General features: G+C 37.8%; 1 long non-coding RNA gene across 1 annotated transcript; it reads right to left on the reverse strand.

Annotated features, from left to right (window-relative positions):
* Positions 1-4,059: 4,059 nt before the first annotated feature.
* On the reverse strand, positions 4,060-149,453 carry LOC103009698 (uncharacterized). Its single transcript, XR_452460.1, has 3 exons — positions 149,372-149,453; positions 143,477-143,581; positions 4,060-4,124 (listed from the first exon to the last, which is right to left on the reverse strand). It is a non-coding gene; the product is annotated as an uncharacterized LOC103009698 (long non-coding RNA).
* Between the last annotated feature and the right edge of the window lie 138,905 nt (positions 149,454-288,358).

Genomic DNA, 288,358 nt, shown 5'->3' on the forward strand with positions numbered 1-288,358 from the left:
TCTAAATAGTACAAGGTCACATGTTATAAAAGCCTTACAATTCACAGGAGAGAATCTTGTGAGGGCTGCAGCTGCCCCAGATTTTACTGATGAAAGCTTTGCTTCTTTCCCTTGCCCCAATACCATTAAATGTTCATTTGGTAAATTTTATTGTACTATAATAATAGTAATTCAAATTAAGTTCAGAAGTGTAACCATCTTGCTTGCTACTGCTCTTGCTGTCTCCAGACCTTCTGGTAAAAGACTTTTATACAATTTGCCAAAAGGCAGATATTCTTAAGCTGCCTCCCTGCTGTTTGACTTGAATACATCAAAATAAATGTACAGTCCATGATGACAACTTCTTTGAGAGCCATTAAGTGGAATGCTGCTGCCCTAGCCACATCTCTGGAGTCCTGGCTATCTAATATATGGACTTCTGGGGTATGAGGTGCTACTTTTTTTCAGTTTCAATCTGTTCCAAGTCCATGGGGATACCACAGTGATGAAAGTTATTGCTAATGAACATAAAATTAAATAATCTACTGTACCAATACAAGCCTCAGATTATTAAATGTATCATAGTGGATAGACCATCTGTCATGATATAAACTGTTTTGATCAAAAATATTTGTCTGGGAATTTATAACAAATTTCATAACATGGTAAAAGATTTGTACCCCAATGATAGAGATGCATAGTATATAGCTATGTATCATTAGAAATGTGTATATGCACATCTATCACTAGAAATACATATGTATCTGGATTTCAATTTCACCAGTTTTGTAATAGGGATAATAACATCTCATAGTGTAGGTATTACATGCTGTCTTTATAGGTATAGGTATAAAAATTGAGTAAGAAAGTCAGTTAGGGCTTCCCTGGTGGCGCAGTGGTTGAGAATCTGCCTGCTAATGCAGGGGACACGGGTTCGAGCCCTGGTCTGGGAAGATCCCACATGCCGCAGAGCGGCTGGGCCCGTGAGCCACAATTACTGAGCCTGCGCGTCTGGAGCCTGTGCTCCGCAACAAGAGAGGCCGTGACAGTGAGAGGCCCGCGCACCGTGATGAAGAGTGGCCCCCGCTTGCCACAACTGGAGAAAGCCCTAGCACAGAAACGAAGACCCAACATAGCAATCAATCAATCAATCAATTAATCAATAAAAAAATAAATCTTTAAAAAAAAAAAAAAAAAGAAAGTCAGTTAAAAGTTTGATTTCATGTATCTCAGTCAGAATGTAAGAAAATTTTAAAAAGTGTTTTCAGAGCCTGGGTATACCCTTTTGTAGGCATTCATCACAGCACCTTTAAAGTTCTACTTCTTGTCTTGAGGCAAAAATGATGATCTAGACGGGCTTGCAGAACTAATTGGATAAATTAAGCATTGTTAACTGTAGTGACATCAGTAACCTTGTAGTGAAAGGCAGCTTAAATGTCATCTTTTCAAACAAATGCTTTTTATAAAAGTAAGTTATAACTTGGGTTTCTTAACTCTACTCCCTGTCCTTATTGTTTCTTTTTTCAGGAACTCTATTGGAGGGATTTCATGTCAGATAGAAAGGGTATCATGGAGCCATGAAAAACCACATATTCTTGGGTATATAGGTTTGCCCCTTATTTAAATCATATGACAGGATAACATTGAGTAGAACTTGTTGTAGTACCACACATAAACACTCAAAGTGGATTATTTTTATTTTGTATTATGTTCAAGTTGGATTCTATTAAACAAAAAGCCACCATTTTTCTACAACCACCAATTCTATAGCAGATGGTGTACATTCCTTGAAAGCAAAGACTGTGACTTATTCATATTTGTATTTCTATCAGTGCCTAGGTAATGATTTCCATATACAAGATTTCTAATAAATGCTTGATGGATGTATTAACAGTTTCTTTAGAAAGTCCTCCTTGATAACTGATATAATTAAAGGAATATACTACTTGGTGTTATAACTTAGTACAGATTTATATTGTTTAATAAAGGATGTAATTCATAAAATAATTGGAATTTGCTATTTTTCCATGTGGCTTTGATGTGGATAATTCCCACAAGGAATGGATGGAAAGATGAATTTAATTAATGTTTCTTTCTAGGTCAATTTTTTCTGGAGGAATTTGTTTGTCAATGTTTAAGTATCAAATACAAATGTTACATGACTCCTTCCTCTCAGTATTTTTCCTATTGATCTTAATTTCCAAGTGATAAATGTTCATTAGAGTTGCACCATAAAATTCAATTTTTATTTACTAGCACAACTGCAGTTTTATGAAGGAAAAAATTCACACTCCATCTTTCTCAAAGCTTTAAGAAACATTTTGAGGCTATTCATCACTTTTCTTTGAAATCTACAAAAAACAAATAGCCAAAGAGATGACACCATTTTGAGTAAGAATTACTCTCAACAAAGAGCAATTCTATCTATCTATCTATCTATCTATCTATCTATCATCTATCTCACTGAGATAGGTTCGTTTAGCTGATGAGAGCTTGGGATCCCTAAGGCTAAGCCCATGGATTAATACACAAGGGATTGGTTCTATGACCATGAGCAGCTCTATTGATCATGGGGATCAGGCTTGTACGTACATGTTCTGGTCACCAAAGGGCTGGGTGATGAGTCAGTGCACATGATCACTACTAGAAAAACAACTCAGAATGTGAGCTCCACGTTTTGTGGATCTATAGTTTATACTTTGTTACTTATTTCTCAGTACCTCTACTTGGTACTATTCTGGGTGTTATGTAGGTATGTAGAACACATCAAATTGACCCAGGTACACAGGTAACACCCTCACTCTCCTATGCTCTCCATATTCTACTGTTTGTTTGTTTTTCTTCATCCAGTGCTCATTTATTTCCACATCAAGGCCTTCACTCCTGTTTTTCCTTCAGGTCCAAATATTCTCTTCCTTCCACTCCCTTTATTACCCTTCCTCTTTTTTCACTGGCCCAATTTCTAATCAACAATCAGCTCTCACTTTGAATGTCATTTCCCTTCATTTTTTTCTGATAGCACCTTCCCCACCCCCAGATTTTATACTCTTAAAACCTTATATATGTCCTTTGTAAAACTTATCATTATTATGGTAGAAGAAATTGAGAAATTGTTATAAACTGTGTCTTCTCCATAGAATGTTAGCTCCATGAGGGCAAAGACAATGTTTTCTTGTTCTTCTACATATTTCTAGCATATAATAGAGATTTAATTATTATTTTTGAATAAATAACTAAAATTATGCTATTCTTATACTTGTAGGTTGCTGGAAAAATTGTATAATACTTCATACACAATAATTAAGCTTTCAGTAGGTGAGCATATACTATAATATTTTGAATCCATGAGAAAGGAGTTTTGAAATATATGGAAAACACATGGGTTGTAAAGTTAAGTGAGGAAAAAGCAGGATACAGCACTGTAAGAACAATATGACCTAATTGGTGTATGCATAGGAAAACCCAGGAAGAAAATTCACTGAAATGCTCAAAGCATTTTTTCTCAAATGTTCAAAGATGAGATTTTAAAAATACAGTTCTGTAGTTTCCATATAATTGAGAAAAATAAAGTTATTAGAGAAATAAATATTTTAATTATTTATTCATTATTGATTAAACACTGTTTTTCCAGACCCTGGGCAAAAGCAAGCATTTGCAATAAAAACAGAGCCCCTGCCTGCTTGAACTTTCATTTTATGGGAAGAAAGATCAATAAATCAGTAAACAAACAAATAAATAAGAGAATGTCATATAGTAATAAGTACTTTGAAGAAATAACACAGGGCATTGTGGCAGAAAATGACTGATGGTAGAATTTTAGATAAGGGGCTCATGATGAGCTGCTCATGACAAAAATAACAGCTAACAATGTTTAAACAACTGCTCTGGGCCAGGCAACCTGATGGACATCTCAAATGTTTGACCTCATTTGCTTTTAACAATAATCCTAAGAGACAGGTGTTGTTCTTATTCCCATTTTAACAACACAAGGAAGTGGACATTTAGAAAGACCACATAATCAAGATTTAACAGCAACTTTGTGGCGTACCTCGATCACAGTATTTATCATATTGTACTCACTCATTTAATTCCCTGTCTTCACTGTAATATTCTCTGCTTCATGACTGGAGCACATATTTCAGAGGCTGAAACATAATTTAAAAATCTCATCACATGTTTGTTAAGTGAACAGATATATGATTTTTAAAAAAATTTAAAGAACAAGAGGAAAATTCATCATTAGAGAAAGGAAGTATTATTCTGAAAATGCACAAAAAAGTGTAATTCACAAAATGAGTGGAAAATAATTCTGCAACATGTTCTCTTATCTGTTCATGTTCTCGTATAATAGAGGAAAAAGTGTCTATGAAATAAGAACAGAAATTCATAAAAAAATGTTAGGTGAATCATGGATTAAATTAAAGAGAGCTAGTTGGTTTTATAAAAAAACCTACAAGGTAGTTTAAAACACCATAACAGGGCTTCCCTGGTGGCGCAGTGGTTGAGAATCTGCCTGCTAATGCAGGAGACACGGGTTCGAGCCCTGGTCTGGGAGGATTCCCACATGCCGCGGAGCAGCTGGGCCCGTGAGCCACAGCTGCTGAGCCTGCGCGTCTGGAGCCTGTGCCCCGCAACGGGAGGGGCCGCGATAGTGAAAGGCCCGCGCACCGCGATGAAGAGCGGTCCCCACACCGCGATGAAGAGCGGTCTCCGCACCGCGATGAAGAGTGGCCCCCACTTGCCGCAACTAGAGAAAGCCCTCGCACGAACCGAAGACCCAGCACAGCCAAAAATAAATAAATAAATAAATAAATAAAATTTAAAAAAAAAAAAAAAAAAACACCATAACATATTTAAAATCCAAATTGGAAGATTTAAAAACTTTAATGGGGTAACTTAACACACTCAAACTTTGTCAACCTAAGTATCTGAAAACTAAACAAGGAAATTGAGCACTTGGATTGTAATACAATTAATAAATTCAACATGATAGCCCATAAGAACCATACAAAGAAAAAACTATAAAATTTATGAAAGATATCAGGAAAGGTTAATCAATAATGAGTCACATGTTCTTGTAAGAGTGACTGTTATAAAGATATCAATTCTTATATATTAAATTTACAGGTCTAAATATTGTTCCAAGTACCACTTAAATATATTTAATTCTGGGGTTTTGACAAAATAATTAAAAGCCTTCCTGAAAAATAAAGTTTTGGATACATTAGAAAAAACATGAATAGAGAAGACATAAGAAGGGGATATTAGGTATTGGTATGTTTTGAAGCTGTAAAAATTTAATCAGTAGAATGGAAAGACCATTAGAGGAGATAGAAAGCAGTATAGCATGGTAGTTAAGAGCATTAGTGTTGGTTTCTAAAAAATCTAGGTTTAGAGACATCTGTTTTCAGCCTTATCATGTAAAAAGCTTGGAAGTCATTACTCCCATTCTTAGAACAAGAAAATAACTGACTAATCAGAAAATCATTGACTTAGACTCATCACAGAATTGAAGTCACAGGGTAAACTGCCACCTTGAAATCTACAGAGACTACTGAATAAAGAGTATCACAGCTAAGGTAAGTTTACCTGTGGCAGAAGATGCTAGAGCCATAAACTGGTAGAAACACTTAAATGGTAATTTAAATGAATTGCTGGAGGCTGAGTGTGGATTAGCTTGAGAATGAGAAACTCCTGGGGACCCAGTCTTAGGCCACCACACTTTCACCTCCAGGAATCCCACCAAGTTCTCAAGAGTTGAAGATCCAAGAAAAATCCCCTTGTGTCTTGGGCAGGGGTGGTGAAAAGTAACCATTTAGACACATACCTAGAGTGTTTTTTCATAAGAAACACCTACTCTCCAAGGGAAACCAGAGCCTCATCTACCTGATAAAAGGTCAATTAGCTAACTCCAGCCCTGTCTAGGCTTCCTATCTTACATAGGGAAGAAAAAAGGGCCAAGAAACTTCTCAAGGTCATGATTCAGGGACACAGGCCCAGAAAAAGACTGAGATATAAACATAGGATTATTGGATATTTTCCCTCCCTGACACCTTACCACCACATCAATAGGGCTCCAGTAAAATAGCAGTAATTTACAACTGATAGAGTTGCAAGATAGAAGCCCTATTTAAGAAGGAATTCTTAGGGAAAGCCAAAGACATCAGAGAGAACAACAACAACAAAAATACTAGAGGAAACTGAAGCCTCTGGCAACTACAGCTGCAGCAAACATTACACATAGCCCAGCTCCTAGGCAGATTAACATAAAACTTCACATCAAAGGCCAACTTACCTTTACATTTACCATTCTTATTACTTAATACATTATGTTAGGACTTCAACAAAAAAATTACAAAACATGCTAAAAGGCAAAGAAAAACCACAGTCTGGAGAAACAAAGCAAGCCTCAAATCCAAACCCAGATGTGACACAAATATGGAATTATCAGATAGAGAACTTAAAATAATTATTAGTAATATGTTGAGTTCTAATGAAAAGGTAGATAATATGAAAGTGCAGATAGATAGTGTAAGCAGAGAGATAAAATTCTAAATAATAATCAAAAGGAAATGCTAGGAATCAAAAACAGAGGAACAGGAATGAAGAATTCTTTTGATGGGCTCATCAAGAGACTGGATATGGCCAATGAAAGAATCAATAAGCTTGAAGATATATCAGTAGAAACTTCCCAAACTGAAATGCAAAGGAAAAAAGATGAAAAAAAAAAAAAAGACTAGAATATCTAAGTCTATGAGATGATTACAAATAGTATATCATACAGGTAATTGGGATAACAGAGTAGAAGACAGAACGTAACAGAGGAAATATTTGAATTAATAATGGCTAAAAATTTTCCAAAATTAACAACAGACATAACACCACAGGTCCAGGAAGCTCAGAAAACACCAAGCATGGTGAGTACTAAAAAATATACTCCTAGGCATATCATTTAAACTGCAGAAAATCAAACACAAAGAGAAAATTTTGAAAGAAGCCAGAGGGGAGAAAATATCTTACCTTTAAAGCAATGAGGATAAGAAGAAAAAACACAAATTACTGATATCACAAATGAAAGAAGAGTCATCATTATTACATATCCTTGATATGATGTCCTGAAGTGGCACTTTATGGGATCTATTTGAGGAAAACTATAGAATTCTGATGAAAGAAATCTAAGATGATGTAAATGAATGGAGTGTTATTCTAAGTTCATGGATAGGAAGACTATTGTTAAGATATCAAGTCCTCTCAATGTAACCTATAGATTCAATAAAATCCCAATCAAAATCCCAGAAAGTATTTTGTGGATAGCAACAAAACTATTCTGGAAAGACAAAAAAAAATTAATAGCCAACATAATACTGAAGAAGGAGAACAAAGTTGGAGAGCTGACATTATCTGACTTCACTTACTATAAAGCTACAGTGATCAAGAGTGTGGTGTTAGCAATAGATACATAGATCAATGGAACAGAATAGAGAACCAAAAACAGAACCACGCAAATATAGTTAAATGATCTTTGATAAAGGAAAATAGACAATTCAATGGAGAAAGAATAGTCTTTTCACCAAATGGTGCTGGAACTATTGGACATCCATATGCAACAACAAAATAATCTAAAAACAGATCCTACACTTTTAACAAAAATAACTCAAAATGGGCTATAGGCCTATATATAAAATGCAGAACTATAACACTTCTAGAATATAACACAGGAGAAAATCTAGTGACTTTGGATTCAGTGATGAACTTTTACATATAAGCCAAAAGCATGATCAGTTCAAGGGAAATTCTCTTCATGCCTTTGAATGCTTTTTCTTTACAATTTGCTGAGTTTTAAAATTTATGGATGCCCAGTAGGCATACGTAGGATCATTCTTATCTGTCTTCCATTTCTATTAGCTTTTGTCTCTTGCTTTAATCTCTGTATTTTTTCATGAGCCTTCCCTTTGCTTACCTCAAACTTTTTCTCATTGTTAATTATCAATTATGTGTGTTGTGGTTCTTGCTGTTTCTAATTTATTTGTTAGTTCTCTAATGATGTTATTTTCATCCTTAATTTGTTTGCTTAAGCCTATAATCTCTGTTCATTCTCGATATATTAAACTTGTGTTCTTGGGAAGCTTTTATAATAGAACAAAAGATAGATATATATATATATATATATATATATATATATATATATATATATATATATATATATATATATATATATAATTGCATAATGTTAATTCTCTGAGGTAATTTGCAGTCTAAGAATACCCAGTCTCTGGCACTTATTAGGTTCCATTAAATGTACAATGCCAGGGTTCACCCCGTCTAATAAGGAGGCATGCCGCATTCCCACAGAGGGATAGTCTTAGGGTCTAGATATCTCCCCCAAGTGATATAAGGTTTTGACATCCTTCTGAGTCAGTCCCTTTGGACCTTTCCCATTTCATTCATTTCTCCCTAGCAGCTACTTACACTACTTCCTAGGAGGAGGAAGGAAATCACAGATAAGGGTATCTTCTCAGAATGGATCTCTCACACTTGTGGGTGTTGGAGAGAATGCTGAAGTTTGGGTTGACTCATCAGTGCAACATTTGTGGGCGAGGGTAGTAATTATTGGAGCCATGCTCATTTGCATTGTACTTTTGCCAAGTTCCTGAATTTCTTTCCTTGGTTTTATTCCCTGACATTTATGACATTGGATCATCCTTTCATAATGGGTCAATATAAGGGATTTCTGCATTACTACACTCAGGACACCATCATTGCCCTGGATCCTGCTCTCCCATCTGGGGGTGCCTGACTCTTTGAAATACAAAGACAAAATAGAATGAGCCATGCAGTTATTTCAGGTGCAAACCATGAACTCTAATTATAAAGTATCTTTCTTCAACAAGTCTTTGAACCCAACACGAAAAATTCTCCCTAACAAATCTATTCATTCACTCTAGTACATGAAGTGTGTATGGTGGGGGAAATCATTAAAAAATGATTTCTGGTGAAATTTAGAATGGCACTCTGAGGAATATGCTTTGTTGTGCTGATACTTTCAAGTGCTTGGGGGTAAGGAGCACACTCTGAGTAGCTCTTTACTTTAGGAAGTTGTCCTCACCTTATGCTCAGTTTGCTACATAAACACATTAGCCAGATGCTTTCTCAGATATATTCTACTGCTGTTGTTTTGACATGACCACTGACAAAGTGCTTCTGGCTTCCAGCATTGGGTCAAATCTAACATAGCCAAACCTTTTCATGCAGCTGTATTTTCCCATAGTTGTAATGCAATAAAGTTTGAGAAGGCCACATAAATATAGTCCTGTCACAAAGCTAGAGGTCACGGGTTGATCTGCATGAAGATCTTGTGGGAGGTGCTGAGCCTTGAAGGTTAATCCTATAGAAAATTTGGGAGCCCTGAAGGTTACGTTGGAGACTGCTGGTCTAACAGTTCACATTGTAGGCACTCAGTCTATACTTCGTAATTGATTGATTTTCCTTCTGGAAGCTTACAAAGACCTATGGCAAAAACAAATAAGAGGATCATTTCCCTTAACTTCACCCTAGTGTGCTTTTCTATTAAGTTTAGAGAAATGAAAACCAACCAATGTATTATTCTTGGAATGAAAAATTCACATTTTGTTTTGATTTTATATATGTAACAAGCCAAATTTAAGAGGGTGTTTATAATCAGGTATGAAACCTGAAATAGATTTACAAAGAGAATTATTTTGCCCTTACCATCACCATTCCCCTCCAAAACAGACTAACACAATAAAAAATTGCAAATAATTCGTTGAAGTTCTTTCTAGGTTTCAAAGATAAATGAAGCATTTTGTATCATCTCTAGAAAGTGCTCTTAAAATTCAATCTAACTTTGTCCTACTTTCTCCTTACGTAATGGATTTCCAGAGCTGTGGAAAGGACAGCTTTGTGCATGGTAGGCACTAGAGCGCGGGATATTAGTGCTGGTGAAGGGAGTTTTAGCAACACTCTCTCCTGTCCTTCAGCCTTCTAGCGCCTTCATAACCACCTGACACTCTTCTTCTGGGATTACAAAGAGCGATTGCTGTGGTCAGCAAGATAAGAGAATGCAATTCTTTTGGCCAGTCCCATACTGTTAACCACATTGAAGACTGATGGAAGTGAGAGAAGAGGAGATAAGAAAAGAGTTGCTTATTCAAGGCCATGCTATACAAGCCGTTATCTAAGTTACAGGCTGTATCAACCTGCTTCCTTGGGAAAATGAAATTTAATCTCTTTGCATTGTGCTTAGGTCTGCAAACTTAAGAGAATGGAGATGCATCTTCCAACCAGAAAAGGATTTAGAGGAAGGTTTTTCTCCCAGGCCAAACAGGAAAGGTCCGTATAAGCCCCAGTCCCTCCCTAGTCTGGGCTACGTTCACTGTATCACAGGTAATTTGCAGCATCCTGGTTGAGGTAACGCAACAGAAGAGTTCAGGGCTGGACACACATATGAACCTTGTTGAGGAGTAACAGGGTGAGCTCTTATGGCTATAAAAAGAAAAACATGCTTTCTCATTCACTTCAGAACTGTAGGAAAGAAAAAAAAAACTTCACAAAGACAGCAGGCTGAATACAAAAAAAATGCAATTATCTTTTATTCATTCATATTCCATTTGGTAAGAGAAAAATTATATGCTGTTGGGCTTGGTACCCTTTAAAACATTGAAAAATCAATCAATCACATAAATTAGGTACTTTGGAATTTTACAGCCAATGCCAAGGACATGCCGTAGGGATTGCTTGTGAATTCAGAACTATTTTTTAATAAGATAAACGGCATTTAAAACATTTTGAAATGATTTGAAACAATACAATATAACAAAAATAAATGTGGAAGGAGAAATAATAACAACTGGGAAGGGGCTTCATTTGGGAAGGGAAAAAAAGTCTATGCAAAGCTTGGCACTGTTCAATTTTAAATGTGGTATCAGGGCTTTATCTTTCAAAACAAACTTCAAAAAGTCAAGCCTGCTAAAGCCTGTGGTGACCTTATTGTACAGTGTGGGGAGAGTCTTTGCCACATACTTTGCCTGAGAATTCATTATGCAGGGTCAACGGCTCCTCCCCAGCTAATGTCCACGTTCCCTGGCAATTCTAAGGTCAGTCCTTGTACTAAAGCCCATGGCAAATGCTTCATGGACTTAGCTACTAATGTGAGGGCAACATTGTGTGGATCTTTGACTGTCTATCCAGCTATCTAGCGTTGCAACTATTCATTTATAGGCTGATTGTCATCGATGGACATTTCTATACACATTTTAAGCCACAGATTTATCAGTTGCTTTGTATACTTTCTGTTATCAGAGCTTTAACATCTTAACAGAGTTATTAGTTAACACTTTTTTATACTCTTCTAGTACAAAGCCCAACATATATAAAACAAAAGTAGTACACGATGCCAAAATATTCCCTAGCTTTACAAGAATAAACAGATTCTATTCAGTGTAATTTTAGTAGAAACTGTATTTTAGTCATACTCTAATATTTTAAAAAGATGTTCATCCATATATGTTACCTTTGGGAATTGCCTTTATCAGATATTTGATTATTCATGATATATAATTTCTTAACTCTTTCTGGTAACAGAGTTTATTTTACACTGTGATATCTACCTATTTAAATAGTCATGTCTTAGTTATTTATGTCATCTGACAAACCATATCATGACACTTGAAATGTGTTTCTGGATTCTTTAAGGACAGAGCACAAGTGCTCTCTACATTAATGTAAACGGGGACATTTTGGTCGTGGGAAAATCACCATCAGAAAAATAGAAGAGAGTAGAAACTCATAGAAGGGAAGGAGGAGCCCAACACCTTGGTGGACACTGAATCCAAGAAGATGAGGACAATAGGGAACATTTTCTAGAGGCAAGAGTGTGGGATTGGCAAAGTTAAAAAAGGACAAGGAGCTTTCATGATTGTTCTGCACTATAACAGCACCGTGTAGCCCCAGGCCTTCAGTGGTATCTGCTGTACACTTACCTTTAGGCCAGTGGTACTCTGGGAATTGAAGCCATCCTGGCTTTTCCAGTGAAGATGGAATGTTGAAAGAAAGAGTACATTCAAGATATTGAGTGTGGAGACTGAGAACAGAAGCAGGATATAAAGTCAGGTAATTAGGAGAAATATTGTTCCCTAAAGAATCCTTAGCAATAGTGGATAAGATGCTGGGTTTCCCATTTTACATGGGATAGGGGTGTAAGCCAATGTATTCATTACATTAAAAAATATTAAAAAGCCTTGAGAGGATCTGAAAATGTATAGGTTACATTGTTATCTCAAAATCCTTAGTGAAATTCTATTTAGGGGAAATATAAAAATGTGTCAAGGCAGGGAGAAATTTGTTGTGACTAAAGTAAAACCTCAGAGTTCTGATCATATTAATCTAAGTACTAAGTAAGGTGGGTCAGAGGGCACTGAATCCAGGAACTCTTAGGAAAAGAAGGTTGAAGTTAGCATTGAAATGAAAGGTGAGGCTTCTGAGATCAATTTGTTCATATAAACGTCATTATGTGTTCATTCTAACCTGAAGATGTGAGAGAATCCTACTTTCCTGCCGTTATACTTCTGCCAAAACTTAAAGCACTTGTGGGTATGAAATAGTTGTTTGTGATTAAATTATGTTTATATGATCAAACTGCAGTGGTTTGACCTTTGTGAGGCCAGCCCACCTGGGACTATTAGCTGTGTGACAGGACAAGTTACTAACCAATCTGAGGTTTAGACTCCTCATATGCAAAACACTATAAACAGGCAACTCAGCAACTGTTGATAGGATCAAATGTGAAAAGTATCTAATCCAGGTCCTGGTTGAACAGTGATACCTTTTAATCCCCTTCCTCTTTTCTCTGGGAGTCCTCACCAAAAGTTCCCAAGGAAGAGGTGTAGTTTAGAGTCTACAGTCCAGGCATAAAACGTTGACTGGGCCATTTACCATGACTCACAGGGTATTAATCGCCACAGTTGGGATCAGGATATGAGGGCTAGGGGAGATATGGGAGATACGAAAATAGTAATAGGGAATAGTCAGAATGTCCTAGAATATGGCTTGACTTTAAGGGTTCGAAGTCCAGGAAAGCCCCAGAGACTTTCTGGACAAATAATCAAAGTCTGTGGATCTAACGGCCAGAAATCTGAGCAAGATGGGCTCGTGGGGAGTATTTTTTTTTAGGACACAGAGATTGAATGCTTAGTAAAGTAAAAAAATTGAAAACTTTATGCTTTGGCCAGTCTATTGGGAAGTTCCAATGCCTGAGAAGTTCATCTCATTAGAGCCACTTCAAAAAGCAGCTCCCAGTTGGTTAATCAACGGAAGCAATTTACTTGAATATTTTTTGAGTCATTATCAGGGCCAAATTTTATTACTTCTCATGACTACCTTAGGTAATCATTAGTAATCCAGTACTTCTCATTCAGTCTTCAGAATTACTTTCCAGAATCAACTGCATCTATCAACTGCATCTGCCTCATGCCATAGCCTAGGCCCAAACTGGAATATTATGGCTCCATACAAACAGCACTGTACCAAGAGTAGGACAACTCTCGTCTTTCCTTTCACTTTCCTTCCAAGCTTTCTCACCTTCTACCTGCCTTGTTCTAAAAGCTTCTGGGACTTATCACTGAGACTTATATGTCTTTGGCAAGCCTCAATTTCTTGGCCAATGCTATGTGATTTCTGGAGGACCAGATGGCAACAATATGCTGGCAAGTGCCTTGGAAAGTAAACGTGTAATGCAAAGAGAAGCCACTTGATATGGGAGAGTTTTGAGGGCAAGTGGTAGATGAGTGTTTCAGAGGTAGAAGAAAGGCTTGTGTTCCCTATTCAGCATCTTCCTACTTTAGTTTCTGGTTCTCATTTCTGCTCTTGTCTTTACACATAAATTTGTTCATGATTAGCCTCAGATTAGCCAGGTGCCTCTGCTAGGGATATACAATATTTTTTTTGTTTATTTTTTGTTTGTTTTGTTGTTTCATCCCTACTTCAGTACATCATTAGGAAGGAATGGTGACTAATTGAAAACATTACTTCTCTATGTAATGGTCAGCACACTGCCATCAGGCACCATCTTACTTTTGATGCTCTAACTAAGGGTAACTAAGGGGTGACTAGAAAGGGTGACACACAGGGATGGTTTTCAAAGAATGCCAAACCTGGATGCAGGAAAGTATTTGACCACTTTAGCAGAAGGACTTTAGAAGCCAAGGCCAACTCTTCAAAAATTTACTATCAGAATATCAACTGAAAAGTGTCCTGGATAGCATCAGAGTACCAAGATGTTCAACCAACATTGTCCTCCAAGAGGGTGGGAGAACATTATGATGTGCTCATAAAAAGTAAATGTATTAAATTAAATTTATAGGCAGTACCTAAAATAACCACTTATGCTGTTTAAGACCATATATCTTGGAAAAATGTACCATGGCTCATTTACAGAGCTGTATGACCCATATGGACACCAATGTCTGGTATATAACAGGTCCTCAACAATTTTTGATACATTAATAAATGTTTGTATAATGTATATGGAGCCAAAGAAGACAAAGCTGATTGTGAGAAGGCTGACACGCCGCTGTTTGAGAGACTGTACATATACAGCCAGAGGAACTTAGTGAAGGCAAACTCATCAACATAAACTAGCAAAGTGTTGTGACAAAAAGGATGACGATGTCCCAGAGAGAAAGTGATGCCAGCAACAGAATTCACATTAGAGGAGTTACCAGAGATATCTCATGACATTCAAAGCGCAGAGGATAAAATGTTGGAAGATGACCGAAAAGTACGACAATTCACCAAGATATAGAAAAGATGCATCATAAGTTATACAATGAGAAGAATGCAAGCACTGTTTAAACTCTTGATAAATATTTTACAAAGAAATAAAACTTTAAAACTCTAAAAAAAAAAATATAAATAAATGTTTGTATAACTTGAGTCAGTAGTTTCTCATTTCCCAGACTTAATTTAAAAGGATATTATACTTATGAACTGAGAAAATCCTTATATGCTTTTATAGTTATCCACCTATCCAACAATGGAAAAAGCACTGCACTTGCAGTCAGAGAGAAACCTAAGTCTGCCACTAACAAATGATGAAACTTCAATTTCATTATCACTAAATTAAAACAGTTAGCTTGAACATTCTGTTCTGCTGTATACCATACAACTGTATACAAATACATACAAACAAATAGATCCTGGTTGATAAAGGAAAATCGTGGAGTCTGCCAATGGTACAGCCCAGGTGTGGGTGCCATGTTTAAAGGTGTGATTCAAGTTCATGACCATCTCTTTAATGCAGAAGAAATTTGGAGCTAGTTATATTTTTGAATAGTGTTACCAGGCTTTCTTGTTTAAATACAGATAGGGGCCTTGTATTCAACCTTCGAACATTCCCAATAAATCCTCTATGTTCTGTTACTGGGTCCTCAAGGCAAACCTTATACCTCCCACTGCTCCTAGGTCTCCTAAATTACAGAGAAGTGGGGTGGTTTTGTAGAGATAAGGAAATAAAGAGCAGCTGAGTTCCCCAAGGAGAAGCAATGGCTGCTCTGGTGAAGATGATCCGATTAAGGAAAAAGAAATCAGAAGAGAGAAGCAGCTGCAGCTGGAAGCATGCTTATGGGATTGGAGAGTGTTTAAATCTGTGGTTCAGGAAGACCTTCAAGATGGCCGAGGAGTAAGACGTGGAGATCACCTTCCTCCCCACAAATACATCAAAAATACATCTACATGTGGAACAACTCCTACAGAACACCTACTGAACGCTGGCAGAATACCTCAGACTTCCCAAAAGGCAAGAAAATCCCCATGTACCTGGGTAGGACAAAAGAAAAAAGGAAAAACAGAGACAAAAGAATAGGGATGGGACCTGCACCTTGGGGAGGGAGCTGTGAAGGAGGAAAAGTTTCTACAAACTAGGAAGCCCCTTCACTGGTGGAGACTGGGGATGGGCGGGGGTGAGCTTCGGAGCCACAGAGGAGAGCGCAGCAGCAGGGGTGCAGAGGGCAAAGTGGAGAGATTCCCTCACAGAGGATGGGTGCTGACCAGCACTCACCAGCCCGAGAGGCTTGTCTGCTCACCCCCCAGGACAGGTGGGGGCTCGGAGCTGAGGCTTGGGTTTCGGAGGTCAGATCCCGGGGAGAAGACTGGGGTTGGCTGCGTGAACACAGCCTGAAGGGGCTAGTGCACCACAGCTAGCTGGGAGGGAGTCTGGGAAAAAGCCTGGGCCTGCCTAAGAGACAAGAGACCATTGCTTTGGGGTGCACAAGGAGAGGGGATTCAGAGCACCACCTAAACGAGCCTCAGAGATGGGCGCGAGGGTTGGCTATCAGCGCGGACCCCAGAGACGGGCATGAGACGCTAAGGCTGCTGCTGCCGCCACCAAGAAGCCTGTGTGCAAGCCCAGGTCACTATCCACACCTCCCCTCCCGGGAGCCTGTGCAGCCCACCACTGCCAGGGTCCCATGATCCAGGGACAACTTCCCCGGGAGAACACACAGCACGCCTCAGGCTGTTGCAAGGTCACGCTGGCCTCTGCCGCCACAGGCTCGCCCTGCATTCCGTATCCCTCCCTACCCCCCCAACCCCGGCCTGAGTGAGCAAGAGGCCCCTAATCAGCTGCTACTTTAACCCCGTCCTGTCTGAGCAAAGAACAGACACCCTCAGGTGACCTACACGCAGAGGCGGGGCCAAATCCAAAGCTGAACCCTGGGAGCTGTGTGAACAAAGAAGAGAAAGGGAAATCTCTCCCAGCAGCCTCAGGAGCAGCGGATTAAATCCCCACAATCAACTTGATGTACCCTGCATCTGTGGAATACCTGAATAGACAACGAATCATCCCAAAATTGAGGTGGTGGAATTTGGGAGCAACTGTAGACTTGGGGTTTGCTGTCTGCATTTAATTTGTTTCTGGTTTTATGTTTATCTTACTTTAGTATTTAGAACTTATTATCATTGGTAGATTTGTTTATTGATTTGCTTGCTTTCTTCCTTTTTATATATATATATATTTTTTTCTCCTGTTTCTCTTTTTGTGAGTGTGTAGGTGTATTCTTCTTTGTGTGATTTTGTCTGTATAGCTTTGCTTTTACCATTTATCCTAGGGTTCTCTCTGTCCGTTTTTTCTTTTGTTTTGTTTCTATAGTTTTTAGGGCTTGTTATGATTAGTGGATTTCTTTACTGGTTTGGTTGCTCTCTTCTTTCTTTCTTCTTTTTAAAACACTTTTATATTTTATTTTTAATAATTTTTTAAAATTTTAATAACTTTATTTATTTTATTTATTTTTCTTTTTTTTTTTCTCTCCCTTTTCTTCTGAGCCGTGTGGCTGCCAGGGTCTTGGTGCTGTGGCTGGGTGTCAGGCCTGAGCCTCTTAAGTGGGAGAGCCGAATTCACGACACTGGTCCACCAGAGACCTCCCGGCACAATGTATTACCAAATGGCAAAAGCTGTCCCAGAGATCTCCATCTCAATGCTGAGACCCAGGTCCACTCAAGGACCAGCAAGCTACACTGCTGGACACCCCATGCCAAACAACTAGCAAGACAGGAACACAACCCCACCCATTAGCAGAGAGGCTGCCTAAAATAATAATAAGTTCACAGACACCCCAAAACACACCACCAGGCACGATCCTGCCCACCAGAAAGACAAGACCCAGCCTCATCCACCAGAACACAGGCACCAGTCCCCTCCACCAGGAAGCTCACACAACCCACTGAACCAACCTTACCCATTGGGGGCAGACACCAAAAAGAAATGGGAACTACAATTCTGCAGCCTGAAAAAAGGAGACCCCAAACACAGCAAGTTAAGCAAAATGAGAAGACAGAGAAATACACAGCAGATGAAGGAGCAAAGAAAAAACCCACCAGATCAAACAACTGAGGAGGAAATAGGCAGTCTACCTGAAAAAGAATTCAGAGTAATGATAGTAAAGAGGATCCCAAATCTTGGAAATACAATGGAGAAAATACAAGAAACATTTAACAAGGACTTAGAAGAACTAAAGAGCAAACAAACAATGATGAACAACCCAATAAATCAAATTAAAAATTCTCTAGAAGGAATCAATAGCAGAGTAACAAGGCAGAAGAATGGATAAGTGACCTGGAAGATAAAATAGTGGAAATAACTACTGCAGAGCAGAATAAAGAAAAAAGAATGAAAAGAACTGAGGACAGTCTCAGAGACCTCTGGGACAATATTAAATGCACCAACATTTGAATTATAGGGGTCCCAGATGAAGAAGAGAAAAAGAAAGGGACTGAGAAAATATTTGAACAGATTATATTAATTATATTAATTAATATAATGGGATTATATTAATTCCCTAATATGGGAAAGGAAATAGTGAATCAAGTCCAGGAAGCACAGAGAATCCCATACAGGATATCTCCAAGGAGAAAATGCCAAGACACATATTAATCAATCAAAAATTAAAAACAAAGAAAAAATATTAAAAGCAACAAGGGAAAAGCAACAAATAACATATAAGGGAATCCCCATAAGCTTAACAACTGATTTCTCAACAGAAACTCTGCAAGCCAGAAGGGACTGGCAGGACATATTTAAAGCAATGTAAGAGAAAAGACTACAACCAAGATTACTCTACCCAGCAAGGATCTCATTCAGGTTCAACAGAGATATTAAAACCTTTACAGACAAGCAAAAGCTAAGAGAATTCAGCACCACCAAATCAGCTTTACAACAAATGCTAAAGGAACTTCTCTAGGCAGGAAACACAAGAGAAGGTAAAGACCTACAATAACAAACCCAAAACAATTAAGAAAATGGTAGTAGGAACATACATATCGATAATTACCTTAAATGTAAATGGATTAAATGCTCCCACCAAAATACATAGACTGGCTGAATGGATACAAAAACAAGAGCCCTATATATGCTGTCTACAAGAGACCCACTTCAGACCTAGGGACACAGACTGCAAGTGAGGGGATGGAAAAAGATATTCCATGCAAATGGAATTCAAAAGAAAGCTGGAGTAGCAATTCTCATATCAGACAAAACAGACTTTAAAATAAGGACTATTGCAGGAGACAAAGAAGGACAGTACATAATGACCAAGGGAACAATCCAAGAAGATATAACAATTGTAAATATTTATGCACTCCACATAGGAGCACCTCAATATATAACGCAAATGTTAACAGCCATAAAAGGGGAAATCGACAGTAACACAATCATAGTAGGGGACTTTAACACCCCACTTTCACCAATGGACAGATCATCCAAAATGAAAATAAACAAGGAAACACAAGCTTTAAATGATACATTAAATAAGATGGACTTAATTGATATTTATAGGATTCCATCCAAAAACAACAGAATACACTTTTTTCTCAAGTGCTCATGGAACATTCTCCAGGATAGATCATATCTTGGGTCACAAATCAAGCCTTGGTAAATTTAAGAAAATTGAAATTGTATCAAGTATCTTTTCCGACAAAAACACTATGAGACTAGATATCAATTACAGGAAAAAATCTGTAAAACATACAAACACATGGAAGCTAAACAATACACTACTTAATAACCAAGAGATCACTGAAGAAATCAAAGAGAAAATAAAAAAATACCTAGAAACAAATGACAATGAAAACACGACGACCCAAAACCTAGGGGATGCAGCAAAAGCAGTTCTAAGAGGGAGGTTTATAGCAATACAATCCTACCTTAAGAAACAGGAAACATCTCAAATAAACAACCTAACCTTACATCTAAAGCAATTAGAGAAAGAAGAACAAGAAAACCCCAAAGTTAGCAGAAGGAAAGAAATCATAAAAATCAGATCAGAAATAAATAAAAAAGAAATGAAAGAAACGATAGCAAAGATCAATAAAACTAAAAGCTGATTCTTTGAGAAGATAAACAAAATTGATAAACTATTAGCCAGGCTCATCAAAAAAAAAAAAAAAGGGAGAAGACTCTAATCAACAGAATTAGAAATGATAAAGAAGTAACAACTGACACTGAAGAAATACCAAGGATCATGAGAGATTACTACTAGCAACCATATGCCAGTAAAATGGACAACCTGGAAGAAATGGACAAATTCTTAGAAAAGCACAACCTTCCGAGACTGAACCAGGAAGAAATAGAAAATATAAACAGACCAATCACAAGCACTGAAATTAAGACTGTGATTAAAAATCTTCCAACAAACAAAAGCCCAGGACTAGATGGCTTCACAGGTGAATTCTATCAAACATTGAGAGAAGAGCTAACACCTATCCTTCTCAAACTCTTCCAAAATATAGCAGAGGGAGGAACACTCCCAAACTCATTCTATGAGGCCACCATCACCCTGATACCAAAACCAGACAAAGATTTCACAGAAAAAGAAAACTACAGGCCAATATCACTGATGAACATAGATGCAAAACTCCTCAACAAAATACTAGCAAACAGAATCCAACAACACATTAAAAGGATCATACACCATGATCAAATGGGGTTGATCCCAGGAATGCAAGGATTCTTCAATATATGCAAATCAATCAATGTAATAAACCATATTAAAAAACTGAAGGAGAAAAACCATATGATCATCTCAATAGATGCAGAAAAAGCTTTTGACAAAATTCAACAACGATTTATGATAAAAACCCTTCAGAAAGTAGGCATAGAGGGAACTTACCTCAAAATAATAAAGGCCATATATGACAAACCCACAGCCAACAAAGTTCTCAATGGCGAAAAACTGAAACCATTTCCTCTAAGACCAGGAACAAGACAAGGTTGCCCACTCTCACCACTATTATTCAACATAGTTTCGGAATTTTTAACGACAGCAATCAGACAAGAAAAAGAAATAAAAGGAATCCAAATAGGAAAAGAAGAAGTAAAGCTGTCACTGTTTGCAGATGACATGATACTATACATAGAGAATCCTAAAGATGCTGCCAGAAAACTACTAGAGCTAATCAATGAATTTGGTAGAGTAGCAGGATACAAAATTAACGCACAGAAATCTCTTGCATTCCCATACACTAATGATGAAAAATCCGAAAGAGAAATTAAGGAAACACTCCCATTTACCATTGCAACAAAAAGAATAAAATACCTAGGAATAAACCTACCTAAGGAGACAAAAGACCTGTATGCAGAAAACTATAAGACACTGATGAAATAAATTAAAGATGAAACAAACAGATGGAGATATACACCACGTTCTTGGATTGGAAGAATCAACATTGTGAAAATGACTATACTACCCAAAGCAATCTACAGATTCAGTGCAATCCCTATTAAACTACCAATGGCATTTTTTACAGAACTAGGACAAAAAATTTCACAATTTCTCTGGAAACACAAAAACCCCGAATAGCCGAAGCAATCTTGAGAAAGAAAAACGGAGCCGGAGGAATCAGGCTCCCTGACTTCAGATTATACTACAAAGCTACAGTAATCAAGACAGTGTGGTACTGGCACAAAAACAGAAATATAGATCAATGGAACAGGATAGAAAGCCCAGAGATAAACCCACACACCTATGGTCACCTTATCTTTGACAAAGGAGGCAAGAATATACAATGGAGAAATGACAGCCTCTTCAATAAGTGGTACTGGGAAAACTGGACAGCTACATGTAAAAGAATGAAATTAGAACACTCCCTAACACCATACACAAAAATAAAGTCAAAATGGATTAAAGAGCTAAATGTAAGGCCAGACACTATCAAACTCTTAGAGGAAAACAAAGCCAGAACACTCTATGACATAAATCACAGCAAGATCCTTTTTGACCCACCTCCTAGAGAAATGGATATAAAAACGAAAATAAACAAATGGAACCTAATGAAACTTAAAAGCTTTTACACAGCAAAGGAAACCTAAACAAGATGAAAAGACAACCCTCAGAATGGGAGAAAATATTTGCAAATGAAGCAACTGAGAAAGGATTAATCTCCAAAATATAGAAAGAGCTTATGCAGCTCAATACCAGAAAAACAAACTACCCAATCCAAAAATGGGCAGAAGACCTAAACAGACATTTCTCCAAAGAATATATACAGATTGCCATCAAACACATGAAAGGATGCTCAACATCAGTAATCATCATTAGAGCAATGCAAATCAAAACTACAGTGAGGTATCACCTCACACCAGTCAGAATAGCCATCATCAAAAAATCTACAAACAATAAATGCTGGAGAGGGTGAGGAGAAAAGGGAACCCTGTTGCACTGTTGGTGGGAATGTAAATTGATAAAGCCACTATGGAGAACAGGATGGAGGTTCCTTGAAAAACTAAAAATAGAACTATCATATGACCCAGCAATCCCACTACTGGGCATATACCCTGAGAAAACCATAATTCAAAAAGAGTCATGTACCACAATGTTCATTGCAGCTCTATTTACAATAGCCAGGACATGGAAGCAACCTAAGTGTCCATAGACAGATGAATGGATAAAGAAGATGTGACACATATATAGAATGGAATATTACTCTGCCATAAAACGAAACAAAATTGAATTATTTGTAATTGAGTTATTTGAGGTGGATGGACCTAGAGACTGTCATACAGAGTGAAGTAAGTTAGAAAGAGAAAAACAAATACTGTATGCTAACACATATATATGGAATCTAAAAAAAAGAAAAGGTTCTGAAGAACCTAAGGACAGGACAGGAATAAAGACACAGACGTAGAGAATGGACTTGAGGACACGGGGACAGGGAAGGGTATGCTGGGACAAAGTGAGAGAGTGGCATGGACATATATACACTACCAAATGTAAAATAGATAGCGAGTGGGAAGCAGCCACATAGCACAGGGAGATCAGCTCGGTGCTTTGTGTTCACCTAGAGGGGTGGGATAAGGAGGGTGGGAGGGAGACGGAAGAGGGAGGAAATATGGGGATATGTATATATGTATAGCTGATTCAGTTTGTTATACAGCAGAAACTAACACAACATTGTAAAGCAATTATACTCCAATAAAGATGTTAATAAATAAATAAATAATTGGGGGGAAAAAAATCTGTGGTTCAAACTTAAGAAATCCTGTAATCCTTTCTCACCTTCCTCTCCTCCCTCCACAACCTAACCCTATCCGAAAAAACTTGGAAAGATCTCGTTTGGCAAACTGGCATGGGAACTTTGGGAAGCAGTGGGCAGAATGTACGCAATCTGAAATTAGCATGGCCATAGAAGTGGAGCTGTGGGATTGCGTGGGAATAGGATGTCCCAGAAATGTGCTAAATGCCTGTGTGTCAGATCCTGTGTGAGAGACTCTTACATACCTTGTCACTTTACTCTTGAAAAATTATTTTCCTAAGTATTAAATATTTTCAAACATACAGAAAATAATATAACATCACTGTACTCACCACCCATATTCAACACAGGTTAATATTAATACAGGTAAATATTAATGCTAATGTTTTGTGACGTTGACAAAGATCTTTCTTTTTTAATGTAGAAATAAAATCTTACACACTCAATTGAAATACTACCTCTTCACACATCCAATTACGTTTCCTCTCCCCTTTCTCACGATTCACCTGAAGAACCGAGGTGCTGTCCATCTGTCAGAAGCACAGCATCTGACGGGGGAGTCAAAGCTGACCAAATGGGGGCCAGCAGGAGTGCCATGACCATGCCAAGGTAACTACAGGTGAGAGATATCCAGGGTTGGGGAGTTTCTGAAGAATCCATAAATATGCCCTGTGAAAGAAACGGCAGCAATGGAGCATCTGCCAGATCCAGTTGGCACCGATGTCTAGATTGTAGTTATATCAGGAAAGCAACACCATTTCTGCCCTTACCTTACTCTCTCCCTGTCTCCAAGAGTGCACAGGTCTTCTAAATTAAATCTGTATCACTGATTCAGTCATGGTCCAACAGGAAACAGATGGCACTCTCAAAACAGTATAATTTGAGGAGGGTTTATTTACAACAGGACTGTTTACAAAGATATGGGTATAAGGGAAACCACAAGAGACAGCGAAGTAACCCAGGACTAATAGCATCTGGGTAGTTAACCTCGCGGTCCATAGAGATGAGGGGAGGGAGCACTTACTGGGACCCAGAAGAAGAGAGAGTTAAGTAGAGTCTCCTCCTTTGAGAGGAGTAGTAAACTGTTGTGGGATATGGCCAGCCTACCTCTTGGGCTGAAAGCCAGAAGAATAATCTCTTAACATCAATTTCCTAACTCAGTCTGGCGCCCCACTGTGACTCCATTATGAAGCCAGAGGGCATTGGAACCATTTACATAAATCTATACAGGTCAGCCATAAATTTACATGCCGATAATGTTTTAGCTGCATTACAAAGTTTGGCTATGTGATATTTCATTGTTTAGTTCTAAATACTTTGCATGTTCAATTACCATTTCTTTGACCCAAGGATTATTTAAAAATGAATTTCTAAGTTTTCAAATTTGTAACTTTATGAGTATCTTTCATAATTGAATAACAGTTTTCTTGCTTTAAAATTGGAAAACACAGTCTTTCTTATATAATTTTTTGTTGTTGTTATTTCTTGAGTCTTTTGTGACCCAATAGATGGTCAATTTAAAAATGATCAATTTAAAAATGTTCACTGTCTGGTTGGTAAGATCGTATGGTCCCTAATCATTGATTATAGAGTTCAATATACGTCTATTAGATATAGTTAATTTTGTTGTTCAAATTTTATATATTCTGACTTTTTTCTTTTATATGCTTTATCTAAGACTTTTAAAGTTTTATTTGCTTGGTGATTTGGTTTTTGTGAGTTTGGTCAACATTTTTAACTTTGCTTTTTTCAGTTTCTTATTGCAATTCTGGCAATCTATATGTTTATATAATATACAATTATGTAACTAAAATTGAAGTAACTGCCAAAATAATTTAGCATAGCTATGTAAATCTTACTATTTCCTTCTATTATTATAATAATCCTCTTTGTCCTTAATGAGCCTTTTTTGTCTTTAATAACTTTTTCCTGGAATTCTATTTTATCTGCTATTACCATAGCTAAACAAGCTTTATTTTTGACAGTATTCTGTCAGATATATTTTTCATCCTTTAATTTTCAAGCCTTTTGTGTACTTACATTTTGGGTATCTCATAAATAACATACAGCTAGATTTTATTCTATATTTTGGTCACTGAGAAAAAATAAGAGGCAATTTAAATCTCTCCACTTTTATTGAGATTACTTACACATTTGGAATCTTTTTTTGTTTGTTTCTGCAACTATGCTTTTCTTTGCTTTACTCTTCTCCTTTCCTGTCTTATAGTGGATTGACCAAACTTAACTCTTTCCTCTCTCTTCCTCTCTCCCTCCCTTCCTTTTTTCTCTTTATATTTGGATTGAAATGTATACATTTATTGACTTGATTTCTATTTTCTTATGGCATTCTTAATTCAACAATGCCTAAAGTTAAGCAATTCTCTACTATACTCTCACAAAAATAAGGACCTAAAAATACTTTAAACTTTCCATTTTGTAATTACTAATTTGTGTTTATGTCTACTTTGTTCACAAACACCACCAAATTATTTATTTTTATTATTGACTGTTTGGAACTGATGCTTCCTTAGTTTTACCCATCAGTTTCTTTGCTCACTTTTGCTTCATAATCACTTGATTCTTGAACTTTTGTTTCTTCCTTCAGGTTGAATTCCTCTCCTACTGATGTTCATTCTTCTGCAGTTTTTACAGAAAGGGTTTGTGAATGGTAAATTCTCCCAGTATTTTTTTTTCTAAAATTATCATTATCTCACTTTTATGTTTTGGAATAGTTTGGTTGGTGTTGAAATTCTAAGTTCACAGTTATTTTCTCTCAGTCCTTTGGGAAATCTCATTTCTTTGTCTTTTGACTTCTTTGTTACTAATTTTTTTTTGTTGTAAGTAATCTGCCTCATCTCTCTGGTTGCTTTTAAGATTTTGTAAGATTTCAGTTCCTTGAGTGTCATCACATATGTTTAGATGCAGAATTGTTTTTTTAACCTTTCTCAGTGTGCTTCTTCAATCTGAGAACTCATGACTTTCTTCAATGCCAGAAAAATCTCAGCCATCATTGTTTTGAATAGTGCCTCATGTCTTATTCTATCCAACTTATTTTTCTGGAAAACCTACCATTTGTATTTTGATCATTCTCATTTTGTCATCTATAAATGTTGACCACTCTTTGCTATCATTCTTATTATTTTCTGTAGTATTCTGTGTAATTTCCTCATATCTATCATCCATCTCTCTCTCTCTGCAGTTGTGTTTTTCCCAGCTGTTTAACCTGCGTGTTGAGTTTTATTTCAATGACTAATATTTCTACTTGGATATTTTACAAATCTGCTTTCCCCATGGAATCATATTTTTATTATGGTTTTTATGTTCTCTTTTGTCCCTTTAATTATCATGTTCAGTGTACTTATTGTGTCATCTATTTTAGATATCCTATTATCAGAAGCTCTAATTTTCCTTTTTGTTTTTGCTGACTCTTTTTCATGGCTGACCATTTCCTTGGGTGACTGATTTTTTAAACTTATCTTCCATGGAGCTTGTTCTTCTGTGGTAGCCTCATTCACCCTGGGTTGTGTCCTCATAGGAGAGTTACAGTTTTTTCTCTTATGGTGTCTGGGATATCTTCAATTTAAGATCTTTTTTTTTTTTTTTTTTAATGATATTCTTGTCTGCTTACATTCTTTTTATGTATGTATGTATGTATGGCTGTGTTGGGTCTTCGTTTCTGTGCGAGGGCTTTCTCTAGTTGTGGCAAGCGGGGGCCACTCTTCATCGCGGTGCGTGGGCCTCTCACTATCGCGGCCTCTCGTTGCCGCGCACAGGCTCCAGACGCGCAGGCTCAGTAATTGTGGCTCACGGGCCGAGTTGCTCCGCGGCATGTGGGATCTTCCCAGACCAGGGCTCGAACCCGCGTTCTCTGCATTGGCAGGCAGATTCTCAACCACTGCGCCACCAGGGAAGCCCTAAGATCATTTTTTATGCATTAATTTATCACTTGTGATTCTTGAATTGGTAGCAGAAATTCAGACCCTTTTTTCCACCACAGTCTCAAGGTACACTTTTTCTAGTCTAGTTTCCATACAGAAGGAGCAACTCTTCCAGCGACCCATCTTTACAGAGAGGTTTCAGTTATAGGTCTTCACCTTTCATGGGTTCAAGGCCACATTTACTTCCTCCAGCCTGGGCATTATAACCCTTTTTAGTTAGCTGTTTGATGTATGTTCTCATTTAATGTCCCTTAGGTGTCCTTAGCATTAGCCAAGTTCAAACTCTGGCTTTGATTTCCTTATTTATTTTAACAGCATGAGGATTTTCCATTCCTCTATTTTGAGCTTTGTTATACTAAAAGCATCATTTTGTTACATCCTGTATTTCTAAGTGTTTGAAGGAGAAAGCAGGTGCACATTCCAGCAACTGAGCTTGCTTTTAATGTATTTGACAACTTTGTGAGGCAGGGATATTTTTAATTCCTTTTACAAAACCTCACGGAACATCTACAATGTGCAATGTTCTAAATCCTGGGAATACAGAAGTGACTAAGATGTAGTCCATGATCTAAGGTACATGCAAATAATGATTACAATGAAAGGTGAAAATTTATGAAATAAAGGTATGAATAAAATGATAGAGAGAGAAAATCTGGCTCTTCATTTTTTTCGAGGGTAGAACTGAATTTCAAGCTATTGATAATGACTTGCCCAGTTTCAAACAGGTATTAAAGATAGAACCAGGATACATGTTCCACTTTTCTAACAGAAAATCTTGTGCTTTTTAAAGCGTAAATAGCAGCTGCAGCTTCAATGTAAGTGTTACTTTGTGAGCAGTGAGGGAGTTCACTTAGAGTGCTGGTTACATATCAGATTTATGATGAATAAACACTTATTAATTAAATACTCTTCAGAGAGCCTTGCATCTCTCACCCACAGCCCCATTTGAGAAAAAAATTTTTTTCTCTAGGCCTGAGCTTTCTCCAGCCACTGCTTTCACAGCACTGAGGACAGAGAACTCAGGGGCTAAATGAAGGTAGACTGCAAACCAGAAATTGGTGTTCCAAAAGTTCTGAAGTGATAGAAGGCAACAGAAAAAGCCCTACTAGGATGAGAATTTAATTCTAGAGTAGAGGCTTGATAGAGTTTTATATTCAGTGGGAGGGAAGGAGATAATATCTAGGACAGTTTATAGCCTCACTAAACAAGGACTTCACATTGAAAACATCTAGAGAACCACAGCCCAGCCTCCTGCTGTTCCCTGCTATTGAGGAGCAGAGAGACTTTTCAGAGACCTTACCTTAATTTCCTGTCCAGTTGGCAGGCTTTGAATTTTTCAATAAGTTTTATGTTAAATAATGTTGGGTTTTTTTCCTCTTTAAATGCCAATTTTTTCATGTGATTATGTGTCTGCTTTTGATCTGGAAAGTGCTCTGAAAGGCATTGTTTCATCTGATATTAATTTGAAATGCAAAACAGAAAGAAGGGGCAGGCAGATTTGCTACATTGATGATGTTTTGTAGCTAATTTGATTTATGGGACAGAAGGGAATGTCAAGAAAATCTTAAGTATTCAGTTCAGCAGATATGTCTGATGCCTCTTACTTAACCCACCGCTATTTTCTTTTCAGAAAATAGTATATGCATAGGGGGAAAAAAAGCCTATGGCTATCTGTGTAGCCTGTTCAACTTGGCCCAATAGTTCAACCTTAGCTGATTGTCAGATTTCACAAACTTGTCCACTGGTGCTTTGTTTCTTAGAGTCTTGAAAGAATTTCAGTTTTCTTAACATTTCCAGTCCTTCACTATTAAAATACAATTCCTTATCAGCTAATAATTTAGGATTTGACAGCTATGGGTGATAGAAATATGGACTGAAGAAAAGGAGTTTTTCAGAAGGACAACATGGGACGATGAAAAGAGAAGAAGGGGCATTATTTTAGTATCATATTTGTGTGAATTTGAAAGTGTATCTTCCCCAGATCTCACTCCTTTACTCCAGATATATGTATATTAAACCACCAACCAGACACTCCTCCTGCTGGTTGTATATATGCCTCCAACAGTATGTCCAGATTGAATTTCCAAAGCCAGAAACTTGGGCAACCATCTGACTCCTGTGTTGTCCTTTCCAAGTCCTGCACTGTAATATTATAATTTGCTATCATTTATTGAGTACCTCCTTATCACCTTCTATATGTCAGGCTATGTAGTAGGTGACAGATATATATGTTAAACTATCTCATTTAATGTTAAGAACAACCATCTTTGCAACCTGTTACTGTTCCATTTTTCAGATGAGAACATTGAAGCTCAGAGAGCTTAAGTAACATGCTCATGCTCAACTAGGCAGTAAGTGACAGAGTCATAATGCATTATTTTCAGTTTCCTGAACATGCCTCAAGTGGTTTCTAGAACTTTCCTTCTCCACTTATTTGTCTGACTATCCCTTTCTTATCTTTCTGTCAGGACTCAGCTTAAAATGCACTTCCTCCATGATCTCTGGTTTTTCAAGTCTGGTCTGAATGTCTCTCCCATCCCCATCACCAATATCTCTTCTGCTATGATTATCCTTATTGCATTAAACTTTGTTTAATTGCCTGCATCCACCATTATTTGTATATGAAGGTGAAGACTACTTTCCTTGCCATCAAATCCCTAGGCCATAGCATGTAGCAGATACTAAGTATTGGTTTAAAGAATGAAAGAGTGTTGGGAGAATGAGAAACACAAATTCTGTTGACTTCTGAACTATTGCCTTGGGCTGGCCCTTTCAAATTTTCCTTTTTCTAGAACGATTCCTTGTCCTTAGAGCTGTTCCATCTTAGTTCCCAGGTGTAAAGCTCACTGCCAGATTCTACAAGTTGCTCAATTGCAGGGAGCAAATACAAGCATTTACCTTGTTTATTTAACAAAGCAGAACGTTTGCATTTTGCTGTTTTATCCTATCAGCTTGGTAGGGACAGGGCTTTCTTGTTTATCCTTCCTTCATTATGCCATTTCATAGGATTACAGGGTGTCAATGTTCAAATGGAACTTAGAGACCATTTAACGAAATCCCCCAGAGAAAACGTAGTCCCAGAAAGATAAGGCAATTGACCAAGATCCTGCTGCTGACAAGCAGTAGCCTCTTTTTGTTTTATTTATTCTGTTTCTGTCCACAGTGTTCCCTCTCTTGGGGTCAGATTGATCTCCATTTGGGAAGGTGGTCACACCTACTAGTCTGAGGTCTACCAACCTACCTTTGGACACTCAAAAGGACTTTACTTCTTTGCGGTTTGCCAAAAAGCTGACTTCAGTATGAAAAGAAGGTGTCTCATTATCTGGTGTTATAACCTTAGAGCAGCCAGCAGAGTGATCGGTCACACACTAAGAAGAAAACACTGGACAGAACAACAGCCAGTTCTGTCACGCCTCCAAGGGTTTGCAGCTCAGCCATGACATCTGGCTAAAGGATTTGCAGAGACCAGTACTGAACTCACTGAAGCCGTGTACTCACATCTGGAGTCTAGACTGAGTGGCTCTCTCATTTGGGCTCACAGACTCTTCACACCTCCTGCACCTCTCTCTCTAGCTCTCTCACTTTACTTTTTCACTTTGCCAACTTTTTTTTTTTTTCTATCTGTCTCTCCTGATTTTTTTTTAATTCTTTCATTTATCCTTTCATTTTTCTTTCCTCAAATTACTTCCGGCTTAAGTTTTTCCAGATACTCCCGACAAACGTCTTACAGAAAAGTTTTTCCCAACAATGAGGAGTCTATCAGGGCATGGTGTCAAACTGTATGGTGTCTTAGAAAAGTTCAAGACCTTCCACTGACCAGCTGCATCTCTTTGGAAACTCAATATCATTGGGGCTTGATTTTTCTTATCTTTAAAATGAAAAAGTTGGATCACATTTGTCATATTCCAACTATTTTTAAAGTTGCAGAATCCTTTCTTCAAATAAAATCTTACAAGAAGCATCAAGACGGAGAAAATATTGAAAAAAAGCTTTTCTGGCTAACATGGGAGCGTGGGGAGAATAACTGTTTCACCTTCAAGAGTTCCTTATGGATGCTGGGAGCAGTAGAGGTCCTGAAATGCACAGTTGGAAAACCCCTGGCCCAGATGATCTTTAAGGTGTCTTCTATCTGGTAGGCATGGAGAAAACAATAATGATCATCACGTATTCTTTGCCCCCTTACATTCCTCAGCCCCTTGAGTTAAGTATTGCAATGTGAATGATCTGGCTAACATGGGCAGAAATGATCCATCACCTCTGAGTTGAGACAAAGGAAACTCATGTGTGATTCTTCATAGTTTCTTCCCTTGCTACTGTGACAAAAGAAGCTGCCTCTTGCACAGGGTGCGGCTATAAGATTATGGACCCCTTGTCAGTCTGAGTCCTTGAATAGGCTGAGCAGAGAAACTTGTGGTGCCATGATGGACATGTTGTGATTGAAAAATAACCCTTTGGTGTGTGAAGTCATTGGGATTTGGGAGTTAATTTTTATGCTGGAATAAAGCTAGCCTATGTTGATTAAGGTAGCAGGCAAGGACAACAAAATAATGGGAACAAGATCAAACTCGAATATTAGATCGTATTCAACCATCTGCTTGAGTGCGGCCATCTCTTTCTACTGCGTCATACTGGCAGATAAAACCAGCAGTCCCTGTACTGCTTTATTTGAATGAAATTCAGCAGAAAAGGGGTCTACTGATTAACATAAACGCGAACAATGTCAACATCATTAATCCTGAACTCTTCAAATCCAAATAATTTTTAAACAGAATACTTTCCCAAAATAGAAGCCTATACAATTGTACAGAATCCTATACCTTGGAGATAAAAATGTTAGACCTCTGGATTGGTTGGAGCAGAGGCTGACTTCTCACTGTAATGCATGATGTCTAATGTCCTTCCTGAGGCTTTGTCTGGCTCCCCTCTCCCTTCCCATTCCTGCTCATTACCACCTGGGGGCAATGCTAGCTGAGGATTATTATTAGCACGTATCAACGTAAATACTCCAGCTTCTTCTGGGGGCAAGGGGAAAGTGGGGATAACTCTGAGTCATCAGAGTCTACGCTGATGTCTAGGGTCTATGCTGAATCCCTGAGTTTCCCAGTAGGATTAAGTTCCAGTTATTCAATGGGTTCACTGATTAAATAACATATCCTTTACTGGCTGCTTTCCTTTTTCTGTCTCACCCCTTTCCCCCCCAACTGTTATTTCCTGGTATCACACCCAAAGAGCCACTTAGACTTGAATCCCTATCTCAAGATTTGGGTGGAACTCAAACTAAAACAACAGCCATCTATCCCAACCACTCTGGCTTCAGATCTTACCTCTCTCTAGGAGCTGTCTAAATGGATTTGTTGGATAAGAGGCAATTTTAGGCAAGTGGGTGGGGTTTTTTTCATGGATATCACAAAGGGCTTGAAGGTTTTTAAATTAATTTAAAAATTTAGTTAAATTAATTTGGAAATATAGTTATCCCTTCTAGTATGGAACCATAGATGTGCCTCCTGATGTGTTCTGCAGTTAAGGAGATTGCTAGAACTCATCCCCCACTTGTTAAAAAAAATCTTATAAGAAGAGGTGGCACCAGGCTTTTATTTTTTATTTTTTTTTTAAAAGTGGTTTTGATCATAGCACTGAAATCTTTTTTTTTTTTTTTTAAAGGATTTTCTTATTTATTTATTTATTTATTTATTTATTTATTTTTGGCTGTGTTGGGTCTTCGGTTCGTGCGAGGGCTTTCTCCAGTTGCGGCAAGCGGGGGCCACTCTTCATCGCGGTGCGGGGACCGCTCTTCATCGCGGTGCGCGGGCCTTTCTCTATCGCGGCCCCTCCCGTCACGGGGCACAGGCTCCAGACGCGCAGGCTCAGCAATTGTGGCTCACGGGCCCAGCTGCTCCGTGGCATGTGGGATCTTCCCAGACCAGGGCTCGAACCCGTGTCCCCTGCATTAGCAGGCAGATTCTCAACCACTGCGCCACCAGGGAAGCCCCCCAGGCTTTTATTTTGAGTCTAACATTTCCATTGGTTCACAAGTAGAGGTACATTGTCACATGACCAGTGTCTCCAAAATGTTCCTCTTTTCCTAGGTCTAAGTAGTTCAAGGTTCTTGGGAGAGTGTTGAACTGTGGAATGGAAAGGAGTCATGGATAGAAAGAAAAGGAGTCAATTTATAGAAGGGCTTAATATCAAATAGTTTAGTGCACTGGAAACATTTAAGTGCATGAGATGGGAGAAATGATGTTTACAGTCACATCATTGTATTGACTGAGTTTATCATTTCAGGAGTAACACAGTAACAAGTCATAACAAATTATGAGTTGTGGCCACAGAAGGGAGTAGCTAAGATGAAGTGGGGACAATTGAAATAAGATCAAAGAAGTGTGGAGCCTCAGAGTGGGGTTGTATTTTTAATATGTGTTAGTAATGAACTTCATGTTTTCAAAAGCAATGTGCATTTTTCAGTCTTTGATTTCTCAGAAGGATTATCATTGTCTATTTCCTTTTTCTGGCAATATACTCCCCTTGGCTCCATGGCTCTACAATTTTAAGAGGTTTCTTTCCTACTTTTCTCTTTCCATATCCTCTTTTTAAAATGCTGGAGTTCCTGAGGTGTAAGTCTTACACTATCAGTAATTCTCAGTCAGCCTTTTGCCCTGGGTAATTATATCCACTCTATGGTGTTAACTCTCACCTGTATGCTGATGAGGCCCAAATCAATGTCTCCAGCCCAGACTTTTTTCTTGCGCTCCTTCAATAAATCTCTACTCAGATACCTCACTGGTACCTCAAACCCAACATGTTCATAGCAGAATTTTACTCAACTTCTTCCCACTTCCCCCTCAAAAAAAAAAAAAAAAAAAAAAACCCTTACAAAACATTGTTTCTATTCTTCTTTTCTCTATCTTAATAAATGAGGATGCTGGGACCCAAGTTACATGAAGCCAGGGATATTTATAAGTTTTGTCCACTGATGTATCCCCATTAGAACCATGCCTAAAAAAGAGTAGTTATTTAAAAAATACTTCAATGAATGAATCCTTGGCTTGTCTATCCTCTATAAAATCAATTAAATTCCTAGCTCTGGTTAGTTGCTAGCTAAATTTATGTCCTCCTCATCAGAGCGCAAGAACTTAGTAAGAATCCAAAAATAGGAAATAAGTTTATCACGTCATTATTAGTGGCACCAAAATTTAGTATTAATATATATGACTTTCAATAGAGAAATAATTAAACATATGACATTCCAAGACTCATAATAGTGCTTAAAAAGAACTTTGAATATTATGGGAAAAAGAATAATATATAATGTTACATTTTATTAAAGGAGCATGGATTATTTTAAATATAGGATATCTTGAGTATACATACATAACTGTATATATGTTTAGTGTATAAAGAAGTGACTAGGAGAAAATACTGCAATATGTTAACACTGATTATCTTTAGTATAATGGATAATTTTTATTTTATTCTTTATGTTCTTGGCCTTTTTCCAAATTGTCTAAGCATGTTTTACTTTTATAATAAGAAAAAACATATAATTAAAATAATTTTATGTAATAGAATCAAGGCTAATCATTTTATTCTTACCCATTTTTGGTCTTTTAAAAAAATTTCATGGGGCTTCCCTGGTGCCTCAGTGGTTGAGAATCTGCCTGCCAATGCAGGGGACACGGGTTCGAGCCCTAGTCTGGGAAGATCCCACCTGCCGCGGAGCAACTAGGCCCGTGAGCCACAACTACTGAGCCTGCACGTCTGGAGCCTGTGCCCCGCAACAAGAGAGGCCGCAACAGTGAGAGGCCCGCGTACCGCGATGAAGAGTGGCCCCCACTTGCCACAACTAGAGAAAGCCCTCGCACAGAAACGAAGACCCAACACAGCGAAAAATAAATAAATAAATAAATAAATACATAAATTTATAAAAAAAGAAACTGTCAAACTGGTGTACCATTAAAAAAAAAATTTCATGGTTTTCTTTTATTATTCAGTAAATTTCACTGAAAACATTTTCTTTTGATTTTTAAAAATGGAGCCAAATGTTTATTGTTTATATGGCTTCTTTTATTTTCTGTCTCTCATTGTTTTTTTAAACACTAATATACAATGGAATATGCCATTCTTTTTATTTTATGTAACAATTTACAAAATAATTGCGCTCTAGATGTTTCTGTAAAACATATAGAGCCAGGCCACCGATCAATCTTGATTTTTTTTTTTTTAATAAATTTATTTATTTTTGGCTGTGTTGGGTTTTCGTTTCTGTGCGCGGGCTTTCTCTAGTTGCAGCGAGCGGGGGCTACTCTTCATCGCAGTGCGAGGGCTTCTCATTGTCGTGGCTTCTCTTGTTGCGGAGCACAGGCTCTAGACGCGCAGGCTCAGTAGTTGTGCCTCATGGGCTTAGTTACTCCGCGGCATGTGGGATCTTCCCAGACCAGGGCTCGAACCCATGTCCCCTGCATTGGCAGGCAGATTCTTTTTTTTTTTTTTAATTTTATTATTTATTTATTTATTTTTATTCTTTTTGTTTTTAACATCTTTATTGGAGTATAATTGCTTTACAATGGTGTGTTAGTTTCTGCTTTATAACAAAGTGAATCCGTTATACATATACATATGTTCCCATATCTCTTCCCTCTTGCATCTCCCTCCCTCCCACCCTCCCTATCCCACCCCTCTAGGTGGTCACAAACCACTGAGCTGGCAGGCAGATTCTTAACCACTGCGCCACCAGGGAAGCCCTTGATTTTTGTATTAATGAAGAGGCTGATGAAATATCACCATCCTGAATTTTAACTACTATTTATGAGCTTTTATAGCTCTTTAGCAAGTAAATCTATAAGTTGCAAAACAGTAGTGCCCACCACAAGGAAAACACATTTCTCTCTCTTCATATATATTGAAATATGATTGAATGTGATCTTATAAATGAAGATGTTATACACATATAAGGTGCTGTGAGGAAGGACTTCTTAGAGAGGAAAGTAAAAACATGATTATGCAAAATTTAGACAGATTGTAAGTATTACTATGTCTACAAAATATGAGTGTACACAAGATCTTTAAATAACCCATGTTAAACATGATTCATGTTGTGCACAGAGGAAAGGAGTCTATATCTTAATTTCAAATATTTTGGATTTCAGAGAACAACATCCAGGAACCAAACGACTCTCTTTTGTTACATCAGGGTTCAATACTGAGAAAGAAGATGGAGCATATTCTTTCTTTACTCTCCTCCCAAACACCTACAAACTTAGTCTTACATGTTGAGCAAACAGAGTTTTACGTAAGCCTCTTCATTGTTTCCATCATGCTTTCCAGCACACAATCACCCTTCTGTCCTATTTTGGAATAAGCAGTCATGAAATTTTGCTGAAAATTTCTTACTATGCCTTCAAGATTAATTCTCTCCATTAAGTGAACACGGATGGAAATAATTAACCTTTTACTTGGTATTAATAGAAAAAAGTAGAATTTCAGTAGTGCTAACCTACTTTATAGGCTATTACTTCTGTTGTCTCCATCCCATCTCTGTTCCCACATGTGACCATCTGGCTTGCAGAATGCAGCTGTTCGCTGGTGCTATTTGCATGACTACGGGTCCAAAGAGCATTATAGGAGATTAAGGAAACCATGCACATGTTGGAAGGAGAGAGCTGAGTTATGTACCCCAGGAGTTCTCATTTTGGTTAATTTTGGAAAGTACATAGTATATCACTGCTGGGCAATGTGATGGTTAAATCGCCTCTCTGACCTCAGAAAGAGAGTGTGGGTGCAGCAATTGGTGTTTGGGAAAAGAAATATGTTTATAGTATTATATGTTCAAATGACATGTGAGATTTAATAAGTGTGAATTCAATATCCCCTGACTTTACTACACATCTACTCTAATCACGGGAAATGCAATGTGGTGCTTGACGTTGTTAGACACATAATCCTACCTTCTATGGAATTGAGAGGACTTCTTGGCCCCTGTAATTCTTTATCATAAGGAGCAGAACTCTGGGTTTTAACAAGCCCTGCAGAAGATTCTGATGCACGCTCGGGTTTCAGATCCACAGCCATAATTCTTCAGCCATTAACTCCAAGTGATGTTTCTTCCTACTGTTTTAGGTCCAACTGTGCTGGGGGTTTTTTGTTGTGGTGTTTTTTTAATCTCTTCCATTCCTTTTGCTTTTTCAGATACTCAATATCTCCTCCTGGAAAACTGAAATAATTCCTGACAAATTTTTCTGCCTCAAATATCCATCTCCTTTGACCTTTTAGTCTTTCTTAAACAACCGTTTCATCGTGGCCCCTTATTTCAAATCCCCTGAGTTTCTTCACTGCCACCTGGATGAAGTCCAATTGTCCTACACCGTTTTTTAACATTCCATATTGTACAAATTTCTGACCTAACTTAAGAACTTGTTTCTCCTTTCTGCCCACATTGATTCTCACTCTGGTGAGGTTTATTTTCTTAATTTCTATAGCATTCCTTGCACGTATTTTTCCTCTGTGCTTTTGTATATGCTCTTCTCCCAGATGTAGATCAGTGTTCCTTAACCCTTCTTATGCTTTCAAATCCTAATCACCTTTCAAAGTTCCCTTCCTCCAGGAAGACTTCTCCATCACCTCATCACACCTTGATCTCTCCCTTCCTGTTCATTCCTCTCCTCTGACAACTACTTATACACTACCTTGTATTATTATATACATGCTGTCCTCATGAACTAAAGTTTTGATTTCTACATCTTTGTATCTTTTCACCCAATAGCTTACATGCAACAGCCTTGTGTTCAAAAACTGTATTGGCCTTTGAGTCACAATACCAAAGTTTTGAAAAATTGACAAAATGCTTATCTTCAGCCAAAGTGTTATTCAGATGATTGAAACATTATTATTTATTACTTGGTCATAATTCACTGTGCTAAGTGGAAATTACTGTAGTGTTTTTGGATAAGGGTGACTGTGATGAGAGGTCATTCTCTGTAGAGGCAGAGGAACTAGGATGCCCAGTGGTAGTGAACAGCTCTGAGGATGAGTTTTTGGCCCAGGATAAGGAAAATGAGCACTGTCTTCAGGGTGTATCAGAGAGTTGCAAATAGTCCAGAGACACAAAGATAATGTTCTGCGTTTTTTCATTTGTTTGTTTGTTTGTTGCCAGTGATATAAAGACTGAAAAGAGGAAGGAAGGAAGGAAGGAAGGAAGGAAGGAAGGAAGGAGTGAAGGAAGGAGGGGGGAAGGAAAGAAAAAAGAAGAAAGTTTACCCCTTTCTTCTGGCCTTTTCTGGAACAGAGGAAAAGCATTTTGGAAAATGATGTATATTTCCATCAAATATACATCATATGATAAAAGAAGTCCTGACTGTAAACTCCAGATAAAGCTCTGACTTGCTACAAGGTGTTGGTCAAGTTACTTTCTGACTCTCAGATTCTTCATCCATCAAATGAAGATCCATAGTGTAAGTGCTTGACAATAAGCTTTTCTGATTGCAATGTAAGTGCCTAACATTAAGCTTCTGATTACCAACGCATCCATTTCAAAGACATCCATATCGAATAAACATATTGCCAGCTACACAACTAGATAAATAGCCAGGTCACTCCACCCATGAAGTTCCCCTTTTAGAAAGCCCCTGGCAACCTAGATAACTGACCTCTTGAGTGACCCTGCTTTTCCCTTCCCATGCCCTAATTCCCACTCTTATGTTTTAAATTCGCCAGTAAAGAGTAAACCTATGAAACCTTAGGCACCCCACCCTAGATCCCAATAAAGGGAGAACCCAGGTCCACACTCTCTCTCTCTACCCAGAACCTCCCTGTGTGGCCCCAGGTGTGCTATGTACCATCCAAGAACTGCGAGGAATAAATCTTATTTTTCAAAGTTCCCAGGTGGTTGTTTCTGAGGTGCATCTTGCAATCATAAGAAGAACCACAAGGCCCAGTCCAGCCACAACACTGGCTCCAGTCCAAGCAGGGAGATCTCTGTGGGGACTCACCACAAGTAGTATGGGCCCAGGTGAGTGCTCCCAGGCATTCCTAGTCATAGCACCACTACTGATAGTCTGAGACCAACACAAAACAAGATCATACATCTTTTCCTTGAGGTTATCATAAAGATTCAAGAGATAGTGGCTATTCTTGGATCAGAGTTTGGAAAATTAAATCCTTGTTATTTGGGGGCTAGTTTCAGGACAAGGTGTGAAGTGTGGAGCACTCATAATACCAGAGAACATGACAGCCTTTATTCCTATAGTCTACATTGCACGCTGACTATTGGAGCTTTCAGGCCTACAGGAGCTGTGAAGAGAAGAAAGTTAAATGCTTGAATAGATATGAGAAAAATATCAGGGCTACGCCTGTATCTGGAACAACAGATGTTCTCCCTGAGTCTCCTTGGATACAGAAACACCAAGGTCCATTTATTTTTAGAAGATATCATTGCACAGAATCTACAGATTTACACAGTGCCTGCCATGTGCCAGGCAACATGCTAGGCACATTTGTATATGTTATCTCATTTCATCCTGGTCACACTTCCATAATATAGGTAGCCCAGAGAGGAAATAAGTCAAAAGAGGATAAATTGATTTCCCAATAGCCAAACAGAGATTTTTTTTACTTCAAAGATGATGTCCTTTCTGCTCTGCCAGGATGTGATTCTAAAGTCAGCATAAGCTAGTAGAAGGAACCTCACACAAGAGAAGGTGAACTTATGCTCATTGTACAGAATATATGATACAAATGGGAAACTGCATTATTAGAGCCCTGAGCTCCCTGCTTTATTTGGGATAAGCTATGAAAAGACATATAAGCTAAGAATATTGAAGAGTGGATATCAGTAAAGATATCACACATCCATGCCTAGGATACAGTTCCACAAAATTGTCAAGCAATAGAGGATCCAGTTTCATGAATAACTAGCATAGATCACTCCAACTCTCAAAATCCTGGGTTTTTTGCTCCTCCACTGCTCCATTTGGTATGTAGTGGACTTTGGACATCAGAGATAAGCCCTTACATGGTGGTTCATTAACTATTAAGGAATCATAGGTATAAGTATGAGATAGGTCCTCTAGTCCAGCCATTGGTCCTAAGCACTTATAAGGGGACGTTCCTGCATACTTCATTGGGTCCATTGGCTTCAGCATGCCCCTGGCCTTAGAATATCATTAAACATCCTGAACCTATTTCTTTTTCCTATTCTGTCCTCAAGAGTCCTGTCAACCCTTGATTATTTTAAGATCCTCAGAAAAAGAGCTCCTTCATGACTTTCCTCTTGCAAAAGAGCAGATTAACTCTTCTAGAAGAGATTGATGGCACATTTAGAAAGGCCCAATTTCTATAAACACAAATCAAGTCTTACGTCCAGCTTGGCAAGGAGATGGAGCAAGTCCCTGTTATTTGCTCCCAATGCTTCACCCCTCAAAAGACTAACAAAAAGGTTGCTTGCTATAGCAATGAAAAATAAAATACAAGTTAAATCCTCAAGGCACACCACAAGACAAGCCTTTGGCAGCATGCCTTGGTTCATTTATATTTCAACAGAGCCCATTTTTCCATATTAAAATGAACATATGGAAATTAGAAGAAGGAAAAGGAGAGGAAAGGATGAATGCAGTAGTAAAAAGAATCCAAATGGAAGAATTTAGGTATCAGATTAATAGTATATTTCTGAAATTTTGTTCTGTCAGTGCTTAATTCATCTGTGTACTAATCAAGGTAAACACTTGCTACTCTAACCTTGAAATTTCAGTGACTTAACACAGTAAAAGCAAATCTTCCCACACACCACAGCCCAATACATATCAGTCCTTGGAAAACATGGGCCACTCTGCTCCACACAGTCATTCAGGAACCCAGCTTATAGCTTGCCACCTTTAAGAATTTCATATTCTTAAACTACATCAATTGCTTTTGGCAAAGTGAAAGAAAATCAAGCACAAGTGGAGAATATATTAGGAAGTTTCTAAGAATCAGGACTGAAAGGGATATCCATCACTTTCTCCCACATTCCATTGGCCAGAACTCAGACACATGATCTCATCTATCTGCAATGAGAGCTATAAATATGGCTTAAGGAATAAAAAGAACAGGGTTTCAAGAAAACCAGTTTTGTCTGTGTAACAGTTAGGGACCAGAGCTAGGAATTGTTCCCCCCCAGTAGTACCCCTGGCTGAATGAGAGGGGAGTATCCAGCCAAACTATAGAAGTCTCTGGTTAGTTTTCTTATGTTCAAACTGTTATGTGGTAAAAGTAATTTTGACTCTCTTTTGCACTTGGTACAAATACACAAAATGTACTATTAATTTTTTTCAATGTAGATGAAGAGGTTTTTATGTACTAGTTCAAATCTATATAGCTGATGCTATGAAAACATTTGATAGGTGTCTATATTTGTGCTGGCTTAGAAATTTAAGAGATTTTCATGGGAAATAACAATTTGGAATGTACCTGGGATGGAATTTTCTTACTAGATGATTTACTAATCTTGAACACTATAAAAAACAAACAAGCAAAAAAAAAAACAACAACCCAAAACCGGTGTGTTATTTTCTTCCAAAAGAGTTTCTTTAAGTAGAAATAGAAAGGGTTACTGTGTGGTTAAAATGGAAATTTAAAAACTCATTTCAGCAAGATATATTTTCTTCTACTCACTCAAAAATGCATGATAGGACTTCCCTGGTGGTGCAGTGGTTAAGAATCTGCCTGCCAAGGCAGGGGACACGGGTTCGATCCCTGGTCCGGGAAGATCCCACAGGCTGTGGAGCAACTAAGCCCGTGCACCACAACTACTGAGCCTGCACTCTAGAGCCCGCGAGCCACAACTACTGAGCCCACATGCCACAACTACTAAAGCCTGCGCGCCTAGAGCCTGTGCTCCGCAACAAGAGAAACCACCGCAATGAGAAGCCCGTACACTGCAACGAAGAGTAGCCCCTGCTCCCCGAAACTAGAGAAAGCCCACGTGCAACAACAAAGACCCAACACAGCCAAAATAAATAAATAACTAAATAAGTGTTCCTTTAAGAAAAAAAAATACATGATAGCAAATACTCAATAATTAATTATAGCTCAACATCATGACAATATTGTTAGGTTTGTTGCAATTTTCCCAATACTCCTCTAGGTTGTTATTAGAAGGCACTAAAATAACCCTAAACATGTTATTAGTGCTAATGATAAATGTTATGTGCATAGAGGTGTAGAGGTCAAGGTTTAACCAGAAAAACAAAACCAAGTTCAGATATCTACACTCAGGGACTTGGTTATACAAGTGTTGGTTATACAAGTATACTGAAGAAGAGATAGTCAGGTAAGCCAAGAGATTCTCACAGCAGGAAGTCACTCCCACTCCTAGGTTGGAGAGACAAAGTGAAGAGATGGTGTTCCCTGAGCCCATGGACCACCATCACTTGGTGGAAACTGGAATCATAGCAGATATGTCTGGTAGGAGCTAATGATGTGGAATGTATGAAGCCAACACCCAAGAACCTGCCCAAAGCGAAGAAGGGATAAAAATAATTGGCTTATTTTCCCTCTTCACCTCCCACAAGGCCCTTTCTCTGCCTGCCATTGATCAAACACAGCCAAAGGGTGGATGCCAGACTGATTGGAAAATGCTTAACACCTGCTCTTCCCCTGATGCTACAGAGGACAGGGGAGTGAAGAGGAATGCATCTGAGGGAAGCAGCAAAAGCGATGAACGTACCAAGGAAGAGAGCATCATTATGATTTATATACTCCATTGATTTAACTTACTCAATGCAAAGTGATGTCCTCTCTCCACATAGCTGTTTAAAGAACACGGGCCAGTTCAGAAGGATTCCAGATCCTTCCAGTCATGTCTGAGTAACAGTAATGCTCAGTTTAACCAAATTGCTACCTAAGGTTTCAAATCACATCTAATCCGCTCAATGTTTAGATTTCTGTCCTTTCTGAAGAAAAACAAAATAAAACAAACTACCACTAAAGTAGTTGGGTAAGTGCATTTAGATTTAGCACACAGAAGGTCTTCTCCAAAAATGTCTTAGAGATGAACATAGGAAAGAGATTGTGTTCCTTGAGAATCAGAGTGGCAAATACTTTCAACTAAATGTCAAACCGACAGAACAAGTTGATAAACCCTGGGAACTCATTCTCTAATAAATGTTAAGTTAAAACTACACAAATAAATCCCCACACTTCCTACAGGTCTCTGAAAAGCTATAACCTTTCTGTGGAGTTAATTCATAATAATGCAAATAACCTAAAAAATTAAATAATTTCAGACAGGCAGCTCTTTGAAAGGTGATAGAAATGAAACCAAGGTAGCAGAAATAAAGAGTTGGGTGCAAAAAGAGTCTCAGTGCAGTAATGAAAATGACACATTTTCAACCCGGCAGTGCTAAACCTTATTAAAGAAATGTCTAGAAACATGTAAAATGCTTTAATCATTCATAAAAATAATTTTGGTTCTCAGCAACTTTAGCCAAATGGATGTCACAGGAATTCTCTAAGGATGATGTCTAATGTGTACTTTGTCATTGAAAGGATATTTTTTCAGAAAGTAGTATGGTCTAAATGGAAAGAGACTGAACTATATGGCCAAAACAACATAAAATTAAAATTCTGATTAGGCGTATGCCAAATGTATGGTCTTGGAACAAAGCATTTTACCACTTGGACCCCCAGGTTTTTCTTCAGTGAAAATGGGATATTTCTTCTCCTATGATTTGTAATAAGAATTAGCAATAATGCTTATAATGGATGTGACACATAGTAAATCAATGTTCCATAATTCTTGGTTATAATTATTATCTTATTCTTATTGTTTGAACATTTGCATATCACACATTGACAAACTAACTTATTCTAATACTATATTTTTCTTCTCATCAAGAAATTGTACCTTCTTGGAAACCACTTCAAAAATGCAAATACTTTTAGGGGGGAGTTACTCTTTTAAGCAGTATCTGTGAACAATGTGATTATTTTTAACACCTCTGCCAAGACTGACTGACAACCACCTAAGAGCAAATTTGGGAAGGGTAGTAGGGTGGAAGAACTAGGACTTAAAGAAAGCTTTATTTCGCGTATTAATTGAAGTGTTTGTCGAAAGTGCAGGCAAGTAAGTGTCATCCCCGGCATATGAGAATCCAGGAATCCCCATTTTTAATATCAAGCCAGTTGAATCTGATTCCTATGGTGCAGGATCCCACCTTGAAGATCATTGCTTTAAAGACAATATGAGGAGTTACGCAGGAGGTATTGAGGGGCTTAGTGGTTATCTCACACAGACTACAGCTCCTTTTTACAATAAAACTGGGTCCAAGTTTTGCTAAGCTTCTTGGTTCTGCCCCATTTCATCGCTAGGAAAACAAGAACAGGCTGAGGGTAACCCAAAGGTTCATATGGCTTGATGCTAACAGCAGAGAGTTCAGGAAATCCCTTGAATGCTAGGCCCTGGTTGGGGGTGGCGGTAGGGGACCTATAATTACATATTTAGAATTGCATTTGGCGAGATAAAAAAATCACTCTCTGCAAAGTATATTGAATTTATCAGTACAGGTAGCTCTGATTACCATGGAATGGGCAGCCCTCATTTTGCGCAGAGATGGAGCATTGGCAGGCTGTTATATCCCTGACTCATGCCTAAAAATAGTTAATTGTGCTTCTCGCTGGCCACTTGACCTTGACCTTTCTTTCCTTGCTTTTTCTATTTCTGACTTCTCTCTTCTACATTTTGTACTCCCCACATCTGCCACCCTCACTTCTTATCTATCAATGACTTGAGTTGGCCTGTGGCTACAATGGGCACTGACCTCTCCTATGCATCCTCGCCTAAATGAAGAACAGGTTTAATCGCTGGTTTTATAATAACTATTATTAACAGTAATAAAAATTAATAGTAATAATCATGATTGCTTCCTTTATTCTTACTCCTGCCACTGCTAGAAATATAAAAAGTAAATGAAAAGTTATGGTAAGAAAATTAAAAACAAAATTATAAATGTTCTTATTATTATCTCATATTATCCCCATTAAAAACTTGAAAATACATAGGTTCATTGTTATAAAACCATTCTTCAGGGCCAAGATGAAGAACCATCAGTAAATTCATACCAGATTCAAAAGTATTATAAAGCAATTATACTCCAATAAAGATGAAAAACAAAAAAACAAGAACAACAACAAAAAAACAAAAGTAGTACACATTTGTAGTTTGCCCCTTCTCCTCTAATGACTGTCTTTCTGTGACAGAAAAATCTCAACTGCTAAATCAGAGAATAAATATGCAAACTTCCTTTGCGGGTAGAAGTCCGTGAAATGTATTCCTCCTGCTTTTTCAATTTCTGCACATGGAATTGAGTACCTTGTTCTTGGATCCAGCTGACAATCAAGAGAAGCACACTGTTCCATACATTAGCCTTAGTTACTCTGATTGCTTCAGACCTGGGTGATTTATGAAACTGATAGCAGACCTTCAGAATCAGAAAAGGGCTAAGGCCCAAGTTCTTATTTAATCTGATTTCATGGAAAGCCCTCTTTTCCTTTTGGTTCAGAGGTGCTGTGAAGTATAAAACTTGAGCTGTATATCAATTTCTGGTTGATGCAGGTTAGCAATTTTACATACCATGATCAGTTTCACAGCTGATTCTCTTCCTTACCCAAAATCTGGAGAAATGGTAAATTTACTGACTCTGGTTCTTAGTAAATAAGAAAAATATTTGATAATGTTTGTTAAAATCCTTAAACTCAAATATAGCCACTAATTTTCCTTCTTTATCAGAAATATAAAGGTTTCACTGTGGCTTAAGTTATAATAATAAAACTACCATTTATTGTGTGTCATATGCTAGGAGATGTATATCCATTTATTCCTCCCCAAAACCCTGTGAGGTGGTATTATTAATATCCCCATTTAACAGATCAGACCACAGCAGCTTAAAGTTAAATAACTTGTTCATGGTCACTAGCTAGTATAAGGCAGAGCCAGGATTAGAAGATACCAGATGATTCAATAAATGGAGGTCTTAACCACCTTATGACATTGACTTTATGTTTCCCTCCGAAAGTTATAACTCTTCACCTCAGATGTGTTCTCCTCCAAGCTGGTGGTAAAATCACTATGGCAGTTCTGGACCTCACATATATTGCAGTAGTTTTTTTTTTTAAATCAATAATCTTTTTCTCAAATGACCTTTTAAATTCCCTCCTGCCATCTCATTGGCCCATTTGAGTCATATGCCTATTGAGGTGGGTCATATGCCATTGCTAAAAACATTCCAATGGGCTGGGGAATGATGAGTGCTGATTGGCTGTGGTCTATGTTCCTGAAACAATTACTGACAAGGGAACTGAAATGATCCTTAGAAACACAAAGCCCCTTTTGCTGAAAATGGTCAGATTTCCCTACATGGGGTGATGATGTTAGGGAGACACCTATTTGGAAAGGAACTGGGTTTTGAGTGGATGGCCAACAATTTCCATTACATCTGTTTGTACACTTCTGTTGTCATGTTTCACCTTCCAACTTTACCTTCTGTGTGCTTTCCTTATCTTCAGTGAAACTGGACTACCACTGTTAACAAACCTCCTCTTCTTAAGCCACTTCTGTGTCTTTGCTACTTTGTAGAGACATTAAACATGGGCTTTTGAGTCAGCAATACCTAGTTTCAGATTCTGGCCCTACTTCATACAGTATGAATAACTTACCCTCCCCAAGCATGAGTTTCCACCACTGTAAAGACAGGAACAATATTGATTTCAGAGAGTTATACTAAGTATTAAATTAAAAGGAGAACTTATCACAATGCTTGTAGTAAAGAATAATAAATGATTCCTCGTCCCTTAAAGTTCCCTTGAAATACCTTCTTGCTAATACTGCAGAAACCTCTTCTGGTTTTTCATCCCCATTTATTCTTATCTTAGTCAAGAGTTAAAAAATAACCAAAATATAGGAAGTGGGAAATACAGCAGCAAAAGTGCTTTTCCTTAAAGTCTGAATTTAGACAATTGGCAAAAAGGACTTTAAAGTACGTCCAGAATACTGGCAATGAACTCTAGGCAAGGAAAGAAGCTGCCTCGTACATCACTTTACATTCCCTCCAAAAAGTGGCTCATTGTGCCTAGAAAGCCTGACTATCCCTCCTTCTCCACTTCCCATCTGGCCCATCCCTTTATTTCTCAGCACAAATGTCACTTCCTCAGGGAAGATGTTGCTGATCTTCCAATCCTCCAAACTAAATTAAGACCTTTGTCACTGGTTCAACAAATGGCATCTTTCCCCTTCTGTAACCCTCGCCATATTGGTAATTTCAGGTTCTCTCTGTCTTCCTCCCTGCCCTGTGATTTCTAGAGGACCCAAATGACTTTATCTATTTCACTGCCATAGTCCCGTTGCCTGTTATGGTACGTACTTGGCACACACAGAAAAGGCACTCAAAAATAGCTCTTAATTAAATGAATGAACAATTGCAACATGGATTGAAAGGTGACAATGCTCAGAAATCAGAAAATTTGACTTGTTTGCTGTATATGCCTGGAAAAGGGTAAGAAAAGTTAGCAGAAATAAAATATTCCTAAAATAGAATATAGATCTCTTTACTGTCCTGTGCGAGTACCCAAGGTCCAGGATGTTCAAAGACAAGTAAAAAGAAAACTACATTGGGCAAGTGTTGATTCCAGTTGACAGACACTTTCTTATAGAAGCTCCATATCACTCTTATTGGATCAAACTATAGTTCACAGATGCAAAAAAGAAAAAAAAAAAAAAACAAGGAAGAAGAAAATGGAGGATAAAAGAAAATGGAGGTAGACATGACAAAATTATTTAAATTAAAATCAAGCATGGAAGGCAAAACTCCCTCAAATATCTCTAAAACTTCCACAAAATATTAAAAAGAAAATACTTAGAATCACTTAAGTCCAAATGAAGTTCCTAATCTGATTAATATGCCAATCATATTAGGCAGTGATTTTTCATTTGTGTTTTGAAAAATAATGTATGCAAGTCCTGCTATAAGACTTGCTGATTTATTTTCACTGGTTCCTGAATGATAGCACTGAATTTGAACACTTCAAATGACTAAAGATCCCAAATGCAGCTCCCTGCAAAACTGATAAAATCAAGTATAACACTGTGTAAAGTTCCATGTGTTTTCACGTTTTCAATTCTCCTTGAAAGGGGGAGGAATGTAGACTATAAGGTGATTCTGATCAAGAGATCTGCAACACGTGATTAGTATACACTTTGTATTTTGAAAATTTGAAGCCTGAGTGAAACATATTCAGAGAACCTTTATGCTAAGAGGGGAATGGTATAGAATACTGATTTTGAATTCAGATTTTCTTGAGTTTAAATTCTAATTTTCTATATGGTTTTTGGTCACCTATTTAATTACTTTTTAATTACTCTGACATTGTTTTTGAAGCTATTTAATAATGATGATAATAATAACTCCATATTATTTTTGTCTGACTCAGAACTAAAAATCTGACACACAGTGACCAAACACCTGACACATAGTGCGCACAATAAATAGCAAGTTTAATTTTATTATGTAAGATGATAAGAAGCCACCTCTGTCAACCAGACAATAGGCAGCTTGCTTTAACATGGAACCCTGTTCATTTCAACATTAAAGTTGGAACCACCAGTGGTTACAAATACCCAGGTAAAAAAAGCAATATATTTGGCAGGTGTAGAATAAAGAAAGTGCTTTTGTCTCCAACAAGTTGCACATGTCACAAATCCTACTGACAGCTTTGGTGAGAAGACTTCAAGAGGAAAATATTTGTAAAACTGAGAAATGCATGGGGGACTCAAAGGAGAAAAGGACACTATTGCCAGCAAAAACGCTTGCAGGAAAGCTTTGTTTTCACTTGAACGTTTTCCTGCTGATCTCAAAACCACCAGTTTCTTGCATCAACTGCAAAAACAAATAGAGAGGAAACAAAACTGATGGACGAGTTCAAAATCAGATTTCTTTGAGTCCGTGATGGCAGGGTGGTTTCAGGGATAAGGATTGCTCCTTCAGTGATCTGATTTCTTGAACTTAATTTCACAGTCTATCAGTTACCTGAGAGACATTATTTTCTTTGGCCTGGTCAAGTCAAAAGCAAGATTTCACAGATATAACGAAAGAGAGGGAATAATGTCTTCTCTCAAGGGAATATTAACCCCTGGAGATATGAGCCAATTCCTTATAGCTTATTGCCCCTCTAGTGTTTTCTGAGACATTGGTTAAATCATAGAATACCTTTAATAACTTTAACTTCTCCATGTGGAAAAAAATGACCCAACAATATCTTAAAGGTACAAAGAAGGACATTGCACCTTTATAAATGTAACCGTAAGACTGATAATATCAGTGGTGTTATTCTTAGGTATATTAGCATGCCTTTAACATATTTCTCTTGAATACATTGGAAAACAGACCCCTTTGGCTAATAGACACAATAGCAAAATAATTAAACAATTTTCAGAAGATAGTAACCTTCTGTGGTAGATTTGTGGACTGTGAAATGTAAGAAGGCTAGAGGTGGTAATTTTGATTTATTTATATGTTAATTCATTTTTATGTATTTACATCTTTCCTTGTGCCAAAAAGGATTTAAGATGTCTAAGAACAACATTTATATGATTTTTAAAAATTAAAAATGACTTAGTGAGGGTATCAGGGCAAATAAGAGTAAGAAAGATAAGACAGATTTGATGTCAGCACAAAGGCTGCTTGCTGCCTGCATGGTTTTGTATATGTGCTGGTTTTGTCTGACTCAGAATTAATTTACAGTCAGTAAGCAGTTGACCAAAAAGCTATGGGCCAGCAGAGATTTTTACTTTTCAAAGACCCAGAAGAGAGAAAGCAGCCCTGAACTCTTGCTCCTGGAAACCCTATCTTGGGCCCCACTGTAACGGTTGGTGGCCCAGTCTGTTTTGATGAGGTTACTGCATTTGACAGCCTGTATATCCCAGTTTGATAACTGGTGAGACTTCAACATAGGGAAAAGCGTATGCTACAGACAGTGAGAGTTAAACTTATTTCTCTGTCATGCTCTTTATTTTTCATGTGATTATCGCAGATGTGCCTGCCAGGAAGGCATCAAAGCTTCTTGAGGCAAAGTCAAATCAGAAGAAAATAACCTCAGAATGTAAAGGGCAGCTTCTATTGTAGAGACGACCACTTGAATCTACGGAGAAGTTTCCAAGATCATGACTGTAACTTTTCTTTCCCTCAGATTCTCACCCAGGGATCTTCTATGTCAGGAATGACAAATAGATTTTTATACTGAGTTACAAATTAGATCAATTGTCAGTTGGGAATAGATACCTAAAGCTTTATGTTGAGAACAATTCTCTACTCATATCTGGGCCCAGTGGGCTAATGTGATCAATTAACAGTATTGGCCAAGAGAGTGGGAAGCAGAGTGGTGGTAGTTGTATCGAACATGTGTGGTTTCAAGTGCTTTCTGGTTCTTTGATTCTGATTATACTGCAGAGTTGTAGGAAATTTACTTTATGGTACCTATATTTCTTTCCTAAGACCCTTTTAGAAAGGATAATCAAGAGTCAAACATTTTTTTCCTCTCTACACAACATGGAAAGACTGATGATCTTCTAGCATCCTGTGATTCCTCCCATCTGTATTTATTGTTGTTAAAAAAAAGTGTCAAGATGCACACAGTATATACTGTATATTGAAAAAAATCCCTAATTCAAATAGGATTGAATTGAAATTGGATAAACACTGAGAAAAAGAATGCCAAAGCCCCATATACCCAGGCCTATGTCTTTCCTTTCACAACTTTGCAGATTCTTCCATTATATTAATTTGCCAGAAATATGCAGTTTAGACAATCTTCTGCTTCCGGTTTGTAAGTGATTTCCAATTTTAGACTCTTCTTATTATGGATGGTAGGATGATTCCAGGTCCAACATAAGTCATGTTTGCCTTCTAAGGTTCTGAAGGTATTACTCAATCCTTTAGGAATATGAAAATTATTGTGGACATTGTCATGATTAAAAGGGTAAACACAGATGTGTGTTGCCAGTGAATTTTTGAGCATACATAGTGTGAGAACATCATCAATGGAATTCTAAGAACTTGAAATGCTGTGGGAAACTGGCTTCCAAGGAGTTATACAACATCTGACATGCAACTGTCCTTTCACTAATCATTTCATTAAGAGTCAAAGTGTTCATAAGGCTAGTTGGCTGCTGAAAAGTGTTCATGGGAGAACATTTGAACTCTAGTGAAATTGTAATTGTAGATTGAAATTTTTAGTTGACGATAACAATAATAGAACCTGACAGTTATTGCTAATTTTCATGTATAAATGTACAGGATATTGCTCCATTACTAGAGTCATGCGTGATGTTGTTGGAAAGAATCAAACTTGCTCAGAGAGCTAAGATATCCCAACATTGGTAGCTGAATTTCTTTTACTGATGTTGGATGTATTTACATTTTAATTATTAGAATAGAAATCTGTTTGGTAGGATGTGAACAGGTGTCTCTGAAGAGATATCACAGTGGGAAACGTTCATGGAATTTCCATACTTGGTTTCAACCCAGTAGTACATATTTCATAACATTTCAGCTAAATTAGCACATCCATTTTTGTATCATATGGGGGTGGAAAAAAAACTAACCTTTTTGAGCTCTTGAAAATTAATCAGACTTTTTTAGCTTTCGTTTTGTGTTGAAATGAAAAAAAAAAAGTTGCAAATATGAACTTCCACCTTGGCAGAGTTATAAAGCTCATTCAAGCATGAAGAAAATCAATGCCAAGTCAGGAGAAAAAGGAAATGAGAAGACTCAGTTTTGGGGGTTTGAAATATAACTCCCTGTGTACAGTGAGTCCAATCTTTTAAATGTCATCCCTGATGGCTGGTCATCCCTACAGAGGCATGGACTTATGAATCAGGAAGTGCAGTAGAGCATGGGGACAGGAGACACTCAGGGGAAAGGCCTCTTCAAGGCTGCTGGGCTTTTGGGGAATTTCATGGCCTTCACAGATACCTCTAAGGTGGGTACTTGGGAGACGGAAGCTTGACGCTAATGTTTATGCCTCACATTCCTTCCAGTGAAATTATCAAGACCTGGAGGCTGGAGCTGAAGTTTGTAGCTGAGATTGCTGGCTGATCACCAAACCCATTTAAAATTATTCTTGGACACACAGCTAGACTACACTTCCCAGCCGTGTTAATGAGTCCCAGCCAAGGGGATACACCACTTTTAGGCCTGATCTATTCAAAAGGAAATCCCTCCTTCCTCTTCCCCTTTCACAGCCTGATGCTGAAAACTTGGTGTCCTTAGAAGCCATTTGTTAAAGATGTTGAAGCTCTAGGATGGAAGGAGCCTGAGCCAGGAATTAGTACTTGAGGAAAAGCCACTTGTCAGAAATATGCATTAGGCTGTTATATGAATAAAAAGTAAACTTTTATTGTATTAAGCCATTGAGATTTTGGAATTTTAGCTGCTAGTATCACCTTAAGTAATATAGACAATTTTCCTCATAACCTCCAGAAAGTCCTCCAAAGCTTCTCAAAATAAACATGGAACTGACGTGAAGATGTACTTGCTAGAAGAGCCAGCTTTCAGGCAAGTACTCTTGAACTCAAGTCTCTCCTGTATAGAAATTGTGGAATAGCTTCCAATACCCCCCACCCCCTCATGCTTCCACTAAGGGGTACAGAGTGGAGAAAATGTCAAATACAACGGTATCTTGTGATCCTACCAAAGGTAAGATCTCTAACTTAATTCTAGGTACTACTTTTATTTTTCTAAAAAAACAAACAAAACACCTCGACAATAGGGTTAGGAAACTTTAACCAACTTAAGGCCTAAGAAAGTCAACATGCTTTGTCTAAGGTGACAGTTGTATATTAAAATTGAAATTCTTGAATACTTTGTTTGCTGACATGCTTCTTTTCCTTTTGCATGGAGTATTGAAGTAATGGAAAATCAGGCTAATCATGTGGCTGAAACATAAAATTTACAGAAGTAGCGAAAGCAAGGATTTATGCTTCAAACTTAAAGGGTAACCTCATGAGCCCAGATTGGCAGAATCAAAAGTCAACATCATTGTCAGTCATCTGGAAGTTTCCAAATGTTCAGATGTTTGGCACTAAGTAAACAAAAGATTTGGATGAGTCACTGATTTTTTTTTAACTTTTGGGGAAATTCTTTCAGTACATAATGTTAAACATTAATTGAGACCATATATTTCACATAGCATTATAATTATATAACAATGTAGTAGCTACCACTATATAAAAACCATCAGGGATAGCTTTGATGAGAGGGTTATTCAGAGTATACTTTACATGTTTTATTGTCTGAGAGATTCTGCCCACACATTTATAAAATGTCTCTCCAGAGATATGACAATGGAGTCCTGAAAGATTTCCTATTAAGGTTTTAGTGTTTTCCAGTATATTCTGAATATACTTATGCTTATATGCTTATATGGAAATGTGAGGACTTGTATTAATGGGTGATATTACTCCTAAAGAGCTGAATTTTTGAGGCTGATCTTAAGAGTATGATGGCTTAAATTAGTGAAGGGTAGGGCGACAGAGTTCCAGCGGTAGTGGGATGAGAGCAGGGAGGAATCACTAGTGGAAATTCACATTACAGAATCTTCCATTTAGGTGAGAGTTTAATTTACCTTGAGAAGGAAGCATCTAGGTATTGTGCTTTTGTGTCACTTTCAGCAGATTTTTTAGTTCATAATTTTCCTCTGGCCATGGTTGTAAGATATTTATGCTCGACTGTGTTCATTGTTTTTTGTGAACTTATAAAAATTGCTTTTTTATTAGTCTATAAAAGCCATGTTTGGAGACAGGCTAAAATAAAAATTAATGCAACTTATCACCCTACAGCACGGAACAAGTGCCTGTTTCAGTCTCGTATTTAAGTACCACAGATGCGTTGAAACCTAATAAAAATTGTTCCCTGGCCCATCAACCCTAACCAGGGAGCAAGAAGCTGAAATTCTGTGCATTGCCCACAACCAAAAGGGAAGTCTTTTGAGAGCTGCATTGTAAAACCTCTGAGAACTGGTATATTCTGACTGGAAGCATAGAGTCTGGGCTTTGTAAAGAAGTCCAGACTTTATCACTTAATAAACATCTTCTTCCTCCATTACCTTGACTTAAAAAAAAAAAAAAAAAAAAAGTCCTCTTGATTGTGATATGCCTCACTTTGGCTTTAAAATCTATCTTATTTTTTAAATTTTTTAAAGAAAATCTATCTTATTGAACAAAAAAGGAGGCTGCATTCTCTCTGGTCCTTAAATAATAATTGCAAGCAGTGAGATATATAAGATTTGCTAGTTTAAAGCACGTTCAGCAGCTATATTCCCATGTCCATGAGGGCATTCACAGTGTGATAGGAAATATATCAAATGGACCAGTTTGACAAAATCATAGCAACCACAACAATGAGAGTTGTTATTATTACTATTACTATATTACAAAATCAAAACCAAGAACTTGGCTCATAGCCCTGCAGATGGGATTGTTTCCCAGGAGATATTTTGGGCAGTGGGATAGCTCCTGGTTCACTTCTCAATGACACCCAGGGGTGCACTGCCACTCGCCAGCACTTGCTGTGAGCCAGGTCACTGGCACACAGAAAGCTGAAGGATGAGAGGGAAAGAGCAAAAGACAATCTGTTTTTCCCCAAGTTTTCCTATGTAGTCTTCTCATGGGATAGAAAGGCCAATAGCCTCCAGCATGTCAACGCGTCCTGAGCATTCTCACCTCCTTCGGTCTCCAGCCCCTGCTCTGGGCCAGGAATCTTATTGTGGGTGTCATGCCCTTATTCTCATCAAAAGCAGCCCTGGGTGTGGGGGTGAGGGCGGGGTACAGAAGGAACCGATAGGGAAATACTGCCCCAATACTTTCTCCCTCAGCTTGCTTTTTAGATGTATTCTCAAGGACATGTCCATCTTTGAACGAGTATTTTTATTCCTAAACCCCACTCTTTTCAGCTGGCTCTCCCAATCCCTTATTTGAACTGTGAAAATTAAAAGCTGTGTCTGGTTAATCTTTAAGAAAAGTATGCTGGCCCTCCCAACTGTGATAAGAAGCCGGTTAAAATGATCTGGGTGTTAAAGCAATCACAGCGGAAGAATTCTAGCTGAACAGATACCATCTGTACCCCCAGAGTGAGCACGTCTTGTCCAGCTCCTGACCCCATCATCTCTGAGGTGTCGCTCTTGGGGCTCAGTCCCTGAATACATGCCTGGGGTTCCCAGGACACAGACCGATTGGTTGTGCAATGAACACTTTATGAGAAACTCTTTTTCCCCCCTTTTCCTCAGGGCTTGAAATCAGCAAGCCGAAAAACATTTTATCCTAATATAGAAAAGAATTAGACAGCAGATGCTTCTTCACAGCAGCCTGCGTGCTGGGGAGAGGGAAAAAAATGGCGCAGCCCGCCCTCTGGCAAGAGTTAGGGCTGAATCATCATGGGAGTGTTTGTGTTAAAATTCACATTTTTCTTTTAGATAGTGAAACTATTATCACTGGGCTATGGACAGCTAGTGCAGAGTGACTTTGGTGAATCTACTCTTTTTCACCACATAAAGAGTGTGTCTTTGGCTCCAAGGGAACAAAACATACAAGACTATTATCGTGGGAGGAGAGCAGATAGAAGGAGACCCTGGAAAAAGTTGGCTGAGATCAAGAAGTGAGGAGAGCCAACAAAGTAATGAAGAGGATTTGTTTTCTTTTTGAACTCAGGGTGGGGATTTGGGTCATATCTCCATAATCATGTGAAAACAAAAGGTCACCCCAACGAACGATTTTCCCAGAGGCCCCCATGAGACAAGCTACAAAATCAATTCTACATTTCTATCCCATCCAACCAAAGACCACCACTAGGGGCTGGGATAATTTATTTGGCTTGGTGAGTGAAAACATATTTTTATCTATATTACCTCATTACCCAGAGGCTTATTCAGACCAGGAAGGGAAAGAGGAAAGAAGAAGAGAGAGTTAGCGAGGAAGCTCCTTCGATATTGGATTTTTTCCATTTCTAATGCTTGAGGTCTTCAACTATACAGGACAATTGCAATAGATGTCTACCTTGACTCTTGCCACCTGTCTTTGTCTCATTTAATCAGTTCTTCCAACTGGCCCTTGTTTGATCTTTCTAAATATTAAGTTGTCTCCTATAATCCTTTCCCATTGCTAGTTCCCCACTAACTTTCAAGAAAACAGCATCTTCTTCAGCCTGAACATCTATAAAGTATGGATGCTCCCTGATTCCTCCAATCCTACCTCCACTAGTGCTGTTAACAGTCTCTCTAATCCAAGATGCCTTTCTTCTCACTAGTCCTGGGAGATGTCACCTTCATTTCTATGGATTCACTCCCTTGATGATCTTCTTCCCATCAAAAGTTTGTACTATATTCTATACATCTGTCCATCCTAATGTCTGTTCTCCAAGCCTCTCCTTCAAGATCATCTTCAGGGCTCCTCCCATTGTAGATCATGTATCTCCGAATCCCTATAGCAGCCGATATTTATACTTCTGTAATGTTAGCACTTCATTCAGGCTTATTTGGATTTTTACATTATTGTGTATTTGTACAGAACGTCTTTCCCATGGAGAGTGAACACTCCTCTGTGACATGGACTGTGTCACAGACATTTTTATATTCCACATAATATCTCAAAGAGTTTATATAAATATTCAAAATATTTTCCCCCAAATCCTTTCAGCATGTGGCCTTTAAACCTCATTGCCAGGCTTTGGAAATGGGAAAATACATCCAAATGAGGCAAACAGTCAGAAGCTCTTTTAGAGTCAGCATCAAATATCGTTATGCCTCTGTCTCTCTTCTCCCCACTGGGTCACGAGATCATAGGAACCTTTGAGCTGGCCAGGATACTAGATGACATCAAACCAAACACTCTCATTTTAGAGATGACTATGTGGCTGGTCTTGATTGAGGTCACACAGTCATTAGTAGAGTGGGGACTGAGAAATCACATTGCTAGACTCACAGCTCAGTAATTTCATCCCTATTTGTTTATATTGCTTCTTGTCTTAGCTTTCTCATGGCTGCTGGAACAATAAATATTATTAATCTGATTTAGGGTTTGCCTGAAATAGCCCTCAGTTTTTCAGCTATATTTTCAGTGCTTCAAGAGTCTAGTGCATGTTTGTCAATTATGATTGTTTGCACTTTGATTATGTTTCAATCTTTTCTTTCTAACATTTTAGAAGTTGCTTTGGATCTAATCAGCCATTTGGTTATGTCACTAATTATGCTCCATCATCAAAGAAGGGCCCCATTCTGTCTTCCATGTAGTTGGGTTGCTGTTCGTTGTTCTGCCCTCTGAGAGAGAGCAAAAGTCAAAATGCTAGGCTTAGAAAAGATACTACCCAGAGGGAGTTCCTGTGAAAATGTTGATGAAATATTCAAAAGTAGACAAATGCTTACAATGTAAGAAGATGAGTAGGTATTTGATGCACTTCAGAAATATTCTAAGATCACTACTTTTATGTTTTGAAATGCCAAGAGGCATTCCTAGAAGGAATAAAATTAAAATATCAGTATGGTTTTAATAAAAGAATTTTAAAGCAAAATCCCAAAGTCCTGGAATCCAGCCTTTTCCTTGAGCGCCAGTTTCCCCATCAGATGAGAGTTACACTTGTTCTGCACAACTCATATATTTGCTTTTATTGGAAGTACATATAAAGTGTGTGGAAAATTTATTTACATATCGAATTTACTTTTTGTGGGCTTCAAGAAGATTGTTCCCTGGGCTGGAGTTTATTTTGCAGGCTCTGTTATACAAATTCCATGTGTATTAGCTGGGAAGAAAATAATAATAAGATTTCTATGATTTAAATGTGTGACTTACCACTCAAGCTACAAGACAGATGGAATCAACCACATAGTACACAACTTTTAATTCTTTCTGCTTCTATGTTGTCTCCCCTCCATTTCTCTCCACTCCCCACATTCCATCACCCCATTCTAATCACTGTCAATCAAGGTACTATTTTTTCCTTGTTCTTGTCCCCTAACCAGTTAGTTTCACAACTGACAGGAACTACTTAGGAGAGATCCAGCACCTCACAACACACAAACCACATATGATTCTGACAGTCCCTATTAGAGGTGGATGCACACAGGATAATGATAGAGCAGCAGATAAATAACTAGCAGTTTGGCTTATTTACACTGAAGGAATTTTGCATGGTGGGGGAGTTACATACCCATTTATTGCACCCTCATTTGTAGCCACTGATTTAGTCTACTTAACCCTTTACTTTGAGTTTTGCTGTGAATGCCCACATAGTCTCATGGTAAGAGAGATTCCCAGACCTGAGCAAAAATCCCTCACTTTCTCTCCCATAATTATCTTTAGGATCACTATAGGGCAATATAATGTGTTTCTGCAGAGCAACTTCTCTTTTCATATGTACAAAACTAATCCTGTTAATATAGCCACTTCTAATCTAAATCTCAATTTCCAAAATATAAGATATTTTATAGTAGACTAAACTTTTCAGTGATGAACTATGGGAAAAATGGACCAAATGAAACATGATTACAAAATTTAAATTTAAAAATAATCTATACTGTTTAAAATAGCTCAAAAATTAAAAACTGTCAAATACCTAGGAAGGATGTGTAAGACTTCTGCAGTGAAAATTAGAAACACTAATGACAGAAATTAAAGAACATCTAAATAAATACAAGCATATTCCATGTTTACAGATTGAAGACACAATATTTTCAAGGTTTCAATTTTCCCCAAACGAATTCATATAGTTACCACAATTCCTATCAAAATCCCAGAAAGGTTTGTTGCATTGTTGCAGTGGGGGGAGGGGGGAGACTGTCAAGCTTATTCAAAAACGTATATGTAAATGAAAGGCTATCTTGAGGAAGAACAAAGTTGGAGAACTTACAATACCAGATACCAAAACTTACTGTAAAACTTTATAATTAAGATAGTGTTGTACTGGCCTAATGATAGACAAATAGGCCAACAGAATAGCATCGAGAATCCAGAAATAGACTGGCAAATATACAGTCTCCTGAAGTATAGCAAAGATGTCACTGCAATGCAGTGAGGGAACAGATTGTATTGTTAATGAATGATGTTGAGTGAGACATATATTTATAGAGGAAAAATCAATATAATTCATATTTCAAGGTGGCTTATAGATCTAAATGAAAAAAGTAAAAATTTAGGGCCCTAGAATGTAACACAGAACATTTTCATGAAATTTGGGTAGAAAATGATTTCTTAAATAGGACCCCCAAAATTACTAATCATAAGATAAATTTTGGTAAAATAGACAAAATTTAAATTAAAATGTATGTTTATTAAAAGACACCATTAAGTGACAAGGCAGGCTACAGAGACATTGGCAATGCACATATATAACAAAAACATACTGGAAACACATAAAGAACTCCTACATATCAATAACAAAAAGACATGACAGTAGAAAAATGAGATTTAAGATTTTAACAAGCAGTTCCAAATGACCTATAGGCATGTGAAAATTGTCCACCTTCATTAGTTGTCAAGGAAATTCTAATTAAAACTAAAATGTGAACCTCCTACACACCCATCAACTGGCTAAAATAGCAAATACCAGCAATACCAAGAGATTGTGAGTACATGGGGCAACTGGAAGCCTCATGCACTTCTGATGGGTGTGTGAACTAGTAAAGCTGCTCTGAGAAATAGTTTGGCAGTATCTACTAATGGGTACAATATGCACACTTTATGACCCCAAAGTATATGCTCAACAGAAATGCCCTTGTATCTGTGCCAAAACAAAGATGATCATAGCACTACTTGTAAGAGTCCAGATATTAATGGACATTTGACATATTGTAGATATTTACAACAGGATACTGTACACCAAAGAGAATAGCAACCTACTATCACAGGCAACAACCAGAGTGAATCTCTATGAACATACTATATAGTGAAAGAAGCCAGACACAAAAAATTACACACTGAATAATTCTGTTTCTATCGATTTCAAACACTGGCTAAACAAAACTATGGTGATAGAAGTAATGAGAGTGATTACTTCAGGGAAGTTGCATGTATGGGCAGGGAATTGGGGGAGGCTTCTTGGGTGATGGTTAATGTTCTATTTCTTCATCTGGTTGATGGTGAAGTTAGGAGAGTGTGTTGACTTTGTATAAATTCATCACACTGAGTAGTTAACATTTTTGTACTTTTCTGTATGTGTATTACACTTCAGTAATAGTTTACCGAAAAACAGCCCAGATCCCCTATTCCCTTACGTCTACTATTCACTCTAAATCATTTAATTCGATTACTGTTGCTCTCTTAAACTGCTGTGCAAGATTTGTGTAGTATATAGAACTTTGCCTGAAATAATCAGGAAATTCCAACTTTAAAGGTTTCATGTTGTTGTCTTTTAAAAATCAACACACATACAATCAAGCTGTCAAGGACCCAGCTTGTCTACCAGAGATAGGGAGATTCAGATCAAGAAGAGAATTTTAATATGGTCATGCATTATCTATAACCTGTAGAATGAATAAAGATAAGAATTAGAGTGGACTTAACTGAAACTAGACTTGTGATAAAAACAAGTCACTTTATTTCAATGACACTCACTTTTACTGTGATTTTTATCTGGTGCTTATTTAGTTTCCAGGCCCAAACCAAAAAGGCTTGTTTTATTCTTTCTTTTCATTCTTTTTTTCTTTTTTTTTTTTTGATTCTTCACTTCTGCAAGGTCAATGTAGCCTATGGAAATGAAATTGCCCTTGTAGTTGCTTTGCAGAAGGTCACCGAACACGTAGTTCAGAAGGAAAGCCGGTGTGAAGCTAAAAGTATTTGTAGTCTGAACTACTTGTTCTGAAGTTGAATTTCAAAAACATTGTTTGAAGTGACTGTGATGTTATTTTGATTTACTATCCTTAGAAACAGCCCTTTCTCAGTTAGCTCAGATTTGCAAGCCAGCCACATAAATTAAACAAAACAGAGTCTCATGGGAGGATTGATGAGGGAGAGAGAAAAGACTCTGGTATCATCCTGCAGGCCAGCAAAAGTGAGTGTTTTTATGTAAAAGTTTTAATGTATGGTCATTGCTGATTAAAAGTTCTCATTCTTAATTTCCAAATGATACTCTCCTCAGTCAGTTTAAAACTATGCAAAGTTTGGTTCATTCAGATGCATCACCTACAATAGTTAATTTGATTGCGACTGTATTACTTTCTGGTTTCTCTTGTTTTGTTGCCCTCACTTTATACTTGATCATCAAAATATAAAGACAGGGCCACCTTGAAGCAATATCCCCAAAGGAAGAACAGAAATAAAATCATTTGGGAGCATTTTTAGTGTTAACTTGAAATTTCTAGGTAAGGAAATATAAAACTGGTGGGAGTGAGAGATGAGAGGGCGAAAAACCATACTTAAGCTAATCCTAAGGAAATAGAATGATGACATCTTGTTGTAACCAGGATTCTCTGAATAGGTGATAAGGGGCGAATAAATGGATTCACTGGTCATTTAACTTAAGGATGTTTGTTCTACTATAGTTCAATGTGTGCCTTTAGAAAACTTCAGTTTCCTAGAGATGGGGGTAGATACTAATGAGGCCATGTTAAATTTACTGTGATCAAATTCCTCATTGTAGGTGACTCTGGAATTATACTTCTCTAATTTAGCAAGCAATAAACTGGAGTTGTCTGAAAATAAGAAAATAAATCTATTTAGTAAAAGGACATTCCACAGAAGGTCTGTTCATAAAAAATATAACTTTATATTCTAAGAATTTTTGTGGCTAAAATTGCACTTTTTAATACAATGAATAGCCTCACTAGAAAACTCATACCACTAACTTAGCCTTACTTACTGACAAAGCAATTTTCACCATCTCTTAAGAGACAACAGCTGATTCTTCTGATCTATATGCTTTCTGGAGAGAAGTCCACTTTCCCTGAATTAGTTTTCTGTTTGGAATCATAGCATTTTTTTCTATCCACAGTCTTTTCAAACAAATTCAGCATGCTGACTTGCTCTAATGTATATCACTGTATGTTCTAACACTAATAAGTGCCCCTCCCCTTACCCTCACCATGACAGTGTTTGATCACATGGCACAGTGATAATTATGGAATGGAAAAAGGCACAAGTGTGTTAAGCTATTAATATGAAACACCCTTGCTGCAAAGGGAATGGTTATACCAAGGCTTAAACCATATTCTGCAACTTTCTCAATGAAACATTGAGATATGCTGCTATTATGATTCAGGCCTCCCTGTAACCAACTTGGCAATATTGGAAAGTTTTAGATGGCAGCTTTTTCCAGTGCTGATACTTTGTGATATGCATGTGTGCATGAGTACCTTTGTGTGAGTACTTTAACCAAGATGAATGGGCATTCATTGTGTTCCATTCAATGAATAAAGCATTTAGAAAATAATGCACTGTTACATCTTGTATCTGGCATGTAAAATTTTAATCAAGTGTATGATTTTGTGAATCTATATTTGTAAATAATCAGTTCTATTGATAAACCAGAAAACTTAGATATAGCTTTCATTTTCATGTTTTTGTAAATCAAGCGTTGCTGACTCTAGATTTTACTGAGTGGTTAGACAAAATAAGTTATTCCATTGAGTGGAAAATGAAGAGCCTCTAGTCCCAGGTTTCTAATGCTGTACTTGGCTTAGTACACATGGAAGCTAAATCATATACACATAATACTCTCTTCTACATCTTTTTTTTTAAAGGTTTTATTTTAATTTAATTTTATTTTTTTATACAGTAGGTTCTATTAGTTATCTATTTTACACATTAGGGTATGCATGTCAATCCCAATCTCTCAATTCATCCCACCACCACTACCACCACCACCATCCCCTCTTTCCTCCCTTGGTGTCCATACATTTGTTCTCTACATCTGTCTCTATTTCTGCCTTGCTATCTGGTTCATCTGTACCATTTTTCTAGATTCTACATATATGTGTTAATATACGATATTTGTTTTTCTCTTTCTGACTTACTGCACTCTGTATGACAGTCTCTAGGTCCATCCACATCTCTACAAATGACCCAATTTCGTTCATTTTCATGGCTGAGTAATATTCCATTGAATATATGTACCACATCTTCTTTATCCATTCATCTGTCGATGGGCATTAAGGTTGCTTCCATGATCCGGCTACTGTAAATAGTGTTGCAGTGAACATTGGGGTGCATGTGTCTTTTTGAATTACGGTTTTCTCTGGGTATATGCCCAGTAGTGGGATTGCTGGATCATATGGAAATTCTATTTTTAGTTTTTTAAGGAAACTCCATACTGTTCTCCACAGTAGCTGTATCAATTTACATTTGCACAAACAGTGCAAGAGGGTCCCCTTTTCTCCACACCCTGTCCAGCATTTGTTGTTTGTAAATTTTCTGATGATGCCCATTCTAACTGGTGTGAGGTGATACCTCATTGTAGTTTTGATTTTCATTTCTCTAATAGTGATGGTGAGCAGCTTTTCATGTGCTTCTTGGCCATCTGTATGTCTTCTTTGGAGAAATGTCTATTTAGGTCTTCTGCCCATTTTTGGATTGGGTTGTTTGTTTTTGTGATATTGAGCTGCATGAGCTGTTTATATATTTTGGAGATTAATCCTTTGTCAGTTGATTCATTTGCAAATATTTTCTCCCTTTCTGAGGGATGTCTTTTCATCTTGTTTGTGGTTTCTTTTGCTGTGCAAAAGCTTTGAAGTTTCATTAGGTCCCATTTCTTTATTTTTGTTTTTACTTCCATTACTCTAGGAGGTGTGTCAAAAAGGATCTTGCTGTGACTTATGTCAAAGAGTGTTCTTACTGTTTTCCTCTCAGAGTTTTATAGTGTCTGGTTTTACACTTAGGTCTTTAAACCATTTTGAGTTTATTTTTGTGTTGGTGTTAAGCAGTGTTCTAATTTCATTCTTTTACATGTAGCTGTCCAGTTTTCCCAGCACCACTTATTGAAGAGACTGTCTTTTCTCCATTGTATATCCTTGCTTCCTTTGTCATAGATTAGTTGACCATAGATACGTGGGTTTATTTCTGGGCTTTCTATCCTGTTCCATTGATCTATATTTCTGTTTTTGTGCCACTACCATACTGTCTTCATTACTGTAGCTTTGTAGTATAGTCTGAAGTCAGGGAGTCTGATTCCTCCAGCTCCGTTTTTATCCCTCAAGTCTGCTTTGGCTATTCAGGGTCTTTTCTGTCTCCATACAAATTTTAAGATTCTTTGTTCTAGTTGTGTAAAAAATGCCATTGGTAATTTGATAGGGATTCCACTGAATCTGTAGATTGCTTTGGGTAGTATAGTCATTTTCACAATATTGATTCTTCCAATCCAAGAACATGGTATATCTCTCCATTTGTTGGTATCATCTTTAATTTCTTTCATCAGTGTCTTACACTTTCCTGCATACAGGACTTTTGTCTCCCTAGGTAGGTTTATTCCTAGGTATTTTGTTCTTTTTGTTGCAATGGTAAATGGGAGTGTTTCCTTAATTTCTCTTTCAGATTTTTCATCATTAGTGTATAGGAATGCAAGAGATTTCTGGGCATTAATTTTGTATCCTGCAACTTTACCAAATTCATTGATTAGCTCTAGTAGTTTTCTGGTGGCATCTTTAGGATTCTCTATGTACAGTATCATGTCATCTGCAAACAGTGACAGTTTTACTTCTTCTTTTCCAATTTGTATTCCTTTTATTTCTCTTTCTTCTCTGATTGCCGTGGCTAGGACTTCCAAAACTATGTTGAATAATAGTGGTGAGAGTGGACATCCTTGTCTTGTTCCTGATCTTAGAGGAAATGCTTTCAGTTTTTTCACCATTGAGAATGATGTTTGCTGTGGCTTTGTCATATATGGCCTTTATTATGTTCAGGTAGTTTCCCTCTATAACCACTTTCTGGAGAGTTTTACCATAAATGGGTGTTGAATTTTGTCAAAAGGTTTTTCTGCATCTATTGAGATGATCATATGGTTTTTATCTTTCAATTTGTTAATATGGTGTATCACATTGATTGATTTGCGTATATTGAAGAATCATTGCATCCCTGGTATAAATCCCACTTGATCATGGTGTATGATCCTTTTAATGTGTTGTTGGATTCTGTTTGCTAGTATTTTGTTGAGGATTTTTGCATCTATATTCATCAGTGATATTGGTCTGTAATTTTCTTTTTTTGTAGTATCTTTGTCTGGTTTTGGTATCAGGGTGATGGTGGCCTCATAGAATGAGTTTGGGAGTGTTCCTTCCTCTGCAATTTTTTGGAAGAGTTTGAGAAGGACGGGTGTTAGCTCTTCTCTAAATGTTTGATAGAATTCACCTGGGAAATCATCTGGTCTTGGACTTTTGTTTGTTGGAAGATTTTTAATCCCAGTTTCAATTTCATTACTTGTGATTGGTATGTTCATGTTTTCTATTTCTTCCTGGTTCAGTCTTGGAAGGTTATACCTTTCTAAGAATTTGTCCATTTCTTCCAGGTTGTCCATTTTATTGGCATAGAGTTGCTTGTAGTAGTCTCTTAGGATGGTTTATATTTCTTTTTTTTTTTTGTCTAAATGTTTTATTAGTCTACAGATGATGCTTTGTATTTCTGCAGTGTCTGTTGTAACTTCTCCTTTTTCATTTCTAATTTTATTGATTTGAGTCCTCTCCCTCTTTTTCTATCAGTCTGGCTAAAGCTTTATCCATTTTGTTTATCTTCTCAAAGAACCAGCTTTTAGTTTTATTGATCTTTGCTATTGTTTTCTTTGTTTCTATTTCATTTATTTCTCCTCTTTATTTATGATTTCTTTCCTCTACTAACTTTGGGTTTTGTTTGTTCTTCTTTCTCTAGTTCCTTTAGGTGTAAAGTTAGATTGTATATTTGAGATTTTTCTTGTTTCTTGAGGTAGGATTGTATAGCTATAAACTTCCCTCTTAGAACTGCTTTTGCTGCATCCCATAGGTTTTGGAACATCGTATTTTCATTGTCATCTGTCTCTAGGCATTTTTTGATTTCCTCTTTGATTTCTTCAGTGATCTCTTGGTTATTTAGTAACATATTGTTTAGCCTCCATGTGTTTATGTTTTTATGTTTTTTTCCCTGTAATTGATGTCTAATATCATAGCATTGTGGTCGGAAAAGTTGCTTGACATGATTTCAATTTTCTTAAATTTATCGAGGCTTGATTTGTGACCCAAGATGTCCTCTATCCTGGAGAATGTTCCATGTGCACTTGAGAAGAAAGTGTAATCTGCTGTTTTTGGATGGAATAAATAAATATCAATATCCTATAATATGATATCTTATAAATATCAAATCTGTCTGGTCTATTGTGTCATTTAAAGCTTGTGTTCCCTTATTAATTTTCTATCTGGATGATCTGTCCATTGGTGTAAGTGAGGTGTTAAAGTCCCCCACTATCATTGTGTTACTGTTGATTTCCTCTTTTATAGCTGTTAGCATTTGCCTTATGTATTGAGGTGCTCCTATGTTGGGTGCATATATATTTATAATTGTTATATCTTCTTCTTGGATTGATCCCTTGATCATTATGTAGTGTCCTTCCTTTCTCTTGTAACATTCTATATTTTAAAGTCTATTTTATCTGATATGAGTATTGCTATTCCAGGTTTCTTTTGATTTCCATTTGCATGGGATATCTTTTTCCATCCCCACACTTTCAGTCTGTATGTGTCACTAGATCTGCAGTGGGTCTCTTGTAGACAGCATATATGTGGGTCTTGTTTTTGTATCCAGTCAGCAAGCCTGTGTCTTTTGGTTGGAGCATTTAATCCATTCACATTTAAGGTAATTATCAATATGTATGTTCCTATTACCATTTTCTTAATTGTTTTTGGTGTTTTTTAAAATTTATTTATTTTTGGCTGCATTGGGCCTTCTTTGCTGCTCACAGGCTTTCTCTAGTTGCAGTGAGCAGGGGCTACTCTTCATTGCAGTGTGCGGGCTTCTCATTGTGGTGGTTTCTCTTGTTGCAGAGCATGGGCTCTCTGTACGCGGGCTTTAGTAGTTTTGGCACACGGGCTCAGTAGTTGTGGCTCACAGGCTGTAGAGCGCAGGCTCAGTAGTTGTGGCATACGGGCTTAGTTGCTCCATGGCATGTGGGATCTTCCCAGACCAGGGCTCAAACCTGTGTCCCCTGCATTGGCAGGCAGATTCTTAACCACTGCATCACCAGGGAAGTCCCTTGGGTTTGTTTTTGTAGGTCCTTTTTTTCTCTTGTATTTCCCACTTACAGAAGTTCCTTTAGCATTTTTTGTACAGCTGGTTTGGTGGTGCTGAATTCTCTTAGCTTTTGCTTGTCTGTAAAGCTTTTGATTTCTCCGTCAAATCTGAATGAGATCCTTGCTGGGTAGTGTAATCTTGGTTGTAGGTTCTTCCCTTTCATCATTGTAATGTATCGTGCCACTCCTTTCTGGCTTGTAGAGTTTCTGCTGAGAAATCAGCTGTTAACCTTATGGGAGTTCCCTTGTATGTTGTTTGTAGTTTTTCCCTTGTTGCTTTTAATCATTTTTCTTTGTCTTTAATTTTTGTCAATTTGATTACTCTGTGTCTCTGCATGTTTCTCCTTGGGTTTATCCTGCCTGGGGCTCTCTGCACTTCCTGGAGAATTGGCTATTTCCTTTCCCATGTTAGGGAAGTTTTTGACTATAATCTCTTCAAATATTTTCTCAGGTCCTTTCTCTGTCTCTTTTCCTTCTGGGACCACTATAATATGAATGTTGTTGTGTTTAATGTTGTCCCAGAGGTCTCTCCGGCTGTTTTCATGTTGTTTCATTCTTTTTTTAATTCTGTTCCGCAGGAGTGAATTCTACCATTCTGTCTTCCAGGTCACTTATCCATTCTTCTGCCTTAGTTATTCTGCTATTGATTCCTTCTAGTGTATTTTTCATTTCAGTTATTGTATTGTTCATCTCTGTCTGTTTGTCTTTTAATTCTTCTAGGTGTTTGTTCTTTAATTCTTCCAGGTCTTTGTTAGACATTTCTTGCATCTTCTTGATCTTTGCCTCCATTCTTTTTCTGAGGTCCTTCACTATCATTATTCTGAATTCTTTTTCTGAAAGGTTGCCTATCTCCACTTCATTTAGTTACTTTTCTGGGGCTTTATCTTGTTCCTTCACCTGGTACATAGTCCTCTGCCTTTTCATCTTGTCTATCTTTCTGTGAGTGTGTTTTTTGTTCCACAGGCTGCAGGATTGTAGTTCTTCTTGCTTCTGCTGTCTGTCCTCTGGTGGATGAGGCTATCTAAGAGGCTTGTGCAAGCTTCCTGATGGGAGGGACTGGTGGTGGGTAGAACTGGGTGTTGCTCTGGTGGGCAGAGCTCAGTAAAACTTTAATCTGCTTGTCTGTTGATGGGTGGGGCTGAGTTCCCTCCCTGTTGGTTGTTTGGCCTGAGGTGATCCAGCACTGGAGGCTACAGGCTCTTTGGTGGGTCTAATGGCGGAATCCAGGAGGGCTCACACCAAGGAGTACTTCACAGAATTTCTGCTGCCATTGTCCCTGTCCCTGCGGTGAGCCACAGCCACCCCCCACCTCTGCAGGAGACCCTCCAACACTAGCAGGTAGGTCTGGTTCAGTCTCCTATGGGGTCACTGCTCCTTCCCCCTGTGTCCTGATGTGCACACTACTTTGTGTGTGCCCTCCAAGAGTGGAGTCTGTTTCCCCCAGTCCTGTAGAAGTCTTGCAATCCAATCCCGCTAGCCTTCTACGTCTGATTCTCTGGGAATTCCTCCTCCCGTTGCCAGACCCCCAGGTTGGGAAGTCTGATGTTGGGCTCAGAACCTTCACTCCAGTGGGTGGACTTTTGTGGTATAATCATTCTCCAGTTTGTGAGTCACCCACCCAGTGGTTATGGGATTTGATTTTATTGTGATTGCGCCCCCTCCTACTGTCTCATTGTGGCTTCTCCTTTGTCTTTGGATATGGGGTATTTTTTTTGTGCGTTCCAGTGTCCTCCCATCGATAATTATTCAGCAGTTAGTTGTGATTCCAGTGCTCTCGCAAGAGGGAGTGAGCATACATCATTATACTCTGCCATCTTGAAGCAATCTACATTTGCATCTTATAATCTGTACATTAATAAGTAGTTTCCAAGCAAAATGAAATTGTTTAATTTTTAATAATATACACTTGCAAAAGGCAAAGCTATGAGTATGTGACCTGGTTCATCAGAATAGGGAAGCAAAGGATTGTATGGATTTAAAGAATTCAAAGATGGAAAAGAAAGTTATGGTTCATGTCACATGTTATAGATTAAGTCTGAAACCCAAAGAAGTTCAATTACTTGTCCAAGTTCATAAAACTAGTCAGGGCAAAACCAAGACTAAAAGAGAGGTCTCTCAATTTCCAGCCCCTTTCTTACATCACTACACCACGCTGCCCTTAGAATACTAGATTTTCATATCAATAGCTTAACACATCTTGATCATATATCATGGGATTTTTTCTTAGTGATTGTTAGGAAAGTACATTTATGTGAGAAAATAACTATTTCACCACAGTTGTTGTGAGCTCCAGTGGAAAGTGACAGTCTCCAGACTCCTTTGCCACTCAAATTCAGAATGTGTTACAATCCCCTGGAGACATTGTGCTGTGGGTCCTTAAACGGATTTAGGCAGACAGTAATGAGTCCAGAAATAAACTGGTAACTACAAGATGGTATACTGAATCCCCATGTAATGTGAATCTATGGGTCCTCTGTGAAGAGTGGGCTCTGTGATGTTTGCTAAACTCTGGAAGTTTTAGCATATGATGAAATCCAGGACAGAGAGGACATCTGAAGCCCTCTTGAATTCTAAATAGATCTGAGTTGTGGAGAATCTTTCTAAAGTTTCTGACAGTTTCTTAAAAAATATTATTCACATTGCCATGTGATATGGGTAGCGTTCACTGAGAACCAGAAAGCTAAAAGAAGCTACAACTCTTTTTTCTGCAATTAAAAATACCAGTTTGACATATTTTACTCAAAATTACCAGGTAATCATCCACCCCAATGGCATGTAGCCATGCATTTATTCACTCTAAGGACTGGCTTTATTTCATGATCTTCTCATAAACTAGTCAGAAGAAGAGGAAATGCTCAAAGATGTTCCTTGGTTCTGATGACTATTCTTAGTGACTGTGTGGAAGGAAGGACCATTAAGAAAAATGAAACAAGAGAAGCAGGTCAGTGTGCTTGGGCCAAGCTGATACATTATTCACTGATCCATTAGTCCAGCAAGTGTTTATTAAGTAAATGCAATTTTCTTGAAAAAAACTCACAGCCTAATAGCAGAAATAGATAATCAAAGAGATAAAGAAACAGGTAATTATTTGCGGATGAGTACCCTGGTGGATCTTTCCAGCAGACAGGTTGAAAATGCTGAGCTTAAGGATGAAGTAAGAACTTACAGATCTGTCTGGATGGGAGAGGGTAAACAAGGAATGTAACAATTCTTACAAATGGCGGCAGAATCCCTTTTAAGGTGGGAATTCCATTTTTTGGAAACTATAACTTAAGTGCTTAGGGGAGAAAATGGGATCCTTATTATTGGCTGGCTCCAAGGTCTCCAAGTATAGAGCTAAGTTTTCTGTTAGATAAAAGGTAGTGTGTGTGATTCGGCAGTGGCGAGGGGTGTGCAGGATGTGGAAGACTCGCAGATCCTACAGCACTTCTAAAAGCATGGTCTGTAGAACACTAGGGGTCCCTGATACCCCTTCAGGGGGTCTGAAAAGTCTAAACCACTTACAAAGTAATACTTAGATGTTATTTGTTTTTTCTTATTGCATTGACATTTATACTATTGGTACAAAAGCAGTGGTGGGTAAGAAAACTTTTTTCTTCTTTGCTACCATGCAAGAAAACTTTTGTTAACATTTTAAACAGGTTCAGCTATTACTGAAACTGGTAATTTCTAATCTTAAATTGGGGCAAATGGCTAGAGTGCAGAGTGATGCCATCATTGGGCATTATGAACGCAAGACTGAATAATTAACAGCCACCCCTCAGACGGAGGACCAGGTGCAGGGTAGACTCTTTCTGGATGTTGTAATCAGAAGGAGTGTGGCCATCTTCCAGCTGTTTGCCTGCAAAGATGAGCCTCTGCTGGTCAGGGGGGATGCCTTCTTTATCCTGGATCTTGGCCTTCACGTTCTCGATGGTGTCACTGGGCTCCACCTCCAGGGTGATGGTCTTGCCAGTCAAGGTCTTCACGAAGATCTGCATTTTGACCTGTGAGCGAATCCGAAGATGCTGCGAATCCAATCACGCCAAGTTACATCCACGGCAACACAGGAGGACCCAATAATGCCAGTGGCCTCTCTGGTGCTTTACTGTGAATCCAGCCAATGGCAACAAACATTTTTTAAAGCTAATTTCATTTAAGAATATCTTTGATGAGACAATAAAAAACTGCTAATTTTATTAAATCTTGATTCTTGAGTATATTTCTCCCTTTCTGAGTATATATCTGGGAATGGCTAGATTTTCTATATAAACTTCAACCAAAACTATTACAATAGATAGAATGCAGAAACACATACAAGAATCAGTCATTTTCTATTATAAAGACATTAAAAAGGTTTGCAAGAATGTAAAATAATGCTGCACTCCATATCTATAGAGCTGCTGTGCTGTCCAAGATGGAGGCCACAGTCACATGTGACTGTTTACATTTAAATTCATTTAATTGACAATCTGTTTCCCAGTCTCACTAGGCTTACTTCAAGTGCTCCATGGCCACAATGTGGCTAGAGGCTACCACATTAGCACAGGAAACATTTCCATTATCACATAAATTTCTATTGGGCAGCACTGTTATAGAGTATAGAGTTGGCCCTTGAACAACTGGGGGGTTAGAGGTGCTAACCCTCTGCACAGTGGAAAATCTGAGTATAATTTATAATCAGACCTTCGTATATGAGGTTCCTCAGTGTAGACGGTTCTGACTCTGGATTCAACCAACTGCAGATCGTGTAGTACCAGCATCTATAGTGAAAAACACCTGCGTTTAAGTGGACCTACACAGTTCAAACCCATATTTTTAAGGGCCAACTGTATATGTAAAGATGACTTTTGGGTCTATGTGTTTCTATGCTAAAAGCAAGTTTTTAAGGAAAAAAACCTGAAATGTATTTCCATTGGAATGTATAAAAATCAGCATTATTTCCATATAACTGGTCCCTGTTCTCTCCAAATCCACTTCCTTTGGGTACTTGGACTCTCAGATTCTCACTGTCATGGTCACTCAGATCAAGAATCAGAGGAAGTGGACACCTTTTCTTTACTCCACAGCTCAGAGGGTGTCAACTCAGGGTGTCCATATGCAATAAAGTCATCTTAGGTCAGGAGTCCCTGGAGTCAAGTGGCCCTTCTGCCAGTAGAGCTCTTATGCAGATGGGAGGGGAAAAGCCAGAAAACATTTCTTTCCAACATGAATTCAAGTTACCCCCTCAACTGAACCATCTTGATGGTGCATTTCCCCCCAAATACACAGTTACCTCTTCTATGGCCAAAGTTTGCAGTATTTTTAACATGCATTTCTGATAATATGTCTCTACCCTGGAGTTTGCAAGCTTGTTAGGAACTGGAATGAGGGATTGCCTGTTAGCAGACGCCAATGCTTTACTGTCCCAATATTTTCTCTTCCTGTGATAACAACCATCATCACTCTCTTTTTAGGAGACAGAAACCCGTGCACAGAAATTTGTGTGCTGTTATTCGCAAGGTAATGATATTTGAGTATTTACTCTCACGCTGGTGTTAATTAGTTCACAGCATATTTAAGTCTGGGAACAACGCAAGTCAGCTAACATCTCTGAAGGACATCTTTTACACAGCTACATTATGTTCTGACAAAACTCAAGCAGCACTGCCAAGACACCAATGGTGCCTGGTAAACACGGTTTTGGCAAAGAGTGTAGAGGGATTTTTCTCAACTGGCAACCTGGCAAATCCAAGTTTACAAATGTGCCACCCTTGGTTAATTAGTGACTGTGTTGGCTTTTAATTTAATTTGAAGCAACGTGAGAAAAAAATCAGGGGGAAAAAAGTAGATAAACAAGCCCACTAGTCTCACTGCTGGAGAAATGAAGTTACACAAGCATGAATGATCCGGTCTCTCAAAGAGCTTGATGGATGTGGTTGCTTCTGAAACACAAGAACATCTGGCCACAGTGCACAGCTGAGGGGGAAAAAAAAGAAGAGTCCAAATTCATGGACACATTTCTGTCAGAGACATCCGGCAAACAGATGGCACTGATACCAAATAAAGTCCCATAGACATGCTGAGAGGTTTTTGAAAACTCATGTGTTCATAAATGCATTCTTTTTACCCCTTTATTTCCAGCTCAGTAACTTGTCATCAGCTCTTCTCTACTCGCTATCTTCAGAGCGATGGTATTTCTGAAGACAGAGGACTGAAGAGGGTCTGAATTATATTCTCGACCAAGTCTGGCCTGCTGTGATGGGGAAGAACGGTTCACCCTAATGGCAGGTCTCAGTCTAGGCTACAACCTATTGTTATGAGAATGAAAACTGTCCACTTAAATGATAGCTTAATATATTGTACCAGCCAGCAGTAATTGAACACTTGCGTGCCAGACCCTGGATGAAGTGCTTGTCTTATCTCGTGTAATCTTTGTTGCAGCTGTTGGTAGTGGCTACTATTATGACCACAGGTTTGAAGAGGAGGAAATTCAAGGACATAACTGAAGTTATCCAACTCATCAGTGGCAAACATAACATTCATCCTTAGGTCCCTCTTGGTGAAAGAATGGATTCCTTTTTTTTTTTCTTTTTCATTTTTAATTATTTATTTATTTATTTATTTATTTTTGGCTGTGTTGGGTCTTCATTTCTGTGTGAGGGCTTTCTCCAGTTGCAGCAAGTGGGGGCCACTCTTCATCGCGGTGCACGGGCCTCTCACTATCGTGGCCTCTCTTGTTGCGGAGCACAGGCTCAAGACGCGCAGACTCAGTAGTTGTGGCTCACGGGCCCAGTTGCTCCGTGGCATGTGGGATCTTCCCAGACCAGGGCTCGAACCGGTGTCCCCTGCACTGGCAGGCAGATTCTCAACCACTGCGCTACCAGGGAAGCCCAAGAATGGATTCTTAATCACTTCCCTGCTTATGAGTATTTTGAGAAAATGATGCACTCTTTGTCTGAGGTGGGCAAGACTCAGGCAATCAGAAGAAGAGATGTATCAGTCAGAACAGTGAGTGGCTATAGTCTCCTGAACACAGAATAATATATTGTTGGGCAAATACATATAGAACCTGACATTTAAGAGGGATTTTTGCTTCTTGCTGTGATCGGCTCCTTGTCCAGATGATCCTTTAAGCATGGAAGGGGGTGGGGGGACCAGAGTGCAGCAGCAGAGGCTATCTGGAAGCACAGTGGAAATCGGTATTCGCCGGAGGACTGCAGGCCTCTGATGAGTACGGCCAGCACCCCAGGGACTCACATGTTGCCCCCCACCTGCCCCTAACTGAAACCAAACAGGAACGGGGTAATCCTAACGGAAAGGAAACTCCCCTGGGTTTACTCACTCCCTTCCTCATAGGTGATCACAAATGTCCACACACATTAACAACAGCCACGCAGACGAGATGTAAGAGAAATTCGACGCATACATGCAGAAATCTTAAAAATACCTTGCACTCCATGATGTAGAACGGTATCAGCAATCCTATAGTTCTTAAAATCAGACATGACACTGGCAACTGGTGATGCTGAAGCAACATATACTTTCAGTAAGTGTGACTCTAATGATCTAATTCTTTCATTCACTAAAGAGGATCTGGTCATAAGACCTTCTGCAGAAAAAGGCTTAAAAAGGCAAGAGTGATGTTAGTACTATTACATTATGTGTGTCATACAATTTTTGAGACACAGACTTGTGGCCTAAACTGATAGTGGAATCTGTATAAGGCAATGAATAGTTTGCATGTTTTCAGACTTCTGAGACGGTGAAAAAATCCACAGAGGAATTTGGTTCAGTTTTTAGATATTTGCAGCTACCTTGATCCCTTAGAGTGGCAGCAAACAAAGAATTAGAGGACTTGGATTTCAGGTCAGAGAAGATATTTCACAGAACTGTAAGAAAAAGACTTTATTCTTCCAAGATTCATATCGTTATACATGTAACAATACATGTGAAGATAACGAAATGCCTGATAAATTTATATGATGTGAACTCAGAATGCAGGTTATGTAGCTTATTGAGCATGTTTACAATTGTTGCTTCTATTTCTATCCTCACTTCAGAGTGGGTCCAGGGAGCTATTACTGATTACCATGGAGCTGATAGCAAGCATAATGTTGGGATAAACCCATACAGGTGAAAAATAATTAAGCAGTCTCCTAACTGCACCTAACACCAGGGGAAATGTCATCTGCAGTGGAGTTTTTGGCATAGAGAGAGGGGCACTTCCCTTGTAAGCTGAAAAAAACCATAGCTTCAAATAAACCCCAGTCTGTGGAAGTGCTCTGGATGGGGGATGACAATAGTAATCATGATAATAATAACTGGTAACATTTATTAAGTGTTTCTATATGTTCCAGGCAAAGTGTTTCAACCCTTTATGGACATTAACTCATTACAATAACCCTATCCAGTAAGTTCTATAATTATTCTCACTTATCATTTGAGGTAACTGAAGTCCAGAGAGGTTAAAGAGCAAATCTTGCCAAAACCAAGCTCAAAAATGATAGAATCTGGATTCAAATTCCAGTCCATTTGAATGTCAGAACCCTCAAACTTCACTATTATTTTTCCACTGAGTGTATGAGGGACCTAGGAGCAGAATGAACATATAATTTAACATCCTCTCTGGGACATATTTGAAAGTGAAAGGAGGTGCTATTGGTAATTACACCAGGACAACAGGGCAAACTGGGGTATATGACCATACTACTGAAGAAGGGAGTTGATATGAGACGGACACTCGCCTGAGAGATGAAATGACAAATCTGGATCCAGTTGGATATGACTGTATATCAACTCAACGCAGATTTTAGTAGGAAAATTTTCAAAAGAGAGGCCACTACCCCCAGACAGGCAGCTTCTTCTCATCTGCTTGAGATGAATACCTGCTTAAAAAGTTGGCATCTGTTTGCCTTTGCCTAGTTTTTAACACCTTTTTCTTAGTTTCATTTTGTGCTGTCACAAGCATTTTTTTTTTTAATCAAGAACATTTTGCTTTTAGAGTATTTATTTATCTTCTAGCTCAGGTTGTCATTAAAATAAGTTGTTTTATATAGAGACACTAAGGCAGAACCACAGAATCTTTGCACCCAAATGACCATTTTCAAATGGTTTGGTTTGGTTTTTAAAGTCTTGGCTCTAACGAAAATGTGCTTACAGCACTTGACTTAAAATGTTAGTTATCCCAGTACACAGGAAGCTGACGTTGGGGGAAATATCAAAGAAAGAAATATCAAAGAAAGCAGTATCAATTCTAGCTATTCTCTTCCCACACATTGCCTGTCCCAAGGTGGTACACACATAACAGTAGCACAACTCTCAAGCACAGCTCCAATATTGGAACCTCTGATCACATCTGACACAGTGGACCCACTACCCTTTTTTCCTGAAACTTTGCTCTACTGACTTTCTGGCACCTTCTTCTTCCCCCTCTTTACCTGCTCCTCTCTGCTCCTCTCTGTCTTTTCTACCTGCTATCCCACCCCTCTAAATGTTGTCCCTGCCCTCAGGTCTCACTATTGGCTTGCTTTTTCTTGTTTTTCTCTATATGTCGTGTCATTTGTCAATCTCATCTGGTTTCATGTCTGTGATCAATATTTCCACGTGGTATTAGACTTCCAGATCTTTACTTCCAGCTCTGGCATTCTCTCTCTCCCAAACTTTAAAACTCTGTCTATCTGAAACTTCCCGTCAAGATATCCTTCTGGCATCTCAAATGCAATGCATCCGAGCTGGTCTCCCCAGTTCTCTCTCCAGAGCACAGATACACATCTCAACCTCCCTCTATTCCAAGCATCCTATGGCCTTAAATTTCCTCTTTGCAAATTGCACGTTACTTAGGCTCACAATCTTTTCATGCTTTTCTTTTTCCCATCTAAAATAAAATTGGTTGACAAATTCTCCCAGGTCTATAACTGCAGTACATCTAAGATCTATCCATTTCTCTAAATTTTTCTAGACAAAATTGTTCAAACACTTACTACTTCTTACCAAAAATGTGCTAACTGGTCTCCCCAACTCAGTTTCTCCCTTACTCATATTCATCCCATGTAGCAGCAAGATCAGACATCACAAAGAACTGTTTGGATCATATCATTTCTTTGTTCAAATTTCAATGCAAACAACCTAACTTATTCTATACTGTTCATATTTCTCAGCCTGGCACCCAAGATTCCAGTGTTGCTGTGACCCTACATCATTATTCGGATCTTACTTGGCATGACATTTCTTTTGAGAGTTCTTCCCTGAGCCCGCAAGTGGGTTGTGTAGCTCTGCTCTGAGCTTTCACAGCACCTGTTCCCCCGAATGTGCCCTGCATCATACTGGATTTTAAAGGTTCATTTACTTGTTTGTCTTCCCTTAGGCTTTATGAAGTCCACGAGGGCAGAAAGAATAGAAAACCTATTTACAGTTATATTCTCAGTCCTGGCCCATGGGAGGAGTTTTATATACATTTGTCGAATTAACTAACAAATAAATGAAACTACTCACATTAAACAAATAAATAGATCTACTCACTCCAAAACTCCGAGACTCTGGACCACGTGACTCACTGTCCCCAGTTCAGCCATTTTCCTGTCTGGATGTGGTCCTTAGCCAGTCCTGCTCACCAGTCTCCACAAAGTGAAATTTAACCTACTTTGGCAGAAGTGTAACTCAAAATGCTCCCTCCACCCTGAAACCTTCCTTGAGTCTCTTAGATATGAGTGACCTCCTCTACTTCTAAACTCCTGCAATATTTTCTTTGTACCTCTTTTATGATACTAAATATGATATTCTTTTTTAATTTTATTTTTAAAATAAAATTGTATACATTTAAGGCATACAACATAATGATATGATGCACATATACATGGTGAAATGATTACTACAGTCAAGCTAAGTAACATGTCATCTTCTCACACAGTTACTTTCTGTTTTGAGAGCACCTGAAATCTACTTTATAGCATGCATTTCTTTTTTTTTTTTTTTTTTTTTTTTAATTTTCTGAAAGTATTTCTTTTTTTTTTTTCTTTTTTTTTTTTTAAGATTTTATTTTTTTATTGATTAATTGATTGATTGATTGATTGCTATGTTGGGTCTTCGTTTCTGTGCTAGGGCTTTCTCCAGTTGTGGCAAGCGGGGGCCACTCCTCATCACGGTGCGCGGGCCTCTCACCACCGCGGCCTCCCCCGTTGCGGAGCACAGGCTCCAGACGCGCATTATAGCATGCATTTCTTAGCTCCCCAACAACTCTGCAAGCTCTGGGAAGACAGGGCTTTTCCTTGTTTCATTTTTAACTAAGTGTCTAGTATCATGCCTTACAGAAAGGAAAAGCTGAACAGATGAGTATTTATTGCTTGCGATGACTGAATGAATTAACTATATCAACAAATTATGACACTATCGTATCTCAAACCATCAAATCTGTATTTCTCAGAACTCTTTTGTAAATTTTTGTCCAGAGGCAGATTTTTAATTTGAGAAATAGTGAGGTCCCCTCCCTCAGTAACTTTAAGATTTGCACTTAACTCCTCAATAAAGATCTTCTACTTGAGGAACTGATTTCTGTGTGTGCATGTGTGTTTGTATGTGTGCATAAATTGTATTAAGATATAAAAGACAAATAAAAGTTCAAAAATCACAGGTGGACCATTTGATGAATTTTCATAAAGTGAGGGCATACATGCAACCAGTACCCAAATGAAGAAACAGAAAATTGGCACTTCTACAGATGTCCCCTCATGGTCCCTTCCAGTCACTACCTCCCCAAGTGTAACCATTATCTTGACTTCTAATATAGATTATAGATTACTTTTTCCTGTTTTAAAATTTTATGTAGATGGAATAATAAAATATATACTCTTTTACGTCTGTCCAACATTTTATTTGTGAGAATCATCTGCGTCGTTGTGTGTAGTTATAGATCTTTTTCATTCTCATTGATGATTAGAATCTATTGCATTAATATTCCATAGTTGGTATATTCATTTTACAATGGATGGACATTTTGGTTGTTTCCATGTTGGTACTATAGTGCGTAGTGTTGCTATGAACATTCATGTTCTTTTGGCAAACACATTTAATATGGTATAATATCTAGGAACAAAATTGTTTGGGTCACAAGACATGTGCATATTAAGCTTTAGAGGATGCTTGTAAGTATTTTTACATAATGGTGGTATCAATTTATACTCTCAACTGCGGTGTATGGGAATGCCAGTTATTCCTCCGCCTCATCAAAAGTTGGTATTGTCAATCTTTTTTGTTTGTATCATTCTGGTGGTATGAAGTAGAATCACATTGGGGTTTGAATTTGCCTTCCTCTGATGAGCAATGATGTTGAACATCTTTCATAACTGGTCATTTGCATATCTTTTTTGTGGCATTCAAGATTTTTCCCCATGAGATTGTTTACTTTTTCAGTTTGATTTGTAGGAATTCTTTACATATTTTGATATTAAGTCCTTAGTCAAATACATGTATTGCAAATATCTTCTCCCTCTCTGTGGCTTGCTTAGCACACTCTTAAAGAGGTGAACTTCTTTTTTTCCTCTTTGCAATTCTGGTTCAAGGACCATACCATTCAGGAAACATACCTGAATTTGGTAGATCGTACCTTGAATCATGGCTGCCTCTCAGTGCTTCCTGAGTTAGATGATGAGAAAGATGTGTCAGCCTCCATGATAACTGGCGACTGTCCCAGAACTACTTGCCCTCCATGCCCTTTGGGAGCTAATTATCCTGGTCACACAGAGTCACATAACACGTAGAGCATGGAGTAAACTGAGTGGGCACTTGGTTCAGTATATATAAATTTGGTTCCTCTGAGTTCCAGCGTCCCTTTCATGTTAGGTTTGGGGCTGATAAGGGAGACTGAGCTGGGGCTTCATGTCTTTCTTCAATCTATGCAGCTTCACTTTCATCTTTCTTTTAAAAAAGAGGGTTGCCTAAGATTGCAAAAATGGAATCTGTGCTTGAAAACCTAGATCTTGTTCAACCATCTAAAACAGTGCTTGTTGAACAATGGATTTCCATGTGTAGCTGCTGGGTTAAGTTAAGTTGCGTTTAATTGGTCAGAACACTGAGGCCTGGAAAAGTTGAATGATGGAGTGACCTTTATAGAGTGGATTTGGCCTCTCTTATCTATCACTCCAGGGCATCCATTGCTTCAGTGACCACTTCCATGCTGGCTTTGTCCAGACTTATGCAGGTACAACAGGCAAAGCCCTGCCTTAGGCCTGGACTGTATCTCTTCCTGTCCTGGGACTTCTCTGATGTCAAGGTAGGAAATACCTCATGGGAACCCACTTCACACTCATACATGTGCAAGCCAGAAGGGCAGAGGAGTTAAGAAGTATGGGTATCAGGTGCCAGTGGTTAAAGGCTTCACTCTTCTGTACTTGGATGGGCAGTTTAAGACCCATTTCATAATGCTCTTGTGATGCTAGTGGGATGAAATTCTAGTCACCCTTTCTGGTAGCCAACTTGATAACACTTCCTTATATTGACTTCTTCTTCTTTCCTATTTCATTCCCTCTGCCCTGTACACTTGCTCTTTACCATTACATTCCTCAGTAAACTACCTCAGCTACCTCTCATAAGACATGATCTCAGTTCGTAGCTATTAATTTAGGACCAGACCCAAATCTTTGGACTTTAGCTCTAGAAGTTTAAAATGCATCTCTGTGATCCTCCATCCCAGTGAGTGAGAGCACTGCAGTGAATCATCAGATTCTCATTTTATTATCTCTTTAAGACACATCACACCTAGAACTAGAATTAAAAACAAAGAATTTTTGCTGGTTACTATAACTTCTTTCCCTAATAAAAAATTAAATACCCATTGTCCAGAAAACTTACAAGCACATGTGATATCTATGTGTATATTGCTTTTTAAATGCTTTTTAGCAGAGCTGATTCTATGGAAAAAGACTAGACTGTGGCATTAAGTGCAGACTTGGACTGCTATGGTTGTGGGTTTAAAAGTCTGTGGTTAACTGTGATTATTAGTGCTGAACTTACATATTAATGGAGAGAAAAAAAAAGGAAAAAAAAATGAACTGAAAGTAAATGAAAAACTCTCTAATGGATATGCAAATACCACGCAGATAATCAGGAGCAGACATCAAAGAAAATAAGCTGACTAAAAGCCCAATGGGCCATATCACATGGGCAAGCCATCACATTTGAGGAAGAGGCACCCGAGAACATATACCTTGTCCCTAGTTTGTGCCAGACATTGTCTTAGGTGCTTCGCTCACATACTATGGGCCTCTGCAGGCACCCCTAAAATTATATGAGTAATAACATATTTATAATAATTGCAGCTGTCCTTTATTAAATATGAGCCAAGCACCATTCGAAACATTTAAAACCATATGTTATTTAATACTCACAACAACCTTATGAGGTAAGTACCCTTATTATTCCCATTTGTCAGGCAATGAGATTAAGGTTTAGGAAAGTTGCTGTAACTCATCTGAAGTCACATAGCTGGAGAGGGATACAAACAGAAAATGGGTCCAGGTCTATAAGTCATGACCCTATGTTCTTAAATTCGATTACTTCTGGAACTCCAACAACTTGCCCTCCCCTGGCGGACCCCCAGATATTAGTCTTTCTCATCTCAGACGTTCTATGCTAACACATTTCAGACATGCTCCTTGCTGCAAAACTCTGTTCATCATCTGCCTGATCACCTAAGTCTGGGTTAGTTTCACCATCTACTGCTCAATATTTCCCGGGAATCTCAACTATTCTCTTGCTTGTCCCATCCTCTGAAATATCACTCTCATCAGCAGTGTTTGGTGAAAAACTACTCAATAATATGGGCAAACAGACTTTCATTCATCCTACGTAGATGGATTTTAAATGTAGTTCTTTTTCCAAGGCAATTTCTTCACCATGGGGAAGCCAAGGTTAGCATTTGAATGATTTATCATTTGTTTATGCTCAGGCTTCCTGAGAATCGGAACCATTTCTGAGAATTTCTGTTGTGATATGTCATAGACAGTCTCAAATACAAATGTTTATTTGCCAAATAGCCATTCTTGACCATTTTCTTGTGGGCATGCCTTGTGGTTTTATTTAAAACCACTCTATTGCCAAGAGCCACTTTCAAGTCCCAAAGTATGCTGACCTTTATGTAAGTATATTACAGAGATACATTAATACACACTTCCTTCATATACCATTTTTTCCTAGCACAACAAAATCCCATTTTTTTAAAAATAAACTTTTATTTTAGAAAAGTTTTATGTGTACAGAAAAACTGTGAAGCTAGTACAGAGAGTTCCTGTATACCCACCTTCAATTCAGTTTCTTCTTTTATTGACATCTAACACTAGTATGGTACCTTTGTTATATTAGTGAACCAATAGAGGTACATTTTTATTAACTAAAGTCCATACATTATTCATATTTTCTTAGTTTTTGCCTAATGTCCTTTTTCTGTTCCAAGATCCCATCTAGGACACCACATTAAATTTAGTTGTCTCCTTAGGTTCCTCTAGACTGTGGCAGTTTCTCACACTTACTTTGGTTTTGATGCCCTTGACAATTTTTGAGGAGACTGCTCAGGTCTGTTGTAAGCTGTCCCTCAACTGGGACTTGCCTGGCGCTTTTACTATGCTTAGACTGGGGTTCTGGGGTTCTGGATGGAAGACCACAGAGGTAAAGAGCCATTTGCAACACATCAGACCAAATGCATGTACCATCAACATGACTTATCACTGCTGACGTTGATCTTGACCGCCTGGCTTGGGTAAAGTTACTCCTTCTTCCTTCTTTCTATTCTCTGCTCTTTGGAAGAAAGTCACTACACTTTCCCCACTAAACTTAAGGACTGGTGAGTTATGCACTCCTTCATTTAGGGTAGAGTATTTACATAACTTAAGTGGAATTCTTCTGCATGGGTAATTTATCTCTTCGTCCCCATCTATTTATTTATTGAACCATTTATTGATATCAGCCTGGATTCATGGATATTATCTTATACTTTGGGTTATGAGCCAATGCTATTTATTTATTTTGTTGCTCAAAGTGTTCCAGCTTTGGTCACTGAGAGCTCTTTCTGTGGGCTCCTCTGTCCCTTTGACACACCCTCATTGTTGTGAGGTACTTTTTGTGTCTTTGTTTTGCTTTTAGCACTGCTTTACTTTCTGGCACTATAAGATGCTCCAGACTCATCATCTCATCTTGTGTCCCCAGGCCTAGAAACAACCATTTCTTCAAGGAGCCCTGGTTCCTTTTACTGGAGAATAGTATTAAAAAACCAAGATCTGGGTGCTAACTGCTTGTTGCTACTGGTTGCTTTTAGGTCCCCTCATGCCAGGAAATATATGTTTGTACACTAACCCTTGGATATAGACATATGTATAAACATTTCTACATGTAGCCATCTATATCAATATTAAGCTTCACATGAGTCCGTAATGATGTCGCCAACTCTAATGCATTACTTCATGGCTCATTCTAGCCTCTTTCCCTTGTTTACCTATTAACTCCCACTCCTACAGTGAGAAACCTGGCTTCTACCATCTGCCAACCATTTATTTCATTGTTCAATTCCAGTACACATGTATAACAATATCAGCATTGTTAACCCGTACCACATGGGAAACAACTTCATCATCTAGAGTATGGCACAATGCCAAGTTTTTGAAATTCATGTATGAAAAAAATAATTCCAAAGAGATCCCTCCATGCTTTTGTTTATTTCTTCCTATTGATTTCTGCCTTTGGTCCACTTTATAAAAGGAATAAAAGCTACAGACCAGAATAAACCACAAGTTATCTAGAAAAGGCTTAAGAACAAGCAAAAATGAAACCCACAAATACAAATAGAGAATTGATATGGCAGGGCTGTGAGAGGAGTCAGTGCAATTTCAGACACAGTTTTACCAAGCCCAGTACAGACAGGGGCGTTGCTTGCTGATGAGCAGAGGACAAAGCTGACCTTGGAGGACACATTATCTGAAAGCTCGTGACCAGTAACAGCAGCCTGTTGCTTCCTTTCTCGGGTACCTGGGCTTCAGAAACAAGCTTGACCCTTTTGATTGCTGGGTGAAGTTAAATGCAGATGACAAAACTAAAGGCTGCTTTTTTCTAATAGAATTGATTTTTCAGAACAGTTTTAGGTTCACAGCAAAACTGTGTACAAAGTACACATGTGCTTCCTGCCCCACCTCCTCACCGCTTCCCTCACTACCACCATAGGGCACCACAGTGATGTATTTGTTAAAAATCCATGAACTTACACTGACATGTCGTTATCACTCGAAGTCCCTAGTTTACATTAGCGTTCACTCATCCTGTTGTACATTCTATGGGTTCTGACAGATACATAACGACATGTATCTACCATTATAATACCATACGGAGTAGTTTCACTGCCCCGAAAACTCTCTGTGCTCCGCCTATTCATCTCTACTTCTCCTCTAATACTTGGCAACCATGGATGTTTTTACTGTCTCCATAGTTTTGCCTTTTCCACAATGTCATATAGTTGGAATCATACAGTCTGTAGCCTTTTCAGATTGGCTTCTTTCACTTCAAAATATACACTTAAGTTTTCTGCATGTCTTTTCAAGGCTTGAAAGCTCATGTCTTCTTAGCACTGAATAATATTCCATTTTTTGGGATGTACCACAGTTATTTATCCATTCATCTGCTGAAGGACATCTTGGTTGCTTTCAGGTTTGGGCAACAATGAATAAAGCTGCTATAAACATTTGTGTGCAGGGTTTTGTGTGGACATAATTTTTCAACTCATTTGGGTAAATACCAAGGAGCACACTTGCTGGATCATATGGTAAGAGTATGTTTAGTTTTATTAGAAAAAACTGCCAAATTGTCTTCAAAAGTGGCTGTACCATTTTGTATTCCCACCAACAATGAATGAGAGTTTCCTTGGCAGCATCTGGTGTTATCAGTGTTTTGGATTTTCACTGTTGTAATAGGTCTGTAGTCATAATTTGTTTTAATGTGCAGTTCACTAATGACATATGATATGGAACATCTTTTCCTATGCTTATTTGCCATCTGTACATCTTTTTTGGTGGGGTGTCTGTTCAGATCTTTTGCCCATTTTTTAATTTGGTTGTTTGTTTTTTCATAGTAGAGCTTTAAGAGATCTGTTTATATTTTGGATAACAGTCCTTTATCGGATATGTCTTTTGCAAATATTTTCTCCCAGTCTCTAGCTTATCTTCTCATTCTCGTGACAGTCTTTCCCAGATCAGAATTTTTTATTTTTAAAATCCAACTTATCAATTATTTCTTTCATGGATCACGCCTTTGAGGTTGTATCTAAAATGTCATTACCAAACTCAAGGTCATCTAGATTTTCTCCTATGTTACCTTCTAGGAGATTTTCGATTTTGCATTTATCTATTTTACATTTAGGTCTATGACTCACTTTATGTTAAATTTTGCGAATAGTGTTAAGATCTGTGTCTAGATTCCTTATTTTACACTCGTATGTCCAGTTGTTTTAGCACCATTTTTGAAAAGAATATCTTTTTTCCATTGTGTTGCCTTTGCTCCTTTGTAAAAGATTGGTTGACTATATTTATGTGGGGCTATTTGGTCTCTCTAGTCTGTTCCATTGATCTATTTGTCTATTCTTTCACCAGTGCCAAGACTTTACAGTAAATCTTGAAGTTGAGTAGTGTCAGTCCTCCAACTTCGTGCTTCTCCTTCAATATAGGCTCATTTATAGACTAGTTCCTTCTGAATATAGTACAAAGGTACTCAATTCTAGTTTCTTTTCTCTCTCCTAGCTTTGACTTTTCCCACAGTGCTCACCTTGGGAATAGTAGACAAAATGGCATTCTGTTTTCTCTTTTTTCCTTACCTTAAGGAAATTTGATATCAGAGGCATTTCTTATTAATTATCTGTTTTGTGAGACAGGAAGAAGTGGTCTTTCTATCTAGTTGGATGACTGGGTAGGGGTTGGGGAGACGGCTCCTGGATGCTTCTGGAATGATTCCAGACACTTTTTTCCTGGAAGATACCTGGCAAACAAGCCATCACTGCCCAGTGGGATTTCGCTTGTTCTTGGGTCAGACCCTCTCCTGTGACCACCAGGAATGGGACAAATAGTTTTAAACACCGACTCGTGAAAAGTACCTTTTTCAATATAGGGTTCAAAAATAAGGAGATACTACAGCAAGAAGATTTTACACATACTGAAAATCCTGGATTTTCTGAATTATATTTTCTAATGTTGATCACATAGGAAAGAATGAAAATGTTTTTAAAAATGTAAGTATAATGTATATATTGTTCTAATTAGAAAAACAATCTTTCACATATTTAATAGTGTTCAAAATAGGATGAAGAAAATGACTCAAAATGCTTAAGGCTAAAGCATGTACTTCAGATTGCCTTTTGTTATATAAATGTGATACATTTAATAATTCATATTTTGGAATACATTAATGCAAACAATAATTTTAGATTGTCATCAAATTTTTAAATATGCAACACAAGAAATTTTCATTTTTGTTAATATTCTCAGATAAAATTGGACACTTCAGACATATGCATAGTTTCACCCATGGAAAAGCATCCAAATTGTTTTGTTTAAGTAATATAGAATTAAGAAAGTTACTCATATTTTATTTAAAATGAATAGTGCATTTCTGGGTATGAAAAGTTATTGAAATAGGAAAAGTAAGAAATGTTGTGCTTTATTTTCTAGAATACCTGGAAAAGCACAGGGATATTTACAAGGTCCCCACAAATGATCTTGTAAATAATGTATTTCTTGGTTTTGGAAATGAGGTATTTACATAGAGAAAGACTCTTTAAAGTATCTAATTACAAAGAATGAAGAAGATCAGATAGAATGATTCTTGAAGAGCAGTAATCAGCATCTACAAAGTTACTTGGGACTACTTTTAAACATCGGTATAAGATGCATTTTCTACTTTTTAAATAGCTGATTAGTATTATTTGGAAAATTTCACCTCCCAGTACTTTCTGAGTCATGATCATCACATGTATAATTATCCCTTATAGATGAAGAGAGTTCACACACGCGTTTGTGGTTATTGTTTATGTGTTGTTCTTTTTTCTGTTCTGTTGTTTATGTGTTTCTTGTTTTTGGTCCAGTCCTTGATCCCATCAAGTTTGCTTTAAACAATTTACTCTGGAATGCATCCTAGAAAAGTGTCTGATCTAAAATTACTCTATAGCACTACTTCTCCCTCAGGTGAATCAAACATACCCCACATTTACACAAGGATTAGGATGACCTTGTGGTTTATCATTCAAATAGGGCATTTTATTGCTGTTATGGGTTGTGTCCCCCCAAAATATATGTAAAGACCTAACTAATAGTACCTCGGAATGTGACCTTATTTTGGAAATAGGGTTTTTATAGAGCTAATCAAATTAAAATAAGATCATTAGGATGAGCTCTACTGCAACATGACTGGTGGTCTTATAAAAAAGGGAAATTTGGACATAGAGACAGACCAACATGTAGGGAAGATGATGTAAAGAAACACAGGGAGAATGCTATATGAAGATGGAAGATTGTAGTGATTCATCTATTTAATCCCTGGAATGCCAAAGATTGCCAGCCAGCCACCAGAAGCTAGGAAGAGTCAAGAAAGGACACGTCGACAAGTTTCAGAGGGAACATGATCCTGGTAACACCTTAATTCCAGACTTCTAGTCCTCAGAACTGTGAGACAACAAATTTCTGTTTCTTTAAGTCAGCCAGTTTGTGGTACTTTGTAACTGTAACCCTAGTAAATGAATACAATTTTTTTTTCTGACCTCTCTTATTTCTGTTGAAAAGGGTGTTATGTTAGTACTTTGAGGGTGTTGTGTCATTTTTCTCTGTTTTAAGATTTTCATTTTGCCTTTGGTTTTCAACAGTTTGACTCTAACGTGCCTACATGTGGTTTTCTTTACATATATCCTCTTTGGATCCCATGTTTCTTTGACCTGTGATGATGTATTTCATAGGTTTAGAAATATTCTTTGAAATAACTTTTCTAATAATATGTTCCACATTTCTCTCTCTCTCTCACTTCCATATGGGATTCCAAATATACATTATGTTAGTCTTATTTACCAACTTCCATATGTCTCATGACATTTTCTGTGTTTTAATTTTTTTTCTCTCAATACTGCAATCTGGATATTTCCTATTGTTCTATCTTCCAATTCACTAATGCTCTCTCTTTCTCTCTTCTGTTAAACGCATATTTTGAATTATCAGTTTTAGGTTATTGTATGTTTTTAGTTCCGGACTTTCCATTTGAATCTTTATTATATATTCCAATTCTCTTGTGATAGTTACTGTACTTCCAAAAATGCTATCATTGAATATATTAATCATAGTTATTTGAAAGTCTGGTTTGGATAAAAACTGCAGTATCTGCATCATCATAGATCTGTTTTATTGCGCAAATTTTCTGTTGGCTTTCTGTCATTTGGTCTCATTTACTGGCAAGACTGGTAATTTCAGATTGTCTGCCAGACATTGTATATGAAAAATTATAGGTGCTCTTGTTGAAGTTATCTTCCTCCAGAGAGAAGTTAGTCACCTTCTGGCAGCAAATAGGTATGAGAAAACCATTTGAATACAATCAGGCATTGAGATTATTCAAGGCTATGTTTCAGCTTTGTGATGTTTTGCTCTTCCTAATTTTCTCCTACTCCTATAGTGCAGCCCTCCAGAGGTCTCAACAGAAAGCCTGAGGTTTCACTGAAATGGTCATGAAGAGATTTCAATTCCTAGTTTTGTTCTTCAGAACTGTAAGTCAGGTAAACCTTCAATCTGCTTCTTAGCTTCTTATCAGCTGGTTTTGCTCAATTTCTTGACCTCTTGCTGCAGGTCTAGAGAGCTTAGGAACTGGCAAATTTCTTGAGAGAAAATTGAACACAGAACATAGGAGTTAATTCCTCTGTGCTTCTTCTTCCCCCAGGATCTTTGATTTCCTGAACATGGGGGCCTATTTTTGTCTCTCCAGGCTAGTAAGCCTACCATAGATACGAGGATTTCTATTTAGGCTAGGCTTCTCCACATACGTGAACCAACTGGAAAATATTTGTTGAATATAGGATTCAACTGAGTGACATCTTCTTTTCTCTAAGATCTTAGCCCATAAAATCTGTTAGCCTTAGTTGATCACTACTGTTTTCAAATAGCTGTCTTGTTAAATATATATTCTCTTATCCTATTTTTATCTGTTGTTCTCTAGGAGTTTTTTTCCCTGACACGAACTTTTTTGTTTTTGTGCAGAAACCTATTTTTTAAATACCTGTATTTTATCTATTTTTATTTTCTCTTCTCTATATCTTTCCACCACTTCCCTCATTTTCCTTATGTTCTTCATTCTTTTAGTAAATAAAATACGATCTAATTATGGAAGTAATCATAGGATTGATATTGATGATATATATACCAAAAAAATTTAAAAAAGGAATAGCCACAAATGTTGAATAAACTTAAAAAAGAAAGCCATCATTCCTACTCTACAATTATTCTTTTCCATATGTCCTCAGTCCCCAAGCAACACTTTTGGACCGACCCAGATATCAAATCCAATATTTTTACCACTTTTAAACTTTCTGTCATGATCCTTTGCTTCACTTCCCTCTTTAGGTTTCCTATTCATCTCTAGAAGCATTTCACTTCAAATATGTTCAACAATTTTTCTCTCTCCATCAACAGTTGAACATATAGTCCTAGTTTTTGTCATCTGTCCCTTAGTACACTAGTAGCACCCTTTTACCCTAAAATTACTATATATTGCTATCATTAGCCATTCACACTCAGCAAGATCTCAATCCTAGCTGAACCAAAATATGAAAATTTTATACTGAGCTGCAGACTAATTTATCCAACTGCCTACCTGACATTTGCTCTATAAAGTCTAATAACCATCTCATAATTATTAATAATATCCCCCAAACAGAATTTTTGTCCTCCCTACCCCATCTCCTTAAACTAGTCCTCCTCCTGAATCCTCAGCTACTATAAATGGCACTAGCATCCACCTAGTTGCTAGAGAAATAAATCTGGGAGTCATCGTTAGGTTCTACCCTTCCTGCTACCCAGGAAATGTATGTTGAATCCTCTTACTTCTTTCCATTCCCACTGCCACCCTGCACCGCAATACACCATTATCTTTCTTAGATTGAAGTTAAGAGCCTCTTAACCTCAGTTTTTTGGTTTTTCTGGTTTTTTTCTCTATATGGCTCCAACATTAACATTTTTTAAATGTAAAGATTATAAATGGGAGCTGAGAATAGGGACTATAGCTTGAGAAAAATACATAAAAAAGTAATCCAAGCACCACATTTTTTCGTAAGGGGCCTGACCAGTAAGTGGTCTGCTGTAAGAAGTGGTCTTGTAGTCTGATGGCATTACTGCCTTGATTAAGGGCTTTATATCTTAGCTTTAGTAGCTTCTCATTGCTCTCAACACAAAATACTCACCATGGCCTATGCAGACCTGCTTGATCTGCCTGTTATCCCAAACCACTCTCCTCTCACTCAGCCACAACCACACTGGCCTTTCACTTCTGGTCCTTTACCTTATTATCCCTTCTCTTTATAATTCTTATTACTTATCTCTTCCATTTCATCTTTCAAGCATCAGTTCAGCAATCATTTTTCTGCTCTCTCTGTCTTAAGTGACCCTAGTTATACTCCATCATGCCACATAGCTTATTGACTTTGCAATTTATGTAACAATGTAAAATTCTTTTTTTTGTTTCTGTTGTTATTTATTGTATATTGTTTATTTTTGCCACTGTAATAAAGTTTCAGGAACCTTATCTATCATGTTTGCTCCTTCTGTCCTTAGAATAATAGCTGGCTCAGAGTAGGGGCTCCCTGAATAATTACTGAGTAAATAAATTTTTGGAAGGGCTCTAAAGTTTCCTCCGAAGTTCCAAAAAGTTCTAATTAATCTATATTTTGCTGAAATAAAATCTAATTTCTCAGGTATTAGCATTTGTAATAAAATGATTTATTCTTCAGCTTTATGTTCTGATTTTATATATAGTATAGCCAATTATATTTTATTGCAAGTCTAAAGCAGCTCTGTTATATCCTAGATCAAATAGGCTTTATGAGCCTTCAAGGGAGCCTAAACTATATTTATTACATTGTTTTTGTATGAAAATGTGGTCCGTGGTCCAAGTAACAAAAAATTTACTTCCAACAAACTTTGAGTTCAAAAGTAATTTTTACATTGATGACAGTCCATATTGAGTTCTGAGTGTTCATTATATCTTTGGGTCAGAAAGCAAGTTGCACTATGAACATCTGAATATCCATGCAGCAACCACATTAAGCCCTGTTTTCAGAAGTAGGGATGATGTAAAGAGCAAACAGGTAAATATAATTCTTTTAAGAAACAAGGAAGGTACATGATGTATAACTCCAGCCTTGTGTTAAGTACATTCTGCTTTTGACATTGGATTTGAGTGAAATAATCTGATCAGAAAGATAGTCCTTAAATGGATCTCTGTGCTATAGACAATGTAAAAATATCATCAAAAAAGAAGATATTTATTGGTACAGGTTTGGTGGTCATTCCAAAAATCTTTAGGGTTAAATCCTGTTCAGTTTCTAAAAATTCATCTGAAAGAAGATGTAGAGAAGGCATTCTCTTCTATAATAAAATAATGTTTCCTTTTGTTTGTATTCATGTTTGTCTTTGATATATATTTCACTAGTTTATGAGATTAATAGAGGGCTGTATTCTGTACTGTTTAGCCCAACTATTTTTACTTCCTTAAATAATTATTTTATATAAGTAAGAGTTTTATTTATTTTTTTTACACGAACAGGAATTTAACGTGTTTTCCTGGCCAGGAATTAAAATCTAATTCACTCAAAACAGATAATATCCTAATTTCTGTATTAATACTCACAAAGTGTTGTTTCAATAAAAATTATATAAATTTAATGACTCTCAGGGAAGAATTAAAAATACCTCCATGTCCATATATCAGCAGAACTCAATTTATATTTGTTATTCTTTTTTTTTAATTGTGGTATAATTGACATACAACATTGTATTAGTTTCAGATGTACAACATGTCTACTGATTCGATATTTGTATATATTATGAAATGATCACCACAAAAAGTCTAGTTAACATCCATCACCATACATAGCTACAGAATTTGTTACTCTTGTGATGAGAACTTTTGAGATTTACTCTTTCAGGAACTTCCAATATGCAATACAGTATTAGCTGTCGTTGCCATGCTGTACATTATAGCCCCATGACTTATGCATTTTATAACAGGAAGTTTGTATGTTTTCATCCCCTTCCCCCCTGCTTCTGGCAACCACCAATCTGTTTTCTGTACCTACAAGCAATTTTTTTTATTCCACATATAAGGAGGTCATATGGTGTTTATCTTTCTCTGTCTGACTTATTTCACTTAGCATAATACCCTCAAGTTCCATTCACGTAGTTGCAAATGGCAAGATTTCATTCTTTTTTATAGCTGAGTAATATTCAATTGTTTGTGTGTGTGTATCATATTTTCTTTATCCATTCATCTATCAGTGGACACTTAGGTTGTTTCCATATCTTGACTATTATAAATAATGCTGCAATGAACATGGGGATGTATATATCTCTTCGAGTTAGTGTTTTTCTTTTCTTTGGATAAATAACCAGAAGTGGAATTGCTGGATTATACGGTAGTTCTATTTTTAATTTTTTGAGGAATCTCCAAACTGTGTTCCATAGTGCCTGCACCAATTTACATTCCCACCAACCTTTACTCCACATCCTTGCCAACACTTGATATCTCTTATCTTTTTGATAACAGCTATTCTAATAGGTGTGAGGTTATATCTCACTGTGGTTTTGATTGGCATTTCCCTGAATATTAGTGATGTTGAGCATCTTTACATATATCTGTTGGTCATCTGTATGGCTTGTTTAGAAAAATGTCCATTCAGATTCTCTGTCCATTTTTTTAGTCAGATTGTTTGGAGGGTTTTGGGGGGGGGGGTGTTTGGTATTAAATTGAATGAGTTCTTTATATATTTTTGGATATTAACTCCTTATCAGATATAGGGTTTGCAATTATTTTCCCCTATTCAGTAGGTTGCCTTTTCATTTTGTTAATGGTTTCCTTTGCTGTGCATAAATATATTTGCTATTCTTTGTTTTTTTAATTTTTTAATTTAATTTATTTTTTTATACAGCAGGTTCTTATTAGTCATCAATTTTATACACATCAGTGTATACATGTCAATACCAATCACTCAATTCATCACACCACCATCCCCAACCCCCCGCGGCTTTCCCCCCTTGGCGTCCATACATTTGTTCTCTATATCTGTGTCTCAACTTCTGCCCTGCAAACCGGTTCATCTGTACCATTTTTCTAGGTTCCACATACATGCGTTAATATATGATATTTGTTTTTCTCTTTCTGACTTACTTCACTCTGTATGACAGTCTCTAGATCCATCCACGTCTCAACAAATGACCCAATTTCTTTCCTTTTTATGGCTGAGTAATATTCCATTGTATATATGTACCACTTCTTCTTTATCCATTCGTCTGCCGATGGGCATTAAGGTTGCTTCCATGACCTGGCTATTGTAAATAGTGCTGCAATGAACATTGGGGTGCATGTGTCATTTTAAATTACAGTTTTCTCTGGGTATATGGCCAGTAGTGGGATTGCTGGGTCATATGGTAATTCTATTTTTAGTTTTTTAAGGAACCTCCATATTGTTCTCCATAGTGGCTGTATCAATATACATTCCCACCAACAGTGCAAGAGGGTTCCCTTTTCTACACACCCTCTCCAGCATTTGTTGTTTGTAGATTTTCTGATGATGCCCATTCTAACTGGTGTGAGGTGATACCTCATTGTAGTTTTGATTTGCATTTCTCTAATAATTAGTGAGGTTGAGCATCTTTTCATGTGCTTCGTGGCCATCTGTATGTCTTCTTTGGAGAAATGTCTATTTAGGTCTTCTGCCCATTTTTGGATTGGGCTGTTTGTTTCTTTAATATTGAGCTGCATGAGCTGTTTATATATTTTGGAGATTAATCCTTTGTCCATTGATTTGTTTGCAAATATTTTCTCCCATTCTGAGGGTTGTCTTTTTGTCTTGTTTATGGTTTCCTTTGCTTTGCAAAAGCTTTTAAGTTTCATTAGGTCCCATTTGTTGATTTTTGTTTTTATTTCCATTACTCTAGGAGGTGGATCAAAAAAGATCTTGCTGTGATTAATGTCAAAGAGTCTTCTTCCTATGTTTCCCTCTAAGTGTTTTATAGTGTCTGCTCTTACATTTAGGTCTCAGATCCATTTTGAATTTATTTTTGTGTATCATGTTAGGAAGTGTACTAATTTCATTCTTTTATATGTAGCTGTCCAGTTTTCCCAGCACCACTTATTGAAGAGACTGTCTTTTCTCCATTGTATATCCTTGCTTCCTTTGTCATAGATTAGTTGACCATAGGTGCGTGGGTTTATCTCTGGGCTTTCTATCTTGTTCCATTGATCTATGTTTCTGTTTTTGTGCCAGTACCATATTGTCTTGATTACTGTAGCTTTGTAGTATAGTCTGAAGTCAGGGAGTCTGATTCCTCCAGCTCCATTTTTTTCCCTCAAGACTGCTTTGGCTATTCGGGGTCTTTTGTGTCTCCATACAAATTTTAAGATTTTTTGTTCTAGTTCCATAAAAAATGCCATTGGTAATTTGATAGGGATTGCATTGAATCTGTAGATTGCTTTGGGTAGTATAGTCATTTTCAAAAGATTGATTCTTCCAATCCAAGAACATGGTATATCTCTCCATCTGTTGGTATCATCTTTAATTTCTTTCATCAGTGTCTTACACTTTCCTGCATACAGGTCTTTTGTCTCCCTAGGTAGGTTTATTCCTAGGTATTTTATTCTTCTTGTTGCAATGGTAAATGGGAGTGTTTCCTTAATTTCTCTTTCAGATTTTTCATCATTAGTGTATAGGAATGCAAGAGATTTCTGGGCATTAATTTTGTATCCTGCAACTTTACCAAATTCATTGATTAGCTCTAGTAGTTTTCTGGTGGCATCTTTAGGATTCTCTATGTATAGTATCATGTCATCTGCAAACAGTGACAGTTTTACTTCTTCTTTTCCTATTTGTATTCCTTTTATTTCTTTTTCTTCTCTGATTGCCATGGCTAGGACTTCCGAAACTATGTTGAATAATAGTGGTGAGAGTGGACATCTGTCTTGTTCCTGATCTTAGAGGAAATGCTTTCAGTTTTTCACCATTGAGAACGACGTTTGCTGTGGGTTTGTCGTATATGGCCTTTATTATGTTGAAGTAGGTTCCCTCTATGCCCACTTTCTGGAGAGTTTTTAACATAAATGGGTGTTGAATTTTGTTAAAAGCTTTTTCTGCATCTATTGAGATGATCATATGATTTTTATTCTTCAATTTGTTAATATGGTGTATCACATTGATTGATTTGCATATATTGAACAATCCTTGCATCCCTGGAATAAATCCCACTTGATCATGGTGTATGATCCTTTTAAGGTGTTGTTGGATTCTGTTTGCTAGTATTTTGTTGAGGATTTTTGCATCTATATTCATCAGTGGTATTGGTCTGTAATTTTCTTTTTTTGTAGTATCTGTGTCTGGTTTTGGTATCAGGGTGACGGTATCCTCATAGAATGAGTTTGGGAGTGTTCCTTTCTCTGCAATTTTTTGGAAGAGTTTGAGAAGGATGGGTGTTAGCTCTTCTCTAAATATTTGATAGAATTCACCTGTGAAGCCATCTGGTCCTGGACTTTTGATTGTTGGAAGATTTTTAATCACAGTTACAATTTCATTACTTGTGATTGGTCTGTTCATATTTTCTATTTCTTCCTGGTTCAGTCTTAGAAGGTTATACCTTTCTAAGAATTTGTTCATTTCTTCTAGATTGTTCATTTTATTGGCATAGAGTTCCTTGTAGGAGTCTCTTAGGATGCTTTGTATTTCTGCGGTGTCTGTTGTAAGTTCTTCTTTTTCATTTCTAATTTTATTGATTTTTGCCCTCTCCCTCTTTTTCTTGATGAGTCTGGCTAATGGTTTATCAATTTTGTTTATCCTCTCAAAGAACCAGCTTTTAGTTTTATTGATCTTTGCTATTGTTTTCTTTGTTTCTATTTCATTTATTTCTGCTCTGATGTTTATGATTTCTTTCCTTCTGCTAACTTTGGGTTTTGTTTGTTCTTCTTTCTCTAGTTCCTTTAGTTGTAAGGTTAATTGTTTATTTGAAATTTTTCTTGTTTCTTGAGGTAGGCTTGTATAGCTTGTATAGCTTATACAAGCTTATATAGCTTGTATAGCTATAAACTTCCTTCTTAGAACTGCTTTTGCTGCATCCCATAGGGGATTGTCGTGTTTTCATTGTCATTTGTCTCTAGGTATTTTTTGATTTCCTCTTTGATTTCTTCTGTGATCTCTTGGTTATTTAGTAACGTATTCTTTAGCCTCCATGTGTTTGTGTTTTTTACGTTTTTTCCCCTGTAATTCATTTCTAATCTCATAGCGTTGTAGTCAGAAAAGATGCTTGATATGATTTCATTTTTCTTAAATTTACTAAGGCTTGATTTGTGACCCAAGATGTCATCTATCCTGGAGAATGTTCCATGTGCACTTGAGAAGAAAGTGTAATCTGCTGTTTTTGGATGGAATGTCCTATAAATATCAATTAAATCTATCTGGTCTATTGTGTCATTTAAAGCTTCTGTTTCCTTATTTATTTTCATTTTGAATGATCTGTCCATTGGTGTAAGTGAGGTGTTAAAGTCCCCCACTATTATTGTGTTACTGTCGATTTCCTCTTTTATAGCTGTTAGCAGTTGCCTTATGTATTGAGGTGCTCCTATGTTGGGTGCATATATATTTATAATTGTTATATCTTCTTCTTGGATTGATCCTTTGATCATTATGTAGTGTCCTTCCTTGTCTCTTGTAACATTCTTTATTTTAAAGTCTATTTTATCTGATATGCATATTGCTACTCCAGCTTTCTTTTGATTTCCATTTGCATGGAATATCTTTATCCAGCCCCTCCCTTTCAGTCTGTATGTGTCCCTAGGTCTGAAGTGCATCTCTTGTAGACAGTATATAGATGGGTCTTGTTTTTGTATCCATTCAGCAAGCCTGTGTCTTTTGGTTGGAGCATTTAATCCATTCACGTTTAAGGTAATTATCGATATGTATGTTCCTATGACCATTTTCTTAATTGTTTTGGGTTTGTTTTTGAAGGTCCTTTTCTTCTCTTGTGTTTCTCACTTAGAGAAGTTCCTTTAGCATTTGTTGTAGAGCTGGTTTGGTGGTGCTGAGTTCTCTTAGCTTTTGCTTGTCTGTAAAGCTTTTGATTTCTCCATCGAATCTGAGTGAGATCCTTGCCGGGTAGAGTAATCTTGGCTGTAGGTTCTTCCCTTTCTTTAGTTTAAGTATATCATGCCACTCCCTTCTGGCTTGTAGAGTTTCTGCTGAGAAATCAGCTGTTAACCTTATGGGAGTTCCCTTGTATGTTATTTGTCATTCTTCCCTTGCTCCTTTCAATAATTTTCTTTGTCTTTAATTTTTGCCAATTTGGTTACTATGTGTCTCGGCGTGTTCCTCCTTGCGTTTATCCTGTATGGGACTCGCTGCGCTTCCTGGACTTGGGTGGCTATTTCCTTTCCCATGTTAGGGAAGTTTTCGACTATAATCTCTTCAAATATTTTCTTGGGTCCTTTCTCTCTCTCTTCTCCTTCTGGGACCCCTATAATGCGAATGTTGTTGCATTTAATGTTGTCCCAGATGTCTCTTTGGCTGTCTTCGTTTCTTTTCATTCTTTTTTCTTTATTCTGTTCCACAGCAGTGAATTCCACCATTCTGTCTTCCAGGTCACTTATCCATTCTTCTGCCTCAGTTATTCTGCTATTGATTCCTTCTAGTGTAATTTTCATTTCAGTTATTGTATTGTTCATCTCTGTTTGTGTGTTCTTTAATTCTTCTAGGTCTTTGTTAAACATTTCTTGCATCTTCTTGATCTTTGCCTCCATTTTTTTTTCGAGGTCCTGGATCATTCTATCATTATTCTGAATTGTTTTTCTGGAAGGTTGCCTATCTCCACTTCATTTAGTTGTTTTTCTGGGGTTTTATCTTGTTCCTTCATCTGGTACATAGCCCTCTACCTTTTCATCTTATCTATCTTTCAGTGAATGTGGTTTTTGTTCCACAGGCTGCAGGATTGTAGTTCTTCTTGCTTCTTCTGTCTGCCCTATTTGCTATTCTTAAATGGATTTTATTTTCCCTGAAGCTCAGCAAAACAATTTGATCTTTAAAAATATTGGAGAAGAAAGAAAATGAGTTAAATCTGTGCTATAATAAATGAATACTGAAAATTAAGATTACATATGTTTGTGGATGTGTATGTGTGTATGCATGTGTGTGTATGTTCCTCAGATCACTGAAAAATGTTTTTACTCCTGCAAGCCTAATCTTAGGCATAAAACTTCTTATAACAAGCTGTGTTGGTCAGTGTGTCCCTGGAAGAAGATGTTTTGTATCTCAGAAGTAGCATAAGCACCGTTAGACGTGGTGTCGCTATGGTAACTGCTCTCTCTCTTTTTCTAATTGAAGAGCATAGTAAGTAGTCTTATAAAATCCACCAACCCATAACTTTCTGGTGCCTCAAGGTGGCTTTAACTTAACCACCTTCTCTTTGTCTTTATTTTTTCAATCTACAGGATTCAGGTGTTTGGCTATACCTGTTTTATGAGCCTGATGTGCCTTGGAACTTAACCCTTGGGTTGTTGACCACAGAGAATTTCTAAACAGGAGCTCAATGTAGTTATAAAATCAAGAAAAGAAGACAAAATTTGAATTGCAAGAACAAATGCACACTTCTACATGAGGCCATGTCTACAAAATTCAACCTGAATAAAACCACAGTATTTGATCAGCTGACTTCACCAGAACTTATATACACGTGGCACAGTGCAGAAAAATCATTCTAGAAATGCAAGAGCCATAAAGAGTATTGGGTCAAAATAGGTCTTGAGCAACAAGCTCACATATTTTAGTTTAAACAGAAATTCTCTGGGGGATCCAAGGAGCCCTATTTTCCTTTCTGACTCAAACACACACCTCACAAAGTATCTATGCCTTAGTGCATAGATGTTGCATGGGGTTACATAAAACCTATTGTAATTCTTTCCCCACCCTCCTTTGCTTCTTAGAGAGACCAATTCTTTCTGGTTATTTTGCTAGTTATTTATGCTTATGCTGTTAGTAAATCTCTTTAAAGACAAAATTGAACATAAAAGAGTTGCTAGTGCTCTGTAGAAAAATAGGGCTCATAACTTGTTCTATTTGTGGGAGAGAGTGTAGCATGATGAGATTAAAAGATAATTCCAATAATTTAATCCAGTGTCAACAAATACTCTCTTCCCTCTAAGTAACATTATGATTTTCCAAAAGACTGAGTGGAAAAGGACAATGAGAGATAACTGTCTGCAAGATTATACTGGGGATTGACCCCGAACAATATCAAAGAAACACAAAGTTGAGAATTTAAAATTTACCTTGTCCAACTTCCCATGCTATTAGAGATCTTCTTTACAATATTACCTGATGTTAATCTGAAAACATGTTCTATCTAATCTCTCAGTGCTCCTAAATTTTGATACAACACAAATATAGTTGGTTTCTTTCTTAACATTGCTAGTATCTTTTCATGAGGTGAATAATGTAATTTCTATTTAGGCAATGATTCTTTGCAGGGTGTTCCTCTGCCCAACTTAGAGAAAGCCCAGAGGAAATAAAGGGAATAGAACACGGAATTAGGTATAATAATGAAATGTATCCATAGTAGCTATGGAAGAAACACATCTCATTGAGCTGAAGGTATGCAGAAGTCCAAATGAGAGATATCGGGGATACTCCCCTCTGGTCTCTTTTGCTTCTACTGTCTTTCCTAGTATGCAAAGAATTCAAGGCCCTAATCACTCTTTATCTCGCCATTTTTTAGTGTTGTGTTTGCAGTGAACAACCTTGGTGGATGAAATGAGGCAAAGAACAGTCTTGCTTACTGCTTGCTATAAAACAGCAGGTTCCCAATCTGGGCTCTCTGCATCACCCCTGTGGGCCATAAGGCCCAAGGGGATAAGGATGCAAACTTACTGGTGCTTATGCTGCTTGCTTTCTTGTAAGTAATGAAGCCCTTTCTCTCTGACTCAGGAGTCTTGTGTCTTCTCGCAGCATTTATGAAAGAGTAACAGGCTTATTTATCAGTTTGCAAGTAGAGTAAAATTTCAGACCAGATAGGAGGAAGTTGCATTAATTCATCCCTGCATCCCCTTAGGAGTGACATTAATAGACCACCCAAACTGTAACCTGATTCTTGCTAGAAAAGTGGACTATAATTTTTCTAAATCTGAAGCTGTTACCTCAGTAGATGTTCTAAAAACAAGTAAAACTCTTTTAAAGCACATACAAAAGAGGGAAAGGATAGTACTGCCCAAATGTATGTATTTGTTCTATAAACAGATGAGGATCCCCCACTGCCCCTTACGAGGCAGATAACTTTTAGACTAACATTATTCTGCCATGCTGTTTGAAACAGAATTTTGGACCCTTGACCACCTATGTATTTATATGATATAAAGTAATTTTGAGTTGATCATAAGCAGAATCTTAGCGTGGTCTACAGACTTTGTCACCTTCTAGCAGAAGTGGCATTTGGGTCACAACTCAGTTTTCACATGAAATGTCAAATGTTTCCCTCCACAGATATCTGTTTGGGCATAATAAGTATTTGTATTCCATTGGTAACAGGCCAATTGTACTCTTGGTCAGAGTAGACAATCTTGGTCAGAGCAGACAATCTGATGCTCCATAGCTATCAAATCCACTAATGCAAGCAATAATATCTAAGAAGATAATCTGAAGAATGAGCAGTCAATCTATTTCCCTAAACCATTATTTCCCAACTTTTAATTTTTTTAAATTGCTCTCTTATGGAACCTTTTTAGACATTCCCCCCAATGGACTCCCTGCCTCCAGTGAAACTAAAATACTAGAGATATAATTCTATTATAAAATTATAAGTTATATTATAATAATTATATCAGGATGATACAATTGAACTTGTATATAATATGTACAGCATGATGCCTAGCTTATAGTAGACACTTTATAAATACAAATTGACTCATTTCCCTTTTCCTAGTGGGAGAATCAGGGGCTTCAGATTGACCCTTAGGTTAATAATAGAAAAAATAAAGAATTTATTTCCCTAAGTGTCTATATTACATTCATTTAACCTAGGAAAAACAGACCTCAATTACGTCTTTTTTGCCTAAAGGTAAAGTTCTCTACCCATGTCCATGTATATCTCCCTTCCCTTAATTGTGAGAGGTGCCCTTGAATATGATAGGACATCTCCCTGATTAAGTTACGTGGCGAAAAGGATTTTGCAAATGTAATTTTGCTTACTACTAATGCAAAGAACAGAGCCAGATGAGGCACAGAAGGCTGCAATGGCAATGGAAGGCCTTCGTTCTGGCAGAGAAAGGAGGTGCTGTATACTCAAAGTCGTCAAGCAGTAAGAGCAGAAGTGGGCTGTGGGGTAGTTACCAAGGAATTAGTTAACATATTCTCTATTAAACAACTGGGCAAGTAATGTCTTGGTACTCATAGCTCCACTTAAACCCATACAGCATGACTCACAATCATGTCCATTCTGTGATACATCCAGAGAGCTGCCATTTAGGAAATGGAACTGTCTGTCAGGGGAGAATTAGGGACGATGGTGTAGGTGCTGGTACATGAAAAAGAATTAGAGCAAAGACTAATTAAACCTTCCAACAAATGAGATCTTTTAAAAGACAAATCTGACCAAGAGGGGAAAGTGATAATGTGTCCTCAGAGTAATTCGTATTGGCTGGCTCCTCCAATGTGTGTATTTTTTTGATGTACAACTAAAGTCAGTCATGCTGCAATGCATACCTTACCCATGCACACAAAGCCTGCAGTCAGCCCACCCTTTCAAGAAAGACTAACGGGAAAACAGACAGCATAGGTGCAGAGGAAAACCATTCTGGTAACCTGCTAATATATGTTCAATTGATGCTAAGTTCTAAATTGTGTGCTTTTGACTTTAAGTGAATAATAAGAGATGGGAGCTGTTGTGAATGCTGGGACTATGAATGTCTTACAGATGCATAGAGTAACAGTATGAGCTAAGGCAGGAAGGTGGGAAAGAGCATGGCATATCAGAGATAGGATAAAAGTCATGGACCATCCACTATATCAAAACTACTTTGTGATTCACTAATAAATATGAATGGGTAACCATGGGTCACCAGACATTTGAGTCAAACAACAATGAGGCTTATAAAGTCAACAGAAGAGGGCCTATAGAAAAGAATAATTGATTCTGGAAACAAAAAGGTAATTCAGGAGGGAAAGAGAACTTAAAAAATGCTATTTCAGTACTCTCAGAGAGATTTGAGAAACTATCTTATCCAGAATTGAACAGAATCAAAGCACCAGAAACTGTTCTTGGAAATGATACATATGGCTGCTAAAATAAAACACTGAAGAGGATAACTGAATAATAACTTGGACACAAGTTATTAAAGTTGCTGATCTGAAATACTCTGAAATGTTTATCCCTCTCTGCACTTATATCTAAAAACATAAAGCAAAACCACAAAGAGATGAAAAACGTGAGAGAAAATACTGAAACCTGGGTAATATTTATTTAAAATATGTTTTATAAAGTGTTCAAAAACAAAGTAAAACAAATTGTTGAAGATGTAACAGGAACATTTCTCTGAGCAGAAGACCTACATCTTTAGATTTGAAAAGGGCTACAAAGTAACTGTGTATTAATTCATTGTTTGTTTACTTGTTCAGCAAATAGTTATTGAGCTCAGGTTATTCCAAATTTGGGGGATATTAAAATGAGTATCAAAAATAATAAAAAATAATTTAAAAAAAATCTGTGGTACGCAGTATTTTAAAATGGCCTCCAAGATTCCCACCCCTTTTAGTACATGCCCCCTATAATCTCCCCTTGAGTATGGGGAGGAACCTAAAACCTAAAACTATGATGGCTCTTACTCCCATGCTAGGTTACATTGTATGGTAAAGGTGGAGGGATTTTGCAGATATAATTAAGGTCCCTAAACAGTTTGACTTTGAGTTGAGTTATCCATATCTAGAATAGTCTCCTAGGTAGGCCTGACCTAATCAAGTGAGTTCTTTAAAAGTGGATTTAGGACTTCCCTGAGCTTAGAGACTAGAAGAAGAAACTCTTTCTTTTGCTATGTTTGAAAAAGGAACTTTCCGTGAATTCTACAGCATCAAGGAAATAAATTTTGCCAACAACCTGAAGGACCATGGAAATAAATTCTTCCCTAGTCGAGCCTCCAGATGAGAATGCAGCCAAATAAACACCTTGATTTTAGCCTGTGAGACCCTGAGCATAGGACTTAGCTAAGCCTTTCCTGGAGTTCTGACCTACAGAAATTATGCTATAATAAACAGGTGTTATTTTAAACTGCTAAATTTGTGGTAATCTGTTAAGCAGTAATAGAAATCTAACACAGTATCTACACACATTATTGCAAAATTTCAGAACTTCAAGTGTAAAAGAAAGTGCCATAAAGCTTTCAAAAGAAATTTTAAAAGCTACAAAAATCAGAATAACTTGAATATTTATTTAAAATACCATATTCTAGAAAACAATGGAACAATTCCTTCAATGTTCTAAGGGGAAATGATTTAAAACCAAACAATTAAGAAAATGAGAGAGTGAAATAGAGACATTTTCTGACATGCAAGGACTTTGAAAGTACACTGTCTGAATGGCATGATTTGGAGAAAATCATAGAATATAAGATAAGAAAGAATCAATCTGACCTTCACCCTTGGAAAAGTCTCCTTAGAGGCATACACATGAATATGTGCCAAATGGGTCACTTGGATCTGGAGTATTTGCAATATCAGTGTCATAAATGCCAATTATTTTTTTCTTTTTACGTTTTTGTTGAGGTAGAGTATATATAGACTAATGAGCTTCAAGTTGGCTAATCTTTATAAGGTTTAATGAATTTTTAAAGGTGTATACATCTAAGTAATGACTACCAAGATTAAAATATAGAACATTTCCAGCACCCCCAGAAGGTTAACGTTAAGCCCCTTTCCAGTCATACCCCTCCCACCCCAAAAATGGTAAATACCATTTCCACTTCTATCACCATTGATTAGTTCTGTCAGTTCTTGAACTTCATCTATATCCAGTCCCATGGTGTGTATTATTTTGTGCTTGGCTTCTTTTGCTGGGAGAGTCATTCTTATAATCATGTTTGCCAGTAGTTCATTGTGTTTTCTTTGCTGTGTAATATTTAATATATCACTTCACTTATATACCACAATTTAGCCATTCTCCTTTCGGACATTTGAGTTGGTTTTGGTTTTTGGCTATTATGAATAAAGCTGCTGTGAACATCCTTCCACAGTTTTTGGTGGTTGTATGCACTCATTTGTGTTCAGACAAATACCTAGGAGTGGGATTGTTGGGTAAAAGGGTACTAGATAGCTTTATTCTTTTTAACATTTATATTGAACCTATAGGGAAAACATGGAAGGCTTGTAGTAATAAAGTAAATCAAATAACAAAAATCTTGGCAACTTCAAAGCAAGGTTGACTGACAGAAGTAAAAGCTAGATGGAAAAAAATACCCCAGCTCATTTATTTATATCCAAGAAACTATAATCAGGGTAAACTTTTTGAAACTTTATTCTGATAACGATTTGCCTCTACTTAAAAACCATTAAGTGCCTTTCCCTTGCTCTTAGGAAAGGGCAAAACTCCTTAATAAAGCCTTCAGGCTCTGCATGGCCAGATTATATTTATCTTTTTTGTCTTAACTCTCTGCTCTTCCTGACTTTCTCTGCTGAGTCCCACTGACTTCTTGCATATCAAACTCTCCATGACTTTTCTGCCACAGGGCATTTACACGAGCTGCTCCTCTGCCTGGAATGCTCCTATTACCATTTTGCACGTAGTTAAATCCTACTCATCCTTCAGATCTCTTATCAAGGGTAATCTCTTCTGAGAAGCCATCCGAAACCTCCTTAATGTAAATTCTCATAACTTTATTAACTTCTGGGTAGTACTTGTCATTGCAATTTATTTGTTTATGTTATCAATGATTGATTTTTACCCTTTCATTAGGTAGTAATTTCCATAATGACAGGGTTTATGTCTGTTTTAGACATTTTGTTGCCAGAATCTAACACAGTATTTGGTCAATGTGGGCACTCAGTAAATATTTATCAAGCAAAATAAGCAATCTTACATGGTGGAGATAATTTTGCAATTGAAGAACCATTATCATTTAAAATCATGAAGGTAATAACTTGAAGAATTGAAAATAATAATATAATATAAATTGGAATGCAGATAGGAGAAGACTCTAGTAAGTGAACTAAATTCCTCTTATTTCTAGAAAGGAGTCTTTATAAGCTATTGAAAGCCTAGTACTTATAATTATAATCACTATAAGAACTAAAATTAGAAACATTTAAATGTAATTATCTGCCTTTCCCAATCACCCTTCCCCACACTCCCAACGCAAACTCTCTTTGCTGCAAACTTCAGCATCTCAGCAACCAGGAGTGCTGTGCCTCCAACAAACAGACATGGTTGGTGACACTAGAAGTATTTTCTTTCCTCTCATGGGGCTTTGCAGCTTGGAAGAGTTGGTATGAAACTTTCCAGGTCCAGCAGAGGTGCAATAGCATGACCCTGGGTCTTCTGCTAGACCTGCCTACACCTCTGGCCCCACTTGAAACCCCAAAGGATAAAGGACCTGCGGTCGAGAACATCCAGTCATCTGTCTCAAGCACAGTTACAGAAGAACAAGGTCTCTCGAATAGAAGAAAAGGCTGAGCTTTGTCAGAACTTTATCCTGTCCCTACCGTGTGGTTGACAGGGTCGTGATGCTCCAGCCAGGTGTCAGGCCTGAGACTCAGAGGTGGGAGAGCTGAGTTCAGGACATTGGACCACCAGAGACCTCCCGACCCCACATATTACCAATCGGCGAGAGCTTTCCCAGAGATCTCCATCTCAACGCTAAGACCCAGCTCTACTCAACGACCAGCAAGCTCCAGTGCTGGACACCCCATGCCAAACAACTAGCAAGACAGGAACACAAACCCACCCACTAGCAGAGAGGCTGCCTAAAATCATATTAAGTTCACAGACACCCCAAAACACACCACCAGACACGCTCCTGCCCACCAGAAAGATAAGATCCAGCCTCATCCATCAGAACACAGGCACCACTACCCCACAACCAGGAAGCCTACACAACCCACTGAACCAACCTTAGCCACAGGGGGCAGACACCAAAAACAATGGGAATGACAAACCTGCAGCCTGTGAAAAGGAGATGCTAAACACAGTAAGTTAAGCAAAATGAGAAGACAGAAAACTACACAGCAGATGAAGCAGCAAGGTAAGAACCCACTAGACCAAATGAAGAGGAAATAGGCAGTCTACCTGAAAAAGAATTCAGAGTAATGATAGTAAAGATGATCCAAAATCTTGGAAATAGAATGGAGAAAACAAAGAAACATTTAACAAGGACCTAGAAGAACAAAAGAGCAAACAAACAATGATGAACAACACAATAAATGAAATTAAAAATTCTCTAGAAGGAATTAATAGCAGTATAACTGAGGCAGAAGAACGGATAAGTGACGTAGAAGATAAAATAGTGGAAATAACTACCACAGAGCAGAATAGAGAAAAAAGAATGAAAAGAATTGAGGACAGTCTCAGAGACCTCTGGGACAACATTAAATGCACCAACATTCGAATTATAGGGGTCCCAGAAAAAGAAGAGAAAAAGAAACGGTCTGAGAAAATATTTGAAGAGATTATAGTTGAAAACTTCCCTAATATGGGAAAGGAAATAGTCAATCAAGTCCAGGAAGCACAGAGAGGCCCATACAGGATAAATCCAAGGGGAAACATGCCAAGAAACAAATTAATCAAATTATTAAAAATTAAATATAAAGAAAAAATACAAAAAGCAGCAAGGGAAAAGCAACAAATAACAAATAACATACTAGGGAATCCCCATAAGGTTAACAGCTGATATTTCAGCAGAAACTCTGCAAGCCAGAAGGGAGTGGCAGGACATATTTAAAATGATGAAAGGGAAAAACCTACAACCAAGATTACTCTACCCAGCAAGGATCTCATTCAGATTCGATGGAGAAATTAAACTCTTTACACACAAGCAAAAGCTAAGAGAATTCAGCACCACCAAACCAGCTTTCCAACAAATGCTAAAGGAACTTCTCTAGGTAGGAAACACAAGAGAAGGAAAAGATCTACAATACCAAACCCAAAACAATTAAGAAATTGGTAATAGGAACATACATATCGAAAATTATCTTAAATGTAAATGGATTTACTGCTCCAACCAAAAGACATAGACTGGGTGAATGGATACAAAAACAAGACCTGTATATATGCTGCCTATAAGAGACCCACTTCAGACCTAGGGACACATACAGACAAAAAGTGAGAGGATAGAGAAAGATATTCCCTGTAAATGGAAATCAAAAGAAAGACGGAGTAGCAATTCTCATATCAGGCAAAATAGACTTTAAAGGCTATTACAAGAGAGAAAGAAGAACACTACATAATGATCAAGGGATCAATCCAAGAAGAAGATAAAACAATTGTAAATATTTATGCACCCAACATAGGAGCATCTCAATACATAAGGCAAATGCTAACAGCCATAAAAGGGGAAATCAACAGTAACACAATAATAGTAGGGGACTTTAACACCCCACTTTCACCAATGGACAGATCAACCAAAATGAAAATAGATAAGGAAACATAAGCTTTAAATGACACATGAAACAAGATGGACTTAATTGATATTTCTACAACACTCCATTCAAAAATAACAGAATATTTTTGTTTATGGTGTTAGGGAGTGTTCTAATTTCATTCTTTTACAAGTAGCTGTCCAGTTTTCCCAGCACCACTTATTGAAGAGGCTGTCTATTCTCCACTGTATATTCTTCCCTCCTTTATCAAAAATAAGGTGACCATATGTGTGTGGGTTTACCTCTGGGCTTTCTATCCTGTTCCATTGATCTATATTTCTGTTTTTGTGCCAGTACCAGACTGTCTTGATTACTGTAGCTTTGTAGCATAGTCTGAAGTCAGGGATCCTGATTCCTCCAGCTCCGCTTTTCTTTCTCAAGATTGCTTTGGCTATTCCAGGTCTTTTGTGTTTCCATACAAATTGTGAAATTTTTTGTTCTAGTTCTGTAAAAAATGCCATTGGTAATTTGATAGGGATTGCATTGCATCTGTAGATTGCTTTGGGTAGTATAGTCATTTTCAAAATGTTGATTCTTCTAATCCAAGAACTTGGTATTTCCCTCCATCTGTTTGTATCATCTTTAATTTCTTTGATCAGTGTCTTATAGTTTTCTGCATACAGGTCTTTTGTCTCCTTAGGTAGGTTTATTCCTAAGTATTTTATTCTTTTGGTTGCAATGGTAAATCGGAATTTTTCCTTAATTTCTCTTTCAGATTTTTCATCATTAGTGTATAGGAATGTAAGATTTCTGTGCATTAATTTTGTATCCTGCTACTTTACCAAATTCATTGATTAGCTCTGGTAGTTTTCTGGTAGCATCTTTAGGATTCTCTATGTAGAGTATCATGTCATCTGCAAACAGTGACAGATTTACTTCTTCTTTTCTGATTTGGATTTATTTCTTTTTCTTGCCTGGTCGCTGTGGCTAAAACTTCCAAAACTATGTTTAATAATAGTGGTGAGAGTGGGCAACCTTTTCTTGTTCCTGATCTTTGTGGAAATGGTTTCAGTATTTCACTATTGAGGATGATGTTCACTGTGGATTTGTCGTATATGGTCCTGGGCTTTTGTTTGCTGGAAGATTTTTAATCACAGTTTCAATTTCAGTGCTTGTGATTAGTCTGTTTATATTTTCTATTACTTCCTGATTCAGTCTCAGAAGGTTGTGTTTTTCTAAGAATTTGTCCATTTCTTCCAGGTTGTCCATTTTATTGGCATACAGTTGCTTGTAGTATTCTCTCATGATCCTTTGTGTTTCTGCAGTGTCAATTGTTACTTCTCCTTTTTTATTTCTAATTCTATTGATTTGAGTCTTCTCCCGTTTTTTCTTGATGAGTCTGGCTAATGGTTTATCAATTTTTTTTATCTTCTCAAAGAACCAGCTTTTAGTTTTATTGATCTTTGCTATCGTTTCCTTCATTTCTTTTTTATTTATTTCTGATCTCATATTTATTATTTCTTTCCTTCTGCTAAATTACGGGGTTTTTGGTTCTTTTTTCTCTAATTGCTTTAGGTGTAAGTTTAGGCTTTTTATCTGAGATGTTTCTTGTTTCTTAAGGTAGGATTGTATTGCTATAAAATTCCCTCTTAGAACTGCTTTTGCTGCATCCCATAGGTTTTGGATCATCGTATTTTCATTCTCATTTGTCTCTAGGTATTTTTCGATTTCCTCTTTGATTTCTTCAGTGATCTCTTGGTTATTAAGTAGTGCATTGTTTAGCCTCCATGTGTTTGTATTTTTTACAGATTTTTCCTGTAATTGATATCTAGTCTCATAGCGTTGTGGTCGGAAAAGATACTTGATATGATTTCAATTTTCTTAAATTCACCAAGGCTTGATTTGTGACCTAAGATACTATCTATCCTGGAGAATGCTGCATGAGCGCTTGAGAAGAAAATGTATTCTGTTGGATTTGGATGGAATGTCCTATAAATATCAAATAAGTCCATCTTGTTTAATGTGTCATTTAAAGCTTGTGTTCCCTTATTTATTTTCATTTTGGATGATTTGCCCATTGGTGAACATGGGGTGTTAAAGTCTGCTACTATGATTGTGTTACTGTTGGTGGGAATGTAAATTGATACAGCCAGTATGGAGAACAGTACGGAGGTTCCTTAAAAAACTAAAAATAGAACTACCATACGACCCAGCAATCCCACTACTGGGCATATACCCTGAGAAAACCATAATTCAAAAAGAGTCATGTACCAAAATGTTCACTGCAGCTCTATTTACAATAGCCAGGACATGGAAGCAACCTAAGTGTCCATCAACAGATGAGTGGATAAAGAACATGTGGCACATATATACAATGGAATATTACTCAGCCATAAAAAGCAACGAAATTGAGTTAGTTGTAGTGAGGTAGATGGACCTAGAGTCTGTCATACAGAGTGAAGTAAGTCAGAAAGAGAAAAACAAATACCGTATGCTAACACATATATATGGAATCTAAAAATAAATAAATAAATAAATAAGTTGTCATGAAGAAACTAGGGGCAGCACAGGAATAAAGACACGGACTTACTAGAGAATGGACTTGAGGACACGGGGAGGGGGAAGGGTAAGCTGGGACAAAGTGAGAGAGTGGCGTGGAAACACATACACTACCAAATATAAAACTGATAGCTAGTGGGAAGCAGCTGCATAGCACAGGGCGATCACCTCTGGGCTTTGTCACCACCTAGAGGGGTGGGATAGGGAGTGTGGGAGGGAGGGAGACACAATCCCATTCCTGGGCATATATCCGGAGAAAATTCTAATTCCAAAAGATACATGCATCCCTATGCTCATAGCAGCACTATTTACAATAGCCAAAACATGGAAACAACCTTAATGTCCATTGATAGATGAATGGATAAAGAATATGTGGTATATAGACACAATGGAATACTACTCACCCATAAAAGAGAACAAAATAATGCCATTCGCAGCAACATGGATGGACCTAGAGATTATCATACTACGTGAAGTAAGTCAGACAGAGAAAGACAAATATCATATGATATAGCTTATATGAGGAATCTGAAAAAATAATACAAATGAATTTGTTTACAAAACAGAAATAGACCCACAGACTTAGAAAACAAACTTATGGTTACCAAAGGGGAAATGTGGGGGTGGGGGGAGGGATAAGTTAGGAGTTTGGGATTAACATATACACACTACTATATATATAAAATAGGTAACCAAAAAGGACTTACTGTATAGCACAGGGAACTATACTCAATATTTTGTAATAACCTACAAGGGAAAAGACTCTAAAAAACTATATATATATATATGTATATATAACTGAATCAGTGTACTGTGCACCTGAAACTAACATGACATTGGAAATCATCTATACTTCAATAAAAACTGCAAGAAAAATAAAACAAAAACAAAAAACAAAAACAACAGACTACACTTTCTTCTCAAGTGCTCATGGAACATTCTTCAGGATAGATCATATCTTGGGTCACAAATCAAGCCTTGATAAATATAAGAAAATTGAAATCATATCAATCAACTTTTCCAACCAAAATGCTATGAGATTAGAAATTAACTAGAGCGAAAAAAAGATAAAAAACACAAACACATGGAGGCTAAACAATACGTTACTAAATAACCAAGAGATCACTGAAGAAATCAAAGAGGAAATCAAAAATTGCCTAGAGACAAATGACAACGAAAATACTATGATCCAAAACCTTTGGGATGCAGCAAAAGCAGTTCTAAGAGGGAAGTTTATAGCAATACAATCCTACCTCAAGAAACAAGAAAAAGCTCAAATAAACAACCTAACCTTACACCTAAAGCAATTAGAGAAAGAAGAACAAAAAACCCCCAAAGTTAGCAGAAGTAAAGAAGTCATAAAAATCAGATCAGAAATAAATGAAAAAGAAATGAAGGAAATGATAGCAAAGATCAATAAAACTAAAAGCTGGTTCTTCGAGAAGATAAACAAAATTGATAAACCATTAGCCAGACTTATCAAGAAAAAAAGGGAGAAGACTCAAATCAACAGAATTAGAAATGAAAAAGAAGTAACTACTGACACTGAAGAAATACCAAGGATCATGAGAGATTACTACAAGCAACCATATGCCAGTAAAATGGACAACCTGGAAGAAATGGACAAATTCTTACAAAAGCACAACCTTCTGACAGAACCAGGAAGAAAGAGAAAATATAAACAGCCCAATCACAAGCACTGAAATTGAAACTGTGATTTAAAATCTTCCAAGAAACAAAAGCCCAGGACCAGATGGCTTCCCAGGTGAATTCTATCAAACATTTGGAGAAGAGCTAACACCTATCCTTCTCAAACTTTTCCAAAATATAGCAGAGGGAGGAACACTCCCAAATTCATTCTATGAGGCCACCATCACCCTGATACCAAAACCAGACAAAGATTTCACAGAAAAAGAAAACTACAGGCCAATATCACTGATGAACATAGATGCAAAAATCCTCAACAAAATACTAGCAAACAGAATCCAGCAGCACATTAAAAGGATCATACACCATGATCAAGTGGGGTTTATCCCAGGAAAGCAAGAATTCTTCAATATACGCAAATCAATCAATGTGATACACCATATTAACAAATTGAAGGATAAAAACCAGATGATAATCTCAATAGATGCAGAAATAGCTTCCAACAAAATTCAACACACATTTATGATAAAAACTCTCCAGAAAGTAGGCATAGAGGGAACTTAGCCCAACATATTAAAGGCCATATATGACAAACCCACAGCCAACATCGTTCTCAATGGTGAAAAACGGAAACCATTTCCACTAAGATCAGGAACAAGACAAGGTTGCCCACTCTCACCACTATTATTCAACATAGTTTTGGAAGCTTTAGCCACAGCAATCAGACAAGTAAAAGAAATAAAAGAAGTCCAAATCAGAAAAGAAGAAGTAAAACTGTCACTGTTTGCACATGACATGATACTATACATAGAGAATCCTAAATATGCTACCAGAAAACTACTACAGCTCATCAATGAATTCGGTAGAGTAGCAGGATACAAAATTAATGCACAGAAATCTCTTGCATTCCCATACACTAATGATGAAAAATCTGAAAGAGAAATTAAGGAAACACTCCCATTTACCATTGCAGCAAAAAGAATAAAATACCTAGGAATAAACCTACCTAAGGAGACAAAAGACCTGTATGCAGAAAAATATAAGACACTGATGAAATTAAAGATGATACAAGCAGATGGAGAGATATACCATATTCTTGGACTGTAAGAATCAACATTGTGAAAATGACTATACTACCCAAAGCAATCTACAGATTCAATGCAATCCCTATCAAACTACCACTGGCATTTTTCACAGAACTAGAACAAAAAATTTCACAATTTGTATGGAAACACAAAAGACCCTGAATATCCAAAGCAATCTTGAGAAAGAAAAACAGAGCTGGAGGAATCAGGATCCCTGACTTCAGACTATACTACAAAGCTACAGTAATGAAGACAGTCTGGTACTGGCACAAAAACAGAAATATAGATCAATGGAACAGGACGAAAGCCCAGAGATAAACCCATGCCCATATGGTCACCTTATTTTTGATAAAGGAGGCCAGAATATACAATGGAGAAAAGACAGCCTCTTCAATAAGTGGTGCTGGGAAAACTGGACAACTACATGTAAAAGAATGAAATTAGAACACTCCCTAACACCATCAACAAAAATAAACTCAAAATGGATTAATGACCTAAATATAAGGCCAGACACCATAAAACTCTTAGAGGAAAACTTAGGAAGAATACTCTATGACATAAATCAGAGCAAGATCTTTTTTGACCCACCTCTGAGAGAAATGGAAGTAATTAGAAAAATAAACAAATGGGATGTAATGAAACTTAAAAGCTTTTGCACAGCAAAGGAAACCATAAACAGAGGAAAAGACAACCCTCTGAATGGGAGAAAATATTTGCAAACGAAGCAACTGACAAAGGATTAATCTCCAAAATTTACAAGCAGCTCATGAGCTCAATATCAAAAAAACAAACAACCCAATCCAAAAATCAGCAGAGACCTAAATAGACATTTCTCCAAAGAAGATATATACAGATTGCCAACAAGCACATGAAAGGATGCTCAACAACACTAATCATTAGAGAAATGCAAATCAAAACTACAATGAGGTATCACCTCACACCAGTCAGAATGGTCATCATCAAAAAATCTACAAACAATACATGCTGGAGAGGGTGTGGAGAAAAGGGAACCCTCTTGCACTGTTGGTGGGAATGTAAATTGATACAGCCACTATCGAGAACAGTATGGAGGTTCCTTAAAAAAAGTAAAAATAGAACTGCCGTATGACCCAGCAATCCCAATACTGGGCATATACCATGAGAAAACCATAATTCAAAAAGAGTCGTGTACCACAATGTTCACTGCAGCCCTATTTACAATAGCCAGGGCATGGAAGCAACCTAAGTGTCCATCGACAGATGAGTGGATAAAGAAGATATGGCATATATATACAATGGAATATTACTCAGCCATAAAAAGCAACGATATTGAGTTATTTGTAGTGAGGTAGATGGACCTAGAGTTTGTCATACAGAGTGAAGTAAGTCAGAAAGAGAAAAACAAATACCGTATGCTAACACATACATATGGAATAAAAAAAATTAAAAAAAAAGATTCTGAAGAACCTAGGGGTAGGACAGGAATAAAGACACAGACGTAGAAAATGGACTTGAGGACACGGCATGAGTCGGGGGTAGAAGGGTAAGCTGGGATGAAGTGAGAGAGTAGCACTGACATATGTACCCTACCAACTGTAAAATAGATAGCTAGTGGGAAGCAGCCACATAGCACAGGGATATCAGCTCGGTGCTTTGTGACCACCTAGAAGGGTGGGATAGGGACGGTGGGAGGGAGATGCAAGAGGGAGGGGATATGGGGATATATGGGTATGTATAGCTGATTCACTTTGTTATACAGCAGAAACTAACACAACAATGTAAAGCAATTATACTCCAATAAAGATGTTAAAAAAACCCCTTCCTAGGATCTGTCATTAGCTAGAACAATAAGCACTTCTGAATAGCTAGTGAATAGCTAAAGCAGTACAAGTCTGTGTTATTATGTATTTTCAATATTACTTCAAATTTTCAAGTTAAAGTAGGTTAAACTCACAAATGAAATTTAAAAAAATAAATAAATGTAATTATCTCTAGGGAACAAGTCTGGGGCTGGGGAATTGAGATTGGGTAGATGGATTTTAACTTTTAAAATTTACACTTATTTTAAATTTATTTTACTCTATTACCTTTATTCTAGTGCATAACAGAAAGCTGAAACCCAAGGTTATTATACATTCCCAACTTTAGAAATCTTTGTAAGTGTAGGGGTTCAGAACAGGCCTCCCCAAGATGTCTACTTTGACATGTGGATTTTTTTGAGCTAAAGGTAGTGGAGTCCCTTTGAGCTCAAGAGAAACTACTAACCCTCCCTTAGCTACTTAGAGAAGTTTATATTGGAAACTTTTCCCAGAAAAGAATTATGATCAGAGATAAATTTTATCTAAGCGGACCCATCTATCTGGCAGGACAAACATCTAATTATTAAACATCTGCTCTTCTTATCATCCTGTGAATGACCCTCCTGTCCTTGGATTCCCCAGGCCCTTAGCCCATTCCTTAGCTCAGGATGGCATATACACCTCCTTTTACCTTTCTGCCTCTGATCCTCTCATGTATATAGGATTCCTGTACATACGAAGTTAAATTTGATTTTCTTCTGCTAATATGTCTCATGTCATTTTATTTGACCAGCCACAAAGAACCAAAGAAGGGAAGAGGGGGCAGGAAATTCCCCCCTTCCCGACAGAAGATTGGGGGACCCAATTTGCATATCTGCCCCTGTGTCAGGGGTCAGGTTTAGGGTAAGGCACATGGGATTAGGTATTCCAGGTTGTTGACAAATGTTCTAGATTTGTGATAAATTCAAGCCTTCTGGGGTAACGTAATGAAGCCACAAACGGATCAAAGACTATAAAGGGTAACAGCAGGTTTTGGAAGTTCACACAGTAATATGTCCAGGTTCCCTGGAATTAGTTCAGGCAGTCAGGGATTAGGGCAAAACATCGCTGTCCTGGATGGTTCCTGCATTTTCCCCACACTAGTCATAGGCTAGGTGGTAGCAGTACCAAGCCAAACTGGTCACATATCACAATGCCAGAGTGGAACAAAGGGGAATAAAATATGTCATATTATAGGTTTCAAATAGAAGATCTCAACAGCTGAGCAGGAGCAAATACTTTTAATCTAATTGCTGAATCCAAGCTAAGGGTTTGGATTATCGGGAGAAAACTTGATCGTAAGATATGGTAACTTGGGTGCAGGGTAATCCATATTAATTCTGGTAAAGCATGACTGACTTACTGTCTAAGTAACTTTCTTGAAGGGCCAGGCTCTTGGCATTTAACATATTTAGTAAATGCCAACCTGTTCTCTATTCACAAAACTAACTCTTTTTGAAGGCTTTCTGTTGCCCAGAGCCAGAAATAATTCTTCTCTTCTTCATCTCCCAAAGCACTTTTTCCAATTTTTATGGCATTTAGCATGTTATGTTATGTACTCTGATTACATATGTGCATTTGTTACTTCCCTCATTAATCTCTGAACTCATGGAAATTTTGGGTATATGCATTTGTCACAGGGACTGGCCATGGGCCTTGCACATCATTTGTGAAAGAAGATTCAAGACCAGATTAAGTACTACCTGAGAACCCCAAGATGACAAATTTTGCCCATCTCTTTTGAGACTGAATTGTCATCTGCAATGTGCCTTATGACCATGCTTTGGTTGCGTCACAGAATTCAGAATTTACATTGCCATATACAAGCTATAAGTATATACTATTATTTCCACTTATAACCTTTAGAGGAATGGAAATGTTTTCTATTGGTGTTAACAGGTACTACACATCTTTCTAGATCAGATGTTTGTGTTAAGAAACTAGACAATGATTTTCATTAATAAGAACTGAGAAGATATTTGAATATGTCTGTTTTAATAATAACAATGATTTCTTCAGGCTGCATAGTTTAAGCTACTTTCTAAGATTACATCATCTAAATCCTTATAAAAGTTACAATATTTTTCCACAAAGACAAACTAAGACTCTACATATCCATTGTCTATAAACCTAAAATAGTAATGAAAATGTCTTAAAGAAACAGAAGCAAAATTCATGCAAGCAACATTCAAAGCAAGCAATTTTCTGTGATTTTAAGTATATGCAAAGAAATTCTGAGTAACCTACACATTCAAGGTGTGTCTTCTAAGAAATAAAGATCTGGGGTCTACTTATGTTCCAGAGAATTCCTTTTTTCCTCTTCTCCTAAGGCTGTTATCTCTTTTCTTGTTATTATGGATGAAATTGGTTTAGAACATAAAAAACAGAATTGATATTTGATCCTTGAATAATGCTGAAGATAATATATGCAGGAAAGTTTTTCCAAGCATGTCTGGGTATATACCTTTGAATTTTACTGGAAAACATGTCATTTCATTCAGAACTCTGAATTAAGATGCACAATTTTTTGCTGAAGGCTATTTTAAATTAGGCTAATAAATTGCTACTCTCTGCCTTGCGTGATAATGCATTACATTATCTACTGATGTACATGTATTGTTTGACTCTAATGGTGTGGAAATTAAATGTTAGACATGGGCCAGATGTTCCTATAGATGAACATGAAGTACGACTCTGGCATAGTTATGTCTCACCGCGACAGAGAGAAGAATGCGGTAACCACCAAGAGCAACCACCTCAAAAAATATCCTCTGATACTGGTCTCGTAAGAACTAACATTGTGTAAGCCTAGACCCTCCCTTTGTCCTTGTCTTTGAGAAGTGTTATAAATGTCAGCAGTATTTGCACCTGTTCGTGAGGAAAGAAACCTTGTTTCCTAAAATACAGAATAAAACAAATCATGAATATAAAACTACCTGGAGGGGTATCCAGAGATGGTAAATATCTGTCATCTTTATTGGACAGACAGCAGCTGCTTGGAATGTTTCCCTGGACTGAGCACCTCAACGTGGCAGTGAGGGGTCATTCCTTTGCAACTGCAAAGAGTTCACAGCAGGGTAGGAGGGATGTGGAAGTTGGGGGGAAGGGAAATGGCAAACAAATGGGCCTTATGGTGAATTTTAATCAAGATTCCCTGCTGGCTTTAGCCCCACTGGAAAAAAGGAGAAAAAAAAGAAACCCATTATCTCCTATTTGAGGCTAACTTACGAATGGGATCATAACTCAAATAGTAGAAACATGTCATAAGAATGAGGTGGGGTGGGGGAGTGCACAGAACGTTTGCTGCTCTTGCTTCTACTGATGCTAAACAGACTACTAATAATACGCCAATATATCTTTGAAAATCATCAGAGAAGTGGCATAGGAGATAAATACATTACATCATCTTACCATAAGTCAGTCACCCACTCACTGAGAAATGTTTTTGAAGATCTGTGCTAATGGATGCAAGGATGGGCTTCTGGAAGCTTAGAGGTGGGTGCACTTCAGTTGTGGATAAAAAAGTGAAGAAGGAAATCTATGGGCATGTTCAATAATACCCAAGAAGAACTGTGGAGAAAGACAAACACATCTCAGTGCAAGGCTAGGTCAGTGTTTGCAAGGATCTTCTTTTAAAAGAGCTGCTGACTTCCAAGAGGAATATCATGAGAAAATGCAACACGGAGAAAGAGAAGAATTTATCCCTTCATGAGTTATTTCAGCTGCAAGTGTTGCTATCATTTTCCCCCCTCACTCTCTTGGGTTTTGCTTGAAATATGGACAGTGAGGGATTCATTGCTTTGTGCACTAGAGGTTTCATTCGTATGCTTCTCACTAACAGCGATATTTCCTTTCTGATTTATGTGACTTCATTTCTTTTTTCTTTATTTAGCATCATTTCTGATTTTTAGTCCAATAAACTGATTTCTCAGGAGTCGCCTAACTTTTCTCTTTTGCCTTATTCTTCTCTCTTATTTCTTTCTTTGTTATGTCACTTTTGGGAAAAAAAAAAGTAGTGTTTTGAAAATCTTTTTCTTATTAATCATAAAGGCAAAGTAGTCAGTTTTTATCTCTCACATGAATTTTCTACACAGATGAATGTCATGCCTTTCTGGATCTCCCTCTCAAGCTATACATAAACAGAAACCTATCATTTTCCTATTATAAAATATTATTAGTCACATGTTCAATATGTTCCTAATGTCATCAACTCCAGACAAATTAAAATAATCTATTCCTGCCTTCCAGGACCATTGAGGTTCATGAGTTGATAAGTAACTGTCGGGAACCTTCACCTGTTGGATAAAATTGCTCCCATTTCTCTTAGTCCCGGAAGTTTTCCTTCCTTATCATCTAATCAAATAGCTTCTCATGATCCCTGAAATAGACAGTTGGCAGAATACCCTTCGATAGGTTGATGTTGGCATTTTTGTGCTTAACAAGTTTCCTGGTTATTCTGCCAAAATCAACAATTGACATCTTAAAGTCAAACTGTTTTGCTCTTTTTTAAATGTGTTAGAAGATATCTTTAATAATGAGACAGATTGAATACAGTCACCAAACAAGCAGAGCAAAAAGGGGGAAATGAGGGAGAATAAGAAGAGAAAACATGAGTTTCTGATGGTCTTACTCTTAATTGGTCATTTCCTCTAGACTCTCACGATTTCAGCTTTGGTACAGTAAGTGGAGTACAGCTTTGGTACAGTAAGTTTCTTCAGGAAGAAGGGAACAAAGAGGCTATTTTGACCCTTAGCCTCTACAAGAAGAGTCATCTGCAGATCCAAGATGAGTTCACTAGATATTTTACTGAGGTTGGAGACTAAAGCCTTAACTGGCTTTGTCCTCGGGACATATGTTTCCCTGCACACCTAAAGAAGCAGATTACCATGGCAGGATAACCTGGGAATCCAGGATCCTTAATAGTATTCAAATACTAAATATTGTGTAGCTAGAATGGTATATTGGTAATGAACATGAATTTGGGAGTTAGGGAGGCTTGAAATAGAATCACATCATCACCACCAATGGTCTGTATGGTCATGGCCAAGTTGTTTAAATCCCCTCAACCTCAGCATTCTTATTTGTACAGTAAATGTGACTATAGTATGTATTGCATAGGATTATTGTGATTATTAAATGAGATAATATACATTAAAATGTTTAATCAAGTGCTTAGTGCATACACCCTTAATACATGTTATCTGCTATTAATAAAGCATTAATACTAATCATAATCATATTGGTAAAGGTTAGTAGGAAGAGGGGTTTTTTAAAAAGTTCAGTCAGACTCTGGCTGTTTAGAATAAACTGAGTATTTTTCCTAAATCCAGCAGTCTTGGTAGACTGCAATCTTGAAAATAACTGGGGAATTGAGGCTAACACATATGAAACAACATGAATGCAGAGATAAAAACAATATTTTGTATACAAACTTTGCTTTCAAAACTATTATGAGTTGTACCTGTCCACTTAGGTCTTTTTGGTCTTATTTTTGGTCTTACGTCTTATTTTTTGCTTTGTTGTTGTTTTTTTCTTCAAAGAGTAGCAGGAGGTTTCCTGTGTGCATTCTGGACCTACTACAATTGCTCACTTGCTTATCAAACACTGCTTGCTTGAAACTGATTTGCCCAGAAATTACTAGATGTGAGGTCTTTCTGTTAACCCAGAATATATCATCTCAGTTTGACCTCTGCCATCACTATTATTGTAAGGGTTTAGATTTGGCATCCAGTTCCTGCTTTCTTCAGCTTCTGACCCTTACCTCCGGTTTTTGGAATTGCTGTCCTTAATTTCACTCTGGCAGTGCCAAAAGACTGCTCAAAATGTTGCCATGATATTTGTATTGTGTTTTACAGTTTAGCAAGTGTTTTTGCATGCAATTGGTTCATTTAAACATATGACTAGGCACTAAATTATGTAGCATGTAATGTGTGGATTGTAAGAGAGTAGATACGACAAACCAGTAAAAGATGTATTGGTCTAGGAAGACTTCATATACTGGAGGATTAGACTGGGCATTGAAGATGGAGCACGATAGTGTTTATCTTTCATACCTTCTCACTTCATTCATTTTGTTTAGTTTTATATAACAAATGAATATATTCTCCTTAGTGACAGAAAAAGCAACTGGGGTAAATTAAATAATTGTAGAAATTCAGAATTTTTTCATCATATGAGATAATAGATACTAAAAGATTCCTCTAAGAAAAACATTATTAAATCCATCAATAAATTATAGTCAATATGGATTTATTTAATTTACATATTTTAAAATTAGTAACCTCTATGCCTCCTTTCCTCCAAGTTTATTGCTTTTATAATATTTAATTTTTGATAGTTTATTATATAACTGGGGTAATAATAATTACCCAGTGGTTTTATCTTAGAGTTATATTAAATGAATTATTTGACCTCCTGTCCTATTATCATGGTTTTCTTAATTTCTGTATTCTTTATTTTGATTCACCTCTTCTTCATTGGTTGCATTTAATCTTGAAGTAGGTTTCTCAAAAAAATTTCATTGCTGCTGAGTTTCACTGAACATGTTATTTCATGTGTGGAAATACTTTTATGTTGTTTTATGTTGTTTTCATCTGAAGAGAAAACTGACTTGATATAATGGAGATTTTGTTATATTATTTTAGAAACTGAGTATTTATTGTGAGACCAGTCAGATTTTCCCACATATATGTTACTTGCTTTTTCTTTCTGGAAACTTAAAGTGTGCTCTGTTATTCAATAACTTAACTAAATGTTTTTTATATTACTAGCTTTATATCAGCTCTTCTTGGTACTGATGCATCCTACCAACTAGAGGATTCAGTCATAATTTTACTTTACGTAAATTTTCCTGTATTATATCTCTGGTTATTTTCTGTGCTATTGGTTGGAGTCTTCACTTCAGCAATATCAATCACCTCTATGGTGGATATAGTTTCCACATCTACTGCCTTTCTAATTATTTTAAACTTATTATCTCTTTACTTCTACTCACTATGAATAAGTAAAGCCTTATCTCCATGATAATTTTGTTTCTTGCTGCTTCTAGTTTATTAGTTCTTTTTTATCTTAATTTTTTTTCTTTACAACAGCCCCTTTCTTCTTATTCTGATCTTTTTCTGTATTATTGTGCTTTCCCTGTGTTACTGAATCCATATCCTTATTGGATTACTCAATGGATACAAAGCACCAGCAGAGACTCTGCCTTGGTTCCTTGGATTGCATATTTTTTCATATTGAAGTAATATCTATGTTACCTTTCAAAATAAATGCCTTTCTACACTTATAAATTTTGATTTTTGTGGGCTTTAATATAATTTCATAGCTCTCAAACCATTTCCTTTCCTTTTCTACCTTTGTTCAAATCTTAATTTTTCTCTGAAATAGTGTTTGTGATTTTACCTGGACATCATTCCCACTTTATCTGGGATCACTTGTCTTCCCTTATGAACTAGAAGGCATACAGAGCAGGATGTAGAGGAGGGAAAAGCACAGCTGAGGCTGACTGCAATCTTTGCTGAGCTCCCAAGTTCACTCTTATTGCTGAGATCCCACCAGATGTCCTTTATTAGACTCATTCCACCCAGCTTGGCATGAATTCAACTCTTTGGGGCTTTGGCTCACTCCCCCAACTTAGCACTATATGCTGGAGCAAGAGAATTGGGGCCTTTCTGTTTCTGTCGAGGTCCAGATGTAGTCTGTAGAGCATTTACTCAGTGTTTACCTTGATTTTCTCAGGCACATCTACTCATTGACTTCTGGCTTGGTGCTCCAGCCAGGAGTCAATGCTGTGCCTCTGAGGCGGGAGAGCCAACTTCAGGACACTGGTGCACAAGAGACCTCCCAGCTCCATGTAATATCAAATGGTGAAAATCTCCCAGAGATCTCCATCTCAACACCAAGACCCAGCTTCACTCAACGACCAGCAAGCTACAGTGCTGGACACCCTATGCCAAACAACTAGCAAGACAGAAACACAACACCATCCATTAGCAGAGAGGCTGCCTAAAATCATAATATGGCCACAGACATCCCAAAACACACCACCAGACATGGACCTGCCCAACAGAAAGACAAGATCCAGCCTCGTCCACCAGAACACAGCCACTAGTCCCCTCTACCAGGAAGCCTACACAACCCACTGAACCAACCTTAGCCACTGGGGGCAGACAACAAAAACAACGGGAACTATGAACCTGCAGCCTGCAAAAAGGAGACCCCAAACACAGTAAGTTAAGTAAAACGAGAAGACAGAGAAACACACAGCAGATGAAGGAGGAAGGCAAAAACCCACCAGACCTAACAAATGAACAGGAAACAGACAGTCTATCTGAAAAAGATTTCAGAATAATGATAGAGAAGATGACCCAAAATCTTGGAAATAGAATGGAGAAAATACAAGAAACGTTTAACAAGGACCTAAAAGAACTAAAGAGCAAACAAACAGTGATGAACAACACAATAAATGAAATTAAAAATTCTCTAGAAGGGATCAATAGCAGAATAACTGAGGCAGAAGAACGGATAAGTGACCTGGAAGATAAAATAGTGGAAATAACTACTGCAGAGCAGAAAAAAGAAAAAAGAATGAAAAGAACTGAGGACAGTTTCAAAGACCTCTGGGACAACATTAAACGCACCAACATTCGAATTATAGGGGTCCCAGAAGAAGAAGAGAAAAAGAAAGGGACTGAGAAAATATTTGAAGAGATTATAGTTGAAAACTTCCCTAATATGGGAAAGGAAATAGTTAATCAAGTCCAGGAAGCACAGAGAGTCCCATACAGGATAAATGCAAGGAGAAACACGCCAAGACACATATTAATCAAACTATCAAAAATTAAATACAAAGAAAAAATATTAAAAGCAGCAAGGGAAAAGCAACAAATAACACACAAGGGAATCCCCATAAGATTAACAGCTGATCTTTCAGCAGAAACTCTGCAAGCCAGAAGGGAGTGGCAGGACATATTTAAAGTGATGAAAGGGAAAAACCTACAACCAAGATTACTCTACCCAGCAAGGATCTCATTCAGATTTGACGGAGAAATTAAAAGCTTTACACACAAGCAAAAGCTAAGAGAATTCAGCACCACCAAACCAGCTTTCCAACAAATGCTAAAGGAACTTCTCTAGGCAGGAAACACAAGAGAAGGAAAAGACCTACAATAATAAACCCAAAACAATTAAGAAAATGGTAATAGGAACATACATATCGATAATTACATTAAATGTAAATGGATTAAATGCTCCAACCAAAAGACATAGACGGGCTGAATGGATACAAAAACAAGACCCGTATATATGCTGTCTACAAGAGACCCACATCAGACCTAGGGACACATACAGACTGAAAGTGAGGGGATGGATAATGATATTCCATGCAAATGGAAATCAAAGGAAAGCTGAAGTAGCAATTCTCATATCAGAAAAAATAGACTTTAAAACAAAGACTACTACAACAGACAAAGAAGGACACTACATAATGATCAAGGGATCAATCCGAGAAGAAGATAAAACAATTGTAAATATTTATGCACCCAACATAGGAGCACCTCAATACATAAGGCAAATACTAACAGCCATAAAAGGGGAAATCGACAGTAACACAATCATAGTAGGGGACTTTAACACCCCACTTTCACCAATGGACAGATCATCCAAAATGAAAATAAAACAGGAAACACAAGCTTTAAATAACACTTTAAACAAGATGGACTTAATTGATATTTATAGGACATTCCATCCAAAAACAACAGAATATATTTTCTTCTCAAGTGCTCATGGAATATTTTCCAGGAGAGATCATATCTTGGGTCACAAATCAAGCCTTAGTAAATTTAAGAAAATTGAAATCATATCAAGTATGTTTTCCGACCACAACGCTATGAGACTAGATATCAATTACAGGAAAAAATCTGTAAAAAATACAAACACATGGAGGCTAAACAATACACTGCTTAATAACCAAGAGATCACTGAAGAAATCAAAGAGGAAATCAAAAAGTACCTAGAGACAAATGACAATGAAAATACGATGATCCAAAACCTGTGGGATGCAGCAAAAGCAGTTCTAAGAGGGAAGTTTATAGCAATACAATCCTACCTTAAGAAACAAGAAACATCTCAGATAAAAAACCTAATCTTACACGTAAAGGAATTAGAGAAAAAAGAACAAAAAAACCCCAAAGTTGGCAGAAGGAAAGAAATAATAAATATGAGATCAGAAATAAATAGAAAAGAAATGAAGGAAACGATAGCAAAGATCAATAAAACTAAAAGCTGGTTCTTTGAGAAGATAAACAAAATTGATAAACCATTAGCCAGACTCATCATGAAAAAAAGGGAGAAGATGCAAATCAACAGAATTAGAAATGAAAAAGGAGAAGTAACAACTGACACTGCAGAAATACAAACGACCATGAGAGATTACTACAAGCAACTATATGCCAATAAGATGGACAACCTGGAAGAAATGGACAAATTCCTAGTAACGCACAAAGTTCCAAGACTGAACCAGGAAGAAATAGAAAATATGAAGAGAGCAATCACAAGTACTGAAATTGAAACTGTGATTAAAAATCTTCCAAGAAACAAAAGCCCAGGGTCAGATGGCTTCCCAGGTGAATTCTATCAAACATTTAGAGAAGAGCTAACACCTATCCTTCTCAAACTCTTCCAAAATATTGCAGAGGGAGGAACACTCCCAAATTCATTCTATGAGGCCACCATCACCCTGATACCAAAACCAGACAAAGATTTCACAGAAAAAGAAAACTACAGGCCAATATCACTGATGAACATAGATGCAAAAATCCTCAACAAAATACTAGCAAACAGAATCCAGCAGCACATTAAAAGGATCATGCAACATGATCAAGTGGGGTTTATCCCAGGAATGCAAGGATTCTTCAATATACACAAATCAATCAATGTGATACACCATATTAACAAATTGAAGGATAAAAACCATATGATAATCTCAATAGATGCAGAAATAGCTTCCAACAAAATTCAACACACATTTATGATAAAAACCCTCCAGAAAGTAGGCATAGAGGGAACTTACCGCAACATATTAAAGGCCATATATGACAAACCCACAGCCAACATCGTTCTCAATGGTGAAAAACGGAAACCATTTCCACTAAGATCAGGAACAAGACAAGGTTGCCCACTCTCACCACTATTATTCAACATAGTTTTGGAAGTTTTAGCCACAGCAATCAGACAAGTAAAAGAAATAAAAGAAATCCAAATCAGAAAAGAAGAAGTAAAACCATCACTGTTTGCACATGACATGATACTATACATAGAGAATCCTAAATATGCTACCAGAAAACTACTACAGCTCATCAATGAATTTGGTAGAGTAGCAGGATACAAAATTAATGCACAGAAATCTCTTGCATTCCCATACACTAATGATGAAAAATCCGAAAGAGAAAGTAAGGAAACACTCCCATTTACCATCGCAACAAAAAGAATAAAATACCTAGGAATAAACCTACCTAAGGAGACAAAAGACCTGTATGCAGAAAAATATAAGACACTGATGAAATTAAAGATGATACCAGCAGATGGAGAGATATACCATATTCTTGGATTGGAAGAATCAACATTGTGAAAATGACTATACTACCCAAAGCAATCTACAGATTCAATGCGATCCCAATCAAACTACCAATGGCATTTTTCACAGAACTAGAACCAAAAATTTCACAATTTGTATGGAAACACAAAAGACCCCGAATATCCAAAGCAATCTTGAGAAAGAAAAACAGAGCTGGAGGAATCAGGATCTCTGACTTCAGACTATACTACAAAGCTACAGTAATGAAGATAGTTTGGTAGTGGCACAAAAACAGAAATATAGATCAATGGAACAGGACAAAAGCCCAGAGATAAACCCATGCCCATATGGTCACCTTATTTTTGATAAAGGAGGCCAGAATATACAATGGAGAAAAGACAGCCTCTTCAATAAGTGGTGCTGGGAAAACTGCACAGCTGCATGTAAAAGAATGAAATTAGTACACTTCCTAACACCATACACAAAAATAAATTCAAAATGGATTCGAGACCTAAACGTAAGAGCAGACACTATAAAACTCTTAGAGGAAAACTTAGGCAGAACACTCTATGACATAAATCACAGCAAGATCTTTTTGACCCACCTCTGAGAGAAATGGAAATAAAAACAAAAATCAACAAATGGGACCTAATGAAACTTAAAAGCTTTTGCACAGCAAAGGAAACCATAAACAGAGGAAAAGACAACCCTTTGAATGGGAGAAAATATTTGTAAATGAAGCAACTGACAAAGTATTAATCTCCAAAATTTACAAGCAGCTCATGAGTTCAATATCAAAAACACAAACAACCCAATCCAAAAATCGGCAGAGACCTAAATAGACATTTCTCCAAAGAAGATATATACAGATTGCCAACAAGCACATGAAAGGATGCTCAACAACACTAATCATTAGAGAAATGCAAATCAAAACTACAATGAGGTATCACCTCACACCAGTCAGAATGGTCATCATCAAAAAATCTACAAACAATACATGCTGGCGAGGGTGTGGAGAAAAGGGAACCCTCTTGCACTGTTGGCGGGAATGTAAATTGATACAGCCACTATCGAGAACAGTATGGAGGTTCCTTAAAAAAAGTAAAAATAGAACTACCATATGACCCAGCAATCCCAATACTGGGCATATACCATGAGAAAACCATAATTCAAAAAGAGTCATGTACCACAATGTTCATTGCAGCCCTATTTACAATAGCCAGGACATGGAAGCAACCTAATTGTCCATCAACAGATGAATGGATAAAGAAGATGTGGCACATATATACAATGGAATATTACTCAGCCATAAAAAGCAACGATATTGAGTTATTTGTAGTGAGGTAGATGGACCTAGAGTTTGTCATACAGAGTGAAGTAAGTCAGAAAGAGAAAAACAAATACCGTATGTTAACACATATATATAGAATCTAAAAAAAAAAAAGAAAAAAGGTCATGAAGAACCTAGGGCCAAGACGGGAATAAAGACACAGACCTACTAGAGAGTGGACTTGAGGATACGGGGGTGGGGGGAAGGGTAAGCTGGGACAAAGTGAGAGAGTGGCATGGACATATATACACTACCAAACGTAAAATACATAGCTAGTGGGAAGCAGCCGCATAGCACAGGGAGATCGGCTTGGTGCTTTGTGACCACCTAGAGGGGTGGGATAGGGAGGGTGGGAGGGAGGGAGACGCAAGAGGGAAGAGATATGGGGACATATGTATATGTATAAATGATTCACTTTGTTATAAAGCAGAAACTAACAGAACATTGTAAAGCAATTATAACCCAATAAAGATGTTTAAAAAAAAAAAAGTAAGTGGTTGTTGAAACTCATTAGGATAATGACAAGGGAAGAGGGGAAAAAATTCTTGTGGACTTGGTGCTTAACTCATCAGGAAAATTTGGTGCCTTTCCTGAAAATCAGCACATGAAAGCATCAGGGATAGAGAAAAACGACATCAAAAAATAAGAATAAGAGATACTGCAAAAAATAAGCTAGATTTTAGAAATATTAAATAACTGTAGCCAAGAAAAGGCAGTAGGGAGAAAGGAGTTCCCTTATTGATTCCTTCTTTTCACCTTGTAAGTTGAATACCAAGAATGCCATTTATTTCCTTGGACAAGGGCTGGGATCAGGAGGGACAGATTACTTTCAGATCTAGGTGATTGTGGAGAATTATTGAAGAAAAAATAAAGGGAAGTTCACACTAAGACAGGAGTTCCTGGGAAATGTTTGTGGGACTAGTAGGAGGGACGGCGGCAGTAGAGTGGGGAGAGGTGGAACAGAGCTAAAGAGGAAGGAAAGAGTAAGAAGGGAAAGCAGAGGAAGGGGCTGTGTGCCTACAATGGTGACTTTCCATAGCAGGATCAGAGAGAACGTTGTTGGAAGGCTTAGCAAATATATATTAACCCCTGTGAGAATTCTATAGTGAGGAGGACCAGCCGGGAGAGCCTACTAGGTCTACAGTCTTAAAAGAAATCTTGGTGTTTGAAAGTGGGTGTCAAGAGGAACCTGGGAGGTGCTGAACCATCACCTGCAGTGGTGCGCCGGGGCCGCTGGCTCTGGCTCCTGAGAGTCGACTGTACACTTCTCTTTCCAACTCTCTGGGCTCTGTGCCTCTTACTGGTACATGAAAGAGGTCATGGTAGGTGTATTTACACCACAAAAATGGACAAATGCTACAAATCGGGGTCTCCCCTCCACCTTAGAGCCAGTTGTGAAACATTCACTGATCTGCTGCCACGACTCAAGTTGAGAATAGGCCGTTGCATCAAGCAGTGAGGATGGAACCCCGTGAGAACATTCTCAAGAGAGGAGGGACACCCTCTTTGACAGGGTGAGTGTGCACAGAGTAGGTACAGGTATGTTTTTCCTTGAGATACTATAATGAATGGCTGCTCACTGGTCAGAACCGTCTATTGATCCATCTGAGAGAATTCCAGAGGATACGACCGGAAGAAGTTGAGCAAATGAAAGTAAATCATAAACAATGCATCAGGCAAGCAGAATTCAGTCAAGAGAAAATTAATCCCTTCCTTTGAACCAAGCATGCTTGGTGAGCCTTACAAGTTGAAGCTGGCGTCTTCTTCCTGTTTGCACCCACTGCCAGCACGTAAAATTACATCCCACCTACCTGAAGCCTGTCACGGTTACCTGTGATCCTTCAGAAATCTTTTCCACTACATCCTAAGTTGCTGCTAGAAATTTCCAGCAATTGTGTCTGTGTTTTCCGGTTTGTGGAGGAAATAAATACTTCCAAGGCCCCACTGTTGCCCTGTCCCACCTTTGGAATCCTCATACTGGGTTTAGTGCTTTCAAATAAACTCTGCTGCTGAATAAAGAAGTTGTTATTCTAGGAATATAGTGCTGAGTGAGAAAAGAGAGTTATCAACTTTGTCTTCCTTATAATTTTCTGGGTCTCTCCCCCACCTTTTTCCCTTAACTTTCCTTTTTAATATTTTTTTCAATGTGGCATGTTTTCCATGCCAGTCTTATACACAGGGTTTCTTAGGGACTAGAAATGCATAAGAAGCTTAACAAGTGGAGATTTACCTACTGACTATAGTGCTCACATGGCAGAGTTATCCAGCACTCATTCAATAGTATTTGTTAATCATGATGTGTGTGATAGACACTGTTCAAGGAATTGTATATCATACAGAGCAGTGGCTAACAAAGTAAATGTCAAAACAGTGAGAAGATGCAGCCATCAGGCATGTACTTTCTACCTTGACTTGGGTTTAAATTAAATGGCTTCTTATTTGTAACTGTATTTACCTGAACACGCCTGAGTATTGACCTTGTGAATGCCTTTTACTTTCTTTGTTATTTTTAGTTTTTTAGCCTTGCATCTTGGGAAATATTTAGTTTTATTTTTTCTAAGATAATTGCAGAACAATGAAGCATAAACAGTCTTATCTCAGGAACTCTAGACCAGAGTGTAACCAAAGAGAAAAGAACATACTTCCCCGCTGAGCCACAGATAACCCCATAGACTTATCAAAACAAGCCACCAGTGGGCAGTAGAGCCTATGAGAGTGTGTGGGATCTGTGAGTGCCAGTGTCCACTCTGAAAGTGGACACAATTCAGGTTAGTCATACTCTAGGAAATATACTGAGATTGCTATAAAGGGTACTTGTGGGAGACTGCTGTGGATTTGTTCCCCCAAGGGCAGCCATATATATCAGTGAAATGGTATGTGTGTTGGAGGGTGGGGAGGAGGGAGTCAAAATGTTATTTAAAGGATGGCTATAGGTCTTAATGCACGAAAGGATCGCCTCCATACTTCAGTTACCATGCCTGACCTCTCTACCATTCATCACCCTTTTTCTAATACAATAAAAACCTTTGTTGTAATGTAAATAATATTAACCACTTATAACGTTTCTTAAGGAATGTCCTAAACAGAGATCTGAATGAGTTTGTCAAATTACATGTACGTTTTCACAGGAAAGGGGGGTTTAGGAAATAAACTGGGGTATAGGCTTTGCAGAGGAGGTTGTGCAGGGGAGGTCAGGAGGTTGCATGAGAGTACTCTGTGGGCGTGGCCTGAGAAAGAGGGGTATTACTAGGATACAAGATCTACTGCAATCAGCAGAGATACAAAATAACACTGGCTGGAGAGAGAGAACTTTATTTCTTTCTCACTGAATGGCATAGAGAGAGATGGCTGGGGCCAGTATTGTGGGGTGGCTTCATGAGGGACCTAGGGACCCAGGCACCCAGGCTCCTTCCCTCTTGTTGCTCCACATGCCTAGAATGTTGTCTTCCCTCTAAGCCTCACTAGCTGAGAATTCTCAAATGTTAGTACACATGTGCTCTCAAACAATTTTGCTCTGCCCTGCTCCACTGCCACTCTACCTGGTAACCACTACATCCTTCCATCCAATAGGTGGTAACACTGGCACTCACAGATCCCACACACTCTCATAGGCTCTACCGCCCACTGGTGGCTTGTTTTGATAAGTCTATGGGGTTATCTGTGGCTCAGCGGGGAAGTATGTTCTTTCCTCTTTGGTTACACTCTGGTCTAGAGTTCCTGAAATAAGACTGTTTATGCTTCATTGTTCTGCAATTATCTTAGAAAAAATAAAACAAAATCATTTCAGCTTTAATATACAGTCTCTGCTCTCCACTGCCCTTGATATGCATCCAGAGAGCTAGGTTGCAAAACACATCTGGGAGATAGCAATCAAGCTGTATTCAGAATCACTTCTCCTCTCTTATAATGAAATATTTGTTATAATAAGCTCATTGACCTAGGATCCTTCTTCCCCAAAACAAGATCTCTTATCCTCGTCTCTCACTCTAAATACCTTTCTTTGGACCTGCCCTATTAGTTTAGCAGATATGCTCAGATCATTCACATTTAAAGTGGGGATGGAGTGGGCATAGTACTGGATATGGGTTGGGGCATAACATTTTGAAAACCATGATACATGAGAACTGGAACAATGAATTTCTTCACTGGGATCCCTCCATAGCATGAGGCATACCATTCAATACAGCAAAAGTCTCTGAAATTGTGACATTTGTATTGCTCTAATTAGCCAACTGTCGAGTGCAGCATCCCACTTGAGGGTTGAGTGTATCTGACTGAAACTTCTGTTATGATTCTAAAGTGAATTTAATCTCCCATGTTGTAAATGACAGTGACAATAAATTCTCAAACAACAAAAATAGAGGTTTTATGATCCAGCAATCGCGCTCATTGCTGTTTACCCAAATGAGTTGAAAACTTATGTCCAAAAATATGCACAGGGGTGTTTATGTCAGTTTTATTCACAATTGCCAGAACTTGCAAGCAACCCAGATGTTCTTCAGTAGGTGAATTAATAAACTGTGGTACATCCAGACAATGGAATATTATTCAGCATTAGAAAGAAATGAGCTATCAAGCCATGAAAAGACAAGGAGGAAACTTAAATGCATGTTAGTAACAAAAGAAGCCAATCTGAGAAAGCTACAAACTGTATGATTCCAAATATATGACATTCTGGAAAAGGCAAAGCTACAGAGACAGCAAGAAGTTCAATGGTTGCTAGGAGTTTGGGGAGGGAGGAGTGAATATGTGGAGCACAGAGGATTTTTAGGGCAGTGAACCTACTCTGAATGATACTATAATGGTGGATACGTGTCATTATACATTTGTCAAAACCCACAGAATGTGACAAGTGACCCCTAATGTAAAGTATGAACTTTGGGTGATGATAATGTGTCAGTGTAGGTTCATCGACTGTGACGTACCACTGTGATGTGGGATATTGACGGTGGGGAGGTGATGCAGTGTAGGGACAGCGTGTAAATGCAAACTCTCTGTACTCTCTGCTTGATTGGGCTGTGAACCTAAAATTGCTCTATTAAATAAAGTCTATTTAAAAGTAGGAAGTAACCTGGAACTTTCATGAAACAAATATTAACATCCTCAATGTAATCTATCTTCCATTAAAATAAATGAAGTCCTACAGTCCACCTATAAAAACGTCTATTCCCAAATTCATGAACCCCAGTATTTTTTCAATAATAATTATACTAATACAGGTAAAGTTTTTGTAAAAAAGAAACCTGAATAATTTAAACAAGAAAAAATTCACATTCTTCTTTCTTTGGAATTATAGGAATATATCCCATATGTTTCAAACCTGACACACTAAATATAATAATCTGGATGAGATCCATATCACCGTTCCCTGACCTTAAAGAATACAGAGGAGACAGATGCCAACAGCTGAAAAGTGTTAATGTATGCCAGCTACTTGTAATGTATTATTTCATCGTAATCTCTACGACAGCTTTTACACAGATATTATTCCCACTTTACTAATATTTTGCATGAGACAGGGTCAGGATTTGGTCTTACAAACATGTTTTGTTTTGGAGTCCCTAATTCTCCAGGTACCCAAACTCCTAGATAAGAATACTGGGTTTCCCCAGGTTATTTGCTCAGAATTATACGAGAAAATTTAACAACTGGGCCAGAGGCCTTGAATAGGAGGAAACACTGGAGACCTAGTCCTATGAACTAGAAGTAGGAAAGGATAGCAGAAAAAGTAGGAACTAGTCTAAGGCAGCTAAAACTGGGGTTAAAAGAAGCCTCAGGAAGGAGAGCAGCACTACCGATCCCCGATGGGATAAGAAGTGCAGCATTTTCCTAACCAGGATGAGAAGGTTAAAGGAGGATAAGGGAAGGATGGCTACAGATGAAAAAGAAAAAAAGAAAAAAGAAAAGATGAAGATGAACCACAAGTGGAGGCACCCAGCAATTGTGGGCCAGGGGTGGGGAGTGGGGAGTGGTGGTGATGGTAAGCCATAAAGGGGAACGAGGGGGTTAAGAATTTAAAAAAATTTTATTTTTATATTTTACTTCCGAATCCCAGCTCTAACCAGCTTGAAATTGACCTCACTCTCACCGTTCCATGTACTGATATGGGAAATAGCATCATTAAAGCAACAATCTACTAAGTTTGTCTTTGAGGCTTTGAATCTGAAATATGGGGATGACCCTGACATTGGAATCCTGGTCACTTGCTCAATGTCAAGGTCAGGATCTTCCCAATATGCCACATCCCTGACATGGAGTAGGAAGAATAAATAATAATTATTTCTAATAATTGTTGGTTAGCTCAAACCCAACTAACATTTTCTTCCCTTTTTATCCCCTTCCTCCAGATGATTAGACATGTTTCTGGCTCCTGTGTGTGTCTTCTGCCTCACTGATGAGAGTTGTGTGAAGCTGCGCTGGTTCTCAAGCCTAGCTGCATATTAGACTCACCTGGGCAGCTTTTAGAAATAAAAAGCCTGGGCCTCACCCCAGTAAAACTGAACCAAAACCTTGGGGGCAGGGAGGGCCTGGGCAATGGTAGGTTTCAAACCCTCCCGAGGCGATTCTCATGTGCAGCAAGGGCTTAGAACTACTGATAGAGCATCTTTCTCTCTGAACTGCATGTTCAAAGAAACAAAGGATGAGATGTAATGTATTGAATTCTTGAGCAGGCTTTATATTCTTATATGTGAGCTAGGACCTCTGCTGTGAGATAATTTGTCTGTTAATAAAACTACCTTCAAAATTTTAAAGACTGAGATTTCTTGTTTTCAGCACAAAGAATAGCATATGCCCGTATCAAAAGGAATTTGGATTTAAACAGATCTGGCATTTTTCCTTTATATCTTTTTTTTTTTTTTGGTCAATTCATTATCATCTTTTCCAAGAAAAAGAGCAAGAAGTGAACATTTCCTCTGTGTAGTCACTTGAATGTGAATGCCAATAATTCCATTCTAAAAAAAAACCCAGGTACACAACTAGAGTCTGCTAGGAAGAAAAATTAAATATATTAAATTCACAAGAATGGTTTCCAGATACTGAACCTTTGAATAACTTCAGGTTTTAGAGGGTCACTTATATCTGAAGTGTGACTAACAACAATAAGAAGCTACAGGATCCTGACAAGTGCTCCAGCACCAGAACATAACATGAAAAACCTGCAAAGAATTCCTTGTTTCCTAGAAATATGAGATCTTGTTAAGAATTTTAAAACTATTAATTTTTAGAAGGGGGGTGTTTTTCAGGACTCTCTCTTTTAGGACTAAAGTCTCTTGTAATTGAATAAAAGTAAAAGGAACATTAAATATCAGCAATTGATGTCACGAGCTAAGAATGTTTCCTTAGATACAGACTAAGTTTCTCTCCCCCAGGGCACCCTGCCATAGGGATTGCTTAGGACGTACGTTTGCACTGATGTGCACATCTGGTAAAATGACATACATGTGACCTTCAGTATTTTCAACCTGCGTGAAGCTTGCAGACTGCCTTTGTGTTGACTTTCCTCTCTCTAGAGTTTGCAAGAAATTTCCATAGTTTCTAAGTAACTTGGTGTTTTTCACAATCTATATTTTCCATTTATATACATATATACACACACACATGTAACTCTATCCATGATAGAATAAAACCCTGAAATCTCACCTTCTTTATGAAGATTTTAAAAATTGAGTTCTTAAACTGACTAGACATGTTCACGAGACTCTCCTGGTTATTTGCCACCAGTAACTCTTGTATATAAGAACTACATCCCTTTGCTTGATGAAAAGGCAGGGCAAATAGACGCTTTTGTAGCAGGGAAGGACTTTCAGACTCATTAATTTTAGGCTCCATTATGGTTGGCTTGCAAAGACCCCATGTCAGATCTATAAAAATATTTGCAGAATCTTGGTCCTCCTTGTCAAATGGCAGACAGGGAAACATCAAATTCCAAAAGATGTGTTTTTTTTTGTTTATTTGCTGATGATTGCATGGTAGAAAATGAAAACAATCTATTAGATACTGAAAGAACTGATGTATGAAATGTATTATGTATACAAAGCAAACAGTTTAAAAATTTTTTAAAAGGATGGAAAAATCACAAACCCACCATATAGATTTGATGGGTTTGAAACAGACCTGGGTTCCAGTCTTGCTTCTATATATCCTTACTTAATATTCAGTAATTTCCAAAGTATCTCCAAGCCTTAGGGTCTCATCTGTAGTACAGCCATAATACTTCCTACCTCCCAGGTAGCTGGGAGGGATTACATGAGAAAAGGTTTTCAACACACCTAACATGGCATCTGGAATATATGAGAGATAGGACTTAATAAATGTCAATTACCAACTCCTTCCCCTTTGTCCTTAGAAATGTAAATGCAAAAGTAGTATTACTACCCAGGACTTCAGAGGAGCTGAATTCTGACACTAGATCTTAATAGTTCATTATATTTTTCTCTTGGACCCTGAAAAAGTGCAGGGTGAAGCCAGTTCTTTGAGTATGAAAAGTAAAATAAGATCCCTGTAAGGAAAGCCTGGATGTGTAAGCTGGTGTTGCTGGGCTGCTTTTATCTGGGATCATGATAACCCATTATGAGTGTGCTTCAGCAACCTTGAAAGTGGATAGCAGCAAAGTGCAGCTCACCGTACAACAGCAGTAGGAGACAATGCATCTTTCAAAAATGTTCTGAAATCCTGATCACGGAAGTGTCACAGTGATTAACGGTAAATTACGAAGTAAGTGCATGAAAGTGAGGGTGTGTGAAATCATAATAGGCATCTTCGTTCTGAATTTCTTATTTCCATGTCTTTAGTGAAAGAAGAGACATAATCAAAAGTAGATTGGGAGCACAGCCCAGAAGTTGGTCAGGATAATATGGCTTTAAAAGGTGAAGGACATGTCACCTTCTCCATTTTAGGCTCTATTACACTCCTGAAGACAAAGATAAGCATGTTTCTATTTAATAGACTAGCCACAAAACCAATACAGAGAAATTGTTAATACTTAGTGCAAATGCCACTTGAAGCAAATACCCTCAAGAAAAAGAGACTTTCAGAGCAAAAAGGGACTTTGGAAACAATCTTGCCCAGCTGTATCATTTTACAGGTGAGGAAAATGAAGCCCTAAGATGTAAAGAAGACATGGTGCTTAGTTTCAAAGCCTAGAATTGAACTAAGACCCTCTGAGACCATAGTGGTTCTCTTACCATCATTTGTATGGTTGGGTCTAAGAGTGTGAGTTGAAAGCATTCAAGTACAGCTACTATTTCCACTCTCTAACAGGATTCATTAAAAGTCACAAAACAAGTAAAAGGTGATTTTCACCAACGAAAATGTTTTTATTCTAATTGAAACTATCTATTTCATCATCTATAATTCTGCACAAATTGAAAAGACTAAAAGGGTAGAAGAGAGTGATGGATAGGTTTTTCACATGGGGTTTAAGTGGAAGTAGTTTGATATAAAAAATTATTTTATTTTCTTATTAGGTTTATAAAATTTGGCAACCATGCCCATTTCCCTGAAAGTATTGCCTTCGGATTATACAATTTGGAGGTCAAGAATAATTAATGCTTCAAAGTCCTTCTCCTTCTTTGCCCAACTCCTGTTCAAATTTGTCTTCTTGAAAGAAAAGAAAAAAAAAAGGCCCTGCAAAGTCTTGCCCAAGCCTGAGAAAGCTTTATGTTAGGTTGTAGGGAAAAACAAGGCAAAATAATATAAACAGCAACCCTGACAGCTGAGATGAGAGCCCTTCTCACCGTGCTTTCCCTGGCTGCTCTGTCAAGATCTTGATGCCTGGTGATGAATAGACTGCATGTGTGCAACAGAAGATAAAAATGATCTCTGCTGGCCCTTTCCCAGCCACAGATGTCATGGCCTTGACCTTAAATATCTTATTGCAGTCCCAGTTTGCTGAAATGCTCGAAGGCAAAATACTCCGTGTCACTCCACCTCAGTGCGGTGAGAGGCTCCCAGAGCCTGGGAATGCGTTCATATTTGGTGATGCCTTCCTGCGTCACTAAAGCAATCAGATGGATCCAGCCTGAGAAGACAATAAGGGCTGGACAAAAGCCGAGAGGGCAAACAGATGGGTAATAATCCCCTCTTTTATTATTTGTGCCTATGGAGAATTATTCAGCAGAATTGAATTCTCCGATGAACAGAGCCCCAGACGGCTTTATGCAGTTAAAATTACGGGATTTTTCCTTTCTATTTGCTTCTGTGCTTTGAGAGAGATGGTAAGATGATATTCTTATTCATAACAGTAGTGATTATTTGCAAAATAAAAAGGGATCCACTGATGTTTGTGACAATCAGTAGTGTGATGCCAGGGAGTGCGAGCTCCATTCAGCCAGAGCCCCTTCATCGTGGATCAGGATATATATGGGACATTTGTCAACACCCTCTGTAAGCTCCCAGGGTCTATGATGGACAGGGCTCTGGAAAAGAGATGGGACATCTGCTATTCAGAATTGATTTTGGAAATCAGAATGACCCAGAGGGCCAAGCACATAATAACCGCCCCCCTGCATTTCATAAGTTTTGAAGTAATTCAGTAATCTGTGACTTAGAAAGCTTCAGCCAATTGATTTGGGAAAAAGAAGTCCCCCATAACCCAGGATTAGGAGGCTGGAAAGTGAGGAGGCATTGGCTGCAATGGAAGGTGCACGGGCTACTTTCCTATTTTACATGCCCTCCCATGTCCTCAGTCCACTGCATGGCTCCCCGAGGGTCCTGCAGGCAGTGTGGGTACCAGCGGACAGCAGGGGTGAGGCACAAACTCTAGGGCTGCTTGCCACTGCAGGGCACCCCAGGCAACTGCTGCTATAATCTTGCTGAGTGTAGCTTTTGTAGGCTTACATTCCCCAGAAATGTAGCAGGAAAGGTCTTCTAAGCTTAGGCTTAGAACCTGACCAGATGTGGAAGAATTCTTTCAGACTCGATTACCTTTGTTTGGGGGCTGCTGTTCAACAGGTGTTTAAAAAAGAGTAAGTAGTATAATATCCTATGTTATTGCATACCCTGGGAAAAAATTCTATTTCTCATCAAAGATGTTTTGTTACACAAAAAGAAAAACAAACAACAATAATAGCTACTATTTATTGAGTTACTAAGGACGTGTGTGTGTGTGTACACTTACAGTATGTATGTGGATATATATCTTTAGAAGTTAAGTGACTTTCTTAAGATAATACAATTAGTAAACTTTGGAGCCTAGGACTGTCTGATTCCAAACCTCAAGGTCCTTCTACAAAACCAAGCTACCGCATCTCTTGCACTTAGTTGCAATTGATCCTACACTGCCTTATCCTCTTAACTCTCTTTTCATATTTCCTTAACTACATTGTAAGCAGCTTGAGAGCAGGAGCCCCATTCTATATTTGTCTTCCCCACAAAACCAAATAGGAGTCTAGAGAACACTCTCTTCAGGCCACGACCAAACTTCCTTGTGATGAAAGTCTATTGTATACATCCTGTGATTATTCGATACTGTAATGAGACCTCAAGACCTCATTTCGTTCGAAAGACATGGTGGGAATAGTTGGGATCAGACTACTGAGGGCCTTGTACGCCATTTGTGGCATAGACACTGCTCACTGGATATCCATGTGCCCCTACGTTTCCCAGCCTCTCCACATTGGCGGCACTTGGGACACACAACTAGTTCTGAGGGGTGGGCTGTGAGCAGAGATGACATGCATCTGGACCACGGCACTTAAGAGTTAATGTTCCTTTTCCGTTCTTCTCTTTCCTCATCGTGGTGCCATGAGATGGTAGCATCACAAGACACATGAAGCCTGCATTTCTCAATAGTTGGATGAGAACTCCTTCATCAGACTTTGCTAGTGAAAGACACTTTTGTTTTCCTAAACCACCGAGATATGGCGGTTTACATACTACTACTGCAAACCCTATCTTTTAAAAATTTATATACTGTGCCATAAGATTTGGACTTTATTTTAATGGAATTGGCAAATTAGAAGCTTTCGTATAGGGAAGCAGCAATGGAAAATATCTTAACTATCAAATTAGCTCTTTTTAAAATCATTTCCTTGTATTTTCTTTCCTACCGGCATTTCCCCAAGGTCATTTACTTTTCACTCATTCATTCAACAACCGATTGTTAATCATCTTATTTATCCACTAGGATATGTCTGGTATGGGACATTCAGAGATGATGATCTGGTTATTTATTAAATACAGAAATAAAGCATATTATAGGCCAGACACTGTTCTGGTACTTGTCAAATATTTACTTTTTTAATCCTCATAGCAATGCTAGAATGCACTATCATTATCCTCATTTTATATATTAAGGAAACTGGAACCCAGAGAGATTAAGTAACTTGCCCAAGGTCACAGAGCTGCTAGTGGGAAAAATAGGACTTGAACCCAGGCTGTCTTCCTCCAGAATCTGGGCTCTAATCCACCAAGTATGTTGATGACAGTGTGATAGTCTAATCAGTGCAGAAGATGGAGTCCTAACAGACCGTGATGGCCAACTTGGTCCTCCTTCCCCCAACCCCACCCCATGGGCCTTACTGAAGCTGAAAATTCCCTCCTTCTAATGCATCACAAATATCATCCTGGGAGTTAGGTTAAGACCAGGAAATTCTCAGAAAAATGCTGAGAGAACTAACAGGGAATTGATCCCATCTCTGCATTCCCTTAATGTTTTCTTTGCATTCCTATTAAGCCACTGCTCATACCACATCTTTATTTACTTACTTAGTTATACACAAGTTTTATTCATTTTGGTACGCTTACAGCACTTACCTCACTACACAAATATGCAGAGTAAATGTCTGACAGATGATGTAAATGAAAGAATGAGTAATATAACCTAAGCCATATCTACAGCTAAAATTTTGGTATCTTTGGATATTTCTGGTGAAATGGTGGGGTAGACAATCCAGCAGTTAATAAATTCTCTTTCTGCCATATTATCAATCCTGATGATATAACACTTTGAACAAGTATTAACACTTAATTATTGTTCCAACTGTGGAGTAATATTTCTATTCTAGTTCTGAGAAAATAATAAAGGGCATATACTGATTATTTAGTATGTTAGACAGTTGCTATGGACTAAATGTTTGCATCCCCGAAATTCATATGTTGAACCCCAGTTCCCAAAGTGTTGGTATTTCAAGGTGGGAAATTTGTGAGATAATTAAGTCATGAGGGTATAGTCCTTGTGACGGGGATTAGTACCTTTATAAGAAGAAACATGAGAGAGATGATCTCTCTCACCAACATGTGAGTATACAGCAAGAAGGCATTCATCTGCAAAGCAAGAAGAGGGTCCTCAGCAGGAACAGAGTCAGCCAGCACTGAGATTTTGGACTTCCCAGCCTCCAGAAATGTGAGAAATGTTTGTTGTTTAAGCCACTCAGTCTATTTGTTATAGCAGCCTGAACTAAGCAGTCTCATAAGGACTTTATATATAACTTATTTAACCCTCATAGTCATACAGCCAATTCTCATCATTCATGGTCGTTATGTTCTACAATACTGATCTGATGCTTCTAGGAGAAATAAAGGGTTAGGTTCCTGAAAGCATCTGGTTGAAATATTTTCTTTGACTGGTCAATACAAAATCTTGTTTTATGTGTGTTTCTGTTGAAAGACACTTTATTTAATATATGATATCGATTAATTTACATTGAACTCATGGCCAATAGCATGCAGACCAACTCATGCCTGAACAAAGCTTATCTAACGCATATATTTTCTCCATAAGGCACATCACAGCCCTCTTGCACTTAGAAGCACCAGATAGCATTTAATACTATGCTTAGGGTCATTTTAAACAGTGAAATCACCAATAAAAGCACAAATATGTTAAACACGTGGCACTAAATAGACCATAAAAAGGACAATTGTTTATGGTATGAGAGCTGAAACAAGTCAGAGCATCACCTTGTGCAACCTCAGCTGGGAGTGTGCATGCTGGGCAACTCAAAATTTTCACCTTTCTTTGCATGTTTGCAAATGACCACAAAAATGCAATGAGTATTGATCTTGGGGTCATAAATAAGTTGTAGCGAGAGGAGGTAAATTCACAAACATGGAATCTGTGAATAATGAGTGCACAGGATGAATGCCTGTGTTCTCGCCAAATTTGTACGTTGAAGCTCTACCCCCCAGTGTGGCTGGACTTGGAGGTGGGGCATCCAAGAAAGTAAATAAGGTTAAATGAGGTCATAAGGGTGAGGCCCTGATCTGATAGGATTAGTGCCCTTAGAAGAAACATGGGCGAGCTCCCCACTCCAGCTTATAAATACTGAGAAACCACATGAGGACACGGTGAGAGGGCAGCTGTCTGCAAGCTGGGAGGAAAGCTCTCACCAGAAACTGAATCAGCCTGAACCTTGATCTTGGACTTCTAGGTTCCAGAATTGTAAAAAAAAAAGTAAATTAAATCTCTTTTGTTTAAGTTAATCAGTCTATGGTATTTTGTAATAACAGCTGAGTAGACTAAGACAATGAGGATCAACTATACTATTATAACTCCACTTTAAGGATGAGGAAATTCAGGCACGGAGATCATATGTAACTAGCACATAATGATCATATCTACTATATTTAATGGACCAGACTTCAAACCTAAGCAGTCTGAGTCCAGATTATATGTTTTAAGTGCTGGAACATGTTGCTGGACTACGTCCCTTGATGAGACCACATGATTAGGCTGCCCTTCCATTTGAGCTCTGAAACACAGCTCTTCCTTTCCTGACAATATAGGTTCTCCTGCAGCTCTCAGATTCCCTAATGGCTCAAGACTTAACAAAAGAGCAAAATATAGATATGACACATTCTTTGAGAGCTGGGAGATGATCCTCCTGCCTGGATAGGACTGGAACACCAGTTCTCTCAGCTTCCTGCAGTGGGTCAATCTCCTCTTGAAAATTTCCTCTCCTTGGTCATTTTGTGTCCATTAACCAGGGAGAAAGCTTTCCCAGTACACTGTCCATATTACTATATTGTAACAATTGAAACTATTAATTACTTTCTTTCCATATGTCTGAGTGCAGCCAACATACTTTATTTAGTGATACTTGAGTTCATTGATTCTTAATACTTTTTGGGTCATGGACCATTTTGATAATCTCAGGAAAATGATTGACAGATTCCCCCAGAAAAACGCACATGCAGAATGACATAGAAGTTTTGCATAAATTTCAGAAGCTCAGGTACCTTCTCCTTTCTGAAAACCCTTGCTGTATTGATAGCCATCTCATTGACACAGAAAGGATGGAAGCCTCTGCTCAACTCAACACAGTGTTAATGACAGCAAATGGACCATCTAGATGGGAAGGATGGGCATGAATGTGAAGGTGGGTCTCTGGTCATTGCAGAGCCTCTTGTCTCATTACATCAGGCTTACCTTTATCTTGTATTTCAACACCTCATCTTTATTCTCACAGTCCTTTAGCTGTTTGCAAGCCCTTCTCACACTTAAACAGGAGCAAAGCACAACACTTACGTGTAAAGAGAGAAACGTTCTGCTTCCCTTCAGAGGCGCATTGGTTTCTGAACCTTGGGAAATGGGTGATGTTACCACATGGTCAGGCAGAGTTTCCAATGGCAACTGAAAGCAGAATAGCAGGAAACCAGTTCAACAGCTGACACCAAAATGCTTTTCCATATGTAAAGCTGTCTTAAACCCACAAGAGACACTGAGAATAAACTTTGTGCTTTCTTTTCTTTTTGCTTAATACCAAATGGGTCAGAGAGAAGCGCTGGACACTTTTAAAAATGCACTTATAATTTTGAATCCAAGCTGTGAGAGTACCCATTGGAGACAACTGTTCTCTCATGGCCTGCTTTGAATAAACAATCACGGCTCTGTGTGATATTACTTCTTAACTAGATTCTAGCATTGAACTCTTGGCTCGCCATGGTTACTTGCATTTTAAACCAGCGTCTCCTTTTCCTTCCCCTTGGCTAAGATTCCTGCTTACTTGGCAGTGGCTCCTTCTCATTTGAACTTTTGCCCTCTTTTAATCTCCACCAAATTTTAGTCTAAAAGAACCTTTCACAGGCACTTTTTGTTACTCTGAGTTTCTTTCTTGTGTGAGAACCAGCTTAGGGAGCTGGTTACTGGAAAACACTCAAGGGCCTCTCTTCCTTCTCTGGGAAGCCACCAGTGACAGGCTGTTTTGTGTGTATAATTTCCTTTAAAAAAAAAAAAAATCGAGGAAGCACAAGATGCAAGCTGTTTGCTGAAAACAAAATGTTTGCTTTCAAAAGCAAGTGAACACACACATATTTGCATGTGTCCATGTGGCTTTGCTCTTGTCCATTCCAGGGCTGCTCCTCCTTATTTCCCTAGCATATAGCACTGTTGAAATTATTTCAGATCAAAAGCCAAACCAGTGAAGTCTTTATTCCCTCCCAACTTCCCATACCAGTTACATTTCAGTGAGGCGTTCCAGGTCCTCAACACCTGTGGAACCCATTTCCCTTTCAAAAGAATAACCAGTATGTCAAGCCCTCTTCTCATTTAACAGTTGGACGATCTGCTTCCTACTTAAGCAGAGCCTACCGTTTACTCGGAACCTCATGCTTCTGCCTGCCCATTCTGTGGATTCACGCCCATGCCTGGGCTATAGACACTCAGTTCTGTTGTGCTCTCCTTGCTCACTCTAGCCATGCCTAAGCACCCAGCCACGGCAGTTCCTTTCCCTGGATCAAATGCACCATCTCTCTACATTCCTTTTCCTGAACCTCAGAACATATAGGTCTGTTCAGAGCCATGAGCCCCACCAACAATCTAGTGTCCAGCTGAAGCTGGAACCTACTTCACAGCCTGATAATTCCATTCTACAAATTCTCCTCTACCCCTTGCTGAATATTCTAGACCTTCTCTCTCTTTCTTTTCACTCTGTCACTCTCAGTGACCTTCTTGCCCTCTACTTGACTCAGAAGATAGTTTACTGGCTTACACTACTCCTTTTGCTCACACTCTTTCTTTTTTCACACCCGTCATCCAGTCTTATAGGGCAGATAAACTTCCTCTTTCAGAAAGCCAATCCCTCCATCTGTGTGAGCTCTTGATAAAGTCCTTCCAGATTCAGAGGAGCTGTGCTCCACATTTTCTTCACAATCACACCTATTTACTGTCTACCAGCTCCTACTCTTCTGCCTTCAAACATGCTGAAGTTATTAACAACAGCAGCAAATTTCCAAGCAAACTTTCCTGCTCTGTATGTTCTTCTTACTACCATCCAGCTTCTTTCCATCCTTATAACCCCACACTTGAATTGTCTCTATCTGCCACTTTTATCCCCTCGTCCTCCCTCCTCTGCTCTCTCATGCCCTTTTGCTCGCTTTCATCTTCACCGTCCTCCTAGGAATTTTCTCATGAAGGTCATCGATCGACACAAGGATGCCCTTCACGTTCAGTCTCCTCATCTTCTCCACTACAAATGGCTGCTTTTAAGATAAAACTCTTATTTTCTGGTTATCACAATGTTTTGATTTCCTCTCCTTTTATGCCTTCTGCTTCTTTATGGGTTCTGCTTTCCAAGGCTCATTCCTTAACTCAGTTACATTTATCAAAAATTTTTTTTGGATGTTGGCTCCATCATAACTCAAATGTAATGAGATGTGGAATAAGACTTTTCTTATTATCTGGAGACTATAGCTCAAGCTTCAATCCCGAGGATAATAGTTCATAGGAAGGGCTGACATTCACCTAGTAGCTAAAATATAGACACACTTCTGGGCAGTTGGCAAATAGACACTTCCCTGAGCTCTACCGCTCCACTACATTGGCCTCGTCCCTGGAACCTCCCTGATTTTCTAATGATCCAGCAAATAGATAGTGGATCCTGGATCATCAAGGCCTTTCCAGAATGATGTTTTAACATCATGGTCTGAATCCATTCCAGTGGTCTGCCATGATGGCCATTAAACACACTGAATACCTCTTTCAATAAGTCTCTCTATGTTCTGAAAAGCAGCCAAAAAGTTAACCTCAGAGGTTTCCTAAGAAGTGATCAGATGGTAACTTCTTTTTCCTTCGCACTTACCCCATCCACTCTATATAAGCGAAAGATAGGAGTGCCTGGAGAGGGAGATAAGTTGTGGAAGGAGAATTATCCACCTAATAACAAGTGCTGTTACCAGGAAAAATGCATATGAAGAAGGGAAGGAAGGCTTTCCCCACTAACCAAGTAAGAGGGGCTCCCTGAGACTTTGAATGTCTGCAAAAGAAACCAGATCATACCCTCAAATCGGATACTTTCAAGATGCAGATTTTTAGCCTTACTCAGTGCATCAAATTTTGATGAAGGAGGCCTTGGGAGCACTTGCCATTTAGGAGGAATTTATGTGTGTTCCTGAAGTTTGACAGTGTCCATAAAAATAGGTATTGGAACCTGCTGCCCATCTGGAAAAATCAGAAGATAAATGGCTGGCTGCAGTTGCCTTTTATGGCAAGACAAGGAAGGGAGAGTGGCTTGGGGAGTAGAGTACCCATAGTCTGGCACGAAAACAAGGAATGCATTTCTTTTTAGACCAAGTGATCTTGAGCTGTCTTGATGGACTCAAACTTTAAAAAATGCTTCTGGGGAAGTGGGGATCCAAACAGGATGGATCCCTCAGGACAAAGGCTGAAAGGATGTCACTCTTTGTTAGCTGGAAAGTACATCACCCATGTCATGAAGCAATGATCTGGAACAATCTCAGTGAACAGTGTTTGGAGATACTGGCTGAAGAACTCAAAAAAAAGTTATACATGAGAAAGCAGTATTTAGAAGTTTGCTATAATGGAGAACACACTGGCCATTTCCTATTAGCCAAGACAGAACTACAAAAAACGGCAGCTAAATAAAGGCTTGAAAGAGGAAGGAAGAAATCCAAAAGTTGAGTTCATGGCTTGCTCCCTACTGCAGGCCAGAGCCATGTGTCTGCCCTAAACCGTGAAAAGAAAGACTCTCAAATCAAATTAGATAAGAGACTGGAATTTTTATTTAAACTTGCTGAGAATTTTTTACTTTCTGAAAGTGAGCAATATGTACCTAAATATTCTTATAATCTAAAATGACTAGGAAACTAAGAATCACCTCAAAAAATAATAGGAATAAATTAGAGATATGACTAGCCGTGTTAAAAGACAGAAATTAGAGAAAAATAAAATTATTTCCTCTGTGTACCCCTGCTCAATAACTAGTTATACATGTTTTCAACTATTTTGATTACTAATGCACTTTTACTATTGTGATATTGTGATTTATAATAAGAAATAAATATTTGGTCTTTGTCCATTATCCCTGGCACATAGCTCCTAAAAACCTTGGACTTTCCTAAATGATGGGAGTTGGGACTGTGTCTTTTGTTATGTTAATGAGGGGGCTTTTGGACACAACCTAAGGATAGGGACTTGTTGTCAGGAGAACCAACCACAGAATTAAAGGGTTGGAACTTTCAGCCCCACCCCCGCATAACCCCCGGGGAGGGGAGAAGGGTTGGAGGTTGAATCCTGTTTACTATTTTTATCATTAGTAGATAGCATGATACATGGAAATTCAACAAATCATTTTTGAATTAATTAACTGTTAAAATAAGTAATTTAGCCATAGAAAAGAACTGTCTGTCTCATTACCTGTTTTATATTCCTATACCAGCATGTCCAGGAATTAAATGGGCTTGACTTTTGAACAAAACCAAGGAACAGGATAGTTTCATATAAAGAGAAATGGATTATTCTAGAATAAATATCCAAAGAAAAGAAAGGAAGATTTTCTTTGTGAAACACCCATCAGCTAAATTCTCTTCTGGAATCAAAATTCCATACACCTCTAAAAGATGCCCAATAATGTGAACTAAGTGGATTTTGGAATGGCTGGCTGATGGATGATGACATTAGCTGACTTTGGAATGTTCGGGGTTTATACCTCAATTATACATCATATTCTATCAAATCTAACATGACGTTAATTGTTATATGCACCATTATTTTACATACCTTCAAAAAAGAAAAGAAAAACCTGCTGATTATGATACAGTGTTTAGGAAATTTCTATTGTAAGATACACTTCAATATTAGAGATATTAAAATGTGAATAAAAAGTATATCTTAAACTCAGTTAAATATGTTAGATAAGAGTCAGAATTGTAGATTGAGGAAGAACCTAAGACTTCATCCAATCTAATCTTCATCAATTTACAAATGAACTGAGAACTCAAAGAGTTTAAGTACAGACAGGAACACAGAAATAGAGCAAGTCAATCAACCTGTGAGACCAGATGGGCTGCTTTGTTCCAGTGTTAACATTTCATAATTCTGTGCACTAAAATTAATATTAAAAAAGAGACTCAGGGGAAATATATGTCATCATAATATGACAAATGTCTCCTTTTTATGTTAGAGATAGATAATTTATTTCAACAAATATGTAACTTTAAATTCTCTATCCTCAAATACCTGAATCCTAGCATCTTCCCCAGTGAATCCAGGGTTTGCCTAGAAAGAGAAACCTGAATCCAGTTTTTGGTCATCAAGGAAATACCTAATGAGATATATGTAAATCTAATGGTATACTGGATTTCTTTTCCTCTGCTCCTTGAATATCTTTCATTGGATCAAAGACTATTTTTATGGTGTTAGGCTATGTGATATTTCACATGAAGAACAAATCAAATTTGCCATAATTATGATACATTTAAAATTCACTACTTCTAATGGCAACTTTAAACTTGATTTTCTTCAGTAAATTTTAGCCTGCTTGCCACACAGTGCTGTAAGTCTTGTTTTTAAAAGCCACTTATTCACCTTCTCTTTCCTTCATTTTCCCCTTCCCTTAACACCACAATTGAAAAACTCCCTCTGGCCTCCACCCCCTCTCAAATTCCCCCACCTACCTGAAACCTCAGGCCCTCCTTTCATTACCTTGCTAATAACAAAAGCATCTTCATTTTCTCTGGAACTCATGCAGAAGAAACATTTTAAGCTCAACTAAATAATTACCCACCTATTTTCTATTTCCTCCCAAGGAAAAAAAAAAAATCCTGACTGACTGAAAAATCACCAGGTTGTCACCAGAATCCTTAATATGAAACCTTCCTTACAATCTTCCTTCTTCAGCTTTCTGGTTTTGATGTGGGAAGTGGCAAAATTAAGGGCATTTGTGGGTTGTATTAGATAAACGAAGGTGTATTTAATTGAACCAGTCATCGTGAATGCATTCAGCATATGACTGACATGCCAAAGGGGACCACGCGCATGAGTGCTGCGTGGGTATCTTCCAGTTTACCACCGACCCCTTCAGCAGGCCTGCGAGGTACCTGGAGGAATGCACTCAAAGCAAGGCTCACAGTACAGGGGCAACAGTTGGGAGGATGGTCGGGGGCTGCCAGCTACAGAATGACGTACCCAAGCAAGTAAAGACAAAGCCTCTCTTGGCAGATACAAATTCCAGTTGCTTCATCATCTTCATTTTGCAGCAAACACTCTGCTTAGAAAGGATGAAAGAAAATCATTATTTTAGTGAAGAATGCCTCTGACAACGCCACCTCAAAATTGTCTATTAATCCTTTCTACTTATACATACATACATACACGAAACACACACACACACACACACACACACGTATACATACACAATACACACACATACATACAGAGCCAATATTTTAATTGGCAAAAAGCCCTTTCTGAAGCCAGAGTTGGCCCCTGAACGAGACTGTGATTTAGCAAAGCGTGACTTGCTGTCCTCTCACTTCTCTTAATGCCACCTTTCTTCTCCCTGTCTCATCTCAAAATGTCTCATTCCTGTTCTCTGACAGGTTTAAACTCCTTCCTGCTAATGTGCTTACTAATAACTAAGTACATATTTCAAAATTACTACCATATCTGAGGCCTTTTTACTGGTAGCGAAAGGGTCTTCAAAGGCTGAGAGTAATTCAATGTGAAATGTGAACTTGGTAACTGGGAATGAGAAAATAAATCTCATTATTTCTTGGTCTTTTCAGCAGTTTGGTGGCCAAGAGGAGTCTATTTTATATATCATTTTCTTCTGCCAAAATACATTATCCATAGATATTTTCAAAAATATGGGAGCTGGAAAAGGTCTTAACAGTCATCTTAAACCATCTCCACATTTTATAGACTTAGAAACTGAGGCCCAGAGAGGCAAGAGAGTTATTGCCAGAGGTAATCCCCACCCATCATCAGATTCCCAGGATAGTAGTTTCTAGAAATCTTGTCTTGGTAAAACTAACATTGCTTAAGGGCCCTGAATTTCTGGCACTTAAAGTTAAATAATTTATCATATGTTATTTGGGAAGGCTGAAGAACTATGTCTAACTTAAGGACCCCCGTGTTTGATGGCATATCCAAACTCAACCAGTTTATTTCTATCAACAGGTCAACGGTTGCTTAAAAGGAGTCTTTCAGCTTAATCCTATGAAGCCACATAGCCCTTGTTAAAATGATATTGAACACCTCTGTAGTGGAAAGAAGCAGTCTGCTCCAGTCCTCTAGGTGAGAAAGCCTTTGTAAAATCTTTTTGGCTATTTGCTTCTAGCACTATGGCTGACCAGGTGCTCTGAAGTCCTCCTACCATACTTTACACAGGACACAGTCTTCAAAACATTGTTGTTTGCATTTGAGTTGGTGGAGATTTTCAGATTCCTTCCTTAACCCCTGCCATGTAAATTAGAGTAGATAACTGGGGACAGTAATCAGGGGTCAGAAGGAACAGGCATGACCTGAGGATGGATCAGGATCACAGCACTGCTGCTGGGGACTGAGTCTTGGGCAAAAGCAAAGTAGGACAGTTAAGTCTAAGATTTTTGAACTGGCTGAAGGCTTTCAAGGTAAACAGAAGTTTCCAGTTATGGGCAACCAAAGCCACAGGCAGAAAGCACACCCACTCTGAAAGAAAGCCTTCTCAATTTTGAACCTACAAAATCTCACCAAAGAAATCAAGTAATGTGTTCATAATCAAAGATCATTAGCAAACAAAAAGGCCAGCTGTATTAGTTATCTGTTGCTGTATAACAAATTATCCTAAAACTTAGCTTTAAATGACAATAAACATTTATTATATCCCCCAGTTTCTGAGGTTCAGGAACTTGAGGATCTGGAATTTGGGTCCTGGCTCAGGGTCTATCAAAAAGTTGTGGTCATCTGAAAGCTTGACTGGGGCCGAGGATCCACTTCCAAAGGGACTCACTGACTTGGCTGGCATGTTGGTGTTGGTGTTGCTTGTTGGAGGCCTCGGTTCTCCTCCATGTGAGCCTCCCCTTGGGCCAGCTAAGTGTCCTCAAGACATGGTAACTGGTTTCCCCCAGAATGCATGATCCAAGAGAAAAGTATTCAGGCAGAAGCTATTCTATTTATGTGCCAATCTTTGATGAAAACAGGGACAAATTTACTTGTAATCTTGGGGCAAAAAAGGCTAACCATGAATGAAAAAAATAATAAGTTCAATTCTGTTAAAATTAAGAAATTCTGTTCATCAAAAGGCATCATAAAGAAAATGAAAAAAAAATAGCAAACTAGGAGAGATATTTACAACTCACTTAAAAAACAAAGGATTAGTATTCAGAACACATAAATAATATCTACAAATCAATAAGATAGAAAACCCAACAGAAAGCTAGGCAAAGACCACTAAGAAGAAGAAACAAGTGTGGACAATATATATGTAAAAATGTTCTCAATCTAGTTAACAATCAAGGAAATGGAAATTACAACCATAATGAGACACAATTTTACACCTATTTAGTTGTCTCAAATCAAAAGATCTTACAACAGCAAGTGTTGGAGAGGAAGTGAATCAACAAGAAAGTCAGGGGACACTAGATTGTTACAATTACTTTGGAAAACAATTTGGCAATTTGTAATGATGAATATTCACACACCTGATCTCCACCCAACAGTTGTATTTCTAGGTCAGTGATCTTGATCCCTGGAGAATATTTGGCAATGTCTGGAGACATTTTTGGTTGTCTCAACTGAAAGGCACTACTGGCATCTAGTGGGTAGAAGCCAGGGATGCTGCTAAACATCCTACAATGCAAAGGACAGCTCTGTACAATAAAGAATTATCTGGCCCCAAATGTCAATAGAGTCACCATCAAGGAACCCTGTCCTAGGTATATAGACAAGAGAAATTCCTGCACATATGTGCACCAGGAAATATAGAATATATTCAAAGCAACTACCACAAACTAGAAGTAATACTTCCCTTTTGACAAGAGAATAAATAAATCAACTGTGAAATAGTTATGCAGTGAAATATACACAACTGAACTGTAGACAGCTATAGACAATGATGTGAGTGGATTTTAGTGATGTGATGCAAAGGGAAAAAGAGTAAATCTCATAAGAAGATATCCAATGTGATATATTTAATGTAATGTTCAAAAACAAGAAAAACTAAAAGATCTGTTATTTAGGGGTACCTATAAACCTATGCTTAAACTACAAAAATAGGCTAGGCAATGATAATATAAAATTCAAGGTACTAGTTACCTCTTGTGTAAGACAAAAGGAAAACTGTGGAGGGTGGGGGAAGATAAACAGAGGAATACTGTTGAACACTTGGATTGTATAATGGGTTCACAGTTGTTTATTACATTATCATACTTTATAACTTGCATATAGATATTTACATACATACATATATGTCATATATCATTTTGTACCAACTATTATATTAAAATGTAAATAAATTGAAAAAATTATTCAGGGCAGAAGTTGTAAGGATGGGTTATACAATATGACCACACGAGTAACTTTGAAATTAGGGCAATAAGTGGTTAAGAATCCACCTGCCAATGCAGGGAACACAGGTTTGAGACCTGGTCTGGGAAGATCCCACATGCTGCAGAGCAACTAAGCCCGTGCACCACAACTACTGAGCCTGTGCTCTAGAGCCCGTGAGCCACAACTACTGAGCCTGCACACCACAGCTACTGAAGCTCGCGTGCCTAGAGCCCGTGCTCCACAACAAGAGAAACCACTGCAATGAGAAGCCCACGTACCACAACAAAGAGTAGCCCCCGTTTGCTGCAACTAGAGAAAGCCCGCGCGCAGCAACGAAGACCCAACGCAGCCAAAAATAAATAAATTAATTAATTTAAAAAAATAATAAATTAGGGCAAAAAACTCACTGTTTTTTTTGGAGAGGCGATGCAAATACAAAAAAATTCAGTATTTTTGTATTAAGAGTCAGGCTCAAAATGGAGTGTAATTTGCCCAATGTTTTCCTTCCTGGCAGTCCACTATAATACCAATCCCCACACAAATATTGTTGGCCTAAGCACCCCTTACTCTGAGACTTATTGACAATAAAAACAGGGCAAATAAAAGGTAACATGAAAATTATAAGATATTTTTCCTCTTTCTGTATAATGTGACCATACACTGGTAGGGGCATAATAACATTATGCAACAAGAGGTGAGAAAATAAATGATCTGTAGCTTTCCTTGTCCGTTAGGACAAGGGTGTCTTAGGGAAAACCCTGATTCCTTTTAAAAATCAAAATTTCAAAACAGGGTACCTTTAAACCCTAGGTTGGCAAATTAAGGTCGCCTAAATAACCTGAAGTGCCATGACCACTTATTAGCTTTAAGCAAAATTATAAAGATTTCCTTCCTTTTTTCTTTATGTTTCTCTCATTTTATTCTAACCAGGTTTTACAAGTGCCAACCTGCCCCCTTGTTCCTGTTCTCAGCTGACTTTCAAATAATCCCTGCTAGAGTGTTAATTGAAAAGTAAGGTATTAACTGATTATAGCTTAGTATGATACCTCCTAGGATGATTTTCATTTTCACAGGGGACTCATAAATGTTGGTGTGGGTAGCAGGGAGTGAAGGCTAAGAGATGACCTTCAGGAAGCTGTAGCTAACTCCAACACCTGAAGAAGCAAATAAAGAATATTTGTTATGCAGCCTCTGAAAGGTTGGCAAAACCTTGCTTCAGGCCCTGTTTAAACATCCAGGCTCTGTCTACTACTTTTGGAACTGAGCTGCAATAAAACCTCTTACTTCCCTGACCCAAGAGGGAACATTTTATAAATTATAGTGTAGTGAATTATTTGGTCAACATTTAGACCTGAAATACCCTGAAGATGAGAAAGTTACAGAAAAAATAGATTTGGAGAAAGTACAAAGGCCAAAATTAATCAATAAAATGCTTAATAGTGTAAAAAGAAGAAACTTTAAGTGTCCAAGAATAAATGTCAAAAGTATTTCAACAAAACCCAGAAGGCTTGAAGTTGAAGCTGTACAGAAAAAAAAGGGGGGGGGGGGAAGGCAGATAGAGAAGACTTCTGTGGAGAATACAAGTGTGTCTTGTATCTTTATTTACAAAATAATTGTTCTACCACTTCCCTGCTTCACAGTACCTGATATTAGTAACTGCTCTGCCAGATAAGAAATGGTATCAGTCTTGTATAAAAGAGGTATCCCTGAATCAGGATGTGTAAGCCAACAGGAAACAGCTAGAATCAAATCCAAATGTGCAGTCCTGGTTCTTAAACTTCACTGTGCATAATCATCTAATCGTATTTATATAAAATGAAGATTCTAGGACCCTAGCTGAGGCGATTCTGATTTAGCAGCCCTGCATCATGGCCCGGGAGTCTGCATTTTAGAGCACTCCAGGGTAGTCTAATGCCTGCAGAGGGCCACAGTGAAACAGGCTTAAGGAAGCTGAACCTTGGAAATTAACAAGACAATTTAAAATTTATATGTTAATATACAAGGCCAATTATAGCCAAGACATTTTAGGAAAAAAACCCTACCAAAGTAAAAAGACAGTACCAAGTTTGATTTATTATAAAACTACAGTAATTATGACAGTGTGGTACTGTCACAATACTCCAACAAACAATGAAATGTAATATGGAGTCTAGAAATAGATAGATGATAGACAGAAAAATCTATATATCTACTTGATTTACAATAAAGGTGACATGGTTGAGCATTGTGGAAAGGATGATCTTTTCAACACATGGTTCTAAGTCAATATTACATCCATATTGAAAGAAATAAATCTTGATCCCTATCGCACACAATACACAAAATCAGTTCCACAGTCTTCCCCAGGCTGTCAGTCTTTACCAGGTATACATTTCATCAGAAAGAAAAGGATCTAAAGTCTAATCAGATGTGTATGTCTTTTAATAAACCTTATTTTCATTTATATTGAATTAGTAATTTAGGTAATCTTGTTTATTGAGAATAAGATTAAATCTTTAAGTATATTTTGGAAATTTTATTTTCCTCTCTCCACTTTCCCCTCTGTTTCTTTCTCCTTCCTCCTTCACTTTATGCTCTCCCACCATCTACACTTTTATTCTTTTAACTACATGCATCAGATATCAGGGTAACAAATCAGCAGCTCCACATACCAAATCTGACCTATAGAACTATTTTAAAACAAATCATGGGTTTTTTTTCTTTTCTTTTTTTTTTTTTTTTTTTTTTTTTACAAAAACCCTGTTGCCAACATGATTGTGAGGTTTCACAGAAAATTTAATGATGGGACATCTCTTGAAAATTTGGGAGATCTAGCTACCCTTAGCCAGGAGTAGTCCAAGGCAACTGCCTACTGGATTTTGTGCTTTAGACAGGGCAGTCCTCTCAGATTCACTTAATCCTCACTAGGCCTGCTTTATTAGTAAATATGACCTGCCTGACTCCTGTAAGAATTTGCATTTAAGATCCCTGTTACCATCAATGTTTGAATAAAATAGCTAGATGTAAAAACATGTTTCTAAAAAATTACAGATACATAAATGTCAATATTGTTTTCTATTTATATACAGTTTTCAGTGTTCTACATATGGTAGCTAAAAAGATTTTTTCTTCTTCGCCTTTAGTTTTTGGGCATAAATCCCTTCTTGTTTTCACAGGAACATTAGCTCAAATTTACAGATACTGTGCGCTACAGATAAAATTGTTGCATTTAAAACCATATGTCACACTGAACTGTTCAAGAGGCATCGAGCCTTTCTTTCTCGCAGATCTTTAAAGATATAATTTTATGCTCAGTTAAGATGGAAAAGAGCATTAGGTTGGAATAAAAACCTATTTACTGTGGATGCATTTCACTAAATTATTTCACCAAATTACTAGGTAGAGAGACATTAATACAGTATGGTAAAAGACAACTTTTTCAATTTACATATGTCTTCCTCCATATTAATCAGCTGCTAGGGATTATAATTGTGATAGCAGCAGGATAAATGAGGATACTCCAAAGAGTCTGCCTCTTGTTTGTTTACACATTCATATTTACATTTTAAAGATTACAATAAGAACCTCAATTCAGAAAGTGGCTTTGATTCATTTAACACTTTATGGGAATTTTTGTTCTATTTCAGGCCATCATTATATTATGGCTATAGAAAGGCATAAAACTCTATTACTGTTTCATGGAGTCAAAAAAAGTCAACTTGAATTGTACAAAATAAGTAGTTCATATCTGTGAAAAGTCCTTCAGGAATAAGAGGCATTTCACTATAACTATTTTCATTCCCATACACATAACTTGTATTTTTATTTTCAGACACAAAAGCATGTAATGGGAGTGAATGTTTTAAGAAAATATGACCCCAAGGGCCCTGTTTGCTTCAGAAGTACATCTCATACAAAACACGATTCAAATGACAACCAAACTGAATTCAGATCACAGCCTTGCAAAATTAGCTTCATTCAGCAGTTACACACACACACACAGGGGCATTTTTTTCCTATCAAATGACAGGTCAAAATATGGAAAATTGGAAGTGACCGTAGAGTACATCAGTGAAAAAATGTAGCTTAGTGGTGACCAGAACCCCTACACCACTTAACCGACCTAAGTCCTGAAAACAGTGACACTAAAATTTTAATGTTCTAAATAAATTTTTACGACTGGAGTAAATAAAAAGAATGAATAGTCAGTCTGGGATACATACATACACAACCAGCCTAAGGCAATTTCTGACTTAGGAATGCCTGGACCACAAATCGCTGCCATCGCCATTTCGACTCATCTCTTTTAGGACTGAGAACTCGTCCCCAGCATCTCACTTCGCCGGGTCCTTTACACTCCCACTCCAGCCCATTTCCTCTCCTCCATCCTGTCCCAGTTGTTTATTTTGAGCTCTAGGGTCAAAAAGAAATTGTGACAACCCCTCCCCACACTCCTATCTCTGCCTCTTTCACTGTCCCAGTGTGCTGAGTGAGAAGGAAAAGAGGAGGTAGCCCTGAAAATGTGAAATGGGGATAGAAATCTAAAAAGGAAGGAAACTTTTATAAGCTTTGGACAGTCCATCGTCATCTGCAATTCCCTTCTTTCACATAAACTTCATTCTCAACCTGCTCTTCAAAGCCCTGCATCCTTAAACATATTTAAAGCCCTTCTCCAGCTACATTTCCTCTGGCCAGAGCATCTATCTTGAAAAGTATTCTTCCAACTCAATAGCCTTTTGTCCTCCTCTAGCTCCGAAAAGGCCCCCATCAGTTAATACTCCTCCTTTTAAATCTAGAAGTGCTTACTAAGTCTTCTGAATTTATAACCTTGCTTTGCAATCTTCAGAATCCCAATCAATAAATACTTGACAAGTTTCAAACATGAACTGTCATATGAAAATTTCTTCTTACATTGGTATGACAGTGAATCCAAAATAAAATTCCCAATAAATCAGTAGTCAAACATTCAACTTCCCTCTTCCTGCTTCTGGGTCATCAATGTTGCTGGGGGAATTTGTATAATGTTATAAAATGAGGACCCTACAAATTTACGGCTTTCAGTGTCATAGGACAGCTAAAGCTGCACAGCATGCCTCTGACTTGACTTCAGTCTTCCTGTTCTCTCAAGCCCCTCCTTCAATATCTTTGTCACCCAACTTCAAGTGTAAGTGATGTGTGTGTATGCGTGCATGTATAGATAGATAGATAGATACATACATACATACATAGACAGACAGATAGGTGGATAATCTGAATCCAACCAGATGTCTTCTGTGTTCTTCAAATCTGTATCTCTCTTTACTCTTTTCAAAATCAACATTGCCACTTGGGTCATGCTCTTTATCACATTTCTATCTCCATGGAGACCACACAATTCTAATTTCTCCTATTCTATCATATACCTCTTTCTCTTTGCTGGTTCCTATTCTTCAGCTAATGGATACTGTGGTACAATAAAAGTATATATTTGGACTTTGACCCATGTTCCTGGCATAGAGCCCCCCAAACACTTGGAATTTCCTGAGTAATAGGAGTGTCTTTTGTTATTCATAATGAGGCCCTCTAGAACACACCTGAGTCTTTGCTAGTGTGGCGATTCGGGGTGGGTTTCCTAGATAGTCTCAGGATGGGGCTGATCACCAGAAAAACCAAACATGTGATTAGAGGGTAGGAATTCTCAGCCCCATCCCACCTTAAACTCTGGGGAGGGGAGTGAAGGGGAGTGGGGCTAGAGATTGGGTTATAAAATCTCCTGAACAATGGGATTCAAAGAGCTTCTGGATTGATGAACATGTAGAAGTGGGAGGGTGGTGTGCCCAGAGAGGGCATGGAAGCTCTACCCCCAACCGCCCCACACCTTGCCCTATGCATCTCTTCCATTTGGCTGTCCCTGAGTTGAATCCTTTGTAATAACCTGGTAAACTTAAATGTTTTCCTGCATTCTATGAGGCCTTCTAGTGAATTATCAAATCTGAAGGGGTAGGGGGTGCCATGGGGAACACTTGAATTTGTAGCCGAGTTGAACAGAAGTGCATTTAGCTAGGGCAGTCTTGTGGGACTGATCCTTTAAACCTGTGGAGGCTGATGTTAACTCCAGGTAGTGTCAGAAGAGGATTTAATTGTTGGCCACCCAATTGATGTAGAGAAACAGAGAAATACATTCTGGTATATTTCATTCCTAGCTAGCTCTCCTCAAGTCTTTCTTTCTCTTCCCTTTAACCATGTAACTTCTTGAAAGACAAGTCCACAATAGATATTAGCCATTCCTTTCTTCATCTCTTCTCTCCTCTCCCCCCCTCACCTCCCCTTCTCTCTTCTGCTCTTCTCCCAATCCCTCTGTACACATTTATATCCCCAGCAGCACCTACGACTTTCATTAAAGCTCCAAGCTTGTATTACCATCTGCTAATTGGATATCTCCAACTAAAGATTTTATAGGCATCTCAAACTCAATATGTCTGAAACTAGATTTATTATCTCCCCTTTGCTAAAATATTCTTCTCTGCTACTTCCGAACCCAGTTAAAAGCATCATTTAGATTAATTACCCATAGTTTTCTCTCTTTGTTCTTCTGGTTCAATATGGACAAGAAGAGTTGCAAAGCACTGGGTTAGAACTTAGCTATCCATTTAGCTAAGGATATCCAGCTAACCATAATGCTTCATTCGTCAAACATTCAGGAATAACAGAAGTCAGTTTGCATTTGGGTGCTTCATTTGTGTCCCTTGTTGCATTATCTTCTTAATCAAGAAAGGGATCTATAATGGCTGTGGACTTCCCTTCTATTTGAAACTCATTTGCGTTCACATTCCCATTTCAGAAAAGAGGAGGGCAGTGCCAATTTTAATTAAAAATTTCAGGACATCAATTCACCTAGCCAGACATGAATTCCACAGAATGCTCTTCCTTAAAGATTATTTCCTAATTAATACAATGAGTATCTGTTATATTCATCTAAATGGGAACGGGATGAGAAACTGACATCATTTTTTAAAATCAGTTTTATTAAAGTATGATCCCCATGCAGTAAGCCACACCTATTTAAAGTATATAGTTCAATGAGATTTGACAATTGTATACATCTGTGTAACCACCTCCACAATCAAGGTATAGAACATTTCCATAAAACCAAAAGGTTTCCTTATATCCCTTTGCACTAAGGCTCCTCATCTTTCTTTAATATCAAGGAAAAAACTTATCTGCATTCTGTCATTTGCATTTTCTGGAATTTCATATAACTGGAAGCATACCATGTGCGCTCTTTCGGATCCAGCTTCTTTTGTGTAGCATGAAGTTTTTGAAGTTAAACCATCCTGTTGCATGGATCTTGCTTTTTATCTCCGAGTAGTTTTCTATTGTATAAATTCACCCCAAATTGTTCATCCATTCACCTAGTGATCGACTTGCTTCCAGTTTGGGGTTACAGTGAACAAAGCTTCTAAGAACATCCAAGTACTCATCTTTGGAAGGATATGTTCCTCTCCATTTCTCTTGGGTAAATACCTACCAGTGGAACTGAGGGTTAAATATTCAGTATAGGTTTAACTTGGTAAGAAACTTCCAAATTGTTTAACAAAATGGTTGGAAAGTTTTACATTCCCATCAGCAATGCTGATTCAGTTAATTTAATGATTATGTTTTACAAGTCTTCCATATTCTACTGATTTTATGACTACTTTTTAAAAATTAACTACTGAAAAAGGAGTGTTGAAATATCCAGCTATAATAGTCTGTCTATTGCTAATTTCAGTTTGGTCAGATTTTTCTTCAGGTATTTTTTGAAGCTCTTAAATGCATGAACATTTAAAGGTTTTATATTATTTTGATGAATTGATTCCTAGATGAAATGTTCCCTTTTATTCCTGCTAATATTTGTTTTTCTGATGTGTACTTTGGTCACTGTTGGTATAGCCATTCCAGTTTTATCTTGATTAGTATTTGCATATTATATTGTTTTCTATCTTTTACTTTTAATCTATCTATATCTTTATATTTGAAGTGTTTTTTCTTATAGACAGCATATAGTCATATCTTGCTTTCTAATCCAGCCTGACAGTCCATGCTTTTTAATTAGAATGTTTAGACTGTTTACATTCAGTGTACATATCTACAATATTGGGATTATATCAACCATCCCATTTTTTTCTTTTTGTTTCATTTGTTCTTTTTACTCCTTTTCCTGATTTCTTTTGGATTACTTGAATGTTTTTTCCATTCCACTTAATCTACACTAATAGCATTTTATTTTTTCAATTTTTTTTGTCATTTGCATCTTTAACTTATGACAGCCTACTTTCTTTCTTTTTTTAAAACTTTTTATTTTATATTGGAGTATAGCTGATTAACAACGTTGTGATAGTTTCAGATGCACAGCAAAGCAACTCAGCCATACATATACATGTATCCATTCTCCCCCAGACTCCCCTCCCATCCAGGCTGCCACATAACATTGAGCAGAGTTCCCTGTGCTATACAGTAGGTCCTTGTTGGTTATCCTTTTTAAATATAGCAGTGTGTACATGTCAACCCCAAACTCCTTAACTATCCCTTCCCTCCACCCTTCCCCGCTGGTAACCAGAAGTTCATTCTCTAAGTCTGTGAGTCCGTTTCTGTTTTGTAATTATGTTAATTTGTATCATTTCTTTTTAGATTCTGCATATAAGTGATATCATACAATATTTCTCTTTCTCAATGACGGCTAACTTTCAAATAATGTACCACTTCAGGAATAATGCAAGAAACTTAGAACAGTATACTTATTTTTCCTTCTTCTCTCCTTTGTGGTTTCCAATTAGGCCCAATTATAGATCACTTGAAGTTCTTTTATTTTTTATTATTTTAGTGTTTTTTTTCCTTCATGTCAGTTTGGATAGTTTCTGATGCTAGATTTTCAAGTTCACTAATTTTTTCTTCTTCAGTGTCTAATCTACTTTTAATACAATTGAATCATATTTTTAAATGTATATATTGTATTTTTTCATGACCAGAGTTTGGTGCTTTTCTATCACTTGTTTTGCTCATGTTTTTTCTTTAAATTGAAAGAGCATGAGCATATCATTAAAGGCTATTTAAAATTCTTCATCTACTAATTCCATAATCTCTGTGATATGTATTTCTATTTATTGGTTTTTCTCTGTTACTAGTCTCATTTTCCTACTTCCTCACATTTGTAATAGTTTTTATTAGATGCTGAACATGGTGAATTTCCCATTGTTGAATGCTAATTTTGCTGTTTTTTCTTAAAGAATTTGGACTTAGTTATGGCAAGAAGTAACCTGCAGTTCAGCTTGATACTTTCAAAACTTGTTTTTAAATGCTGTTATGATAGGTTTAGAGTTATCTTTACTCTAGATCTAGAGTAGACATTCCTGTATTACGGTCTGGAAGGTGACTTCAAGCTTTCTACTTTCTGCTATGTTTTCTGGGATGATCATAGTGCTCACCTTGCTTGTTTTCTTCTCTCAGGATCACCATCCTGCTTTATTTTTTGTCTAATGTCTGAAACAGTTGCTTCATATATCTTGTTCATTTTTCTAGTTTTTTTCCCCTTTTCTAGATTTTTATGATGTGAGGATAAATCTGTTAATCCATAATGGCTGGAGGCAGAAAGTCTGACATCTCTTTCCAAAGAGACTTAGTGGGTAGTGATCTAAAATTTCTTTGGTTATAAGAGGGAAAAGTTTACCTTTGCATAGCAGAAAACACTTCTTACCCCAAAGTTTACTCCATCTTTGTTGAATGGAAAATAAGTCAATTGATTGTATGGTTTTTCAGTCTCACACCTATTTGCACTTAGAGAAGCAGAGGTTATTCTCTATCATTCATACCATTTGTTCAGGAAAAAACACTGACTATTATATATGTTGCATTAGTTACTTATTACTATGTAACAAACCACCCCAAAATTTTTGTGGCTTTAAGTAACAACCTTTTTTTTTTTTTCTCAAGAGTCTACGGACTGATCAGTCAGTTCTGCTGATCTGAGTGGGTTGCTGTGGCTTACTTACTGAATTGTATTCAGCTGCAGGTCTGACAGTCTTCTTTGCTGCTCTTAGTTGAATTCTTTCACCTATCTTGGGCCTCAGTTGGGACAACTAAATTGGTTCAGCTTTATTCCATGTGGTCTACATTTGGTCTCATGGTGGTGGCAGTTTTCCAAGAAAGCAAATGGAATTATTTAAGGCTTCTTGGACTGGCACAAACTTCTGCTGCACTCTTTTGGCCAACACAAGTCATAGGGTCAGCCCATATTCAAGGGTTAGAGAAACAGACCCTACCTCTTCATGGGAGGAAATGCAAGTCATATTGCAAAGGGTTTGGATACAAAAAGCAGTGGAAATTTAGAGCCATTTTTACAATCCACCTACTACATATACTTTACCTATGCAAAATGATCTTATTTTAGGAAACTCACTAACTAAGCTCAGAAAGATTACTGTGATCTGAAGTTTTCTCTCCTGAGCTTCACTAATCATGATGAGTCATTCTAGCATATGGGCAATGAGAACACTAGGAAATCTCATTAATCAGCCATCTATATCTGTCTCCTCTAGCCTCTGCCTATGACTATTTCCATCTCCTTTATTGTTATTTTTGCCAAATCTTGAAAATATGCCATAACCTATGATCAAGCAAATACTACTGAAATGAATACTAAAAGAAATACTAAATGAATAATAATAATAATGTACTAAATGAAAGCTATCCTCAGTGCCTTGGTGAAATAGTTTCATTGCACTTTGCACCATCACCCTTATAACATTTATCATATTTTTCCTTTCATTTTAGCTATTTATTTAATTGTATGATCCTTTACTATACCATACAGTTCCTGAGGTCCAAAATCATGTTCTTTTTACTTTGTGCCTCCTTCACAGCCCTTTATGGAAGAGTTGCACCACTGGATAAGTGGAATGAAAAATAGATTGATGTGTATATCCTGCAGCTGCTTTTTTAATGAGTAGGAAGAATGGATTTAATTGTAATTTTAATCAATACTATAAATAATTGTTATTGGCTACCATTTATTAGGTTCTATGTCTAAATACTGCTCTAAAAATTCAACAAAAACAGTAAGTAACTATTCATTGTTGCCTTACATTTTAACTTCTATCTATATTACAGATTTTCAGCTAATACCTGCCTAGTCAGGTAGAGGAAAGAACAGGGCCCTGGAGACAAAGAAATTTGATTCAAACATCTCACTGCTGCTTCTCAAATATGTTACTCAACCTGAGGTTCAGTCCCTACAAAATAGAGGTTTACCAATATTTAACTCATAATAAACAGACACAGTTAAAAGAAATAAGACATATGGAGGGTCTAACACATAGTAGGGACTTAACTCCATGTTTATTTAATTCTATTTCTCCTCTCTCTCTCAGAATGCAGGTCTGTTTTACTGGCAAACACTGCAGAGCAGAAGTGGGTCCTTGTAATTTTACAGAAGTTACAATTAAGTTTTTCCAAGTTAATCTTTGGAAAGATTAACTTGAGGGAGAATGGAGAGATTTGGCTTTTGTTTTTTGTTTTTTTTAAACATCTTTATTGGAGTATATTTGCTTTACAGTGGTGTGTTAGTTTCTGCTTTATAACAAAGTGAATCCACTATACATATACATATATCCCCATATCTCCTCCCTCTTGCATCTCCCTCCCACCCTCCCTATCCCACTCCTCTAGGTGGTCACAAAGCACCGAGCTGATCTCCCTGTGCTATGTGGCTGCTTCCCACTAGCTATCTATTGTACATTTGGTAGTGTATATATGTTCATGCCACTCTCTCACTTCACCCCAGGTTACCCGTCCCCCTCCCCGTGTCCTCAAGTCCATTCTCTACATCTGCATCATTATTCCTGTCCTGCCCCTAGGTTCTTCATAACCATTTTTTTTAGATTCCATATATATACTCCAAATCTTTTTCCACTTCACTCTAGTTTTTTGGAGAGAAGTCTTGTCAAGTATCTGAAGAGTTGAGGATCATGCTGGGATAATATTCCACCATCACAAAAGGGAGTGAACTGCTCTCCCCATACAGACTCAGAATTAGGGGCAGAGTCCTTTATAAGATGGATTAGGGCAGGTTTTATTCTTGCTTATTCCCCTTCCAGGAGTCTTATGACCCATTGCTCAGGAGCACTTTGGTCATCTCCTTCTTTCTCTTGAAATCTTTACTCCTCTCTGTTTGGTAATTACAACTACTCTATCTTTGGGACTCACTCTTCAAACGTCCCACAGTCCCCAAATCTAGATAACTAAAAGGTACTTAGGAGTCTCAGAATTCATTTTACCAATAATGACACTTTTGGCTGCAGCAAATGTCTAGTTTTCCTCATAGCATCACAGCAAATTTTAAAAGATTTTTAAAGAGAGAGAAGGCTAGAGAGCATAGGAGAAGGAGTGGGTGTGGTAGGCAGAATAATGCTCCCCTCGCACACACACACACACACACACACACACACACACATACATGACCACATTTTGGAACTGTGGATATGTTACCCACATGGCAAAAGGGACTTTGAGGTTGTGATTAATTAAGGACCCTGAGAGGGAGAAATTATCCTGAATTATCTAGGTATGTCCAACCTAATATCCACCTCCACCTCTCTTGGCTGTGGTCAGAGAGAAATGTGACAATGGAAGAAGGGTCAGGGAGATGTGATGTTGCTGTCTGTGAGGATACAGGAAGGGGCTACTAGCCAAAGAATGCAGATATTCCATAGAAGCTGGAAAATGCAAGGAAATAGATTTTGCTCTGGAGCCTCCAGAAAAAAATACAGCTTTGCCAACACCTTGAATTTAGTCCAGTAAGACCTATGTTGGACTTCTGACCCACAGACTGTAGGATAATAAATGTGTGTTGTTGACACCACTGCTTGTGGTAATTTGGTATAGAAGCAACAGGAAACTAATATGGTGGGAATGCATAGAGATCAGAAGAGACATTTTCCAGAAATGCATGGCTATTCTCAGGTGATCACATTTATCCTTTACTCAAAGATTCCTTTTAAAGTCATTGAATATAAGCCACCTCATGAACAGTGAGGTTTTCTCTCCAAGGTAACAGTTATCAACAGAATTTTTTCTTCTCCTCCATAATGTCACACCTCTGTGCACATGCATATATCTGAGATTAAAATAAAAAACAGAATAAGAGAAACAGAGGTTATATAGGCAGGTAATATTATAAGCCTTCAAACCTCCATCACTATCATTGCCACAAACATTTGCCAACTGCCTGCTGCATGGAAGGCATGTTGCTATGTACTGAGGATATAGAACTAAACACTTGGCTTTGACCCTCAATGCAATACCATTCACTTATTTGATGCCTTGCTTAGCTTATTTCTGAGCACTGCTCTTGGGAGGAACTAGTAAATGATTTTTAAAAGTTGACCTTTTTCTGTAATATAGTGTTTAATAATGGCACCTGATTTTCCCAATGACAATGGGTCCTGGAAGGCACTAAATCACCAAAGTAGAAATCTGTCTTATTTCCCATCCTGTGCCTATTAAGGCGAAGATTTTAAGTGACACAGTTTAGGAAGATCCAACAGAAACTGGAATAGTGAAAGGATCAGCACTTGCAGAAGGCCACAGGCCCATGAGTTCGTGTTAATGAACACCATGTTGTGCAGTAACAACCAACTGAATAAAGGTATAGAAAGCCATTCCCAACTGTTGCGTATATATAGAGAGAGTGTCAATAAGGACTTTATTTCTGGCTGAAGGAAAGCTTTTTTTTTAGAGATATTGATGAAAACTGGCCCTTCAAGGAGTGAATGACTTGAGATCAAACCAATCTGTGATACCTTACAGTTGTATAATTTTGAGAAAGTTCCTCAACTTCTATGAGCTTCTGTTTTCTCATTTTTAAAGCATGTGTAATAAATTTCTGAATCACAGAAATGTTATCAGTATTATACCATATGGGGAAAAGATTGCAAAAGCACCTAATGATGTGTTTGGTCCATACACTATAAATAAAAGGTCTTTCATTCATTCTTTCATTTATTCAAAACCTACTTGGAATTTGCAAATACAGTGACACAATCCTTGAGCACAATGACTCCACGCACATAAGAACTGCTGACTTTCAAATTTTGAGATTTGCAAATGGAGTCACCAATCTGCCAAGATTTGCACAAAATGCTTCAACAGAGCAATTATAAATTAACTCTCTCTTTTGTTTCATGCTTCATTTTAGATGTTTCATAACCAACTCCTCTGGAAAGGAAAAAACTATCTAGCACATCAGCATTTCTCTAGTACAATAGGATTTGAAGAGCTGAATGACAGTGTCTCCTGGAGAAGGGATTTTCTACTCACAGAACCTGAGATGAAAATCATCTTTCCCAGTTTTACAAATTAGAAAAAAAAATCTCCAGTGTCTTTTCTGCCTGTATTTTTCTGGTGTTGGAATTCTGATGGAAACATTCAAGTTTAATGCAACCTCTTTATCACTTTTGAAGGCAAGACCATGCATTTTTCTTTTATATCCTCTATGTTCTAATCCCTAGTTATGTTTATCTTTATATATACATATATATGATATATATTAGATTTCTGAAAAGCAAGAAAGACTGTTTTTACAGGTCAGAATTAACTATATGGTTTTTAAATTACAAAACTACTAAGGTGCATTTAACCTGCTTTAACCCTCTACCCGTAATTCTCAATCCTGGTTGCAAAATAGAATGACTTAGGCAACCTTTAAGAAATATCTATATTCAGAAGTGCCCCTCTTCTAATTTAATTGGTCTGGGATGGGGCCCAGGGTACACTGTGCTTTTTAAAAAAGTTTCTCAGGTAATTTTAATGAGAAGCCAAAGATGAGAAATAATGGCCTACACCAATGGGTTAGCGGCTTGTAGCCTCAGCAGTTCATTGGAATCACCTGGGAGAGCTTTAATGCTGATGTCCAAGGCACACTCCAGACCTATTAAATAAGAATGGGGGATGGGGGAGGAGTCAGTACTTTTTAAAGTTCCCCAGCATGTGCCACCAGGGTTGAGAACCAGTGCCTTCACTGTGCTAGTGAGTCATGATTATGATGTACATTAGGCATCAAATGATCCATCATGCAGCTTTATATTCCAGCTCACTGCAGCTGGGACTCATATTCAACTCCTCATCTTTGTTTCAGATATGGAATTAACAAATTAATTTCAAGTTCCATCATACCTTTACTAAGATGAATATTGTCAGTGATCAGAGAATTGCCTCTAGTGTCACTGATGTATTTGCTTTCACAATATTTTGAGAACTAAGAATCTACTGTGAGCAAATATTAATATCATTCCATGTGACCGAATTTTGTCCCAGAATTGGCCTTGGACAATTCATGATTTCATGAGTATCAGGGTCTCTCAACCTTACTGATACCTTACATTTTAGGGATTTTTGAACCATGCAGTTGGCTTTAGGTAAACTTTATAACCTTCATGCTCACCACTTTTTAGTGTCTTCCAACCCCAGGGGAATACTTTTAATATTATAGGGAAGTATGGGGTCAACATTACTTATCACTATTTTTCTGAAGCTCACGCATGCCCAGAATTTCAGAGAACTTTTAGGGAAGCTACATCTTTTCTTGGCACCTTAACATTACCTGTCTCTAAAGTACAATCATCCTTGTGTTTCTCAGTATATTTCTTCAACAAGCAATGGAAGCATCACTCTAGTGTTATTGAGTAATTTGACTTATTAACAATGAGAGTAGTCTTTAGTATGAGGAATTTTTATGCATTTTCTTACATGGTCTTTGCCTAGAAACATTTTATTCCGCGGTCTTTGTTGGCCCTCTTGTAAATCTGTTTTGGAACAGGTTCCTTGGGCAGCTGGATTTGAAATGAGGCTTTGTTAGTTGTGAAATCAAAATCACAGTCCTTCTGTGGTTTTGGTGTGAGAGCTCCATCTGGAAATGGATCAGCCCTTACTGTCTCAGCATATGTCCCAGGGACTACATTCTCCCAATAATTCCAACAACGCTGTGGTTCCAAATTCAGCAGTTTTCCCCCTCCTTGCTGTCATACATCCATCGATGAGCAGCCAAACTTCAGGAAGCGAAAAAGAGTGTGGAGATATTTATAATGAAATAAAATAGCCCCCGCATCAAAATTAAGTGAGGCTGAAATATTCTTCTGGTTTCTATTCTACTCAGGGTTATGGAGGGGTTTTACTTTGTTCTGACTTTGTTTACAGATGTAAGTCAGCTGAGTTCTCACCATTTCCCTGCAGATCAGCATTTTAGTGTCACAGACTGACCTTCTCTGCCATTAACTCATCGGACATGCCAAACAACAAAGGGCCTTTCTAATTACAGAGCTCTTGGGCACAATAGAATGGCTCACATTATTGAGGTGGAAAGAGGACAAAAAATGAGTTTTCTCATTCTAGGTTTGAGAAAAAATACAGAACAAAAGTGTCCATACCTCAGTATAGAATGTCCACACAATGCAGATGGCCACCATGCCCTAGATGGAAGAAATTCACACACTGCTTCCTCTGCCTTTTATATGAGCCACCACAAATGGCCAGCCATGACCCTCAGAGATTGCTCTTGCAATGTGAATGCAACTGTCAATGCCAATTTCTGGACCATGTCCATTGGCAATACAGGTGGAAACATAGTCCACATTAAAACATTAAAGCAGGATGAGTAAGAACTGAAGAATCAACCACCCTTTCACCTGGGCTGGCATCCAGTGGGGAGGATTTCCACAATAATAGTAGAGACAGTTTCCTTCATGCCTCCCCTTATCCTGATCTCTGACAGATTCGTATGTATGCTATGTTTCCAACTGAAACCGCCTGCTGCTAAATCCTTCAGACCGCTCTAATTCTAGAAGCTTAGTTTCAGATTACTGTACATCCTCTCAGAGGGAATGGAAGTCAGAGAGAGACCCTAAGGCCATAATTCCCAGAGAATAACTCTGCTTGAAGATCTAGGACTGCCATTTGAAAGAATGACCAAAAGGCCATTTTTTAGGTCCATGCGTCTCAAAAGTTAATGCCCATGAGTATCATTTCAGACACTTGTCAGAAATGCAGACTCTCAGCCCCCTTTTTTTCCAACTCAGAAGGTCTGGGTTCAGGCCTGGGGTGGGGGGGCCTGATATATCACTGCACACGATTCTGATGTAGTTGGTCTGTGGAGTACACACTGAGTGCTGCTAATCTAAACTATAAGAGGCTTAGAAACACAGCAAGAAGAGTTTTTTATATTTTTCTTGAAAGGTGGGTTTTAAGGTATACCTGTTATCTATTCTCTTAGCTTATTTTGGGTACCAGGTAACCTTGAGACTCCATGAAACCTGAAGGCATACAGAGTTCTCTCTGTTTTAGTGTCTCTAGGTACATGAATCGACTAGGATTAGCTAATGGAGACACATCCAATCAGCCAGCACATAATAGCTGAACTCTTGCTCGGCTGAGAACTAGGTACTGGTGGCACATAGTGATATGAAAAAAGTGTAACTAATGCATTTAGGGCAATGCAATTTACTTTGGAAGGGGAAATTTAACAGAGATGATGGAAGCTGAGCTTTGTTTTAAACTTTTGCAAGAAAACTGCCAGGCATGGAAGAGAAGGAAATTTTTGAGAAATAGGAAAAAAATCATATGCAAAAGCAAGGAGCTAAGAATTAGCCTTTTATAGTCTAGACATTTTAGGAAGTTCAAGGAAGTTGGGAAAACACGTGGATGGTGAGAAGTGGCAGAAAATAAGGTGGGCAGGAGAGAGCCTTGAGATCATATTACAAAGAGTTTTATATGACAAAACAAGAACTTTGATTTTGATCATGTATGGCACGAAACATTATTGAGAGAAACTAAAGAATACCAAAACAAATGAAGTGCACCATATTCATAGATTGGAAGACTCTCAAAGACAGTATTTCAAAAATAACCATTCTTCCTAAATCGAACTATAATTCAAAGGAATCAAAATCTGTGAAGTTTTGTGAAACTTGATAGGCCTATTCTAAAATTCAGGCAGAGTGGTGCTGTCAGAAGAATAGCTAAATAGACAAATAGAAAAGCATAGAGATTCTAGAAACTGATGCACACACACAACGTCACTTGATTTATAAAGAGATATCACTGTACCACAGTGAGGAAAAAATGGTACTTTGAATAAATGGTACTGGGCCCATTAGCTATCTACATGGAAAAAACAATTTTTACCCATACCCCACTCCTTGTACAAAAGTTAATTCCAGATGGTCCACAGATCAAAAAGTTAAAATAATAAACATTCTCAAAAATCACATCTTCTACACAGACATTTTTTAAACCACTAACCAAAATGAAAAACCTTGATAAATGGGACTACATTAGAGTTAAAAGCCTAAGTTTATCAAAAGACCCCATTATAAGAAGACCACAGAGTAGAAAATACTTGCCCCACATATAACTGACAAAGGAATGAAGTACCAAATACATAGAGAACTCCTACAAAAAACTGAGCCAGCCACCAAGTTTTTTTAAATGTTCAGAATGTTTGAACAGGCACTTCACAGAAAAGACATCCAAATTAACATTAAGCATGGGAAAATGTGGCCAGTCTCATTACTCATCATGAACTGAAAGTTAAAAACATAATGAACACAACTATATGCTCATTAATTAGCTCAGATTGAAGGTACTAACAATACCAAGTGCTACCACGATTTGGATTAACGGACACTCATATATGGCTGCTGGAGATAAAAATTGGTATAATCATTTGGGAAAAGTGGTAATATTTATAAAGACACATGTTCCTACCACCCAACAACTCCTTAGGAATATACTCAACACAACTGCATCCATATCTGTACCAAACTATGTATTAAAAATATTCTTAAGAGCATTCTTAAAGTAGCCCAAAACTGAAAAATTCAAATGTCAATCAATAGCAGATTTGATAAATAAACTGTGGTATATCCATACAATGGAATGTCATACTACAATAAGAATAAGCAAATTACTATTACACATAACGATGTGAATAAACATCAACTTTATAGCTGAGTGAAAGAAGACAGACACAAAAGAACCATACCATTATTCCCTTTATATAAAGTTCATATAAAGTTCAAAACAGGCAAAACTGATAGTATAGAAGTCCTGCAAATGGTTACCTTTGGGGAGGGAACATGAAAGAGTCTTCAGGAGTTCTAGAATGTTCTTTTTTTCATATGTGGTGGTTACACAAGTGTGTTTACTTTTTGAAAATTTACTGAACTGTACACATATGACTTGTGTACACTTCTGTATTTATGCTATAATTTAATACAAATTTTACTTCAAACATTTTCACAGGAATTTAATCAGAATGGAGGAAGCATGCTATTTTCTCAGATGGGACATAACTTCTTCTAGCATGATGTTGAAAGTTTTTTTCTTTTTGCTGATGTTTGTTTCCTCTAGGATAATGTTTTCAACAACAAATATCAAGGTGATCTGCCTTAAAAAAGATAGATTTTGTGCAAATGCAGGGAATAGTGAGAGTCTGAATTGTGTGGAAATAGAAACATGAGTCAGAATAGAGGCAATGTTTCAGAGATAGAAATCACAGGACTTGAAGTTCAATTATCTATAGGATGAGCAAAAAGGAAGATAAAAGTCACTCTAAAGTTTCTACCTTGATAGATTTAATGATTATGCAGTTGAACATAATGAATCTTTTTTTTTATTTTGGACACATTTGGTTGGCAGTATTAGAGGGTTATCTAGATGGACATATACTTATGCAATTGAAAATACAGGGCTGAAACTTAGTAAAAAGGTCAAGACTACAAATGTAAATTTGGGTCTCTTCAAATGTGTGTTTTATGTTTCAAATTTATGTTTTGTGGCTAAAGCCCTGAAAATAAATGTATCCCTCTCCACCCTGAGGAAATGTGTTGGGTGAAGAGAGAGAAGGGTAATTAATGGAAGCTGGGAGCATTAGGAGTAGGTTTCAAGCAAGGAGCTCATTTGCTATTTATCTTAACTGCTTTTAAGTGACCCTCACATATCTGAATATCTAAACACACAGTGGACCTAAGTAATTCTCATATTCTCTTGCTATCCTTTAATATCTATCTTCTAAGTATAAGAATTATTTTAGAAGCATCACAAATACTGTCTGGTGTTCCACAAAACTTAATAAATCACTTGCATCTGAATCAGAGTATTACCAGAAAACAGTATTAGATCAATTCTATTATAATGATAGTTGTTTCAAAAATATCTTACAACTTAAATAAAATTGATGTTAACCTATCATGTCTGTAGCCTCATAAGTGGATTTCAGAGGTGTGAATCAGATATCCACAATAATCTCCTGGAAAATGAATACTTTTCAGAAGAATCATATTTTAAATCAATGTGGAACATAAAATATTCCCAGGTTTGTATCAGATGATCAACATACACTTATAAATTTATCTCGTTGCTAAAAATGTTACAGTTTTATTCTAAAGCCTATTATTCATCCATTACAATTTACTAAAGCTTACACCATATTCCCTGAATTCATACTAACAATACTCGCTAAGGAAAGACAGACTCTTCTTCCCTGTCTGTAAATCCATTTCTGGTTATCTATTGTTATGTAACAAATTACCCCAAAATTTAGTGGCTTAAAACGATGCCCATTTTATTAGATCTCACAGTTTTGGGGGTCAGGAATGCTGGCAGGGCTCAGCTGGGCAACTCTTCTGCTGCATATGGCATTAATAGACGTCCATTGATGGTATTCAGCTGGTGGATGGGCTGGGTAGAGTATTGATGTTCACTAGACTCAGATGTTTGGTGTGTTGGCAGGGATTCCTGGAAGGCTGGGCTCAACTGTTGACTGTCACCTGGAGCACCTACAAGTGACCTTTCCAACATGGTGGTGTCAGAGTAGTTAGACCACTGGGGTGGTTCATGGTTCCTGGAGATGTTGTTCTAGAGGAAGTGGACACTGCTGGTTTCTTAAGGCCTAGCCTGGAAATGGGTATGTTACTTCTGCTATCATCATTTTGCCAGGCAGTCAGGAAAACTATTCAGGTTCAAGGAGAGAGAATATAGATAGGCCTCTAACTCTTGAGTGAAGGTGTGTCAAAAAATCTGAGGTTTTCTTTAATCTGTGTAATAATTACAATCATTTATGACCCTGAATATTAAATGTTTGTATACCAACTTAGGTTGCAAAAATATAATGAAAGCAAACATGAAAATAGTCTAATTTCATGAAGTGTAATAATCTCTTTGATAGGTATTTAGATCTGGACCTAGCAATATCTGGAATTAAAATTTGAGACTAAAAATGAAATAGATGGTATGTATGTATATATTAAGTATATACTTATAGATGGTATAAAATACGTGATATGGTAAAAGTAGAGGAAAACTAGAAATTAACTCAATTATTTTTGATGCCTTTGTTTAGGGATAATAAATTTGGACTCTTTCACTTAGAAAAATAAATACGATTCTTGAGTTTTCTCTACTAACAATTTAAAGGAATTCACATTCATAATTTTTTACACGTGTAAATCTCTATGTATTTGGCTTTGACGCTTAAGTGTTCTGAAGGAGATTCACTGCATTTGTATCCCTCCTATATGCTAGGCCTGATGTTAAGCACACTGTTTATACAACTTATTTAATCTTCAGAACCAATCTTTGAATTGAGCATTATAATCCTTATTTTATAGATGAGGAGACTAAGGGTCAAAAAAGATGTATGTATACATGTGTATGCATGTGTGTGTGTATATATATATATATATATATATATATACTTATGTGCATATAAAAATGTGTTTAATATACAATAGGTATGCATTATATATGTATAGTAATAATATATGTAATATGTATATATTATACATATATTATTACATACATAGTATACATACATATTATATATGCATAGATATTTATTGTGATATAATATGTATTTATATATATATATATATATATATACTTGAGGGACACTTTTCAGATTATACCTCCTTCTGTTCTTGAGTAGAAATTATTACTATGGTAATCTCGCAGGTGTGTCATCCTACTCTGCCCAGTGCAGCATGCCAAAATAGCTTTTAAATTATGAGATATGTTTTCACATACATTACAGGTAAAATTTCTGTCCATGTCTTTTCTTCAAACACAACTTTAAAATTCAGTTAATATTAATTACCATCTGCAATTTTTGCTGTAGATAAAACACACGATGTAGTTCCAATCTAAGGTTTCAAAAATAAATCTATGCCACAGCATAATTTGAGTTCCAATATTCCTTCTTCAGATGCTTGGCAATACTGAGCTGACAGCTGGGAAAAGCAGAGAAGATCGCCATGACATGATTGGGCAGGTCAGGACTAGTGTTGGCATGGTGCACAGGTCAGACTTTCAATCATCTTAAGAGCATCTTTCTGAGCTGGAGCACAAAGAATCTGATTGGTATTTGTCTAACACTGATTAGAGATATTTGTGTAAGACCTTCATTTACTTTGTTCATAAGGAGAAGTAACCTACCTAAAAGGAGCAGGTTGGGGATTCTGATTCAGACATGCTTCAGTATATTGGGCAAGAATGTCACTCTCTATCCTACTTAAAGCACTTTATTGGCCCAACAGTGCCCTGAAGATTAAGTCCAAATTCCTTTCTTGGCACCCTAAGCACTTGATCTGGCACCTGTTACTTCTCCAGCCCCATCTCCACACCCTCCCTCCGCAGCACCCTGCACCTCAGCTGAACAGAATCTTCTTGTTTGTATTAGAGTGTGATGCTTTTGCTTGCTTTTCCCTGCAGGTGTTCCCATTTGGTTGAGAAACTTGGGGAATTCCTGGGAAGCCCAAAATAGCAAGTAGGTAGAAAGATGCCCCAAGCCAATGTTGAATTGTATATAATGTGCACGCAAGATCAGCCCTAGCCCACAACATAGTGGGTAGATATAATTAACTATCCAGAGTGGAGCTGGAGGGAGACTTCAGCCCATATCTGAGCCCAATCAGGAGAGGCTAAGGCAAGGCAGACAACAACAGTGCAAACATAATCCAGGATACCCTACTAAGACCTTTGGGAGAAGAGAGATGGGCATGAAATAGGCATCTGATTAGCACCTGCGAGTTAATCACCATCTTCCCTCAACTCTAATTGCAAGACAATGTGGTTCAAGCCTACAGAACACCTCCTAGAAGTCTCAGGTTAGGAAGGATATTTGGGAGTAGAAAGTGTGTATGTGCTTCACTGACGGAAGATGCAATGATAATTCATCATAAAAGTGTGAGAATGATTCACATGGTAACTTTTTTGCATAGTGAAACAGGCGTATCTATAAGGCTAGATGTTCTCTGCCTCAAAGGAGGATCTAAACTAAGTGATTAAAATAAAACCTCAAATCAAAGTAACTTAATCAAAACTGGTATACCACGGGGAATGTAAGTTGGTGCAGCCACTGTGGAAAACAGTTTGGAGGTTCCTCAGAAAACTAAAAATAACCGGTCAGAATGGCCATCATCAAAAAATCTAGAAACAATAAATGCTGGAGAGGGTGTGGAGAAAAGGGAATACTCTTGCACTGTTGGTGGGAATGTAAATTGATACAGCCACTATGGAGAACAGTATGGAGGTTCCTTAAAAAACTAAAAATAGAACTACCATATGACCCAGCAATCCCACTACTGCGCATATATGCTGAGAAAACCATAATTCAAAAAGAGTCATGTACCAAAATGTTCATTGCAGCTCTATTTACAATAGCCAGGACATGGAAGCAACCTAAATGCCCATCAACAGATGAATGGATAAAGAAGATGTGGCACATATATACAATGGAATATTCCTCAGCCATAAAAAGAAATGAAATGGAGGTATTTGTAATGAGGTGGATGGAGTTAGAGTCTGTCATACAGAGTGAAGTAAGTCAGAAAAAGAAAAACAAATACAGTATGCTAACACATATATATGGAATCTAAGGAAAAAAAAAAAGGTCATGAAGAACCTAGTGGCAAGACAGGAATAAAGACACAGACCTACTAGAGAATGGACTTGAGGATATGGGGAGGGGGAGGGGTGAGATGTGACAGGGTGAGAGAGTGGCATGGACATATATACACTACCAAATGTAAAATAGATAGCTAGTGGGAAGCAGCCACATAGCACAGGGAGATCAGCCGGTGCTTTGTGACCACCTAGAGGGGTGGGATAGGGAGGGTGGGAGGGAGGGAGATGCAAGAGGGAAGAGATATGGGAACGTATGTATATGTATAACTGATTCACTTTGTTATAAAGCAGAAACTAACACACCATTGTAAAGCAATTATACTCCAATAAAGATGTTTAAAAAAAAAAAAAAAAGAAAACTAAAAATCGAATTACCATATGATCCAGCAATCCTACTCCTGGACATATATCCAGACAAAACTATAATTCAAAAAGATACATGCACCCCTATGTTCATAGCAGCACTATTCACAATAGCCAGGACATGGAAACAACCTAAATGTCCATCGACAGGTGAATGGAAAAAGATGTGGTACATATATACAATGGAATCCTACTCATACATAAAAAAGAACAAAATAATGCCATTTGCAGCAACATGGATGCAATCAGAGACTATCATACTAAGTGAAGTCAGAAAGAGAAGAAGTACCATAAGATATCACCTATATGTGGAATCTAAAATATGACACAAATGAACCTATCTGTGAAACAAAAACAGAATCACAGACACAGAGAACAGACTGGTGGTTGCCAAGGGGGAGGGGGTTGGGGAGGGATGGAGTGGGAGGCCATGGTTAGCAGATGCAAGCTTTTATATAGAGAATGGATAAACAACAAGGTCCTACTGCATAGCACAGAGAACTATGTCCAGTATCCTATGATAAACCATAATGGAAAAGAATATTTTAAAAAAGAATGTATATATATATGTATAACTGAATCACTTTGCTGTACAGCAGTAGTTAACACAACATTGTAAATCAACTATACTTCAATAACAAAAAAAAAATTGGTACACCACAGACGGCAGCCATACCTCAAGAAGGACAAGAAAAAGCCAAAAGCACCATAATTCAGGGTAGGGAAGCTACCAACTGTAAAAACATCATCCATCAACATGTGATTAGATTATTCTGTCCCTGAAAAAAATATGATTATTTGTGTGAGCTGTTTATATTTTATAAATGATTAAGTTATAAAATCAGAGTCTCCCACTTGGAAAAAGACTAAAGACTGGACTGAAATTGATGGGCTTACCTTGACCTGCACTCATTAGGCCTTTGGGGGCCTGAAATGACCAAATAGAAAGAAACATTGATATACATCCAGTCCAAGCTTGAGGGTTGCTAGACTCTGCAAGAGCCACAGGAAACCTAGAGGTTAGACTTCTTCTGAAACAGGGGAGGCAGGGCTTCTGAGGGAGAGCATTAGGGTTATCAGACTGAGAGATTTGATAGGAAACTGCCTGTGGATATGGGAACACCGGAGGAAAGAGAAAAAAAAAACTTATGGGTGAATAGAGCATTTATGAAGAAAATCCTATTAATAAAGGCTTTGATTGGTAAGAGCTTTTCTCTCTCAGGTCTAGGGAATGTCTAGTTAGCCAACCCTTTAATCTTCAGAGCTTCTGGAGAGAAGTGGACAGAAAGTCATTGACTGCCTCAGGTAGATTATCACGTAGGACCACTTTGGTTATCAGCAGAGAAAAAAGTATCCACTATTCAGGAAGCAACACAAAAGACCCCATGCATAAAAGATAGACCAAACTCCTAATTCTACCATGTAGGTTAGGGAAAGTCATCCCTTGAAATCAAAGATTTCAATTTTGGTGAAGAAAGAGGGGCTTATTTTCAGTACCATAATTAGTCCTCATTTGGGAAATCACATGTATTTTCTAAATTTATATTCACTTAAATGGATGTAGCAAATCAAAGCTTAAAATTGCCTAAGGCATCCATAGCACTATGCAGAATTTTCAATTAATGGGTCCTGGTTCTCCTTTGTGCTGTTGCCTTATAAAAAATTTTAATCTAAAAAAAAAAGAGGGAATTGAAAGGGATGACATTTAAGGGTATCTGTATCTCAAAACCCTAGAAATCTCTAGACCAGCTTCTCCCCATACCGCCCCCCAAAGACCCTACAAATATAAATTTTAATACACGTTTTGTGAAAATTAGATCAGTGAGCTCAATGTGGAGGTATGAATTGTTTTGATAAAGATAATGATGGTCAGTTATAGCAGAAGAAAGAGGCAGCACATGGAAGAAGAGAAGGAAAAACAAAAGAGAAGTGAAGGAAAGAAGTTCTTTGGAGACTTTTGAGGTTCACTTCTCCCATCACTGTAGGAATGTTCCAAGGGCTGTAAAAATTTAGATAAGAATAAAATTTTGCTTCATTACTCATTTCAGTTGGATAGAAGCCAAGTCTGGACTGAGAAGTAGAAAATATTTCCATGTACGGAGAGCAGCCTTCTGAGAACATCAGCGGGGGAGGGGGAAGGATGGGTCTGGACCCCAGCATCTAAATTTTGGACTCCTAGCTACTCTGAAACAATCTCAATCCATTTTACATGACAGACAAGTCTTAATTTGGGTTGCCCCAGAAGCAGACCCTAAGACAAGTATTGAGGTCTATGGTGAGTTTAATGGTGGTCCCTCAAAAGATATGTCCACCCAGAATTTGTGAATGTGACGTTATTTGGAAAAAGGGCCTTTACAAATGTAATTAAATTAAGGATCATGAAATGAGATCACCCTGGAATAGGGTGAGCCCAAAATCCAATGACAAGTGTCCTTAAAAGAGGGAGGTAGGACATTTAACTGCAGAGGAGGAAAAGGCATATAGGAGACTGGAATTATCCTGCCACAAACTGAGCAATACCTGAAGACAGCAGAAACCGAAGAGGTAAGAAAGGCTCCCTTGAACTGAAGGTTCCCCTAAAGCCTTCAGAGGCAGTGTGGCCCTATCGACACCTTGATTTCAGATTTTTGGCCTCCAGAACTGTGGGTGAATAAATTTCTGTTGGGGTAATTTGTGTGGCAGCTGCAGAAAACTAAAACAAAATCCAAGTAGTTTATTTGGGAGGCAAAAGAAAATATTGATAGGAGAATGGAAAAGTGAGAGGGAGAAGTCAGACAAAAAAATAGAATATCTAGCTATCAGTGAGAGCAACTGGAGCTTAATATTCCTGGGGAAAGCCTGAGAGCCAGAATAAGATATATGCCTCAGAGTTTATGGATCTGGGGAGAAGGGAGCTGGGGTATTTATACACTCACCCCAGTCAGCCATTGGCTGAGGGCTGCTCTCAGGGGTGTTGGTTCCCCAGCACTTCCAGTTCCCATCTGAATAGCAAAGTTGGGTCCAGCAGCAGGAGAAGAGCCCACACAAAGAAGTGCAGGTACTATCTGTTGAGGTCTGGCCACTCTCGTAACGTCTTAACTATATTACTGAGTGAGGTATGGTGAGGTGAGACACAGATTGAGACAGGAACACCAGAAAGTGTCTTGACAGTTTTGTTATGCTCACATTTCCCTGGAGAGAACACAGCAAGCCACGCATCCGGTCGGTCACAGGGCAGGAGAAAGTGACTGTTGTGAACAAGCACCATTATTGTGGTTTCCAAGGGAAGGACTGAGAGACACAGGGTAATTAAATTTAGGGTTGGCTCATCTGAATAATTTCAGGGGGCTCTGGGGTCATGGGGGCTGTCTCTAGTTATCTGGTACCTGGCTCTGAGGTGATTAAGGCAGGTGGATAGTGGACCAGAGTATGAGAGCCAATAAGAGAGATGATGGGTGGGATTGTGGACTTAATTAGCTGGTCAAGAAGAGGAATTGACCAGCTTCTAACCAGGACCTCAAAACTAAGTTAAAGTAACATTTAAAAAAAACTATTTACAGGTAAGGGCAAGGAGATATGGGTAAAGTGACAAGACCACTACAAGAAAATCCCATTTTAATACACTGCGGTGAAAATAAGATACAAATTTCCATTATAACTTATAAAGCCCTGGAAAGCACTTATAAGTCATTCATTAAAAGTCCCCTTAAACCGTAACTTGAGAAATTGGTAAATATTATTCTTCTGTGTCCATTGTCCCCTTATCAAGATTTGAAAAAAATCCTTATTCATGAATTCATTTTTTCAGTCCACAAATGTTTATTGAGTGCTTACTCTATGCCAGAGACCAGACTGAGGATGCAATGAACAAAAAACAGAATTTCCTTATAGCACTTACATGCTCTATAATTAGGGTGAGTGAGAGATGACAATTTATAAGTAAGTAAATATATACAGTGTGGTAGATGGTAATTCTTTGGTGATTTACAGGTCTTCCCATCTGGTATAATAATAACGACAAATCAAATGATATAAAAAAGCTTATTTCAACATCAAATAGCAATGTCCCAATTTCCAAGACATCCTTTCAATCATTGGTTGTTGCAGAAGTATCAGCTGATCCCATCTTTAGATGCTGCTGCACTCTGCTTGCCTCTACACTGTCGTCTTGGAAAAGGATATGTACCTTTAAACCTAGAGAGCAGAGGTAACAGATCCTGTTTGAAATGGTTGCTAAGGGACCATTTTATAATTAGTGAACATCAACTCTGGTTTCAAAGGGCAAAGAAGGTCTCTCACTTGAAAAAGGAAAATTACTCCCTGGTGATTGGGAAAAGGCCATCACAGGGTTTTTTCACACACACTAGTAGCATTATACTGTTGCATAATTTCTTTTTTTTTTTCCTTTTTGTTTGGAGGCTTTCTCCTACCCTCACCCTTTATTGTCTTCTACAGTTTTATTTATTCCTTCTAATGTTTTTTGTATAGGAGACCAAGGGGAAGAGCTGGGTAATACAGAGGGCAAGCAGGTCTTTTAATCCTTTAAAAGGTGAGCAGAAGATAGGCATGTCTTTCCTGCTAAAGGGCTAAAACACTGAAGAGACACATTATCTTAAAAATGCCTGAAATTGTTATTGGAGCTATACACAAGCCCAGGTAATTTTTTTTTTTAAATCAGAGATAGAAAGATTAAACATGATTTCTGCAAAATTTTCATAGGAAGCAAGGGTTAGGTTAGGGAGCTAAGTATATCTGCATGTTTATATTCTTTAAGTATTGCTATAAATAGTTTTGCTGATTTTATAATTTGTTTAATATGCTTAGATATCGTCATAATTTTTTCATGAAAAAACTAGAATTTAGAAGAAAATCAGGTAAAACTGACTCAGATAACTCAAAGGAAGTCTAGCTGTTGGGGGCAAACAGACCAGGATAACATAATTGTTCATCTGATGACAAGTTAATTGAATTTCATGAATAATTATGAGAATGAAAAAAAGTTTTTACAAGCCTCATATTCAAGGCTTGTAAACATTGCAGGCATTAAAATAAGAGCTAAGGAAATGTAGGGAAAGTGTAAAGCTAATTTGCTTTCCATTCAGAATTTATATTTTATAATGTTCTCACATTTTTAAATGATGAGAACAATTTTATTTTTTTATTTTTTATTTTTTTAAAATTTTATAGCTACTTTATTTATTTTTGGCTGTGTTGGGTCTTCGGTTCGTGCGAGGGCTTTCTCTGGTTACGGCAAGCGGGGGCCACTCTTCATCGCGGTGCGGGGACCGCTCTTCATCGCGGTGCGCGGGCCTCTCACTATCGCAGCCCCTCCCGTTGCGGGGCACAGGCTCCAGACGCGCAGGCTCAGTAGTTGTGGCTCACGGGCCCAGCTGCTCCGTGGCATGTGGGATCTTCCCAGACCAGGGCTCGAACCCGTGTCCCCTGCATTAGCAGGCAGATTCTCAACCACTGCGCCACCAGGGAAGCCCAACAATTTTATTTTTAAAAGTAAATGCTGGCAAGGCATTTTTACTCTAAGTATACTTTTGACATAAACTAACTCAAAAATAAAATCTGACTAGCTAGAGCAGTTACTTTATCAGGAAGATGTGATATTTTTTACTTCCTTAAAGCTGATTCTCAATGAGATGAATAAGAAAGGAAAGACTTCCTAATATGTCAAATGGAGTTCAAACTATTCAGTCATAAGGCAAGACTTCCAAACTCCAAATTTATATCAGCTTTCCACTTCAGATAAGATCTTTATTATTTTTTTAATAAAGTATAGGAAAAACATCATCTTCATGTCCTTCTCTCCTGCTGTCCTACAAAATTTGCCCTCACTTTGCTTACATAGTCCTTGGTTGTTTGGTAAAGAGGTGGTCCTATGGGTCCTATGGTAACACGATGGAGGCAAATGAACTGTTTCATTTCCCATATGTAAGTAATTACCAAAGGAATGGAAAGCTAGCACTTAAGATTTTTTTTTTTAAAGAGCGAATGCCTACTCACAGGTATCTGAAATGTATCTAATTACAGATTAGGTTATATGTATTTATCATAGGTGGGAAGGTTAGACTTTCACTTTGTTAAGAGGCAAACTAGAACATTGGTATGCACAGTGAGACTTCTGAAACCGAAGGATAACATTGGATATTTTCCTAGAACAAACTGGCACTAGATATTGGGGAAAATCAACATATCTGAGCAGTGTTGTCAGATAAGAAACATTTATGTGATGTTCACACCTAGTTCTTCCCACTGGCCTTTGTGAAACTGAATGTTTGAAAAGACAAATACTAGACTCTTGGCTTTTGTTCCTAAGTTTGTTTACCTTAATTTAATAAGTGATATCTATGAAACAGTTGACACTCTCTTGGCCTATACCAGAAGCTTCTCTGGAGCTTAAGAAGAATAAATGAATGTGTGAAAAATTAAACGAAAAAGGTAGGAGGAGACCAAAGTAAAAAGATTATTCCCATCACTGAACTTTGCCATGAATTTGGCTTGGTACCAGGTACACTGGTTGGTTTCTTCCTTTCCAAACGTTTTAGTCAGTGGGGACCACTGTAGATAGCTAGCCAATCACTGAAGGAGTTCACGTGTGGGAAGGTTAGGTACTTTCTGATTCCAGCCCTCAGGCCTTCCCTTCTGACTTGATTTAAGCTTCATCAGCAGGCGTGCGGAGAGAGCTTGCTTCTAAACTGATGATAATGGGTCAAAAAGCGTAGTAGTAGAACCAAGGAAATGTAGGGCTAGGACATACCACTCAAAAGGGGACACGTTTTCCTTCATCAATTTGCCTTCCATATGTGCAAAAGGACATAATCAGCTTTTACCTCTCCAAATGGAAAGTCCTGGTTCCCATCTGACTACACTGGTTTGTGCTGTTGCTTCCACAAGAGGACAGGTAGGGAAATATATATGCAAAAGGTCACATATCTTATGGTGTTAAAACGTATAAAATTATTACACATCCATTTCTACTAAGAACTGCTTTTTTTAAAATTCCAACTAAGAATGAAACAAACATTGTCATTGCAAAACAGAATTTTTGCAGATCTGTTATGATTATTAGATAGGTAAGAGTTTGATTTCCCATGATCTAAAGAGAATTGTTTACAGACATCCACCTTCTATTTAAATTTGAGAGTCAAAAGAAAGTCCACAGTTGTCCACGGGCAATCAGCTAGGCCTCGGCACAGGAGGGCCACAACACCAATTTATTAAATGCATACCTGCCTCAAAACAATCTTTGCCTGGCAGATGCTCTAATTGTGCTCTGCGAGAGAGCCAGCCTGCCCTCCCAAGAGGATGCAGTTCAAACACTGGGGCTCCTTGGAGGCTGCCAGACGATGGGCTCCCCCTAGGGGCGGACGAGCCTCCGCAGAGGGAAAGCAGGTGGCAGGTTGCCAGGAAACCAACCCCTTGGTGCTCCTGACAGGAAAACACAGAAGCAGGTCTTCTTTCTGCACAGTGTTTGGTTAGGCAGTTTCATCTCTCTCTAGCACACCAGCTGAGTGCAGATCCTGCTTGAACACTCTGAAGCCAAGCTCATCTCAGTGAATCCCAATGGAGAAACTTTCCTATATCACTTTCTCTTTCTCTGGGGCCACCTCCCCTGATTTCCTTACGCTCTTTATACTTGTCATTGTTGCTCTTGTAAACACAAGACAAAGCTTGAGGAGAGTTTTGGAAAAATAATGGCTGAGCTCCACTAGCTGGCGGAGCAATGTGACTTAACAAGGGTACTTTATTCTTATGGCTTCATATCTACAGAGCTCTTTTCCTTCTAAAACTCAAAGAACAATTCCAGCCTTGATTTTTGCCTCTGCAAGACCCCATAAGGTTTAAGAAAATACAACTTCAAAAGGAGGCTCTAAAGAAAATCAGAGAGTATTTTTGTGTTTGCTACATTTATGCAGCATTATAAGATACTTAGTTGTAGGTGTTTCTGGGCCAAATCTTTTATTATTCTGATTATCCTTTGAATGGTCTTTATGTGCTTTAGAAAAATTTGCAATTATTTTCTTTATTTCCTCAGGTCTATGCTCCAATGTCTCTTTCTTGGTGAGGACTTCCCTGATTATATTACTTAAAATTGCAGCTCACTCCCCACCAGCACTCCTTCTGCCCCTACTCTGCTTTATTTTTTTTCATAGAGATTCAGTTAAGGAAGCAGAACCACTCAGAGTAGTACGGAACACGGGTGTGTTATAGAAATCAGGCCTGACACAATTAGGAGAGAAGCTGGGGAAGCAGGGGTCTGCAAAGGGAACGGGGAGATCAAAGTCCTAACCCAGCCCTTCTGAAGCGGTGTTTCAGATGAACAGGTAGGCGTCTGCAAGAGAACGTGGGACGTGAAGCACGTCCAGCTGGAGCAGGGCAGCGCAGGAGAACCGGTGGAGAAGCCAATGGAAGGTTCTGCTGGTCAGCCTGGGGTTGAAGTAGGTCAGCAGAGCAGATAGTCAGCAAGAAGAGCAGAGAGAGGGGAGAGCAAGGCAGAATCCTCTGGCTCCTCTGTGTCTGCCTCTCCTGGCATCTAATCATCATGATCTTCAGACAGTATGGCTACTTCTTCACTTCCAGCTTCCCAACCTAGTGACAATTCCGTTTTCGGCTAACTCTAATTGGGAGCCATATAAGGAAAGGAATGAGGAGAAACATGGTTCCAGCTTAGCCAATTGGACACAGTACAAAACTACCACAGTCTTTAACCCCTCTTACGTACTACATACTTTAATTAAGTTTCCCTTATCTGTATGCGCGTGTGGGCATGAGCGCGTGTGTGCATGCGCGCACACACACACACACACACAGTCCTAAACTCTATGAATGTAGGGATTTTTATCTCTTTTATACACCTCAGTGTCTAGAATATAGCAAATATTCAATGAACAATTGTTGATTGAATTTTTGATTGCTGGCCTTTGAATTATACCTGGGGGCAAAGCCTGAGTCAGGATCATTAATTTATGGTTGACTAAATCTAGGTTCAGGAAGTGAATAAGTGGTCAATTCCAAAAAACTAAGCAAGTCACTGAGTCATCACTGGCATCTTCAGGGTCTGCCAGTGTACAAGGCGTTGTCCAGCTAGCATACCATTTCTATAAGAAGTCGATTCAATCTACTACCAGCAGTGGCCTTATTTCTGTCTTTAAGCTCAGGAAAACTTATAGGTAGTTCAGGGTATGAAAGAAAGAAGGGCCAATGTTGATGAACTTACTTTGTCAGCCTTACCCATGGGGAACCAGGAATTCAGCTGCAGAGATGCATGTTTTTGTCATCAGGTGTCAAGATCTGGAGAATTCATTTTGTTAAGTGTCTTGAAAAAGTCCTTAATTCCTACAGCCTAAAGGACACACTTCCTCATCTTATTGTTTCCATAGCCAGATTTCATTCATAGCTGGCTGATCCTTAAAAGACATGAGTCCTATCCCAAAATACGTCCACCATTGGACTGTCTGGTGGCCTTATATTTTAGAAGTAGAAATTCCTTAGGATTCTGCAGGCATGCCTGTTTTCAAGAGTCCTTTACGCATGGAAAGGATCATACACTGAAGCCTATCATTTAATCACTTATAGAGGATTAAGAAATATAGCTAATTAAAGGACCTAAGAGAATCACAAATTGGGGCACATACCCTGATATTGAAGGCAGTAGGGCAGAACAGTGAAATGTAAACTGAAATCACTGCCCAGAACCTCAGAGATGACACGTCAGACACACAATAATTTGGACACTAAAATCTACCCTGGAGCCTTTTGGCTGGGACTGAGGCTTGATCCACTATGGCCCCTGTGTAACCTGTGACTCAGTTGGGATAGTTTTCATTGCAAATAAAAGCAAGCAATACAGGGCTTCCCTGGTGGCGCAGTGGTTGAGAATCTGCCTGCCAATGCAGGGGACACGGGTTCGAGCCCTGGTCTGGGAGGATCCCACATGCCGCGGAGCAACTGGGCCTGTGAGCCACAATTACTGAGCCTGCGCGTCTGGAGCCTGTGCTCCGCAACGAGAGAGGCTGCGATAGTGAGAGGCCCGCACGCCACAATGAAGAGTGGCCCCCACTTGCCACAACTAGAGAAAGCCCTTGCACAGAAACGAAGACCCAACAGCCATAAATAAATAAATAAATAAATTTTTTTTAAAAAGCAAGCAATACAATGTGCCTTAAACAATCTAGAGAGGTATCAGCTCACATAATTGAAAAGCTCAGCCTTAAGCCCTGGATTGACCAGAGCTCCAAATGCACTTCTTTTCTGTTTTCTTGTTGGCCCTTTCTGTCCATCATCCTCTGACTGCCTTCCTAAGATGGCTGCCCATAGCGACCGAAGCTACGTGTTTCCTCAGCAGTCACATGCATCAGGAACAAAAGGGGCACTTTTCAACACCGTTAAACAAAGTTCTGAGCATGATGCTCACGGGAGTACTCCTGAACGAACCCCTGTGTCCAGGGAAATATAGGGCTGACTGGTTTAGGTCAGGGTTATCTGAAAAATAACCCTGGTGCTGGGGTAACGGGATGCATTGCCCCGAGACTCTAGTATAGGCCCCAGTGGATACAGTACTAGTTTTCTAGGGCTGCCATAACAAAAACCAGAGATAGGGTGGCTTAAACAACTAAAATTTATGTTCTCACAGTTATAGAGGCTGTAAGTCCAAGATCAAGGTGTCAGCAGATTTGGTTTCTCCTGAGGCCTCTCTCCCTGGCTTTCAGATGACTGCCTTCTTGCTGTGTCCTCACATGGCTTTTCCTCAGTGCATGTGTGTATTCCTGGTATCTCTGGGAGTGTCCAAGTAGCCTCTTCTGATAAGGGCACCAGTCAATTGTATTAGGGCCCATCCATAAGATCTCATTGAACGTCTTTAAAGGCCCTAGCTCCAAAAACAGTTCTACTGGGGGTTAGGGCTTCAACACATTGGTTTGGGTGGGGGTAGCATAATTCAGTCCATAAAAGGTGCTAAGAGTAGGGACGATCCCTCTCAGTGAGCATGATTACAATAGTGTGGGGCAGAAAGAGATGCTGCGGAAATAGCCAAGATGTCCATTACAATCTGCAAAACCCCCTAAAGTCAGTTCCCTTTGTCCATGATTTAAATACAGAAAAAAAAAAACCCAAAAAACCCACCACACGGTTAATTGTGTGTTGAGCTTCCCTAGGGCAGACTTCTGCTAGATGTGGATCTCTTGGGCTTTATTGTTTTGTCTAAGCAAACATTTCCAAAAGTGTATTCCAAGGACCACTTGTCTTGTGACATACTCTACACACAAATGTTTCTTGGTTAAATAATGGGAAATCCTGCATGGTATCTTTATAAAGATCTTGACTTACAAATTAGCATATTTAAATGCCCCAAATAAAGTCCACAGTTTAAAAAAATGTTTACTTTTATATAACACGGGGCTTCTCAAACTTTTTGTCAGCACGGAATTTTCCCAAATATTACCTACTAAAATTCCCATGGAATACATTTTAGGAAATGCTCTTCTGAGGAAATGTTACTTTTTATTCAAAGTAGGAAGAGAGACATTGCAGAAGGGCAAACATAACAGGTCAAATAATGTGATAGGCATTAACATTAGTCTAATTTAGTTTTACTTTGCTTTTTCCGTACAGGATTAAAGTTTACTGCTCTGGGAAAGGAAGCTGACAAATTTCTGTGCTAGTCTTTGGCTGTAACAGAAGGCTAGCTCTGGTGCTCACTTCACAGAAACTGCTCTAGCAGAACACCTGAAGCATGTGGTCATCACCTATTTGCACCTGTTGCTGCCACAGGCTGAGAGAGACAGAAACAGGAAAAAGGGACTTTAAGGTTCAGCAATAATGAAGTGTTTGTGCCAAAAGCATTGTCCGAGAAGAACTCTGCAAAGCAGAAGAGTTAAGGAGCCAGTGACCAGAGAAAATAATCAGTGGCAGCAGCCCAGAGACAAGAGAGGCTCAGAGCCTTAGTCTGCAAGGACTATAGGGGCTCGTGTGCCAAGAGCTCAACTCCACCCCCTTGCTCATGGGATACTTTTTCCAATTTCAAACACTTGGACACCATAAAGAGTGACTACTTCCAACATATAACCCAAGACATCTGTTCAAGCAAAGTAAAACTGAAAAACCTGAAGGTAATTTGGAGCCTTCCAAACACCTGTGAGTCAAATAACGCACACTCCGCCCCTTCTTTGAAAGTGCAGATGAGCTTGAACCTTCTGGGCATTTTAGCAGTTTGCCATCTGTACCGATAACCTTTTTCTGCAGTAAGGAGAGTCTTCTGGGAGGATGTAGAATCCAGGATCCAAGCTAAGGAAACATGTTTACACCTGCTACATCTGTTCAATCGTTTGCAGGCCCTGCTTCACACTGTAGTCTGTGCAGGCACACTTTTGAAATCATCCTTGTCTGGTTAAGTTTCACACATGCTCCATAAAAGCAGAGAAGCAGAATGGAAAACCAACCTTAAAAGCTCCATGGTCTGGGGTTGTGCTTCCAGAGAATACTATCTCCATTTTCCTTTTATCTTAAACTAGTATGCAATCTAAGTCATCATTAATAAGGTTAAGTATTTCTCTAGAGGTAGGTAATGCACTCACAAAAGATGGGAAGGACATTAAATTAGTTCTGTTGGAAAGTAAAACCTGTAGACAAGCTAATTGCAGTAAAGCAGCTGATAAAATAATAAGTTGAAAAAGAACAATAATAACCAAACCACCTAGACAAAGAGCACAGGCATCTGTCTTTCCTCCCGGAAGAATATAACCCCAACCCGCTATTTACTCTGTTGCCAGTAGAGCCAGACACACTGGAATGTGCTGTAAAAAGACAATCAAGCCTTAAGAAAGAAACAGTGTGATTTGGGCAAACCACTCCATAACAGTGATTCCTTTAATGTGTTAAATGGCTGCAGAAAGAATAGCACAGGTGAGTAGATGAAAAGTACTCAAGGGGTTTCGTGTAAGAGCTGCATTGAGAAAAGTGAGGTACCTATATGCTACAGTCTACTTTGAGAACCTTTGAAGGAGTGTTGGAAAGCAGAGGCCAAACAGGATAGCAATTTTGTAACAACACGGATCACCTCTGACCTGTTCAGAGCATTTAGGCCATGACATTCAAGGAAATTTACTGATACTTATACTATAAAGACCTACTTCATATTATAATAAGTACAATAGTGGTATTTATATTGAGAAATTTGGGGGGGGGTCCAGAGACAACAGGCGGCATGCAAGTTGATAATGAACCACATTTTAAAAGCAACCGTAATTCTGTTTGTTTCTTTATTGGGATCTATTCTTTTGCTCATCCACATATGGAATCTATTCTAAAGCGGGAAGTATTAAAACTAGATCATCAAGCCCAGTGTTTCAAACCCTCCTTCTTTGATTTTAAAATGAAACAACTAAGACATAGAAGACTGGTTCAGGGCATCAGAAACAATGGCAGAACCCGGACAAGAATCCAGTTTTCTGTTGGTAAGCCCCAGGCTTATGCAGGATTCCTTCTGGCTATGGTGCTAAAAGAACCCAGTCTTCTCCACCCACAAAATGCTGTGAGCACGCAACAAACAGGTCTTTTCTCTAGAAGACTTTCAGTTCTTGAAACTGTCTCAAACAATACCAAAGGTTAATATTTTCTATACATCCACTGAGAGATAAATACACAGCTCAAGAGTGTATGGTATCATTTTGCCTAATAAAACTTAAAGCTCGTGCTGCCTTCCCTTTCTGAAAGGGAAATACAAAATGAAAAGGCACTGTATCCCAAGTCAGCCATCACTACATTCGCAGAACACGTATGTGCTGCAACATACTTTTTGGGACCCTAGAGAAAATTTTTAAAGAACTGATGCCTAATGGCAATGCTTTGTATATATAGTTCTTCTAACATAGTACTGGGATTTCAACTCTGTTATTGATGTTATAGTGGAAACGCATTACACCACAGAACAGGTCTGAGAGGAGACTTGAATTACCTTCCCTGAGATGACAGAACTGATCTAATACATTAGGCCAATTAAACTCAGACAGCTCTAATCCCCATTGCCAGCACTACAAAGAGACCACATGATGGATCTTTGACAGAGGCAGGATTAGAACCTAGGTTACCACCCTTCCAAGCTAGTACTCATTTTATTACATCTGGTTTAAATCACCATAGTCTTCTAGTGGGCCAACAGAGCAGCATTATTTGATACTGACTGCTGATCAGGGACCAGATTTGTTCATATTCATCTTATCTTTAAGTCAGTTTACAGAAGTGAAAACCATTTTAGCTTTGGGTGGACTGAAGAGCAGGAAGTCAAAGCCTAGGATGCCTGGAGTGAGAGTTTTGAACAGAAGGCTCTTCTGTGGCTTTTTAGCTGCTGCCATTACCCATGGTGGAACTACCAACATTCCCCTCCATGTCTATACACACCCTACCTCTGATACGGGGGGCCAACACTTTAATTCTAGTTAAGAAAATTTGCAGCACGTTGTGCATACTTGCAGGCTGACTTTCCCTTACAAGGTGTGATTTTAAGGGCAGCAAAAAGCTCTCCTTCTTCCCCAGATTATCATCTTGGCTTTGGGATAAGGCAACATCTCCTAAAAATCCATTGTCAAAATATAAATATTTAATCTGGGTGGAATAAATAAAATTAAGTAAATCATATTGTTGTCTTTCTAAAACCTTGTTTTAAAGGTGAAAGAATAAAACTGTTTGCCTTCAACTCCTCCTGTAGCCCAACCCTAGTCCTACTCCACTCAACCCATATAGCTGACGATTAAGTTTCAGGCTTCCATGGCTTTCAGGTTCTAACTTTCATCTTCAACACCTGTAATGAGGATTTTCTACTACAGGTCAATAGCTTCTTACTGTCCTGCCTTGAACACTCATTCTTCTGAGTCCTACCCTCCCCCCTACAGACTCATGATGTTTTTTCTTCTTGTACAATTTGTTCCCATCATCTCTACTTTTAAGGTTTACTTCAACTTCTAGCAACCTCAGCTCTTGGTAATACCGCTCTTCTCTGAGTCCTTGATGTTTCTGGGTCATGCATTGGAGAATAGAACCATGATTTGCTTTCTATTGCCCTTTAATACTTGGTGTCCAAGTAGGCTCTCTTGTAGTTCCTTTCTACTTACTTTTCTAACATAGAGTAAAAAACCTGAATGTTTACAGGGGAACTTTATGACCATGAGTATTGGGAGGGGGAGGAAAAAGAAATAATTATTTCTTCAACAGCATTCACTGAGCACCTACTATGAAACAAAGCACTTACGTGCCAAGTGCTGAAGACAGAGTAGATTATCCATGGGTCTTACCCCATAAGGAATTCGCTGACCAGTGGACGATACAGGAAAACCCAAGGAGCCAGGGCTGGGAAAAGTGGGGCCACCAGCCCTTTTCCTAGTGTGGCCATAATAGCTCTCATATTGCATTACATTTTAGTCACTGCAATTTCGAACATCAATGGTAACGTGAGTCCATTTACATTACCAACCTCAAACACTTTTCTTGCTGATGAAAAACCTCAGAACTCATTTAGTACAATTGAGTAATAATGTGAATTGAGTGCCTACTATGTGCCACGCATGGTGCTGATTCTCTTGTCATAGATTTACGTGTTAAAGCACAAAGAGTGATTTAGTATATAGTGACTCTAATATTTTAGAAAATCATACCAATGAAACCTCCCAATTTAAAATAGGTTTGTTTTCTTCCCCCTCTATCCATACCCAAATCTCAAGGTCAGATAATGTTTTGTCTGAAAGAGAAAAGTCAAGAGGAGACTTCCACTATGTCTTACCCTTCATTGTCTTAACTCTTGAGACTCAGACCATCTAGCCCTTTTATTATGAGATGGGCACCAGCTGCTCATAATTTATTCTGATTGCATCTTTCTAGTGGGAGAGGCTTCAAGACATAGTGGAAAGAGCCTGGTCTTTGCCCAGACTTACACATACTCAAATTGTAATTCCACAATTCAGTGAGGCTTGTGGTCTTTGGGGAAATTAGAGAAAGGCACACCCTTTCTCTGGAATGACAAAATCCTTCATTAGGGTGCACCACTGGGCAAGCAGAACACAAAATGTGTTATCAGTCCCAATTAGCTCCTCCCTGCTCCCAGATGCTGTTGTGCAGTATACAAAATGCACAGCCTTGCATAGCCACCCAGACCACTCTCTTTGGTCATTACTTAACTTGTTGAGCTTCAGTTTCCTAATCTGTAAAACAGGGGTAATAACAGTCACCTTCAAGGTTGTGAGGTGTAAGGGGATAATTTATTGAAAATGACTGATATATGGTTGGCATTCAACAAATATTCAAACTTTTTCCTTCATTTAACTGTATAAAAATTTCAAGTCTAGTTCATGCCTAAGCCTGATTTTCTGATGTTGTTACCTGTCTCTGTTCCCAAGAATAAGTAATTTTCAAAACTGAGTTTTTTTATCTATGAAGTGAGAATTCTCATATCCTGTTTTTTGCTTCCAAAATATTTTGAGGCTCAATTTCAAATGCCATGAATAGGTGTAGAACACACACACACACACACGCACACACGCGCACACACACACACACACTTGTGTATACACACTCTTCTATATAATTATACATACCCTTTAAATTAATCAAGCTGATATTAGCAAATATTAATTGTCTCATTAAGATTCCTGTTAGCCAGAGCTAAAGTCAGGAATCCTTGAGAAATCTAATTGACTCAAGTTAATTGTAATTCTTCCTTGGGGTTTCAATGATAACTCCTAAGTTGATTGTAATATTCTACATTTTGCATAGCACTGAGATTCTTGAAATGAATTATACTTATATGCTGATGAAACACTTGATCATAAAGACAAAGCCTATTGTATTTTATTTGGATTGCTCTCCCTGTGCTCCACCCCAACCTCTTCCCATCCTCAATGTTTACTTCAACTCTTTTCTCACTTTCTTTTTCTCTTTAGTTTTCTGTGGGTTTGTTTTAAATGTATTTGTTGTACTATCTCTTTGTTAATCAGATCTGTGTTATAAGGTTCTTGTCCTTTTAAACAATCTTGGTGAGACATAGTGTAGCCAGGTAAAAAGAACATTTGCTCTAGAATCAGAAGAACCTCAGTCCAAGCTCTACGTCTTTCACTTACTGTATAATCTTGGTAAAGGCATATCTTGTATTAATTTTTGTTTTCTTAGCTGCAATGGTTCAATAACCCTAGTGTAATACTCAACATATACATGGGAGTAATTAAAATAGCAGGTGTTAAGATGACCATTTAACATCCAGTAAGTTCTTTGAGGATATATCTTTTTATACAGCATACAATATGGATTTAATCAACTTTGAAAAAGATCTTTATGTAAGTAATTGTGACTTTCTAATTTGTTTTGACAAAAGCTGTTTTGTTACTTTTATTTACTATTTTAATCACAAATGTGTACTTGAAAGGGTGCTCTTCAGGAAAGATCATTCAAGCCCTGTCTCTTCCATTTATTAGCTAAGTGACATTAGACAAATCATTTCATTTCCTGAATATGTTTCCTCACTTGTGAAATCAGAGAGTTGGAAAAGATCATCTCTGTGGTGTTCCAGCTCTGAAAACTCTAATTTTGCTTTACTAGAATAAAATACTAATTGCTCCTAATGAAAGGTGTTCAAATAAAGCTGTACAATAGCTTCACCACAAATTCAATTTGATAACACATACAGTACTCAGAAAAAAATTGCTCAAATTACACCATTAAGAATCTTTTGTTATTACTGATTTTCAGTTGGTGAATATTAATACTTATTACTGTTTTGTACTTAAGCTGCCATGTATGTGTTTGGTGCATACATGCTTTATAGTGTATGTATCATTTAGAGGACTATCAACTAAATAACACCCGAATTAATGTGTACTATTCCACATCCAGAGCCCAAAGAATATCCTTATAGATATTCCACAAAAACTGTGAGGACTGTGCCTATTTTAATCCTTCCCTAGTTTTCTGCCAGACACTGAACTCTATCCTCTCACTCTATGCTTTGTTCCTCCAATTTAGAACCAAACATAAAGTAGCAGAGATAGAGTTGAATTTGTAACTATATTGTTGCCTCAATTATCAAAATTCACTTCACAAAATGGGCTTATATTCTTCTATATGTATCTTCCTAAAGCTTCTCCGAAGACTTAATACCTAAATCAATTTTGTATTTCACATTCCATTTGGATAACTGTTGGATGGTAATGACATATCATATGTTTAATGTGCTCCCCAGATTGAAAGTCATTTAAATGTCTGTATCATAAGGCCACAATTTCCAAAGGTGATCACCCTGGTTTAGTTTGTGACACAAATGAGAAGTTTAAGTACCATTTTATATGTGCCATGAAAATACATACGGATGTATAAATACACATAACATGCATGCTATGCGTGGTTTATAGATTTTTTTGATTCAATATTGAAAAAAAGCTAAATCTTATTAAAATCCATGAAGATTGAGCAAATAAGGAAATCAGATCAATCATCAACATGTTGAAAGACTGACTTTTCTCAAGGTGACATGATGCACTAGAAAGGTTATGGGCTGGCGTGTGGCTGACAGGGTCTTTGTGCTCTGGCCGGGTGTCAGGGCTGAGCCTCTGAGGTGGGATAGCCGAGTTCAGGACATTGGTCCACCAGAGACCTCGCAGCCCCACGTAATATCAATTGGCAAGCACTCTCCCAGAGAGTGCTCAGTCTCAACGCTAAGACCCAGCTCCACTCAACAACCAGCAAGCTCCAGTGCTGGACACCCCATGCCAAACAACTAGCAAGACAGGAACACAACCCCACACATTAGCAGAGAGGCTGCCTAAAATCATACTAAGTTCACAGACACCCCAAAACACACCACTGGACGCGGTCCTGCACACCAGAAAGACAAGATCCAGCCTCATCCATCAGAACACAGGCACCAGTCCCCCCCACCAGGAAGCCGACACAACCTACTGAGCCAACCTTACCCACTGGAGGCAGACACCAAAAACAATGGGAACTAAGAACCTGCAGCCTGTGAAAAGGAGACCCCAAACACAGTAAGTTAAGCAAAATGAAAAGACAGAGAAATATGCAGCAGATGAAGGAGAAAGGTAAAAACCCACCAGACCAAACAAATGAAGAGGAAATAGGCAATCTACCTGAAAAAGAATTCAGAGTAATGATAGTAAAGATGATCCAAAATCTTGGAAAAAGAATGGAGAAAATACAAGAAACATTTAACAAGGACCTAGAAGAACTAAAGAGCAATCAATGATGACGAACACAATAAATGAAATTTAAAATTCTCTAGAAGGAAATAACAGCAGAATAACTAGGCAGAAGAATGGATAAGTGACCTGGAAGATAAAATAGTGGAAATAACTACCACAGAGCAGAATAAAGAAAAAAGAATGGAAAGAATTGAGGACAGTCTCAGAGACCTGTGGGACAACATTAAACACACCAACATTTGAATTACAGGGGTCCCAGAAGAAGAAGAGAACAAGAAAGGGACTGAGAAAATATTTGAAGAGATTATAGTTGAAAACTTCCCTAATATGGGAAAGGAAATAGTCAGTCAAATCCAGGAAGCACAGAGAGTCCCATACAGGATAAATCCAAGGAGAAACATGCCAAGACACATATTAATCAAACTATCAAAAGTTAAATACCAAGAAAAAATATTAAAAGCAGCAAGGGAAAAGCAACAAATAACATACAAGGGAATCCCCATAAGGTAAACAGCTGATCTTTCAGCAGAAACTCTGCAAGCCAGAAGGCAGTGGCAGGACATATTTAAAGTGATGAAAGGGAAAAACCTACAACCAAGATTGCTCTAACCAGCAAGGATCTCATTCAGATTCGACGGAGAAAGTAAAACCTTTACAGACAAGCAAAAGCTAAGAGAATTCAGCACCACCAAACCAGCTTTACAACAAATGCTAAAGGAGCTTCTTTAGGCAGAAAACACAAGAGAAGGAAAAGACCTACAATAATAAACCCAAAACAATTAAGAAAATGGTAATAGGAACATACATATCAATAATTACCTTAAATATAAATGGGTTAAATGCTCCAACCAAAAGACATAGACTGGCTGAATGGACACAAAAACAAGACCCATATATATGCTGTCTCCAACAGATCCACTTCAGACCTAGGGACACATACAGACTAAAAGTGAGGGGATGGAAAAAGATATTCCAGGCAAATGGAAATCAAAAGAAAGCTGGAGTAGCAATTCTCATATCAGACAAAATAGACTTTAAAATAAAGCACTGGTCTAGACATTATGGGTGTAACAACATTGCGTCTTTCTCCTTCCACTCTTTGGTAAAGCATAGTAACTCTGTTTCCTTAATGTCTACTTTGTTTCAACTTTTTGAGCACATACCTTGGCCCAGTACTGTATTAAAGGACAGTGTGCTGTCCTGGGAAGAGAAAGGTTTTTGTCATCAGACAGACCTGGGTTCAAAAGAAGGTTCTGTCCCTGTGGGTTGGGGGAATTATTTAATCTCTGTGTCAGTGTCCTTATCTGAAAAATCTCTGGTTTGTGCTTCAGAATGTGAAGATTTTCTGAGGACGTTGTCATCAAAAGATCAGCAGACTGTCTACAAGAGCCCCACTTCAGACCTAGGGACACATAAAGACTGAAAGTGAGGAGATGGAAAAAGATACTCCATGCAAATGGAAATCAAAAGAAAGCTGGAGTAGCAATTCTCATATCAGACAAAATAGACTTTAAAATAAAGACTATGACAAGAGACAAAGAAGGACACTACATAATCATCAAGGGATCAATCCAAGACGAAGACATAACAGTTGTAAATCTTTATGCACCCAACACAGGAACACCTCAATACATAAGGCAAATGCTAACAGCCATAAAAGGGGAAATCGACAGTAACACAATCATAGTAGGGGACTTTAACACCCCACTTTCACCAATGGACAGATCAACCACAATGAAAATAAATAAGGAAACACAAGCTTTAAATGATACATTAAACAAGATGGACTTAATAGATATTTATAGGACATTCCATCCAAAAACAACAGAATACACTTTCTTCCCAAGTGCTCATGGAACATTCTCCAGGATAGATCATATCTTGGGTCACAAATCAAGCCTTGGTAAATTTAAGAAAATTGAAATCTTATCAAGTATCTTTGCCAACCACAACGCTATGAGACTAGATATCAATTACAGGAAAAAATCTGTAAAAAATACAAAAACATGGAGGCTAAACAATATGCTACTTAATAACCAAGAGATCACGGAAGAAATCAAAGAGGAAATCAAAAAAAAACCTAGAAACAAATGACAATGAAAACACGATGGCCTAAAACCTATGGGATGCAGTAAAAGCAGTTCTAAGAGGGAACTTTATAGCAATACAATCCTACCTCAAGAAACAAGAAAAAGCTCAAATAAACAACCTAAGCTTACACCTAAAGCAATTAGACAAAGAACAAAAAAACCCCAACATTAGCAGAAGGAAAGAAATCATAAAGATCAGATCAGAAATAAAGGGAAAAAAAATGAGCTCAACATCATTAATCATTAGAGAAATGCAAATCAAAACTACAATGAGATATCATCTCACACCGGTCAGAATGGCCATCATCAAAAAATCTAGAAACAATAAAAGCTGGAGAGGGTGTGGAGGAAAGGGAACACTCTTGCACTGTTGGCGGGAATGTAAATTGATACAGCCACTATGGAGAACAGTATGGAGGTTCCTTAAAAAACTACAAATAGAACTACCATACGACCCAGCAATCCCACTACTGGGCATATACCCTGAGAAAACCATAGTTCAAAAAGAGGCATGTACCAAAATGTTCACTGCAGCTCTATTTACAATAGCCAGGACATGGAAGCAACCTAAATGTCCATTGACAGATGAATGGATAAAGAAGATGTGGTACACATATACAATGGAATATTACTCAGCCATAAAAAGAAACGATATTGAGTTATTTGTAGTGAGGTAGATGGACCTAGAGTTTGTCATACAGAGTGAAGTAAGTCAGAAAGAGAAAAACAAATACAGTATGCTAATACATATATATGGAATCTAAGGGAAAAAAAAAAAAGGCCATGAAGAACCTAGTGGCAAGACGGGAATAAAGACACAGACCTACTAGAGAATGGACTTGAGGATATGGGGAGGGGGAGGGGTGAGATGTGACAGGGTGAGAGAGTGTCATGGACATATATACACTACCAAATGTAAAATAGATAGCTAGTGGGAAGCAGCCGCATAGCACAGGGAGATCAGCTCTGTGCTTTGTGACCACCTAGAGGGGTGGGATGGGGAGGGTGGGAGGGAGGGAGATGCAAGAGGGAAGAGATATGGGAACATATGTATATGTATGACTGATTCATTTTGTTATAAAGCAGAAACTAACACACCATTGTAAAGCAACTGTACTTCAATAAAGATGTTTTAAAAAAAAATGAAAGAAACAATAGCACAGATCAATAAAACTAACAGCTGGTTCTCTGAGAAGATAAACAAAATTGATAAACCACTAGCCAGACTCATCAAGAAAAAAAGGGAGAAGACTCATATCAATAGAATTAGAAATGAAAAAAGAGAAGTAACAACTGACACTGAAGAAATACAAAGGACAATGAGAGATTACTACAAGCAACTATATGCCAATATAATGGACAACCTGGAAGAAATGGACAGATTCTTAGAAAAGCCAACCTTCCGAGACTGAACCAGGAAGAAATAGAAAATATAAACAGACCAATCACAAGCACTGAAATTGAAACTGTGATTAAAAATCTTCCAACAAACAGAAGCCCAGGACCAGATGGATTCGCAGGCAAATTCCATCAAACATTTAGAGAAGAGCTAACACCTACCCTTCTCAAACTCTACCAAAATATAGCAGAGGGAGGAACACTCCCAAACTCATTCTACAAGGCCATCATCACCCTGATACCAAAACCAGACAAAGATGTCACAAAGAAAGAAAACTACAGGCCAATATCACTGAAAAACATAGATGCAAAAATCCTCAACAAATTACTAGCAAACAGAATCCAACAGCACATTAAAAGGATCATACACCATGATCAAGTGGGGTTTATCCCAGGAATGCAAGGATTCTTCAATATAGGCAAATCAATCAATGTGATACACCATATTAACAAATTGAAGGAGAAAAACCATATGATCATCTCAATAGATGCAGAAAAAGTTTTTGACAAAATTCAACACACATTTATGATAAAAACTCTCCATAAAGTAGGCATAGAAGGAACTTACCTCAACATAATAAAGGCCGTATATGACAAACCCACAGCCAACATCATTCTCAATGGTGAAAAACTGAAACCATTTCCACTAAGATCAGTAACAAGACAAAGTTGCCCACTCTCACCAGTATTATTCAACATAGTTTTGGAAGTTTTAGCCACAGCAATCAGACAAGAAAAATAAATAAAAACAATTCAAATAGGAAAAGAAGAAGTAAAGCTGTCATTGTTTTCAGATGACATGATAATATACACAGAGAATCCTAAAGATGCTACCAGAAAACTACTAGAGCTAATCAATGAATTTAATAAAGTAGCAGGGTACATAATTAATGCACAGAAATCTCCTGCATTCCTGTACACTAATGATGAAAAATCTGAAAGTGAAATTCAGAAAACACTCCCATTTACCACTGCAAGAAAAAGAATAAAATGCCTAGGAGTAAACCTCCCTAAGGAGCCAAAAGACCTGTATGCAGAAAACTATAAGACACTGATGAAAGAAATTAAAGATGATACAAATAGATGGAGAGATATACCATGTTCTTGGATTGGAAGAATCAACATTGTGAAAATGACTATACTGCCCAAAACAATCTACAGATTCAATGCAATCCCTATCAAACTAATGGCATTTTTCACAGAACTAGAATAAAAAATTTCACAATTTGTATGGAAACACAAAAGACCCCAAATAGCCAAAGCAATCTTGAGAAAGAAAAACAAAGCTGGAAGAAACAGGTTCCCTGACTTCAGACTATATTTCAAAGCTACAGTAATCAAGACAGTATGGTAGTGGCACAAAAACAGAAATACAGATAAATGGAACAGGATAGAAAGCCCAGAGATAAACCCACACACATATGGTCACCTTATCTTCAATAAAGGAGGCAAGAATATACAATGGAGAAAAGACAGCCTCTCCAATAAGTGGTGCTGGGAAAACTGGACAGCTACATGTAAAAGAATGAAATTAGAACACTCCCTAACACCATACACGAAAATAAACTCAAAATGGATTAAAGACCTAAATGTCAGGCCAGACAGTATAAAACTCTTAGACGAAAACATAGGCAGAACATTCTATGACATAAATGACAGCAAGATCCTTTTTGACCCACCTCCGAGAGAAATGGAAATAAAAACAAAAATAAACAAATGGGACCTAATGAAACTTAAAAGCTTTTGCACAGCAAAGGAAACCATAAGCAAGACGAAAAGACAACCCTCAGAATGGGAGAAAATATTTGCAAATGAAGCAACTGCCAAAGGATTAATCTCTAAAATATACAAGCAGCCCATGCAGCTCAATATCTAAAAAACAAACATCCCAATCCAAAAATGGAAAGAAGACCTAAATAGGCATTTCTCCAAAGAAGATATACAGATTGCCAACAAACACATGAAAGGATGCTCAACACCACTAATCATTAGAGAAATGCAAATCAAAACTAATAGATATCACCTCACCCCGGTCAGAATGGCCATCATCAAAAAATCTACAAACAATAAATGCTGGAGAGGATGTGGAGAAAAGGGAACCCTCTTGCACTGTTGGTGGGAATGTAAATTGATACAGCCACTATGGAGAACTGTATACAGGTTCCTTAGAAAACTAAAAATAGAACTACCATACAACCCAGCAATCCCACTACTGGGCATATAGCCTGAGAAAACCATAATTCAAAAAAGAGTCATGTACCACAATGTCCACTGCAGCTCTATTTACAATAGCCAGGACATGGAAGCAACTTAAGTGTCCATCGCCGGATGAATGGATAAAGAAGATGTGGCACATATATACAATGGAATATTACTCAGCCATAAAAGGGAACGATACTGAGTTATTTGTAGTGAGGTAGATGGACCTAGAGTCTGTCATACAGAGTGAAGTAAGTCAGAAAGAGAAAAACAAATACCGTATGCTAACACATATATATGGACTCTAAAAAAAAAAAAAAGGTACAGGAATAAAGATGCAGACATAGAGAATGGACTTGAGGACATGGGGAAGGGGAAGCTGGGATGAAGTGAGAGAGTGGCATGGACTTATATACACTATCAAATGTAAAGCAGATAGCTAGTGGGACGCAGCTGCATAGCACAGGGAGATCAGCTTGGTGCTTTGTGACCAAGAAGGGTGGAGTAGGGAGGGTGGGAGGGAGACACGAGAGGGAGGGGATATGGGGATATACATATCCCTAGAAGGGTGGGGTAGGGAGGGTGGGAGGGAGACGCGAGAGGGAGGGGATATGGGGATATACGTATACGTGTAGCTGATTCACTTTGTTATATAACAGCAACTAACACAACAATGTAAAGCAATTATACTCCAATAAAGATGTTAAAAGAGAAAAATAAGAAAGGTTATGGGCTGGGCAAAGAGGCAGATGTCAATTCGAATCTCTATTTCTACTTTAGTAAATTTTGGAAAATTATTCAACCAGTTTATCTGTTTGTTCACATTCAAGATGTAAAAAGCGATGTCTCCAGCACTGTTGTTAAATGTGGTAAAATGGAAATGTATTCAGCAGAGTAAGTAATATATGGTAGGTTCTCAATATCTTCAATGAATTATTTCCTCTCATACAAGTATTTCCACTTTCTATTTGCCGAGTACAGACTCAGCTGAAATTAGTGTTTTCAGTTAGAAACATCATATAAAATCTCCCTATGTCAATGTTTTTGTGTGTTCTGTATTTCAGATTTAAAGAAAAAGAGGCCTTGTTAACAACCTTGCTATTTAAATATTTTCCTCATCAAAAATTATGTCATAATGATGGGTGTAGATTAATTTACAATCTGATATTTGTTAGTGCTTTTTGCTACCAACATTAAATCATATTCTGGAAATCATGTTTTCTAACCATGGGAGAAGGGAAATAAAATTTTAAAATTATGAGAACTATAAAGTCATCCAAATACATTACTTCAATTTAATGCCACATGTCTTGTATGTCACTTTGATTCATACTGGTCACTTTGATTCATATTTCATTGGCCAAAACAAGTGAGACATGCACACCTAATTCCAAGTGGGCAGAGAAGTGTAATTCTACCGTAGGCCTGGAAGAAGAGAACTGAAATATTTGCAAACAATCCCATTAAATACAACACAGTGATTCTTGGATTTTAGTGTGCTTAAAATTATCAGAGAAACTTATTAAGAGGCAGGTGCTTGGTCGGGTTCCACTGCTAAAGATTCTGATTCATTACGTCTGGAGTGGGCTCAAGGAATGAGGATATTTCAGAAACTCTTCTAGTAACTCTGAGGCAGGTGTCCCAAGGACTTCAAATGAGGACTACTTTTGTTAAAAATTGGAGTTCCTGGAGGACAGAATTCAGAATTATGTCTTAGGAATTAAAGGTCACCATAGTTAATTTGCCAAATAACTATTTCCTGATATAACTGTCTAATACCATAACAGGGGAGGGAGGCATCATGAGGTAGGCAACGTAGGGAGACAGATAAGGATTCAGTTCAACTGGGCTTGTGCAATTAGCTGCAGACACAGATCGTGAAGAAGTAACCCTCAACTGTTTTCCGTCTTACTTCATCTTTATAATCACACTATCAGGGAGAGAAAATTGGCATTATTATTATTATATTCCCCACTTCTATATTTTACAAATGAAAAGACTAAGGCTCAGAAAGTTTATGCAATTGCCCAAAGGTATCCCACGGCAGTACTGAGATTCTCTAATTTCAGGATGGTATGGTTAAATGACAAAGAGAAGACTAGAAGTAAATATATTCTACATGTCGAAATATTTATAACACACTTAGTGGATATCCTGTCTGACCTCATCAAGGGGCCATGTCTTATTTTTTTTACACTTATTCTTATCACAGCATCTAGAACACATATGGTGCTCAATAAACATTTCTTGACTGAAGAGCTATATCACTTTGTAATACAAAATATGGATAACAGATCCAGTTGGTTTTACATAATAGTGTGATGTGAATCGTGATAGGTTTCTTTTTTTCAGTAGAACTGAAATAAAGAAATCCAGAGAAATACTATTTTAGTAAAATGTTGATCTCTTTCTATTCTCTCTCCCCCTGGAAGTTCTCTGAAATCTCTGTCAATGGAGTTTGTTGACTCGGAATCACATTTTTGTTGCCTTGAAGTATTGGCATGTTTGAATGTTTACCATTCAAATCCAGCATAAAAGTGTTTTCTTTTTTAGGTAAGATCAGGCAAAGAGGTACTGAATGAATAACACTTGATTGGGAATGGTAAATAACCATGTAATTAAACTGTAAACACTGTGTGTGGTGATTTAATGTAATTTGAGGACTTGTAAATTACATGGTCATAAAATGGCACTTGGGCTTATGCTTTACAAAAATATCCATGTTTGTATGAGATTAATTAGTGGAGTTTGCATAAAAGACACTGAGTAAAAACACTTTCAGAACATTCTCATTTTTAAGGTTTTCTTATTTACAAGGCCTTCTTGAAAGTTTTTTCCCCTCTCTCTGATCTTTAAGAAATTATTATCATTGTACACAGATTTCTGTAACTAAAAATTGGTCTGGATACAGTAAACAGTTGATGGGTTAAGTTATACTTACAAATAAATTTTATTTTAGTTCTTGAAATGGGTTGGCCATTTTACAAACTGATTTCATGATTACTTCTTTGGTTCAATTTATGGATGGTGCCCAAATGGGGCTTGTTTTGCTCTTGGAATGGTTCATGTACAACATTCTATAAATCAGACACCAAAGTTTCAGGAAAATAACCATATCAGAGTGGCCATTAAGTGCCTTTACCCCCATGGAATATTCTGCCCAGCAAGTGTCTTCTTCTGGTGTGATGGTAAGTGTACCATCAAGATGACCCTACCATCCGAGGCAGCCCTTATGTTTCTCCATGTCCAGGAAACTTTCACTTTACAAACTCAGACTCAAGCTACTAGGGTACTGTTAGGAATTTTCATAGGTCCATGTCACGGTGAAACAATGATGGAGGTGATGATGATGTATAATTTTTATTAATGACCATTTTCCAGATGCTCTGCTAAGCATCACCTCATTTAATCCTCAACAGCAATGCTATTAAGTTGATATTATTCTCACTTTACACATGAGAAAACTGAAATGTAAAGAGGTTAAGTAACTTATCCAACATCACACAGCTACGTAGTGTTGGGGTGGAGGACAAACCCTGGTTTGTCTGACTCCAAAGTCCTTGCTCTTAATCTTTGTAACGTTGCTTTAGTAGATTAGGGCTAAGAATCCCTTGAAACCCTGTGTCCAGCCTAGTTTCAGGGGTTTTTTTGCATTAGATGCCTTATGCCTTAGGTGGATTTTTCTTCTTTTTAGCCAAAAATTGAGTTAGCTAAAAGGAGAGAAGAAGGCATGGCGACTGAGTTGCACATCTCACACATAAGGAGCTAACATTCCTAATTTGTTGTGCAACTGTCTATTGGTATCTCACATAGATCTTGGCTATATCAGAAATATCCCAGTCTGTTGCAAGAAATCTAGTTATTTCCTTTGGCAGAGTTGGGGGAGAGACAACATGGCATCATGAGACAACCTGGTATGCCACTACAAACCACCTCCGAAGATCCAGGATGTATGGAAAGACTTTCAGTAGGAGGGCACAGGGTATGTGATGGAGTGGGGGCTGGAATGCCTGCTCATATCATTTGGGAGCACGACCCTCAATTATCATGTGGTCATGAAACACAAAGGTGGGTAAAGGGGCGGCAGAATTAGCCGTGGTTCCTGCTTTGTCATATTGAGTACCTGGTAATTTCACCCAAACTTTCCATTTTTCAACATGATGACTACCTTGTAAGCTTGATTTGAACAGGTCAAGGTATTAATTTCCAAATGCCTGATTATTAATACATTGCAAAAGAAGTACGACATACAGTGCCAGATTTCAATAAACCAAAGTACTTACTTCACTAAAGCAAACAAATAATTAAAACTAGCCAGATACGTTTTAAAGAAAATCAGAGCACTAAGCAGGCCACGGGTTTGCTGTTTCATCTATATATTCAGCCTTTTGAACATCAACTACTTGTTAGGCATCATGTTAGGTCCTAAGAGGACAAATGTGAATAAAATATAAACCCAAGTTTTGCCAATAGAGAACTACATATTGATTTTGGTTCAGTAGTAACTATTACTCACATAACATTGCGTGGTCATAAATTTCAACAAACTGGGAACAGTATGTGAGAGTACATTTTTAGCACAGGTGGAGCTAATTACAGAGGGTTATTTTGATGTGGCCAGCAACATTACCCGCCCTTTCTCTGATCAGCAAACTTCTGTACAAGATTCAACATACTTTCGCCTCCCACATATTGTTAGTTATTAAGTCCAGCTGCTTCCTTCTCTGTAATACACTTAAAAATACCCTTCCTTTTTTAGGCTTCACCACCGCATCCTTTTTCTAGGCCGCAATGACCTTGTTCTATCAAACTGAAGCTGATAAAATAGTATTACAATGTGCAAAATTCCAGATTTTCTCCAATTCTGTAATTGTGAATGTGCGAAAAAGAAGAGTTTTGTTCTTTCATTTTGCTTTTAGTTAGTGAACCCTCACCCTTCTCACTTCGAATTCTGAAGAAAAGTGTCACTTTTCAGGATGGTACAAACACAGCTTTTGCTCACTGAAGCGAAATTTTCACATATTTGATGCTTTCTCAGATTATTGTACTCCTAGGTAAATTAAATGTCAGTGTGAGGGACAGCTTCACCCACTTCTGTAGCTGACTTTATTCAATCCAAAGCAGTCACCAGGAACAGCCAGCAGAACAAAGTGTGCACAGTGAGGTAGGCTTTCTATCACATGCCAAAGCCTTTCTATTAAGGTTGGTTTGCAGGCTTTCCCTGCCCCCCCGGCCTGTGCCCTTTCCAACCAGAAATTCCACAGAGGAGCTAAAAATATTCAGTGGATTTCAGAAATAGGATTGAGTAAAATCCTACCTTCAGGTATTACATAAAAGGAACCACCCATTTTGGATGACACCACATGAAGCAAACAGCTCATTTAAATAAACAAAACAATTACACAAGAAAAGTGCCACATTTTCTTGGACTCCTAAAAATTAAAGAGAAAAGCAAAAGGACCAGAAACCTGGGGACCAGATGGGATGTAAGAAAAATGTAGGAAAGGGAAAGAGGAATGCTCTTCTCCCTACAATTCTCTCGCAGGGCTTCCTTTCAGAGTGATCACCCCTTTCCTGCTGTCCTCCTCACCCCTTACCACAAGATCAATTGCCAGTGAGGGGAGAACCCAGCCGGTTCTCCCTGAGATTCCAGGTAGTACACCTGCACATTCCAGCCAAACTGAAGTCTGAGCTCAGTTTGGACTTGTTAGCGCTGGAGCCAACGCCAGGATCCCTTTATGTGGGCAGGAATGCAAATCACCTCCAGGTGTGGGTGAGAGATTAGCCCATCAATAGAGCATAAATAGAGCTGCTCATCAACCCTCCCCACCTTCCTCCTTCAGCCCCAAGCTCCTGGGGTATGTATTAGGGAGAAAGGTAACATCATCTGCTAAGTTTTCCAGGTTCTTTTTTAAGAAAGTCTGGTTTTCAGTGGAACACGTTCTGCCTGGAGCAGGGCTCCTGGATCTGTCGTAGCCACAGGCAGCTGCACAGAGGAGCACATGCTGGGAAGACAGGGCTCCTCAATCAGAGAGGGACTCAGGCCCCCATGAGGCTGCAAGTCCTTCCCTGGGCATTCTCTAACCTGGTCTCCTTCATGGCTTATTACTTAGGACCAGAGAGCTTGAAACTAAGTGGATTAGAAATAGGTAATGAACCCTTAGTTGGAAACACTCTCAAGGAAAAAAAAAATACTGAAGTAATAGGTACTTTTACATATTGCTACTTCCTGAAGCAATGTGAGGGAACGTAAGAAAATATTAGAAATTTCCTCACTGAAAGCCAAAGCATAGAAGATCCAAGTCTAGGATATTTTTTGAAAGAAAGAGCCTAATATTTTTTTATCCACTAGATCGTGGATCTATTACACACATATCTTTGCATAAATTTCAGAATATTAGAGCATCTAAGACTCACCATAAAAAACCTAGAATGTTAAATCCTGAAGAGTCCTTAGGGTTTACCTATTTAGAGAAGAAGAAGCTGAAGACTAAGTGAATGTATTTGCAGGATATTCTCTTCCTACAAACATAAGCTCTTGGAACTTTGGTATGAAGAGAAATTCCAAGGTTTGGGAGGAAAGTAGTATGTTTTGAAATTGACTTTGTTCAAAGCACTTAGCGTAATTCAATGATCCATGAAGGAGAGCCGTATCTGGGAAGAGAACCAAGTTCTACCATCAAACAAACTGGAGATGCAATCTGGTCTGTTGACACTAAAGGAATATACCACTTTTTCCACTGTGAGCAAAATTAGACCATTTTTGAAGCAAAATTAGACTCTCAGGCAGCATGATCTAGTCAGAATAGACCCAGATTCTTACCAGCTGCTGCTTGTGTTATTGCCATCCCTGGGCCAATAAGAGAGCAGACTGCTGAATTTGAAATGCTCCTTGTCCGTCTCTGGACTGCTATTTTGGCCACTCTGAGGATAGACAGCTGATTTTGAAAATGCTTTACATCAGACGAATCTCACATTAGCCTGCACTTCATGTTCATAACTATGTTACCCTAAGTAGATTTTTAATATTTTATTATAATTAGTATATGTAGCTTTGTGCCCCTCTCAAAACTAAACTTTTCTTTTATTAACCCCAGCTGTTATGGATTCTGCAACAAAACGAACTCATCAGGGAAAGCAATAAACTAATCAACCAAGCAGTATTTATTGCGTACTTGGACAGCTCTGGCAAGAGCTGCATAAAATCAGGCGCTCTGGTATCTCCACCAGGGCCCCAGTAGTTACAAGGGTAACTACTGAGCGCTCTGAGGCCAGGTCCTGGGTCTGCCCAAGTGTTGGCGCATTGCAGCCACACAGTGAAGATTTATTTGATCAGTGAGCGAAAGACTTGAGATTTGGCTCTAAATTTTCCTCTATACTACCTTAGCAGGGGACCAGTTGGAATAATGTATGAATCTCAAAGGCCACTTATTTCCCTCTAGCTCAAAACTTAGGTTAGAAACAAGTCTGAACATCCAACTGGGCGACACATTTCCCTGGGCACCATCATGGTCCTCATTTGTTTGTCCATCTTAACCATGTGATGGGTGAAGGAAGATGAAATGGATTTTCTTTATTTCTGCAAGATTATACATCTCCCCTTATCACAGAGACCCCACATTCGTCCTTGAAGCCTTGTTTTGGGATGTGATCCATATCAGAGATCCTCCACTTTCCACTGGCATGGTGTGAACATGCATTAAGTGTAAGGCCCTTGAACTGTAAGTCTTACCCTAGTGTCCATTAAGTGGGTTATCAGGGAGTACAGGAGCCTCTGAAATTTTAAGTCCCTTGTCTTTTTTCTGCAATGAGAACCCATAGCTTCCACTAGATTCTCACACACACACAATATTAAAATCTACAGCCCTACAAGTTACAACGTATGTGACCAAGACTAACTCTGAGCCTGAAAGACAGCTAGAACCTGTGAAAGAAAACCTAAGGTACTGTGTCCCGACACCTTGTGCTTACTTCCTAGTTGGAAACATAAGACTAATTTACAAAAGCTAGTTTATAGATATCACTTCTAAAAGGGAGTCTTCCCTTTACTAGAAAGAGTCACCCAGCTTCTCTTTACATTGTGATCTTTTATATCTGGAGTATGATCCAAATTATAAAAACACACTCCAGTACGCTTCTCAGGAAGCCATCTGATAAAGCCAGAGACAATGTCTGTCTAGATCTTCGCCTGATACATAGGATGTACTCAATAATTATTTGTTGACTAAATAAATACAACAAAAAGGGCAGGAGGTGCATCTGCATTTCTATGATTGCCTCCAACATGCATGGAAAGATGCGTGACAAAGTTCTGGGATTCATTTTCATATTTTCTGCCAAGATCTGATATTGAAATAAGGAGCTAATCCACTAAATCTCACAATTATAAATGGGAGTTGTTTGCATTATGCGTGACAAAGTTCTGGGATTCATTTTCATATTTTCTGCCAAGATCTGATATTGAAATAAGGAGCTAATCCACTAAATCTCACAATTATAAATGGGAGTTGTTTGCATTATACATGACTGTCCAAAAGTAATGGTGCTGAGTATCTTTCAGTAATTTATGGAATAAATATACATGAAAACAGAAGACAAAATATGAAAGATGAGGAATGATCAATGAATGAAAAAGATAACTACTGCAGAGAGGGGCTTTGGAAGCCATCAGACGTATACCTATTCTGAACAATTTCATTCTATTGTTTAAAAATATATAGAGTACACTGGAACTACGTTTTTACCATGCCACTAACCTTGAGTCAAATTTTGAATGCCACAATACAGAAAGACACAGAAAACTTTGAGGGCCAACATAAAGCAAGCCATAAAGATGGTTCAATTTTTCAAAAACCCAAACATGAAGAATAAAGGTTATTGGTCTAGAAAATAAAAGTGAATGGGGGATTAATAACAAATCCTCAAGTATATCAATATTCTCACTTAGAGATGGGCACAGACCTACTTTTCCCTCCAATAATCAGAAAAGAATAGATGGACTAAACAGTGTCATGAAGAAATTAGATGAGACAGAAACAAGGGTTATCAGACTATTAAGTGTCTCCTGAAATACCTCATCACAAAGGAAATTGGGCAAGTTCCCTTTCTGAAGGGCTTTAGAAACCAGACCAATTTTAGCAAGACTGAATTGGTGATCTCTTGTCTCCTCCTTCATCCCAATGGGTTTTTAATCTAATAGAAACAAATAAGGAATCAAATTCTGTCCAGTAAAAGAATTTCCTTTTTTGGCATCACTGCTGTATTCCTTTAGAAGATATGGCAATTGTTGAAAGAATTTAACACAAAAACAATCTGCTGGTCACTCAAAGAGCGATCCCATATGCATCAGCTGCGAAGACCTGATTTCTTATTTCTAAAACGTGGCCCAAATAGCTTATCTAGTTTTCTCTGTGTATGATCGTTGTATTTCTGAAATTAGACGTTCACTGCAGCAAAAGGCAATCGACTGAATGATGAGTGTGTGCTAATGTGCGTGCCTGTGTGGACAGCAGAGATAATTTAACATGCATCTAATGTCACTAGGCATTCATTTATCATCACTGCCATTTAATTTCAAAATACAATGGTTTCTGAATCAATGGCAAAACACTTGAGAAAATAGTTTCTAACAATTTTATGAAAAAACAAGTTAACTGTCCCTAAAACTATTTAGCCGGTTAAACTTTATTTAGTATACTATAAGCCTTTTAATATACTTTGTTAACTTAAGGACTGCATTTTCAACGGTCTATTTATATAAAGTTTTAGTTTATTTGCCATTACAACCATGCCTTTTCTTTTTGCATTTTAAGCCAAGTAAGAACTTAAGAGAATTTAGTGTTTAAGGTCATTGCTAAAGAAGACATTTAAACCAGCCTCACCATGCAAGTAAAACTATCTCACCTTTAAAGTCTCAAAAAAGGAGGCACACATATAGCATGTGATGAGATTGCAGGCACTAAGGGACTGCGGAGTTTGATAATCACGTGACCCTGGCTGGCCTTTTTTTCCTTAGATCTAAGGGAAGTTATTATGATCTACATATCTTATAGATCACAAGAGAGAGGTTGTGGGCAAGGTGTTAAAGCACCTTTCCCCTTGGCTAGGGAGACCAGCCTTGGATATTTATTCTTTGTCCAGGCTCAGTGCCTCCCCTGGAATATTAAAATTATATGTTTTTCCAATTTGTGGACCAAGAAAGTGTCTGTCCTCCTTAACGCTAAAATAAATTTTTAAAAACCTTTTATTTACTTACCCATTTTATGCACTATGACTATTCATTTTTTCATCTAGAGGAAGGGACTTTGGATTTGACAGAGCTGCATTTAACTATTGATCATCTAATAGAAGCCCAGCACTGTCTTTCTGCAGCCGATGAAGAAATGCTTAAAGACAAACTAGTCTCATGGAGAGTTATATTAAGTCCTACATTTAAAAAAATAGTTCTAGCAGATTACGTTTACAGAAAAACTTGAGCAAATAGTACTGAGAGTTCCCATATATCCCCTTACACACAGCCCACCCCACACCCCCCTAGTCTTCCCTATTATTAACACCGTGCATTATTGTGATACATTTGTTATAATTGATAAACCAACATTAATGCATTATTGTTAACTAAAATCCATAGTTTACATTAGGGTTCAATTTTTGTGTTATACATTCTATGCGTTTTGACAAATGTACAACGTCATGTATCCACCGTTACTATACCACACGGGATAGTTTCACCGCCCTAGAAAATCCCCCGTACTTCTATTCATCCCTTCCTCCCTCACCCCAAACTCCTGGCAGCCACTGATTTTTTTTCACTGTCTCTCTAGTTTGGGTAGTCCTACCTTTTAATTTTTTTCCTCTTTTAAGTCATTTTATTATTTTTCCATTTTTTAATTGAAATGTAGTTGATTTACAATGTGATTAGTTTCAGCTGTACAACATAATGATTCGATATTTTTATAGATTATACTCATGCCAGTCCTACATTTTGATCACTTGATTTTCCCATCCCCTTTATCCACGTCCCCTTGGTACCTTCATTTTCTTCCTTATTCCACTTAAATTCCCTAGCCAAATATTATCATCATTTCCTTGCATATACCCTTGACTCCCTTGCCCTCACTCACGTCATCATACCCACTTGGCAAAACTACATTTTCTACCTAGTCCATGCGGACACACTGATTGGTCTCAAAGTATATTCATGATCATGAACTTCAAAGTGAGCATCTATGCAGCCAGGCAAGCACATTATATGGCCTGGTCCATTCACTTTGTCACTCTCTCACTGGGTTATTTCTGACTATTTCCTCTTTCCCCAGTCTCCCAATAGGTCATCTTCTATTCTTTCTATCAGACAATGGTGTCGCTTCGTACTTCATTAGAAATCACTGAAGCGATCAGAAGACCTTCTCTCACTAACCAGCTGATGTACGATCCTGCCGGTTTTGAAGGATGAACTAACCATTGTCCTATCCCAATTCCTCCTTTGTGCACTGGATCACATTCTTCTCACCCACTCAGGGACATCCCTCCAGCTGTCCTCCCCTCTCTCTTTCACATCATTGATTTTTTTGCTCTCTTAGACTACTTTCACTGATGTACAAATCTATTCTCACCTTAAAGGAAAACAAAACCTCTTCACCACCTGGGACGGTTCATTTTATGTGTCAGTTTGGCTAGGCCACAGTACCCAGTCTGGATGTTGCTATAAGGTATTTTAGATATGGTTAACATCTAAACTAGTAGGCTTTAAGTAAAGCAGGTTACCCACCATAATGTGGGGGGGGGCTCCCCTAATCTGTTTGAAAGCCCTAACAGAAAGGACTGAGATCCCCTGAGAAAAAGAGAATTTTGCCTCCAGACTGCCTTCAGATTGGAGCTGCAACGTCAACTCTTCCCTGGGTCTCCAGCTGCCAGCTTCTGTTTCTCTGGAGACCCCCATCTAATATACTGTCCAGCTCCCTCCTGCTACCATTCTACCACTCAATTTCTCTACTTCCTATTTACAACAAGACTTACAGAAATGATTGTATGTTCTTGTTGGCTCCAAGTTTTTTCTTCCCATTCTCCCTTCAACCTACGTCAATCAGGCTTTCATCCTCACCATTTCACTAAATTTTTCTCATCAAGTTTCCCCATAACCTCCTCACTGCTAAAGTAGTTGATCAATCCTTATCTTCCTTGAGGTATTTTATGCAGTCAATCTAACTCTCTTCCTGTTCCTTTTCTTTCCTTTGGCATCCAGGATCCCACACTCTCCTGAATTTACTCTTACCTTTTGGCCACCCCATTTAGGTCTCCTTTGATGGTTCTTTCTCCTTAAACTCTTAATGTTGCCCTTCCCTGGGGCTCAGTTCTTGTTCCTCTTCCCCACTCATTCCCACGGTGATATCACTCAGTCCCAGGGCATTAAATGCTACCCTATACATCTATACGCTGGTGACTCCCAAATGGATATGTCCAGGTCAGACTTCTCCAAACTCCAGAACCGTATGCCCAGCTACCTAATCAACACCTTTGCTTGGATATAATAAATATCTCAAATCAAAAAAAGTTCCAAAGAACACCCAGTCTCAGGGCCCACACTGAAAACCTGCTCCCCTTGCAGCCTTTCCCATCTCAATGGATGGCAGCTTTCTTCTTCCAGTTGCTCAGAAGAAATCCTTGAAGCAATCCTTGACGGTTCTTTCTCTCACGCACCGACGTCTAATCTAGCAGGAGATCCTGCTGGCTCTGTCTTCAAAACGTAGTCACTTCTTACCACGTCCCCTGCTATCCTCCCCGCCCCCATCCCTGCCACCATCACTTCCCACCTGTGTTATTGCCTCCTGACAGGTCTCCCTAGCCCCATGCTGACTAATCTCAGCAGTCCTAGGGCCTTTTAACAAGTACATAAGATCACATCCTCAAAACCCTGCAATGGTTCCTCACTTCACTAAAAGTGAAAGCCTGCCTGCATACAGTAGCCACAGGGCCCTGCACACCTGGCCCACCAAACCTCTCTAACGCCCCTTCCTACTCCCCTCCAGCTCACTCTCCATTCTAGCCACAGTGGCCTCCTTACATTAACCGCATATATCAGACATGCTGCCACCTTTGAGCCTATATTTGTTTTCTCTCGTCACCATAACAAATTACCATAAACAGTGTCCAAAAACAACATCGATTCGTTATATTACAGCTCTAGAGATCAGAAATCTGAAATGAGTCTCGCCGGGCTCAAATCAAGGTGTCTACATGACTGTGTTCCCTTCTAGAGGCTCTAGGGGAAAATTCATTTTCTTACCTTTTCCAGTGTCTTGAGGCTACCCACATTTCTTGGTTCATGGCCCCTTCCTCTGTCTTCAAAGCCAGCAACATTATTCCTTTCTGTGCCTTTCCTCCATAGTCACAGCTTCCTCTGACTCTCTCCTTCTACCTTCCTCTGATTTCCTCTTCCACCTCCCTTTTCTACTTTTAAGGACTCCTGTGATTGCATTGAGCCCACCTGGGTAATCCAGGATTATTTCTCTACTTTAAGGTCAAATGATTAGCAACCTTAATCCATCTGCCACCTTAATTCCCCTTTGCCATGCAACTTAACGTGATCACAAGTTCTGCAGTTTAGGGTGTGGGCTTCCTGGGGAGTGGTATTCTGTCTATCGCAGGGCCTTGTTCTAACTCTGCCCTCTGCCCGGAATGTTTCTCCTCTTGGCTAATTCTCTCATCTTCTTCAGGTCTTTGATCAAGTCTCATTTCTTCCATGAGGCCTGTTTTGACTATGCTACTTAATCCTTTGCTACGACCCCAGCTCCACCATCAGCACACCTTATTCCTCTTTTGGTTTCCTAGCTCAGTTTCCTAAGGAGCTGAATCTAAAGTAGAGGTGCCTGTGCATGCAAGTTAATGAGGGAGTGTTTTCAGGTGAAGCTTGTAGAAGAAAGAGAAAGAGGATAGGGCAAGAAAGAAACTGGGTGAAGATGTGGTTTACTTGAAGGAGCCTGGCCCGAGTCCCTGGGAGGTCTAGTTTAAAGTACACTTGGCAGCACAGAGTTGTCCCATTAGGGCACACTGATATACCCATATCAGCCAATGATTGCCTGCAGGCCAGCCTCCAACCCTGAGGTAAGGGGATACTGAACCTCCTAGGCCTATCTGAGCAAGGCAGCTCCACTGGCTGCAAACAGTACTTTTGAGAAGAGTATGGCCAATGCTCAAAGCAGCAGAAGGGATGGATACACTGGCCCAGTGGGGGAATCTGGGCAGTGCACCTACTCCGCTTTATCCTACTCTACATTTTCCTTTTTACATAATAGTTGTCACCCTTACACACTTTGTTCGTTAATTACACATCCCATTTTAGTCTCTATTGTCTGTCTCTTCCCACTAGTACATAACTTCCATGGGGTCAAAGATCTTTGTTTTGCTCACTAATGTATTCCAGAACTCTAGAACAGAGCATAGTGCATAGTAGGTATTGTCTAATTAGATTTACCTTTGCTCATTGGGATCTAGCAATTTTACACGTTTTATCACATTCTCTTTCTCTTAATTCTGCTTAAAAGAACCGGCTGCAGTGGTATCTCCTTTTCCTGCATTTACAGAACATTTGGGCTACACTATGTCTAATGTACCCACATGTATCCATGTCTGTCAGGAGACCAAGGTGCCAGCTGACCACGTAGCTCAGTCTCACAGGATGAAGATATCCTAGTGAGTTCACCAAGATCTAAGACTTGGGCCTATGCTCTTCAGACCTAGAAATAAAAATTTGTCAGGGTATTCAAAGTTTACTGACTCAGGGATGCTAATTCAGACCAACAAAACTCATAAAAGGTATCACTATAGGCACCCCAATGCTAACTTGTTAGCTTATAATAGGTGCACCTTCTCACGAATAAGGCAGGCATACTCCTCAGCCAGAGGATGTGCGAAGTCTGGTGAATATGTTTGGCACATTAGTTAGAATTAGGTTTGGCTATGAGTAACCTAATATAAAGGCTGCACAAGGTCATTTGGTTCCTCTCCCACATAAAAGGTATGCCATCACAAGACATGTATTTCAGGGCTGAACCTGAAGCTCTGCCCCACAAAGTCCTCAGGGACCCCAGCTCTTTATCACTTCACTACTTCTAGGTGTGGCCTGCATCCTCCTGGTCTAAGAGGATGCTCTTCCATCCACATCCCAGACAGCAGGAGGGAGGAAGGGGAGGAAAAGAGAGGACCCAGACAGCACGTATAGTTAATTTTAAGGGATGTGCCCACAAGCTGCCACATGAAAATTTCCACTTAACATCCTGATGACCACAACTTAGTCACACAGCCCTATGGGGTTGCAGGAGACACCGAGAAATGTCACCTTTGTTCTAGATGACCATGTGCACAGCAAAAAACACTATTACTGTGGAGGAAAAGACAATGAATGTTTAGGGACAATTAGCAGTTTCTTGTGAAATGTGTGTGTGATCATAGCAAAGCACGACAAAGTGGTGAGGACTGCTTCACCCAGGTCTTTGTGGGAAGGATGAAACCCTCCTGCCCATGACTGATCCCACCCCTCTGGTGCCCTAAATATCAACCTCACTGTCCCCTAAACAGTGCTGGGTAAGCACTGCCCATGCTTATTTCCTTGTCTCTCTTCTTTCTAGGTTCCTTGCAAATTCCACCCTCCTCAATTAATCTCTTTGTGAAACTAGATACAGTACGATTGACTAGGTTTCAACCGAGGTCAGTTTCATGGGGGGCTACCAGGGCAGTCATGAAGATCCACACTCAAAAGGGTCCACGCTTGGCATTTAATGCTCTGCGGTCATCATCTCGGAATTCTTAATAATGTTACCTCTGGCTTTTATGTTTTGTAAGCAGAGCCCAATGGGACAATAGAACATGACCCAGGGCTTGGAGCCTTGGCTCACAGGCAGTCCTTCCTCATGCCGCCCCCAGGGAACAGACTCCCTGCCACCCACCTGCTGTCTCCTGGCGCCTAGGGTCCCACCTGATTTCTCCCTCCCTGCCTCTGCCCAGTGACCACTGCCATCCCCATTTCCTGGCACCCAAGGCCCCTGCCCTGCGCTCAACAGGGGCCTCTGCACGATGGCCACACTTCTGTAGTTGTGGAATGTAGACCATCATATTTCCCTCATTTATATTCAGATAATACCTTCTCTGTCACTCCCATGCCCCTATCTTGTGTTGTAATCATTCATGCATGTCCCTTAGAATCTCCTCGGCACCTAATCAGGACCCTCACACAGAGTAGGCCGGCAGCAAATGTGGTTAAATATTTAAGACATGTATGAATCCATCAAGAAAGCCCGCGGGTAGTTTTTTTGGGCCTTACCAGCTTCAGAATTGCCTTTCTTCGGTTCACACAATGATGCCACAAGTAGGAGGACAACCCCTGAGGACTTTCAGTCTGTGGCCCCAGAGTCACTGCTTTGTCATCAACTAGGCACCATGCCCTCGCATCTCTCACCAGCTTCAAATCAATAGGCGTCACACAGGGACACATGCACCAAGCCCAAAGCGGCTGGGCGCTGTCTCTCCTTGATAAAGAGAGCTCTTGTTTATTCACCCAAGCACTTTAGTTTTGCATTCAGAAGACAAAGCAGCAAGCAAGAGCTTGCTGGGAGGAGAATAAGAGCTGCCAGAAGTAAAAGGCGGGCGTGGGGGGTTCCTTCTGTTGTCACTTGTAGCCCATCCCTTGTCTGAAGCATCTTTAGCCTAATTGTCTCCCTCCCATTTCTGCGTCTGCGTCTCACACACTGAACGCTCCCAGACAGCTTTATAAATTGACTCTGGAATTGTTAGGCAGTAAAAATTCCATTGAGTCTGAAAAAGACATACTTCTCCTCCCCATATTTATCAATCAGTTGCTATTTTATGCCCTGTCCTCATCTATCTTCTTATGCTCCTCGCTGCCCTTGGTGTTACTGAGAAATAGGCAAAGTTAGTCTTTGCTCTTTGCCCTTTATATCCCTGGTTCTGTAGTCCTTCCCTTATTTTAAAAGCCTCCTGCTCTCCTTCCCAGGGGTCTCTGTTCTCCTGAGTACCTATCAGAGTCATGCCCTCATTCACACTAGGTTATGATGGACATAGTGTATCACACTTCCTGGGAGTGTTTTCATTTTAAAACACCTTGCGTAGAGAGGGCAATGCTCAACCTAAAGGAATAAAATCTGTTGTATAATTTTAGCTCCTGTAGAAGATGGATAGTATGGTATTTCAGGGCAAAGGGGTTCCTAGAATCCCTCAAATCATACCCAGAAGAAGCCGTTCACTGTAGATCTTGGAATTAACAGCCCCAGTGATCCCCTTCCTCTTGTCACTGAACTAAGAGAACTTTCTTTCTTTCTGTAGCAAAAAAAACAACAAACAAAAAACCCCAAAACAAACCAAAAAAATCACCTAACATACACTGCCAATACAGTCAGCCCAGGGACCTGAAATGTAAAGTGAATATTCAGGAAGAATATTCAGCTTATTTTAAATCGCCCTCCTGGTTTTCTAGATCCTAGTTCTGTCAACTTTTGCTTATTGTTCACAGCTGCTCAAGAGAAAAGTCAAAGCCTTCCATGACTGATGGAATTGCACTTCTCACCTTGTTCCCCATGAACTGGCAGGTAAATCTGACCCTGGCACTCCTGTGCTCTAAATTGTTCAGTGGTTCCCATGTCCTACAAAATAAAATCTTATCAGTAGCACAGAGCACAAGACTTTGCTCCTCGCCTAGCCTCCGATTCTTCTAACCACTCTTTCCTCTTATCCCTGCCGCCTCCTTTCTGGAAGATCTGCACATACACTGATGCTGCAGGAATACTCAAATGCTCAGAGGCCCAGGAGCAGGTATGCTTCCTTCGGTCTCCATATATTTTCCTGGGCTGTTTCCTCTCAAAACACCCTCTGCCTGGTAAAATTTTCTTAATGCTTTATTTCAGGCAATCTTACATCCCCTTAACCTATGGTCTCATATGTCCATTAAAGCACAACATATATCATATCGTAGTTGTTTGCTTGTCTGCCCAACTACTCACAAGACTGTGAGCTCCTTGGGTTTTTACGCTTCCATATTCCCAGTGCCGAGCACAGAGCCTGGCACATAGTAGGTGTTAAAAACTTAGTAGGGGAAATTTGATGAGCCATTGAATGAATGAAGTTGAAACTGTTTGGGAATACTACACGCCTACTTTCATAAGTGCGATGGGAACTTCCCTTTTACATTGCTGGAACGGGGATCAGTAAACTGCAGCCTGTGGATCAAATCTGGCCTACCACCTGTTTTTATAAATCAAGCTTTATTGGAACACAGCCACACCCACTCGTTCATGTATAGTATATGACTGCTTTTGCACCCCAGCAGCAGAGCTGCAAAGGAGACCCTGTGGACTGCAAAGCCTAAAATATTCACTAACTGTACTATCTGATGCTTTAAAGAAAAAGTTTGTCAACTTCTTCCCTAGGGGATCTAGAGAAAGAGCAAGAGAGTTGTAACATGAAATGCAGGAAGAGCAGAGAGATTAGGAGAGAAGACAGGCCTTCAAGGGCGTTATGTCCTCCAAGTTACAAGGTTCCAAAGGGAGGTCCAGGTGTCAAACGCCCTCTCAGCCTGGAAAAACGGGACTCCTGAGCAAAGACAGAAAAAGTGAGAACAAATTCTCCACAGGAGCCTGGAACTCAAGGATGTTGTTTTCAACTGTTGACCAAGGCAGAGAGAAGGGCAAAGCTGATCTCAAGAAGTTAGTAAAAGCACTAATGCCTAATAATAACTGCAGCATAGAGCTTTTCAGGTGCCCCATTAAAAAGAGTGCTTTGTCCTAATAAATAGCAGAATAAGAGTCTGTTCTCAGAGCCCCCTTCCTGCTCTTTATTCTTAATGAGGCTTCTAATGAGAGTGCTGTAATTATTTCCCTGAGAGACTCATCATTCCCCATTTCAGCCTGTTATTTAAATATATGGCATGGTGTGAAAAGCCTGGAAAAAAAGTCCAAGGAATCTTCTCTGTACCTTTTCCAATGGCCTACGTCACCCGTGCAGGACAGAGGAGAGTGTATGAACTGGATTCATAAAATAATGACTCCCTCTACTTTTAACAAGGCAAAAATCACAAAAGCTGAGAAGTACTGCCAAACTCAGGGTTGTTTTCTAGATATATTTGTTTTACAAAAAAAGCAGCACTTAGACAATAATGGTTTCCTTGCTCTGCTATTTAGCTCTTCAAAAGACAACAACAGCTCTTGGCCTCTCAAAACAGAAGGAATCTGGAGTTGGTAGGTTTACCTTAGAATTCAGGATTTGGCTATTTTATTTCATTTAATTCTTGAAAGACCTTCTCTTTTTGGTATTCAAAAAATACAAATTACCACAGAAAGAAGGGAGTTACTCAGAACTCTTGCATTATGAGTCGCTCTGGGATGTCAAGTTCTCCAAATAGGTGAAAATTTACTCTTGGTTTTTTATGGCAGAGTATTAAAAAATTTTTTTCTTCCCATAACCATAACACCATTATCTTAGCTACCTAAAACAACAAACAGAAAGGAAAAAAACAAAAAAGCAAATGGTAATTCCTTAACATCATCAAATATTCTGTTAGTATTTAAATTTCTCCAATTGTCTCATAATTGGTGGTTAGAATCAATGTGTATCTTAGTCTCTTTTAATTTACAGTTTATTGCTAATCCTACTTTATCCATTGTAATTTATTTGTTAAAGAAACCAAGTTTTCATCCTGTAGAGTTTCCAACATTCTGAATCTTACTGATTGTATCCTTGTGCCATCCTTCAGCATGCTATTCTGTACTTTCTGTGGTTAGAACTAGAAGGTCATAAGGCTAAGGAAAAATTTCTCCCTATTCTTTAGAGATGCATACTAGTGAAATTATATAATTTCTCAGATTTGTACCAAACTAATACAGTGAAGGGTAGGGATATAGAGGGAAGGGCTATAGATGAAACAAGATTGGACACATTGATAATTGTTGAAGCTGGGTGTTAGGTAAATAAAGTTATTTTTTCCACTTTTGTATATGTTCAAAAACACTTATAATTAAAAAGTTAAATATATACTTTATTAGTTTTAGATGAAAATTTCTGAAACACATCACACACTTTCTATCCTTCCTAAACATTTGACCTTTTCTTGATAATACTTGGTCCTCATTCTAAACAGTGCACTATAATAAATATCTCAATAAACTAGAAGAAACTTCTCATTATGTGTTTCAGTATATGGAAGAAATCATGCTAAATTCTTGCTTTAATTTGAAATCTGGGTTTCTACACATTGAAGAGAATTTCATGTGTCTATATTTTTGACTAATTAAGAATAAAAAATAAAACCACTAATCTAGAAAAGTATTTCTCAAATAGGGATCACACCCCCTCAGAGGTACATGAGAATTATATGAAAATCCACTAGAAGCATATCCATTTCCTCCAGTTCCAACTTGATACTTGAGACTAGGTAAACCTGCTTTATTTTGTTTGTTTTATTAGTAACATGGTCCAGAAAAGGTGGTGGGAAAAGTCTGAGACTTACTGATCAGCCAACATCAAGTTACAGTAAAGCTTTCTTCCCATCTCAGTCCATGACTGAGATTAATGGAGGTCAGAATTGTCTGGACATAGAGGCTTCCATCTCCTATTCTGACCCATAAAACAGGAAGGTACCCTTGTTGGAGCTGGAAATAGGCCATATTGATTTAGAGGGACAGAACTCACAATTCCAGGCACCTCTCCCTGTACCAACCCATTAACAATGGTTCCAGTAAAGTGGAACCTCTTTATAAATAAGTCTGAGAGTTAGCAATTGTTTCCTTTCTACCACTTTTGCTCCAGGAAAGCCACAAAGTAGCCCATTTGCTGAGAGACAAGTGATGCCTGCTGCTAGGCTCAGGGCACTTCTCCAGGATGATGCTCTTCCTCATTGTCTCCTTGACTACCACTGCTCAGACAGCCCCCATTCAGACCTCACTGGGTCTCAGCTCAACGCAGCTGCAGGTGCTTCTAATGAAGAGACCCGGGGCTCAGTGTGTAGGTCTGATCTGTGCAGTTAACTGGTCCTCCCATGACGAATGAGCGTTCTGCCCTGAATCCCACATCCATCAGTGATGTGAGAAAGAGTGTCTTAAAAGCAATTTTAGTTCCTTCTAATAGAATCTTAGAACTTCGTCCTTGCTTAATTAATTTAGGATTGTTATTAAACGCCCATGTTGCTCATACTTTTACTTTTAAATTCTAACTATAGCATTATTTCTCTCTATAATCAATAAATATTCTCAAGCTCACATAAAATTATTTAACCCATTATAAAGATTGTTGAAGGTACTGTGAAAAGCTATCACTAACTCAGTTTGAAGCTGGACAATATCTTGCTTTCTTCCACAACTGCTTCTTCATTTCTGGTCTTTCTGGGCTCTGGAACATTTTCTGTATCTAAATTAGCCTGGCGAGCTCCACTCACTTCCGACTTTCTCAGGCTCCTCCCCCTTTGTCACTAGCAATGCCCCTGATGACCTCCTTCTCTGTAGGCTAGCTTGATAGCATCCCCAACATCAGCACTAATTTTCACTTGCCTTTCAAATTATTGATGAAAACACATAAGCCATGAATCCTCTAGAACAGCACTGCCCAATAGATCTTTCGGTGGTGATGGAAATATCCACTATGGTAGCCACTAACCACATGTGGCTATTGAGCACTTGACTACTTAAATATGAATAGTGTGATCAAAGAAGTAAAATTTTCATTTAAATTGGCTTTATTCTATTTTAATTAATTTAAGTTAAAATTTAAATAGCCATATGTGGTTAGTGGTTAAAAATTTGGATAAAAAAGCAGCTCTAGAATCTTCTACTAATCTCACAATTATTAAGATGTTATCCACTCTCAGTTATTATCAAGTGCTGCTACAAAACCACCAAGCACTGTGCTCAACTGAAACTGATTTTCTAGTGGCTAATAGTTACTTGTGTTTCGAGATTTTATACACACACACACACACACACACACACACACACACACAGAGTTTTGGAAGTGTATTTAAATAAGTATATATTCAGCATGGAATCCTGAAAAAAGTACTGATTTTGATATCATGTAAAACAATTCGGACACCAGTTTTACCCTTATTAGTGAAAAGGCCTTAGATCATTCATTTACAAGCCTCAATCTCCCCTTCTGGAAAACAGAGAAGATAATGCCTATCTTTCAAAATTGTTGTGTAAATTAAATTAAATGTTTTAATCACATTAAATTACATTACATTACATTAAAATAAATAACATAGGAATTGCCAAAAATGCTGCTCCTATATAGCAGTAGGCATTCAATCAGTGGAGGCTACTATAGATTGTGGTGAGATATCACAAGGCATGTAGTCAGTCAATTTAATTCCTTCCCTAAAAGGTCTTGAAGTAAAAAGCACAGTAGACTTAAATTTCAGGGAGGGAGAATTCAGGACATTTACTGTGTTAATAGATTTTCAGGAGAGGCTGTGAAAACTCTCACCAGAAAGATAAAATGGCATTAAAATCATCTTTTTTCAATGGATTTTGATAGGTTTCATCCCTGCAGGCAGAGAATGAGGTTCCTCTTAAAACCACTTCTAAAAACGTAAGTCTAAATAAATGTACCTTTGCAGGTACCCATATCTGGAGATTCTGTTTTTCTCTTGTGGTTTGAAAAATGGACCATATACAATTTCCCAGATAGAGCTAAATTAGATTGTTATTCTTTTCACTAATACATCTTCCTGATTACTGCTGCAAAGAACATGAAACAGAACTTGTGTTCAGCTTCCCATAGAGAAAGCAGTAAGCAATCAGCTAGATAAAACTCCTCACCCCAAATACATGTAATTAACAATAAACTCAATGTCATTAATGAAAAGTCTCCCTGGCCATAATCAGAACATGAATCTGAGTTTGGCACCCACATAAAACGTACTTAGGAGATACCAGAGTCTTCCAGGACATGAAAAGGAGAAGCAGTCCTAGTAAGACAGTGTGGTAACTAGTGAGGAAAATAAGTCCTAATCAAAAGAACACTTGAGAAATAACAAGTCATCCATAGAAAGTAGCAGAGCTAAAGAATGTCACCACTCTTTTCATATATCAGTATCTTTTCTTCAAATATTTATGTTAAGTAGTTCATAGATTATTAATATTTTAGAAGAAGCTAAATATTAAAGGGAACAGGCAATAAGAGCAATGAGTGCTATGGCAATGAATGTTTTTTATTAAATGTGTCTTCATCTCTTTCCCTCTATGAAACCTAAATTAATTATATACTAAACTGGGGAATTAAGACTCCTGGATATACACTCCTCTCTTTGGAATTGTATTTTTACTCCAAAAGCAAGGGCTATTTATTAATAATTAGACCCTACATCCAATTTACCTCAATGTCAATCAATACAGCACCTCAAATAACAAGAAACCCAGAAGCACAAGTCCTTCATGTTTTATATGTTATCTTCACATGTGATATTTCCTACACTCATTGACTTATTCAGGACCCATGTCTCTCCTGAAGTTTTACAGATCGAAGTAAAAAGAAATCAATGATATTAGAAATGACTATCATCATCTCATTTTTATTAAGTGCTAACTATATCTCAGGAGCTGGTTTAAACAATTAACATCCATTCAACTCTTTTAATCCTCATGAATATCCTAGAAGAAGGTAGGTCTTATTATCATGATTTACAGATAAGGAAACAAACTCTTTGTAAATTATTATCACAATTTACAAAGAGTTTAAGGTTTAACAATAAGAAATCAGGTACTGTATGACCATTAAGAATTATGCTCAGTATAAATATTGACAAAATTCCATGATGCAAAATAGGTAAGTACTAACAGTGGTAATTCACAATAAGTCTTATGGGGTGGGGATGAGGAAAAGAGGGGAGGAAAGATAGGGATAGAAACCAGAAGGACAGTCACTAAAACTGTACAGATTTTATCTCTAGATAGTGATGCTATTGCCTTTTTATGATTTATATTTTTCAAATGTTTTGCAGTGAGCAGATACCACTTCTATAATTAGAAAACATAATAATTAAAAAATTAACTGATTTCCTTCTTACATTTAATCAAAGTGTTGGTTGCCAAGTTTATTCATTCAACAAATAATTATGGAAAAACTTCCATGCAAAGCATTATTTTGGCCTCTCAAGTTACAGCAGTGAACAAGGCTGACAAGGACCCTGCCCTACAAGAACTTGCATTCAAGTGAAAGAAGACATAAACTATAAAACAAATACACAAATACAATAATTTTGGAATGTAATAAATACTATAAAAGAAATAAACAGGTGATATGATAGAGAGTAACTTTTGTATTTTGGGGGTAGTTACATTCAAAAGGATGCCCTAGGTAGACCTCTCGTAGGATATGTTTGAGTTGAGACCTGAAGTATGAGAGGAAGCGAACCATTCAGTGAGACTGAGGAAGGGTGGTGGCAGAAGGAATGGATATACAAAGACCCAAAGGTGGCAAAAGGCTTAGCAAATTCAATACCTAAACAGAGGCCCCGTGTGGCTAGAGCATAATGAGTAGGCGGGAAAGGACTGGGAAGATAGGCAATGGCCAGCTCAAGGAGGGCCATGGAGGCCCCCAAAAAGGTGATGGGAAGCCATTGAAATGTTTTAAGTAGAGGAGTAACGATCATTTATCAACTTTCTAAAAGAAAGATCAGTGCATTTGTTGGGTGAGGAAAGGAATATAGAATCCAAGAATGGAAACTACAGCCAACGAGAAGGCTATTGCTGTAGTAATGTAGGCTAGAGATGATCATGACTGGGGAAGTAGAGAGGCAGTTAAGGAAAAGAAGTGAACAATTCAAGAATATTTTCAAGATATAGCGTACAAGACTTGGTGTCATTTTGGATCTAAGGCACAAGAAAAAAGGCAGTTAAAAATAACACATGGAATATAGGCCTAATCAATCAAATGATGATGGTATAATTTCCTGACATGGGGAAGCTTAGGAAGAGATTAGGTCATGGAAGGGTGATTGGAAGAAAAAAATGACATTTTAGACATGTTAACAGGAAATGCCCATTAAACATCCATGTGGATTTATAAAATAGACAGTTAGGTATGTGAACTCAAGCTCCTTTGGAATAGAGATATAAAGGTACTGGTAATAAGTTATATTCTTTTATCAGCCTGGTAATAAATTATTTCCTCTTCTAAGGAGAAGCTACAGCTAAGAGAAGAAATATCAAAAGACAATAATATTGGGCACTCTTACATCTAGAAGTTGGGTTAGGGAAGAAAAGCCAGCAAAGGAGCCTGAAAAAGAGAAGCTACAGAGATGAGAAAAAGACCAGGAGAGTGTGGGGCCGTGAGAACCAAGAATGTTTCAAAAAGGAGCAAAGAGGCGGCCATGCAGAATGACGCTGTGATTTCACGGAAGATGGAGCTTAAGCAGTGCCCACTGGATTCAAAACATGGAGACCGTTTGTGGCCACGACAAGTTTACATGGAGTAAGGGGAACAGATACCTGTTTGGAATGGGTTAAATGGTAAATAGGAGATAACAGATCCAAAATATAAGAAAACTGAAGTGACTTGCCACCTCTTTGTTGTCTTCATTGCCCTGCATCGTTCTCCCTGGAGGACTAATGAATGGAAGTCAGACTCTGTCTATGGATAAACACAGTCATTCCTGAAAAAGATGGTGCAATATGTTGCTTTTACTGCCAACTATTAATATTTGTTTTAAAAAAAGAACATATTCTTTTTGGAACACAGAAAACCATTCCCAAGTACAATCTTTAAATTTCATTTTTGTTAAAGAATAGATCTTGTTCCAAAATCAAGAAGCATGGTTCTGCCCCAAATTCAAAACACATGACATGACTAACAATAAGTGGTAGGACCCAGATACAAAAATGTAGGTTTACCTATAGTTTTCTGACAGAGCTTTCATTGAATGTGTCTTTCCATTAATAGTATATTCTAAAAATGTAGTAACTGTGAAAAGATTTATAAACATTTCAAAAAATTTTCCAAGATTACAGGAACAATTGGAATCAATACTTGTAGGAATACTTTTATCTTTAGCCTAATTGGATAATATTACCCAATTATTTCTGAAAGATAGCATAGTTATATTAAGTAAGAGAAAAGAGAAAATCACCAACTAGTTCTATTCCATTACTTTTTAAGGCAAAACATCAACAGTCACATCAGTTAGGCATCTCAGTATCAATCTCTCTTAAGCCACAGGCCACCCACTGACTCAATAATAAACTGCAAATCGTTAATTCACATTTATCGGAAGAAAATATATATACAATAATATCCTCCCATTTGAAGTGCATATATCTATGAGTTTCAACAAATGTACATACTTAAGTAACCACAACAATGATCAAAATATAGAACATTTCCATCACCCCCAGAACTTCCTTTGTGCTGAAGTCAGTTCCCAGACTCTGACCCTAAGCAACCATGATGTGCTATTGGTCATGGTAAATTAGTTCTACAGTTTCCTAGGAATGGAACCTATGGCTGGAGTCCTTCACTCTGCAGTTATTGCTGTTATTGTTGTTGTTGCTGTTTTTAGAATTATCCATGTTATTGGGTGTGTCAATAGTCTGTGTTGTTTATTAAACTCAAATTTTAAGATATTACCTGTTTTTTGTTTATTAACAAAATGTGATTTGCTTATCCACTCACCAGTTTGTGGGTATTCAGTTATGGGCTATTATAAATAAAGCTGCTCTGAGAATTCAGGTAAAAGTCTTAGTGTAGATACACATTTTCATTCCTCTTCAGTTGATACCTGGGAGGAGAATTTCTGGATCATATGGTAAGTGCATGCTTAAATTTAAAAGGAACTGCCAAGTTGTTTCAAAGCAATTGTAAAGTCTTAACATTCCCACAAACAATGTATAAAGTTCTATTTGCTCTCTATCCTCACCAACACTTGATACTGCCTGTGTTTCTAATTTTAGCCTTTCTGGTAGATGTGTAGTTGTAACATATTATAGTTTATATCTGCATTTCCCTGATGACTCACAGTATATTTCTGCATGTGTTTAGGTCTAACTGTCATTCAGCAATGTTTTACACTTTTCAGTATGTGGTCTTGCATATAAATATTTTAAATTTATTTCTAAATATTGTATTTTAATGCTATTGTAACAGTAGAAAATCTTCAAATTTCATTTTTCTTTGTTTATTTCTAATAGTTAAATACCATTAATTTTATTTTTTTATTTTTTTATTTTTTTAACATCTTTATTGGAGTATAATTGCTTTACAATGGTGTGTTAGTTTCTGCTTTATAACAAAGTGAATCAGTTATACATATACATATGTCCCCATATCTCTTCCCTCTTGCATCTCCCTCCCTCCCACCCTCCCTATCCCACCATTAATTTTAACACTTTATTAAGGAAATATTCAAAAATGCATTTTACAGTGAACCCGCATATATCATCAGCAATTTTGCCTCTAACATCTTAATATACTTGATTCATCACATATCTATCCATATTCATTCTTCTATCCATCCAATCTACCTACTTTATGCATTTTGAAATAAATTGCCAATTTCATATTACTTTTCCCTTAATACTTCAACATGAATATCTTTAACTAATTTTGATATATTTTGTGGTTCTTAATTTTGGTATAATGCATACACTAAAAGAAAAGCACAAATCTTAAGTGTACATCCACTGAGTTTTGAATACATGTACCTGTGTAACCAAAATACTTACCAAGATATAGAACATTATTCATCAAATCCCTCATGCCCTTTTGCAGTCTACCCTCCCCTGACCCCAAAAAGCAATCACTTTTTTCTTTCCTTTTCTTTTCTTTTTCACACTGTAAATTAGGTTTGGCTGTTTTGCAATTGCATATAAATGCAAGTAGTTTGACTCATTTGTGGAACACTGGTTTTACTTAATATAGTGGTTTTGAGATCATCCATGTTGCTGCATGTAATTGTGGGTTTTTTTCCTTTTTGGAGGTGAATAGTACTCCATTATATGACTATACCACTGTTTCTTGATCCTACAGATGGGATGTTTATAGTTTCTTGGCTATTATGAACAAAGCTGCTATAAACATTCACAAATGTTTTTTTATTTCTCTTAGATTGAAATCTAGAAGTGAAATTACTTGGTCATGGAATAGGTATATTTGTTTTTATAAGAAACAACCAGATTTATCTCCAGTGGCTGTACCATTTCCAGTTGTTCCACATCCTTGACAGCATTTGGTGTTGTAAACTTTTTAAAAAAATTTTAACAGGTGTATAATGATACATCATTATAGTTTTAATTTTTATTTCCCCGATAATTAATGACATAGAGCATCTTTTCATGTGCTTATTGGCCACTTGTATATCTTCTTTTGTGAATTATATGGGGAAATCTGCCTACTTTTAACAGATTATCTTTTTATAATTGAATTTTAGAAGTTCTTTATATATTCTGGATATCAATTCCTTGCCAGATACATGTATTGTAAATATTTTCTCCCAGTATGTATGTTGCCATTTCAGTTTTAATGGTGATTTTTATGAGAATTTTAAAATATTTTATGATGCCTAATACACCATGTTTTACTTTATATTATTGAGCTCTGTTTCCTATCTACTTATTACAGTAAGTCTTAAATTAAGGTGATGTAAGTTTCTGTTTATCATAGAGATCCTTTATCAGATTGAAGATGTTTCCTTTTCTTCCAAGTTTTATGAGAATTTATAACTAATCAGTACAGAATTTTATCAAATGCTGTTTCTGCATCTATTGAAGTAATTGTATGGTTTTTCTTCCCTATTCTATTACTAATATATATATTTTTAAAAATCAAAAAGTACAATATTTATTTTTAAAATATTTATCCATATATTTACAATATCCAGTGCTCTTTGTTCCTTTTTGAAGATCTGAATTTCTAACTGGTATCATTTTCCTTCAGCCTTAGAAAACTTTCTGTAGTGTTTCTTGTAATGCATGTCTGATTCTTACTGTGATGAACGCTCTTAGTTTTCTTCTATCTGAAAATGCCTTTATTTTGCTTTCATTCTTAAAGGATTTATTTACGGGATAAAGAATTTCTGGGTTCATAGTGTTTTTCTTTCAGTACTTCAAAGACGTTGTTCCACTGTCTACAGCTTCCATATTTTCTGATAAGAAGTCAGTGGTTTTAATACTGTCTCTTCCTGGTATGAAATGTGTCATTTATGTCTCTAGCTGCTTTCAAGATTTTCACTGTCTGTGGTTTTCATCGGTTTATCTATAATATGATGTGTCCAGGCATGGATTTTATTTATCCTCTTTTCAATTTACTGAGGTTCTTAAAACCGTAAATTTTTGTCTTTCATCAAACTGGAAATTTTAGGTCCTCGGTTCTTCAAATTTATTTCCTCCCTATTTTTGCTTTCCTCTTTTTCTAAACTACAATTGTAAGCTAGATGTTTTGATGTTGTCCTACAAATTTTTGAGGCTCATGCTTATTTTCAGTCTTTTTTCCTGTGTTTTTCACAGAGAAAATTTCTATTCATCTATTTTCATTTTCATGGACTCTTTCTTCTGACATCTCCATTCTGCAATTAAGCTCATCAAATAAATTTTTATTTTAGATATTATATTTTTCAGTTCTAGGATTTAAAAAAAAATCTTTTTCATAGTTTTTGTTCCATTTTAGCAATTGCTCTCAAATACTAAACTCTCTCTCTAGCAAAAGCTCAACTCTCTTTCATTTTTAGCTCCTTTGAGTCTGCCCTATGCATACATGTTTCAAAGTTTAGTCAGATATTTGCACAAACTTCATGTGCAGATATTGGTCTTCCCTTCTCTGACTTGGTCTGCTTTTCAGAACATCCCTGCTTCATTTCAGAATGTTTGTGTTTGCCCTGAACATTGTCCTCTATTCTTCAGATCAGAAAGAGTGAAGATTTTCTATTGGCATTTTAGCCAATTTGCATGGTGGTGATTGCAGTCTGTCCTCAAACTAAAAACCATAAAAATGGGAAGCTCACTCTGTGTTTTCTTCCTCCAAGTGTTTACTTTTCTCCACAATCTGCCCACTCTTGTTCACTTGTTAGTATCTTCAGGTAGATAACTTTTTTGTATATTATTCCATGTACATAATTATCTGTGGGAGGGTCATTCTGATTGTAGCTTATTCATCCATAGCAGCAATGGAACTTTCATAATTTATTTTTGCATATTGAGCATCAGTCCTGCAACACTGTCATCTGTGAATAAAGAAAGTTTTAATCTTTCTCTTCTGGTCTACATTCCTCTTACTTATTTTACTTATATTGATTTTCTAGTTAGGACCTTTCACAGAAAGTTAATAAAAGTTGTGAGAGAAGATACCCTTACCTTTCTTCTGATATTAAGAGGAACACACTTTATTTTTTACCATTAAGAATGTTGTCAGCTGTAGTTTTTCCTAGATGCCCTTTATCAGGTTGAGACAGCTCCTTTCTATTTCTAGTTTGCTGAGTTTTTGTGAAAGAGTGTTCATTCTGTCAAATAATGTCAAACATTTCTGCACAGATTGAAATATTTATGTACTTTATTCTTTATTCTATTAATACGTTTAGTGATGTGAACACTTTTTTTAAGCCATCTTTAATTTATTTTTTTTAACATTTTTATTGGCGTATAATTGCTTTACAATGGTGTGTTAGTTTCTGCTTTATAACAAAGTGAATCAGTTATAAATATACATATGTCCCCATATCTCTTCCCTCTTGCATCTCCCTCCCTTCCATCCTCCCTATCCCACCCCTCTAGGTGGTCACAAAGCACCGAGCTGATCTCCCTGTGCTACGTGGCTGCTTCCCATTAGTTATCTATTTTACATTTGGTAGTGTATATATGTCCATGCCACTCTCTCACTTTGTCCCAGCTTACCCTTCCCCCTCCCCGTATCCTCAAGTCCATTCTCTAGTAGGTCTGCATCTTTATTCCCGTCTTGCCAATAGGTTCTTCTGACCATTTTTTTCTTTTTTCTTTTTTTTTTTAGACTCCATATATATGTGTTAGCATACAGTATTTGTTTTTCTCTTTCTGACTTACTTCACTCTGTATGACAGTCTCTAGGTCCACCCACCTCACTACAAATAACTCAGTTTCGTTCCTTTTTACGTCTGAGTAATATTCCGTTGTATATATGTGCCACATCTTCTTTATCCATTCATCTGTCGATGGACACTTAGGTTGCTTCCATGTCCTGGCTATTGTAAATAGAGCTGCAATGAACATTTTGGTACATGGCTCTTTCTGAATTATGGTTTTCTCAGGGTATATGCCCAGTAGTGGGATTGCTGGGTCGTACGGTAGCTCTATTTTTAGTTTTTTAAGGAACCTCCATACTGTTCTCCATAGTGGCTGTATCAATTTACATTCCCACCAACAGTGCAAGAGGGTTCCCTTTTCTCCACACCCTCTCCAGCATTTATTGTTTCTAGATTTTTTGATGATGGCCATTCTGACCGGTGTGAGATGATATCTCATTGTAGTTTTGATTTGCATTTCTCTAATGATTAATGATATTGAGCATTCTTTCATGTGTTTCTTGGCAATCTGTATATCTTCTTTGGAGAAATGTCTATTTAGGTCTTCTGCCCATTTTTGGATTGGGTTGTTTGTTTTTTGATACTGAGCTGCATGAGCTGCTTGTAAATTTTGGAGATTAATCCTTTGTCAGTTGCTTCATTTGCAAATATTTTCTCCCATTCTGAGGGTTGTCTTTTGGTCTTGTTTATGGTTTCCTTTGCTGTGCAAAAGCTTTGAAGTTTCATTAGGTCCCATTTGTTGATTTTTGTTTTTATTTCCATTTCTCTCGGAGGTGGGTCAAAAAGGATCTTGCTGTGATTTATGTCATAGAGTGTTCTGCCTATGTTTCTTAAGGTAGGATTCTATTGCTATAAACTTCCCTCTTAAAAATGCTTTTGCTGCTTCCCATAGGTTTGGGGTCATTGTGTTTTCATTGTCATTTGTTTCTAGGTATTTTTTGATTTCCTATTTGATTTCTTCAGTGATCTCTTGGTTACTAAGTAGTGTGTTGTTTAGCCTCCATGTGTTTGTATTTCTTACAGATATTTTCCTGTAATTGATATCTAGTCTCATAGCGTTGTGGTCGGAAAAGATACTTGATACGATTTCAATTTTCTTAAATTTACCAAGGCTTGATTTGTAACCCAAGATATGATCTATACTGGAGAATGTTCCACGAGCACTTGAGAAGAATATGTATTCTGTTGTTTTTGGATGGAATGTCCTATAAATATCAATTAAGTCCATCTTGTTTAATGTATCATTTAAAGCTTGTGTTTCCTTATTTATTTTCATTTTGGAAGATCTGTCCATTGGTGAAAGTGGGGTGTTAAAATTCCCTACTTTGATTGTGTTACTGTCGACTTCCCCTTGTGTGGCTGTTAGTATTTGCCTTACGTATTGAGGTGCTCCTATGTTGGGTGCATAACTATTTACAATTGTTATATCTTCTTCTTGGATTGATGCCTTGATCATTATGTAGTGTCCTTCTTTGTCGCTTGTAATAGTCTTTGTTTTAAAGTCTATTTTGTGTGATATGAGAATTTCTACTCCAGCTTTCTTTCTTTTGATTTCTATTTGCATGGAATGTCTTTTTCCATCCCCTCACTTTCAGTCTGTATGTGTCCCTAGGTCTGAGGTGGGTCTCTTGTAGACAGCATATATATGGGTCTTGTTTTTGTACCCATTCAGCTAGACTGTGTCTTTTGGTTGGAGCATTTAATCCATTTACATATAAGGTAATTATCGATATGTATTATCCTATTACCATTTTCTTAATTGTTTTGGGTTTATTATTGTAGGTCTTTTCCTTCTCTTGTGTTTCCTGCCTAGAGAAGTTCTTTTAGCATTTGTTGTAAAGTTGGTTTGGTGGTGCTGAATTCTTTTAGCTTTTGCTTGTGTGTAAAGCTTTTAATTTCTCCGTCAAATCTGAATGAGATCCTTGCTGGGTAGAGTAATCTTGGTTGTAGGTTTTTCTCCTTCATCACTTTAAATATGTCCTGCCACTGCCTTCTGGCTTGCAGAGTTTCTGCTGAAAGATCAGCTGTTAACCTTATGGGGATTCCCTTATGTATTACTTGTTGTTTTTCCCTTGCTGCTTTTAATATTTGTTCTTTGTATTTAATTTTTGATAGTTTGATTAATATGTGTCTTGGCATGTTTCTCCTTGGATTTATCCTGTATGGGACTCTCTGTGCTTCCTGGACTTGATTAATTATTTCCTTTCCCATATTAAGGAAGTTTTCAACTATAATCTCTTCAAATATTTTCTCAGTCCCTTTCTTTTTCTCTTCTTCTTCTGGGACCCCTATAATTCGAATGTTGGTGTGTTTAATGTTATCCCAGAGGTCTCTGAGAGTGTCCTCAATTCTTTTCATTCTTTTTTCTTTATTCTGCTCTGCAGTAGTTATTTCCACTATTTTATCTTCCAGGTCACTTATCCATTCTTCTGCCTCAGTTATTCTGCTATTGATTCCTTCTAGAGAATTTTAAATTTCATTTATTGTGTTGTTCATCAGTTTGTTTGCTCTTTAGTTCTTCTAGGTCCTTGTTAAACATTTCTTGTATTTTCTCCATTCTATTTCCAAGATTTTGGATCATCTTTACTATCATTATTCTGAATTCTTTTTCAGGTAGACTGCCTATTTCCTCTTCATTTGTTAGGTCTGGTGGGTTTTTGCCTTGCTCCTTCATCTGCTGTGTGTTTCTCTGCCTTCTTCTAATATTTAACTTACTGTGTTTGGGGTCTCCTTTTCACAGGCTGCAGGTTCTTAGTTTCCGTTGATTTTGGTGTCTGTCCCCAGTGGCTAAGGTTGGTTCAGTGGGTTGTATAGGCTTCCTGGTGGAGGGGATTAGTGTCTGTGTTCTGGTGGATGAGGCTGGATCTTGTCTTTCTGGTGGGCAGGTCCACATCTGGTGGTGTATTTTAGGGTGTCTGTGGCCTTATTATGATTTTAGGCAGCCTCTCTGCTAATGGATGGTGTTGTGTTCCTGTCTTGCTAGTTTTTTGGCATAGGGTGTCCTGCTCTGTAGCTTGCTGGTCGTTGAGTGGAGCTGGGTCTTGGCGTTGAGACGGAGATCTCTGGGAGATTTTCACCGTTTGATATTACGTGGAGCTGGGAGGTCTCTTGTGGACCAGTGTGCTGAACTTGGCTCTCCCACCTCAGTGGCACAGCCCTGATGCTTGGCTAGAGCACCAAGATCCTGTCCTCCTCACGGCCAGGTACGTGGGGAGTTTCTTGCCTTTTGGGAGGTCTGAGGTCTTCTGCCAGCGTTCAGTAGGTGTTCTGTAGGAGTTGTTCCACATGTAGATGTATTTCTGATGTATTTGTGGGGAGGAAGGTGATCTCCGCATCTTACTCTTCCGTCATCTTGAAGCTCCCTTAACAATTTAAAAATGTTAATCAATCTTGCATTCTTGAGATAAACTCCACCTGTTCAGGATGTATTATCTGTTTTATGTAGTGCTGGATTCAATTGGCTAATATCCTGTTAAGATTTTTACTTCTATGTTGAAAAAAATTATTAATTCATAGTATTTCCTTGAAATGACTTTTTTATAACTTTGGTCTCAGGGTAATGCTGGGTTTATAATGAGTTTGGAATCATCCCCTCTTCACCTATCATCCGAAAGAATCTGTTTAGGATTGATATTATTTCTTTCTTAAATTGTTAATAGAATTCACCAATGAAGCCAGGTGGTTCTGGAGATTTCTTTGTGGGACGGTTTTAAAATATGCCTTCAATTACAGTAATAAACAGATAGATATTTAGAGTTTTCTCTTTCTTCATGTATCAGTTTTGATAATTTTTGAGCTTCAAGAAATTTGTCTATTTCTTCAAAGTTGTCATAAAATTGGCATAAATATATTTTAAATATTCTCTTATTATTATGTTAACATCTCTAGGAAATGTAGTTCCTGCTTTTTAAACTCCCAATATGGGTAAAGTGTGTCTTCTATCTTTTCTTTTTTTCTTGATCAGTCTAGCTAGAGTTTTATCAGTTTTAATGATCTTTCTAAGGAAGCAACTTTGGATTACACTTTGCTTGTAATTTCTTCTTTGAACAATGGATTATTTAAAGGGTGTTATTTAATGTGAAATAATTTGGAATTTTTCTAGATATCTATCTATTATTGATTTATTATTTAATTTGTTGTGATAAGATAACATATTTTATTATTTCAATCATTTTACATTTATTGATACTTGTTCATGAACCACCATATGGTCCATCTTGGTGAATGTTTCACATACACTTGACAAGAAGATGTATTCTTCTGGCTTTGGATGGAGTGCTCCATGTACAATATGTCAACTAGGTCAGGTTATCTGTTTGAATCTTCTGTATACTTTTTGATTATCTGTTAGCCAGTTATATATAATACTGAGAAAGGAGTATTGTTATTTCTAACAATAACTGTGAATTTGTCTACTTCTGCTTTAAGTTCTATCAATTTGCTTCATGTTCTTTTAGGCTCATTCATAAGGTACATAAACATTTAGGAATACTATGTCTTGATGGCTGATCCCTTTATCATTATGAAGTTACTCTCTTTATTCTTAGAAATACTCCTTTCCAGAAGTCTACTCTATTTGCCATATTAATAGCCACTCCAGCTTCTGGCATTCTAATATTTAGAGGTTGCATCATATATTTTCCCATCACTCTACTTTGAGCTTCTCTGTATATTTATATTTAATGTGCATTTTTTCATAAAGAGTATAGAGTTGGGTCTTACTTTTTACCCAGTACAACAATTTCTGCCTTTAAAGAATACATTCTCACCTGTTCTTTCACACTTTAAGGTGTATTCGCTGATTACAGTGGAATTAAGAAAAAGAAAGCTGGAATAGTTTGTCTCTTGAAATGCTCTATAATACAAAGGCATTAGTAGCCAGTATAAAGCATTAGTGTCCAGACTACCAATGTGCTGAGTCATTCTAACTATTCAACATTCTAAATGATTGTGCACTGTGGAAATCTTATAGAAGTCATGTCCATTTTCTAGACTTTTTTGTATGTTGGTGGTAATGACAATGAAAATCATTGAATTACAGACTTAAAGGAAACATTAGAGCTTTTCTGGTCCAAGCCCCTAGTTTTATAGCTATGGAAAGTAAGACCAGAGAGGTTAAGTAACTTACCCATGAGCACACAGTAAGTCATCTTTCTGAGCCAAGATGAGAGTGCTGACTATTCCACCATCTCAATATATGTTGGGTAAACACTTGACACTTTTGAGCTATAAAGCACTGAACACTAATCCTCAATATGTGAGTCTTGGTGAAAGGCAAGACTCTATCTCCCACTCTGGAATTGCATGGGCCATACCACCCTCCTTGTTTCCTCAGCAAGTTGGGTGTGAGCATTTTACCATGGCTGTGCCAACTGCTTCCTCCATTCTGATACTAAAACTACTGAGGGCAGGATACATCACAGAGGGAGGTCAAGATTCTGGCATCAGCTATTAGGAGACAGCTGCAGCACCGTCAAGAGTCCAGCAGGAGGACTCACTCTGTGGTGTGACCTCAGCTGTGCTCCATTCTGTCTAGTCTCCCTTGGTTTATGATGACTTTCCATGCCTTATTCTCCAGGCTTCCCATAGATTCTCTAAATTTGCAGATATAGCTCCAAGACTAACTTAGATTTTGTTTCTGTTCCTTGTAACCAAAAGAGGAGGGTAAAAACTGAGATCCCTTTCTTTGGACATTTGTAGAAGTGGCAACATAGCTGCTGATAGGCTGAATTTATCTATAGATGTGGTGGAGATATTTCTGGTGTACACAATTTTAAAAAATAAAATTAGTCACTAACATTCAAAAATAGATAGGGACCATTTCAAAATCCTGATCTCTGGCTTATCTTGAAAAGGCAGGATATATGGCAGACTGCATGGCATGGCAACTACCCAGCTGGAAATGAGCAACAAGCCCCTGCCCGCTATGGCAAACACATAATTTACAAGTCACCAGCGTCTCCACGTAAACCATTTACTTCATTCACAACTATGTGCCGCCTGGTGGGCATTTGAGTCGGTGGCCCCTGTTTTAGTCATATGGGACTCCTTCCAGTTTTGTATGTGTGTATATATACATACATATATATATATATATATATATATATATATATATATATATATATATATATATATCGTGCAGTTTCATAACTTCAGGGCTTTATACACTATGTACCCTCTGCCTCATTCACTTCTATGCCTTGTAAATATTTAATGTCCTTCATGGTTATGACCAATTGTCTTGCACACTTTGAAAATTTTCCTGATTTCCCCAAGCAGAGGTGATCACTACTTCCCTTGAACCAGCTCCACATCCTGTACATATCTTCTAATTTTATCACAATGATTTCTTTATACACCTGCCTCTTTTGATTTGTTGGCTTCATAGAAGTCAGGGCCCACTGCATGTGTGTGTGTTTGTGTGTGTGTGTGCGTGTGTGTGAGCATGTGTGTGTTTGCACACATGCATGATTTCACCCCAGAATCTCAGGCACCAACAAACGAATGACTCTGTGAACTTGGTAAATTCCTCATCTATTACTGTCTTTATAAAATATTAGTAACAATTTTCACCTGCCTCACAGGGATGTCTTAAGATTTGATTCACATTTACAAAGCACTTGGAAATCCTTGGATTTGAGATGCTATAGAAGTGAACACATTATTATTTTTATCAACTTGAGGCAGATAAATTGTAAAGAGAATGCACAGGACTGGGACCAGTTGATATTTACAATAATATAGGTCTCTTTGCTGGGAATGCTACCTCTCCGGAAATGCATATTACGAATTACATTTTCTTTCCCTAGAAAATAGTTCTTAAAATCAAGGCAGACCTCTGTGCTGGTTATATTTTGCTTCACCTTTAGATTTATATAGCTCAGAGCAACATAGTATACAGCCTGCTATGAAACACTTTGGATACCCTCAAGGTATATATAAACATAGACAAAAAGGAAAGGTAATTTTCTGTTTTTATGAACTAGCTCAATGAAATGCCATTTATACTAAATCATATAAAACAAGCCTTCTGGATATTTAAACTAAGAAATCAGAATTTGTTACACAGGTTTTGTTTTTTATCACAGCCAAGTTGTAGGGGGAAATGTGTCTGTGTCTTCAGCACTTTTTCAACTCTCTTTTAAGCTGCCTAACTTAAAGGGAGATGAGCACCTCAAGCCCACATACTCCTTTTCAGCAATGCTCTGAAATTTTCTCTTCTCCCATCCACAGTTTTCTGCTGCATTACCACTGCTTCTTGCTCCATTTCACTGTTGGGGAAGTTCACATTCTGATAAGCCCACTTGCAGAAAGATTTCCCCTTCCAGTTGCCAATCCATTCCTTGTACTCCTTTCATTGACAGTCTTTTTTGAAGTGTGTCTCTACTTGCTCATCTCCCCACTCATGTGTCATTCCAATCTAATCAGGCCTCCATTCCCCTAACTCCATTGAAACTGCTCTGGCAAACGTTTCCAGCAACTTCTGAACAAAAGCCTTTGCTCATTCTGCTCTCTCTACATAAAATGTTCTTCCACGATGAATCCTGGCTCTCTCTCAAAACTCATCGTGAGGGGCACCTTCTTATAATGATGCCAGGAACAGCATCCTTTCCCAGACTTGGTCAAATATCCCTGTGTCTCCAGTGTACTCCACATATAATTCCATCAGAAACTGTATTGTTCTTATATTTTATACTTTGGCCTCCTCCTTTATACCATAATCTGCTTTAAGAGAGTTGACTCTCAAACAACGCGGGGGTTAGGGGCGCAAACCCTCTGCTCAGTTGAAAATTCACATATAACTTACAGTCAGCCCTCCATTTCTTTGGTTCCTCCACATTCATGGTTCCGCATCCATGGATTCAACCAACCTCAATCTGTAGTATTGTACTATTTACTATTTTTAAAAACTCTGCATATAAGAAGACCCCTGCAGTTCAAACCCCTGTCGTTGAAGGATCAACTGTATTACTAATTTAATCTCTATAAGTTCTAGTATAGTATAAACTGAATAACTGTTTTTTGTAAGGGGAAAATAAATGGAAGGCTAATAGTTGGTATCCAGATTAATATGTTACCTCTGCTGGTATATTTTAATTTTAATAGTGATATACTCATGGATGTTGCACAGTAATAATAACCCTGAAGGTTTTGGATTGGAAGGGATTTTGCAGATTGATGATCCCCAACTTTCTCCCTTGGAATCTAGTGTTACAAGATGCTAACACATTTTATTAAAAGAGGCTTCCATGGTCTAAAAATGTGAGGAAATAATGTACAGAAAAGCTAATCTAAGTTTGAATTATTTCTGACTTCAGGATTTCTGAGAACCTTTCCCATACAACCATAGATGTCTAAAAGCATTATATGAGTATTTCCCAAATTTAAGAGCAGATCATTTTATTTGTAGAGCATCCCATAGAACTGGTGTTCTTCAGAATACACTTTGGACAAAACTAGTAAGGCTGATTACTTGCATTACTTGCATACTTGATTACTTCCATTACTTGCATTACTTGCATACTTGATTACTTCCATTACTTGCATTACTTGCATTAATGGAAGAAAATGTTGATCAGAGACCAATGGTAATACCCAATGTCTAACTGACATTAGAACTGGGTCTTCCAATTTCTTGACCAGCATTCTTTCCAATAATAGATGATGGCAGAATTCTCAACTCTTTGGGAAGCCATTTGAGATTAGATATAAAAAAGAGAGAATTTAAGAGAATTCATGGCTTAATAGGACAAGATATAATAAGCACAATTGATAAGTGTTATAATTCAGAAAGAAAGATGATTATCATGGCGAGGGCCTGAAGGTGATGGGAGGGGATGAAACACGAGCAGAGGTGACAAATTTTGCATAGCATTGTGAGGCACTGCCCTACTGGAGTGGGACGCTCCTGAGAGCATAATTTGGGAATAGGAATGTGTTCTCAAAACACACAAAATAAACCATTATTTACTCTACCTCTGAGTAAGGCTAACTCATTATCCATTTAATGAGAAACCGCTGCATACTTGGCCCATAGAAAGTAAGTAGATTTGGACACTCCCTCCCTTTAAAATTAAGAGGAAAAAATGAGGAAGACAGACATATATACAGTCTGTTTTACACTGTAAAAAATTTACAGTGGAATCCAAAACCCCCTACTCGTCATAGTTTCTCATGCTCACTGATTTAAGAGTCTTGACCAATACTGTATTGAAGTATCCAATCTGAATAGTGGGTTTTAACTATTCTTAAATATGCTGGGTTGTAAGCTTGATTTTCCCAAAGCTGACCTATAAACATGTTTAGTTTTCTTGTTCCTTTCATAATCAGCTTGGACTCAGAATCTTTCAGATAAAATTGCTGTTTCCTATACCAGCTGTTAGATTTCCTTCCTTGGGTATAATTCAGAAGGAATCAGACGGTAAAGTCCAGGTGAAACTAATTTAGGTATTAGCTAGAGGGAACTACTTGTAGATCAATTTTACTCTGACAGATAAATTTGCCTTAGAGATCCAATTGCATACAATATTAAGACTAGCATGAATCACTTATCATACTTGGAAACAGCTACTAATTAAAGCACAGAGATACTAGGAGATTCAGAGAACACACTGAAATAGAGTTAAGGATTCAAAATGAAAAAAAAGAAAGATTATTATTTATTTCTAGAAGGTAAATTCCAGCAGTCATGCTTGTAGGAGACTATTTCTGGGTTCAACAAACTACAGTGAAATTCACTTTTACAATTTTTGTTATCTCTTTGATTTTTTTATTCCAACCTCCCCATATAGATGAAAATTGTAATTGTTTTGCCAAGAGCCCATGAAAGTGTTATTTTCCTAATACAAAGCGAGTGTAGTATAGTATAGTAGCTAAAAGCATGGGTCCTAGAATCAGACTGGTTTAAAAACACAGCTCTACCAGTAACCAGTTATATGATTTTGTATAAGTTACTTAAATGATCTAAGTCTTAGTTTTCTGTTAAAAACCATAAAGTGGAACTAAGGATAGGAACTGCCTCGTAGTGTTGTGGAGAGGATTAAATGAGTTAATGTCTGTAAAACACTCAACAGAATGTTTTGAAAGAGAGTGCACCCATGCACAAACACACCAAAGATACACACTCAATTAGTTTTTGTTTCTTCTTTTTCACTTGGCTCCTTGAAAAGAAATGAGGACTTTTCACTGTATTATATAGGTTGCTTTTTGATTCATTAGGAATTACTCTTCACTATTTGCTTAGATATATCTGAAAATCATCAATTTCTATGGCATTTAAAATCACATGAGTAATGTGGATAGCAATATTTCATTACTTAGAAAGAACAATAAAAAGATAAGAATCTAAAATAATGTCAACATATCTGCATTGATTATAACTACCTTGCTGTGTCTGGCATCCTTCACACCCCCAGTCATTAATGCCATTCAAATGAATCTTTGGGGCAAACATTCATTCATTTGTTCAACCAACAGGTATTGAATGCTTTCTAGGTGTCTGGCACTGGGCATATACCCTGAGAAAACTATAATTCAAAAGGACACATGTACCCCAATGTTCATTGCAGCACTATTTACAATAGCCAGGACATGGAAACAACCTAAATGTCCAACGATAGATGAATGGATAAAGAAGATGTGGTACATATACACAATGGAATATTAGTCAGCCATAAAAAGGAACAAAATTGGGTCATTTGTAGAGATGAGGATGGACCTAGAGTCTGTCATACAGAGTGAAGTAAGCCAGAAAGAAAAAAACAAATACCATATGTTAACGTATATATGTGGAATCTAGAAAAATGGTACAGATGAACCTATTTGTAGGCCAGGAATAGAGACGCAGACGTAGAGAATGGATGTGTGGACATGGGGTGGGGGGAAGGGGAGGGTGGGACAAATCAGGAGATTAGGTTTGACATAAATATAATACCATGTGTAAAATAGGTAGTGGGAACCTGTTGTATAGCACAGGGAGCTCAGCTCGGTGCTCTGTCATGACCTAGATGGGGGGCAGGGGGGAGGAGGGAGGTCCAAGAGGGAGGGGATATAGGTATTCACTTCATTGTATGGCAGAAACTAACGCAATGTTGTAAAGCTACAAAACCTTTACAATTGTAAAGCTACTATAGCTTTACAATTGTAAAGCTATCATTTTACTACAATAAAAAAAAATGAGGTATGATACCCTCCTTGAGAATCTATATCTTCTGATTCATACACACAAACACTTATTTTTTTTTACTTTCAAATTATACTAATGGTTTTATGACTTCTCAATTGCAAACAATGTTTGTCCTTCTCTGTTTTCTCATAGAAATATAATTAATTGAACAGATTTTCTCCCTTCAGCTTACTAGGACCACTAAGTCTCTAGTAACATGATGCATCTTTGCAGAGCAGAGGTTGCATGGAAATGTAAATTTTGGGGAGATGGGACAACAAGGGTGTTGCTTCATAGAAAGGTACAAAACCCCAAGTAAATAATTTTTTATTTTTAATTTTTTTTAGGCCATATACATTTAATAAAATTACAGATATACTTTGACTTAAATCCAATATTTTACTATTTGTCTTCAGTTTTTCCATCTATCTTATGTTCCCTTATCTCTCCTTTCTTGTCTTCTTTGTGATTAATCAAGTATTTTTTTATTATTACTATTAAATGAGGGAGTCTTGATGCAGTTTGTGGTATCAATAGTTCTGGGGTCAGAGGAGAACGTGAGAGAAACAAAGATATTTTCTTCCTGGGGAACCTATCAAAAGACATTGTCAATATTTTTATATATCATGAGAAATATATTGGAATTAAATTATTTAGGCATATGAATTTAGAAAGAACTATACAGATTGTGACATGTGTTCAGGCTCAATGTCCTCCTCACTGTTAAAAAAAACCATCAGAATGATTGGGCTTAAGAGAAACATCAAGTCTGAACTTCCATTTTAGCTCCCAAGTTAGAAATCCTTAGCTGTTTTGAGGTGAGTTACATGACTCAGGTGGTTAAATCTTCATTAAAAATGAGATCACAATTGGAAATTGGTATTTACATTGCTTTTCATTAAGAGAAATGAACCTAACTTAAGAGTTAGGGCATTATAAAGCGGGGCTCTTAAACATTACAAGTGCCTTTGAGAGTCTGCTGAAAGAAGCACATATATACAAAATTTTGCACAGGAGCTTCTTGGAATCCCTTCAGAAACCACATCCAGAGGAACTAAAGAAACCCATGGATACTTAAGAAGGAAGCATGTTCTTACTGTTTGTGTGTGGTTGCAATTAGGTAGCTTATACACAAATGGTAACTGTATGAGGTGACAGACGTATTGATTAACTTGATTGGGTTAATTTCACAATGTATTCATATATTAAATTATCATATTGTGCACCTTTAAAAAAGTCATGTGTTACAACCTAAGTATATACAATTGTTATTTGTCAATCATATCTCAATAAAGCTGGGGAAAAAATAATACCTTAATACAAACCAAGAAACAAACCAAAACGAAAAAGCTTGGGTTGGCCTCCTGACTCTCCTACTGCAACCATCTTGCACTACTGCAGTTCCTGTCTAATTTTTGTTCTTCCCTCAAATATAAACATACACATTGAGTCCTGTACTTCCTATAGGAAAAGTCGAGCCCACTGCAGCTCAGCTGCTCGGCCAGGTCTCTCAGTGATGTGGCCTAAGGGTCAGAGCTGGGGTTGGGGGCCGTGAAAAGTGTAAAAGCTGAACTTGTACTCTGCTACACCATGTTCACTATGTATCTGAGCTTTTCAGAATCCAGGAAGGCTTAAATGGGGAGTGGCTCAGGAAGACCAAGAGGGAGGGAGGGATTGCTGCCCAAAGCCTAGTTACGTTCCCCTCTAACCTCTCTGTCAGCCCAATGTTTAATTTCTTCCAGCATAAATGTTTGACATTAAGGTTAGAATGGGGAGGAGAGAGCATGGTTGGTACAGAGTAGGCAGCAATAGAGAGTGGCTATTTATCTTAATTCCTCAAAAATTACATTACAATGTGGGTGATTCATAGTCTTCATAAGCATTATTTTTAAGTTGCATAATATCCCATATAATGGATGATTTATTATTTTGTTTTTAATTTTTTTTATATTTGGGTGGTACTTTAATTTTCCTTGAAATTATTAATGCTAAAATAAAGCTATGATGCTCTTTAGGCAAATAAACTTTTCCACCCAAATTATGAAATTGTAATTTCTTACAAACTACAGTTTAGAGATAAACAAAAACATAAAGCTAGCATTCTTTCTACAAATAGCCCATTCAAACCAATTCCCTAAAACAAAACAAAATGAAAAACAAACAGACAAAAATAACAGGATAATTTCTGCTCTTTATGTAATATATTATGAACATAACATGAAGACAAAAAGTCCATGCATCATCTATACTTTCAATATATGGATGGGAGATCAGATCTAGAAAAATATGCCAATTTGGAACACGAATTTTTTTTGAGGCCACCAGGTTACTTAAGCATTTTGCCAATACTTATGATATAAACACAGAAGAATGAAAGTGAAAAAGATGTTAGACTTCCAGGCCACTAAGTGTTTATTTGGAAACTGGAGAGAAATAGTTTGTAGAACAGAAAACTTCTGGGTGATTCTGCTAGAGGAGTTCACACTGTCGACAATGATCTTGCAGAAAAATGGAAGAACCAGGATTTTAAGGCAAACAACCTAGCATATTTAGGTTAATAGATGCTTTGTAGAATTTTTATTTACCAAATTTTGAAAACAATCTATATAAGGCCATATTTTCTCTATCACTGATCCATTAATTTTAATCAAATCATGACCTTCTCAAAGTAGTTTTTCAGGGTGGCAGCCAACCACACTGCCTTTCATGAATGTTACCTGAGATGGTTGATAAGGGATTACTGTGTTTCTTTGAGTTAGGTTCCCAGAGGTGGGATTAGTGAGGTTATAAGCATTTTTATGACTCTTGACATATTGGAAGCAATACTATACTTGCAAAGCTTTTGATACATTTTGCTGGATTATTTTCCTAAAGGACTGTATTAATTTATAATGCTACCAGAAACGCATGAGGCGAGTAATTTCCTTTCACCTTCAAATGTTTAGACTTTGCAATTTTTTTCTGTATTTAAAAGTAGATGGAAACAGGCATTTAGAAACTATTAAGAAGTGTCCTTCTCAGCCTGAAGCAGCAAAGGAAATCTCAAATTCCATCATGTTCGATTTTTAAATGGCTGGAGCCCTAATATCAAAGACATGTCTAATTCATGCCACCTTGGCCTGTCCTGACAACCCAGGAAATTTTAGGGTCTTTCCTGGCTCAATAGTTAATGTGTGCTTAAGTTGTTTTACTTGAGAAAATGACAGTTAAAAGGTGACTGTCATGTAGAAATTTTGGTTATGTATATAAAACAACTCATATTTTAATTAAAGGCAAAGAAATATTTTATTATCTGATTGTTCTTATTTCAGGTATTTCTGTTCTTCTCCTTGAATAAAGAAGGAAACTGTATAGCATATGCCCATTACAAACCAATGATGGTGAACTCGATATCTCTGCAAATATCAAATAAGGCTGAGAAAAAGCTCTCTGAGAAAATTCCATTTTCTCTTCTTCCTTGCTGGCTTATGGAAAACTATACTTCCCAATCCCTTTGCAGGTAGGCAAGGCCATGTGACCAGTTCTGGCCAATGAGATTTGGGAAGGAAGGCGATATGTCATTTCTGAGCTATGGTAGTGGAAATTCTCTTTGTGATTCTCCAGATTCGTTCTTTTCTTGCTCTAGCAAACCTCATGTGACGTTGCTGAGGCGCTGACCAGTCTGGATCCTGACTGACCACGTGGAGGACAGTGCCACTGCCTTCCCCCATCCTGCATCCCTACGACCTGCATCAGAATTCATGAGCAATAACCTCGGGTTACCACCTGGGGTGTATTATGGGATCTGGTAGTCAGTCTATTTTTGTATTTAGCATGACCGTCCCTGAATAATACCTCAGGTGTGGTCACAGACTCTACTGCCAAATCTGTTCCCCCAGCCCAACAGCCCGAATAGGTAGAGCAGGGATTTCTGGAGTGCCTAAGGAGGGAAGTGTTTACTGCCCTGAGACACCCGGTTCTAAGGGGAACTAGCCTTGCATTTCAGAAGCACCAAATAGAGAGATTAAAATGTATGGAGAAGAAAAGAATCCTCATAACAACAGTGTAGATTTATAATAACAAACTTCAGAAAACTCATAAAAGCCCATCTGTTCTGTGAAGCATTCCAACAAACATGACCACTTGGCATTCACTCTTCTGTGCCACGGCTTGTATCATATTTGTGTGTGTGGCTCTCATATCCCCAAGTGTGCCTCAAACCCAGGGCTCTGCAGGGCAGGGAAGTTTATTGTGTTTTCTGCATGGTAGTTCACCTAAGATAAATGAATAGAGGGGAAAAGGCAAATAGAAGGAAAAAAACTATCTCTTTCTACAGATGTGTATACTGGAATTGCAATTTTACAAACCAATCAGAAGCAGAAGAGTGCATTTTCTCTGTCCTTCCAAACTGCCATTTCATAGGGCTTCCCATCCTTTATATCTACAAAGAAATGATCTCTGACAGCAGGCACAGGGAAATAGAGTAGTAACCAGATTGCTGACCTCCTCTCCCTTCTATTCCAGAAACGTACAGCTCAACCAACTGCTGTGTCCTAGACACTATGGTTTAAAGTGGAGTTTGTTCTTTGGAGGAAGAAGATTGTTGACTGAGACTGAACACGTTACCTAATCAAAGACAAAGGAAATTCAGGGCCACCTACCACATCCCAGGCACTTGCTAAGGCATGTCACATAAATTAATTCATTTAGCCCTCCCTACATACCTAGGTTTTTCTCAACTATAAGTGAAGATGATAACAGTATCTGTGAGGATTAAATGAGATTAGGCATGTGAGAGTTCTTTGTAAATTGTACAGGAGCACCACAGAAATGAAAATTATTATTTTCAAAAAGTTGGCTGTTTCTCAAAGATGAGCAATTTTCTCTGGGATGCAGGAAAAGTATTGTTTGCCTTGAAGTGCTTAGTAAGTAACAACTAACAGGTGAAAGCGTATTCATTTTCAAATGATGTCAGAGAGAAGGTTTTTAGCAGCATCTTTGTGTGCTAAGAGAGAGGGAGGAAGGAAAAAGAGTAAGAGAGAGAGAAGAGATAAAGACAGAAACAGGGAAGCATAAAGGGCAGGCAGACAGACAGAAAGACAGGTACCAAAGAACAGAGAGAGAAAGAGAGTGAGCAAACTAAACCTGTTAGAGGAAAAACTCTATGTATGTATGTGTAATATATATGTATGTGTGTATCTATCTATCTATCTATACACAATAAGTCCCCTACATACGAACATTCAAGTTGGGAGCTTTCAAAGATGCAAACATGCATCTGGTTCCAGCAAGGAACCAGAACCTGTGCCATCAACGTCAGGTGTGAGTGAAATTGCAGCTTGCCCTCCATCTCCTGTTGCTTCAGCTCTACCATCTCCCACCTCCTCTCCCTCCTCCAGTCGGTAACTCTTCTTGCCTGTTCACTTGATGCCAGCCCCTGTATGACAGCTGTTGTACTGTACTACTGTACTTTTCAAGGTACTGTACTATAAGATTAAAAATGTTTTCTTTATATTTTGTGTTTGTTTCTTATGTATAATTTGGGTGAAAAGTATTATAAACCTATCACAGTACAGTACTATATAGCCGATTGTGTTATTTGTGTACCTAGGCTAACTTTGTTGGACTTACAAACAAATTGGACTTACAAACACGCTCTCGGAACGGAATTCATTCGTATGTAGGGGACTTACTATATATATACATATATATATATATATATATATATATATATATATATATATCTTTTGCCTGTGTTAATTTGGGGGATACTAGGTATCACCTTCCATTAAACCTCAGAAATTTTGAGATGTCTTACTTAAGGAGTGACAAATAATATGCCTTTATGCATGTTGGGAGGAAGCAGTCTGGGTCCTCTGGCTGGGCTCAGATTCGTCTGATCTGTACTTTTATGTCCAAGTAGGTGTTTTCAATTTTTGCAGTGAAAGAGCATTTTAATATGCAGAGGCCTCAAGGCAGGCAACAGAATGGATGGCCAGATGTCAGAATCGTTAGTCTGCAGTCAATACACAAGCAACCACCTCTGAGCCCAGGCAACTTGGCAAATTCGTACCACAGTTCTATGTCACTGAGAGCCATGCTCTGGCCTAGTCTAGCCATGTTACACATCAACAGAAACCCTTGCCCACAAAGAAACCTTGGAACATGCAGCTAGATTTTGGTTCCATTCCTAGGATCCAAATGCACTGATCTCCTAATTTTGAAACCTACAGAATCTTTCCAAGTAAGCACCCAAGGCTTCATCTGGACCCAGTTGTTGGCAAGGCCATAGAGGAAAACAATAATGAGAGGCTGAAACCCCACCTGCTGTGTGCCAGGCCGCTCCTCCCTGCTTTCCAGTGTCTTCTCATCTAATCTTCCCAGTTACGCTATGAGGTCAGGACAATTATCCTTACTGTTCAGATGCGGAACCTAAGCTCAGAGAGGTTACTTTCCACTAGATTATGTGCCTAGTTAGGCACAGAATCCTAAAGTCAAACCAGACACTACCTTTTCGTACCCATATTTTTAGAAAAACAGAGGAAGCTCTTCTTGTTCCTAGCTTGCTGCACATTCATGAGCCCCCTTAACACGGTATGCATGTGCTCAAATTTGCTGCTCTGCATTTCATGAACTCACCTCAAAAAAAAGGGGGAAAACTTTCAAAAATATGCTTATTGCAAAAAAAAAAAAAAACCACCACCAATAATATAACAACCGTTTTTCTCTGAATTCAGATAAGGGTTTGAAATGTCTTCTTTTTTCTTTTTTTTTTAAAGTCATTAAAAATGCCTCTGACAGAAAGATTCCCAGGGACCAGGTTGAAAATGAGAGGTGACTATCCCAGGGAGGTGGCACTAGAGATGCCAAAATGCATGAGGCCTCCAGACAGTGTTGAGATGAGCCTCAAGACAGAAAGCTCATGTTCAGAGAAAGGTTAAGGTATAAAGAGAAAAAGAAGCTTCTTCTTTATGTGCCAACAGAGACATGAGGGAGGGAGCAGAGGGTGTTGATGAGGCAGTGAAGGCACCACAGAAGGGAGGTTTGTCTGACAAACCAGTAGAGCTCCCTGGGTCCATCTTCCCCTGCCTGCCTCCTCACCCAAGGCAGGAAATGCGGTGGTTGCTAAGGCAGCATTGTCCCAACCTTCTCAAAATTTTACTCTTTTACGATATTTAATAGATGTTTAACAGAAAGGGGGCACCTGGTGCAATACAGTTAGAAGACCATGCCCACAGCATCCCCTCACCAGGGTGGTCCTAATGAGCATTAGTATGTTAATCACTATGAGAAGACCTAAGGCGGACACACCTATCAACTTTATTGAATCCAATATCCTGCAAATAATCTTTTATCTGTAGATTTTTCAAAATTTAATCTTCCCTAGAACAGAGTTTGTTCAATGGAAATGTTGTCTAATGGAAAGATGGTGGAATATTTCTTTCGTCCACTGCTGCAAGGCTCCTGGGACCAACTGGAACAGCTGCCCCTTTGTAAGCCAGCCCTCCACGTGGAGCTTTTCCATAGCCATTAACGCCTACAGTCTGAGGGAAGCAACTTCCCTTGGGAGCCAGTAGAAGGCTCAGCAAAACTTTTTAAATGAGAGAAAGTTTATCTTAAAGTTTTCTGAATCACTATTTAAGAAGGGTACTTATTTCACCTGAGTATTATTCTATACCTGTTCTACTCTTATAGAATCAAAGAGAAATGAAAGACTGAAATGCATTTTTATTTTAATAGAAAATCTTCTGTTTCTCTTATCCTGTTGAAAAATATATCTGCAGGAAAACAGTTGGGAGGCCACAGAAGATAGCACGGCTCCCGAAAATCACTACCTATAAAAGGCACTTCTCTGAACCTGGTGAAGGTTACCAGATTTTTAAATCCTTTAACCTCAAAGCATAAATCATTCTAAGTAGAGATTGTTCTATCACCTCAAACATTTTAGGTGATCATGTCCATCCCATTTATATTTTTTGAGATGCATTTCTTATCTCTCTTACAGTAACAACCGAACACCAGGAATTACTTCCATTGTTTAACTAAATTCAGAAAATAAGAGAATGGAAGGATCCAAAGGCCTTATAACCACAGTTACTATCTCATTCAAGCCACCTGGGAAACATAATGTCCTTCATGCTTATAGGGCAAGGAGTTTTACTCTCCCACGAGAGTCTTTGAACTGTGGAATCCGGTTCAAATACAAATCTACATTTACAAGGAAAGAAATTACACCTCTGGTTTCTCATCATTGTCCACATCCGAAGCCTTAATTATAAAATATCAACATCAAAAGTAGCGGTACCCTCATCCTCCGACTGGAAATTGGACTAGAACAACTAAAAAGCTGTAGGGTGAAAATATTTTTCATGATAGGGTATCACGCAAGCCAAATAATTTAAATTTCTTAAGAAGTAAAATGGCCTATTATAATTTGTCCTACATACTTTTCAACTTGGAAAAATTAAATTAGCCATTTCCTATCAAATGAAAAAGTAGTTCTAACAAGCAAGTCTTTTTCGTGGGTCACTTGGGATTCTATCCATTAGGCATGAACTAGATTAAGTTTCTGCATATAACTAGTAATTGCCTATCACATAATTTAATATCATTTTTGAATAAAAACGCAAACATTGTCATGGTTTTGTTCTAGGTCTCTTAGGTATTTTTTTTTTTACCATATAAATAGTATAATTAGCATTTATTTTGCAAAAAAACAGTTATATTCTTACTATGAACTGAGTCTCCTTCACTAATTTTTTTTTCTTTTTTTTTTTTTTGAAGAAGAGGGCCATCTTTGCATTTCCTATAGAGGCTAAAACAATGTCTTGCATATTGTAGCAGGTAATCAATGTTTTAGTAAAACAGTTGTTGATACAGCTGGTCAGATAGATATGAAATTAAGCAAAGTAGGGGTGGGACAAATCCTACAAACTGGTTCCCCACAAGACTCCAAATGAAAGGTCCTGATTCAACCTGACAACCATACCTCCTTACCATTATACAACAGACCTACCCCAAATTACCAAAGGGTCATAATGGCCTATTAGTTTTTCTGCCATCATAAGGTAAATTCAGAGAGTAGAAATATCAGCAGAAACAAAATTCCTCTGAGGTAGCCAAGAACTGTAGGATAAAAAATGACTTTATCTTGGGACAGGTTTTGTCACCCACATGACGAATATGACCTTACACAAATCATCTTCTCCATCTGTGTTCTATATGACTCAACTTCAAAATCTAGACAGTACTGCCAAACTCCATATCAGTCTCACAACAATGTGATAGATAGAGAGCTGTGCCCTGGTAGTCAACTTGAATTAGGCACTCTAGGAATCAAATGATGTTAAGTGTCCCTAACAATAGATTCCTAAAAGTCTCATTTCTAAAACTAAATCACTCTGGTTTATTCATAGAATCCCTAGAATCACAGACTATTGAATATGAAGCGTTTGTATTGGTAACTAGTTTTACTCATTCCACTAAAATAGGAAGAAAACAAAGTCTCCCAAATGAAGCAACTTACCTGCGGTATTAGAGTTAATTCAAGGCACAGCTAAGGAACCAGGGCTCCATCCAAACACTTTTATAACTCTGGGGTATTTCCACCACACAACAAAACTTTCCTACAAAGCCTGCACTGTTGTGCATGAGAGAATTATTCTAATATTGAAAAGGAAATACTGATAAAAATATAACCAATGCCATATACCAATTTAGGCCTCTATTTAATCCTTCAAACCATTTACAGGTTTTTGGGTTTGGGGTTTTGTTCCCCCAAAAAGCTACACACATCCAGGAGATATACACACCCACATTCAGACATTACTTTTTGGGACTTGCATGAGTGAGTGGCTGATTGACTAACCATGAAGAATTTCCTCAGTCGGAAATAGGTATCTTTGAAGAAAACTGACAAACCTATCCCCTATCTCATGTTAAACTAAAGGACTAGTTATTCAGTGATCAGTAAGATCACATAGTCTGCCCAACCAAGAATCCATTCTTTACACAGTGGTAAGAATACTTCAATCATGGCTCAGAGGGGAAGCAATCATTCAGGAATCCAAGGACATTTACTTGTCCACACAAAAAGATTCCTTGTCCACACAAAAAGATTTCTTGGGAATGGTTTAAGAGATATAGAATCAAATTCAAAATGTAAACTGAGATCTCCTCCCCTAAATTTATGTTTAAATGAAATAAATTTCACATTTCTCCTTCTTCTCTAGTACCATAATATTGTTGCTTGCTTTATAAGTTCTACTTCATGCTATTTCATAGGAAGCTACATTGTAGTAGAGAACAAGCTAATTCTATATGTATTTGTAGAAAAGTATATTACTGTTTTTTAAAAAAAGCAAAACAATAACAAAATGCTGGGAAATCAAATGTCAATCACAAGCCCAGTTTGGGCTGACTTAGCTCTATCTTCCCATCTCCAGATATAACAAGAAGGTTACAACTTTCTGTTGCTCCAGTTATCTTAGAGTCACTGGGCCTGGTCCCGTAAAGGTTGTGTACACCAGAAGGGACTAAGGCAGTGTTAGCACAGTTCAGGCTGAACAACTCTTCCACCTCCAAACTACACAGCAAATATTACTCAAGGCCACTTCCACTTCCGCCTCTTTTATGTTATTTTTCCTTTCTACTCTAAACAGAAAGTTGATTTTCCCTTCTCTAAGCCTCTATTACGTAGATATTTTGTTTCCTCATTTTTATTTACCATATACTGCCTTGTAATGTTTTTTGTGATTTTTTTCCCCCAACATTTCACTCTCTGCTTCTCCCTTAAAGCCTTTCCTGATCTCCGCACTAAGGAGGCTTGCTCACTCGTAAGAGTCTCTCTTGTAAATGGTATAAACATATCACAGCGTACATAATACTTTTGTCTGTGTATTGATCTGCTTCTCAGCTAATCCCTTAAGTTAAAGATAACACCTTAGCACTTTTGGGTCTTTACATCTTATAATACTTCCCAGCACAAAATGAATATTTGTTTGATTAGTTAATACCATAAATTCCTGCATCGTTAGCCCTCACTAATTATAGGATATTTTCCATTTTGTTGTTTTATGACTATTATCCCAATTGTAACTGTCCCTTTCTCTATCTGACATCATCCTGTATAGTCAGTGAGAACGGGTAGTCTCAGTTCACTCTATTGGCACTTGGGGGTCAGCACTGTTGTGACTGCAGATGAATTCAGGGATGCCAGTCCCTTGGCAGTGATGAATGTTAAGCTAACATAGGGAGTGGTCACTTCAATAATCTAGGAGAGGATATGGAAAGCTTGTATTTTCTCTCCCCTCACACAAAAAACAAAGCTTATACCCCTGGGCTGGCCACAAATCCAAAACAAAATGGCACAGTGGCCACTCCAGCTGTCTTGGTTGACAGAACATTTCATCAGCCCAATGGTCAGACATCTGAGGAGTAAGCAAGAGATGTAAAGCATCCTTTTTTACTGGGGACCCTGGCTTGTTCAAGAGGGATTTGTTGGATAATCAATTCCCCAAACAGCTTGCTTTGTTTTGTTTTGCTTCCTTTGTACGTAGGCAGATTGTCTTAAGCTGCCAAAGTAGGAAATAAATAGCATTAAAAATGTGTTCCTGTGAAGAAGCAAATTATCTCTTTTATCCTAATATTCATCAGAGATTTCCTGAAATTTTGAAACAACACAATAATCACAAGTGGTATTCTTGTGATTCTTCCCTTGGACTGCATCTCATTTCAGGTTCTTTCTGCACTTTAAAGTTGCTAATGTCTGTAGCAGTATGCAATATCACGCCAGCTCTAATTCAGGTGAAGCTAAAATTAGAGGTAAACTTGCTGGTTAAGTGGTCTTATATCACATATCACACCAAAGCTCAAAGTAGACACTTAGGGCTAAATTTTTTAAAGGGCTCTCCAAATTTGCATTGACAAAACCCTCATTGGTATGCATGAGCAGCTGTCTGGTTACCCACCCCACCCAACCGCAAGCTGGTGACTTCCTTATCAGAAGCTGTACAAATCCTGAGCTAAGACTATAATTGCAAATTGATAAAGCATTGAAACATTGAGGACAAAACTGCAACCAGTATGCTCTTATTCCTTGTGCTAGAATGAGCTAGTCTATATAGACTATCAACAATACACTCAATATTTGAACTTTTCTGTAATGTCTTCCTTTACTCTAACTCAACAGTGATACGCACGTTCTCATTCAATCAAGTATCACTGGACCATGACCAAAGTATCTCCTGTGATATAGAACCCAGCAGCTGGGGAATAAGGCACATACAACCTAAATCTGCAGAGGCTGATCTGTAAACCAATCAATCTAACAAAACAGATATAATTCTTTCCTCCCATTCACTCACTCCCCATATGAAGATTGTCATGGACTGACTGTTTGCATCCTCCCAAAATTCGTATATTGAAGATATAACCTTCAAAGTGAGGGTTTTTGGAGATGGGCCCTTTGGAAAGTGATTAGGGCTAGATGAGGTCATGCGGGTGGGGCCCTCATGATGGGATTAGTTCCTTACAGGAGGACACACCACAGAGGTTGCTTGCTCTCGCTCTGCCTGCCATGTGAGGACACAGTGAGAAGACGACCTCCTACAAGCCAGGAAGGGAGCTCTACCGGAAATCGAATTGGCTGGCACCTTGATCTTAGACTCCCCAGCTTCCAGAACTGTGAGAAAATAAATTTCTGTGGTCTAAGTTACCTAGTCTATGGAATTTTGTTACGGCAGCCCAAGTTGACTGAGACAAAGAAACAGGTATAGAAATAACTATATATACAAATACATAAATAAATATTACTATAATAGTTGCTACGACATTGGTATCATTGTATGGTTCCATGTAAATTTAGTTCAGCTCCACAACATGAAGTACAGTTGTAGTTTAAGTCTTCAGCTGGTAAAAGTTTCTCTCTCTGTTTAGTCCATTTGGAAAAGGTATTCCCTTTGGGGGACTGTTTAATAAGTCAAAGACATAACAGAAACAGTGTTGACCTCATTAACATAAGCTCCCTTCTCCTGTTTATAACTTGGTCATAAACCTTCATAACTGCTCAGTAAGAAAACCATCTGGATGATAATAGTACTCAGAGGTGGTGTTGTTCTCAGATCAGTGAAGCCGGGCCACATGTCCCTACACCAAAGAGCCTTAAAAGTGCTACTCTCAGTGAAAACAAAATTACTTCAAAAATTATTAACACATCAAGACAATATAGAAAAAATGTGAATATACAGAATATAGAAGAAAGATTTTTCTTTACACATCTGATCTAAAGCAGGTTTACTCACACATTCCCTTGAGTCTAAAATGCAATCACTTGCAAGGCTCATTTTAGATTCAAATTAGCTTCTGGAAATATACATACACACACAAACACAGATGTACACATTGTACACATTGATAGTGATACTTGTCCTAATAATCAATGTTATATGAAAAATGTGTCATAAAATTGAGTAAATGGGTTACATTTATTTTGTGGTTCTATTTGTCTCTGCACGTATATGTGTGTGTTTGCGTGTGTTGGAGAGTCATGAAGAGGAGGAAGACCTTTAATCTGTGAACTTGTTCTTGTGATCTCTAAAGTGTTGGTAAGCCGCACATACACAGCTCAACAGGGAATATGATTGGACAAAAAAATTGAAGGGAAAATATGAATCGAAAGGAGTAGCCTAGATATGTCTGTTTCTTCTTTAATTAACAATGCCTCATTAGCAAAAAATGGTAAATTTAGTTTAATTTCAAAAATATATTGAATGCACTGTCCAAAGCATCATCTATCTTTTTGTATTGGTTAAATACCTGCATTCAATATTCTCTGGAACCTGAGCAATGTCCTAAAGTAAAAGCTGACTTCTAAAATTCAGTGAGTACACATGTCCAAGTTAGAGTCCAGAATTATGTGAAATCATAAAGTGTGAAAAATACTGCAAAAAATTACAGTACTTTGGAAGTAAATGAGGATCACCTTCACATAATAATCAATATCAGCATCACCAAGGGTGAGCCAACCAGACTCATGGGCCCTATGCCTCACCCCTGAAACAGTCTTTCTAATTGTAGAAACTGTCACTCTAATCCCAATTGTAGATCTAATTTCCAGCTAACAGGAACGGCAGCTATGAGAGGAACAAGTTAAATAAGGAAGCAGTCTGAGAAATCTAGATGGTGGAACTTTCTATAGGATAACCAGCTGGGTCTACTCGACAGGGCCATGGCACGCGGGAAAGGGGAGGAGGGAGGGTACATCAGTTCCCGATGAAAAGCTATTAAGAGAAAACAGCCAAAGGTAATGTGTGGATCTTAACTGGATCCCACTTTGAACACACCAACACTAAAATGCATTTAAAGGCTAATGGGGGAAATTTAAATATAGATGGGATATTAGTTAATATTAAGGGCTTATGGATGATAATATAAGGTTAAGTAGGTGGTTAAATAGGAAAACTTTACTTGGGGAGTATGCCTTCTAAAGTATTTAGGGATGAAATATCATAGTCTATAATTTATTTTAGATATTTCAGCAAAAAATGTATAAAGCAAATATGGTGAAAGGTACACAATGATTAAATTTAGCTGATAAATGTATGGGTGTTCCTTATACAATTCTCTTTACTTTCCTATAGACTTAAAAGTTTCCTGACGAAAAGTTAAAGCAAATGAATCTCAGTTAATGACCAAGTTGTATTACAGAAGTGACATTATTTCAGTGTTTCTAAAATACTGAATAAAAGTATGTACATAAATGCACCTGAAGATCTGTTATTAGGGAATTGATTTGCTAAGTAATTATTATAAAATGCAAATCCCAGTTTACTTCATAGTTGATTTACCTGGTGAATCAGGTAAATCTTATCAGATGGGTTCACTAGTAAATTAGGAAGAACGTAACTTCCGCAAAACATTGTGAGGATGAAATGAAGTAATGTTTTATAAACTATATGTTGTGATATAAATGCTACTTACAGTCACGACTCTAGTTCTGAATTGGCTCTTGACTTATAATTTTCTAATTGCAATGAATGTGTTCCTTCTTCACTTAGAAATAGAAATGTACCCCTAGATTCACAACTGTAAACTTTCATGACGTCAATTACATTTCCTATTTTTCCGTCCTCCGGCAAGGAAAGAAATAATAGTACTTACTTCCAAGAAAAGCTAACATATGCATGCACACATTTAGAGTAATTTATGGTTATTGAAGATAGTTCTCTCAGTATACATTTTAATTTCTCCCCAATTCACCTTACATCCTTCCTGAATACTGTTAAGATCAAAGACCAGCATTATCAAATCAAAAGAAATAGCTATTTCTGCAGTTTACTGGGGCATCTGACAAAAGGAGATGCTAGAATCCTGTTATGAAACCCTATACTTTGCAGGTTTTGAGTACATCAAGCAGATGTTTAACTTCTAAAAATTCTAAATCTCCTCACCAATATCTGCTTTAGTTATTTGAACCACATCTTTTGTTACATCACCACTGAGATGAACCATTTTATACAACTGGTCTTGTGAGAACTGACATTACAAGTGACCAAGTTTATCAGAAATTAACTATTCTTGTAGACATATGTACAGGACCCTTCAGTTTTATATCTATTACTTTAAAAAAAAAGTAAATTACCAAATCATAAACAGCTAAAACACATTTCAATGGAAAATGAAATATTTAAAGTTACATTGAGTATTTGTAGTGAGGTGGATGGACCTAGAGTCTGTCATACAGAGTGAAGTAAGTCAGAAAGAGAAAAACAAATACTGTATGCTAACACATATATATGGAATCTAAAAAAAAAAAAAAAAAAGGTTATGAAGAACCTAGGGGCAGGACAGGAATAAAGACACAGACCTACTAGAGAACGGACTTGAGGATATGGGGAGGGGGATGGGTAAGCTGGGACGAAGTGAGAAAGTGGCATGGACATATATACACTACCAAATGTAAAATAGATAGCTAGTGGGAAGCAGCCACATAGCACAGGGAAATCAGTTCGGTGCTTTGTGACCACCTAGAGGGGTGGGATATGGAGGGGTGGGAGGGAGACGCAAGAGGGAGGAGATATGGGGATATATATATATATGTATAGCTGATTCACTTTGTTATAAAGCAGAAACTAACACACCATTGTAATGCAATTATACTCCAATAAAGATGTTAAAAAAAAAACTGTAAGCAACGATAATAAATAAATAAATAAATAAATAAATAAAGTTACACTGAACCCCCAACGCTATTAGGAACTTAGAATTCTTAAATTTAAGGTGCTGGTCTACAGTTACAATTTCCTGCCAGACATCTGCCATTGCAAGGGGCAGGAAGATCTTACAACAAAGGATGCAAGATGCTCAGTTCAAATCTAGAATCCAGGTAGATAATGTCACTGAGCTTCAAACAGTACATGAGAACTGAGGCAGGGCACGTACCTGGTCAGCAGGTGGTCCAGCAGCCAGGGGCAGTGATGGCGCACTGGGTGGGTGCAACAAAACAATGTGCTCCGTCAACTGGGACCCATTGGAGACAGCTAATAACCACAGCCACAGAGAGAGGCGTTATCTCAGCAGAGGCCAATAAGGACACAAGGAGCAGGGAGAGTCTACAAAGCAGATACTTCCTCCTTGTTGCCTTGGAACTTCTCACTCCCTGTCTACACACTGTCCTGGAAGAAGAGTGGAGAATATCTGAGAGAGGAAAATGCCCTGATTGGGATTTTAAACTGACTTAGCAATTGGAGTTCGGTTTTGTAGAAATACAACTATTTTTCTGTACATTTCAGTGTTGCCTATAAGTTTCAATTCCACTACCAACCATTTAGAACATAGCATCTAGTACTCTGGCTCAGACTCACAGAGGCAGGCTTTCTCAGCTCCTCGAGATGGAGAACTCAAAATTGCTAATAAAGAGTTGAATTCTTTCATCTTTTCTTCAGCTTGATTTTCACTGGGTAAACTTTCCCTTGATCCAGCTTCCCTGGCTCTGGGGATTATGTAAAATTGTCAGTGCCTGCCATGTTCACGTGTTTTAGCACAGCAGGCTCATGAAACGTGGCAGCTGGAAGCAGGTGTGAGATGGGAGCTGGGTAGGCCAGCCTCTAAGAGAAACCAAGGTTTTCCCAGGGAGGGATTTAAAGGCAAACATACATTACCACCTCCAGACTAGAACAAAATTTTGACCCTAATACTCAGAGAAAGAGAGTAGGGTCAAAGACAATCACAAACACAAACGTTGTAAAAGAATGGCACTCCCTGTTGTTTGCAACAATGGGGTGAGGAAAAGGAGCTTGACAGTAGGGAAAAGCTCAGAGATAAACAATACAGGTAAGGAGCGTAGTAGGATTCAATCATACACAGAAACCAAGAAGGTGACCACACAGCACTTAACCTGGATTGAGAGGAAAGAGGGGAAGGGTATTCTTCTTCATGTGTTTAAACTTTATAAACCTTTTTTGAGGGGCTGGGGGGCAAACAAAATTTTAGTTCATTGATCTCAAAGATTTTGCTTTGAGTTCCTGCATATGACAATACATGTCCCTAGACTTTTCCTTAAGTACTTACATGAGTGTATGTTTGTGTGTAAGTCTATGTGTGTGTAGGGCTGCTTAGGGGTGTGGGGTGTGTATGTGTGTGCCTGTGGTTTAAGCAGTAGATATAGTAGCCTACATATCTCCAGTGGTTAAAAGATAGTTTAAAAATCATTGCTAATCCAAACAATATTCTCTACAAAGTACCCAGAGCAGGTTACCAGAATGAGGGTGTGAGACTAACAAGCAGAATCAGATAATGAGATTTTACTAACATCTGGTGTTGACCATCTACACAAATTGATGTTTAGAGAAATGACATTAAGAATATTTTTTTCCAAATGTAAAAGCAGTTTGCAGAGTAAATCATCATGGTATCACGGTAAACTCACCAGAGTATCTGATCTGACATTGTAGTTGAACCGGGTGACATCCTGAACCAGGTCTCCACATCATGTACCCTTGTTTTGGTTAAGATCTTTTTGTCTCACATCAGCTTGTATTTCCTTGACTAATGGGTTCTGAGCTCTTCTGTTCCTGACCTCTTGCTTTTCTCTCATGCCTGGACTCAAGGTCCTGAAATATTCCTGAGGACTTCACTCCTAGGCATGGCATGTAGTGGCCCCTATAATCACACCATTTCTGACCACACTGGGTCAGAAGCCCACTCCAGCCCAGCCAGCAAAATTTAGCAAGAATGCCTGAGCTCTTGCAAAATGGAATGGGACACAAGATTTCTACCAATCCTAACCATGCTGACTTCTCAGTTTGTGTCTGTGATCAACAAAGCTTTAGTGTCTAGACTCTCAAATTAACATCTTTCAGCAGTATCTCCACTATCAAGAAATTTGAGTTTTATAATAATTGCCCACACAGTTGGCAAGGTTTATTCATTCTTTCATTCATTCATTCACTCATTCATTCATTCTTTACTAAAAAATAAAATAAAACAAACAACAACAAAAATTATATTGAATACCTCTTATGGGCTGGAAACAGTGATAGGCCCAGGGACATAAGCCTAATTCAGAAGCAAAATTGACATTTGTCTATACAGTAGGATTTGGAAGTATCATCTGTCCCAAATACACCTTTTTAAAAATTCTGCTACTGTGCCTAATCCAGGCATTTAGATCCAAGAGAAAACAGATTGTCTACAAGGAAATATTAGTTAGATTTCTCATCAGCAAAAACAGAGATAGAAGGTAACACAATAAGTGAAACAGTGCAAATAAAATATATACTAAATTATCATTCACTTGTGAAGCATACAAAGACTTAGAGAATTTATCATCCACAGTCAAACCTGTCTGAAAGAATTATTAAAGGATATACTACCTCATCAAGAAGAAACGTAATGAATGAAAAGGATCAACAGGTATAAACTTCTAGTTATAAAATAAATCAATCATGGGGATGTAATGCAGGGCATGGTAACTATAGTTGATAATACTGTATTACATATCTGAAAGTTGCTAAGAGAGTGGATCTTAACAGTTCTCCCCACGAGAAAAAAAATTTGTAACTATGAATGGTGATGGATGTTACATTTGTCACTTTTTATTAGACATTAAAACTAAAAATTCAAAAATATATATTTATTTTAAATGAATGATGATAAACCCATTATTTTTTAAAGAAAATGATATATTTTTATAAAAGATAATTATACTTCCCAAAGAAAAGAATTGTGAGAAGAGCAGCAATGTGTTACATTTTTGCAAATATCTTTAATGTTTGGCTTAATAGAAGCAGCTGAATTTTCATATAAGGGTCTACATTCAACATGTTGAGAGGTTACTCTTGCTGAAGTGTATGAAAAATATCTGACTTCATACAGATAAATACTTAAGAAAAGGAGAAGTATTTTCATAGCTCTTTTCACATGATTGTGGATATTATTTCTTTTCTGAAACTACACCAAAACTCAGTAAGTGGAAGTTTTTTAAAATTTAGTTACAATGTGTAAACTTAAATTGTCTAAGTAAATATTTTTACTCTACTACATTAAAAGCGATTGGTCTATCTTGTACATTGAATGGTTCTCTTACCACACATAATTCTGTGACATTATACATTGATACTTTTTAGAAAATATTCGTTTACTGAGTTATACTGATCTTCCAAATGTTCACACATTTCACTACACAATATCAAAAAGTCACCCTTGCATCACCATTGAGCTCATCAGAAAAATCTTTAAGAATGGGAAGTTTTCAAGCTCGGGGTAGACACAAGTTTTCAAAAATGTAAGTTTTTACCTGAAATTTCCAATTTTGTCCCTGGCAAAAAATATGGTAGTTTGTTTCTTTGAATTGATGTGTTTAAGGAAAGGTCTGTCAAATACACAAATCTGAACAACCATAGATGTGTATGGTTGTGTATCAGTGGCTCTTTCAAGGAAAAATGGTATTCTATGCAAAAAGCCAATAGTTCAGCTCACAATTCAACCTCATGAGAGCCTTCGTACTTCAATATAAAGCAAAAATGTTTTATGTATACTTCCCATTTTGTCACACAAAATATTAAAAAGATGTTTACTCAAGGGTCAAGGTTTAATAAAATTAATAAATTGTATTGCTTCATTAAAGACAATTTTAAAAGAAACTGGCTTTTTGTTTTTTAACTGGAAAGACTAGGGTAACCGCTCTTCAGTTTGGTGCCACTGCCTTGATTATTAAGATGCTAGAAGTTTTACCCACCATTGCTTTTGCACCATCACTGCAAATGTCAATACCATGTAAGAGGCAAATAACATTCTGGGTATTATGAAAACAGTTTCGGTCTTTCAGACCCTCTGAACGTGTCCCAGGGACCACCAGGTTTCTACGGACCACTCTTTCAGAACCACTCTCCTTAAAAACAAAAAGTGTACTCACAAACAGTAGGATTTTATAAAAATTTGCTGAATGAATAGAGAAGCTATAAATGTGGGATGCTTTAAGTGCTTTAAGAATGACCCATAAAATTTTGCCAGAATAAGTGATACTTTCTCACCTGTGAATATGTCTTGGGACTTGTGCTGAAGAAACTCCAATTGGGCCAGTGAAGTGATAGTGAGAGAAAGGAGATGTGAGGAGCCAAGGGGTCTTATGACAAAACTGGAAGATTGGGAAAGAAAGGAAGGAAGGAAAGAAGGAGGGAGGGAGGGAGGAAAGGAGGGAAGGAGGGGGAAAGAAGATCAAAGAATCCAGGTGAACCTTTGAAATCAGAGGAGCTGAAGAAACAGCCTTTTCTAGAACGGCCTTTTATATTGTCTAAGGTGAACTTTAAAATATTTCGGCATAGATAGTGTGATATAGTCACAGGTTAGAATTTGTGTATATCCTAGGGGCAATTAGTTAACATTCGATGTATTCTAATTAGGATACATACTATGGAGTGTTTAGTTAGCATCTGAAAGAATAATCAAGAATCTACACTCCAGAGAGCTACCAGTATCAACTCTCTTGAAAGTTTTACCACTGCTGAAGGGTTTTATAATTAGCATAAGAAATGGTTTTCCACTGCTGAAATGAGTTCAAGATTGGCAGAATATCATATATCATATATACATGTGTCATATATCTTTCGCATTTGCTGGACAGAGTGTAAGAATCTGATGGCAGTAGCAACCTACAACCTTCAGAAAGGGACCCCTGGACCTAGGACACTGGGTTCTGTGCTCAGAGTCAAAATGATTCTGTCACCTAACTACTTATCTTATCATGAAGCTAGAACACTTTCATATCTGCCTCAAATGAACTTTTTGCTCAAGGTTGGTAGAATGCCTTAAAAGGACAGAGAGCCAAGACTTTACTGAATTTTAAAAGTGTTTTTGCACTCTTTTCAAAATTTATTTCTCACCTGCCTGCTAATAAGGGTTTGTACACGTGGCAGAATTCAGCCTGAGACGTGCCTTCTGAAACATACCACCTGGTAGCAAGGTTGTCAAGAAGGAGACCTCAAATATTTATTTATCTCAAACTAAAATGTTTCTGCTGGTTAAAAAATATATTTCTAAACAAAACCAACAACAACAACAAAAATCCTAACAGCTGGGGACTTCCCTGGTGGCACAGTGGTTAAGAATCCGCCTGCCAATGCAGGGGACACGGGTTCGAGCCCTGATCCGGAAAGATCCCACATGCTGCAGAGCAACTAAGCCCGTGCGCCACAACTACTGAGCCTGCGTGTCTGGAGCCCGCGAGCCACAACTACTGAGCCCACGTGCCATAACTACTGAAGCCCGCGTGCCTAGAGCCCGTGCTCCACAACAAGAGAAGCCACCGCAATGAGAAGCCCGCGCACCGCAACAAACAGTAGCCCCCACTCACCACAACTAGAGAAAGCCTGCACGCAGCAACGAAGACCCAAGGCAGCCAAAAATAAATAAATAAATAAATAAATTTATTAAAAAAAAAAATTCTAACAGTTGGAAAAGACCAAAACATTTTTAACTGGAGGCATAAAGTACCTATGCAGCAAAGGATTAATCTTGCCCAAAGACAGGTCTGGCTTTTGTGTTGGCTCCTAAGAGGTAATCTCTAAGCCTTTTGAATGTCCTGCCTGATGAGAGTGTGCTTACAAACTTGGGACATGCCAGATAGTCTATGCTGAAAATGTGATTTACTGTATCAGTTCAACCTTTGAAGGGGCTAGAGTCTAAGGTCAGACACACTGGTGGTCAAGCATGTCTACATGACTGAGCCCCAATAACACTCTGGACACCAAGGCTGGGGTGAGCTCTCCCGGTTGTCAATACTCTGTGTGTATCGTCACACATCGTTACTGAGACAAGTATACACTGTCCACGTAAGTCACCGAGAGAGGGTAACTGAAAGCTTCCTGCTTGCAACTCTCCCGGGGCCCTGTCCTATGCCCCTCTTGCCTTGGCTGACTTGAATCTGAATCATTTTGCTGTAATAAACCACAAGCCTGAGAGAGTTCTGAGTCCTTCTAGCAAACTATTAAACCTGAATGTGGTCTTGATTATCCCTGAACTTGCAACTGATGTCAGAAGTGAGGGTGGTCTTGAGGACTTCCAAATTGTGTAGTACCTAAATAAGACATCATTTTATTCCTCCAGAAACTAACATGGGATTAAAGGTGGCTCAGACTCGGAGTAGAGAAAGAGAGAAAGTACACTAAACTGACCAGATCTTCCCCTGCAGGAACTGGAATCTGAGAGGAGAGTCTAAAGAGTAAAAGAACTGAAAACATAACGAACAAATTTCATACATTAAACCCAAACAAGTAGTACTGGGTAACATGAAATACTATGTTAAATTTACCTCAGTTGTTTATAGATGGAATCATGAATTTCCCTTACATTTTTTGAACTTGAATTACTTTCAGGAGCAAAAATGTAAGGGTGATCAGAGTGGGAAAAGTTGCCAACTGGTAAAGCAAAGGGGTCCCAGAGTCACGGTCCTTGAAGGGGACAGTTCCCTCTTTTAACCCTAGGAGATGGCAGCGTGCAGTTAAGTTCAGAGCCAAGGTGAGGAGGGGAGAGAAACTGGCTTTCAGCCAATTTGATGACTTCAACAGCTGCCTTTACCCCCGTGACTCAGAGAGCCAAGCTCCCAAGTTCACACTTTATGTAATGACAAAACAGAATGACAAGTCAAAAAGGAAAGCCAGAGCCCTAAGGGCCTCAGCACAGCCAAGTATATGTTTCAAAGTGAGAAGTGTTTGGAAAACATGATGTTTCTATTATCCTGGAGGTGAAAGTTATATAACATCTGAAAGAACAAAGCATCAATTTATTTCCCCTTCAGGACATTCTGTTTTCCTCTCAACAGCTTATGTGTACTGTACACATCAGCTGATGAAGGACAGGTAGGTGGGTTTCAGTAACCTGTTTTCTTGAAAGCTGAGAAGGCAACCATATGCAAAGCAGCATCTGTTGCAGGCTCTAGCTGCCTGCTGCCAGCAATGTTGACTCTGCATTGTTTACAGGGCAGTCCTCTGAGATGGTTTTCATTTATTGTAGAACCCATTCCCCTTTCCATGAATGCAAGGCCCTGACACACTGAATACTTAAGATGTCACAACAGACTGTTTTCAAGATCTACATGTTCCAGAGCCAAATAAAAACTACGGAAGAATTATTGGTTTGGCCCATCGGAGCTTCTGATTTCTGCAGTGATTTCAGAAGACCCAGAGGCTAGTGTGTCCCTGCTTGGTCCTCACATCTATTTCATCTTCAACCTTAGCACCTTCGTCAACTCATTCAACAAGATTTTTCTAAGTCATGAATAAGCCTCTCATGAAAATCCATTTTGCAAAGTTCCAATTTTGCAAACCAAAGAAAGTAGATTTTTGTTTCATTAAAGAAGCAGGGCTCTGTAATTTCCGGATCTGAACATTTTCCCAAACTGGGTGATTCCTTATCATTTGACAAGCTGTGAATTTTCTGAGTGCTTTTCACACATTGAGAAAACAGGCAAATAAGATGACGCCTGGGCTTAGGTGGGAATCACTATGTTATATGGATCTGTCAAATGACCCTTGATTTTAAGTAGCTTTATTTATTTTAATTTAGTAACAATTCATTTTACCAAGCACATTTATAGCAAATATATTTTCCACTAAGTAAGGTAAGGCTTTCCTTGAGTTCTTGACACCCACTCCTATCCATTTCTCAGTCTCTATTTGTGTGTCTGTGTGTGTGAGTGTGTGTGTATGAGAGAGACAAAAGTCTACAAAGAAAACCAGACCTATTTCCTCATTTTGGATCACAGCTGGAATTTATATTATCTTAGGAATCCAAAATATCAGAGGAGATCTAAGTAGGAGAGGTTGATATCCACCCTTTCATATATTCATTCTCATTTAAAAGGATATTGATCCTTGGAGATAAAATGGTGCAGAAGACTGTTGTGGTCTCAGGTCTCATGAAACTCAGCATCTAATGGGGAATATAGAAATCAAATAAGATATTCAGATCCAGTATGATATTATGCTTGATAAGGCAAGTGTGTGGTACCTTGGGAATATACCAGAGTTTAGCAGAGGAAGTTTAGCAGAGGAAGTAATATCTAAGCTGAAACCTAAAGACTGAGTAAAAGTTAACCAAGGGAAAAGGAAAGGGAAAACTGTCCCAAAGAGGAGGAACCAAAGGTGAAGGAACATGGGAAATTCTAGAAGTAATGGAGACTCTGCTGGGAAGAGCATCAAGATAAGAAGCAGACAAATTGGCATCAGCTGGATGCTGGGTGCCCTCGCAGGCCACGCTGAGAAGCTGAAAACTTATCCAGACAGCAGTGGGCTTTACCTGAAGATTAACACAATTACACATAAAATTTTTCAGTGGCTTTAGGATCAAACCTAACCCCCTTTACTGGGCTAATATGACACTAGGAAACATAGCATCAGGAATCAGAGATCCAGTCAAGAAGACCTTAAAAGTTCAGAGATAGGAAATCCACTTGGGGATGCAGCATTGAACAGAGACTTTTGAGATGGGAGTTACTGAAAAACAGGGCCACTAGTTCAGATTATGACCAACAGAAGGACTAGCTAGATCTCTTGACATGATTCCTTTTATCCCCTGTCCTAGATAACAAGGTCTGGCATGAGGCTCAGCCTAGAGTGTGGAAGACTCAGTTCCAAAAATTAGAAAGGTTTGAGGGATACAGGGTCATCAATTCCATGATCCATTCATTCTTTCCTTCACTTATTCATTCACTATTCTTGCACAGGAAGCCATCCTAGGAAAGCATCCATCTTTGCTCAAAAATTCAATACCTATGTAGGTGAAATAACATATTATAGAACACCTGAAAAACTAAATACATGTACAGCATGTCTCCAGTGTGTCTCTAAGGTCAAATACCTGACACAATATCAGCAGCAGACAAATAGGAAACCAAGCAATGTTAATGGCCAAAATGGCTTGACTTCACTAGCTAGCTGAGAATATTCTAGAATATGATGGCAATGTCAGGATCAGCCTAACAACTAGTGTATTTATTAAGCATTATTTTATCAGTCTGCCACCAGGGTATTTTTTAAGAACTTACTATTATAAGGCAGATTCAGTGCTAATGTTGCAGAATTAAAGAAGGCTGAGAAATGCTGCCCCTCATTTCATGAGATTATAATCGAATTGTAAGTTATCTAAACATATAGGATAGGAAAATAAGTGTCAGAGCCTACACAATGGGTACAGTGAGTTCACAGTGGGTGAGGTTTGTCAGGAGAGGCTTTATGGAGGAGGAGGGGCTGGACCTAGGAATACAGAGAGGAGAAGTTACAGGGTTTAGTGGTGACAGTCTTACAGAACTATAGACGGCTGCTAGTAAGATGGCATCTTTTTGCTTTCTTTTAATAAGGAAACATTCCAAAGTCGACCATATGTTTGGATCCTGATTCAAGATGCCAATAGCAACATTGCTATCAACTTGTTGCTATGGCTCCCATACTTTCCAGCCCTCCAACAAATTGTCATGATCAGACCCAGCAGACCAATACTTTTTCTTACAGATTCTTTGTAGCTACTCCTCACCTATTTTAACACATTTTCTTAGATCAAGAAGATGTTTCTCTTCCTCCTCCGAACAAAGGTCAGAAGCCTCTGAGGTCAAAATAGTTTCCTACAGCTTCAAGCTACAGTGACTTTCAGGGAGCCATCTTAAGGGCATTCTTAATGACTTGGAGACTTTTGGATGGTGGGGTAGTTTACTGGTACCCTGAAATTTACTCAACCTACTCTTGTGAGGACACTTCTCTAGCAGGTCAGTGAACCTAGAGACACTTTCTGAATCATAAACGCTCTTAGAGGGCAGTTGTGACTCATATATACTCTTCAGTGAGATATCTAGAAGATTCTCTATCTTGATGTCTGTCAGATTCACTCTCAGATGTCTAGTAATTACTAGTATTGAACCCAAAACTCACTCTTATGCTTTATTGATAGATCCTCATCAATCCCTCCTCCATTCTTTCCCCTCTGAAGGCTATCCTGGGGAGTGCTAGATTCTCATACTCCATTCCTACTAGGATAAAGTTTCAATGCTATTATTGATTCTGACCTGACATTTAAGGAGCATCTGAGCCCTGCTTCATCAACAGTCTTTTACTTTCTCATGAATATTTCCTAACAAAGTCCTCTCCCCTGACATGCAGGCAGAGAGACATAAGTATTTTTATCTACCATGTCTCAGCATTTAGTGTTTAATATTTTACATGCACAGATTTTAAGGCAAATCTACAAACAGCAGCAGCCAGACCTTTTGTGAAAAAAAATTATAGTTAGGGCAGCATGTCTATATTTCAGAACACTGTCAGTAGATCTCCTTAAAGAGTCTATTTTGGATCATTAAGAACTCCAGGAGAAGAAAATTTATAATACCATTTTGGGGATAGAGTACAAGGAGGATAAAATTTAATGAACCTTCATTTTATGTAAATACAACAAAACTTTGGATTTATAGAGCTGATAACATCAGGGAACTCATTTAATTTTGTATAACCCAAGGTCCCAACCTTAAGGAATTCATCTGTTAAAGTTATTGCTCTGTTAGACTAAGGGCCAGTAACCTTGTAAAATATGTATGCCAAGACACCAACCTGAGTGGCAGGGAGATGACTGAAGTTTCAGTTGATGCAGTATAGGAGGGAATGGTTTTCTCATACATGAAAGAGAGTGGGTTCACTTGCAACAATTGTCCTATTGTAAATAAGTAAAGGGACACATGAGTGGCTCATTCTTAATGCAGTTGTAACTTGTCATAAAGCTGTCTTCAGGGGTTGGTCCCATGAAGGAAGCAGGCCTGGGGAATCCCAGGCAATGTACTCCAGGAACACATGGAAGGGTGGTGAAATCATTCCACACATGACTGAAGCCAGGTGAAAGAGATAAGTTTGCGCCAGACTGGGGAGTTGAGGGTAACATGAAAAAACCTGGTAAACCAAGATGCAAAGGCTGAAGATGGGGTTAAAATGAGAGGAGCCAGAACATCGAGTTAGAGCGTTGTTAAGGGGAGCAACAAAATAGGGCAAAGATTTCAGCTCTTCACACCTTTTACTTACGTTTTAGCACAGTACTAATTAGTCAGGCATTGAGTCCAAGATGAGACAGCTGACACACTCAAACTAGGGTAATCTGAAGAGGGCATAATAAACTATTAACAAGTATGTGGGTGGGATGTAGGAAAACTATAAGGAATAGCACCATAACCTGCTAGAAATAACAGCAGAGCCACTCTCACTCCTGGACCCAATAAAGTGAGACAAGGGAGTGGTCATTGGTACTTAGAAGAAGAAATTAGTGACTAGAAGGCCACCTTGAGACCCTAACATCTTAGGTTGAGGGACATAGACAACTTTGAAGCATCTTCTCAGGGAGGAAGCTAGAGGAATAAATACCTGGACCCAAATCTTCTCCCTCCACTCTCCCATCAGGGCTCCGCATTGACTGAACCCAACCAGAAACCAGAGAGCATGGGAGCTTGTTTGTGCAGTTCTTGTGAATCAGCCTCCATTGCACAGAGCAGGGTGGAGAAGGGTGGAGAGTGAGGGCAGAGAATCCAGCAGAAGCTATCTACCTTTAAGTATCAGCCCCCCATTTGAAAATGGGCACTATACACATACCAAGGAAAATCATCCCCAAACACATCAACCCAGGGAAGAAAGTTGGTCTTCAAAAGCCTCCAGGAGCATGTTGCATTTAATCAGTCCAAAATACTTTCTCAGTTAATAAAATTGATTCTGCACTCAGTGCTGGAAACTAAAGAGACTGACATACTTCCAGTTTCAACGAATCTTACAATCAAGTTTGTTCATATGATTAAACAAATATTTGTTGAATTTCTAATGTTTGTTAAAAACAGAGATATATTGCATCTATGCCTTCAAATAATAAAAGAAGCTCAACAGGTCAACGAGATTAACAGTGAACTATAGTGCTGCTCCTTAGCAAAACCAATACCCCCTTCTTTCTGTGGTTAACTTTGCTTTCTTATAAAGATATTTCCAAATTCTAAAGCCATGGGCTGCTTTGTGCCCCTATTCTATTTTGCTCTTTCTTTATTTCTATTTGTGAGCCTGTCATGATCCTCTTTTAAAAACATATATTGGACCTCTCCCTGATATAAGTGCAGTGTAATGAAACACCTTGATATGGGCCATCAGAGGACCAACTGACAAGGGCATGTTGGAGGCAAAAAAAAAAAAAAAAGTTACCATATATATTTTTTAAAAATTCACCAGAATAGGAGACAGCAGGCTTGGATTTTACACGTGTCCACGGTACTAATTTAAAGTACGTTGAGCAAGACACCTCTGTGCCTCAGTTCCTGCATCTACATAACGAACTTTCATTAGATCAGTAAGGTCTCCTTCAGATCTAACTTTCTGTGGTTCTCTCATGATTAGAAAAAGAAAATGTGATTTTTTACAAAGAGAGTGCCAGACTTTCTATTTTGAGTATTCTCTTAGGATATCTGTACAGTGTTATTATTACTGCTTTAAGCTCTGTCCCCAGTCTCCAAAATCACACATCGCAATGTCATTTCCTCTATTTTTCCCATAGCTGAACTTCTACTTCTGTGACTGCTACAATCCCCTTGATGAAAGTGTTTTCTCTCTTGCCCTCAACGCCACCTGCTAATTGGCGTGTGATGGAGCATGCCACCTGTACGATACCTCTCTCCTGCTAATAAATGACACAAATTAAAATGATCACACTTATCGTATATTCCACTTGAGATTAAATAAGAGAATGTTTTATTCTGTGTAAGTATCTTCCAGCTGTAGGAAGAAAATGTTAATCCGACATTAAAGATGCCAAGAAAAATAAATTCAATATGTTAATAGCTACTTTGAGTAATTAGCTATTTACTATTTAATAAATGCTAAATAAGATCTCCCAGTTCACCGCAACACTAGAGAAAAAGTACTTTGAAGGGCACAATAACAGGTTAGTGTTGACAAGAGCCTACAGCCCCAGTGAAACATCTAAAAGTTTATTCAGGTTCTGGTGGCACTAAAAGAGCCCAGGATCAGAGCTCGAAGCAATTAGAATTGGTCTGGGTGGTAAGGGAGAAAGATGATGGGACAGCTCTTTCAGGTGACAGGGTGAGGTCTTCAAATACCAGATGATCACAGAAAACTTTTCAGTTACACCTAAATTCTGAAGGAGCAATGAACGGATTTAAACCCTGACAATGGATCATTACTTGGATGCTAAACGCAAGCTTGCCTTTTTGCCACCAGCGTGGGTGAGCATCACCCAATCGGTTGAGGGCCGAATAGACAAAAAGGCAGAGGAAGGGTGAATTTTCTCTCTCTGTTTGAGCTGAGACATACTTCTTCTCCTGCCTTCAGACCCTGGTGCTCCTGGTTCTCCAGCTCTCTGAATCAGATCAAGTCTTACATCATCAGCTCGCCGATTCTCAGGCCTTCAGACTAGGGCTGAATTATACCACTGGCTTTTCCAGCTTGCAAACAACAGATGGTGGGACTTCTTGGTCCCCATAACTGTGTGAGCCTATTCCTATATATATAGGAAGATAGATGATATAGATATAGATATAGATATATAGATGATATAGATATAGATATACCTCCTATTGGTTCTGTTTCGCCAGAGAGCCCTGACTAATAATCTGGCCTTTCACTTTGCAAAATCACAAATAAGGGAAGTAAAACCATGAGAGCACAGCTTGTCCAGAGATTCTTACAAATGGAAGTGGGCTAAAGGTTGACAGGCATAGTCTCACTGGTCCTTCTTGCTGCCAAGATCTCACTGGGGATGAAGACCTGCTGTCTGTGAGTCACCCCAAGGGTGAAGAGCTTTGCATTCAGTGATCTCTTTAAAGAAGAACCCCGCCCACGCCCCCCACCACCGGCCACCACTGAGGACTCCCTTGGAGAACCATTATCAGTGTGTACAAAAGCATGCAGCCCCACAGATATTTGGGTGGCTAACTGTGGAGCTAACATGAGTCTCTTTTGCCCACATACACTCTTCTCAGAGGAAGCACACCAAGCAAAACTAAATTAAGCTAATTATTTTCTCTTCTTAAAACAACTTAGTATATTACTTGGCTCTGGAACTGAGGGCACTGTTTTGAAAAAGATTTTTCTCTCTTTCAGGCTCTTGCTTCCCCTTCCACCCCATTATCTTTCTCACGTGGTACTACTGGACCTTCCCCAGTCCCAAAGCTGTTATTAAGAGACCACCATCTTACAATGTGAATTCACATTAAGCCTTATTTCCAGGTGTGGAATAAGGAAACTGGGGAGACAGTGTGTACAGTGGTTCTACTCAGACTCCAGAGCCAAAATGCCGTTGAGTAATTTGCTCAACTTCTGTCTCAGGGACCTCCAAGTGTAAGATAAGTAGATGCAATTATAGTACCTACTTCAAAGATCTGCAGTGAGGATAGTGAGTGCACGGGGATGTTCATTGCAGGGTTAATTATATTAAGGAAAAACTGGAAGTGGCCTAAGTGTCCAACAGCAGAGTAATAGTAAATTATTCTTTACTCATAAGTAGGATATTATGGTGTTTTGAAACAATTTAAATGAAAAAGGGAAACACTGGCATTGAAAGGAACATTGGTAACCATAGCCTCTTCATTTTACTAGATAGTCTGGAGCGGTAAAGTGATTTGCCCAAGGGTACACAGTAAGGAAGTATGCATTGTGGTTACCAGCATGGGCTCTGGAGTAAACTGACCTTTGAATCTTTACCATTTACTAGTGTTATGAAGTTGGGGCTCATATGACCCCTGAGACTTAATTTCCTCATTTGTAAAATGGAGATGATAATAATAAGGCTTTGTGAGAGTTAAATGTACCTGTTGCATATCAAGTCCTTAATAAATATTTGTTATTAATTTGTTATTAATATGCATGTAATCTAATAAAGAATATATCTTTAAAAAAAAGATCTGCAGTGAGAATGGAAAGAGTTTATACCTATGACGTATTTAGAACTACGCCTGGCACAGACCAAGCAATTAGCAAGTATTAGCTACTATTTTTATTTTTATCATTTATTCATTATAAAAATTTTTTAAATGGAGAAAAGAAGACAATGGAAACCATGTCTATTCCTAACATCCAAAGACATCCATTGTCAGTATGTTGGTATACTTAGCAATTTACCACTCTTTGGTATATACACAGATATGTTTATTTAAATAAAAATGGTGCCATATTATATAATTTTTGTTGTTTACTCTTTTCACTTAATATTATACGTATTTTCTATGTTCTTAGTATTCTTCAAAGACATGATTATAATGGGTACATTATATGCTACCATATGGTTATGATATGATTTATTTTACCATTCCCTGACTACTGAGCCTTTAGATAACTTTCTGTTTTCCACTATTACAAACAATACTGCAGCAAAGAAACCTAACTGATAATTTTTATCTGCTTCTTGATTGATTCTGATATAGGAAGTGGGATCTGAGAGTATTTCTGGTCATCTCTATTATCAGGCCTTTGGTAATCAAAGAGAGTTAACAGAAATTCATCCAGATTCTGGCAACGGATTTTCTGTATTATTTTTATCTTTTTCTTTGCCCACATTGGTATTTTAGTGAAAAATCTGGAGCTACTGTGTCAAGAAATGCCCGGCGATCTCTATTTTATTAATACTTCTCTATATAATTTAAAATGTGTAATTATGTGTTTAAGATCCATAGATACACAGAATTATATCAATCACACCTATCATGCCTGGCATGTTACCATCTCTGGTTAATGCAACTCTCCTCTTTTTTTCTTTCTTTCTTTTTTTTTTTTCTGCATCTCTTTTATCCAATTCCATTCCCCTCCCCTAAAATACCCATTCTCAAATATTTCAGGTATGTATATTCAGTCTAAATTTCAGGCCCTTATTTCTTATATGTGTATCTATGAAAAAATATGACGTTCTGTGTAATTTCATTTATTTTTTTATAAATTTATTTATTTATTTTATTTTTGGCTGCATTGGGTCTTCGCTGCTGCATGCGGGCTTTCTCTAGTTGCAGCAAGCAGGGGCTACCCTTCATTGCGGAGTGCGGTCTTCTCATTGCGGTGGCTTCTCTTGTTGCAGAGCATGTGCTCTAGGCGCACAGGCTTCAGTAGTTGTGGCACGTGGGCTCAGTAGTTGTGGCTCGCAGGCTCTAGAACACAGGCTCAGTAGTTGCGGTGCATGGGTTTAGCTGCTCCGCGGCATGTGGGATCTTCCTGGAGCAGGGCTCGAACCCGTGTCCCCTGTATTGGCAGGCAAATTCTTAACCACTGCGCCACTAGGGAAGTCTTGTAATTTTAAAATGTATATAAATTTTAGTTTGCTACTAATTTCACATTTCTTATCTTTTATCACTGTAGCATTATGTTTTTGAAATCTGGCATGTTTCCATTTATAGATTTAGTTCCTTCCTCCTGTATATTATTCCTTTTGGTGCATATTCTATATTTTACCTCTCTATTCTTCACAAGGTGGTCACCTAGGCTGTCTTCAACTCTTTGCTTCCATCAATAGTACTTCAACAAAATACCTCATCTTTGTAATGGTTTCTTGCAGAAAAATATTTGTATAGGTTTTTCCCCATGGAAAAAAATTCAAAAGAGAATTGCTGAAGCACAGGGCATTTTTAACTTATTTTCACTATTAAATTGTTCTTCAAAAGGGGTGCACCAGCCCTCACAACAATTAGCAGTGATTGAGGGTACAAGTTTCTCCACAAGCTCACCAGCACTAGATATTGTCCAAATTTATTTTTTGCCAACCACATAGATATAAGCTGGTATTTTATCTTTATTTTTATTTATTTCTTTATCAATGAGGCTGAACATCTCTCCTTATATTTCTCAACCATTTAGATTTCTCTTTTGTAAACTGATCATTTCATTTGCCCACTAGGATTTTATTTCTGTTGTATATTTTATAATTATTTCTTACATATTTTAGATTAATACTTTATCAGAAATGTTGTAACTATCTTCTTGCAATCAAGCACCCAGCCAAACTCTACTTTTTTTAGTATATAGATGGCATTTTTTTTAAATTGAGGTATAGCTGATTTACAATGTTGTGTTAGTTTCAGGTGTACAGCAAAATGATTCAAGTATATATATAATCCTCTTTACAGATTCTTTTCCCTTATTACAAAATATTGATATAGTTCCTTGTGCTATACAGTAGGTCGTTGTTGCTTATCTATTTTATATATAGTAGTGTGTATATATTAATCCCAAACTCCTAATTTATCCCCCCACCCCGTTTTCCCCTTTGGTAACCATAAGTTTGTTTTCTATGTCTGGGGGTCTATTTATGCTTTGTATATAAGTTCATTTGTATCACTTTTTTTTTTTTTTTAGATTCCACATATAAGTGATATCATACGGTATTTGTCTTTGTCTGGCTTACTTCACTTAGTATGATCATCTCTAGGTCCATCCACATTGCTGCAAATGGCAATATTTCATTCTTTTTGTGGCTGAGTAATATTTCATTGTATATATATATATACCACAGCTTCTTTATCCATTCATCTGTCGATCAGCCAAACTCTATTTTAAATAATTCATACTTGCCTACTATTGAAAAAATTCTAGTTAGTGGAGGAGATGGTGTTAGAAGAAACAGACACGTAGCTCCCTTGTTTCCTTGCCTTTTCCCGACCACTAAAACACTCTATTCTCTTGAAATCTTGCCACTGGCATTTGCAACAACATGGATAGACCTAAAGGTAAAATAAGTGAAATAAGTCAGACAAAGACAATATTGTATGATTTCACTTATATGTGGAATCTAAGAAACAAAACAAACAGAACAAAACAGAAACAGACTTATAGATACAGAGAGCAAACTGGTGGTTGCCAGAGGTGATGGGGTGGGAGGACAGGCAAAATATTGACAGATGAAGGGGATTAAGAGGTACAAACTTCCAGTTATAAAATAAATGTCACGGGAATGTAATGTACAGCATAGGGAATATAGTCAATAATATTGTAATAATTTTGCATGGTGACAGATGGTAACTAGACTTATCATGGTGATCATTTCATAATGTATAAAAATATCGAATCACTATGTGGTACACCTGAAACTAATACAATACTGTAAGTTAATTATAATCCAATAAAAAGCAATCTATTCTTGGATTTCTAGGTTTTATTTTTCAAACAAAATATAACCTTTTTTTTTTACTGTTTGTTATAATTCATAGTTTTAGTAGTAATGGCAATAGTAGTCATAATATGGCCTTTATTGCAAACATTGTGCATAAGAAATATTCCATAAATGGGAAACTATAATAAATACATCCTTGGCATACTATGGCTTATAACAGGTGAGAGAGAACCAAAGATTGTCTAGATTTTTCCACATCATCTGTGTTCTTAAATAATAATCGTTTCTTCGCATAACTATTATTTTATGTACATGTTAATATTTTCTGCTATTCCTACTTTCCTTATTAAGAGTTTGGTGTTTGGAAAAATGGTCAACTGACAAGGGTATGTCAAGCCCTCATTTGTCACAGCCTCTCACAATTCTGGGAGTTTAGAGCAGTCACAGGTGTCCCAGAGAGAGGGAAGGTAACTACACATCATCCTAGTCTGAGACCACAGCTGCGGCGCTGCACTGGCTCCACCTTTACTCAGACACTCAACGCCTGCAAACATTCCAGGCACACAATCCCATTTAGTCTATGTTAGGGTTTGGCTGGGGATACTTTATGGAGGGTTACTGAACAGAAATATAGGCTCAAGACCAATGAGTTTTTTAAGCTACATGCATAAAAATAGCTCAGGATGTGTGTATGGGGGTGGTGGTGGATGTGTTTTCCTCACTGATGAAGTTGCCTTTCATGTGTAGGGATATAAATTTGAGTGGTATTGCTGGCCTGCAACCCTACCCTTTGCTTGTCAGCAGGAAGTGAAGCGGCCTACTTGTGATTTTGAAAGGAGAAACGTGGCACGTTAGCCCAGGTGATCCTGCCACTGCCTGAAGGGATCAAGATGGCCTTAGAGAGCTTACATTCTCTCCTCCTCCATTCCAGAAGTCTGCAGCCCAGTGGTGAGGCCTTCTTGGTTCAGCATTACCTGTGTCTGAGAGGATGCTTTTCTAATTCTGGGGCTCAGCATTAGAAAGCAGGCTTACAGACATAATTTGCCTCTTCCAACCTAAATCTTAAGAGTAATCAATGTAATATGTTGAGTCCTTTTCCTTGCTTCTCTATTGATTTTGAACACTGGAGGTGAAGAGGATCATTGAGGCGCCCAACAAGAATAGAGTTTGTTAAACAATACAGGTGAGTAGACTTCACCCCCAGACATTTTGATTTAGTAGGCCTAAGGTGGGACAACTCCTAGAAATCTTCATTTTTTAAAAAAATTTATTTATTTATTTATTTATTTTTGGCTGCACTGGGTCTTCATTGCCTGCATTGGCAGGTGGATTCTTAACCACTGCGCCACCACGGAAGCCCAGAAATCTTCAGTTTTAACAAGATTCCCAGGTAGGAATGGAGTAGGCTCCCATGCCGACTCTGGAAACAGTGTTTTAAATGCATTTAGGAGAAGTTGTGATGTCCCAGCACTTGGAAGATTTTTAAATGGAACTCTCCAAATTCATGTAATTGGAATTTTATTTTTTATTTAATTTTATGTAAAATTTTATAGCAAAAGTCAATATTTATTGAGCAGCTATCTTTTATTAGTCACACTGTCACAAGCTTTAGATACAAGATTCCAACCTTTACGATAATTATAAAGGCATGTATTTTTTACTCCAAATTTTTCCAGATGAGGAATCCAAGGTCCAGAAAAATTTAATGACGTTCCTAAAGCTTTATAGGCAGCTAAATGACAGCTATGAAGTTTGAACCCACATCTGTTTATTGCAGTGTTTTTTTCCACTATACTACTTTGCCTTCTTATTTATACCTATATGTATTCATGAAATAACCATTAATCGCTGGGTCCAAAGAGCTAGAGTTCCCTCCCACCTTACAAAATATTAACAAAAAAATCTGTTTTATTCCAATATCAAATTTTTGTCTCCAGATCATGTTTGGTACTTATAATATTCTCCAAATAATAGAGTACACCTTCATTGAGACAGTTCATGGATAAATTAAAGGGATATAAATTCATATGAGATAGATTCATGTGACTCCATATTCTCTTCCCAATGGTGTATAATAATTAATAAACAAATCATGGCTTCCTTTTCGTTACCTTATTTTCTACATAGTCATCAAAAGTGAAAGGCATTAATTTGGTAGTGTAATGGAAAGAGCATAGAAATTGGAGTTAGGTTTCCTAGGTTCTAATTTTCTCTTTTACTTTCTGGCAAAGTCATTTGCACTTCTTAATCTGAGGTTTCCTCAACTATAAAATAACAGAGTTGGTCAAGATCAAGAAAGTGTATTGCCGTTTCTCCCATTTTATCCCATGGAAAACATTACAAACCGATCATGACATTTTTTTTTCTTAATTGACCTGCGGGCATAGCTGCAGTCTTCTCAGTCCAGGGCTCTAGAAAGCTACACCAATTGATCACAATTGGCATGCAATCTGACCCCTATTTACCATTGCTGAAATAGATCACACCTAAAATCTTTCCACCTTTAAGTCTAAGATTGCTGTCAGTAGAGACCAAAGAGACAGCAGCAAGTTAATAAAAAAAAACCTAAACCAGAACTTAATGTGTACCTAAAAGAGTTTGAGGAAGACCACATTATCATAATGGCTTATTTTGGATACAGTCACTTTCATAAAAAGTTTCCATAACCAGTGATTTTTCTCCATATCTGAAAATATGCAGCTTGACCTCTGGGTGAGGAAAAGAGTAGGAATCTTCTGCCCTGACATCTCTCCATCAGGTGATCTGAAGCATTATAAGCAATGCCAGCAGAGTACTTGATATAAAATTTAGAAAAGCCCTGCAATAAATATGATCTCATCCCAATTTCAAAGCCCCTGGGTAAGGAAGGACCCAATGGCTATGTCTGTCCTTTAGGGCAGGTGGAGTAAGCACTTCAGGAGCCACCAGGGCCTTGTTAGTGAGGGCATGCAGCCTGCTCTCCCCAACCACAACATGGTCTTTCTCCTTCTCTTCCAGTAGCCCCATCCAGAAACCATACCTGGCTAGTCAGCATCTTCTAGCAGAGATACTTCAAAAATCAAGAACCATCTTTAGATAAATGAGCTCTCAGGAAAATGTCTGTCCACCAGGCAGATACCCCAGGAAACTAGTATTCCCTCCAGGAATCAAGAATCCCCCAGCCTGGAATCCACCATCACATTAAATCTAGTTTGTGACATTAAATGATCCAAGTGTCTAAATAATATTACTTTGGTTCAAGTCCATAGGCAATTCTGTGAGTCTGATCAAGATTTGGAGTTAGCATGTTCATCATCTGTGCATCTAAACAATATTTGTATTTTTCCATTCTCTCCAACCTTCTCCCTACCCCACTCTTACCAAACTGATGAAACAGTATTATATGTTCCACTTCTGAGTGCTCCCCATGTGACACATATTTTCCCTTTGCTGATAATATAAGCTTCCTGCCACCTGTGACCCAATAGGTTGAAGTTGTTTGTTTGCTAATCGACACGAAGCTCTCTTCTACTTAGCCCTGCACTTCACCCTGTACTGCCTCATATGCTAGAGTCTAATAATTTCCCCTGAGTTCTAGTTACAGCTTGCACCTGGTGTTTTCTTTATTACTAGAAGCATTCCTAGCAGCACATCCTATGCTACATCTAAAAGCAGAAACACACCATGCTTTAAGGATGAAAATCAGGTACTCACAAAATGTAGAATTCAAGAACTCCCTGTCCTTTCCTGCCATACATATCCACGTAGAACGCCTTGTGTGTGCTTTCCCTGACAGTTTGAAAGGGCCTTTGAGGTTTAATCAGTAGATAGTGGCAAAAGGATAACACAGCGTTCGTAGGGGGAATTCTTATCTCCATGCTCCTGCCGGCAGAACACCAAAGACTGCATGCTCTTCAGTTTATGTAGCTGTTAGGAATAGGGGTCTGGGTGATTCTTGGGTTACTATATATAAAAATACTACTTTCCAAACTCAAAAGCGATCTCAAGGCAATATGTAACAGCAATTTTTAAGAAGTTCAAGGTAAAATATTTCTTTTAAGGGAAAGTATTCCTTTCCCCTATAGTTCATATTATAATAATTCCTGAATTATTAATCTTGGTCTTTTATTTAATTTTTTTTTTGGTGTTCATTTTTACTTTTATTTTTAGCAAATGATCATTCCTAATTAAGTCAACGATGGAAAATTTAAAAGATGGACTTTGAAAATTAATCTCTCTTGGGACTCCCCTGGTGGTACAGTGGTTAAGACTCCACGCTCCCTTGGGGCTTCCCTGGTGGCGCAGTGGTTGAGAATCTGCCTGCCAATGCAGGGGACAAGGGTTCGAGCCCTGGTCTGGGAAGATCCCACATGCCGCGGCGCGACTAGGCCCGTGAGCCACAATTGCTGAGCCTGCGCCTCTGGAGCTTGTGCTCCGCAACAAGAGAGGCTGCGATAGTGAGAGGCCTGCACACCGCGATGAAGAGTGGCCCCCACTTGCCGCAACTAGAGAAAGCCCTCGCACAGAAACGAAGACCCAACACAGCCATAAATAAATAAAATTAAAAAAAAAAAAAGACTCCATGCTCCCAATGCAGGGGGCCTGGGTTGAAAATTAATCTCTTTTGGGACTCCCCTGGTGGTACAGTGGTTAAGACTCCACGCTCCCAATGCAGGGGGCCTGGGTTCGATCCCTGGTCAGGGAACTAGATCCCGCATGCCGCAACTAAGAGCCCGCACGTGGCAACGAAGACCCCGCATGCCGCAACTAAGACCCTGCACAGCCAAATAAACTAAAAAAAAATAGTAAGAATCTCTACTGATGCACCACAACAAGAAGAAAAAAAAAATCCATGACTTGCAGTGACTAAGCAAACACTGAATTTTTTTAGAGCAGTTAAGACCTAGATTCGTAAAGACAATTCAAAAATTCTGTGAAAACACCTGAGTTTTTAATACAAAAACTGTACAAATTTAACATACTTACTATATATATATTGTATAATTATTCTTTATGGTTCTATTAGAAATGCTAAAGGCAGGGGAGGAAGGGATAAATTAGGAGTTTGGGATTAACAGATACACACTACTATATATAAAATAGATAAACAACAAGGTCTTACTGTACAGCACAAGGAACAGGGAACTATATTCAATATCTTATAATAACCTATAATGGAAAAGAATCTGCAAAAGATTATAACTGAATCACTTTGCTGTACACCCTGAAACCAACACTGTAAATCAACTATACTTCAATTTAAAAATAGCATTTAAAATTTAAAATGCTATTTAGCATTCCAATTATTTTATTAACTCAAATTTCTTACAAAACATTGTAAACTGCTTTGCTCCTCTTCGTGTGGTCCTTGGACCAGCAGAGTTGGTTTCACCTGAGAATTTTTTGGCAATGCAGTTATTTGCAAGCCACCCCTACTGATTCAGAATCTGCATTTTTAACAAGATCCCTAGGTAGTTCAGATGTACGTGAAAGTGTAAGAAGCTTGTGGATAAAGAACTGAGCCTGGCAATTGTACAATTGTAAATAATGCTGCTATGAACATTGGGATGCAGGCATCTTTTCAAATTAGTGTTTTTTGTATGGAAGCAACCTATATATATATTGTGTGTTCATTATATATATATAATGAAATACTACTCAGCCATAAAAAAGAATAAAATGTTGCCATTTGCAACAGCATGGATGAACTTGGACTTGGAGGACATTATGCTAAGTGAAATTAGTCAGACAGAGAAAGACAAATACCGTATGGTATCACTTAGGTGTGAAATCTAAAAAATACAACAAACTAGTGAATGTAACAAAAAAGAAGCATGCTCACCGATACAGAGAACAAACTAGTGGTTACCAGTGGGGAGAGGGAAGGGGGGAGGGACAATATAAGTGTAGTGGCTTAAGAGGTACAAACTATTATGTATAAAATAAGCTACAAGGATATATTGTACAACGCAGGGAATATAGCCAATATTTTATAGCAACTATAAATGAAGTATAACCTTTAAAAATTGTGAATCACTATATTATACACCTGTAATATATAATAAAGAAAAAGAAATGAGCCTGGACTTTCAGTCCCACAGACAAGACCTCAGATTCAAGCTTCATGACTTTTGACTTTAGATGCTTCCAAATTTCTTTAAACATCGTATTCTTTTTTAGAAAGAGCACAACAATATATATTACAGAATTGTTCAGAGGTTAAAGATAGTTAACACATATAAAGAAGTTAATTAGCAAAAGATCTCATCTTATTTTGTGCATCTCTTAGCATGATGTGTCCAAAGGTAATTGCTTCTTTGCTTTATACCATTTTGGTTTATGAAAGGTTCTATAGGAATGCTCTACTTATGGATAGCAGGGAAATCTGTATTTATATTTTCTCTTGCTTTTGTAAACTTTAGGCTTTTTTCCTGGTATAGTAAAGTCATCAATTCTATTCACATTGATCATAGATTAAATATAATCCATTCAAAATTTCAACAGAATTTCTGGTTAAATTGACAATCATATTCTGAAATGAATAAAAGAAAACAAAGTACTTAGGCAATATTGAAAAGGAAGAACAAAGCAGGAGCACTTAATCTACAAGATAAGGAAATTTATTCTACAGTTATAATTAAGACAATTAGATATTAGCATAGGGCTGGGGAAATGGCCCTGTGAAACAGAATAAAGAATCCAGCACAGACCTATACACATACAGTCATCTGATTTTATGACAAAGGTGACATTGCAGAGAAGTAGCTAATGAATGGTTTTTTTCAATAAATGGTGCTAGATCAACTAGATAACACTATGGGGAAAAACTGTTGACCATTATCTCACTGCGCATGCAAAAATCAATTCCAGATAGATTATAGGTTTAAATGTGAAAAAATTTTGAAAGGGGAGCTCTTAAAAGGTAACCTAGGACAAAAATTCATGATACTGGTACAGATAAAAACAATTAAACAAAACTCCAAATCAATAGCCATAAATAAAAAAAAATTTTAATTAGATTATTGTAAAATAAAATATGGTTGTTTATCAAAAGATACACTAATAAAAGTGTAAAGGCAAGCCACGGAGTGGAGGAAGAAATTTTCGATGCATATATCTGAAAAGGACTAATATGAGAACATATAAAGAAAACCTACAAATCAATCAAAAAATGCTGGAATCCAAATAGAAAAATCGGCAAAAAATTTTATCACTTTATTGTAAAGGATATCCAAATGGTCAATAGCATAGAAAAATTGTGTTCAACTTCATTATTCTATAGGAAAATGCAAATTAAATTAAGATGTTTGACTACTACTCCATACCTTCTATAATAACAAAACGAAAATAACAAATAATACCAAGGTTCAGTGATAATGCGAATTCATTAGTACTCTTAAGTTATATCCTTATAATTTGTGCACTCACGTGTATATATGTTATATTTCAATCAAAAGTTAATTAAAAATCTCTGCTCACTTATGGTAAAATTCTTAGCAAACAAAGGGGGAAACTCTCTTAACCTGATTAAGGATATCTAAATGACACAAACAATAAACACCACATTTAATGGTGAAATATAGAAATTTCCCCCTCAGATCTAAATCACTAACACTTATTTGGCATTTCATTAGAGGTCATAGCTAGTAGAAAAAGGAAAAAGAAAGGAAGAAAGGAAATAAAACTTACAGAAAATATGCAAGAACCCATAAACAAACAATTGGTATTAATACACAAATTTAGAAAATTACTGGCTAAAACGTAAATTTGTTTCTTAACATATAAAAAAGTCTTCAAATAAATTTTTAAAATTAGGCAACCCAATAGTTTTAATTATCAAATTACACAAGCAAAATATTGAAATGGTCAAAAAAGCCAACATGTTCTCAATCTCGTTACGTATAAAAGAAACACAAATTAAAACTCCAAGAAAACACAAACCAATCAGAATGACTACACTTAAGAAAACTGACAATTTCAAGTTTTATCAAGGATCTTTTAGTAACGGGAACTCTCATTCTGTGCTAGTGGGAACACAAATTGTTTCAAGCACTTTGGAAAATGGGAGGATCTATAAAACTGAACTTTTTAATATCCTATAACCAGCAATATTACTTCTAGGCATAGATACCCATCAGAGATGTGCGTGTATGTATGTGTGTGTGTACACCAAAAGACATGTAAAAGAAAGTTTCTAGCAGCACTATACGTGATAGCCAAAAAGAGGATATAATTCAATTTTTTTAAATGAAGAATGGATAAATGATTGTGTTATACATAGTAAGCAGTTAGTATACAAAAGATATTCTGTTAGTAAAGAGTCTTTAACTCTATTAGTAACTTTTTCTTACTTACATTGGTTAATGGGTATGTGAGCAGTTGTGGTGTATTTCTGTAAGCAATTTTGTACTTTAAACTTCAAATAATTTTTTTAGTATTTCTTAACTAAAAAATGCAGATAAAATATATATTTATAGCTTTCAAAACAGCAAGCAAAACACGAAATAAAGTATGGGTAATTAAACAAAAATTTTATAATTCCAACAGGCAAAGAAAGAGAGAGAGAGGGAAAGAAAGAGAGAAAGAGAGAAAGAGAGAAAGAGAGAAAGAAAGAAAGAAAGAAAGAAAGAAAGAAAGAAAGAAAAAGAAAGAAGAAAGGAAGGAAGGAAGGAAGGAAGGAAGAAAAGGAAGAGAGTTAGATTTGCCTTTGATGGGAGAAGCTGAAAAATACCATCATTTTATTTTTCTTTTCAACCCACTATACAATGATGTATGTATTAACATGAAAATATATTCATGAAATACTATTTTGTGAGAAAAGTATGTAACTAAACTTCTAATATTTTTAAACAATGTATTAATTTTATAGCCAGAAAATCAACAATAAAGATACTGTCATTAAAAATACAGATTAATACCTACAGGTTCAAAATTTTCTACCCCATCTTTCACCCAATCCATACAAAGCATAAAACAGGATCAGATGCCACAGTCCATTTTGCTAGTACTGGTTATAGACTACTTGTTCCTCCCCGGGTCTCACAATTTTTAGATTTTTCAATTTTTTCTTTATATTTGGACTTAACAACAGTTTTTGCTTTTCTCTTTTTTACTGGATGTCTGTGTTTAAACTCTAGCATGTATAGAGCTTTGGCATTCACTAAATGGTCCTTTCCAGGTTCTTTCCTGTCTTGAATCTATGCCACACTTACCCTAAAATGACATTTTTTCCTAGCTGTCAATTCCACCTCCTTGCCACCATCAGGCCCCTTAAATTCACTTATAATGTAAAAGATATTGAGTAGTTCTTTTTGCTCCTCTTTCAGAGACACAATGCAAAGGTCAATGTTATGGTGTATTTATGAGTTGCAATTTTTTTCCCTGATATACACCACATATATGTACAGTTATAAAAAACATCTGTGGAAAATGCTGATAAGAAAGAATTGAATTTGAACTCTGTCTTTTGTGATCTGAGCTAATATTACATTGGTAGAAATATAGCATTATCTGACAGAGGTCTTTTGGGTTTTTGATTATGGGCCCAAACAAATCACAATGTAATCCATCACAGTTATACAGACAGTCGGCTTTGGGTTGACTCACTTGATTGTCCTTGAAGGTGCTGCTGAATACTTTTATTTTTATTCCAGCCACTATGGAAAAGGTGCATTGTATGGTGCAGGCAATCACACTTACTAG

The sequence above is a fragment of the Balaenoptera acutorostrata genome, chromosome 10 (assembly GCF_949987535.1).
Source record: "Balaenoptera acutorostrata chromosome 10, mBalAcu1.1, whole genome shotgun sequence".
In the NCBI taxonomy this organism is placed as follows: Eukaryota; Metazoa; Chordata; class Mammalia; order Artiodactyla; family Balaenopteridae; genus Balaenoptera; species Balaenoptera acutorostrata.